This window comes from Microcaecilia unicolor, chromosome 13 (assembly GCF_901765095.1).
Source record: "Microcaecilia unicolor chromosome 13, aMicUni1.1, whole genome shotgun sequence".
NCBI classification, from domain to species: domain Eukaryota; kingdom Metazoa; phylum Chordata; class Amphibia; order Gymnophiona; family Siphonopidae; genus Microcaecilia; species Microcaecilia unicolor.
Window position 1 is genome coordinate 61,329,498 of NC_044043.1, and position 274,791 is coordinate 61,604,288.

General features: G+C 43.4%; 1 protein-coding gene across 1 annotated transcript; it reads left to right on the plus strand.

Moving 5' to 3' along the window:
* The first annotated feature begins 27,319 nt into the window (after positions 1 to 27,319).
* RTN4RL1 (reticulon 4 receptor like 1) lies at positions 27,320 to 176,920 on the plus strand. Its single transcript, XM_030186128.1, has 2 exons — positions 27,320 to 28,068; positions 173,673 to 176,920. Exons 1-2 carry the CDS (start codon positions 28,029 to 28,031, stop codon positions 175,040 to 175,042), a joined length of 1,410 nt encoding a protein of 469 aa, XP_030041988.1. The 5' UTR covers positions 27,320 to 28,028; the 3' UTR covers positions 175,043 to 176,920.
* The last annotated feature ends 97,871 nt before the right edge of the window (positions 176,921 to 274,791 follow it).

A 274,791-nucleotide genomic window follows, 5' to 3' on the forward strand; every position in this document is an offset into this window, starting at 1 on the left:
ATTGACTAGTAGGGCTTCTAGTGTTTCCCTAGCTCTTCCTTTCTTCATATGAGTCCTCTCCCAAGCTTGCATTGCCTGCTCCAGTGAGTTTAGTATGCCACTCAACATTTTTTTTTTAATGTAGGTGTGCTGTGGGTTTTGAAAGGTTGGGTAGCACTGATGTGAAGAATCTCCTGTCCTATCCTATTGGCTGTAGGATAGTTAGCAGTCTTTCTGGTTAATATTCAGCCCATAGCGGTCACTGGTTTTAAAGCTGCTGACATTTCTGAGCTGAATTAGACCTGGATATTCAATCCTGGGAGAGACATTATGTGGTTGCTGGCCAATATTCAATGCTGGTACCCGCATATCTAACTGGGCAAAAATAGAACTATTTTTTATGTGGACCTATATGTCCAGTTAGGTATGCAAGCACTGAAGTCCACATATCTTCTGCATCTGCCCTGACCTCCCGAGGAGGACCACCTCAGCACTAAGTAGACAGTGCTGCGGTGGTCAGAGAGGAAATTCGGAAGCACTGCCCAGTTAAGTGCTGCTGACTATCCCCTCCCGGCCCATTGATCAGGGTTCAAGTGAGCAGGAGTCTCTCCTGAACACATAAACCCCTTCGAATATCTACACTTTTCTGTTCACTATTTCCTTTCTGATAACCAATGAATGCAAAAATCTAAATTTCTGTCTAAATATACTACCCCCCAGACTCTATATAGTGTGACTTGAGTTGTGCATGCAATGCAGGTCGTATTCTGTATTGCATGTGCAACTTAATTATCTTAAACCAATCAGTGCCGATAATTGCCAATTATTGACACTAATTGACTTGAATTAGAATTTATGCACACAGCTTGCTAAGCGTATTCTATAAAGTGATGCGCGTAAACTGTAATGTGTGCTGCCAAAAAGAGGGCATGGACATGATCGTCAGCGTTTGTAAAAATTACACACACTGTTACAGAATACACCCGCTCATGCGCCTAATTTAGATGCCAGCATTTATACCAAGTTTTACTTCTCGTAAATCCCAGTGACGAGATTTAGTTGTGCAAAGGGGCCCTGCAATTCTATAAACCAAGTCTAACATTAGGTTTAGTTTATAGAATACACCTAGGCATATTGTTTTTTTGGCGCCATATATAGAACCAAGCCCTGTATTCTGATAGTTATTGTAATTACCTTTACCCCCACATTTCGGTGACTTTCTGATCTCCTTGCGAGCCTCCTATTTCCTTCTGTTTCACTCTCTCTATAACCCCTCCTCGGCCCTCGGGCCACTTTCATCTAAGTCTCATCCCTTGACCAACCCTAGCTCCTTTCCTGTAGTTCATTCTCTCTCTTGCCTCCAGTCTCTTTTGCTTACCCATTATCCAGCCTTCAATTTCCTCTTTCCCTCTCTCTGCAGTTTCCAGTTTATTTTAACTGCCTCTCTCACCCTCCTCAGCCTTCCAGATCCTTTGCACAGCTCTTGATGCCTCCTTCTCCTTCATCCTTTGCTATCCTTATGTTATATCCACAGCCCCATCTCGCACTCCTCACTTGTACCCTTCCAGACCATCCACATAACCCCACCTAATCTCTGAACCCCTTAGTTCCCCCATTCCTGTCCCTACTGTCCTATTTCATCTCTCAATATCCAAGTCCCTGTTTTTTCTACCATTCATATGTCCTATCCTAACTCTCAGTCCCTGATTTTCCACCAATCCCTGAACTGTATTCCCAAATACTCACCCAAATTCTGAATCCTTGCTCTCCTCCCAGTTTGTGAGTACTCAGTCTCCAGATTTGCCACTCGATCTCCATGTCCCAACACTCCCATATCCCTAAGTCCTTGTTCACCCAAGTGCTCAATGATTCTCTATGTCCCTGTTCTCATTAGCCCAGGTTCTTTAATACCCCTTCCTTGAGCGTCAAACCTATTCTGTCTTGTTTCTCATGCCTCCTAGGGCCTCTCTTCTTTCTACTTCCTTGGCCTGGCTCCAGTCTGGTGCTTCTAATACAATCCTCCTCTCACCAGAGCCTCTAGTCCAGGGGTCCTCAAATCCAGTCCTTGAGATCCACAGCCCAGCCTAGTTTTTAGGATTTGGTCCAGGGGTCCTCGAAATCCACAACCCAGCCTGATTTTTAGGATTTCCACAATGAATATGTATGAGATCTATTTGCTTTCACTGCTTCCATTGCATTCAGATAAATCTCATACATAATCATTGTGGAAATCCTGGATTGTGGACCTCGAGGACTGGATTTGAAGACCCCCTACTCTAGTCCCTTTCTCTCCTTTAGCTCCCAACTTGCCAGCAGGGTCCCTCTCTCTCTTCCTCACCACACTCCCCATCTGTGGCCCAGTTCCAGCCAGCAGCCTGACACTTCTAATTTGTTCCTCCGGCCAGCAGGGCTTCTCTCTCCTGCAGGGTTCACAGATCATTTATTTAAATCATGTGCTGCTTTCTATGTAAGGAGCCAACAACAGATTGTTTGAACTAAGTGGGAGATAAATGCCTTGGTGGCATAAACACTGGGTTAAAAGTGCCAGGCAGGCAATGTCATTCTCCTGCCGGCTGCTTCCAGTCCACAGAATTGGGAGGGAGGCGAAGGGCTTACGTAAGAATGGGACCAGCAGGGCTTGACCAGCACCGGGGGAGGGAGGAACAAGTCTTTTTGTTTGTTTAATATATAACTTGCTCAATTGTCCCCTTCTCTCTAAGGCAATACTTATAGTGCAAGATCTTGCTGCAAAGCATCCAGGAAGGCTACCTCATCGTGCTGTTTCTTGTGAATCAGATGTTCCTTCCACATTTGGCACATGTCGGTAAAATGCTGTTCAACATCTGGCACATGGATGCAGCATTACCCTCTTGCCCCTTATGCATGGTACATAACTCAGCTACATGTTCAGCCTGCTAATTCTCTTGAGCAGTCACTAAAGAGCACAGCAGTTCATGCCGTTGCTCTGGATGAGCCTGAAAACATGCATCATGTCTCCTTTTAGATGTAACAACTGCTGCTCATTCCTCTGCATAGCTGACTATCTGACAGGAAGTGATTCTCTATAAGACACTGCCTGTCCCTAGAATTGACTGTCTCACAAGAACCTCTCTAGGGCACTGCGCCTTTTCTAGGGTTCTAGGGACTGACCGTCACACCGGAACCTCTCTAGGATGCTACTTACCCATGTGTCAGGACAAGATCTTGATGAGGGCTTGAACAGGGTTCAGTCTGGGAGCTTAAAACGGGAGTCCTAATGTCTGGTGACCTAGAGCAAACTGATGTCGTAGAGGAGACTGTCAAATAGTCCCCAGTACTACAACCATAGGCAATAGGGATTGATGGTAGCTCAGTTAGAACATGTTGCTGAGGAGCAGGAAACTCTTTTCAACAACTCAAGGCTAACCAGTTTGCCTTCTATTGAGCCTCCTACATGTGGTGTCCCTTATACCAAGTTTCTGTGCCCCAAACTTAGGTGTACCCTACTTGCTGCCTCCAGTTCCAGGCCTGCAGTTCTGGAATACTTCCAGTTTCATGTTTGTGACCAGCTTGCTGCCTCAAATTACAGGCTTGCAGTTCAGGTGCACTTCGTCCCTACTTAAGGTTGCCAACTAGTCGATATTTGGCAGCCTGAAGAACAAAAAAACAGCCAATGCACGTGCAGGTTTTCCGTCCAAGCTCCTTGGGTCCAAAGCAGCAGCAAACAACAAATAGAAACCAGACACAGGGCCCCTCCAAAACAGGAAGTTACATTGGAGGGAGGCAGGACTAACAAAGCAGTGTCATGCAGAGGGCAAAGGTATGGCATATGGCTTCTGTTTGTTGTTGATGCTGTACCAGAGACCTTAGGAGGCATCAGGTGCTGGCAAGTGGGAGGGAGAAAGGGAGGAAATAAAGAGATAGATGGAATGATGCTGAGGGGTGGGGGGAGAGGGAGGGAGAGAGAGGGCAATGTTGGATAGTAATGGGGGAAAGAGACAGATTGGGGGGTGGGGAAATAGAAAGACTGCATGGTGGGAAAAGAGAGAAACATTGGGGTGATGCTGGATAGTTAGGGGAAGAGAGACAGTGGGATGATGCTGGATGGTATGAGGAGAAAGAGACAGTGAGGTGATGCTAGATGGTGATGGAGGAGAAAGACAGGTGATGCTGGATGGTTGAGGAGACCATGGAGATGCTGAACATGGCTGCAGAATAGGGAAAGGAGGGGATGTGGGACATGAAGGAAATATGCTGGATGCAGGAGGATAAGGAGACAGAGAGGAGATGCTGGACATGGGGAATAGAATAGAGAGACAGTGAAGGGATACTGGATAAAAGGAGAATAGGTACTAGTCTTCAAATACCATCTTTAGTGCCAACAACTCTTTATCATAGATGTAGTAGTTCTCTGGTGTTGGATTCCAGGAATAGAACCTTTATCTGGAACAGAATGGCTCTTTTAATCCATTTTGATGCATCTGCTTCTACCACAAATGTCGGCATTAGTACACGGCAGCCACTAGCGTGACTTAGTAAACAAGGGGGTTAGAAAATACCTTTTGTACCTTAATGTAACTCACCTTGAGCTACAACTGAAAAAGGCATAAGCTAAATCTAACATCCCTTCCCATTTTTCTTTGGCAAAAACATCAGGGCACCTGCTGGAGGGGTTGAAGTCTTGATGAACCCCTTCTTCATATTTTCTGGCAGATATTTATGTAGTGCCTTTAGTTCTAGTTCAAACAAAGAGTAAATTCTTCTGAACAGGACTCTACCCCTGGTTTCAAGTCTATTAATAATTGCAATCATTTTGTCAAATACTTCCAAAAGCTCCAAATATTTTTCAGTTAATTGTCCAATCTCCACATTGATGACCAGATAACATCCAATGCTTTATCAGGCTCACTGTCCTTTTTTCTAAATTGGGCAGATAATTCTATTGACAAAAGGTGGAATTGAAGGTTGTTTGGGACATCTTCTAACATGTGGACCTTGATGTTCCAACCATCGTAACCCTAAAATTTATGCAAGGTGTGCAGCATGGTTAAGATCAATGCATATTACTTCCTGGTGGTCATGAATGGTTGGTACTATGAATGCTTGATAAGGGGGAAGCATCAATAATCAATGAAGCTACTATATAGTAAATTTAAAACAAATTGAGAAAATATTTCTTCATTCAACATGTAATTTAACTCTGGAATTCATTGTCAGAGAATGTAGTTAAATCAGTTAGCTTAGCAGGGTTTTAAAAAGGTTTGGATAATTTCCAAAAAGAAAAGTCCATAAGCCATTATTAAGATGGACTTGGGAAAATCCACTGCTTATTTCTAGGATAAATGACATAACATCTGTTTTACTCTTTTGGGATCTTGCCAGGTGCTTGTGACCTGGATTGGCTACTGTTGGAAACAGGATGCTGGGCTTGATGGACCTTCAGTCTGTCCCAATATGGCAACACTTATATACTTATGTCTATGGCCATACCCATCCCCTTGTCTTGTACTGAAAATGTGTGTAATACATGACATCTTCCTATATTAATGTAAATTTTATAAGGAGACAGGAATGCGTTAGCCACAGAAGACTAACAGATGTGAGTTTTTCATGCCAATCAGTACAAAGGATAAACGTAATACTGAGGGCTTAATGATTCAATGCCAAACAGTTCACAAAATTGAACATTATAAGTCAAACGGTCCTCATAACATATTTCATATCTAAAACCACTGACAACAGTTAATGCTTACATCCATACATATTACATATTACAATGTATTACACACATTTTCATGTTTTTGCATCTTGATTGTATTTCTTATTATGATGTATACATATTTTTTAAAAATCTCATATGTTTTTCATGTGAGCTTGTTACTTCTTAATGGATGGTGTCATCCTTTTCGAATATGTATGAATGTGTGTCCTCTGATGGTGAGTTTGTTTTTTAATTTATAGTATGTTATGAGGATCTTTTGACTTAGAATTTAATCCTTTTTATCCTTATATGCACACACTTTAGTTCAGCTAAAAGGTTTTGTAGGAACACCTTTGTAACATGATGCTTATTTTGTCAATCGCAGTATATTTCAATATAGGTTGATATACCTCTGTAGATATGATTTATATTAGACGCTTTTTAAAATATATGTACTTTTATATTACTATGAGATTAGTATGATCCTGTTTATATTGTTTTATAAAACTGTGTATTATGAGTAGTGTATTTATTTGTTCTTTTCTTATTTTTCAGTGCTGATGTTTTATATACAATCCATATTTATGCGTTTTGTTGGCTTAACAAGGTATGTTTTTGTGCACATAGATATGTTTACTACTTTATTATTATTTATTTGTTTATATAGTTATCTTCTTTTCTTTTTATATGTTTTTATGTACTTTATAAAATGTTTTAAACAATTTTATTGTCATTTTATTGAGTATTACTTGTTTTTGTTCAAGAACCCCTGATGAAGGCTTGAGAGTCGAAATACGGACCTTATTGGGTTCATTGCATCCATACAATAAACTGCTGTTGATTATCTTGGAGCTTGTGGTTGGCTTCTTCCACCCTTGTGAACTATCTTTGATCGTCTGTGGAAGAATTGTTTCCTGGTTGGTTTGTTACTTTTCTCTCAGGACCAGGATTATCTTTCCTCTTCTTCTAGCTCTGTTCTGTCAGGTATCTCTCATTCTGTCAAAAAAGGTGGCCAAAGCCTCTTAAGTCCCTACAGGTCCATTTGAGCCAACTCATCCTTTGTATTCTTTTCAATCTAATGGAAGGTTGGAAAGAAATATAGATGGATTTTTGAGTCCTTATGTGCCTATCTATGTATGTCAATATGTCTGCCTGTTCATCTGCCTGGGAAAAAATATAGTTCTCCAAAAAGTCCCAGTGCATTTATATGGAAGAGGAATTGCAGCAGCTCTAGAATCTGTTGACAGTGACATCTGATGGCCAGATAAATGATCACACTTGGTTTATTTTTCCTTTTCAGCCCATGTAATGTTGTACAGAATTTATGCCTAGGGGCCCAAACTCTGACTCACACATATACACAAACTGATGCACACACACATAAACTTCCATCCACCTCCATCACAAAATTCTGCAGCATTTTCTACTGTTCATTGGCCCTGATGGAGATATATATAAAAAAATAAAAAATAAAAACCAACTATTGTATACTAAGAGACATGGCCTGATTCCTTGAAGAGATGAAGGCAGTTGTGAATAGATCTAACAATGGGGTGGCCCAGACCAGGGCATCCATTGAAAGTAGGTTGATAAGGAAGCCCAGCTGAGAGAGTCTGTGCTATAGAGATGTAAGTGGATGCACTCAAAGCCATAGTTTACACTAGTAGATGAAGCCAAAGAACTTCCTTCTTGCTCCTGCAAATGTTTCTGAAAGTGGCATTTAAGGCTCTGCAGGCATATGGTCAGACTTGGAAGGCCATTCAACTTGGTGGTTAAATCCCTGCAGGGAATCAACCTGTATTGGAGGCTGTGGAATTGGGCCTGCATTGTTTTGAATAGCATCTACTGAACCTTTCCATCCCAATCTAGCTTCTGATTCTGGGATGGTATCAGCTATCTGGGTATATCTAGTCACTGTTAAATGGTAACCAAAATGAAGGGATTGGAGAACTAAGACTGGTATGGTGTGGAGCCAGAACATAGGAACAGGACTGCAGATCCAGATATGGATCAAGAAGCAAGAAGAAGTACTTAAAAAAATAGGCATCAATCAAGAACAAAGGAATAAGACTGAAGAGCCAGAAATGAAGCAGGAAGAAGGCCGGACATGCAAAATTCTGGAGGATGTATCCCAGCAGTCTGTTTTACCAGCAAAGATGTGTCTCTGCTGCTTTCCTTAGCCACCAATCATGGCACAACCTGTACTGAATCAATGGAGCCTTCTGAGGTCATGTCTAACTCCCTGGAAACCAGAGGATAAATATCCCCTGCCATTTCCTTGGCTCCATATCTCCACCACAGCTTCCTGGTCTCTGCTTATTAGTGTTGCAGGTTCAAGTTCCATAAATCCTAACAGGTTGATTTTTAGAAAATTAATAATTAGGTTAAGGAAGCCTTACCAGAAGTAAGGTGTCATGAAACACCTAGCCACCTGCCTGGGATTACCCCATGGCCATGTAGAGGGTCTATTCCCAGCACAGCTCAGGTCCGTCTCCACCTGCCGCTTGTGCGCTACACTAGCACCCTCTTCCCACCGACTGGGTCCCACCCACCTCTGGGCGAGTCTCCCGCTTTCAAATTATCCCCAGTGATTTCTAGGTTACTGAAGCCACACTCCCAGTGGTCCCACAGTTCCCAGAATGCACTCACAGACCCAACACACAAACAACCAAGATTCTTTATCAGTCCAGACAAAGAGGCAATAAACTAAATTGTTTATTTTCTTAAAAACTGAACAGTGTAACATAAAAAGTGCAATCAGCAAATAATAACAGGTAACTGAAATATAGATCAATTATAACACTAATTAAACATTTGTTTATAAAAATTACCTGGGATGATCAGGACATATAGCTGCTCACAAGTTATCAAATATAACTGTTTACAGGGCCTAAGCAAAGAGATCTGTCTCTCTCTTCTTCCTGGCAGAGACTGGTGCAAAACCAATATTCTCTAAATGAAAATGAACTCCTGGGCCAATCAGAGACCAGAACAAGAACATTTCAAAAATATACTGCTTCTTGCTTCATGTTTGTGTGCTAAAACTAAAGAAAAGAGCATTCATTTCTCTGTAACAGCTTTTGAGCAAAGAAACACCATCTGCTGGTCAAATAGAAGAAATACATTTTACAGGCTTAAAACACACTTTCTTCACATAAGAGATCTAAGAAATACAAGGAAACTAATTGATTTACATAAATGTATGTTTTCAATTGCCAGCCAATTAACTTAAAATCATCTTCCTATAGATGTCCAGAAAAAGATGAATTTTAGTTAGTTCCATAAAAGGCTTAAAACATTATTGTTCAGATAGGTATCTGGGAGAGATTACGATGAAGGAAAACAGATATAAATCTAGAATTATTTGGCTATGTAATAAGGTTAACATTATGTTATTTTGTCTGTATTTTGTAACAACTTTTGGTATAGATTTGGATGGAGATAAGGGGTTTTAAGATTTACATATGTTTATTATTTTATGTTGTTATTTTTGTTTTCTGTGTATACATTGCTTCAATAATATGGGTATGTTATTTCTTTGTTACCTACCTAGACGTTTTTAGATGGGTGAGCTATAATATATGATGATGATGATGACAACAATTATTAACTATGGACAGCAATATAAAAAGAAATAAAATCTTTGTGTCACACATATTTGCAAGAAGCAGAGAATAAAGAGAGCACTATGGTTCGTTGATGAAGTAGGATAAAAAAAATCAGAACAAAAAGAATAGCATTCAAGAAATACAAACAGACACAGGAGGAGGCCATGCTGTACGCTCTGCACTGCTGCTTCTGTGAGTGCTGGCGTGGGAGCACCATATCATGTAGAATCAAATATCCACCGGGGCAATATTCAGCAAACAGCAATTAGTATTTTTTAAAATGCTGACTGCCAGATATTCAGTTTGGCGCACTGACCTGAGCTGATTACAAACTGGGCTACTACTTGTTTGCCGGTCAGCTGTGAGTCTCGAAACGATGCTTTGTGAATGGGTTCCAGTGCAGCTTGGTGCTGCTTGTGTATGTGTGTGGGCTTTCTTTCTGCCCTTGTGCCTTGTGAATGGGTTCCAGCGCAGCTTGGTGTGCTGCTTGTGTTTGTGTGTGTGGGCCTGCCTTCTGCCCTTGTGTTGTGTGACTAGACCCTGTGCAGCTTGGTGCTGCTTGTGTGTGTGGGTGTATGGGCCCTGAGCTCAGGTAGTGTGTTTAGGTGTGGGGCATAGTCCTGTCTGGCCTTGCCTTGTTTGTTGTGTGTCCGCTCCCTGTGTGTTTGGGGTTCACTCCTGCTTCAGCCCTTTGTCTGTGCGTACTGCTTCTCTTTCTCTGCTTGTTGCTTGGGTTCCATTTCAGCCTTGCGACCCCAGAGAGTGGGCTCTGATACGCACGGGTTCTAGTTCAGCCTTGCGGTCCATTTGAGTGTTTTCCCTCTTCCTTCTTTGCCTAGTATTTCTGGTCCTGGTCATGCAAGTTGGGCCTTGCTGACTTCCAGTTTCTATCTTTGCTAGCGTGGGTTCAGTATGACATAGGCCCTGGCCTATGCCCAGGAGCTCACTAACCAAACCATAACACTATTGTAACTTCTAAGTGTTTGTTGCTGTGGTTTTAAACAGATCTCTGCTGTGAGGGATTTGTTTTGATGGTTTTTACTAACATTGTCTTTTATTGACATTTTTAAAATATCATTCCAGAGTCAAGACCCCTAATGCACTGAAACACAGCCCGTGTCGGGTGTCTCTAATAAAGACTCTTGATTTGTCCCATGCTTGAAGGCCCTTGGTGTTGTTTTTGTTTCCTGCCAGACAGGGCTGCTGAGAGGGAGGGGATGGGGGGGGAGGGGGCAAGATTCCCCGGGCCTGGCGCCGGGGTCTGTGTCTCTCCTGCTATTGTGTGTTGGAACCCGGGTGATGATAACCTGGGTCCCAGCATACAGGAGCAGGAGAGTGACAGACTGAGGGAGAAGCAGATGTTGAAAGATAGGGGTGGGGGCGGCAGCTGCCTGAGTGGGGGGAGGGAAGAAGCAGCATGGCTACGGCTGCAGCGGTCCTGCCCCAGGCCCAGCTCTGTCTCTCAGCGGCCCTGCTGCCAGATTTTCAATGCCAGGCCTCATCTGGCTACTGGCACTGAAAATGCAGGTCTATGCAGGCCACTGGAAGTTATCTGGGCCCAGTCAATATTCAGTGCCAGGTCCAGATAACTGGGCATAGTTAGGACTGCATTATATACAGTCCTGGTTGTATGGTTATCTGGGCAGTAGAACTGAAAGTCAACAGTGTCCAGACAACTTCTGAGTCCACCCTGACTCTACCCCTGGCCTGTCCAGGCACAGACTTAATAGTGCCACAGTGGATAGAGATGATATTTAGCAGCACTATCCAGTTAAGTGCCACTGAATACCAATGCCTGTCCTGCCTGGTTAAATAGTGCTGAATATCGATCCCTCAATTTTTACCTGTATTGATTCGATTCCTCCCCTGATCTAACCATATTCTGCAACCACCTCTGCTTTAATCTGACTAAAAGTATATGCTTTAATCTGATATAAGGGGGCATAATTTGAAAATTGTCCTCAGAGGTTATTAGTCAATGGAGTCTACCCTGGACAGTGGAAAATGGCCATTGGGGTCAGGGGCAGACAGACAGAGATCTGGGCACTCATGCAAAAAGGGTCCTGGGCCCCTAACCATACATACATTATTGGTTATTACTGGTTAGTGGACTGTGGACCCCCCTACTGCTGTGGGCCCTCAAGCACTGCCCTCTTGATAGACTGATCAGGCTGCCCCTGAGTGGGATTCCACAAAGATCAGTGCTAGACCCAGGTTCCTTCAGTGTCTTCATAAGTGACACTGGGGGAGGGACAGAAAAGAAAGAATGCCAATTTGCAAATGATCTGAACATTTGCAGCACAGTAGACATATCAGAAGGGATAGGAATCATAAAAGATTACTTAAAATCTGAAAAATGATCAAAGGTATGGAAATTTTTTAAATAAAAAATGCAAAACCATGCACTTGGGATAGAGAAATCCAAAGACAAAATCCCTTTTCTTCTGTAAGAGCTAGAAGTTACCAAACAAAAAAACAGATCTGGGGGGGAGGGGGGAATCATCCCTAATGACTTCCAAGTAACCAGTTACTGTGACAAAGTATTAATGAAAGCCAATAATATATTTGGATGCATGCAAAGAGTATGTCCTATTACATTTGGGTATTGCAGGCCTGCTTGAAAGCAATTTCCAACCATACCTTATGTTTAAATCTTTTTATTAGCAGAAATATAACAACAATTAGTAAGGTATACAAATGCAATAATTCCTACCAGTAACTAAGATCACTAAATAGTTTTAATTTTTCTCCCCCTCCCCCTTCCTCCCCCCTGCTACCCAGCTTACATCCCTTGTCAATTCTATATTTGCCAAACATTATGGGTGATAACAAAACAAATATACTGCAGAGCAGATAGGGATGCAACTTCCTCATCATGAACACATTCTAGAAAAATTACTCTACTGAGATTAATCATCCCACCCTGCTACCCCTTTCCCTTCCCCTTCCTTCCCTCTTACTATCTTCCCTCACTCCCACCCCCTCCCTCCCTCCCTAGCTCGTAATGGCTGAGTGGTCAAGGCATCCTCCGCCATCGTTCCCTGCATTCCTGGGTGGGTCTCTGCCAGCCAGTTTTTGCAAAATTCTCCGTTTCGACATGGGATGAAGTGTATTCCACTGTCTCTCCCACACTTTCCTAAAAGCGGACGAGTCTTTCTTCCCTCCACTATAGGGAGTATATCCACATAATTCCAAGTGTAATAGCTCTGTCAGTTTCGACTTCCACAGCTCTTTTGTGGGTGCTTGCTCTTCCCTCCATTTGAGCAAAATTACTGTTTTCCCAATCGTAACTGCTTTTTGTAAAAATCCAACATATCCTGATGGTGTGGGCTTCTTTATTGTGAACACATCAAACAAAATCAACGGATTAACCACTACTTTTTGCTTCCACCAATGGCCGATTTCTGTCAGTAATTGTATCCAGAACTGTCTGATGGTCGGGCAGACCCAGAACATATGTCCCAGGGTTGCCATGCCTGTTCCACACTTAAGACAGTCTCCCGTTCCAAAGCCCGCTTTCCGCGCTCTTATCGGGGCTATATATGCTCGCGTGGCAAACTTATACTGCCATTCCCACTGTCTAATGAAGGGGATCCTGTGCAAGATAGATTGTAGAAAGTTCTGGAGCATCTCTGTTGTAAGTTCTGTCCCGAGCTCTCGCGTCCAGCTCTCCGTCATTGTATAATAATCAATGTCCTCCGTAGTATCCAAGAGGTGCCTATGGTGAAAACGGAGAGGCACTGTATTTTGTGATTGCAATGTGAGCGCAGTCGAAAGCGTGTCCTGTACATCCTCGCTTAAATTAAACGCTCCCAAAGAGTGTGCATAGTGTTTAACCTGAGCATATGCATAGAAGTCTGCAAATGGCAAATCAAACTCTCTCTGTATCTCCTCGAGTGACCTGAGTTGTCCCTCTTCATTCAACAGTTGATATAAATAACAGATGCCCTTCTTCTTCCAGATCGCAAATGTTTTCCCCATTGTCCCTGCTGGGAATTCAGGATTCAAAAACAGTGAGACGAAAGGGGTAGCTGCTGCCGAGAAGCCATGTCTGCGACACAACCATCTCCACATTGCCCTGGCCGAGCGTATGAACCAGTTCATGTTGGGTGGGTTCGCTGGTCTTTTCTTTGTGGTATGTAGCAGACAACTTAAATGCGTTCCAGGCGTGAGTGAGGCTTCCAACTGCGTGTTCGTAAATTGACTACTACCCGCCAGCCAATCTCTAACGTGCCTCGTGGTGCACGCAATGGTAAGGTATCGAATATTGAGCAGTCCCATGCCCCCATGTGTCTTGGGTTTATATAGTACTTCCAGAGGGAGTCTTGGGCGCCTATTATACCATAAAAATTTCCTCAGAATTACCTTTAACTCCCTTTCTTCTTGCCCTCGCAGGTGCAACGGCAGCATCTGAAACCTGTACAGCCATTTAGGGACAATTATCATATTGTAAAGGGCTATACGCCCTGACAGGGAAAGGGGGCAAGAACTCCATATACCCATCAGACGCCTAGCATCTGCTAACAGTGGCCGTACATTTTCTTTATATAACATGGACAAATTAACTGGTACTTCCACCCCCAAATATTTCAGCTTTCCTTCTGTCCATTTAAAGGGAAAGAGACCTTCCCATGTACGTCTAGTGGAATCTATTATTGGGAGTGCCAGAGACTTAGACATATTTAGATGAAAGCCCGAAAGGTCCCCATACTGCCCAATCTCTCTTAGCAAACATGCCACTGATCGCTGTGGGTCATCGACTAACAGCAGCAAATCATCCGCGTATGCTAATAATTTTATTTCTTCTCCCCCCGCCTGCATCCCTTTAATCTCCGGGACTCTCCTAATAATGCACAATAAAGTTTCTAATACTATCAAGAGCAGTAGGGGGGAAAGTGGACAGCCCTGTCTTGTTCCTATCATGATCTGGAACTCTGCGGTCCGAACCCCATTGATTACTAGTCTTGCCCTCGGGTTTGCGTATAGCGCCTGCACGACTTTCGCAGCCCATCCCCGCACTCCAATCCAATGTAAGGCCTCATACATGAAGTGCCACACCACCCTGTCAAAAGCGCGTTCTGCGTCTAGGCTAATAACAATGCCCTTAGGTGTCCTCTCAGGAGCCTCTATCATGGCTGCTATCAGTTTCCTCACATTAATCACAGAGTGCCTGCCTCGGACAAAGCCTACTTGCTCTCCTCCTATTATAGATGGTATCACTTGCGCTGACTGCACTGCCAGGACCCGCGACAAAATTTTTATGTCCACATTTATTAACGAAATTGGCCTATAGGCCGCTGGGTCTGTGGCATCTCTCCCTGGCTCCTTTATTAAACTAATCAGCGCTTCATTAGCATGTCTGGGGAACTTTCCCTCTGCAGTCACCTCTTCATAGGGGCTCATCAGTGGACCTATTACTTGAATTTTAAGCATCTTGTAGAATTCTCCGGAAAACCCATCCGGGCCCAGAGCCGAGTGCATCTTTAATGCTTTTATAGCCTTCATCACTTCCTTAGCGCTCAGAGGGGAGTCTAGAAAATCTGTCTGCTCCTGCTCTAACTGTGGGAGTCGTGCCCGGTGTAAATATGTTCTGATCTTATCGCGCATCTCCGACCCCCGGCTCTCCTCTGAATATAATCTTTCAAAATGCTGTTTAAATATATCTGCAATCTCCTCTGGCATAGAAGTGTATGCTCCAGTCGGGCTACGCAGCCTAGCAACAATAGACTGCTTACGGGTTCCTTTGATTAATCGTGCTAGCATACCACCCAGCCGGTCTCCATATCGACTAAGGTTATATTTACGAACTCTAAACATACTGCAGTCAGAGCCTCTAAATTGGCCTTAGTAGAGTTGTTCGCATATCTTCTCCTAGCCAATCTAGCCTGCCTTTCTAGCTCCACTATCTTCTGCGTTATCCTGCGATTCCTCCTGCTGACAAACGCAATCACCTCCCCTCGCATTACGGCTTTAGCCGTAGACCAATAGAGGCCAGGAGTCTCTACATGTTGTTCATTATGCTTCGCGAATTCCTCCCACTTTTGTATGAGGTAATCGGTGAATTCAGGTGAAGCATAAAGGTATGCCGGGAATCTCCACCCTCCCAGTGCGCGATAGTAGGGCTGGGCCTCCACGTCTACCCAGATCATGGCGTGGTCCGAGACCTCCTCCGGGCCTAACTCAGCCTCCACAATCCACGCAAACAGCTGCTGTGACACCAGAATGTAATCTAACCTGGACTGGGTTCCGTGCACCCTCGAGGTGTGCGTGAAGTCACGCTCTTCCTCATGTAACAATCTCCAAGGGTCCACCAATCCCAGTCCATCACAGAAGGCCTCCAGTATTCCAGCCCCGCAGGCCCTCCCCTCCCGTGAGCGCCCCGTTCTGTCCAACAAGGGATCTAGAACCTGATTCATATCCCCAGCCACTATTATGGGGTCCGTTCCATGTCTCTGGCACTGTGCAAAAAGATCCGCAAAAAATATTTTTCCACCAGTCTGGGGGGCATAAACTGTTACTACTAAGTAGCTTTTCCCCTGTAGATTTATCTGTACCCCCACATAATGACCCTCAGTGTCAGCAAACAATAGCTTAGCCTGTACTGCCGCATGTTTACTTATCAGGATCGCTACTCCTCCGCGCCGTCCCACCGCTGGTGAACAAAACACCTCACCTACCCAGTGTCTATGTAGTTTCTGGTGCTCCTCTAAGGAAAGTCTTGTCTCCTGTAGGCAGGCCACTCCCACCCCATGCCGCTTCAGGGCACCCAGGAGCTTAGCCCTCTTAACTGGGGAACTGACCCCGCCCACATTCCTCGATATCAGTCTTGTATTCCCCTTTGGTGAATTAGCCTGTATTCTCACACATAGTTAAGATGGTTAAGCTATCGATATATTCCTTTCCCAGGGGTCCCAGCCTCCCCCCAGGAATTTTGTGTTCTCGCGCATGACCCACCCTAAGAAACCTCCATGTTAATCTCTGCCGCTGCACCAGCTGTTCCCGCCGACTCTTCCAATCCCGTACACTCAACCACTCATCTTCGCCATTTTGTGTTCCTATCTGCCCTTTCCCCTCATATCCCTCCCTTCCCCCCCCCCGTCCCCATCTCCAATTCCCCATCTCCCCCCTGAAACCTATCCCTGTAACCCTGACCCATTAACGTAGATGGGCGTAAGGGGCTTCCCGCCTCCCCCTCCCCCCGCTCCCCTGAATGCTAACTTTCTCTTCTAATACTGGAAATTAGCATGTCCGTTCCTTATGATAAGCCTCTCCATGTGATAGCGACTGTACCTTCTGTTGAATGGCTCTTAGCAGCAAACAATCATCCTTTGTCTGGGGTCCGCACTGCAGCCTGCCCAGATTCCTCCAGGTCTTTGACAAACTTTTGTGCCTCCTGTATGTCATCAAATGCTCTCCACCTTCCCTCCTGCTTCACTTTCAAAGTTGCAGGGTAGAGCAGCATAAATGTTTCCTGTCGCTCGTGCAACTTCTGGCATAATGGCGTAAATCGGCGACGCTTTTCCTGTAGGGCCGCCGAGTAATCTTGGAATATGCGCACAGGATGTCCCTCATACCGCAACTCATTTCGCTTCTGTCGGAATCCGCGCAAAATCTCCTCTTTGTGCACATAATTGTGCACTTTGATTATTACTGTCCGCGGAGTCTGTCGTCCATCTTGTCGCCTGCCAATGCGGTGCGCTCTCTGAAGGCAAAGCTTTCCTGCGCTGTCAGACAGCGCAAACTCCTCTGATAGCCATGCTTCTAAAACCAATGAAAGCAATCTATCATTCACAGTTTCAGGCAGCCCTACTATCCGCAGGTTTCCCTGTCGCGACCTATTCTCGAGGTCATCTAGCTTCTCTTTCAAGGTTTCCACTGTGGCAGCCATGTTTTGGAGCTTGAGCGCCGTAGGCCCCGCTGAATCTTCTATTTCTGATACCCGGCGTTCCAATTCTCCTGTTCATTGCGTGGTATCAATTTGCTTCGCCTCCAGATTAGAGACCTGCGTGTATAGTTTCTCTAATTTTGAGTCTATTGCTGCACTTACTGCCTCGGTAATTTGTTGCAGTTGTTCCGCCGTGAAGGGCGCACTTCCGCTCGCCTGCTGCCCATTGTCGGCTCCGCTTGGCGCCTTCATTTTATCTTTGTCCTTTTTGGGTCCTCTACTCGCCATCGTACGTGCTGGCGAGTTCAGATATTTGTCCATAGAGACTTTCACTGCTATTACACAGCTTCTGAGGCTTCGCTTCGCTATATTTCCAGAGTTTTAATGCTTAGTAAGGAGCCAGGGCCTTGGAGGACGCGGGACCACGTCTTCCTCTCTTCAGAGCATCACGTGACCCCCCCCCTCCAACTATACCTTAATGGGTTACTTATACATATTCCCCCAGTAAGACACAGCCACGTACCAGTTAAACAGCATACCGACACCTAACTCTAATATTTAGCAGCAGATAACCAGTTATCCCTGCTGAATATTGCCAGTTATGCAGTGCCTAACCAGGTAAGTTTAGCGGTCAAATAGGACCACATAAATATTTGTCCTATCTTTAACCACTAAAAAGTTAACTAGTTAGCACTGAATATTGGCATAGCCAGTTAACGTTTTAGCGGTTAACCCCCCCCCCCCCCCCCCCCCCCCTGATATTCAATGCTGGTCACTGGAAACGGCTTGGCATTGAATATCCAGGTTTAACACCAGTGGCGGACAGCAAAACCGCTGCCCGCTGCTGGCAGTATATCAGGCCCATTACATCTATGAATTCCAGAAGGAAGTTGTCATTGGCACAATGCAGGTACTACGACAAGCAGTAGCAGTAAATTTGAGAGTCTGAGATCATACTGTACTCCACATATCTCTGCTTACTGGTGAGGTACATTACTGTCATGGTATGTGCAAAGTTAACTCAATACATCACCTGCTAACTATCATTAGATAACTTGAAACCATAACGCTCAGAAATAGCTATAAAAGTGGAAGGTAATGCCTCAGTGCTAAACTCCCCAAGCAGGACTAACGTCCAAACATAGGACCTAACCACCAAAACAAAAAAAGGAAGGGGAGATACGGTGTAAACATTCAAAGAATCTAATAAAATACCAGGAGGTAACATTTCCCATGGAACAGAAGCTCAGGGCCAACAGATTATAATATGAAGCTGGTTAGAGAGAGGCTGAATGAGAAAATACATTTCATTGAGAAGTCGCTGGACATCAGGAACAGACTTCTAGCACAGGTTACAGGAACCAGAACAATGGCTGGATTCAACCCTGCATGGGACAAAACATAAAGAGGACAAGTTTTCAAACAGTTTGCCTGCTTAACTTTGAGCATTAGGGGGTCAGATTAGACGAGGCAGTCAGTTATTAAACTGAGTGGGGCTGAGTGGCTAAATTTAGCTGCTTAGTTCTCAAAATATTTATATGGGTAGTAGCTAAGTGTGGTACAATAATGAATAAAGCATTTTACAGTAGCTGCTTTTGGCTCCTGCCCCTGTTCCCTCCCCCACAAGCCACCAGGGGTACCAGGGGGTCTTGAGGACTAGGGGGATGGATCTGTACTTTCAAGGGATCATGGGAGAATGTCGAGGGGAGGAGTTTGGAGGAGTGGGGTTTAAGTGCTTGCACTAGCCCCTTTAACAGTCTCTCAGGAGCATCAGGCCACATGTTAACAATCCAATGCTCCTGGAGTGGAAAGATTTAAGCTGGCATTATCTGTCCAAGAATAACACAGCTTGTGAGGTTAATTGCAAGCTGTGTTATTCAGTTTGCATAATAATGAGGTGCTCTGTATGCATTTACATGTGTTGCATCTCATAGTAACATCTACTATAATAAAACTCACCCTCAACGTTCTGAGGACACTGACGTCAGTGAAGCCAAGCCCTGACTTCCTTCAAAAAGGTTCGAAGGTTCGTGGTGGTGAAGCCACCAAAACCGCTCTGGGCCCCGCCCTCGAGGGCGGAGCAATGGCAGAACAACGAAAGGGTTGGCAGGGAGGGAGGCGGGGGTGGGTGGGAAATCGCTCCGGGCCCCGTCCTCACGTCAAACGTCATGACGTTGGGGGCGGAGCAATGGCAGAACAACGAAGGGGTTGGCCGGGGGGGGGGGGGTGGTGTTGGCGACGAAAACCTTGCTAGCGCCCGTTTCATTTGCTCTGAAACGGGCCTCTTTTACTAGTAGTAAATGATAGCAGATAAAGAAAGACCTGTATGGTCCATCTAGTCTGCCCAGTAAGGTGGCTGGAGTTGTAGCTTCTGCTTCATGCAGGTTACCGCCTCTATGTCCTTGTTTAGGACTGTACCTGCAGCTCCATGTAGGCTACACTCCTCTATGCCTTCTTTAAAGTGTGAGGGTCATTTAAGTTTGGCTTTGATTCCATCCTCTATGTTAAAAACAAAACAAAACATGTTTAAAAAAAATTGTCAGTTTTTGTCCCCACCAGCTGTACTAGGTATTCACCACCCTGTTCTTGAAAAGGTATTTCCTGACATTACTCCTATGTCTATCAACCTGCAACCTCAATTCATGTTCTCTGGTTCTACTGCTTCCCCCATTTCTGAAAAATATTTGTCTGTATATTAATACTTTTCAAGTATTTAAATGTCGGGTATCATATCTCCCCTGTCCCTCTTTTCCTCTAGCATATACACATTCAGGTCTTCAAGTCTCATACGTCTTTTAGCACAAACCCCTTACCATTTTTGTTACCTTTTTTTCTGAACAGCTTCAAGTCTTTTTATGTCCTTAGCAAGATATGGCTTCCATACCTGAACACAATACTCCAAGTGAGGTCTCACTAATGACTTGTACAGGAGCATTATCTCCTCCTCTCTTCTGCTGGTTAAGCTTCTCTCTACTGTATGCAGTCTAGTATCCTCTGGGCTTTGGTCAGCATCTTTTCACGTTGTTTTGGCACCTTGAGATTCTCAGACACTGTCACCCTAAAGTCCTTCTCCTGGTCCATGCATATGAGCCTCTCACCTCCTACTGCATACAGTTATACCCCAAGTACATCACACTGCACTTCTTCATGTTAAATTTTAACTGCCAAACATTCTAATTTTTGTAGATCACTTCTCAAGTTGTCCATTCCCTCTGGAGTGTTCACTCTGTTGTAAATCTTTGTGTCATCCACAAAAAGGCAAACCTTTCCTTTTAACCCTTTGGCAACGTCACTCACAAATATATTGAATAGAACTGGTGCCTGTACCAACCTCTGAGGCATTCCACTACTCACCTTTCTTTCCTCCAAGTGAATTCCATTTATTATCACTCTGTCATCTGTCAGTTTCTAATCCAGTTCACCACTTTGCATCCTAACTTCAACCCACTCAGTTTATTCATGAGCCACCTATGAGGAAGTGTATCAAAAACTTTGCTGAAATCCTACATCTACTGCATGTCCTTGATCCTGTTCTCTGGTCACCACCTCAAGCAAATCAATTGGATTCTTTGGCATGTTTTTCTTTGGTAAAACCATGTTGCCTCCAATCTTGTAACCCATTCACTAATCTTTCCTTCAGTAGCCCTCCATTACTTTTCCAACCACCAAGGTAAGGCTTACCAGTGAACAGTGTATGATGGGCATTAATGGGGGTGTGAGCCTTTTGCCTCTCACAGATGCTTAGCATAGCGGGTCGAGCTCTTGTAGGGCCTAGCTAGGCTTCTTGGCAGAGTTCAGGCAGACAGCAAGTGGACAGGGCAACCTGGCCTGCTTATGGGTCTGAAAGGGATTGTGAATATTGGCCTGCAATTGGCAGGCCATTGTTCAAACCTTGCAGGGTGCAAAAATCTCAAGCTGGGATTTATTTATTTTATTTGTTGCATTTGTATCCCACATTTTCCCACCCATTTGCAGGCTCAATGTGGCTTACATTGTTCCGCCATTGCAATCGCCATACCAGAATAGAAGATACAATTAGTAATTACATAAGAATATGGGTATAGGGTACTTAATTTTGTACCTCTGGGGGTCAGACGTCCTGAACCTTGGAGGTGGCTTTTTCACCCACCATTCCCTTTTGGTTATTTGTTAATTTGTCTTGTTCCTTGTTGGGAGTTTGTTGTAGTCATCCCGGCGAATAGGGGAGGGGCAAACCCAAGCTAATTGTTTATTTACATGCTGTTGTTTTTTTTTAGGGGGGGCTTTAATTTTCACCAGGTGGTGATCACTAAGCCCCACTCCAGTTGGCTGTGACCCGGACATTGGCATGGAGTGGAGGAGTGGCCTAGTGGTTAGGGTGGTGGACTTTGGTCCTGGGGAACTGAGTTCGATTCCCACGTCAGGCACAGGCAACTCCTTGTGACTCTGGGCAAGTCTCTTAACCCTCCATTGCCCCATGTAAGCCGCATTGAGCCTGCCATGAGTGGGAAAGCGCGGGGTACAAATGTAACAAAAGAAAATGCCAGCCATGCAAGGCCACAGCTGGCATGGCGGGGCTCCACAGGCCAACTTAAGGGTTATCCAGCTGGCTCTGGTAGATAATTTATATGGGTTGGAATTTAATATTGTTTATTTTTTTACAGTTCAGGTAATAATTGCGATGCTTTTATATTTTGCACAATAAATCAAGCAGCAGCCATGTTAATACCATTAACTGTCTCGTTTCCTTATTAATTAATTACAATTGTTATTTCCTAGAGTTAAAGTGTTGTTGATAGTAATATAACTGAGTAAGCATTTAATCAGCAAGTTTATTATCAGTGATGTCAAGCAAGATAGGGTATGTTTTCCTAATTTTATATGCTAAGGCATCTTGGTGGCAAGGTTGGTCTCACATCCCCTGTTGTTTCCCACTTCTTGTCTGTCACCATTTTAGCTAATTAACTCCTTTAAAATTGTCCCCTCTGACAGGCTACTTTTGGCCTTAACTTGGAAGGTACAGAAATGTAGCCTGTCAAAAAGGGGCAAGGCCAGAGACAATCCCCTGGAAAGATTATGATGTAGCTGGTTAGCATGGATTTTTAGTGCTTAATGGCTAAATTTGACCTCACAACTCCAGAACCTTGAATAGCTGCCCTAAATCAGACAAATGTTGTATGGCTAAATTTAGTTGCCTACAGTAGTCAGTTCAAAATCTAGCCAGTTGGATATCCAGCTAAAGACCCTTTCAGGCTTATTTTCGAAAGAGAAGGGCGCCCACCTTTCGACACAAATCGCAAGATGGGCATCCTTCTCACAGGGTCGCCCAAATCAGCATAATTGAAAGCCGATTTTGGGCATCCTCAACTGCTTTCTGTCGCGGGGATGACCAAAGTTCACGGGGGCATGTCGGAGGTGTAGCGAAGGCGGGACTGGGGCGTGCCTAACACATGGGCGTCCTCGACCGATAATGGAAAAAAGAATGGCGTCCCTGACAAACACTTGGATGACTTTACCTGGTCCTTTTTTTCTTATGACCAAGCCACAAAAATGTGCCCTAAATGACCAGATGACCACTGGAGGGAATCAGGGATGACCTCCCCTTACTCCCCCAGTGGTCACTAACCCCCTTCCACCCTCAAAATAATATTTTAAACATATTTTTTCCAGCCTCTATGCCAGCCTCAAATATCATACCCAGCTGCATGACAGCAGTATGTAGGTCCCTGGAGCAGTTTTAGTGGGTGCAGTGCACTTCAGGCAGGCCCATCCCCCCCCCCCCCCACCTGTTACATTTGTGGTAGTAAATGTGAGCCCTTCAAAACCTACCACAAACCCATTGTACCCACATGTAGGTGCCCCCCTTCACCCATAAGGGCTATGGTAGTGGTGTACAGTTGTGGGAAGTGGGGTTTGGGAGGGGCTCAGCACACAAGGTAAGGGCGCTATGCACCTGAGAGCAATTTATGAAGTCCACTGCAGTGCCCCCTAGGGTGCCCGGTTGGTGTCTTGGCATGTCAGGGGGACTAGTGCACTACGAATGCTGGCTCCTCCCACGACCAAAGGGCTTGGATTTGGTCATTTCTGAGATGGGCGTCCTCAGTTTCCATTATCGCCGAAAATCGGGGACGACCATCTCTAAGTATGACCATCTCTAAGGTCAACCTAAATTGCGTGATTTGGGCGTCCCCGACTGTATTATCGAAACAAAAGATAGACGCCCATCTTGTTTCGATAATATGGGTTTCCCCGCCCCTTCACCGGGACATCCTACGATGACATCCTCAGGAAAACTTGGGCGCCCCTTTTGATTATGCCCCTCTCTATCATCTTAACCTAAATTGCGTGATTTGGGCGTCCCCGACTGTATTATCGAAACAAAAGATAGACGCCCATCTTGTTTCGATAATATGGGTTTCCCCGCTCCTTCACCGGGACATCCTATGAGGACATCCTCAGGAAAAGTTGGGCGCTCCTTTTGATTATGCCCCTCTCTGTCATCTTAACCCTTCATCAAGGCCTATTTTAGGAGGACAGGCAGGATAATAGCTGGGGATCCTCTAGAATGATTATTTATATATTTGCAATACTTACAACTCACAAAACTAATCAAACCCATCCTAGGCGGTGGACAATCAATTATAATCTGGTAAAATGGATGAACACAACAGCTTCTTTCACTAAAACAACAACAAAAAAATCCTAACGAAAAGCTTCATTAAACAAAAAAAGGTGTTCAGCAGTTAGATTCAGTGCTCATTTCTTTTACCCTGAGTCCCAGCAGGTTTTCAGAAATTGACCCCCCTCCCCTGCTAAATTTAGCTGCTGAAAAAACAGGACCCTCCAGGGATCTGGTTAAGCTGGGAATGAAAGATAAGCACTTAGAGGTGCATTTCAGTGTTAAGAGGTTTAAACTAGGTGGTTTTATTGCTCTGAGTGTTCCGCAACAAACCCTAGTACCTGTTTTGTTTTTCAGATTAAATAAGAGACTTCAGTTTCTGGAGTTGTCAGTCTGCTTCTTTTATGGCAGCTCTAAATGCATGTTAGTGATTTTGCTGTGAATTGTCACTGTTCTTTTCTGTTTCCCACATAATGACATCGCCAATCTCGCTTCTAAGCCTGCTGCCTCCTACTCTACATTTTACATAACAATAATATTAATAAAAATAAAGTTTGCATTGAAGTCAAAAAAAGTCACCACCAGGAGCTTCCTGAGGACTTTAGGGACCAACCAAAGGAGACCCAGGAATCTGCCCAGACACGAGGACAGGGATTTATTTGTTTTTACCGTTGGGGGGGTCTTGCTTAAATTTGTCTGCTCAAGGCTTTAAACTCAGATTAACTAACAAAGACAAAGAAGAGGATTTTCCAGGGGGAGAGAAGGGAGGGGGAGGTTAGATGACCTCTAACTCCCAACATTCTGCAGATGTGCGCATACATGGGATCCCCCTACCTTACCCTTAGAGGGGAGGAGTAGCCTAGTGGTTAGTACAGTGGACTTGATCCTGGGCAACTGGGTTCAATTCCCACTGCAGTACCTTGTGACTCTGGGCAAGTCACTTAACCCTCCATTGCCCAAGGTACAAATAAGTACCTGTATATACTATGTAAACCGCTTTGAATGTAGTTGCGAAAAGGCGGTATATCAAGTCCCATTCCCTTTCCCTTTCCCTAGTTATATCACTATGCAGCTGCTGAAAAATGAGAGAAAAACCAAGATCTGTGAGAGGCACGCGAGTGTGGCCATAAATATGTGGCACCTGCCATAATACCCTGCCCTCCAACACCGGTAAAAAAGGAGCTGCACACTGAAGTCGTCACAGCAGATGTCACTGTGATGTGTCAGGATGAGATTGGCTGGCTGACTTTGGAGGGTGGAGCTTCCCCCTGTAGTGGGCTCCTGGTAAATTTAAATCACCTGTACACCCTGGGCACTTCCTTGAACTTCTTACCTGATCAGATACATTTTTTCGGATGTGGCATTGGACCTGCTGATCATCGACTCCCAATAAATCTCAAATGCACAGTGGGGCAGATATTCAGACCATGGGAGTTAGCTGGGCTACCTTCTGTGGTAGGCGCTGAACCCGGACATTCAATGCTGGGCCATTTCTGGTGATTGGAATTGAATATCCAGTTTATTTTTGGCTGCTTTCAACTTAACATAACATGGTAACATAGTAGATGACAGCAGAAAAAAGACCTGCACGGTCCATCTAGTCTGCCCAACAATTTAAACTCATATATGCTACTTTATGTGTATACCTGACCTTGATTTGTTTCTGCCATTTTCAGGGCACAGACCGTAGAAGTCTGCCCAGAACAAGGCCCACCCCCCAACTACCAGCCCCGCCTCCCCCCACCGGCTCTGCCACCCAATCTCGGCTAAGCTTCTGAGGATCCCTTCCTTCTGAACAGGATACCTTTATGTTTATCCCACACATGTTTGAATTCTGTTACCGTTTTCATCTCCACCACCTCCCGCGGGAGGGCATTCCAAGTATCCACCACTCTCTCCGTGAAAAAATACTTCCTGACATTTTTCTTGAGTCTGCCCCCCTTCAATCTCATGTCCTCTCGTTTTACCGCCTTCCCATCTCCGGAAAAGGTTCGTTTGCGGATTTATACCTTTCAAATATTTGAACGTCTGTATCATATCACCCCTGTTTCGCCTCTCCTCCAGGGTATACATGTTCAGGTGCGCAAGTCTCATCTCATACGTCTTGTAACGCAAATCCCATACCATTTTCGTAGCTTTTCTTTGCACCGCTTCAATTCTTTTTACATCCTTAGCAAGATACGGCCTCCAAAACTGAACACAATACTCCAGGTGTGGCCTCACCAACGACTTGTACAGGGGCATCAACACCTCTTGTCTTCTGCTGGTCACACCTCTCTAACAGGCCAAGTCAATATTCCGTGCAGGCTGGTCAAAGATAGGCCTACCAGACTTAGCCAGTAACGCACTACATATTAGTGGATAGCCAGCTATATCACGTGATATATGTTTACTGTGAATATTCAGCAGGAGATAACAGATTGCCAGTTAAATAGCACTTAATATTGGGCAGGCCACTCAGGTGGCTTGCTGCTGCTGTTGTTATTTTAAGGGGACCTGTTTTGTTTTGCTGCTGTTGTTAGTTTATATTAGGGGACTTTGCTGTCCCCGGTATGGCAGAGACACCAGAGCCCAGATAAGCATCCAGGCAACAGTGTATGTCTCACTGAAAGATAAGACACAGACTTACAATAGACAAGTGGTCTTGTTATACCCACCTAGCTAGAGCCCTGTGGGTGTGGGAGGGTGAAGGGCATTAAGCTGGAAAACTGGAGCAGTACCTGATCTAGCTGTTGAGGAGAGTGAAAGGGGCCAAGGTGTGCCAGAGCTTCCGCAGAACCTCCCTAGCTGGTGCAAGGCAGGGGAGTGGCTCCAGTTGGAATATTGGCTGAAAAGGCTCCAGTGCTTCCTTTTTTTTGTTGTTGTAATGTTTGCATTAATATTGTCGATAAAGATGTGGCCTAGTATCCCACAATTTTTACCTACAACCTTGTGTTTCTTGTGTCATTTGAGCAAAATGTTTGCCAACGTTTTATTCTGTCATGCAGCCTGCCGATGTTAAAAGAGAGGCAGGAGAGAATAGCACATCGTGTGTACCCCAAACCTTTACTCAAAGGGGCAGCAGATCTTCCATTTGTGTCACCTCCTCCCCACCCCAGCTCTCCCTATCCAAGGGGTGGGAGAGTTAGAGCGCCACTGTGCTGAAGCGCTGAGGCAGAGGAAAAAAAAAAAAAAGAAATTGAAACGGTGAAGAACACCAGGGAGACTTTATTGCCTTTTTTTCTCTCCATTTCCTTCGGTCTCTTCCCCCTCCCTTCCCTAGTTTGCTGTCACTGTGGAGTTAGGGAACCTACTTGCCTCAATGTGTGTGCTTGCTGGAGAAGTTAGCGGAAAGACCCGAGAAGGTGTCCGGAGTGTGGGGGAGCCCAGGGCAGAGAAGAAGGCAGAATTTGCCTGGCACAGGCTGTCGGGGGCATTGAAATAACTGGGTCAGTTCGTTGTCTTTTTCACACCGCTATTAGAAAGCTGCCAGAGATCCGCTTGACTGCGACTGGCACTAGCGAAAGCAGCAGTGAGAGAGAGAAGCACCTTAAGAGGCAGCAGCTGCGTTACATGCCAGAAGCCTGAGTACAGGTTGCGCTGGGAATAAGATGCGATGTCTGAACTCTGCAAGCAAAAAGCGCGTTCATAAATTTTAGATGGGAGGCGTTTTCTGAGCGAGAGCTGGTGTGGGCTCGAAATCGCTCAGCCCTGGCACTGCTCCTGGACAGCCAGAGAGAGGGGGCTCCATGCCTCTCCCCAGCCTTTATACTCAGAACCTGAGGGGGAGGGGAGGTGTGAGCTGTACTCAGCCAAAAAGGGGGGCGTCTTCCCCCCTCAAAATCCCAGGAGAAAGTGAGCCAGAGGCAGAGAGCGAGAGAGGGGAGCGAGGAGTGAAAGTACCATCGCCTCCCCGAGTGCTGCCGACCAGAAGCGGCAGAAAGCAGGGAGACTTCAGCCTTTTCTCCCTCCTCCTCCTCCTCCTCTTCCCTTCTTCTTCTTCTGGGGGGCAATGAATATTAATTATTTACACTAGGAAAGCCAGAGGCTTTTCTGGCTTCACTCGCATCGCATCAAGAGCCGGAGCCAGAGACACGGCTGCCCGGAGACTTGCGCACCTGTCCGGGCTCCCTATCCAGCCCTCTCTCCGAAGTCTTCGGCTTCTGGTCCATCCTCTCCCTCCCGTCACAGAAACCCGACCTCTGGGGACTGCTGCTACCTCTTCCTCGGATTAAGCCTGCCATCTGCTCCGGGGATTTGCTTTCTGCTCCAGCTCCTCTTTTGGAACTATTTCTCGGCATGGTTAGTGAAACCCCCCTGGCCGGGATGCTGTGGAAAGGTGAGTGCCGAATTTCTCAGGTTCGGTTCAATTGGTACTGGGGACTGATCCCGACCCAGAAAGCTAAAATGTGCCTTGACTTTGCATAGCTGCACTCTCTTTACCAGGAAAGATTGGTTCTGTTGGGTTTGCCCCCCCCCCCCCCCCAATTGCTGTCTTAGCTAGGCGTTCAGTAATTCCAGATCCCATTCCAGTTGTACTGGATCTCTGGATTGCTCATGGGCCGGGCTACTTCACCTTGATTTTTTTTTTTTGTTTTTGTTACTTGGAGTACTTTCCTTAAATCCCCAAATCGCTTGCTTTAGGATGTGGCCTTGGTCTTGGGGGCACTGGCTTGCATGTGTTGGTGATATTTGTAATTGTACAATAAAAGTTTTGCTGGTTTTAAATGTGCAACCCAAAACTTCAGCCTGACGAGCTTTTTTTAGAGGCAGATTTACTGCGATCCAGGCATTTCTTTCTCCATGATTATCCGAGGTTTGTTCTGCGCTGTTTTGACAGTCTGTGTGCTCCCGGCGCATCAACTTGACTCTCATTGCCGAGCCCGGGGATGGGAGAGAAGGGGGGTGGGGGTGGGGGGCGGTTCCCACTCACCCGAAGCATTGCCAGATGAAAAGACCCCAACATGAAACCCAGAAATAATTTCAGCCCGATAAAATATTAGTGGAAAGGCAATCAAAACAAGTTCTAAGGAAAGAGGACACGCCTGTGTGTTTAAGCTGTTGAGTTTTGATCGTTTCTTTATTAGTATTAAACAATGAAGTCAGTGAATTAGTATATTTAGTGTTCGTATTGGTTTGGGAACTCTCGCTGTCTCTCTCTCTCTTTCTGTATTATCATAATCTGTGTGACTAAAATCCTTTGGGACCCAAAGTATCATTAATATTGCATAGGCATAGATTTTTGGATTATAACACTTGCCAAGGTAGTTCATCTCGTCTTTGCAGGTTTGATACTTAATAACTTCATTGTTGTTAACCCTTAAAGTCGCAGCAGCAAATGCAGCTGGAAGTTAGGTTTTGACCGGGGATGGAGAATTTGGAAAGAAATCTTGTTTTGAGAAGAGCTGACCCCAGCTCTCTGAAGAAACTCATTATCCTTGTAGAGTAAGTCAAATAGAAGAAAACAGATGGTGATGTAATTCTCAGGGGAGAATGTAGTGTACAATTACTGCATGCATCACATCACCCCGTTATTAAAGGTGTTTGAGAAACACAGTTATTTTCTAAAGAAAGAACAACTTGAACTTTGCATGGGGGAACTCCAGAATTCTATGGCAGCGGAGAACCGAGGGGACGGGGGGGGGGGGGGGGGGCAGAAATCGAAACACGTCTCCGATCTCTTCCTATCAGCCCCGTTTTGACAACACTTAACTCTGTCTTGTCAGTTTCTCCGCGGAGCTGCGACTTTAGCGTTTTCAAACAATGGACTTAGAACTCACAACCAATATTTCAATGTCTGCTTTTAGTTTTCAGACACTGTCCTGGGAATTTATCAGTATTTCAAATCTTTTAATCACGGTGGTAATCAGGCTAGGTAATATTTTGCGGTATAAACTAGAATTAGCGACCAGCAAAAGTATAGGTTTTGAATTTTTGCTAAAATACTGGAAAAGGTTGTGTTATCTATTCAGTGTGGCAATCATAGGCACTGTTTATGGATGGATGTGTAATATGCATTATCAGCCAATAAAAAAGGTACAGAAATAAATCGAGAATACAATAGCATCTAAAGGCCACAAGACTCATCCTTCTCTGCCCATGTTCCTTCCTAGTGAACCGCCACTGACTTCAGTTGATCCCCAACTTTACCGGTATTCTTTGTGCTTCTTCCATTAGTCTTCCCCCCTACCCCCCACCTATACTGGGAGTCTCTTCTTCCGACATAAGAAGACGTTTGCTAATGCTCTTCCTGACTCTCACATCATGACCTATTTTTGTAGAGCTTCCTGGAGAAGCAAATGAGACCTTTCAGGTATTTGTATGCAGGCAAAAACCTCAGTGGTGCAAGCATAAGCATTCTGACATTTTAAGGCAATAATTGAAAGGAAAAGCTTAAGTCTGAACTCTTTCAGTGTGTCCCACTTTTACAGCCATATATGTTTCTGTGCATGCTTTCTGTCCCTGCGTGCATGCATGTATGTGTGTGTGCACTTATAGTGCTCTCTATCTCACCCTATCACTATATGTGGGTTTGCACCTGCATTGACTGGAATCTTCTTTATAGGATGGCTCTCTTTTCACCTGATCTGAGAGCAACAACTATTGGGACCAGGGCTAGAACATGAGAACTGTCAAACTTCATCAGACGAAAGGTCGCTGGTGGCAGAAAAAGACCAACTGGTCTGTCCAGTCTTCCCAGTTATTCCCGGCAGTCAAGGATTAGGAGTTAGTGAAATTGTTTACAGAAAATGCCTTCCATATAATGGAAATGATTGACTTTGTTCGTGGCACTGGCTTTGCAAGGAAAGGAGACCAGACAAGATGACGATAAATTCTGAGACAACATACCTTTCAGGCAAATAGGAAATTGTGAAATGTGGGCTGCAAGGCACCCCTTAAAGCTTGAGTTTAAAAGCAAAGCGGTGCAGGGAGTCCTCACTACACACCGCTCATGCACTGGGTTTATTGGTACCAGTTCTGTATTTCTTTACTGCACCTTGTGGTGTCCAGAAAAACATGGGTGGCACTTGAGCAGACTGAGGTAACTAAGAACTAAAAGGGGGATGTATGAACATTTCAGGATGCCTAGTTTTTAAATGCTTTCATACATAAATTTGAACATATTTATGGCAACATTCATTATGAGGCTCATTTTCAAAGCACTTAGCCTCCCAAAGTTCCATAGAAACCTATGGAACTTAGCCTCCCAAAGTGCTTTGAAAATATGCCTCCTCGTGTAACAAATACATCTTATGGAAGGAATTTTTATGTAAACGACTCTTGGTAAAAGGGCTTTTTGAAAATTGCCCACAGTGTGTATGGGTATATGTTTATCTGTTGTTTCACAACATGTGTATTTTTATCCATGGTTTTACAGAGGCATTCCCAGGGCATGGTTGGAAACGATACATATCATTTTGCATTTTCAAAACTATGTATGTTGTCTTGGCTAGAAAAAGTGCCCTTGGGAAGAGCAGGTGCAGATCTCTGCAGGTGCTTTCTGAATGGATAGTTTTCCAAGGGAAAACTTATTTATACGTTCCCTGTCAGAATTAGAGCAAAATCCACAGTAAAAGAATCCACAGACGTTCCATTTGCCTGCACGGTTAGAAAATTGCCCCACAAATCTTAGAAATGATATTTCCTATAGGAAATTAGGCAAGAAATAAAGTCAGCTGAAGACAACATTCACTAAACAATAGCAAGACAGCTTTAAAAATGTGCAGCCAGCCAATGGCAGAGTGAGCTTTAAAAATACTTGATGATCCTGTAATGTGCTCTGACCTCCATGAAATTTAAACTAAAAGGGATTCCCTTTGAGAAATAAAAAGAAAAGGAATTTTACATATTGGGGCATTGAGGGCTTATGAAATGTGCGAGCAAAGCTTTATTGTACACAAATTTAAATGAAATTAATTGAATGGTTCAAAAACTTTAAGGGGCCAGATAGACATGATGATATTGGCCTAGTGGTTAGGGTGGTGGCCTTTGGTCCTGGGGAACTGAGGAACTGAGTTTGATTCCCACTTCAGGCACAGGCAGCTCCTTGTGACTCTGGGCAAGCCACTTAACCTTCCATTGCCCCATGTAAGCCGCATTGAGCCTGCCATGAGTGGGAAAGCGCAGGGTACAAATGTAACAAAAATAAAATAGATACTATTGGAGATTCTACATGGAATGTTGCTATTCCACTAGCAACATTCCATGTAGAAGGCTGCGCAGGCTTCTGTTTCTGTGAGTCTGACGTCCTGCACGTATGAGCAGGACGTCAGACTCACAGAAGCAGAAGCCTGCGCGGCCACATTGGTGATCTGCAAGGGCTGACTCCTACATGGAATGTTGCTAGTGGAATAGCAACATTCCATGTAGAATCTCAAATAGTAGCAACAGTGGAGGAGTGGCCTAGTGGTTAGGGTGGTGGACTTTGGTCCTGGGGAACTGAGTTCGATTCCCACTTCAGGCACAGGCAGCTCCTTGTGACTCTGGGCAAGTCACTTAACCCTCCATTGCCCCATGTAAGCCGCATTGAGCCTGCCATGAGTGGGAAAGCGCAGGGTACAAATGTAACAAAAATAAATAAATATTATACGCCTAGTTTACTAGGCTGGGCTAGAGGTGGCTTAGTGTCAGGAATGTGTTCTGCCATGTGGAGGGTCCCTGGTTCAGCTCCAGGCTAGGGTCTTTTGCATCTCTGCTCAGCTGAGGCTGGGGATTCATAGCCCCAGGAGTGGAGGAGGGAGCTATGTCAGTGATAACTGGTAGCCAGATTTAGAGCCCTGTTGTTTAGCTTCTAGTCTCAGACTTGTTTCTGCATGACCGGACTAGGAACAGTGGGAGAGAGAATCTATTGACATGGGGGGCAAGGGGGAATCTTCATGGTGCTACAAATGAAGGCTTATGGTGCCAGATCCATGCACTGGTTTCAAATATACTGGGAAAAAAAAAGAGAAAGGAAGATGTAACAGCCAGGTCATGCAAAAAGGATTAGGGTGAATTGGGTGAACGTGATTGTGGGACACAGGAGACTGTAATAGTGGAAGGCAAGGTTTGTTGGCAGTGAGTGTAGGTCTCAGGTGACTGCAATAGTGGAAAGCACTGAATTTTGTGGCAGTGGCAGCAGCTGTGGGACCCAGGAGACTGTAAAGGCGGAAGGTGCTAAATTTTGTGGCAGTGGCTATGGGACCCAGGAGACTGTAGTAGTAGAAAGCATTGAATTTGTGGCAGTGAGTGTAGGTCTCAGGAGACCGTAGTAGTGGAAAACGTTGAATTTGGTGGCAGTGAGTGTAGGTCTCAGGAGACCGTAGTAGTGGAAAACGTTGAATTTGGTGGCAGTGAGTGTAGGTCTCAGGAGACCGTAGTAGTGGAAAGCGTTGAATTTGGTGGCAGTGAGTGTAGGTCTCAGGAGACCGTAGTAGTGGAAAGCGTTGAATTTGGTGGCAGTGAGTGTAGGTCTCAGGAGACCGTAGTAGTGGAAAGCGTTGAATTTGGTGGCAGTGAGTGTAGGTCTCAGGAGACTGTAGTAGTGGAAAGCGTTGAATTTGGTGGCAGTGAGTGTAGGTCTCAGGAGACTGTAGTAGTGCAAGGCATTGCGTTCAGTGGCAGTGAGTGTGAGATCCCACCCTTCCCCAAGTAGTTTTTACCTTGCACTCTCCATCTTTTGTGCTGTAGAGTGGGTAACTCAGGCCTCATCCTTCTTTCTTGCTGCAAACCCCTTTTTCTTCATGACTCAGAAAATTCACTGTTTTCAAGGCAAAGTGTTCCCAGCCTTTCTATCATTTGGGGCTGTAAATTCGCTTCCTTTCTTACCAGAAGCAGTGTTAGCATAAGCCTCATAGTTGGAGGATCCCTGCCCTGTAACATGAGCTGACAGCTTTGTGCTATGTCCAATGTGTTGCCATAAGAGATTTTCCCTTAGGAGAGAGCAGGTGAATTACACATATTGTTCACAAACCTTATTCTTCTGTGGGTCAGCTAAGGATATGTTAAGAAGATTCATGGGGTTAGCATTTTTAGTTCATTACAATTGCAATTCACTAAAGCAATTTTTTCTTGAATGAGTTCAAATCTGACCCAACAATCAAGCCTATTCCTGCTCTCTTTCAAGGATGGGAGGGGAATCAGTCTCTGTATCTTTTTAACTGTAACTGTGGACTTCCCTCCTTTGGAGATCAACCACATTAAGTCTCTCTTTGGAGACTTTGTCTTTTCTATCCCTTACACCCCCCCCCCTATCTTGATTCATCTCACTAGTGAAAGATAGTAAAAAAATTGCCTCCATTCCTCAAGGCCTTGAGGATCTCCATAAAGGCAAAGCTGCAGTCTTTGTGTCTGTTCACAGAGTGATGTGAAAGTCAGGAATTGTAAGGACATGTATCACTGCTCATTTCATCGGAGATTATCTGACTAGAAGTCCACTGTATATAATGGGTTTTCTGTAACATGGTGTAAACTCTAGGGGCCCTCTTTGCGCCCCAGGAATACCCTTCTGTAGGGCCAAAGGATCTGCTCTTCCACTATGTGTTGGGCCGCCTGCCTAAATCCTTTTGATATTCCATTCCAGTGATATGTCTCTTGTGTAGATACCAGAAGGCATAAGTCTAGGATACTGTCCATGACCATAGTCTTCTATCTATCAGGTTTTAAGTAGATCTTTGTCCATTTAAGTTCCCATATATGTATAGTATTAGAAATCTATGAAACTTAGGGTAAACAGTGTGTGTGAGTTGTATGTGGCTTAGTTTTAAGTTAGAATGACAGGTAAAGAATTATTGGAAATAAAGACAGAGATAAATTTCAGAAAGAAGACTTTAATCTTACCAAGTTGTTCAATTAAGTACAGACATCAAACAGACTCTGGTTTCAGTCGCACAGGGCCTTGCCGTCTGAGCAAGCGTTGGGGAGAACTCCGAAACTAAGCCATAATTTCCCTTCTTTTATACCCACAGCTCTCAATAGAAGTCAATTGTGAAGTACTTTTTTTTTCTGATATTTCTCAATTTCTGAGATCATACTTTCGTATCCGGCCACATGCGCATCTGTACCATCTGTCTTTCCGTTCTAGCTATTTCAAGAGATTGCCCCATATCCGTTAAAGTCAACATGTTTTTGGAACATTTAGTTTTTGTCGTTTACCAAAATATCTTTCTGTTAAGATACCAGTTTCACATCTTTCTTTAGTAATACCTTTCATAACATGTTATGATCTCAGTGCCATCTGATGGAAAATAAGTCCCACTTTAAAAACCTCATTTTATTCCTTTTTCCCATTTTTATTTCATTATAGGTGCTATATTCAATTAGAAAGTTGTACCTGGTTGTGTTAAGACCCATTGTTCAAACCTGCTTTTTGCAGGTTCTCAAATATGACATCATTGGCTTGTTATTTGGCCTAGTCAGTATTTTTCAGTTGCTTTTGCCTGTGTAGCTTAGCCCACCACTATTCCAGTGGTAAGTCTGAAGCCAGGCCACATATTAACAATGGTAACATATTGATTAGTAGGGAAAATAACAACTTGGTATGAGAAACTAATGGGTCTCATCTGCCAGGGCTTATGTTAAGTTTCTATCATTTGCATTTAAAAGAGCACATTTACCTGAAGAAGTCTGATACATTTCTTGTGCAGCTACTTCCATAGTCCAGGAACACGTCCTAGTACACTCTGCCTTAGTCATGCTCCAACCAGAAAAAGAAAAGTGAGAACATAGGTGGAGTTTACCTGCTTACCTTTTTTTTTGGGGGGGGGGGGGGAGAGGGGAGTCATAGAGTAAGAAAATCATGCTTATACTGAAGAAGTGGAACCAACTTAGCATTAGCACTCTCAACATTTGGGGGGAGGGAGGGGAGCACTGCCTGCAGTGGCGTAGCCACAGGTGGGCCGGAGTGGGCCAGGGCCCACCCACTTAGGGCTCAGGCCCACCCAACAGTAGTGTTAGCGGTAGCTGGTGGAGATCCCAAGCTCTGCCAGCTGAAGACTTTCCCCTGATTGTAACAAAATTCTACACAATAACGGCACTTGCGCATGCTCAGTTTTCAGTGCATGCCTGCTGCAGACTGCCAAGGTGGAAAGAAGCATTTTCCTGCCAGCGGACATATTTTTTGGTGGTGGTGGTGGTGGGGGGAGAACATTTGGTGCCCACCCACTTCTTACCTAGGCCCACTCAAAATCTGTTGTCTGGCTACGCCCCTGACTGCCTGTCTAATGCAAGTGAGAGTCAACAGAGCTGCAACTGAAGATGGTAAGAGGCAGGCCATGAGATCAGCACAGGCCTACACAATAGGGGGGGGGGGGGCAATGCTGAGAAGAATCAGGCAAGGAGGGGGAGGTAGGAGAAGCGGTAGGGAAGACACTAGGGCCAATAGGAAGCAAGGGTAGCGGCGCCATTTCAAATCGGTGCTATGGGCAAGCAGCAACCCTCCCATCCATCCCAACATACGCTTTATCGGGGATAGCAGAAAGCAATAGAGACCCAAGGAGCCAGTAAGGAAATGGGGGGGGGGGGGGGGGCATTCAATGCTAGTAACCTTTTTGGCAAGATGTCCTGTGCAGTGAGGGATGCACATGGAAAATAATGATGGTCCTGCCTGCTACACAGAGGCAGGGGATCCCAAATAGGGGAAGCAAATCACGGAACCCCTCCCACTTTAAAATGGTGGGAGTGGGCACAATTGCTATGGCGACCTGAGACAGAAAACAGCACAGGGTTAAGCCTCAGCTTGGACGGCAGGGGGCTCAGCCATAGTAATTAACAAAGGATATTGCAAGAGCTATGGAAGGTGCAAGAAGGTTGGTCCCCCAAAATATGAGCAAGCAAAGTGGCTCCTGGGTGCGCAGGTGACAAAGAGAGTATTGGACAACTTTAGGCTAGGATGTTATTGTATTAGTTCAAATTGTTAATGCTGACTTGTATTAGTTGAGGATGTTAATACTGCTGTAATGTTAATATGTTCCATGTTAGCAAGAAAGACTACTGTTATATTGCTACGGCCTTTTAATAAATTCCCACTTTCGGAAGAAAGAACAGTCTACAGTGCGGTTAATGAAAAGGAAGGAAGGTAGAACAACAGGATGGAGCAAGGGAGGTAGGTTAGGAAAGGGGGGAGGGGTGGAAAAACAAAAGGGAGGAAAGGGCTGCGGCTCCCCCTATTGAGAGGGAATGGAGCCAGCCAGGAACTTTCTTATTCTAGCACAGATGAAGTCCAACAAAATAATTTTATTGGAGACTGTGAAGACAGCATGAGAGGAGAAGGCATCCATGCTGATTTTCTGGGACACACTCAGGAAGGATGATAGGAAAGGTCCTTTGTTCCGTGTGTTAGAGAGGCAGCATAAACAGAATTTAAACCATCAACCTGTGGGCTAGTAAAACTCAACTACTGATGCAAGTTTTTTTTGTCTTGTTAAGCAAGGAGAATGAGCACCAGATCGGCTTTGTTAAGTGGCAGCCTCATTTATAATTTAAAATCTTGTAGCTGTCTTTCATTAGAATTTATCTGTACATCAACCACAAAATCAGTCAAAGACACTCATTTATAAGTTAATGCAAACCCTGAATTATTTAATAAGCAGCTAGATTAAGGCCTGCAATCCAGTACAAATCTTTTCATTCTCTAGCCAGATGACTCCTCCATGGCTTTTAAATGGCTTCTAGTCTGAAAAATGTGGAACCTGTAAGAGGGAGCAGGGGAAAACCAGGGACAGGGGGTTGGGGGTATATTTCATTGCTCCAACAGGGAATGTCACAAAGTGTCCTGATCCAGTTAAATAAAATCCAACAACAATATGTATCTAGAAAAGAATAACACGATTAAAAGGGTTGAAATTCAAGGAAAATGTAATTTTTTTTTTTTAATCCATAAATTATCCTTTGTCAACTATAGACAGTAAGTAGTTCAGGGAACCTGTGAGAGCCCCGGTACCACAAGCAGCAGCAGTGTAAACGCCCCCCCCCCTATTGTCTCCCTCTCTTTCACACACACATAAGCATAACCTCTCCCCCTCCCCTCCAAAAAGGCCTTAACCTCTCCTCCCTCCCCTCCAAAAAAGCCTTAAAGTTAGCAGGAGGAGGCAAAACACAAGGCTGTACTTACCTTTAACAGTGTTGTGACGTAGTCTTCCTTCATCTATGGTTTAAAAAATTAGCATATTGCTGCCCCAGGTAGTCAGAGGAGTTGCTTCAGCAGCACATTGCCGCCTGCTGTCCAGGGTCAAGGCCTGCAATGACAGCCACAAACTCATGCAGCTCTTTTTGGGCAGCAGGAGACAACATACTTAAATGCTTCTTTGAATGCCGGGGGGGGGGGGGGGGGGGGAGGGATTCAACTGAGTTTATTGAAGATAGATAGAGGTCGGAAGCCCCAATGCAACAGTAAAAAGTAAGTATCATGTTGCTATACATTTCCTCTGTCAGTGTGGGAGCCACAGTCTCCTTCTAAACTAGCTCCGCCTTTCCCCTCCCGGGCCGTCTGCTTGGATGGAATTTATACCACTATGGGAAGCCTGTGTCAAAGCTCAAAAAAAAGCACCTGTTTTATAACAGCAACCTAGGTGCCTTCATAAAACTACCGCTGGCAGTGAACAAGTTGTCATGCACATATTTACACCTGCTCCGAAATAGGTGCAAATGTGAGCGTGTTCTCTATGCAATAACGAGGGATACGAGACAACTCACCCAGAGGTGTAGCTAGGTGGGGTGCAAGGGGAGCAGTCGCTCCCCCAAACAGACTTTGAATGAAATGGCTTGCACTGGCATTTATTTTACAAAAGGTCTGCTCCCCTTGACATCAAAATCTGGCTACGCTTCTGAACTCACCCCTTCAGTCATCAGTCCCATAACATACTCAATAACACACACACACAAAAAGCAACAATTTAAATTACTTAAGGAAAAAGACACTCAGATAACTGAGTGGAATAAAAACAGGCAGCAGCTTTGTTTATTGGTGAAGATTAAGTAACCCAAGCAAACATGTAAACTTTATTTAAGGCAAAACCCATGGGGACTGCCCACCATTATCAGCAAGGAATTCATGTAAACAACCCAAGAAGGCATAAGTAAAGTGTGCCTTGCCATAACCAGCTAGAGCAAAGCCAAGCCTGGACCTCCAGGTCACAATTATGAGCCATGCCCGGCAGGACATGCAATGGGGAGAACAGGCACTGGGGATCACATGGGGGAGCTGGCACGGGTCTTTTTAGTTTTCTTTTTTGTCTGGCAAGGAGGAGCAATGATGGTAGCCAAAGCTGCATACGCTGTCTCTTTGGAGAGTTGGAAGGGGAGCTGCAGTAATTACCAGGTTGGGAGGAAAATAATCCATTACCCAGTTACAGGAGTCGTCTAAAGAGTCATCGGTGAGCAGAGACAGCTTCTGGGGGTCCCCACTCCACCTTCCACCATGGCAGAGAAACAGAACAAGATAGAAATGGTGAGCTGGCCGCCTCTGAGGAGCAGGAAGGAATCCTGCACCTCAAAGGCAATTGCCTCTTAAACCCTTGGCCCCACTTATACCAGCGGAAGGAAGGCTCCCATTGGAGGAATTCTTCCCACTATCGGGCAAAAGGCAGAGACATGGAAGAAAAAACTTCCCGAACTTGACCTACGCAAACTCCTTCCTCCCCCCCCCCCCCCATGAGCCTTGGTGAGCAAGACTCAACAGAGCTGCCACTATCACCAAGGCCCTACCTCCCCCCCCTTTAACATCGGGCTCCGTACAAACTGGTCACCCTTGGTATCATATTTACATATATATATTTTTTAAAGTGTGAATATTGCAATTCTGTCTCTGCTCTGCCCAAACTGTCCCTCCAGGAACACCTATGCACGGCATATGGTTATAGGCAGACATTCAGCTGTGCGATTTTATAAGAACTACTTTCTGTCTGTAAAACATGTTTCATAAATGGAATATGCTTTCTAAAATTACCCCTAAAGGACTAGATTCTATAAATGGTGCCTAAAAAATCAGCAATGAAAAAAATAATGCTTTGCACTATTCTATAAGCTGCACTTAAAGCATAAACCATGACTACATTAAGGTGTGACCATGTGCACCAATGAAAACCTGGTGTAAGTACTCATGCATAAATTAAGCGCGGATCCCCCTAATTCTATAACAACGCACATAAATTTTAGGAATGCCCCTGACCTGCCCATGCTCCTCCCTTGGCCACACCCCCTTTCAAATCCATGCTGTAGAATTTACGTGCACCTCTTTACAGAATACACCTAAAAATATGAGTGCGTAAATTTTATTTATTATCAGTGCTGATAATTGCTTGTTATTGCCCAATAATCGATGCTGACTGGCTCATTATTCAGTTAAGTTGTGTGCACAGATTGGATGCATGTCCAAATCTGCACGCGCAAGTCAAAGAGCCCTATATAGAATCCAGGGGAAAATGGGGAAATCCCTTAATGAGCTCTGCACAGCATATTCCAAAGCCCCAGGTGGCGTACTTTCTAGGGGATTATTAAAAAGCTTGGCTGCAGTTCATTCTCTCCACATTTTTAAAATTTGTGGAACATTCTGCTAATTTTGAATGTGAGGTAACTGTCTCACAGGAGCTCACCAGCAGTTGAACTCAGACAAATGATGGGAACTGAAGGACAAATGGTGTGATGCAGGCTGATGGGTGATTGAATATATGTGGATCAGATTAATAGGAGGAGTGGGAGAAAAAGGTAGAGACACACTTTCAGAAACCCCTGGGTTACAGAATGACACTGGGTTCTGTCTCTGTCCCAAACCCCATCCATGCAGGTTCTGTCTCCATCCCCATCCCATCCCCGCAGGCCCTGTCTCAGTCCCCGCAGGTTTGGTCTCCTTCCCGCCAACCCTGTCCTCATCTGCAGAAGTCTCGAACACTTATCATTTTATATGTAAATCTTTTTATTAAAGTATAAAAAGGAACAATATGCTATGCAACTGTTTATAAATCAGAAATAGAAAACAATAATAACAATGAGCAACTATAATAACCCCCCCCCTCCCACCCTCTACCCTTCCAACTCCAACAATAGATGACTTCTACTACCCCAAGGAATTCTAATCCACCCTGTTAAAATGTCCAGGGGTACAAAATAAAACCTGTTCTGTAGGCCCTAGCGGGGGAAAAAATATGCCCTATGAAGCACTGTTATGATTTTTTAATCTGTGGATGAATAAGTCAACAAAATCCCAGGATTCAGTCTAACTCTCTTGTCTTTCACAGTCCTTCCTGCAATAGAAGATGTCGTTTTAGAAGATGTGCTGGTAGCAGGAATGTACAGGACCCCTCCCCCATGCAAATTTTGCTGGTTGTGGCCAGCATGTTTGCCTGTTTCCCCCCCCCCCCCAAAAAAAAAAAAAACCCACAAAATATTATTTATTTATTTGTGACATTGTCTGCATCACTCAAATATAAACAACAGTTCAGTTCATTAACACGCTTCAAAGTAGAAAATGAGACGGGGGGACAAATTCCCCACAGGCTCTGTCCCCATCCCCACCCTGTCCCCGTGGGCTCTGTCCCCGTCCCCGTCCCATTCTCTATCCCTGGGTCATTGGTCAGTTTAAGCATGGATACATTCTGTGTGTTAACATGGAAGGTTAACAGCATTTGGGGATGAATCAATTGCTCGGCCTGAACTCTCAAAAACCTGTGTTTTCTTTGCTTTACTTATGAATGCTGTGACCTATTCAGATGTTAAGTGCTTTATGGTTGCAGCAGAGTCTAGATTAGTGTCCAAAGAATATACCTTGAACATATAAACTTCATCATGCCATTATCAAAGAGGCCTAGAGGACTGGAGATCCTTCTTGTACACAATATGTAAAAAGAAGATGATTTGAAAAGAGCTTTTTATTGTTGTGCTTAATTTGTGTCCTTTGAGAGCAGCCTATGTCTTATAATGAGATGTAGCAGAAGGAGCTGGGAACCTGGGAGTTCACTACCTCTCCTTCACACGAAAACAACAAAGGAAAAAAAAAAAAAACCAAAGCAGAAACGCCTTGCAATGCTATTAAAGAGCTCAGCACTTCCAAAGTTATCCTGTCTGGGCTTTCTGTGCCTTCCAGTTCTGAGAATTGCTGTCCACATGCAGGAGAAGCTTCTTCACTCATCCAAATATGTAACCCAGAAAAACTTCCAGCAGAAAATTATTTGTTGATTTCTGCAAATAAAAATAAATTGCATCCTGTAGAGATGCCAAGTTACCCAGTTCCAGGCTGGAGACTTCATGATCAGTTACATCCCAAAGCAGTATGGGATTTGTAGTTCCTGATCCTGCTCATGGAAAACAGTGCCACTAGTCACATAATGCATCAGGATGGAGTGGTCAGGAATCTAGGACTGTCCTAAAATGTCCAGTCTGGAACTGGGTAACTTGAGAGCTCTGCACCATGAGATGACCCAGTGAAGGAACCTGGGGTCAATAACATAGGCAGCCATGATACCCTGGTCAAACCCTTCAGTACCTCCATCATGCAACAACAAAATACACAACATGTTAGATTTTCATGATGGTAACAACTTAGCCGCAGCTTTATTGAATATGCATATGATTAACATCACAAATAAATATGCTAGCAACTCAATATACATAATCTAAAATACAACAAAAACACTGTAATGTCAGTTCATCACAAGTTCTGATCATCAGGGTACCTGAGCCAAACTTAGATGTTTTAAAGCAACCAACAGCAGCTTATCAAATCACCCTGAACAAGGCTATGCAGCACTCAGAGCACTGTCCACTGGATGCCCCATTGCTCAGCGAGGGGCCCAACTCAGGCACAGCTTTCCCCGCTGTGCCATACATCCAGTTTAGGAAAATCAGTGGTACTTCAGTGTTCCACGCTTGGGTACCCTCTCCAACCCCTCAGCTGTGATATTTGCATTTGAAAGAAAGTCAAGATTTTGGGGAGGGTTCTCTTGTACACCCACTGCCCCAGTGCTGCAATGGCATTTTCAGGGGCTTAAAATCTTTATTTATTTATTGCATTTGTATCCCACATTTTCCCACCTATTTGCAGGCTCAATGTGGCTTACAAAGTTTTGTTATGACATTGTCATTCCAAGGTATCAGATACAATTATGGCTTGGGTGTGGGCCATTCTGAGTGCATGGCACTATGCTACTGGTAGTTCCATGTGCCCTGGGTTCTTCACCTTGTTATTTTTCAGCTTAGGTCTTCTGCTCCCAGGGCTGGCCAGGGATGCTGTGAAGGCAACACTCTTAGTCCTCTGAAGGAAGAAATTCATAGCCATGTAATGGTGGCATCTAGCAGTTGAATATAGGATTTTAGAAGGATGTGTGGTCCCCAGCTCAGGACTGGTGCTGTCATGACAAGTAGACTAAAATAAACTGGTGGGTGTAAAAAGGGGGAGGGGGAATTCCCAGGTAAGTTATAAATGACAATTCCTAGAGTTGGATCCCAACTCTGGCTCTGATTGAAAGGAGTGTGAGAGAAACATTATCTGAAATATCAGGATACTATTATATTAAAAAAAAAAGTGATTCAGAGGCTCTGTTTATCATAGGGAAACTGAACGTATCCCCTGTACCCCTCTCTTACCATCAATCTATTCAGAATCTTTTCCATGACTTACCTTCTGCCAGGGATCATTCACAGAACCCCTTTTCTCAAGTCACTCCATTGGCTCCCTATCCATTTCCACATACAGTTCAAACATCTCTTGCTCACCCTCTAGTGCACTTCAGACTCTGATCCTTCCACATTGCGGAGCTGCACAACTAGAATAGACTTTCTGAGTCAGTACTCATTCTCCTTCTCTGGCCCTATTCAAATCCAGCCTAAATGTGAGGCAGCTTTTAAATCTTAACTTCTTATTTTCCTGTTTATACCCATGTTATTTTTAATCACTTCCCATAATAAATGAAACTCTCTAGTCTCTTACTTGAGCTGGATAATGCTGCTGAAAATCCCTGCAAACTACCGACAGTGCCAGGGTAGTCTGGGGGCAGAGTCTGAACGGAGCAGGAAGTTATCTAGATACTGGTGTAATTCAGCACCAGAGCTGACAAGTTATCCATTCTAGGAGGGGGACTTTTTGGCCAGTTCTGCCAACCACATCCTGGTGAATTACGGAACTTGCAGCCCTGATTTCAATGGATAGAATCATGGACTACAAATACTATACTTCTCTGGGATATAAGTTTAAAACCAGGACCGGCCAAAAAGTTTCCCACTTGGAATGAATAACTTGGCAGCTCTGTAGCACTGTAGCTATTTGGGCAACTTAGGACAGCTTGGATAGCTAGTCAAATACTGGCACTAAATATCGCAGGAAACCGGATAATGCTGGTGGCCACCTCTATACCCAGATACTCAGCACCAATCACTGTTTCCTCTAAGCTGAGCAGGAGTCCTCCACTGCATTGCTGTCAATGGGGGGGGGGGGGGGTTCAATATTGTATTTTCAGTTGCTAGGAGCAGGCAGGTTTCTTGAAGTGCTGCAGAACTTGCCTGCCCCTCACTATTGGACGTGTGATAGTGAAACAGCATCACCCACTGGCAGGACTGTAGGTGGCTGATTCCTGCTCAGCTTAGAAGTTCATAAACCTGGTCCTGGAGACCCCCAAGCCAGTCAGGTTTTCAGGATACCCCAATGAATATTCATGAGATAGACTGGCACATAGTGGAGGCAGGAGGAGTAGCCTAATGGTTAGTGCAGCAGGCCTTGAGCCTAGCAATCTGGATTCAGTTTCCACTGCAGCTCCTTGTGATGTTGGGCAAGTCACCTAAGCCTCCATTGCCCCAGGTTCTTAGATTGTGAGCCCTCTAGGAACAGAGAAAGTACCTGCATATAATGTGTACAGTGCTGCATTCATCTAGTAGCACTATAGAAATGATTACTATTATTAGTAGGAGAATATTCATTGTGGGTACCCTGAAAACCCAACTGGCTGGGGTGCCAGAGGGAACAGTGCCTCCAATATCTAGATATCAATTGGCACCTAATATTCAGGTTTATCTTTTAAATGCTGTGGCTGCCATGTTAAAAAGTCTGACCGCAAAGTTTAAATAGTGACTCAAATAATAATAGTAACAATAAGTAGTAGTAGTAGTAGTACAATGTGGGTTTTAGAATCACATAGTAATAATATATTATTAGCTTCATTACAATGTTCATGACCCCCAATCATCCCATTTCCAATATGCAAAGTAATTTTCCTAACATTACCAATTTCTTGAATAGGACAGATGGAAGGGAAGGGGATGGGCCCCCACAGATTTAGCCCTGGCCCCCTCTACTTTTGACCCCCCCCCCCTGCCGTCGACCCTCCCCCGCCACTTTCGATCCCCCCTCCCGCCGCCGCTGACCCTGCCCCACCGCCACCAGGTACCTTTGCTGGCCGGGGTCCCCAACCCCCGCCAGCCGAAGTCTTCTTCAGCGCCGGTCGGCTGTCGGGGGTTGGGGACCCCCGCCAGCAAAGGTACCTGACGGCAGCGGGGGGGGGGGGGTTGAAAGTGGCAGGGGGGGGTCAAAAGTGGCATGGGGGTCAGCGGCTGGGGGAGGTGGGCTAAACTGTGCCCCCCACCTCGGCTCTGGACCCCTCTCCTGCCAAGGTCTGGCTACACCCCTGACTGTGACTAGACTGCTCCTCAAGCACAGAGGGTATACACATACTCACACCAGAATGTCAGTTCAAGCCAAGAGTAAGAAGCTAAAAATATTGTGCCAACGTTTTAGTCACCATACTTCCTCATTTAAATGATGAGCTGTAAACAGGGTGCAATGGAAGTTTGTGAGTGAAATGTCATGACAGCAGTACAACTACATGTTGTAAAAATACTAACTTAGTGCTATGAGTAGTTCCTATATGTGAGCGTAGCTAAACAATGTCATAGCTTATGCTTTGTGTGTTAGAGTAGACCATGAATATGCATCAGATAGATTTACATGCAATGGAGACAGTGCATGCAAATTCCTCTCATGCATATTCATTGGGTATCCTGAAAACCTGACTGAGTAGGTGTGTGACGAGGACTGTGTTGAGAACCCCTGGAGTAGACTTAAAGTTGTGTGTATGAGTTTGTGAGCTATGACTGAATGTAAGTGAGAAAAAGAAAAGATGTGAACATAAGGCAAAAAAGATGTTATGAATGTTATCTAGGCAAATGCAGGTGTTAAGGTAGGCTATAGTTGTTTTTAAAAAGGTGAGCACCGTGATTTCTATAAGCAGAGGTAGCAGAACACCATTTTGATTGGGGATTTGGATTTTGCAACAGTAATAGTTGGTAGACCATTTTTCTGCACTCCTAAATAGTCTCTGTTCTACTATTGATCAAGGCGGTATCTCTGTCTTAGTCTCCCTGGATCTCACAACAGCTTTCAATACGGTTGACCTTTCTCTCCTCCTTTCTAGGCTCTCTAATATGGGAATAACAGGAACTGTTTTTCACTGGTTCTCCTCTTTTCTCTCTTCATGTAAATTCTCTGTTTCTTTTCAGGGTTCTACTTCTGAACAATTTCCTATCCTCTGTGGGATTCCCCAGGCCTTGGTATTGGCTAACCTGTTACTTAATTTATTTATCATTCCTTTAGCTACCCTAGTCCAGGATCTTGGCTTCCTGCTTTTTACTATGTGGATGACATCATGATTGTTTTCCTCACCAATTCTGTTTCTCCTGGCCTTGCCAAACTTAATCATGCATTATCTTTAATCTCCCAGTGGTTGGATGACAACCATCTTTTCTTGAATTGTTCTAAGACTCTCAACACCTGGGTTATGGGTGAAACCACCGCTCCCTCACTCGCTCCTCAGATCGATGGTCAACCCAATAGTTTAGTCTCTTCCCAAAAATACCTTGGAGTTATAGACCAAGAATTGTCTTTCAAGGAGCCATAGACCTGGAGTAAGTGGGAGTGGCTTAATGTAGGCACATTGATGCTAGTGTTCTATAATGGAATCTTGGCCCCAAGATGCTGTTATGGAATTAGTGATCAGCACACGTCATCAAGGCACATAAGTTGCGGTGCCAAGTTGTAGAACTGCCCCCTTTGTATCAGATCCTTATTTTTCCACAAAGGGAACAAATTTTAACAAGATAGTAACAATCATGCATATAGCACTTTTCAGCTTCCCAGTGACCTGGTTTTGATGAATTTCATTAAAATCCAGGATCATGGTTATTTCATATTTAATTTTAGAAGGCCTTTAACAATTTACATTTGATTTGTAGAATAAAACCCTTCTTGTCTCCAGATAAGTTTCAAGCAGTACTTCAGGCGCTTGTAATTGCAGAACTGGATTATTATAATTCTGTGGTTCTCAACACCCAGCCAGTCAGATTTTCAGGATATCCACAATGAATATGCATGAGTTAGATTAAATTCGGATATATCTTATGCATATTCATTGTGGATATCTTGTAACCCAGACTGCTTTTAACTCCTAAACCTAAACCTAACCCTTCAACTGTCCCCTATCCCTGATATGTCCTGTCTGTCCTAACCCTTATCCCTTACTTGTCCTGTCTGTCTGTCATAATTAGATTGTAAGCTCTATCGAGCAGGGACTGTCTCTCCATGTTCAAGTGTGAAGCTAAATCAGTGAGTGGCGGTAAGGTCTGAGGCCCAAAATTGACGCATGCCAATTTTCATTTTGCTGCATGTCCTTTTTCAACCTGCGCTGAAAAATGGACCTGCACACGTCCAATACATGTGCCTATTCCAGTTTAGGCCATTTTTCAGCGCACCTTTGTAAAAGGACCCCTCAGAGCTCCAGATTGGGGAAGGAGTTCAACTATTTCGGTCAAAAGCATTCTGTGGGCAAATGAAAGATAGATTGATAATCAGGTGACCAGGTATCTGTGGGTAGAATGTAGAGTATTAATAGAATATTCATGGTGGATTCTCCCATGGGTTCTGAACTACTTTGTTTAAGTGGCGATAAATATTTATTTTTTTTGCTAAATGTTTCCTGAATATTTGCTATTACAAAACTTATTTGGGTATTAATACACTACTCACCAGAAGTACCAGAGTTGGAGTGAGCCGAAGGGTTTTGAGTCCTCAATGTCATTGTAAGTGAAAGTTACAAAGACTAGGAAGGGATACAAGCAGAGGGTATAATATGAAGAGAATAACCTCCTGTAATGCAATGAACAGGATGTCAGAAGTGATGTATGTGATATGGAGGAAAGGGGAGATAGATACAGAGGGGTGTTATACAGACAGATATAACCTCTTATACCAATACCAATATAACATTTATAAACTGTTATAGCCACAATATGGGTTCAATGCAGTGTACAATACAAATTTATGACGTATCTCATGAATTTACGGCATTCATGAATACAATAAAAAAATAAAGAAAAAACCCGAAAATTGAACAAAAATGTGTAGTGGTAAAAGAAAAATGTGTTAAATGAAGACACAAATAAAAATGTTTTGAACTTTTTCCTAAATTTCCAATATTTCTGTTCAAGTCGTAATAAAGTAAGGAATGAATTCCAAAGGGTGACACAGATGAAAACATAGCCTTAGCCACACTGACATAACGCAAATTAGTACAAGAAGGTAGGCGAAAAATATGATTATCAAGCAGATGAGAAGAAAACCCAAACAAAGGAATAACACTGTGCAGCAGTAATGGGTGAGTCAAGGCAGGGGGAAAATATGGGCACAGGGTGCAGTGGAGGCAGACATAACCTTCTGTAACTCATTGAACAGAATATATGAGAGTGATGTGTATGGTCAGAGGAAGAGAGATATACACTGAGAGGATGTAATAAAAGGAATATAACCTTCTGTAACTCATTGAACAGAATATGTGAGAGTGATGTGTGTGGTCAGAGGAAGAGTGATATACACTGAAAGGAATATAACTTTATGTAACTTATTGCACAGAACGTACAGGAGTGATGTGTTATATAAGGGAAGGGAAGACTGATACAGAGATACAGTGAGTATGATATAGGCAGATCATATAGCATGTGCAGGATGATGTTTATGGTAGACAAGGAGTAGGGAGACACATATAGAGAGTGTGGTACAGGCAGATATAACCTCCTGTAATTCCTGTGCAGGATGTACAGAGGGTTTCATTGCACAGGATGTACAGGAGTGGTATCTCTGGTGGGGGACAGGAGTAGGCTAAAAGACATATAACTTTTTAAATTCACTGCAGGGTTGATATACTTCAGGAGGAGGGGAGGGAAGAGCAAAAATGGATAGATAATATGATAGATACATATTACCAGCTGTAACTGATAGCGCAGGATGTGCAGAAATAGTTGTGAGGGAGATGCACTGAGACAGGAGACAGAGGAATTATATATCCTGATGTTTTTCCTGTTTGAAAATGGCTGTGAGATGGACATTTGTTTTTGGATGTTATGAGCAGGACATCCCAATTCTGAGTTGAACGTTCTTTGAAAAATTCCCCTCTTTTTCTCACATTAAAAAAATTTTTTTTACTCCATCTAGATATGCCAGGAAATACCTGTGTATCTGCTGACACCCTTCTAGGTATTTTACAAAAAAAATCCATGTTCAGCAAAGCCTTTTGTAAAATACAGGGTGAACCAAGCACATCCCAATATAGACTTCTCAATTCCTCTCTCAATACCTTATCTAAAATGGGTCTTTATGCATGCTGTAGACCAGGTTAATAAGAAAAATTTATTTACATTATCTAATAGAACCAGAACTAAGGTATACACCATAGTAGCCAATTTAAAACAAATTTTAGAAAATATTTTTTTTTCAGTCAACATACAAATAAGTTGTGAACTTTATTGCCAGAGCAGTGATCAAGGCTAGTGATATAGCTGGATTAAAAAAAAAGTCTTTATAAGTTTTTGGAAGACAGGGCCATTATTAGCATAATATATTTGTGTGTCTCTATCTCTTACTTCTGGGAGTGACTAAATAGGAAACAGACATTTTTACTGGGATTTTGAAAGTACTTCCAAGGGATTCCGACTGCTTTCTGTTGGAGACAATATGCTGTGCTTGATGGACCACTGGCTTGGCTCAGCAAGACTCTTCTTATGTTCAATCTAGTCAACACACACAGACAAGACAAATACAAGGCTCTAAGAGTTATGGTGAGGTTCAGAAGATATACTGACTTGTTAAAACAAGGGTATGCTGAGGGAGGACCAGTTTGGGGGATTTAGAAGCAACTTCAAAAAGGAGATTCTTAGGCAGAGGGGATGGTACATGATTCTAAGCAGTGAGGAACCATATTAGCTGCAACAACATAGGCAGCAGAATGGGGTGGGCCATGATCCCACCAATATTTTGCCCATCACATCATCAGCCATCATCAGAAAGCTTGGAGGTGGGGCTGAAGAACAGTTTGTTTGCCCCTCCCCCAAACAAAGGAGTGTTCTGCTGTCCCTGGGCTGCAAGTTGAATGGAACTATGTGGAAGACTGGTGGTGTTATGCATGGAGTTCATATTTAATACATTTCCTTTGGTCATAAGTGATCACATGGCCATGTGTTTCCCTATTTCTTTCAAAGCTGCAGAATTAACAATCTCATACAGAATTTGTTAGACTGGTGGGAAATCTGTCAGTGCTGGGTGAATAGGGACAGGAGGTCTAAACATTTCCAGTCCTGTTCATGGTCACAAGGAGTTTCAGGCCACACTGCATACTGCAGTCACTGTCATCCATCAGCACCAAACTTCATTTTACCCTTGGGCAACATCCTGTTCACCTCATCCAGTGCTCTGTTTTGAGCTCCATCAATATCAGTGGCCATCAGATGGTATCATTTGTATGAATCATCATGTGGAACAAGTCAGAATGACCTATTCTTCACTTTTAACAATACAAGAAGGGGATTTAAATCTAGCAAACTTTTATTTCTAATTTTTTTTTTTAGGAATATTACTTTATAAGACATGAGGGCTCAATAGATTGGTGCGTCTCTGAGCTTACAAGAAGCCTCAAATCACAAGAAGTCATGGAGTGAAGAACACCTCACGGGGACATTATTTGTGTTTTTCATCTTCGAGCTTTCATTAGCGTCCTGCATAAGATCATTATGGGATTTTTTTTCACATTTTTATGACAATGAAAAAAAGTTAAAAGTATTATTGGACTGTGGTAATATCACAAGGTGCAAAGACCTGTGAGTGATGATGTTTTCTTGTGATTCAGAAGCTGGGAATTCTTGTAAGCTCAGAGATGCATAATAACATAGTAATATAGTAAATGGCGGCAGATAAAGACCAGCATGGTCCATCCAGTCTGCCCAACAAGATAAACTCATTACATACAAAGGCGGGGGAGCTGACTAGCGAGCAGCCGCATGTAACATGGCGGCTGCCACGCAGTAGCTCCCCGGCCCAGGCCATCCTACCGTTTCCGGCTTCCCCGCCAGAGAAGTGATGTCAGATGAGATCCCACCTGTGATTGGCGAGGAGGCCGGAAGGGGGCAGGGCCAACCCGACGGCAGCAAATTTCGAATAAAGAGCTGCTGAAGAGGCAAGGGAGCCTCTTTGGTGGTGGGGCGGCAGATTGCTTCCCCTCCCGCCCTCCCTTGGACCCCCTCAGAGGCTCCGTAGGTGCGGGATCTATCTTCTAGGTTTGAAAAAAGTTATATAAATTGTTAATCCTTTGCTGTTTTGTTTACGGATAAAGTAGGAATCAACCTGTTAGTCAAGCTTTTCCCGGCCAGTATACAGTTATGGTCAATGTCTAGGTAGTCCAAGTGTTATACTGAATTCTTAAATTGTATCATGTTATGAATAAGGATGGATAGGACTCCAACTGTTAGCTATTTGTTCTCGCCCTGTATAACACTTGGTCATATTGTTATGTAGAACCTTTATTTGCGGTCATTCCATATTTTCAGTGGAAACAACCCTTCAACTTTATCACAGCTGGCTGATGCATCCGAGCCTAGGGACTGTTGGAGGTGTTGGAGCAGCGGACAAAAGGAGTTTGCCGCTTGAGGCCAGGACAAGGCAGACTGATCGCCTAGCTGGTTCTAAACGGCAGGTGCAATGCTGGGCTGCGGTACCGTGTAAAACCAGAAAGACACGCGGCCACGCTGGAGGCGATAATATGGCTGGCTGCCGCATGGACCAGTGAGTCATGCTCCCTAGCTGGTGAGGCAGGGCGGGGAGAGGAAGTCTCTAATATGTTGGATTCAAGGCTCGGGTGCTTCCTACGGTTATGAAATGTGTTCAATAAAGCTGTGGCCATTTACTCCCAAAAAAATTTGCATTCTGTCCAGTCACTGTGTGCCTTATGTGTGAGGGTCGGGAGTGTGAATGTGTTTAGCCTGCCTATGTTAATGGTATGAAGTGATGCATCATATGTATACCTGATCTTGATTTATCCTTTCCTTTTTTATGGCATAGACTGTAGAAGTCTGCCCGGCACTGGCCTTGTTCTAAAATTTTTGAAGTTGTCGTCATAACCCCTGAAAAACTCCACTCCAGCCCATCCAAGTCTATCCAGCCTCGATCAGGGCACAGATCGCAGAAGTCTGCCCAGCACTGGCTTTCCTACCTAATCTCCCCTAAGCTTCTTTGGATCTGATCCTTCCAAACAGGATTCCTTTGTGTTTGTACCACGCATTTTTGAATTCTGTTAACAGTTTACATCTCTACCACCTCCCTTGAGAGGGTATTCCAGGTATCTACCACCCTCTCAGTGAAAAAATACTTCCTGATATTATTCCTGAGTCGGCCCTCTTAGATGCACTGATCTATTGAGCCCTCATGTTTTATAAAGTACTTCTTGTATTGTTAGATTGGGGTAGTTGTAGTTTTACGTTTCATAATTACCAATGTGTTTGCATTCATTATTCTCTGTTCTTCCATGGAAAAGACAACCCCCAATAAAGTTCTCTTGTTATATGTATAGCTTATAGTTTTCTGTGCAAATTTCCTTGTTATTCAGCTGCCATTGGCATTGATGTGCTTCACACTCTTTTTCCAAAAGTACCTACTGTACCCGATTGTAACTTTTGGGCTTGTAGGTTGTACATAAGAAATTAAATGCATAAATAAAAATAAAAATGGCACCTTGCACCCCACTATACCAAAGCCAATCTGTGCTATTAGTAGAAGCTCTCCTCTTTTGGGTGCATGCGGATATGAGAGCGACTGGGGTTGCGGCTAGGCTGTACAGAGAGAGGAGTGACCAGCAGAAGAAAGGAGGTTTTAATGCCCCTGTATAAGACGTTGGTGAGGCCCCACCTGGAGTATTGTGTTCAGTTTTGGAGGCCGTATCTTGCGAAGGATGTTAAAAAAATGGAAGCGGTGCAAAGAAAAGCTACGAGGATGGTATGGGATTTACGTTCCAAGACGTATGAAGAGAGGCTTGCTGACCTGAACATGTACACCCTGGAGGAAAGGAGGAACAGGGGTGATATGATACAGACGTTCAAATATTTGAAGGATATTAATCCGCAAACGAATCTTTTCCGGAGATGGGAAGGCGGTAGAACGAGAGGACATGAAATGAGATTGAATGGGGGCAGACTCAGGAAAGATATCAGGAAGTATTTTTTCACGGAGAGGGTGGTGGACGCTTGGAATGCCCTCTCGCGGGAGGTGGTGGAGATGAAAACGGTAACGGAGTTCAAACATGCGTGGGATATGCATAGAGGAATCCTGTGCAGAAGGAATGGATCCTCAGAAGCTTAGCTGAATTTGGGTGGCAGAGCAGTTGAGGGGAAGAGGGGGTGGTGGTTGGGAGGTGAGGATAGGGGAGGGCAGGCTTATACGGTCTGTACCAGAGCCGGTGATGGGAGGCGGGACTGGTGGTTGGGAGGCGGGAAATACTGCTGGGAAGACTTATATGGTCTGTGCCCTGAAAAGGACAGGTACAAATTCAAGGTAAGGTATACACATATGAGTTTGTCTTGGGCAGACTGGATGGACCATGCAGGTCTTTTTCTGCCGTCATCTACTATGTTACTATGGTGGATGTGCAAGCCTGTGCCACTGGTTTCTCTGACTTAGCAAGAAGCAGCGGGCTAGTACCTGACAGATACAGGGCTAGGGATCGTCAGCAGGCCGCCTACAAGTCACACACATGCTTAACTCTAGCAATGGAAGGAAAAAAATGAGAGGGAGGCAGCTATTTTTAGCCTGCTTCTGTCTGTACCTCTTTAACAGCAAAGCTTCTCTGAAAATAGAAACAGGAATACTGCATGGCTCTCTGCATTTTTTATTCCGCAGGGAAGAAGGAAGGAGAATGTGTGTCTAAGGACCTGGCTTACTAAGCTTTTCCCCACAGGCACAGATTGAGAGAAAAGCTTCAGTGAATCAGGCCCTAGGAGTCTGAAGGGACCAAACACGTTCAGCTATATTCCAGGTAAACAAAGCTGTGCCAGAGCTTTCTTGACGATTCTCAGGAGGGCTGCAAAGCCGAGCTGTTGGTTGGTCTCTCTGTTATTTCTACCAAAGGAAAAGGGGTAAAGAGACAAAGCCCTTCTCCAAAATGTACCTCTTTATTGGAACTAAAACAACTAGTCACTTGCTGTGGGTTAGAGGACAGAAAGCAAGGAGAAGGAATGAGGGAGAGAGGTGGGGGAGAGTTAGTACTCATGAGAGAGGGAATGAAAGCTAAGAACAGAGCCAGCTTAACCATTAGACAGACTAGGCATTTGTTTAGGGTGGCAGTTTCGGAGGGGGTGGGGCCGTGGGGGGGAGTTGGGTGAAGGAGAGAAGGAAGAGAAGAGAAGCTCTAGTCAAGGCAGAAGAATAGGTCCCGAGAGCCATAGAAATTCAAAGAAAAATCAGTGAATAGGGAGGGTGAGCAATTGTCAAATACCTCATTTACCCCGATAAATGATGTTTGGAAATGGGTGTCATGATGAATGATGTCCAGTTATGTATTTTTTACAGGATTGTTCTAGGAAGGGTGGAGTGATCAAGATTGTTGATGCTAGTGATCAAAATCTCACCATAGGGGGAGGTCCTTGGGCTCTGAAAATAAATTCAGGGAAGGCACAAAGTTGAAGGTTTGCTTAGGGCATCTACTACCCTTCGGTGAGTTACAAAGGGAGGAGGAAAAAGTGGAGGGGAGGGAGAATGCAGGAGTGAGAGAATTAAAATATCTTAAGGACTAGTTTCTCAAATATAAGCCTGAACTCTGATTAACAATGTGTTTCAACAGGTCAATACCAAAACACGAACAGGTTTACATAATGTATTTTGCAATAGCAACAGATGAAAGCTAGTCCTCCTATATAATAATTCTCACCTCCAATGTTCTATGTGTCTGGCTGCCTGTGTCCGTGGCTTTCTTCAGAGCTGGTCTGCTAGGCTCCGAAGCCCAGCCTGACGTCACACGCAGCACTGACCAACCGCACGACAGTAGTACGAGGCCCCGCCCCTGCTGCCCTCACCGCCACACCCCTCCCCTAAGGTCACCGCCGCCGCCGTTCACCCCTCCACCCCCCAGGTCACCATCGCTTTCCCATCCACCCCCCTCCTAAAGTTGCCGCAGCCACTGCTCCCCCCTCCACCCCCCCTGAGGTCACCTCTCTCCCCTGCCTCCCTCCAGCCACCCAGGTTATCCAGCAAATCCTTCGGGGCAGGCAGGAAAGATCCCCAGTCTTGCCTGCCCGCTGCCAGCGCTGACCTTCCCCCGCTGCCAGATCGCTCTTCAAAATGGCCGCCGAGACTTCATCAGAAGTCTCGCGAGGCCACCGCTGGAAGTCTCGGCAGCCATTTTAAAGAGCGATCCGGCAACGGGGGAGGGTCAGCGCTGGCAGCGGGCAGGCAAGGCTGGGGATCTTTCCTGCCTGCCCTGAAGCATTCACTGAACAAACTGGGTGGCTGGAGGGGGGCAGGGGAGAGAGGAGAGTCGCTGGACATAGGTGGCTGGAGGGGGGCAGGGGAGAGAGGAGAGTCACTGGACATGGGTGGCTGGAGGGGGGCAGGGGAGAGGAGGGTCGCTGGACATGGGTGGCTGGAGGGGGGTCGCTGGACATGGGTGGCTGGAGGGGGGGCAGGGGAGAGAGGAGGGTGGCTGGAGGGGGGCAGGGCAGAGAGGAGGATCGCTGGACATGGGTGGCTGGAGGGGGGCAGGGGAGAGAGGAGAGTCACTGGACATGGGTGGCTGGAGGGGGGCAGGGGAGAGAGGATGGTCATGGGTTGCTGCTCACAGAGAGTCTGTGTATTGCACACATACTCTCTCACACTCTCTGTCTCACACACTGTCACACACACTGTATCTGTGTGAAACACACTTTCTCTCTCTCACACTCACTGTCTCAGATACGCAGTCGCACACACTCTCATTATCACACACACACTCTCTCACAGACACACTCGCAACCAGTCTCACTCTCTTTCTATCACACACACACACTCGCACATTCACTCGCTCTCTCTCACATAGTCACTCTCACACACACTCTCTCAAACATACACACTCCGAGGAAAACCTTGCTAGCGCCCGTTTCATTTGTGTCAGAAACGGGCCTTTTTTTTACTAATAATATATAATTTTCTGGAAATAACATTATTCAGCCCTCCTTACATTTGCCATCAACTGTTCCTTAAATTTCAGCAGTGCTTTGCATGAAAATACTTTGCCACAACTTTCATACAAATACAAGTCCCTTCCCCAGAGAGTTTGCAATCTGAGCGCCTTATTTACTCACGGGTTTTATTTCAATTGGTGTCTATGGGAAACATACTTAGTACACAGCCCTTAAGTGAGTACCTGAGGCCATGAGAGAGAAAGTGACTAGCCCAAGATCACAAGGAGTGTCAGGAGAAGTAGGAAGACTGGAAGTCTGATTACCAGCCCATTACTGAAAACCAGCAGCCATTGCCTCTCTCTTTAAGGAAGCTATTTTTCCTGACAGCCTCTTTGGTCTATAGCTGTTTGTTGTACATGCAGTGTTCACAGAACCTGCTGACAGTTTGACTAAGTTCCCCTTAATCTAGCACCATCTGCTTCAAGCCAGAGGTAGAAAGACGATCTACTGGGGTGGTGCTGGGGTGATCTTCAGGGACAGAGGAAAGGATAAAGGAAGGGAGTGGAGAGATAGTAGAGAAAGGAAGAGGAAGAGAGAAGAAAGAGACAGATAGTGGGATAAAAAAAAGGAAGAGAGAGAGAGAGAGAGAGAGTGGGGGGGGGGGGGGGGGGGAGAGGGGGATGGAGACAGGAGATGGCAAAGAGAGAAGCTTCAGACAGAGATGTGCATGAGAAGCTCCAGGAGCCTCTCGTTAAATTTTATGAAAACAGTGCCTCGCTGAGTTGAGCAGAGCTGGCGAGTGCCCTTTAATAAGAAATTGGTAGCACATCATTGGACAAGGACCCCGCAAGCATGCACTAGGAACGGTAGAAAGATTTTAATTTGGTTTCAGTGAGTCATCCCCTATTTTTATGTTAACAAAAAAATGCACCATAGGTGCTAATAAAGCAGTGCATGCACACATCGCATTGTCCCTAATGAAGCAATACACAAACACACACACATCGCAGTGTAAATGCAGGCTGCACTGTCGCACGCTGGGCTAACAAGCAGTGTATGCAAAGACACTCGAAATAACCCAGTTTTGTCACCCTGGAACTTTACTCCATGGAGAGGAATACTTGCAACGGTCTGCCAGGGTAGATGAAGAGAAACAGATATGTGCATTAGAACAGTTAGATGTCACATGTTCATATAGAACATACATGCACAGTGAAGGATAAAGGCTTTACAAACACATTTGCAGCCATCTAGAAATTTCCTGCAGGCTGTTTGCATTGGTTTGTAGACATTGCCATCCCTCCCCTTTAGCTTTTTAAAATTCCCCATACAGGAATATTCCTTCCTCAGATTACCAACCAATATGTAAACTCCCCGTGCCTTCTCTTAAATGAATAGTATAACAAGGAACAGAAAACAAAAGGTAAATATTTCATATAATTGATATCTTTGAGAAATAAGTGCAGAGCCATAGGTTCTAGGTACAGGGTCTCCAGAGTGTAAGTGCAGAGCTGGTATCACAGTGCCACAGGTTCTAGGTACAGAGTATAACTAAAGAACAGACACAGTTTTTAGGTATGGGTCAAGTCAAAACCCTGTTCCACATTTTGAGTAGGAAGCTAGTTTCAACTTTTGGGCTTTCTTTTGTCCAGGGCAAGAGTGAGATCACTGTTTTAATGACAGGATGGAGGGATCAGTGGATAGAATTGTCTTTTCTGCACTCTACTTGAGTACCTTTCCGATGATATGGAGGGTGGGTCAAAAGTGTCTGCACAAAAGATCTGCAGAGTAGCACACTGACCTTTAATCTGATCTACCACCTCCTTGAACTTATTTCTGAAGAGATTATCTCCCTTGCAGAGCATGTTTGTGAGCTTTTCCTACATATCATACCTAAGGTCTGAAGCCTACAGCCATGGCAATCCACGGGCACTGTGAGGGAGTCTCTAGGACGCTGCACCTCTTCCTTGATATCACTCCCTCACAGTGTCTGAGCCACCTTAAAACTTACAGTCCCACCCAGGGGGGAAGTGACACGGAGGGGTGGAGTCAGAAGGACATGGTCCAGGAAGTATAAAAGCTAAGGCCATAACTAGGTTAAGGTGGCCCAGAGGGAAGGAGTGATGCCTCATGGCATGTGCTTCCACCACTTATATGTGAACTGCAACTGCTACAGTCAGGTAGGTCAAGCTCTACTTGGAACCTTGCAGATTTTGTAGTTTGACCTGAGTAATTGCTAGAGACTTCCTTGGTAACTTTGAGGAACCAGGCCAGGGACAAGTAAAGTGTGCTGTTGTACTGAAAGGCAATAAGGTACACAGTGGCCTTGCAGGAACAGGCCACATGAGGACATTGTTACATTTATGGAGTGCGGACTACTTTTATGTTGCCTTTTTCCTCCTACATGTGAGTAAAACGGGACCTCTGACATAACAGCTTTAATAAATGTTCTTTTCCTTTAATTGCAACTGCTGTGTGGCTTTGTCTTACCTGGACTCCAGGCCCGTCCTCATTCACGTTACCACAGGCACCAATTCAAATGGCAGAAGTTCTCAGTGCTATCTCAAAAATGTTGAAGGTTGACTGAATCAAGTTTTTCCGCATTCATTTCCTTTGTCCACTAGTAAGTTAAAATGGTCACATTTCTCTTGAAAAAGAAACTCTGACAGACCTCTACCTTGTCCAGAATGTTTTGCATATTGACCCAGAAAAGCTGGTAAGAAACTGTATAGAAGGCGAGCACAGTGTTCTTAAAAACATTTCTCTCAAGGACATCCAGAGTATGGGCATCACTCTCAGGGGGTACTAAGAAGTTGGTTCTCATCCATTCAGCTTTCTTGAGAGCGAATTTAACTGCCAATGATATGTGGTAACTGCTGTTTCTTTTGGAAGCCTTCCAAACTCTATGCATAAAGAGAGAAAGGGGTCTCTCACATTCTCATCAACATAACCATACATATATTGTGAATGGCACTGTCATACCTTCCATGGGCGTGAAGGGTCAAGAAATTGGAGTATGCCCTACACTTCTGCCTGGGGTTCATACTTCTTCTCTAACTTAAATTGAATGGTCTCAGCTATTTCCCTAACAAAATCAGTGAAGGAGAGGTCTTCTGGTGGATACCTTCTTCCTTCTTGTGGAGGGGAGAGCTTCAAGGAGATACCGATAGACTCCTACTGATCAGAGACATCTTTTGATCTATGGGCATAATCTTGACTGCTCAGACTTTGTATCAATATCAAAACATGTTCTGTAGGAGAGGTCTGTATGTACATCTAGTAGCAGCCAAAGTCTCTGTGAGACCTCTTCTGTTCATGACTAGATTGTGATGCTTCCTATTTAAAAGCAAGGAAATGGTCATGAGACTGGCATCAATTGGACCTCTGTTCCTTGGCATCAATTCTATGCCTCTAGGCATGACGATGGATTTCAGGATTGATTGAACTTCCATCAGTATTGATGTCAATGCAGTTAATACCAATGCAATGAAACATTCCAGATGGCAGTTCACCATCTCTTGTTTCCTTTCTCCCAGTACTGATGCAATGGAATCCTTCATTTGTATCATATGAGACTTTGATGATGGTTGGTCCTAATGACCTGTACTGATGTGGAGGATCAATATCTCCTTAATGCAGGCACTTTTTACCTACAGGCCATGTTTGCCTACTTTATGTATTTTATTAGTCAACTTCACATATTTATGCACCTGCTTGCATTGTTGCTTTAAATGACTTCTAGTATTCCTGTTAACCTTGGCCACTATCCTATTCAAACCCAGCATCTCTGGCATTTAAGACAGGTATGAAATTTTATATCTTGCATTACTCATCCTTCTTGTCCTTCTACATAAAGGCAAAGCCTGAGCATATAAAACTGGGTCTCATAAATGTAAGAGCATTGAACAACAAAACTAGTCTAATTGAGGAACACCTCCTTCAACATCAGTGTTCTATTTTGGCTATAAATGAATCTTGGTTGAAATCTGGTGAGGAATCCTACCTTGTTCAGTATCTCCCCCGCTTCTCTTTCTTGGCCTAATATTGTTTGGCCTAACAAGGGGGCAGTGTAGGCCTATTTTTTCATAGCTTGCTTCCACAACTGAATTTGTTTTCTGTGATGTGCTCTATCCAGAAGCACTTCTAGTAAGAGTGGATTATTAGACCCATTTATTTCTTCTTGTGGTTTATTGTCCTCCAACCATTCATCAGCAGATTAGGATCAGTTATTAGCCACTATCTTAGATCGCTCTTCTTGGTTCTCTCACCTCATTATTCTTGGAAATTTCAATATTCATTATGATTCACCTACTTCCTCATGAGAAAAGGATTTTATTTGCCTTATGACTTCTCAACATTTTATGCAATTGGTTCAGTTTCCTACTCATCAAGGTGGTCATGCAGTACGTTGATTTTCACTCTAGGTTTTCAGTTGGACCTCCTGTCTTCAATTATGGCAAACTCTTATTCTTGCACAGATCACTCTCTTCTCACATTTTCCCTTCATAGATTCTTTCCCCTTAAGGACACCAACAGGAATGGAAAGGGAAAGGGAAATGGGACTTGATATACCGCCTTTCTGTGGTATTTTGCAACTACATTCAAAGCGGTTTACACATATACAGGTACTTATTTTGTACCTGGGGCAATGGAGGGTTAAGTGACTTGCCCACAGTCACAAGGAGCTGCAGTGGGAATTGAACCCAGTTACCCAGGATCAAAGTCCGCTGCACTAACCACTAGGCTAGGATAGTTAAGGGCCCACTTTACAAAGCTACGGCAAAAGGGGGCTTGTGCTGGCATTGGCGCATGTTTTTGATGTGTGCCGAGGCCCCCTTTTGCCATAGCTGGTAAAAAGTAAGTCTTTTTTTTAAAGAAATGGCTATGCAGCAAATGAAGCACTTGCCGAGCGGCCAGTTTGGGGGGGAGCCCTTACTACCACCCATTGAGGTACCCGATTACCGCCAGATACACAACGGTGCTACAAAAATTAATATATTTTTGTAGCACCGGATATGATGGCACACTGAGGGTGGGAAGTACCACCGGGCTGCTGCAGTAGCCCAGCAGTACTTCCTTTTTAGCGAGCAGTAAGCCTGCGTTGGGCTTACTGCTGCTTTTAGATCCCTATATATGGGCATCTAGGCTTCTAAAGTAGCATATACCATGTAAAATGAGTTTATCCCGTTGGGCAGACTGGATGGACCGTTCAGGTCTTTATCTGCTGTCATTTACTATGTTATGTATGTATGTTACTTAACATTCTTTATTAAATTATTCTTTTCAGTCAACTTTGGAGGAAAACACAGTAGGTTGGCCTCCTTTGCTAGCAATGGGCTGTCATTTGAAATGAATATCATTCACTGATTCTATAAATTGTGCTGAAAATTTAGTGCCAATAAAATTTGGCACTCTGTGGGATGAGCACTATTTATAGAACAGAACTGAGTACTCAACTTTGGGTACAAGGACTCATGCCTGGTGAAAATCCTGGCATGCAAATTGGGTGCAGATCCCCACTGTTCTATAACACTGGGTGCCCCTGACATGCCCATGCCCCATCCATGGCCACATCGCCTTTTGAGTTGCATATGATCCAATTTAGGTGCCCATTGTTTCAGAGTAGCCAGATTGGTGTCCAAATCATAATTAGTGCCAATTAAGTGCTTGTTAGCTTTAATAATTAAATCATTTTGGGGCCCATTAACTAATTATTTTAGATGCTGATCTGGGATCTGCCCAATTTTGGGTGACCTATATTGAATCCAGGGAATAGTGTGCACTCTCTGTGCCCTAGCGCATGCTCTTTCCTGATAGAATGTGCACGTAAATGCATGCACAATGATTCACACATGTGCCTTTATCAGAACAGGATGGACACTGTGTGCAAATAGCGTGCACTCATTAAGGAGAGCATGTACTATGCACGCATAGTGCGGGCTCTTGATGATATTTGGTTCTACAAAAATACAAACAAACAAACAAACAAAATGAAAGCTTTCTGGGTGCCCTTCCCTAACCTTCATTTGAACAAGCATTGGACACTGTTGCTCCCATACAGTCTTGCCATCATTCTGCAAACCATTCCTATCCTTGGTTTCATTATGGATTTTGACTACTAAAAAGACAGGTTCGGATGGCAGAAAGGATTTGGCAGAAGTCCAAAACCCTTGATGCACTGTGTGCCTGCTGGGAAAGACAACATAGTTACTATGCTGCTCTTAAGAGGGCAAAAAAGGATTACCTTTCCAGATCAATTAAAACCTGCACTAATCCATCAAAACATATTTTCCATCTTGTTAATAAGTTGATTTCTCTAGTCTCTGTTTGTTCATTATCCTCTGATCCAGAGAGTCTTCCACAGTTTTTCATTGATAAGGTTAGTATTCACACATGAAGGGGCAGGTTTGGGTGTGCCTCTGGGGGGGGGGGGGAGATGTTTCTTTTCAGTATGTTCCTCTTCTATGATTACTGCTCCAGATTGCCCCTCTTCTGGATCCTTGTGATCAGCTTTCAACACCATTTCTCTTTTTCATCTATGTAGGTCATGGTGACCATGTCTGCCGCAACACCTTTATTTGATCCTATGTCATCTTATCTTGTAAAAAAACAAAATCCAGAATTGGGGCTTATTCATTCCATTTTGGATCTTACCAACTTCATTGATGGCTATTTCCTTATCTGTTGAAAAGATGCTGTGATACTTCCACTGTTACTAAAAAAAAAGTCCAATCTTGACATTCAAGTACCAGCCCTGATTCCTATATTTCGTTCATCTCAAAAATGATTGAGGAAGTTGTCCTGCTTCAGTTGCAGTCTTTGCTCCTTAAGACTAATGCTTTCATCTTTGTTAGTTTGGTCTCCAGTCTCATCATAGTACTGAAATTTGTCTGGCTTCTTTTGTCAGTGAAGTCAGACAGAAACCTCCTCATTCAGTAAATAGCACCCAAAGGTAGGCCTGCAATTGGGCACGCACTTATAGAATAGGGTCATTTACGCGTTTAAACTAAATGGTTAACTAGCACTTAATTGGTGATAACTAACAATAATTGGCCTTAAGTGCTAATAAGTATTACACCCCTATTCTACAAACAATACGCATAATTTGTGTTGTGCTCAACTCCAAAGGGGGTGTGGTCAAAGGAGGGGTGTGGGCTTGTCAGAGGTGTGCCAAGCATTTAGGTGCACTGTTATAGAATACTTGCATTTATGTGCCCACATGCTTGTACTTAGACTCAGATAAATTTGTTGTCATTATTTCCCTTGATCTGTCTGTGGCCTTTGATTTGGTTGATCATCAGTTGCTTTTGCTGAGATTGGGAATAGGAGGCACAGTTTACACTTGGTTCATCTCCTTTCTATGCAATAGAATTTTTCGAGTTTATGTTCACTCATGATCCCCCCCCCCTTTAGTGGAAGGTTGTCACTAGTGTTCTCCAGGGATCCATTCTGGCACCTGTGCTGTTCTATTTATTTTTAAGTCCACCGTTCACTCTCATTCAATCTCTGAGGGCTTATCCTTTTTTCTTTTACCAATGATATACATTAGTTTATCCCAATGCTATTATCTTCAACCATTAAATTATTATCATTCACATATTGCCATCTGACTCTGCAATCACAGCTCTTAGCTCAATCCAAAAAAAAGGTGAGGCTATATGGATTTCTGGTTGCTCATTTACTTCAACAAATACACCTGAAATAGATAGTCAAGTCTTGACTCTCAGTTCATAGTTCATAGTTCACAGTTCATATTTGTTTAATATACCTCAAATAAAAGATTTATCTAAGTGATTTACAAGCATTTGTAAATTAAACTAGAAAAGGGGGAGGGAGAGCCACAAAAGGAATTCTGAGGATATAAGGGGGAAAAATATCAACTGGAGAATTACTACTATTAATTCACAGGTAGGATACACAAGGTGGGGAAGGGTAGTGAAAAGGAAGACAGGACAGTAAAAGGAAAGCCATTGCTAATGGAGAAGAAACTGACAATAAGGGCCTAAATATTGTTGAGGCTCCAGTGGGAGTGCTTTGGAGAAAAAAAAATGGGTTTTAATTTGGGCCTTAAACCTGAGAGATGAGAGCTCACTTCACAGATACAAGAGATAGCATTCCAGAGAGTAGGAGTGAGAACTCTCAAGCCTTCCCTTCAGATTTTGGGAGGGTTTTTTTTAATTCTATACTGACTTTTGATTTGCAAATTTCAGCCATTGTTAAATTTTACTTCCATGTGTTACATCAGATTAGGTCTGTTAGACCTCTGCTGGATAGAGATAGTTTAATTCATGCTTTCACCTTCTGGATACCTTAATTCAAGCTTTGGTGACTAGTTGGTTAGACTATTCTAATATTCTTTACAATTAACATAGTAACATAGTAACATAGTAGATGACGGCAGAAAAAGACCTGCATGGTCCATCCAGTCTGCCCAACGAAAAACCTATAAGTGTATACCTTACCTTGAATTTGTACCTGTCCTTTTCAGGGCACAGACCATATAAGTCTGCCCAGCAGTATTTCCCTCCTCCCAACCACCAGTCCCGCCTCCCATCACCGGCTCTGGTACAGACCGTATAAGTCTGCCCTCCCCTATCCTCGCCTCCCAACCACCACCCCCTCTTCCCCCCAACTGCTCCGCCACCCAATTTCAGCTAAGCTTCTGAGGATCCATTCCTTCTGCACAGGTAGGATATGACAGTCATCCCTTAGACCAGTGCTTTTGAACCCAGTCCTTCAGACACACTCAACCAATCAGGTTTTCAGGCTATTCACAATGAATATGCATGAAATAAAATTTGCTTGCACTGCCTCCTTGGTATGCAAATCATCTCATGCATATACACTGTATATATCCTAAAAACCTGATTGGTTGGGTATGCCTCAAGGACTGGGTTGAGAAGCACTCTCTTAGATGACCACAATTCATTTGAAATACATCCATAAGTCATCTTTATAGCCTCAAACTATCGGATCATGTCTCTCCCTATCTTAAGGAATCTCATTAGCTACCTGTGGCCTACAGGGTTAAACTGAAATTACTTGCTCTCAAGGCCTTAAAAACTGGCCAGCCTCTAACACTTCTCAATATACTCATTCTCCAGAAGTCTTCTCATCTATTGCATTCACAAAATAATCGACTGTTATTCATAACACCTCCAGCAAGAGCTTGTCATGACATAACCCGGAAGTCTGCTTTGTATATCTTAGCTCCACTCCTGTTGAATTCTATGTCGAAGTATTTATTAATGAAGGATTCAATCACTAGGGTTAAAGCTGGACTTGAAGCCTAATATTTTGAGCGGGTATTTGGAGATGTGTGGCCTCCTTGGGTTAAGTTGGGTGGACTCTAATGAGGTTCTCAGGTCTTCTCTTACCTCTGCTTCTTTTCTGCTCTTTGTTTTTCTAAGTGCTGTTTTGTTTTAAATTGTAAACTGCTCTGATGTTTTTATGAAGGGCAGTATAGAAAGTTTTTATATAAACACAGTTGCAAATTGTCAAAGGGAAACTGGCAAAGACTTGGAGAGAGTACAGCCACTGGTAATATTTCACAAATTCCCTGTGGATGTCTTCAGGGAGACCAACTATTCCCTCTGCCATGAGTATCCTTTTTTTTTTTTTTTTTTTAAATAAAGAGGGCACATTTTAAAGCCATTTCTGCAGTTAAAAACAGGCTTATTCTTTAAGCAGGTAAAATTATGGTGTTTGCTCCACAGTGCAGAAGTGTTTCCAAGGATGGATTAGGTTGGAGAAAGCAGCACGTAGTTTTGGATTTTCAAAACTTTGTATATTTTTTGGCAAGAGCACCCACAGAAAGACTGCATTCAGATCTCTGTGGGTATTTTTGTAGGGGAGATAATTAAAGCAAACTTACCTGTACATTCTTGCCTTGGTTATTGGTGGAGTTTGAACCAATACAGACAGTCTGATTATCGGCCCCACAATGATTTTTGTTTGTTTTTGTTTCTGTAATTGGTGCATTAACAGTCCATCAAATGCATTTCTCTTTTTGTAATAACTTCTTCTTGTGTTTTCTGCTGCAAATTCTGATACTATTCAGCACTCCCCTAAATATTATTAATACTCTGGATGCACTTTGTAGTTAGTAGCTTTAGGCTTGTGTTCTAGGACAGCCACTGTGCTAATGCTCCTTTGGGTAGGTTGAACAGCAGTGGCTTTTCTACTAGAAGTTGCATTTAAATTGTGATACACCGAGGCTGCTTTTCTGTTCCTCATCCATGGGAAAAGGTCTTGATGAATCTGGCCTGAATTGTTCAAGCTAGCACATGTAGAGGCCTTTTTACTAAGCTAAGCGTGCCCTAAGGCGGGACTTTCCCACATTTTAAAGCCCGTTTCTAGTTCTGCTGTTTAATAAGCATGTGTTAAATTTCTGGCTGTGGGCTAATGTTCGCATTAACGCATGGCCATTAAACAAAATTAACGTGGGAGCACTTACCAACTCCTATTTAGGAGACATTAAGGTAGGTTTACCATATGGCTCCAGAAAAAGAAGGACAGATTGAGCCAATCTGAATTTTACTCCCATTGCTTTCAATGGAAGCGAAACCCATACTGGATCAATGTATCCTCCTTTTTCTGGAGCCATATGGTAACCCTACATTAAGGACTCTCGCATTACATCCATGTTAACCAGTTAGCATGCAGTAATGTCAGTACGCTAGCTGGTTAATGCTTCTACACCCACTCTCTGCCCTTGATACACCCCTTCCCCCCCCCCAAAATGTAAGAAAAAAATACCCTGTGGTTAGTACGCGAAAATTGGCAAAACGAATGCAGAACACTTTAGCAAGTCCTGCTTTAAGTGAGCATTAGTGCTTAATGCGGCTTAGTAAAAGGGTCCTTTATTTCAGTGAACTAATGGAAAATGAAGATTCTTTTATTGTAATTATGGCCAATTTCCTCTCGCTCCTTTGGGATTCAGTCTTTGTCAGAACCGGGTGTGGGATCTGGTACCATGAATTTTCACTTGCAACTGCACAGGCTTTTCCTCCTATTTTTATAACCTTTCCTAGTCCAACTAATGAATGATGGTCTTTGCCCAGGAGCCAAGACTACAGCTCTCTCTAGAAACTGGTATGCATCCATCCTAATTCAAAACAGTAGGTGTCAAGCTGCACTATAGATTCCCTATGCTACCTTGACAACATCCCCTTCTGGACCACTCAGGTAGCAAAGGCTGGGTCTCAGATTCAAATTCAGGTCTTTTATGCAGTCTAGAATTAACATCTAAAAAGGAAAAGTATAAACATATAGCAGATACAGCTGTGTTCTGTCCTTATTTGTGGCACAGCCCATAGGTTCCTTCACATGTGACTGAGTAGTTCCTCAGTACAGAATAAGCAGCTGCTTGGCTCAGAGGGTAACAGTCTGGAGTCTTTTGCAATGGACTCAATTAGATCCCGTTTTCTGATTTTTCAGCAGCTCAGGCTCGACCTCCTAGTTATACTGATTTTATTTCAGACTCTGAGGCTGCTCTCCTATGTATGTACTTTTATAACCCTGTGCAAGGTCCACACAGCCTGTCACAGTCATCAGGGAATCTCTTTCTCTCTTTGCTGAGACCCATAGGAATGTCTCTCATAGTGGTCTTCCCTGCTTTCCATAATATAATACTCCAGATAATAGGTTGGGGTGAGCTGAATACTAAGAGATGGCATGAAAGACATGCACCTTTCTGTGTATATGGCAAACTGTTCTGGGGTGTTTGTTTCCAATGCAGGTGTAATCTATATTTTACAGTGGTAATATACATATATCTTGGCACTTTTACTCACTGGCATTTACACCCATAAACCTCAAGTAATTTGTCATTTCAAGACCTGGGTTGAAGAACTAGATTTATTCAACTAGACCAGCAAATACATCTCCCCAGGGACAAAGCTTGATTTGCTGATGAAGGCTGCTTTCTCCCCAGCTATTACACATACATGTATTGTATACAAAGTTTGCTTCTAAATTAAATGAGACTGCAGGCATCTTTAAATTGACCTGATTGTTTGCTACCTCCCAGAACCTGATACGTGGCAGCTCACTTGACCCTTATTAATCCACAGGATTTGGCATGATCTTTTGCAGGAAAAGTTGAGAACATTGTGAATTTGCTTAAATATTCATTAGATTTTTGTTGGGCAAGTGATAGTTCAAGAATTGATGCCTGTATAGGACTCATTCTGTTGGTTGTATTGTTAGAACATTGAACAGTCCTTCTTGTGCTCTTGATCCTTGCTCTGTTGGGACTGTAAAGGCTAACACTGACTTTCTTATTCAGATGTTAACTAGTATTGTCAAGTCTTCTGTTTGCCAGAGCTCTCTTCCATTAGAGTTTTTTATTTACCAGACCTGTAGACTGCCTTTTCGATTAAGCTGAAAAGCAATTTACGAGATTCAAACAGTCAATATATAAAAATAACACAATTAAAGAAAACACAGGATAGATCAGTATTAAAGAAAACTTCTTTGGATGAGGATGACATAAATAACTACCATCCCAATTCCAGTTTGCCTTTTCTGGCAAAACGTATTAAGCAATTGGTATTAATATGATTAAACAACTTTATTGATATGTATAATATTCTGGATGATGGACAGTATGAATTAGAGCTGTATCAAATAGCATATTTTACTATTTGGCCAAATACAAATAATGAAAAACATCATTCGGCTGAATATGAATACCGAATACGAATAATAAGCATTAAGCGTTAACATAACAAATAATAAATGAAACAATGTGAAATCGGAGATCAAGTGTATGTTTCAATAGGATTTAAACTATAATCATGTATATAAAAACATCAGTGCCTATGACTTGTTTCTTGATTTTTTAAAAAGTCATCGTGAACAGTGTTTTTGCAGAATTTTGATCTCTGAAAGCAACACCTAAACAAATAAATGAAATATCCATGTAAAAGTAAATGTAAATCGGATTTAGGAAGCTATTGAAAGTTTGGCAAGTTTCTTAAAACCCCCCAAAACTAAACGTTCCAAATTCTTATGGGTCAAACAAGTTCCTCTTTTAGAGAAAAGCGGTCCCAGCATTATTAAAGAGCTTTTCACTCAGTACACCGGTTGGAGGAATGGCCAAAAAGGCTTTAGCACACGTTCTCAAGTTTGGGTAAGTGTGTTCATGTTGTTTCCACCACAGAAATAGATCATCAGTTCTTGGTAAGCAGGGTTCCGCAAGGAATTTGTTGATTTCAGTTTCAATCTCTGAAGTGGTTGAACTTGTGCCATCACTGCTCACTTGAGAATTAGAGGCGTTCCATGCAGCCCAGAAGTCAAACTCACTAGAAGAATGTTTTTTTTCTTTGCTGGGAGGTTCAACAAATTTAACTTCAGTCAAATCCTGGTTGTCTTGCTTATCTCAAAAAATAGTACTGAATTCCCATCTGTAACATAAATGTAATACACAGTGCTGACCAATACTTTTCCATACATTTTTGAAGACTTCTCACTATATATATGTATATGTATAGGGATGTGCTCATATGCTTCCAAAGGACAGTCACAGACTCACTGGTCTTCAAAGTTGTCCAGGCATATAATCATAGCACGACTCTACTTTTTTGAAAAAATGCCACCAAGTGCCACAAGTAACATATTTGTACGCTCAATGCTGTAAAGCTTTTACTTAGCTTAAAGGACAAAAATGACTCCTGATATAGTACATGTTTCGCCGGAGCTGTTTCAAGACACCTATTGACTGGTCTTTATATCTGTAAGTAGAAAGCGTCCCTGGAAATCAAAAAGTATCTTCAAACTTACAATACTAATAAAAAAAAAACACAAACCTTAGTACCTTCTTAAACTAACCTAATTATAAAGCTAGAAAGGCAAAAGGGAATGCACATGTCCTGCTTATCTGACACATGTGGTGATTTGGTAAAACGTTCAGCAACACGTTCATGAACAGACGAGAAAAATTTCCATTTTGCCTCCATTTGTTTTAGGTCATTATTATTATTTATTGCATTTGTATCCCACATTTTCCCACCTTTTTTCAGGCTCAGTGTGGCTTACAATACATCATAAATGGTGAAGATATAATAGAAAGATAGACATTTAGTTTACAGAAGAATCATGGTAACATGATAATGGTATAACAGGATAGTAACAAGCAGATATTATAAGGCAGTTCTGAATATCTGTGAAGGAGTAGTGTATGTTTACATTTGTTGATCTTTGTGGTATGCTTTTTTAAAGAGATGGGTCTTCAGTAGTTTTCGGAAGTTGGTTAGTTCGTAAATCGTTTTTAGGTTGCGCGGTAGTGCGTTCCATAGCTGTGCACTCAAGTAGTTAAGTAGCAACAATAAGAACGTCATCTTCAAAAAGACAAGAAAAGCAATCATTCACAGATTTTACTGTATCTGACAGCAATTTCTTTATTCCATCATCAGACACGTTTTTCAGGTATAGGAGCAAAGACCTTACAGCAGGCAAAACTACAGAAAGTGTAGATGACGGCTTGCTTATTTCACAAGTTAGTTCGAACAGCTTCAACAGAGCTATCACACTGCTCATCAGCGACCACTACTGCACATTTAGTCCCTTAACATCATCATCTTCAGAAGTGAAAAGTAGTACAGCCCTTTTTTGTTCAAGTAAAAATTGCAACATATAAAATGTTGAGTTCTAACTAGTCAGCACATCAGCTAGCAGCTGATGCTGAGGTAAACCCAATTCAAGCTGAATGGTATGTAGATGAGATGTAGTGGTATATGTAAACTGTAAATGTAAATCTGTCAGAGTTGGTGTTAGACATGGCTGAGGTCCAGGGCAGAAGTTTGGGAGGGGACCCTAAAGCCCACTACCAGGCAGACTTCGGGCCCTCTCTTGCGAGGGAGCCAAGGGCAATTGCCCTAGTTGCACTCCCTAACCCATCCTTGACATCTGCTATGTTTATATCTTGCACAGTATAAGGGGAAATGCATCTCTTTCTATATCTCTGGTCTTGTACTTCATGCAAGGTCTGGCTTCTTGAGGTGTCAGTTTACTTTCTGTCTACACATTTCTATTTCTTGTTTGAGGTCACTTATTCTGTATTTGGTGTCTGTGTTCCGTGTGGGTGACTGAGGTATTCTGTTAGCATGAACCTTCTATGTAGCAATCTGTAGTAATTTGGCTGTTCAGTTTTCCTAATAGATGTATTGATGTTCTAGGGGCCATTGTAATATTTAGTTCATAGGTAAGGTCCTTATATTGGAAGTTAGTGCTGGCATGGTAGATTTACTCCAGGTCCTAAATGACATTTTTGTAGAGTTTTGCATTATGCCTGATACTGAGAGGATTTATGCTACTATTACTGAGGTTACTCTAGAATCAAAATTGTTTTTTGTATGGTGGGTTCTGTGGGAAATGTTGTAATTCTGCTCTTCGCCCACTGCTGGAGGAGGGCTAGGAGAGGTAGTGGTGGTGAGGGGTGGGGTGGGGTGGGGTGGGGTGGGGTTCTGCGGATGCAGAATTTGTTTGACTTTAATACTATATGGAGGAAGCCTATGTGTGTTGTGGAGCTCAACGGGGACTAAAGAGTGCAACCTCTTATACTTCCCCCTCCCATGGCTTGAGTTGGGCCTGGAAATCAAGACCAGGTTTTCCACAAGGCAGTACACAGCATTACCACTGAGTCTTTGGGTCAGCCTAGAGAGTAAAAGCCATGCCTGGGAATTAAACTTCTTACATTAGTGTACAGCATTTCTACTGATCTGTCCCCCAAGATTTTAAGCATTCTTTATAGTATTGTGTTTGTCCATTTTCATTCATATCAATTTGCAATTGCGCATTCTCTATAACTTATATGCATAACTTTCCCATCAGTGGAAAATTACATATTCAACTTTAAAAAAAATCATGGACAGAAATCAGCAGACTCTCAGCAAACACCTCTCATTGTAACAGCGATGCTACCTGCCCTGCTAAAGTGGTTTCTGGGGACTACAATTTTAGCCACCTAGAGATTGCAGTTCCCAATGTGATGGCAATTGCTAATTAAACAGAGGTGTTGGCTACTGGGTTGTAAGATGGACTACATTTACATGTACCATTATAGTTGTATGGTTGTTGCATTCATTTCTCTTCCAAAGTTACAAGTTTGGGGGTATAATTGGTCTGTAGTGATTCTCTGGAATCTCAAATACTGGTTGTGCTGGAAGGGACCTATATGTAATTAAGGCTGAATAGTCAACTAAAGCCTTTTTTTAATTCATCAGCTTTACATAGTGATCCAAGCATTGGTGATTTTAACACTCTATTTTGGTGCTCCATGGAAGTATATGATGAAACTACAAGTATTTCAGAATATCAGAGCAGTATCTCTCCACACTCGTCCTTCCCTACACCCCTTCCCGTGCACTCCGCTCCATGGATAAATCCTTCTTATCGGTTCCCTTCTCCACCACTGCCAACTCTAGACTTCGCGCCTTCTGTCTCGCTGCACCCTACGCCTGGAATAAACTTCCTGAGCCCCTACTTCTTGCCCCATCCTCGGCCACCTTTAAATCTAGACTGAAAGCCCACCTCTTTAACATTGCTTTTGACTCGTAACCACTTGTAACCACTCGCCTCCACCTACCCTCCTCTCCTCCTTCCTGTACACATTAATTGATTTGATTTGCTTACTTTATTTCTTGTCTATTAGATTGTAAGCTCTTTGAGCAGGGACTGTCTTTCTTCTATGTTTGTGCAGCGCTGCGTACACTTTGTAGCGCTATAGAAATGCTAAATAGTAGTAGTAATCTAATTACTGAAGCTCACATATGACTAGCATTTGTCCTCTGTTTCATGATTGGTTACCAGTGTGAGAGAGAACACAATTTAAGTTATTGATGTGGCATTCCAAGTGTTAGACCGGCTTATTTGGCTAATCTGTCGACTTGGTACATTTCTGAGATGCAATACTTAGAGGTACCAGACTATGAAGAAGCACAACTGGTCTGATAAAGAGCACATGTATTTTGGGTAATGGCCCCTAAATTATGGAATACTCTGCCCTTTGTGGTGCTTATGTTGTTGGTTGAATTTGAGGACGTCTTTTCTGGTTGCTCCATGGCTTTGTATTTCTTCTTGCCCCCCCCCCCCCCCCCCCTCTTAGGTTTTAGTATGTTTTTATGCTGCTTTATTTAATGCATTTTGTTTGTGTAATTGTATGGCTGTGAGCCACTACAATTGTTCTTTGATAAAAGAAATGTATTAATAGAAATAAAATACTACTGCTCTGCTCCTGTACCAGCTCTCTACCCCTGACATCTCCTGGGAATGGACAAGATTATCTCAGAAAAAATGGGTTCACAAAGGTATATGATTTGGAAGCTGTATTAGTTTTCTACACATATGTCTGCACTGACTCCGACCCCCCCCCCCCCCCCCCCCCGCCTGCCCAACCCAGTACTATTCCTGTGCTCCAGGGCAGAAGCCCATTTTACGGCAGGAGATTCAAGCCCTTCTCCTAGCTAACATGACAGAAAAGTTCCTCATGTCTGAGATCAGCCAAGGGTTTAACTCACAGTACTTCCTCATTCACATGAAAAGAGGAGTTCTTCAAGTAATCCTTGATCTCAGGAACTTCACTAAGTTTGTCAGGAAAGAGAATTCAAAATGACCTGCATGGGCACTATCTCACTTCTCCTTCAGGACAATGATTGGCTTGCTGCCCTAGACCTCAAAAATGCATACATCCATATTCTGATTCATCCATCTAACTGCAAATTCCCTTGCTTCTTTATTCTTGCAAAACATTATCAGTACAAGGTCTTTACTATCTGGTCTCTCCACCTGTCCAAGGGTATTTACAAAATGTGTCATTGTCACAACAACACATCTTCTAAAACAAGGCATTTGTTGTGTTTTCCCTTTTCTTGATGATTGGCTCATTACTGGCAGTACCCTACAAGAGACAGTACAATCACTGCAGATCTCTACTGCAGTGCTTGGGGGTTCTTTAATCTCCCCAAGTCCACTCTAACTCTGACTCAGATGATAGGATTCATTGAAGCACAGATAGTCATTTCAGCATTCAGAGCCTTCTTTCTCCTTCATTAGGTAGACACTATATCTGTATTGTTTTGATGGTTTCCACAGCCCATACCATGTTACACCTACTCAGTCACATGATGGTGACAGCCCACATCAACCCTTTTTCCAAACTCTACATATACATTCTTCAATGGCAACTGATGTTTGTTTATAATTATTGTGTTCTTGATATAGCATCTTTCAAAAAAGCCAATCTAAGAAAGGAAGAGATAGAAGGGAACTACAGTCCATGACAGGAAAAGAAGGGCAGTGAGGAACAGAAGGAGTGAGGTTAGACAGAGTGAGGAACACAAAAATTAGAACGTCCATCAGCTGCACCTCCTACCACTCCAACTGGTCACCATAGACCAAACGGAAGAGGTGGGCTTTAAGAGCAGCATTAAACCTTGTGTAAGATTGCTCAGAATGAAGAGCAAAGGGAAGGGAATCCAGAGGGCAGGAACGATGAGTGGTCTTCAAACATGAGCATTGGACCGCAGTGAAACCAATTTGCTCAGATACTTTCATTAAAAATCTCTATCAACCCCACTATCTGGCAAGCTCTAATCTGATGGTTATATCTACCTGAACTTACAGGGGCAAATTCTTCCACTAGCCCTCTTTTTCAGTTTACCCTTATCACAGACACTTCCAGTACCAGCTCATCTACCGCACCTTCATAACCCTTTGGTGGGTCCTAAGCAAACAAGTGCATTGGATCCCCATTATACAATAAATACATTTTAAAACTCCCACAAATGGGGTCCCATATTGTTCTAACTGCAAAGGAACACTGGCAGAAAAGGAAGCAGAAGGTAAGAACAGCTGCTCACTAACTCTTCTTGCCAACTGGAAGGCAATACACAGTGAGTGGGGAGAAGATACTGACCTCTGCAGGCAGCAGTGACCCCAGTTATTTCCCTCTATCCTCCACTCTATTTTATGCCAGCAGGTGACTTTCCAGGGCAAAACTTTGCCTTGGGAACCATTGAATTACACATCTGAGAGGGCCCCTCCTAAACATTTGGGCCTTTGGCAGGTGCCTAGTTTGACTGTGCCTTACTCTTGCCTTAATTCCTTTCAATAAAGTTTGTGTAATTGAAAAGTCCTATCCTTTACTCTTCTTAATAGATTCACAATCTGTTATCTTTACCTATCAATAACCATTCATTAATGCCATTGCCAGTTGTCTTCTGGACTTCAAAATCCTTTGGTGGATTTTCTTGTCCTTTCATCTTTTTCAAACCTCTGTTGCTTTAGTTTGTCTTCAAAGTCAATATTCAGAGTGAGTCATAGCATAGTGTTTTGCTCTCCCCATCTCACTAAGCCTGAAGATAAGAGATAGGCTGATAGGATTCAAAGGAAGAAGGCAGGAAGCTCAGAAAGGAGAAGGAGAAGAGGTTCTGGGGGCACTGCACAAGGCAAGACCATATTATCTGTGCCCTGCATGCTGCTCGTTGATTCCCACACTCCAGAGCTCATGTTATAGCTAGGAAGGAAAGGCATACATGACTACACATGTTCTCCGAAAGGAGCTCCTGCACATATAAAAGCCTTTAGCGGTGTTTCTTCATACTACAAGTTCTGAGAGTGGAATCCAGTTGCAGGCTTGGACCTGAGTATCAGGCAGTGGTGACTTTTCCATAATGCATCTGATCAGGTGTGATGGCACCCCAGTTGGGAAATGCTGCCCAATGGTCATGCTCTCATCTTCTAAAGCTTACCTCCTGATTGCCTGCGTTTTCTTTCTTTCCTTCCCTCTGGAGTAGTAGTTCTTAGCCAGGATATCCTCAAGAGATGGGAAGTGTGTCACAAAAATTTTGGTGTAGACAACAAGCCTGTGTTTGTCAGGTTCTTGAAAACCCTATATCTGATCCCTATAATCCCCAATAATAACTGCTGCCTCCAGCCTCAACTGAACGTGTTGCATGTCTGTTGTTTGCTGTATAGATTCTGAGTAGCATATTTGCAGGTTTTTGTGTTGCTTCATAGTATCTGGAAGTGGAGAGATTTTGTGTTGCTGTTATTGAGGTGACAGTAGAATTTAAATATATTTTCGTTTTGTTGTATGACAAATGAAAAATCTGGGACTCAGGTTTTTGTTATGGGGTGAGCAAATTCATACTAAACTTATAATTAGACAATGAAATATGTAGGCGTGCTTTGTTCAGCTGTGAATTTTAGTGTTCAGCGCAGGGGCGTAGCCAGACTTCGGCAGGAGGGGGGTCCAGAGCCCGAGGTGAGGGGGCACATTTTAGCCCCCCCCCAGCGCCGCCGCCCCCCCACCGCCATTGCCGACGCCACCGCCAGCACCACCAACAACAACTTTGACTCCCCCCCCCTTGCTGAACACCCTCTCAACCCCACCTGCCATCGCCTACCTTTGCTAGCGGGGGACCCCAACCCCCGCCAGCCAAGGTCCTCTTCTTCCTTCATTTTGTTTCTGAGTCTGACGTCCTGCACGTACAACGTGCATGACGTCAGACTCACAGAAACAGAACGAAGCCTTGCGCTCTTCAGGGCTTTGTTCTGTTTCTGTGAGTCTGACGTCCTGCACGTTGTAAGTGCAGGACGTCAGACTCAGAAACAAAATGAAGGAAGAAGACTTTGGCTGGCGGAGGTTGGGGTCTCTCACCAGCAAAGGTAGCAGACGGCGGGTTGACAGTGGGTTAGCGGCGGGAGGGGGGGGTTGAGAGGGTCGTCAGCAGGGGGGTCCAGGGCCAAATCTATGGGGGCCCAGGCCCCCATGGCCCCATAGTAGCTACACCCCTGGTTCAGCATGTCACATACAAAAACATTGTCTGTTAGGTGTGTCACAACAGAAGAAAGGTTGAGAACCACTGCTCTGAAGGAATAGATGCTTCTGCCCTGATTGGCAAGCTCCCTCTCATGAACTCAAGAGAGTATTGAAACCTTGTCTTTTCCATTTTTCTGTCCTTTTCGGTGCATCACACCCTTCTCTTGTTTTATTTTCCCAAACTGTTGATCTTGTGCGGCAGCCTGTAAGCTGTTTGATAAAAGTGTTTATCTTGGTGACAGAAAGGTAAGGCATATCGACTCTTCATGCTGCCTTGTAAATATACATTCGGTAGAACTCTTCCCCGTGTACCTTGCTGAGATTTAACCCTACAGTAACTTTCAGCACCTGTGCTCTTCCAGTACCAGCAGGGGTTCATCAGCTTGATGCGGTGAAGATGGTTATTAAATTACCAAGTCTGATGTCCTGGTTTGCACTGCAAGAGACATCACTGAGGGCTCTTATATGTGCAGGAGTGCCTTTTGGAGATCATGTGCAGTCATGCATGCCTTTCCTTTCTAGCCACAGCATGAGCCCTAGAGTGTGGGAATGAATGGGCATCATGCAGGGAATATACATAGGTAGATGCACCTAGTGTTGACTAAAGGAGAATGAGCTGATTTCAAGTAAATCCCAGTGCACAGGGTCAAAAATGGATTATTTTGCTGCTACATTTGTTGTTTAGAAAACTGAACAAATAATGTGAATGGGCTCAAATAATATATTCCAAATATAGTAACATAGTAACATAGTAGATGACGGCAGAAAAAGACCTGCACGGTCCATCTAGTCTGCCCACGATAAACTCATATGTGTATACCTTACCTTGATTTGTACCTGTCTTTTTCAGGGCACAGACCGTATAAGTCTGTCCAGCAGTATTTCCCGCCTCCCAACCACCAGTCCCGCCTCCCATCACCGGCTCCGGCACAGACCCCGTATAAGTCTGCCCTCCCCCATCCTAGCCTCTCAACCACCAACCCCTCTTTCCCCCGCCATCCAATTTCAGCTAAGCTTCCATATGCAAAAGGCCATGCTCATCTATGGTCTTCATTAATGAGCTCAGTGTTGTTCCCATCCTCAAAGGATTTTATTCACCCCAAAAGACGTTTATTCACATAGGCACAAAAATATAGTGGGCCCGTGATGCCCTCTTTCCATTCAATGATCATGGGGGTGCAGGTAAATGCGGGCGCTAGTCCGGTGCTGGTGGCCTCTAGTGCTTACATTTACCTTTGATCATCAGGCTAACGGTGCATAAGTGCTGGATATGCCCCTGACCTGCTTCTCCCTCTCCCATGTTCGCATTCCCCTTGCTGTTAAGTGCTATAAAGTTTCTGCGGTGAGTTTTTAAATAGCGCCTAACTGTAATTCGCCTGACTGCAAATTAGTGACAATTAGCACCAATTAACTCCCATTATTGGTGATTATTGGTTAGTGCCAATTAGCAGCTAATTTGCAAATTACTGACATGCCTAATCGGCACTATCCCATACCCTGTGTGCAAGATTATAAAATGAGGGCGTAAATATGCAAATATCCACACCTACCTTAGCTGAGATCATATTTAACCATCTCTCTGACCTCATGTGCAATTTTCTTTAAATTAGACACCTTAATTTCTAACTCCTCTTACTCTCTTACCTATCTACGTGCTCCTTCTTTGCTTATACCCTACACTGTCAATTAAATTGTTCTATAACCTATTGTGTTGACATTGTAAGTAGTGTACTATGCCATAGTTTGTATTGTTATTTGAATATTTTTACTGCTGTAACTGTCTAATGCTCATGTTTGAGTTATTTATTTATTTTTATTTATTTATTTGTACCCCATATTTTCCCACCTATTTGCAGGCTCAATGTGGCTTACAGAGTACCGTGAGGCGTTAGTCGTCTTCAATGAAAAACAGATACAAAGTGATGTTACTATCAAAGAGGTTCATGTGTTACAGATACGATAGGAGAATCGTAGAGAAGAAGAGTTATATAGTGTTCGTTACGGGCTTTGGTTTCGTTGTGTTGCTGGATTCAGGCATTTAATTTGGGTCAGTAGGGTATGCCTTTTGGAACAAGATGGCCTTCAGTGATTTCCGGAAGCTAAGGTGGTCATGGATTGTTTTTACAGCTTTATTCTTACTGTGCACCGCTTTGCGTGAATTCCTTCAAAAAAGGTGGTAAATAAATCCTAAGAAATAAATAAATAAGTTATAAGGTGGTATAACTTTAATCAGAATAGAAATCCATTTACGGTTATACAGGAATTTCTAGTGGCAGCACTTACACATCGTTGAAAGTGTTCATAACTTTAAATTAATTTCTTATCTGTTTAAAGTTATACCATGGCCCCACTGCTGAAATCTGATCTGTTTTGGGTCCTGTTTTACTATCTTGCAGTAGGGAATTGCCCAAATTAACATTTACATTAACTGGTGGGGGAGGGGGTTTATTCCCAGCAGTTTCTTATTCAGTAAACAGAAAGTGTACACAGTTTTAAGCACTTTGACTTCATTGTCCAGATAACATGATGCTGTTAGTTACACCTGCTGAGATAGCGTTAACAGTACCAAGCTATTTGCCTCATGAACACCTAAGGCACAGTAACTACCTCCACACTAACTGTAAGGCAGGATCCCTGCCCATAACAGTGGAGGAGTAGCCTAGTGGTTAGTGCCGTGGACTTTGATCCTGGGGAACTGAGTTCAATTCCCACTGTGACTCTGGGCAAATCACTTAACCCTCCATTGCCCCGGTACAAAATAAGTACCTGAATATATGTAAACCGCTTTGAATGTAGTTGCAAAAAACCTCAGAAAGGTGGTATATCAAGTCCCATTTCCCTTCCCCTTCCCTTTCATGTTAGGCAGTTAACATGGACATTAGTGTGTGCTGAGGCCCTGCATTAACTGTTAACATGTGCAAACTCCTGGTTCTTTGTCATGGTGGGTGGCAGGGTGTTAACCTCCTATACTGGACAGATTGATTCTCAGCCACAGTCACAGAGCTAAGAAGCAACCGTCCCCAGCTCATGGCTCAAATCGCAGATTTAATTCTTAGCCTAAAAGGGAACTTTAAAACAATACAGGAACATAAGACCTTTGAAGTCAGAATGATTAAATATTTTGACACCCACCAGACAGGACTTAACAAAGATCTGGGTTTTCTAGCCCATTATAAACCATAGAATTGTACTGCTCTGACACCCTCCTGTCTCCATGCATATCTCCCTGTCTCTCACCTACCCACCCCCATCCTGTTAGACTGTCACTGAAATGCTTTGATGTTCCACTTATATATACTGTCATCTACCAACATTTGCTTATTTCCGATCTGAGGAAGGGCAACCTTTGAAAGCTAATCAAGAAAGTTATGTCCAATAAAAAAGGTTTCATCTTATTTTCTTTTCCATGTTTTATTTCTATTGATTACCTTTAAAAGTGGACTAACAAGGCTACCACACCTCTCTACTCATTCTTAGCCTGTACACTTGTCTTTAAATTGTACACCTGTCTTTTAGATTGTAAGCTCCTTGAGCAGGGACTGTCCTTCCATGTTTAAATTGTACAGCGCTGCGTAACCCTAGTAGCACTTTAGAAATGTCAATTAGTAGTAGTAGTTAGCCAGAAAGAAGCCAGGAACCCTCTGGCTATATATGTGCTTCATCCCACAGAAAACAGCCTTCTTGTCCACAGCAGCTCAATGTCAAGCCCTGAAGATTTCTGGCTACAGGGAAACAAGTGAACTGCTCCGATGAGTTGTAACTTTCAGCAGCGTTATGCAAATAAGGATTTAAATATTCGCTCTGTTCCTGGTCTGCATTGCCCTAGATATTTAAAGTGCTGAAGACATACAATTTCAGAAGCTCTCACTGCATGCAAACAGCATGTGGGTCTCAGTTAGAGGCAGAGAGGGAAAGAAATAGTAAAGCAAGGGAGTGAGGTGATAGAAGAAGGAAACTAGGAAAAATACAGCTGCAGAGGATGGGAAATCTCCTTTAGTGGGAGGGGTTTTTATTTTGCTGAGTTCAGGGTTCCTCTCCTATAAACTGAAATGCTTTGTGACCTACAAATAACAAAGACCCTGCTACAACTCCTTCTACTCTGCATTTCATCTGTTTCTAGACTCTTAAGGACCCAAAGGAACTGAGCAAGAATAGAAAGTACAAATCTAAGGACACACAGCCAGAGCATCTGGTTGTGTAAGCTCTCGGTTATGGAATTCATTGCCATTACAGGTACAAAGTAAAGAAGTTTATTTAAAATTTAGAAAAATGAAAGCACAGGCCTTTAAGCTGTTTGGGAGACTAGAAGATGATACATTATCTGGTGTGCTAGGGGAGACAGAAGGGAGTTAGGGGTGGAAGATTCAGGCATTCATATGAAATAATGATTAATGTTCCCAGGTTCTATTCATAGTTTTGTTTCTTTACATTTTACTTTTCAGATGGATGAAAGTTGTCGTTCAGAGTAATACTGATTGTCTTGCCAAGTTTGTTGGTAGGATTGAATGTTATTTACATTTTTCCTATTTCTGTTTTTATGGATGATATTGAAGCATAGAACATAGAAAATGATGGCGGATACAGACCAATATGGCCTATCCAGTCTGCCCATCCATGCCATCCACTGTCCCTTTGACTCTGTTAGAGATCCTATGTACTTATCCCAGGCTTCCTTGAATTCAGATACAGTCTTCATCTCCACCACCTCCACCAGGGGGCTATTCCAGACATTTGCCACCTTTTCTGTGAAGAAGTATTTCCTTAGGTTACTCTGTCTCTACAGTCTGACACCACGGACCCTGAGACAGGGATCGAAACTTGGGCCTGAAGTCGGGCCGTGGGAGATGTTAGTTCGCGACTGAAAACTTTCTTTGAGATAAGTGCATATTCTTTGAACCGCTTAGTAATATTACACGGTTATTGTGAGCACAGAAGCCTTTTTGGAAGCGCAAAAGCTCTACTTATTAGGAGGTTTTTTGCCCGTGATGATTCAGTGGATCTCCCTTATGTTGATAAATTCAACGATGGAGTTCTTTCTATTTGAGGCTTTTTCCTCCATTATATAAAAAGAGTATTTTTGTCACAATCATATTATTGTGGATATCATTATTGTTGGATATTTTTCTATTGATATCCCTAAGAGCTTGGGTTGTTTATTTTGCACCCAAATACTGACATGTAAATGCTGACTTATGCTGGTATTCTGTATCAGAATCTGGGTGCCTAGATGCCATCATAGAATTCTTGCTTAGTGCCCAGCATTTTGGCACCTAACCTTTGGCACACTGTGTAGAATTACCCCCTTACTATATCTTTATGTAATATAGAGGGGCATAATCGAACGGCGCCGGCGAAATAGATTGCCGGCGATCTATTTTGGAAGCGCCGCAAACAGCTGGCCGGAACCGTATTATCGAAAAAGATGGCCGGCCATCTTTTCTTTCGATAATACAGTTTGGACCGGCCAAATGCCAGAGTTCGCCGGGTTTGAGATGGCCGCTTTTGTTTTTCAGGGATAATTTATTGGAAACTAAAAGCGGCCATCTCAACCCCAGCTAAATCCAAGGTATTTGGTCATGGGAGGAGCCAGCATTTTTAGTGCACCGGTCCCCCTGACATGCCAGGACACCAACCGGGCACCCTAGGAGGCACTTCTAAAAATTAAAAAAATATATACAAATAGCTCCCAGGTGTATAGCTCCCTTACCTTGGGTGCTGAGCCCCCCAAATCCCCCCAAAACCCACTCCCCACAACTCTATACCATTACCATAGCCCTTATGGGTGAAGGGGGTACCTACATGTGGGTAGAGTGGGTTTGGGGGGGGGGGTTGGAGGGCTCAACACTTACCACCACAAGTGTAACAGGTAGGGGGGGTGAGCCTGGGTCCGCCTGCCTGAAGTCCACTGCAACCAACAAAAACTGTTCCAGGGACCTGCATACTGCTGTCAGGGAGCTGGGTATCACATTTGAGGCTGGCATACAGGCTGGCAAAAAAGGCTTTTTTTTTTAATTTTTTTATTGTGGGAGGGGGTTGGTGACCACTGGGGGTGTACGGGGAGGTCATCCCCCATTCCCTCCGGTGGTCATCTGGTGAGTTGGGGCAGCTTTTTGAGGCTTGGTCGTAAAAATAAAAGGACCAAGTAAAACCGGCGAAATACTCTTTAACGCCGCTTTTGTTTTTTCCATTATGTGCTGAAGCCAGCCATCTGTTAGTCATGCCCATGCCCGCCCATGTCCCGCCTTTGCTACGCCGCCGACACGCCCCCTTGAATTTTCACCGACTCGGCGATGGGAAAGCAGTGATGGTGTCAAAAAAGGGGGGTTTGATTATACCGATTTGGCCGCTTTTGAGAGATCGCTGGCCATCTCCCGATTTGTGTCGGAAGATCGCCGGCGATCCCTTTCGAAAATAAGCCTGATAGTAACATAGAAGATGATGGCAGATAAAGACCTGTACGGTCCATCCAGTCTGCCCAACAAGATAAACTATGATGTGATATTACATATGTATACTTGATCTTGATTTGTCCTTGCCATTTTCAGGGCACTATAGAAGTCTGCCTGGCATTGGCCTTGTTCTCCAACTTCTGAAGTTGTTATCATAGCCTCACTCCAGCCCATCCAAATCTGTCTAGCCACAATCAGGGCACAGACCATAGAAATCTGCCCAGTACTTGCCTTGTTGTCCAGTTTCTGAAGTTGTCATTGAAGCCCCACTCCAGCCCATCCAAATCTGTCCTGCCATGATCGGGCACAGACCGTAGATGTCTGCACAACACTGGTCTTGTCCTTCAGCTACTGAAGCTGAATCTGTTCAGCCACAATCGGAGCACAGACTGTAGAAGTCTGCCTGGCATTGGCTTTGCTTCTCAATTACTGGTGTTGCCGTCTAATTACTGCTAAGCTTATTTTGTTCCATGCCTTCTATACAGAATTCATTTGTGTTTATCCAACACTTTTTTTGAATTCCCTTACCGTTTTCATTTCCAGTACCTTTCGCGAAAAGGCATTCCAGGTATCCATATACTCCTTATGTGTCAATATCCATATAAGTCTGACTGTGAATATATGAGCCTAACTTTATTGGGGTAAGGTATCCATAATAAAGTTAAGCCTACTATTTCTGCCATCTGACTGGTGCAGATAAGTTGTATTGATACAGGCTGAACATAGTCACTATTTCCCAGATTCTATAAAGGTCACCCAAATTTGGTGATCTGTGTGCAAAATAATTACTTAACAAGCTCCAGTGATTTGATTATTGGAATGCACTTAATTATGTTTTGCACATGGATTTGGCTGTATGCTACTACTTCTAGTACTGCTACTACTACTACTACTAATCACTTCTATAGTGCTACTAGATGTACGCAGTGCTATACACATTATATGCAGGTACTTTCTCTGCTCATAGAGGGCTCACAATCTAAGTTTTTGTACCTGGGGTAATGGAAGGTTAAGTGACTTGCCCAAGGTCACAAGGAACTTGCAGTGGGAATTGAACCCAGGTTGCCACAAACAAACCCTAATGCACTAACCTATACCGGAATGCATGCAAGCCAAAAGGGGTGTGGTCATGAGAGGGGCGTTCACAACGTTTAGGCACAGTGTTGCAGAATATCAGGGATTCACATCCATCTTGAGTGCCAGGATTTGCACCAGGTTTCAGCAGGTGTAAATCCTTGCATCCCAACGTGGGTGCAGGAATCCACGCTATAGAGAGGGCTCATCCTAGATTACCCTTTTACAGAATGGCACTGAGCGTGGATTTCTCCCAGCACCGAATTTTCGGCACCATTTATAGAATCTGGCCCTATCTGTATTTCTTTTGGCCTCACCTCTCAGCACTCCTCTAATCCTGGGTTGCAACCTTCTAGGACTGCAGTTGGACACCGCTGATCTAGACAGTGCTGAGGTGATCTAGCACTATCTGGTTCGTGCCGCCGAATATCCCTCTCGCTGGCACTTATCCAGTTTTCAGCGCCTGCTAACCAGTTAAGTGCTGCTCAATATTAGCCCCAGATTGTTTATTTGACAAGGAATAGAGAACAAAACTGAGAGTATCTAATCCCACCCCACTTTATTCGTATATCTTTTGGCCATGTAGAGCTAGATTTTGTGTGTGGTGCCTAGAGAATCGGCACAGAAGAAAAACGCTATTCTATAAACAGTTCTTAAAGTTAGCCGCAGATTATAGAACAGCACTTGCGCCCGGGAATCAAGCCTAACTTTAGGTGCGGCCATTTGCACCGACTGAAACTGGTGCAAGTCCTCGCACCTAAATTAGGGGTGGATCCCCCTTATTCTATAATTACGCATGTAAATTCAAGGAATGCTCCTGATGCACCCATGGCCCTCCCATTTCTTCACACCCTTCTTGGACTCGCATGTAAAATTTAGGTGCAGATCCAGCACTAAATTTACACACCAATAATATTTTGTTAACAAGCTAATTATCGGCACTAATTAGCTCATTCAATTAAATTGCGCATGCAAATTGGGCGCAAGCCCAAATTTGTGCACAAAAGTTTTAGCGCTTTGTATAGAATTCAGGGATAGTGACTGCTTATATGGCTAAAACTTTACACTCAGAAGACTGGAAAATTTAAATAAAAACATTTATGCAGCCAGTACTCAATACTGGCATCCTATGCTATCCGCATAAATACTTTATATAAACAACCTGATTGTTTTTTTATTATGTTTGTCACTCACCACGAGCTTTATTACATTCAGCAAGAAATAAATGTAAATAAATAAATAAAATACATGCATATTGTGTTAAATTATTAATCAGTTAATCGTCTTTACAGTAAAGAAGGAAGCTATTAAAACACCCAATACCCCACCATAATTGTATCACTTTAGGGTACAAGGAAAAATAGACAAGGAGCAGAAAAGCAGAGAAGAAAAAGCAGACAACACTGGAAGAAAAGGCCAGGAAAAATGAGAGACATGGGGAGAAAAAGGAGACGAGAGGTGAGAGTGAAGAAGAGAAAAGGGAGAGGGAGAAGGGTGAATGGAGAAATGAGAGACAAGGATGGTAGGGAGAGAAGAGAGAAATGGAATGAAAACGAGAGATTAAGATACAAGGAAGAAGTGATTGCTAATGTGGAAAGGGAGTGCAGCTGAGCAGACTGGTTTTCCAAAGAGACTCTTTCTTCCTCTTCCTCACAGCGCAGGGCTGTTTGGAAACATAATTGCTCATTTGTATGGACTCCCCTTTTTCCGCTCTCTCCAGTCTGTGAGGTGGGCTTTGAAGGCTGCAGTCTCTCTGGGATATTTTTTTTCTCTTTTCCCCATACCTTCAGACAGAGCAGCATGAAAGAGCACATTAGAAATGAGCTCTGAATTGAATAAAGATGCACATGGAAGGAATTGCTGAGATTCTCCATTGCCTCTTTTATTCTTGCAATTCTTCTGCCTTAATCTTTTATGTGGGCTGATTTCCCTCTTCCTCCTCCATCAGGTTTCTACTCATTAATCCAGTACAGCAAATGTTCTCTGCTTGTCTAATTTGGGATATCACCTCAGGGTATCTTCTCTGCTGCCATCTGCTAAGAATATCAACCCCAGACTGAGGTGACCGGTTATCCTCAAATCATTATAAAAAACATGACAGTCTAAAATTCTCAGTTCCTTCTCCAAAGATTTCAGGTTGAAAACTTAAATGCGCACAACTCTTGTAGTCAAAATATGGAAGCAGTGATCATGGATTTTCAGAATGCATTTGATAGATTCCTCAGAAAACTAAGAAGTCACGGGATAGGAGGCAAATGGCCTGTTGTGGACTGGAAACGGGCTAAAAAAACAGGAAACAGACAATAGGACTAAATAATTTTCCAAATCAAAAAAGGTCAATAATGGAATGTCCCGAGGGACCCTCCTACAGCCTGTGTTGCTTGAAAAGGAGCAACAAATGAGGTGATCAAATCTGCAGGTGACGTGAACTTATTCAAAGTAATTAAAATAGTAGAAGATTATGAGACCAGGAGACTGGGCAGCTAAACGGCAGAGGAAATTTAGGGGTCCTTTTACTAAGCGCTGGTAAGCACTAACGCATGCTTCCCCTTTGCCAGAATGCACTACCGCAGGGCACGCTCAGGCATCCTACTGTAGTTCAGGCATCTGCGCATGCTTCCCCGGAGCTTTGTATTTTTTAGGGCTGGGGGTGTGTTTGGGGGCAGAGAGTAGGTGTGCCCAGCGCTAATCAGGGCAGCTACATTGCCGCATGCCAACCAATTAGCACATGGTAAGCGCATGAGCCCTTTCCACCTACTAAATAAGTGTTGGTAAGGGCTAAAGGTGGCTTCAGCATGCGGGAAAACCTATTCGCTAGTCAAAGTGCAGGTCACCTTTTAGCGCAGCTTAGTAAAAGGACTCCTTAATGTGGTCAAGTGCAAAGTGATGCGCAAAGTGAAACATAATCCTAACTATGGATACAAAATGGTGGGTGCCAGGTTAGGAGTCACCACTTAAGAAAAAGATCTTGAAGTGACTGTGTTGAAATTTTGAGCCCAGTGTGCTGCAGCTGTGGCAAGAAAACCCCCCCCAGAGGGGGTGATACTTAACTGCGGTGGTCAGAAGTTAAGCAAAACACCGGCCACTGGCTAAAATGAAACCAGATATGAAGTGCCGGTACCTGGATACCAGCCAGTGCTGAATATTCGGTTTCTGCACCAACCAGAAGTGCTATCCAATTAATAGCAATATTCCGACCGCTACCCAGATAAAATTAAGACAGCCTTTCTCCTGCTCTAACTTGATAGCCACTGAATCCGTCTAAGCTCCATCCATGAACCGCCCCAGCACAGTCTAGACCAGTGTTCCCGAGCCAGTCCTGGAGTACCCCCTTGCCACCCAGATTTTCAGGATATCCACAGCGAACATGCTTGAAGAGATTTGTAAATCAATTTCATGCATATTCACTGCGGATATCCTTAAAACCTGACTGGCAAAGGGGTACTCCAGGACCGACTTGAGAAACACTGGTCTAGACCAGGGGTATCCAACCTCGGCCCTTGCCCAGTCGGGTTTTCAGAATTTCCTCAATTACTATGCATGAGATTTATTTGCATACAATGTAGGCAGTACATGCAGATAGATCTCATGCATATTCATTGGGGAAATCCTGACATCCCGACTGGGTTGCAGCCTTCTAGGACTGCAGCTGGACATCCCTGATCTAGACAGTGCTGAGGTGATCAGAGGACATATTAAGCAGCGCTATTTGGTCTCTGCCGCCGAATATCCCCCTTGTTGGCACTTATCCAGTTATCAGCGCCTGCTAACCAGATCAATGCTGTTCAATATTAGCCCCAGATTGTTAGGGGTTATTTGACAAGGAATAGAGAACAAAACTGAGAACATCGTTATGCCCCGGTGTGACTGCAACTGGATTGTGTGCAGTTCTGGTCATCCCATCTCAGAAAAAAAAAAAAGGATATAACAGAACAAAAGGTAACAAAGATAATAAAGGGGATGAAACACCTCTGTTATTAGGGCTTTTCAGCTGGGAGCCTGAGAGATAATATGAGTGGGATGAAAGTGTTCAATAGGGAACAGCTGTTTAATCTTTCAAACAACACTAAAACAAGAGAAACTAACAACCAACAGACTGAAAACAAATTGCAGCATCTCCCCCCCCCCTCCCCTCAGTGCGCAATTAAACAGTGGAATCTGTTGCTGTAGGACGTGATCAAGATAACTAACATATCAGGGTTCAAAAGAGGTTTAGCAAGTTCCTAGAGCAAAAGTCCATTACAAAATTATTAACCGGGTAAATGTCCCTGACAGAATGGACAGGACTCTGCAGCCTCAACATGGGTAGGAATCACCCAGTGGCGTTCCTAGGGGGGCGGACACCCGGGGCGGCGCCCTGCCCCCCGGGTGCAGCGCCCCCCCCCGATGTAGCGCGGACCCCCCCCCCCCGATGAAAGACACCCCCCCCCGCAAAAGAGCCCCCCCAGGTGCAGCGCCCCCCCTGATGAAAGACACCCCCCCGCAAAAGAGCCCCCACGGGTGCATGCTGCTGGGGGAGGGGGGGGGGGTGCCGCAGCGCTCGCCTGCTGCAAGTTTACTAACTTTGCTTGTTCGCTGCAGCTCCCTCTGCCCCGGAACAGGAAGTAACCTGTTCCGGGGCAGAGGGAGCTACAGCGAATGAGAGAAGTTAGCGAACTCTCGCAGCAGGCGTGCGCCGCGGCACCCCCCAGCGGCATGCACCCGGGGCAGACCGCCCCCACCACCCCCCCCCCCCCTTGGTACACCACTGGAATCACCTAATGCTTAAAGCAGTGGACTGAGAACCAGGGAAGCTTGGTTTGAATCCCACTGTGTCTCCTTGTGATGATGGGTAAGTCATTTAACCCTCTCGATTCCCTCAACTACAACCTTGATTGTAAGCTCTAGAACAGTGATTCTCAACCCAGTCCTCAAGAAACACCTAGCCAGTCAGGTTTCTAGGATATCCACAATAAATATGCATGAGATAGATTTGCATATACTGCCTCTTTAGTATGTAAATCTATCTTATGCATATTCATGATAGTAACATAGTAGATGACGGCAGAAAAAGACCTGCATGGTCCATCCAGTCCGCCCAACAAGATAAACTCATATGTGCTACTTTATGTGTATACCTGACTTTGATTTGTATCTGCCATTTTCAGGGCACAGACCGTAGAAGTCTGCCCAGCACTAGCCCCGCCTCCCACCACCGGCTCTGCCACCCAATCTCCGCTAAGCTTCTGAGGATCCATTCCTTCTGAACAGGATTCCTTTATGTCCTGAAACCCCAACACTGGCTGGGTGTGCCCCAAGGACTGGTTTGGGAAGCACTACTCTAGACAAGAACATACCTACTGTACATGAGTCTAACTCAGCTTGAGCTGCAACTGGAAAAAGAAAAAGGTGTGAGCTAAATGGAAATTCCTAGGGCCTCGATGATCAGAAGCAAATGCGGGTGTTAGAGGCCCTCAGCACCATTCTAGCACCTGCATTTACTAGTGTCGAATGCTCAGAGGGCTCCAGCATGGGAAACAAGGACTGTGACACAAGTTAGCGCAAGTGGCATGCAAATGACATTAAAATTAGGCCATTCTCGATGCACCACGATGCTCGGAGAAGAGCACCCTGAACAAGGGAGCTCTTACTGCCGGGAACCTTACGCCACCTCAGAGCCGGCGTTAGGTAAGCAGCCTGGCAGTTTTGCATATTTATATCACAGACAAGAAAAATCCAATAATAACAACGCTTCAGAGGCTTCCTAGTGGGAAAAGTTGCATTTTACAAGATAGCAGAAAAAAAAAGGAGAGGGAATGAAATCACCTGATTTCTGCACTGTTGCTGTCTTTCCTTCTGTCCACTGAGAAGCATCATAAGTGAAGGCAAGGCAAGGAGGTTTCCTTGAGGCCAGGGGTGAACTTTTCGTTCCCCCCTTTGCTGCTGCTGCCTTCTTTCGCATCGGGTCTGCGTGCTTGTGCCTCGTCCCCCATGCAGGGTTCCGTCTTTTGCGCATGTGCTGGGCATGTACCTCTCTCCTTACTTCCCAATGCTCAGCGCTAACAGCACACATAAAATTTGCATGCCATTAGCGCTGAGCATTGGGCAGTTCTATTGCCGCACTGTTTTTGTACAGCACCAGAGTTTTGAGCATCTGTGCCTGAAAATGCAATGATGTATGCACTAAAAAGAGCCTCTCAGGCCCAGATGCATTAAAGTCGTCGGTAATTCCCGTTCCCTACCGATTCCATAGCGAATCGGTAGGGAACGAGAATTCACTAAGGAAAGGGAATGCAAATGAGCTACTCGTTGTAGCTCCGTTGCATTCACCATTACCTCGGTAACCAGTAGGAGAATCGGGACGTCCCATTCGGTTATGCTCCTCTTCCAGGTCTCTTCAGCCAATCAAGCGCGTCTAGCTTGCTGGTGTCAGCTAAACACACTCTGATTGGCTGAAGAGACCTGGAAGAGGAGCATAATGGAAAGGGACGTCCCGAACTCCGGACCGACTCGCACGTCCCCGATTCCCTTCTCCTCGCACAGCTACAGAAGGTGAGCAGCGCCGGGGAGACAAAACTAAAAAAAAAAAAAAAAACACAGCAAAAAGACAAATAAAAGACGTCCCTCACAAGTGCAGGCAGAGTACGTCCATAAAGGACGCCCCTCACGTGTACTCGCTGCTTTTTTTTTCTTTTTTACCTTTTTTTGGGGCCCTTTTCCTTTCCGATTCCCACACAGGAGCCCTAAAGAGAGGTGCAGACCTCCCGTTAGGGTTCCCACTGTAAGGGAATCTGAAAAACGGTAGTGTATCTCATTATAATAGCCTTTGGATAATTTGCATTCCGTTTTCGTTGCCTGCAACCGTGACAGGGAAAATGCCCTTAGTGCATGCCCCCGGTAAATTACTTGCGTTTTAAACTGGCTGGAACCAGTTTAAAACGCAAGTTGTGGGTTCGTTAGGTTTAGTGCATCTGGCCCTCAGTACATCAAAGAGCAGTTGTCGCTGTTAGATCTTGAAGCCACCTATATCCTGAAGTCCATAGGCTACGCCTGCTCCATTTTCTTGTACACTATCTTCAGTCTGCCAGAGCTATTTGCAATTTATTTATTTTATTTAAAATATGTATAGCCCGCACGTCCATCATTCTAGGTGGGTAACAATAAAACACACAGACAAGACTAGACAATGATATTCAAACATTTTCATAATATATAGCCATATACTCCAACCATATCATCTTAAATTCATTCTGCAAGCAAGTACTTAGTCATCTAATTAATTCTTACCATTCAAAATCAATATATAGATGGTTAATTGACTATCTGTCTACCATCAAAAAGCTTCAGAAAATAGAAAAGTCTTCAAAAACTTCCAGAACTGGAGCGAATTCACCGTACATCATAGCTCCTGTGGAACAGAATTCCACGAACTTGCACCTTCAACATAAAATACACTCTGGACCCTGGTGGGGCAAAAGGAGCCGGGGGTTCTTCCTGCTCCCTGAAGAAACAAAACAACAGAGATCAGAGGGGCTGGAAGGGATCAGGAGAGAGCCTAGATTTCTTTCTTTGTGTGTGGCAGTGGTGGTATAAGGAAAGGAAATAATTTTTACATTTTTCTTTCATTTTCCCTTTTCATTTCAAATGAATGGACATGCCTGCTCCCAGCAGGAGGTGCTGTGGGGGATGTTACAAAGTGCTGGTTGTGGGGTCATTGTTAGCTCCTATAACCCCAGCATCTCCCAGCAGAATATAGTGTGAGTGCAGTGAGGAATAGCACAGGACTACCGGCTGTGTGCATATGTATGGGCAGCTGACAATTCCTGCAGTCTCAGTATTTCTCAGCAGGAGCCACTATAGCCAATGGTACAGGACTCTTAGATTTTGCAGTCCCAGCCTTTCTCAGTAGGAGGTGCTGCAGGGAGCACAGAAGGTGGGAATTCACAGCTCTCCCCAGTAAGAGATGCTTTAGTGAATAGTGCAGGAGAAATGGCTGGCAGGGTATTAATGTCTGATGCTACAAAATGTTTCCAATTTTGATAGCAGCATGTCATACTGATGTCATTGTTATTATTAGATCCTGACAGCTCTCTGTGGGCAGCTCTAAGCATGGAGTGCATTTATCTGATTAGCAGATAACATCGCAGGGCTGCTGATTCTATTAGGATTGATTGTCTGTGAGAAAAGCATTAGCTAACCCCAAGGTCAGCTGTGCAGCAAGCAACAAGGGCTAGTGTTCTGCTATGGCAGGAAGAAGAAAGGAACATGTGGGTTTTGGAGTGCTTAGGATCCCTTGACTTGCATATCTAAGAACAATTTCTTTTTATACAGCAGCCTAATTTAACCCAGCCATAAAATTCTAAAGTGATGTGTAAAACTGCAGGACAAAATTACAGAACTTCTGAGCACACATTTCTATTCTTCCTTCCACCTGCCAACCAATGCCAGACATTCAAAATGCTGCAGTTTTTCAGTGTATTATGGCCAGAAAGACATTATCTGTAGAATTATGAAGATCTGCCTAGTTCTTATTTCTTCAGTTTATACACCACCTTTCTACTAATGCAACCAAGGTGCTGCACAGCACAAAATTAACATTGTTTTATTGCTAACTGCTATGATTTTCTTTTAGATTTGCAGTCAATCAAGTCCTAGATTAAAATAAAATAAAACAAAGCAATATATACAATATTAAAAAAGCAAAATAAAATAAAATTAACAGTCAACGTGACAAAACAATATTGCACTCTAAAAGTTAAAAACAATAATGAAAGCTAAAATACTGCTAGTAGTAAGACCAATAAACTCATCATAAAACCGCTGAGTAGATTAAAACCCAAAGGCACATTTAAAAGACAAACAATTCTTGCATAAAGATTGGAATGTTAGATAGATTGTTTCTAAGTGAGCTTCCCTTGGAAAAAAACATTTCATAACAGGAGATTGTACAATTCACTGTCTTGTGTCTAGTTCTTACTACACAGAAATCCTTCAACAAAGGAACTAAAATAGGCACTATTGGCAAACGTTAAGTGCGGGTAGGTATAAGAAACACAAGCTTTTAAACAAGGAGGTCTAAGTCCATATAAGGTTCTGAAGGTCAACATATGAAACTTAAGCTTTATGGGCTGATATTCAAAGCCATTTAACCGGCCAGAAACAGCTGGTTTAATCACCTGTTTGGGATTAATCACTAATTTTCAGCGCCGCTTAACTGGTTAGTGTCACTGAAAATATGATCCGAAAACCGGCTGTATGAGGGGGGTTCCAGGGGCAGAGTTAGCACCTGGCCAGGTTAACTGCCTAAATAGGATGGTGTAAAATTCAGTCCTACCTTTATGCGGTAACCCATAGCCAGTTGAGTGCTGAATATTGCACTTAACCAGCTATGTATTAGCTGGTCCCCAAAACCCACAAATTCAGTGCCGGTGCCGGACATACCCCAGCATTGAATTTCTGGGTTTAAATGCTGGCAGCAGTCAGCAAAACGATGACTGCCGCCAGCTGAATATTGGGTCGTATGTAAAATTTTCAGGGCTGGTGCTATGGTCTCTGGTGCCCCCTGCAGTCTATCAGTTGGCTCCCCCCCCCCCCCCCCCCCAGTCCAGCATCTCCTTTCTCTCTTCTCCCTCCCAGCACCATTTTTCAGCCCAGTACCTTAAAATGTGGAGGAGTGGCCTAGTGGTTAGAGCTTATTATGTTGCTGCATTTGTATCCCACATTTTCCCACCTATTTGCAGGCTCAATGTGGCTTACATTATGTCGCAATGGCATCATCATTAACAAAGTAAGTGGTTCAGCATACTGTTACAATTAATGTTCAAGAATATTAGGTAAATATGCTAGAAAAAATGATTATACATAACGTGTAAGTAGGAACAGGTTAAGGTACAGATTAGGAATCAAATCATTAAGAAGGATAATTTTTGTAAGTCTCTTTGAACAGGTGCGTCTTCAGTAACTTCCGGAAGGTTGTCAAGTCATGCGTAGTTTTTATAGTATTCGGTAGTTAGAGGTGGCTGGTTCAAATCCCACTGCTGCTCCTTGTGATCTTGGGCAAGTCACTTAATCTTCTATTGCCTCAGGTACAAACTTAGATTGTGAGCCCTCCTGGGACAGAGAAATATCCAGAGTACTTGAATGTAACTCACCTTGAGCTACTACTGAAAAATAGTAAAGGCTATATTTTGTGCTCCTTTTTCTACGCTGTTCTATACAATACAGTAATACATGGCCAAAGTTCAGTGAGAATATTCTGTTTACTGATGGGTTCATCTTAACTGTTCTTGTAATCTGCCTTGGGAAGTCTGGTGTTATAAAGATTGGAAATAAAATTAAACTCTCCTTTCAGTTGTGGCATAAGGGAATCACATCTTCACCTGATCTCTTTTGTACAAATGGATTATTCTGTTTTGAGCATGTTTCAGGGACAAGTGGTTTTCATAAGTCAACATAATAAAAATAAATATTTTCTTTCATGCAGATCTCTCATTTGTTTTAACATAACTAAATGGGCTATAAGCCCCTAATGCTGTCCATTAGTTTTCTTATATTTTGTCCCTGTGATGACTTACACTGTGCCAAAACCTGCCCTCTCCCCCACCGCCGCAATAATGCTGCCATCCCCCTCCTGCATACTACACTCCTACCACTGCCCGTCCTGGTGGTGTAGTGGCCTCTGTGGCTGCAGGGGCAGGAAAGAATCCCACTCTTTCTTGCCTGCTGCCACTACTCCATCTCTGGCACTCTCCGCTTTGCTCTTCTGTGCTGCGGGCGGCGCCACCATGTTTTCTCAAAATGGCTACCTTGGCAGCTATTTTTAAAATACGGTGGGGCTGTGCATGGCACAGAAGAGCAAAGCAGAGACAGAGTAGTGGCAGAGGGCAGGAAAGAGTGGGATTCTTTCCTGCTTCCATAGCCACGGAGGCCACCACACCACCAGGGCGGCCTTCAAGGACCAGGGTAGGTCTTGGGAGGGCTGTAGTGTGCAGCGGCTGTGGCCAGTGGAGCATAGCGTACGGATAAGCATGGCAGTTTCTGGTGCCCCTCGAATGTTGGTGCCCCCCTGCCATGCATACCCTACTTACTGCATTCCACCAGCCCTAATTTGACTGGTACTAATGCAAACTACAAAGTATTGGAGTGACTTTGTCCATAAAACATCTCCTGCCTTGCTGCTACTCAGTAGCATTGTAACACAGGGGAAGACCCATTAACAATGTGTTACTATAATCCTCTGGAGACACAGCCAAAGCATGGTTTAAGATTCCTAAAAACTGACATAAGGTTGCCATTGGCTAATCCAGGGATCTTCACTATTTTTCTAGTGGTGGTCATGCTGGCCAAAAAACCTCAGTGTGAGAACCAAGATCATTGCTTGGCAAAGCAGACAGTGGTCCTCCTCCACTGACCTTCTGTCCTGAGGGATTCCCCCTCTGATACAGTAGGTCTGGGTGCTCAAGTGCATTCATCGTGTGTAGCATTGAGTTTAAGATTTATGTTGGTCTTTAAGGCGCTGAACGATGATGCTCCCCTGGCTTTGGCTCAGGGTTTGCAGGTGTATTGTCCTGGGCGCACGTTTGAGATCTCAGGGTCAGGGACTGTTAGTTGTCCCTTCAATTCATCAGGTTCGACTTGAGGAAATTTGCTCTCGTGTATTCTTTATTGTGGAGCCTAGTTTTTGGAATACTCTTCCCCTTGCATTGTGCCAAGCCCCATCGTTATCTTTGTATAAAAAGACTTTTTTGTTTTGTAAAGTTTTTTCTTGAAGAATTTGGAGTTTGCTTGGGATATCAGTTGGGGGATGGGGATGTGTTGTGTTGTTTGTGATAATGATTTTATGTATGTTTTATTGTACTCCACCCAGGTGTCTGGATGGGCAGATTATACATTTGTTTAAATAAATACATAAATAAATACATTTGTGTAACTTAAATAAAGTCTGCCCCCTACATATTCTCTATCCCTGTTCCCCAGCGTCATTCACCAGCACACTCTCCTCCAACTCTACCCCAGCTAATCTCAATCTCCATCCCCATCCAGTCCCCACCAGTCAGCCTTCACGATCCTGTTTCCACTTCCAGCCCCTTCAAGCTAGCTCTCCCCCCAGTTAAGAACTGCTGCACGACTCATTTTCCACCAGAGTCACTATGCTCACATTAGCCCTCTCCTCAAGTCACTTCACTGGCTCCCTATCTGTTTCCGCATTCAATTCAAACTTCTCTTACTGACCTATAAGTGCATTCACTCTACCGCTCCCCAGTACCTCTCCACTCTTATCTTTCCCTACGCCCCCCCTCGGGTACTCTGTTCTGTGGATAAATCTCTCTTGTCTATCCCCTTCTCCTCTACTGCTAATTCCAGAATCTGTTCCTTTTATCTCGCTGTACCTCATGTCTGGAATAGACTTCCCGGGCCAGTATGTCTAGCCCCATCTTTGGCCGTTTTCAAATCCAGGCTAAAAGCCCACCTCTTTAATGCTGCTTTTGACTCCTAACCACTACTCACTTGCCCTGTACCCTTTTATCCCCACCTCTTTAATTCCCTTACCTCTTAGTTGTTCTGTCTGTTTGTCTGTCCTATTTAGATTGTGAGCTCTTTGAGCAGGGACTATCTTTTCATGTATGGTGTACAGTGCTGAGTATGCCTTGTATGTAGCGCTATAGAAGTGATAAATAGTAGTAGTAAGAATTGATCTACTAGGTCAGGCCGAAAGTCCATCTAGCCCAGTAACCTGCTTTCAACAGTGGCCAATCCAGGTCACAAGTACCTGGCATAGAGTAGCAAGGTTCCATGCCACTGACCCCAGGGATAAGCAATGGCTTTGTCTGTATTTATCTTAATAGCATTTTATAGATTTTTCCATGATGAGCGCAGAGTCATACATGACGGGTTTTAATGTGAGTACCCAACCATGAGTGTTGGCTAAATAACCATCTCTGAACTGGACTGTCTGCCTCTCTTTTCTGTGAGCTTAGCTTGTTCTCCCCTAGCCAGATCACTATGGCTTATAAACATTTATTTATAGAATTAATAGAATCAATACAGTCTGAACCTAATGGGCAGAACAGCTGGATGTTACGGTAATAAAATTAAATTGTATTTACTTACATCCACACCCAATGGCTCTAAATAAATATTGAACAGATTTCAGGATAATATTTACTTTACTTCTTCTATTCTGCATCTACCCATAGAGTTCAGGGAGGATGACAACAAGAAGCAAAGCAGACAGACCCTGTGAGTTAACGACCATTCGGTTAGTTCATCTATATATATAAAACTCACCCTCAACGTTCTATTGTCTGCTGACATCACTGAAGCCAGTTCGTATGTTCGAAGCTCTGAAGCCATGAAAATCACAGTCTGTGGGCCCCGCCCTCGCATCAAACGTTATGACGTTGAGGGCGGAGCAGATTCTCACCTCCAACGATCTACTCAGGCCACAAACTCCGGATTTCCACACTGTAGCTCTGCTCCTCACTCGCGTCAAAACGCGATGACATCGAGGCCGGGGCTTGAAAACCCCCACCCACGCAGAGCTACAACAGAAACAGCAGCGCTGCACGCCACGAACCAGGTAAAACCGCGACGAGCCATGCAGCCATGAAACCCTTGCTAGCGCCCGTTTCATTGCGCTCAGAAACGGGCCTTTGTTTACTAGTGTTAATATAAAGAAAGTTAACACATATAGGGCTCCTTTTTCTAAGTTGCAGTAAAAGGGGGCCTTCGCCACGCCCTGAGGCCCTCTTTTACCGCAGCAGGTAAAAGGCTGTCTTTTTTTTGCTGGAAAAGAAATGGCTGTGCGGTAAGTGAACCACTTGCCGTGTGGCCATTTCAGGGAGACGACGACACAAACTTGCAGTCACCCACTGAGGTGGCAGTAAGGGCTCCCGCGCTAACCCAGCTTTAACCGGGCAGCGATTACCGCCGGGTAAGCAGCGGCAGTACAAAAATAGAAATATTTTTGTAGCGCTGAAAATGGTGCATGCTGGGGATGGGGAATGCCCGGTGGTAGTTCTGTATTGGCACGCGGCAAACCTGCTGCCACACACCAACCCTTTAGTAAAAGGGCCCCATAGATCCCTGACTGCCCCTCACCCCAAGATCTGCCAGCAGAATAAACTAGCCCATAGTGTGGAAAGCAGAAGACTGAATCAACTAGATTAAGAAAGAGCTTTTCTCCTTATTAAAATGGCAATGGATTTCATTGCTACAGTGGTGGAAATAAGTATTTGATCCCTTGCTGATTTTGTAAGTTTGCCCACTGACAAAGACATGAGCAGCCCATAATTGAAGGGTAGGTTATTGGTAACAGTGAGAGATAGCACATCACAAATTAAATCCGGAAAATCACATTGTGGAAAGTATATGAATTTATTTGCATTCTGCAGAGGGAAATAAGTATTTAATCCCTCTGGCAAACAAGACCTAATACTTGGTGGCAAAACCCTTGTTGGCAAGCACAGCGGTCAGACGTCTTCTGTAGTTGATGATGAGGTTTGCACACATGTCAGGAGGAATTTTGGTCCACTCCTCTTTGCAGATCATCTCTAAATCATTAAGAGTTCTGGGCTGTCGCTTGGCAACTCGCAGCTTCAGCTCCCTCCATAAGTTTTCAATGGGATTAAGGTCTGGTGACTGGCTAGGCCACTCCATGACCCTAATGTGCTTCTTCCTGAGCCACTCCTTTGTTGCCTTGGCTGTATGTTTTGGGTCATTGTCGTGCTGGAAGACCCAGCCACGACCCATTTTTAAGGCCCTAGCGGAGGGAAGGAGGTTGTCACTCAGAATTGTACGGTACATGGCCCCATCCATTCTCCCATTGATGCGGTGAAGTAGTCCTGTGCCCTTAGCAGAGAAACACCCCCAAAACATAACATTTCCACCTCCATGCTTGACAGTGGGGACAGTGTTCTTTGGGTCATAGGCAGCATTTCTCTTCCTCCAAACACGGCGAGTTGAGTTCATGCCAAAGAGCTCAATTTTTGTCTCATCTGACCACAGCACCTTCTCCCAATCACTCTCGGCATCATCCAGGTGTTCACTGGCAAACTTCAGACGGGCCGTCACATGTGCCTTCCGGAGCAGGGGGACCTTGCGGGCACTGCAGGATTGCAATCCGTTATGTCGTAATGTGTTACCAATGGTTTTCGTGGTGACAGTGGTCCCAGCTGCCTTGAGATCATTGACAAGTTCCCCCCTTGTAGTTGTAGGCTGATTTCTAACCTTCCTCATGATCAAGGATACCCCACGAGGTGAGATTTTGCGTGGAGCCCCAGATCTTTGTCGATTGACAGTCATTTTGTACTTCTTCCATTTTCTTACTATGGCACCAACAGTTGTCTCCTTCTCGCCCAGCGTCTTACTGATGGCTTTGTAGCCCATTCCAGCCTTGTGCAGGTGTATGATCTTGTCCCTGACATCCTTAGACAGCTCCTTGCTCTTGGCCATTTTGTAGAGGTTAGAGTCTGACTGATTCATTGAGTCTGTGGACAGGTGTCTTTCATACAGGTGACCATTGCCGACAGCTGTCTGTCATGCAGGTAACGAGTTGATTTGGAGCATCTACCTGGTCTGTAGGGGCCAGATCTCTTACTGTTTGGTGGGGGATCAAATACTTATTTCCCTCTGCAGAATGCAAATAAATTCATATACTTTCCACAATGTGATTTTCCGGATTTAATTTGTGATGTGCTATCTCTCACTGTTACCAATAACCTACCCTTCAATTATGGGCTGCTCATGTCTTTGTCAGTGGGCAAACTTACAAAATCAGCAAGGGATCAAATACTTATTTCCACCACTGTAACAGACAGGCATGTGAAGGAGTATAATATTAAGAGATACAGATGCTGTATGGAAGGAGTTAAGCGTACAGTATTAATATGTGATATATGTAGTACGTGCTGTACTATTTGTGTTCATATATATACACTAGGTACTACTTGTTATATACGATTTTATGTCTGTTGATGGTGTAAGCTGCCTAGAAGATTGCTGATGGAGCGGAATATAAGTTTTAAAATAAATAAATACATAATTGCACAGGTTTGGTATTGCATCCAGGCCAAAATCCAGATTTGAAAGGATCTAAATAGTTTACTGTCTGCAAAAGCTCCTGTAAATTATTGAAAACCAGCTTGCTTGTTTGTTCAAGCAATGGTAGCTCAGAGACCAGCCTATAGTTCTCTAAATTATTGGGGTCTAATGATGATTTTTCCACAGGTGTCCAACCTCAGACCTCACCAGGTTGAGTTTTCAGAATTTCCAAAATGAATATTCATGAGATCTATTTGCATACAATGGAGACAGTACATGCAAATAGATCTCATGCATATTTATTGGGGAAATCCTGAAAACCTGACTGGACTGCGGCCCTCGAGGACTGAGGTTGGACACCCTTGATATAAACAAACAATATTCCCAATCAGAGGGCCAGGAAGGAATATTCAGCAGCACCTAACCAGGTAGAGCCACTGAATATCCACTCTGACTGTCAGAGCACTGTCCAGATAGTGCTGGGAACAGAGCTGGGAGATATACAAACTCCTGCCATATTCAGTGCCAGGATCCTCATACAAGACTGGTAAGAGACAGAGCCAGGCCTGGAGCAGGGCCACCACCGCCTCCTCCTCCTGCCCCTTACCTTCCTGCATCTTCTCTTCTCCTTCCTCAGTCTGCCAGTCTTGCTGCTTCTGTGTGCCTGGGTCCTGACACACAGGAACAGGAGAGAGACAGGCCCCACTGGGAGGCCAAGCCCAGGAAATCCTGTCCCCCCTTTCTTGGCAGACCTACCCTCATACCACACTGAACAAACAGGATGGCACATAAAGCAGTCCTATCTGTACCCAGTTAGGTATGATTGTACTGGTTCTAGATATCAGCCAGCACCCATGTAACTTCTGTGTCTGCCGAGGACCTGAAATTGAATGCTGATGCCTAGACATGGTCCTGCATTGAATATCCAGGTCTAATTCAGTGGAGAAGTAGCCTAGTGGTTAGTGCAGTAGACTTTGAGCCTGGGGAACTGAGTTCAATTCCCACTGCAGCTCCTTGTGACTCTGGGCAAGTCACTTAACTCTCCATTGCCCCTGGTACAAAATAAGTACTTGAATATATGTAAACTGCTTTGAATGTAGTTGCAAAAGCCTCAGAAAGGCGGTATATCAAGTCCCATTTCCCTTTCCCTCATGGCTGTCTGAGGCTTTAAAACCACTGACCACCATGGACTGAATATTGCCTGGCTAATAATTGAGTGAAATCACAGCAATAACATTAAATAATTCAAAACTGTCTTCAGAATCCTAGCCACCTAACTGTAGAAATGTGTCCCAATTTCTTTACCTCTAATTCTTTAGCATGGAATGGAGGGGTGGCCTAATGGTTAGAACAGTGGCCTAGGAACTAGAAGGACCCAAGATGAAATCCCACATTGGCTCCTTGTGGCCTTGGGTAAGTCACTTAACCCTCCATGCCTTGGGGGAAGGCAAAAGCAAACCACTCTTGTATCAAACTAAGAAAACCACAGGGGGTTGCCAGGAGTCAAATCTGACTTGAGAGCACATCTGGATCTGGAATTGTTTAGCACATTACTTTGTCCCATAACCCCAACAACCCCTGAAAAAAAGGAGAATGACTGACTAGCTTCCAGGTTCTTATTGCATAACTTTGATCATTTCAAAACTCTTTTCCTCAATCAACATTTATATTTTTTTCATCTGCACTTTAAATCATACCCTGTATTCTTCATCCCTAGGTATCAGGCCTGGTTGGGTCTTCCATGAAATGCTATTCTAACCAGCCCATTCTTAACTGTGTCTTCTACTTCTAATAATCTTAGTTCCTGTGTTCAGATTGGCCCAGCAGGGCCCAGCCCAGGGGTGGCTCGGGTATTTTTGCAAAGAAACAACATAAGAGAAGTCTCCACAAAGGGCACCAACAGCAGAAGGACAGTGGCAACCATCAAATGAAGAGGTGAAGTGGCCACAAAGTCCAATTCAATATCATCACCATTTATTGAAATAAAATCACACTGACCCAAAACGGCCATGTTTTAGCATATGTTGCCTATGTCAGGGGTCTGTGGCTGTAAAACATGTGTACATATGTCAATATAAAGTCACTATCAGTTTAAAACTTTTGGCGTCTAAACAAAGCGTACTGTTATTGCTACCGCAAGTGACAGCGTTTAATTCTACATACCCCTGATGATATTGAATTGGATTTTGTGGTCATTTGGCCATTTCATTTGATGGCCGCTGTTGACCTTCTGCTCGGGTATTTTTGCTCAACCTTAGAACTTGTTCCTCCTTGGTTCATTGCCCCTGTCTTGTCCAGCTGTCTTGTTCTAGGCGCCCAGTTCCTATGTTTTTGCTTCTTCATGTCTCAGGATTCCATTACCTTGTCCTGCTCTTTGAATCTTGTTTGCCCGTTTGTGTTGGACGTACATTTTGGAGGTATACCAGCTCATTTTCGAAAGTGATCTCCGGCCATCTTCTTACACAAATCAGTGTCCTATAGGACGGCCCGCCCTCCCAGCCTGCACGTTTGTCCAGAAATCCGGACAAATGGGCAGATTGCTAGCTTCCCCTCCCCTTACTTACTAGTGCCCTGGTGGTCTAGTGACCTCTTCCGCCTTCAGGGCAGGAAAGAGCCCCCTCTTTCCTGCCCGGAGCGCTGCCCTGCATGCATCCTTCCTGTTGCTGATCCTCGGTGACGATTCAAAATGGCCACTGAGAGTTAAAGTGACCTCGCAAGACTTCAACTCTCGGCGGACATTTTGAATCGGCGCCAAGGATCAGCAACAGGAAGGATGCATGCAGGGCAGTGCTCCGGGCAGGAAAGAGGGGGCTCTTTCCTGTCCCAAAGAGGTCACTAGACCACCAGGGCAGTAGTAAGGTAAGGGGAGGGGGAGCGATGGGGTATGTGACAGGGGGAGGGGAAAATGTGACAGGGGGCCGAGGGAGGGTGTGAGGGGGTGGAGCGAGGGTGTGAAAGGGGGTGCGTGGGGTGTGAAAGGGGGCGGGGCGGGTGTGTGGTGGGGGCAGGGCATGTGTCCTCCGTTTTGGGGGACAAAACATGGTAACCCTAGGTATGTGCCCACTTGTGTTAGGGACCCAGAGAAGTTCAGTTATACTTGGGTTCAGGCAAAGTTTGTTGTCTTTAGCCCATTCTTGAATTGATGTTAGACAGGTAGTCAGTTTATTCAAGGCTGTGGGTAAGTCAGGTTCAGGGGGTATGAGTAGCTGCACATTATCCACATAGATGTAGAACTGAGAACTTTTTTTCAGCACCATTTATAGAATCCCTCCTTTCTGGATTTGGAGCACTCAACCCCCTCATGGAAAGTAGACAGCTGTGGTAAGTGTGGCATTTGCTGCCCAGCCACCCCCCAGAGAAAATGACAGAGGATGAACTAACTTGCCCAAGATCTCAAGGAGCATCAGTGGAAAGTGGGATTTGAATTGTTGTTTCCCTGGCTCTCAGCCCACTGCCGTAACCATGCAGCTACTTCTGAATTCTGAGTGGAGTGGACTGGGGGCAAGAATGTATGTGGGAGGGCAAAGGCAAGAGAGGAAAGGGATGGGGGCAAGAGTAGATCAAGTGTGGGGATAAAAGTGTCTGCTGTGTGTAAGTGAGTGGATTGAAAGAGCTGTGGAAAGTAATTGGGGGTGGAGATGTGGGGAAGGCGAGCGTAAAGGGAATTCAAAAAGACGTGGAGTGTGGATGAGAGAAGAGATCAGTGTCTGGAGGAGAAGGAGGAGAATGAGTAGATTGTCCGCCCTCTCCAGATCCTGCATGCCTCTCTCTGATCTTGGATACAATTATTCCCCCTCCCCTTTTACTACTACTACTACTACTACTACTACTATTTAACATTTCTAAAGCGCTACTAGGGTTACGCAGCGCTGTACAATTTAACATAGAGGGACAGTCCCTGCTCAAAAAGCTTACAATCTAAAAGACAAGTGAACAGTCAGTCCAATAGGGGTAGTCAAATTGGGGCAGTCTGGATTTCCTGAACGGTAAGAGTTAGGTGCCGAATGCAGCATTGAAGAGGTGGGCTTTAAGCAAAGACTTGAAGATGGGCAGGGAGGGGGCTTGGCGTAAGGGCTCAGGAAGGTTGTTCCAAGCATAGGGTGAGGCGAGGCAGAATGAGCGGAGCCTGGTTGGCGGTGGTGGAGAAGGGTACTGAGAGGAGGGATTTGTCCTGTGAATGGAGGTTACGGGCGGGAACATAAGGGGAGATGAGGGTAGAGAGGTAGTGAGGGGCAGCAAACTGAGTGCATTTGTAGGTAAGAAGGAGAAGCTTAAACTGAATGCGGTATCTGATTGGAAGCCAGTGAAGTGACCTGAGGAGAGGGGTGATATGAGTATATCGGTTCTGGCGGAATATAAGACGTGCAGCAGAGTTCTGAACAGATTGAAGGGGGGATAGATGGCTAAGTGGGAGGCCGGTGAGGAGTAAGTTGCAGTAGTCCAGGCGAGAGGTAATGAGAGCGTGGACTAGAGTTCGGGTGGTGTGTTCAGAGAGCTCTCTCCTTTCTCTGCTCCCGGACTCTCCCTATCTTCCCTTCCTTCTCCTCCCCCCATCCCTCTTGTCTGGGTTCCTTCTCTGAGAATCCTCCATTTCTCATCATTCCCCACATCCCTTCTCCTTCCCCTGTTCTCTATCCCTCCTTCTCCTTTTTCACTCCTGATCACACAGATCCCTTTCCCCCTAAAAAAGGACCACATAAATCAAATGAGCACAAAGCAAATGCCAGAAAATTACTTTAAAAAAACATAAGAACATAACGTAAGAACATAAGCGTTGCCATACTGGGACAGACCGAAGGTCCATCAAGGCCATAATGACATGCAAGGAGATGGCAAACTATTATGTGCAAGCATGAAAAGGCAAAGCACATTATTAGGATACTTCCATTAAGAGTAACTAGTGCTTGGCTCTCTGTGATTGAGGGTTCTTGACCCTGAAATTACTGTTCCACCCTCAGACTGTGTGTAATTAAGGATTGATCTCCCTAATATAGCTGTCCTCTCTAATACAGCTGTCCTACCCTCAGACTGTGAGTGACTAAGGATTCATCTCCCTTATAAAGGTGTCCCAGCCCCAGACTGTGTGTAACTGAGGATGCATCTCCCTGACACCTTTTTCTAAAAATTGAATTTCTTATATACCGTCTGCAAGCCTGAAAGCCATCGAAGTGGTGTCTATTCAGGTAGAGAAGGCATTTTTCTGTCCAAAAAGAGTTCATGATCTGAATTTTGTACCTGAGGTAATGGAGGGTTTAGTGACTTGCCCAGGATCATAAGGAACTACAGTATGATTTGAGCTGGTCTCTACTGGTTCTTAGTCTATCCCGCCTTCAGATTGTGTGACTCTAAACTACAGATATGCTATTGTGAGCAAGGAAAGTGTGGCTGACAAATCCAATCATGCACACTAACATAAACAATGTATCAATTGATATTAATAATGTATCTGCTTGTCAATGGTTAAACAGGAAGTCAGGTCACACGTCTCCATTCACATAATGACAGCTGATTTCTAACATCAAACCAGGGGAGTAGCCAGACCTTGGCTGGAGGGGGGTCCAGAGCCCGAGGTGGGGGGGGCACAGTTTAGGCCGCCTCCCCCAGCCGCCGACCTCCCCGCCACTTTCGACCCCCCGCCACTTTTGACCCCCCCCTGCCACCACTGACCCCCCTGCCACTTTCAACCCCCCCTCCTGCACCGCCAGGTACCTTTGCTGGTGGGGTCCTCAACCCCCACCAGCTGACCGGCGCTGAAAAAGACTTCGGTTGGTGGGGGTTGGGGACCCTGGCCAGCAAAGGTACCTGGCGACGGTGGGGCAGGGGTAGGGTCAGCAGCGGCGGGGGGTTGAAAGTAGAGGGGGCCAGGGCTAAATCTGTGTGGGCCCATGCCCCCGTGGCCCCACCTAGCTACGCCCCTGCATCAAACCATCATGTCTTTTGACTCTTTCAAATAGTTATAGACATTTAAAATGCTCCTTTGTGTCACCCTTCCTGAAATGACTTTGCGTCATGCCAGACAGCTCAAGTGTTGCCTTTCTCTGCCTCAATCAGACAGCAGTATTTCTGACCTCCCTGGCACACTGCATCCCAAGACTGCCACTTTCCTCCAGCTAGCGCTCAGGCCTCAGGAATGGGACCCACAGGAGATACCATATAGCGTCTTCCTGCCAACCTCCATAAGTACATGTCTCCGTTTGAAGATGTGAGTTTAAAGAAATGAAAGGGTGTTCATGGAAAGTTGATGTGTGTATGCTTCCAACAGAAGTACAATAAAATGGACTGATGTACCATGTGCTCGGTTTGTTCATTGATAATTAATTTCTTTCTTCTGTAGATCAAGGTTCGAAAAGTCAGAACACTTCTTAGTGCAGGGCAATGCTCGGATCAGCCATTTTACTTGCAGATTACTGGGCATGATTCCATTAGGATGACAGGGTGGCCCAGTGGCTGTGTAACTATCTGGCCAGTGCTTTAGGAATGGGAGTCAGTGGTCTCTCATCAATAGCTGGTGAATACAGTTGTTTCTGTTTCATTGCTGCAAGTGTGTACATGTGTGTTAGTGATGGCAAGTGTGGAATCTGAACGCACCAGTGGGTGCTATGACAGCACAAGTCCTGTGGGTCCTTGCTTAGTGCCAGAGCAGTCAACTGTATCATATGATCAGCGAATCGCTGTGCTATTCCCATGTGCTCTAGCTGCATGTAGAGGTAATTTAAAGAAGAATCATGACACTTCAAATCCAGGATCTTCCTCCTCTCAATGGAGAGGTTATCTTTTAGGTCCTAGTCTTAATTTGATTGATGTGTGGTGGGTGCAGCATCCAGGGGAACGAGCATATACACACATTTCTTGTGCCCATCATACAGAGAGTAGATTAGTTGCTTTTAACAGAATGTGGTTTCAGGAAACCACAGAAGCTGTAATGTGAGGTGAAATAATTTCATATGTGAAGTTTCGCTATAAATGTATGAACCGACGTATCCTGGTTTTTAACTAAGCTTCAGCAGACTCAAAGGGCCCTAGTCCGGGAATTAACTAGAGAAAACTAGGAGCAATATTTTATGCTCCAACAAACTTTAAATGAACTGATTCATCAGGGCACGATGAATACACTTATGTATGGTTGCCACCATTTTTTCAAATTTGGTAATAAAGTGGGATAGTGTCTGGCACAACTCTTAGGTTCCTTTGATGGCTCTTGATTGTTCCTAAATTACATGATGCTCGAAGAGCAAAGGTGACAAACAATAGAGAAATCAACCAATATGTTCATAATTATTATAAGACTCTGTATATGACATCACTGCCTGAACAGGTTGATTTTAATATCTTTTTTGCTGATCTACCTTTGCCTACTCTTATGGATCAAGATTTAGATTTGTTAAACTCTCCTTTAGATCCTGGTGAACTTCAGCTTGTGATGAAAACTATGGCTAATAATAAATCTCCAAGCCTGGATGGACTTCCCTTAGAATTTTGTAAAATCTTGGGCTACAGGGTGGTGCCTACTTTACTGGCGGTCTATGAGGAGGCATATAACACACACGTTTCCTCCATAGTAGCATAGTAGATGATGGCAGATAAAGACCTATATGTCCATCTAGTCTGCCCGAGTAGATAAACTCATTACTTAAAGATATGAGGTGATATATAACATATGTATACCTGATCTTGATTTGTTCATGCTATTTTTAGGGCATAGACTGTAGAGGGCTGCCCGGCACTGTCCTTGTTCTAAAACTTCTGAAGATGTCATCGAAGCCCTTGAAAAACTGCAATCCAGCCCATCCATATCTGTGCAGGCCATGATTAGGGCACAAACCGTAGAAGTCCGCCTAACACTGGCTTTGCTTCCCAATCACCAGTGTTGCCACCTAGTTTCCACTAAGTTTCTTTGGATCGATTCCTTCTAAATGGGATTCCTGTGTGTTTATCCCACGCATTTTTGAATTCTGTTATGGTTTTCATCTCCACCACTTGCCATGGGAGAGCGTTCCAAGTATCTACCACACTCTTGGTGAAAAAATACTTCCTGACATTATTCCTGAGTCAACCCCCCTTCAACCTCAATTCATTTTCTCTAGTTCTACCACCTTCCCGTTTCTGAAAGAGGATTGTTTGTGGATTAATACCTTTCAAATATTTGAACATCTGTATCATATCACCCTTGGTTTTCCTTTCCTCCAGGGTATACATGTTCAGGTCATCAAGTCTCTCCTCTTATGTCTTGCTACACAAACCGCATACCATTTTTGTTGCTTTTCTTTGAACCGCTTTCAGCCTTTTTACATCTTTAGCAAGATATGGCCTCCAAAACTGAACACAATACTCCAAGTGAGGCCTCACCAATGACTTGTACAAGGGCATCAACAGGATACTGGGCTAGATGGATCATTGGTGTGACCCATTATGGCTACTCTTATGTTCCTTTCTACTGCTGGTTATACCCCTCTCTATGCAGCCTAGCAGCCTTCTGGCCACAGCCACCGCCTTGTCGCACTATTTTGCCACCTTGAGATCCTCAGGCACCATCACCCCAAAGTCCCTTTCCTGAGCCGAGCATACCAATCTCTCCCCTCCTCTCTGGTACATCACTTTTGGATTTTTGCACCCCAAGTGCAACACTGCACTTCTTAGCATTACATTTGAACTGCCAGACCCTTGACCATTCTTCCAATGTTTGGAGATCCCATCTCATGGTTTCTACACCCTTCAGGGATCCACTCTATTGGCTATCTTTGTGTCATCAGCAAAAAGGCAAACTTTTCCTTCTAACTCACCAGCAATGTCTTTCACAAATATATTAAACAGAATCGGCCCCAGCACCGACACCTGAGGCACCCCACTGCTCACTTTCCTTTCTTCTGAGTGGATTCCATTTACCACCACCCTCTTTCTCCTGTCAGTCAACCAGTTTCCAATCCACTTCACCATTTTGGGTCCTACGTTCTGCCCTCTCAGCTTATTCATGAGTCTTCTGTGAGGGACTGTATCAAAGGCTTTGCTGAAATCCAAGTAGATTACATCTAGTGCATGTCCTTTATCCAGTTCTTTGGTCATCCAGTCAAAGAAGTCAATCAGATTCATTTGGCAGGATTTTTCTTTGGTAAAGCCATGTTGCCTTGGATCCTGCAATCCATTGGCTTCTAGAAAGTTAACTATCCTTTCCTTCAACAGCGACTCCATTATTTTTCCTATCACTGACATGAGACTTACCAGCCTGTAGTTTCCCACTTGTTTGAGATTGGTGACCATTCCAATACTGGATCACGATATACAACTGACCAGTTCCTATAGACCTAGTTCACTACTTAATGTTGACATGAAACATTTTGCAAAAATATTGGTGAATAGGTATTGTCCCTCAATGGGTAGGAACCCATCAGGTTGGCTTTATTAAAGGCTGAAATGTGATAGCTTTTTGATAGATGGAGGCCTTTTGCCACTTTCTCTTTGGGGTAGGGTGCAGTTGATAAAAACAATTGTCTTGCCTAAATGACTCTACCTTTTCCAGCATCTGCTGCTCATCTTAAAACCAGCTGATCTCCAAAAATGGAATTGAATGCATTGGGGATTTTTATGGATAAATAAAAAACCTAGGATGGATCTTCGCCAGTTTCAGGTCCTGAAGGGAGAGGAGGTTTTGTGGCCTTACAGACCTGCAGGCCTACTCTTTCCAATCCATTATGTCCAGGATTGGATCTTTGGTACTTCTGAATTTTGTGAGGAGCCCTGGAATGTGCCCTCGGAGGAGACTTAGCTCTCTCTTATCTTATACATGCTAAGGCACAGCTTTTACTCCAGGCTGTGAAACAGAATGTTCGTGTTAAACACATATGATAGGCTTGGAGTTTTCTCCCCCCAAAATATGGCTTGCTTCCACATTGTTCCAGATATCTACCAATAGTAGGAAATACTGGTTTTGCACCAGGTTTATCCAATTCCTGATATAAACATTGGGGATGAAGAGGTTTGATTATGTTGCCTCATCTTGTGGAGGAGGATGAAGCAACTCTTTTACCTTATAAGACAATTCACAACCTTTATAGATTACAGAGTAATGATTGGTTTCCATATCGCCAGTTCCGCCATTATGCATACTCCTTAACTTCCAAGTATGGACCTACCATTGAAGAATCTACTTTTGATGAGAACTGGCTCCTTCCAGCAGCTCAGAAGGGCTTGATTGGCAGATATTATCAGAGCATTAAGAAAACTATAGGAATGTCCCCATTTCAACATGTAGTGGAGAAACGGGTTCAGGATTGTGGTGTTTATATTGCTGAGGACCTTCAAAATTGCTTATGGGCTGGTCCTATTTTAGCTGAGAGTGTCCAACTTCATGAACTCCATTATAAGTTTCTATTACAAATGTATATACATCCTTCCAGAGCTAAAAAAAAAAAAATATGGGGTACCTCACTGATGGATCTTGTCTTGAATATAAGGCACCGGAGGGCACCTTGGAAACATTGTATTTGGGACTGTCCAATGATACAAGACATTTGGGAAACTATATGGTCACATTTAAGCTATATGTATGGCTGAGCCTTTACAGTTAAGCCTTGATGAAGTTTATTGGATATAACAGATGATATTGTTGAGGGCGTTCGTGTGTCCTCCTTATTTCTCCATATAGCCACCCTAATAGCTAAGCGTTGTATTTTGTTGCATTGGATAAAGGGCTCTTCCACAACTCTATGGCAGTGGTGTATCCAAATGCATGAACTATTGCACATGGAGAGGCTCTCTGTGGATATGGCAAGATTATATTCCAAGAAACGTTTTTTTGAAGCTCTGGGCTGCATATATGAATACCTTGTTGATGCAGGTGTGCTCTTCAATATTAAATGAACTGTAGATATGAATACTTCTAATTCTTTTGAAATTTGAGACCGGATCTTCAAGGGCTTCTGAAAAGGAGTGTTTCTATTTTGATTGGGGATTGTGTGGTTTGGGAAAGTATTCATTGTTAAAAAAAAGTTAAGTCAGTTGCAGTTACTGTTTGATATATGCTATATATTTCTGCACTGATTGATTTGCTGGATATCTGTGTATCTGACTTAATAAAGATAATTTTCTATATCTCCTATATATACTTCTCCCGCTAGGAGTGGAGGAGTGGCCTAATGGTTAGTGCATCAGGCTTTGATCCCAGCATCCTGGCTTCACTTCCCATTGCAGCTCCTTTCCTTGTGACCCTGGGCAAGCTATTTAACCTCCATTGCCTCTGGTACAAAAAACAAGTTTTAGAGCCCGATAGGGACGAGAAAGTACCTAATTATAAAGCACAATTGACCTCTGTCATGAGCTTGATGGTTAAGTGGATTATAAATGCCTATTGCCTAATCAGTCCTGCTGTTTATAGAAAACACCTCATAAAGGTAAATACCCCTTCTCCCCCAAATTCATGGTCAGTGATCAACAGAGAAATGAAACATAACACAGCACCATGTGGAAAGCGTTATGGTTCTTCTTTATTTTTATATAGGCATTTTTCAAAAATGGGGGCAGTAAATGGTCGCATGGTAAAATCAAAAGTAGCAGGTGGCTATTTACTGCCTGAGCCCTTACCACTACCCGTTGACCTAGTGGTAAGGGCTCACGTGCTACTTGCGTGGTAATCAGGCAGCACACGCCAGTATGGCCATGCTGCTAATTACCGCTGGGAACAACCCCTGCAGTAGAAAATAGAAAATTATTTTCTACCACAGGAAACAGCATGCACCAATTTTGGAATTACCACAGGGTGCCAATGCTACCCCACTTGTAGTGCCAATTTGGCGCATTCCACCTGCATGTTAGCCTACCGCTGCTTAGTAAAAGGGTCCCTTAACTTGTTAACTGCCATATTCAGCATTTAATTAGGCAAAGGCTGTGTTTTATGTGGTCCTATTTGTCCTGTTAACTTATGCAGTTAGTTCTGAATATCAGCATTTAACTGCACCGCGTAAATAAATATTGACTCTGCCCCGGACCACCCACAAAATCGCCAGCTTCAAGTTTCACAGTTAGTGCTGATATCCAGCAGCGCTATTCTGTTAAATGCTACTGAATATCAGCAGATAGTAAGTGATTTAACCAGGCGGGAGCGTCTCCCACCTGGTTAAATCACTTTGAATATCAACCTCAGAGTGTTCAGCAGGAAAGACTCTAAAGAGGTCCACAGTTGCTACATAAGCCCTATCCTGATGAGACTTGACTTTGGAGGTGAGAGGAGTAGGTAGGGTTTCTAATGTTTCAATAATACACTCAAGTATGTATAGAAGTAGCAAAGCAGTTTATTAGAGTTCTGTTTTTAACTGGACTGAATATGGTGAAAGGTTGTCAGTTGTCTGAACGATTCAGTTCTTTTAAACTAGGAGGAAACAGCCTGTTTACAGACCAGAGAATGGAGGGCTTTCTCATAAGGATTTGAATGGAGCTTCAGGCAGAAGGCAGGAAGCACTATTTGTTCATGAAATGAAAGGATATCGCCAATTTTGGGAAGAACTTCAGATGTGTCCAATGGAAGTTCAAGCACCAGCTCTTAACAGAAGAAATGTCTGCGCTGGTATGTCATTGCGCAAATAATGCACAGAGCCCGGGTAAGCTGATTGCTCAGCAGGACTCATATCCACAGGACTATGCAACTCTGAGCTAGGAAAGCACAGAATGGACTGAGAACCTCCAAGGAAACAGAGGAAGAAGGAGAGAAGTCCAGAAAACGATCCCTTGCCTCTGGATCTCTTAGGCCTCTGTGCAGGTGGGAGGTATTTGCCTGAACAGGTGTTCGGAGCCAAAAAAGAGATGGAGACGATCCCCACAGTAGACAGAATGTCTAGAAGGTGGTTCTGATGACAATGAAGATGTTCTATTCTGATATTTCTTCAAGCTAGGACTTGACCATGCTAAACATTTTTGAGGTCATGACTGGTCTTCCTACAGCCCCCCAAAAATCTGGTTTAGGTCTTCAGGATGGAAAGCTCCCCAGCAGAGCAGGCACAGACGTGAAGACAATAGTCTGACAATGAAAAACATAGGCAGGAAGAAAAATAGCATAAAATGCACCTGCCTTTGGGATATACTGTATGCAAACCTTCTCTGTTTTTCAAAGCAGGTGATTCACAATGAAATTGGTGCTTTTAATGCAGCTGCTTTTATTTACAAAGTTCATCCCACTTCTTCCAAATGGCAGCACACATGCATACCAGCAGGATTCACAGAAGGGTCTTTCTCCCATCCAATCACAAGGATTCTGGCAGCCAATTTCAGGGTTAATACTGCTGCCCTTCCTCTCTCCATCCCCAATGGTTTGCTCATATCCCCTGTCTTCCACAAGAGGTTCCTTACTCATCCTTGCCAAGTATCCCTTTCCCCTCTCCGGGCATCTACAGGACTCTGACTCTCTTCTACTCACAGACTCTTGACACCTTTTGCCCGTTCTTGATCTTCGTTATTTAAGAAACATTAAAAAATGAAGGCAGATAAAGACCATATGGCCTGTCCATTCAAACCATTATGTCTCTTACTATCCCTTAGAGATCCTATTTTTATTTATTTATTTTATTTATTTATTGCATTTGTATCCCACATTTTCCCACCTTTTTGCGGGTTCAGTGTGGCTTACAATATGAGTTGAATGTTGGAAATACAATTTATTATAGATAGTTAGGGATTATATTATGCAGGGTTAAGCGAAACAATTGAGGTGTCGTTAAGGGATGTGATAATGGAACATAGGCATTGCAACTTTGGAAGTTGTATTTATTTATTTATTTATTTATTTGGAACTATGTATTTATTGCATACTTTCTTGAATTCAGATACAGTCTTCTTCTCCACCACCTCCACCGGGAGTTTGTTCCACACATCCACCACCCCTTCCATAAAGTAGTATTTCCTCAGGTTACTCTTGAGTCTGTCCCTTTTCTCCTTCATCCTATGCCTACTTTTTCCAGAGCTTCCTTTCAGTTGAAAGAGATTCACTTCCTGTGCATTTTTGCTACAGAGAAATTTAAATGTCTCTACAAGATGAAAGCACAGAGGGTCTCAAGAACTTGTGTGAAAAACTGCTACTGTGTTGAGCATGCTCCCACTGAAAGGAGTGTTAGTATTTTTAGACAGTCTCTGTTTTCAGAACTGTTGGTTTCAGTGGTAGACAGACACTCCTGGGCTCACCAGAGCTTGGTGAGTATCATTGTTTTGCATTTGGTGGGACAACCATACCTGACACAGGCTTTCTGCCGAAACATATCCCATTTTGGGTCTGTGAATAAAGATTGTTCTTTACACTAGTTCTTGAAACTCTCTGTGCTTTTGTCTTGTTTTGCCGTTTGCTGCACCACTGATCCACTCTCTTCTGGTTGGATTTAAATGTCTATCATATTTCACCTCTGCCGCCCTCTGAATGTCATACTCCTCCTCTACTTGGAAACTGGCAGCCCTGCCAGGGAGGCAGGTGATTATTTCTGGCCCTTTCCATGCCCATTCATCTTCTCTGCACACTGCAGGCTTCCTCCAGACCTCTCTGCCTCCTCTCTGAGAAGAAAGATCTGGATCTTTCCCATTGATTGCCCTGTTACAACCTGGACCCCCACAGGGGACCTCTCTACAGGAGTGTCCCTATGGCACACCATAACAGTGTTAGATTTAGTTTTTTATGTGTTTTTTTGTTGTTGTTGCACAATACAAGATATTGCATCTGAAATTAAAGTGCAGAAGGTGTGTATCCGTGAGAGAAGTTGTTCAAGAGTAAACAGAAGAGACAGTTTACTTGATTAAGGTTAATACAGATGATATTTACAGTGAACAGCAGATATTGGGGTGCCTGCCAAGCCTATTTGGAAAGCTGTGTACTGTAAGCCCCTACAGGAAAAGCAACACTTGGCATGGGAAGAGGTAGTCAGAGAACTGTTTTGGATGTCCACGTGAGAAGTGAAATAGCAGGGATTATTCTGAGAAGGTTTTCTGTTTCTCCCATGAGAGGAAACAAAATTGTCAAAATCACTCCCACTGACTACAATGCATATTCCAGTATTCCAGCTTGAAGCAGGGCTCTGGGAGGTAACAAAACACAGATAAATATCTGCTTTTATGACAATTGCTAGTTGAGAAATTCTGCATGTCACTACATTTCACCATATAGCAGCGGTTCCTAAACTATGCACCACGGCACCCCCAGGGCACTGCAGCGAACTTGCAGGGGTACCACACGGCATATTTTGCGCACCACCCTCCCGCTGCCACCCAAGCTGCTGCTTCTCTAGGTGGGTCTTTTACAAAGGCGCACTAGCATTTTTAGTGCACACTGATTAGTGCGTGCTAAAAGCTAGAGACGCCCATAGGAATATATGGGCATCTCTAGCATTTAGCGCATGCATATTTAACGCATGAGCTAAAAATGCTAGCGCACCTTTGTAAAAAGGGCCTTAAATGAGTAGACGTAGAGGCAAACAAGCTTGACTGTGGTGTTCCTCTTAAAAGTGTCCCCCTAACCTTAATAGGGAACTAACCTTCTTGTTCCAGGTTGCAGGGTGGTTTGTTATGCTGTGGCTCCAGCGCTCAGTAGCAAACTGCAGTGCGCTATTTAGGAGCCAATGTGCTAGATTGCTACTGAAAGCTAAAGCCACACCATAACAAACCACCCTGTAACCCAGAACAAGAAGGTTAGTTCTCTATTAAAGTGCGTTGGGGGGGGGGGCATTTTAAAGCTTGCTTTGTCGCTGCTAATGGTCTAGAAAAGCAGCAGTACCAGAGGTGTGTGTAGGGGGGTAGGGTAATATAGGAGGCAGATGCTGGATTGTGGGGGTAATGGGGGCTTAGGCTGGATGGAAGATGGGAGAGAAAGAGGGCAGAAGCTGGGTGGAAGGGGGAGAAGGGACAGAAGCTGGTTGGAAGGGGGCGAGAAGGTGGGCAGAAGCTGGTTAGAAGGGGGAAAAAATGTGGGGTAGAAGCTGGCTGGAAGGGGGAGAGAGGTGAGCAGAAGCTGGATGGAAGGGGTAGAGAAGGACAGAAGGTGATGTAGGAGGGAACCTGGAACTAAGGAAGAAATCCCCATAGCTCCACCAGTTTTTCCTCTTATTTCAAGGCAGAAAAAGAAAGGGAGAAATTCAATGTAATGAAGGACTTTCCCAGTAGAGGACACTAGGATGCATTTAAGCTAAGGGAGGATGTAGATTACTGGAGGAGGAGGGGAGCTATAGAGAGGACCAGCTGGGGCTCGTTCAAAAGGGAGAGGTTCACAAGGGAGGAGCTAGATGGTATAAAATCTCCCAGTGAGTTAGACTTAGAGGATCCCATGGAGGTGGAGGAGTATCCCTGAACGGAGGAAACCAGAACTTATGATGAAGAGGTATCAATCCCTAGAGATCCCGGGGAAGAGATGGAGGTAGCAGACAACAGTGTCTCTAAACAAGAAGCAAATGATTAATCTATGAAGAAATAGGATACCTTTCTTTTTCCTTTCTTATGTGAAGTCCTGAAGGAAAAGTCCATTGATCAATATTAAATTTGGGGTTTTTGCCAGGTTCTTGGGGCCTGGATTGGCCACTGTCGGAGACGGAGTGCTGGGCTTGATGGGCCTTTGGTCTTTTCCCAGCGTGGCGGTGCTTATGTACTTATGTCCCTGTTACAGGCAGAAGTGGGATGGGTCACATTGCAGTCTAAGCCTTCCGCAGGGTGGGAAAAGGGTTGGGTCTGCCAGCCATTGAGCCCTAGGCTTGCTGAGAAAGAGGGCTCAACTCTAAAAAGGGGAGGGAAGGCATTTTGTTAAGTGTTTTGGTTCTCTGAAATGCCTGATTCTGTTGAAGAGAAAGATAAACCATAAGAAGAGTTTTCTTTGATGAACTGCTGAAGGACATGCTAATACTGCTTGGAATCAGCTATCATAAATTGGGACTGAACCAGGTGGGGAAGGATGAGGAAGGGTTAGAAGTCATTGATTCATTTGGAACTAATTTGCATACAGCTTTACTTTCCTCTACCATGATCGTTGAGATGGTTGTTCTTCCTTCTCCTAGAATAAAAAGGAAAGAAACAATTAACAAGGTAACAGTCCTTTTTATCCCTGTTGAGAAAAGGAGTTCAAAGGATTGACATGAGATAAGCTCACCCTAAGGAGAAAGGGGACTGCTAAACTAGACTGTGTGAACAAAGAGAAATGTTTTTAAGTGGCGGACAAGCTCCCTATTCACTTTTTTTTTTTTATTATAAATAAAAGAAGGCAGTTCTAATTTCCTAGTGTGCTACTGTAGAAGTTTTGTAGTATGTTGTGCTGGTAAATGTGGGTACTAGACTGGCACTAATGGCCTTTAGCACCTCCATTTACTTTTGAGTTTGTGGGCCTAAGAGCCAGCCCAGCAGGGATATGGGTGTGGCAGCGGTAGAGAGGAGAGTGATTGAGGAAAGCATGTGGAATATGCTTCAAAGAATTATTTCCATCTTCCCCATGTGTGCCTGTGTGTGTGTGTTTCTGTTTTGTTTGTATGTATGCATCGGTGACTCTGTGTGTGTGTGTGTCTGTATCTTTGTTTTGTTTGTATGTGTGTGTATCTGTCTTGCTTTCTATCCAGCTTATAATTGAAAAAGAAAAACGCCTATATTGCGACCCAAATCGGGAGATAGACGTTTATCTCACAAAAATGAATAAAGCGGTATAATCGAAAGCCGAATTTGGACGTTTTCAACTGCACTCCATCGCGGATGCAGACAAAGTTGATGGGGGTGTGTCGAAGGCGTGGTGAAGGCGGAACTGGGGCGTGGTTATCAGGCGATCAGAGATGGGCGCCTTTCACCGATAATGGAAGAAAAATATGCGTTTTAGCGAGAATTTAGGGCACTTTTCCTGGACCCTGTTTTTCCACGAATAGGGCCCCAAAAAGTGCCCTAAATGACCAGATGACCACTGGAGGGAATCGGGGATGACCTCCCCTGACTCCCCCAGTGGTCACAAACCCCCTCCCACCACAAAATATGCCGTTTCACAACTTTTTATTTTCATCCTCAAATGTCATACTCACCTCCCTGGCAGCAGTATGCAGGTCACTGGAGCAGTTATTAGGGGGTGCAGTGGACTTCAGGCAGGTGGACCCAGGCCCATCCCCCCCCACCTATTACACTTGTGCTGGTAAATGGGAGCCCTCCAAACCGCCCCCCAAACCCACTGTACCCACATGTAGGTGCCCCCCTTCACCCCTTAGGGCTATAGTAATGGTGTAAACTTGTGGGCGGTGGGTTTTGAGGGGGATTTGGGGGGCTCAACACCCAAGGGAAGGGTGCTATGCACCTGGGAGCTCTTTTACCTTTTTTTTTGTTTTTGTAAAAGTGCCCCCTAGGGTGCCCGGTTGGTGTCCTGGCATGTGAGGGGGACCAGTGCACTACGACTCCTGGCCCCTCCCACGAACAAATGCCTTGGATTTATTCGTTTTTGAGCTGGGCGCTTTCATTTTCCATTATCACTGAAAAACAAAAACGCCCAGCTCACAAATTGTCGAATAAAACATGGACGTCTATTTTTTTCGAAAATACGGTTCGGTCCGCCCCTTCACGGACCCGTTCTCGGAGATAAACGCCCATGGAGATAGACGTTTCTTTTCAATTATGCCCCTCCACGTGTCTTTGATCGGACAGGGGTGAAGTGGGGAGAGGCAGTTTGGAAGCAGCAATTTTCTAACTGCTATGTTCAATATATCAGCGGTTCTATGCTGCAGTTTCTGGTTCTGCCTTTCACACTATAGAAGTGCACTGGGGTATTTTTTGGGAAGGTGGGGCTATTTCTCTAGAACCCCTGGTCTGATGCGGCCCATTTTCAATCTTGATGAATCATTTCTTCCCCCTTTTTTATACTCTAAATCATTTCTCCCCCTTTTTTATACTCTAAATCAAATTTGGTCCTGGTCTGTTACATTTTGGAAAATTATTTTGCCCCTGGAAAGGGGAAGAAACAATCATTTTTGACCCCTTATGTATAATTTCTTTCCCATACCCACTAGGTTGGAAAGAATAAAAGTAATTTAGGGTCCCTTTTTACTAAACCAAGCTAGCAATTCCCGGTACAGCAATGCCACGCACGAATCACTAGTGCAGTTTGGTAAAAGAGGCCCTTAAGCAAAAACTTAAGAAGAGTCCTGTACAACCTTTAATTGGGTCTTCAAGCTCACACTTTGAAGCACAATTCCCAGGCACTTTTTGCATAAATCAGTTTGCATGGATACATTTTTTTTTGTAACTTTTTTTATTGTGTTTCTGAATGATGATAATAATAATAGGATTTTTTATATATATACCATTAATACCAAAGTTCTAAGTGGTTCATATTACAAAGCACTGCAATCTTAAAAGAACACAATAAAATCCACTTAAAAGTTACATATCAGAAAAGTCTAAAGTTCACAAATATATATATGAAATAGCCAGGTTTTAGCAACTTTCAGAATTTTATGTAGTTCTGCTCAGATCTAATTTCCAAGGGTAAAGAATTCCATAATTTTGGAATTTCAATTCAGCCTTAGAGAGGATATAGGAGGAAGACACAAGTGTGAGGGCCTGGGCACCTGTGGCTTTTTCTGAGTTGCCAGATCCGATGGGGGTTGGGAGAGAGGTGAATAAGCAATTTTTGGGTGGGAGGTCTCAGGAAGGAGGGCAGCATCAGGATAAGCTTGCTTACCTTTAAAACCTCTTGAATGTCAAGATTTCTTTTTTGGGTTGGAGAACAGCGGCTTTCCCTCCTGCCTGCCCATCATTCGGTGCAGGCAAATGGGTGGGAAGGGGTCATCCCTTTGGCAGTCTCTGGAATAGGACGCAGGTTGTCACAGTTGGCAGACACCTGAGCTATTTTGGTTGTGGGGAGGAGGGGGAGGTTAATTTGAGAACCCTAATTTTCACACAGCAGTGAAAATGAAGGCACAATTGTGGGTCCTCCAACCCAGTTATTTAGCATGGCGGTCCATGCCAGCTCCCTAAGCCCTAGCTGTCCATGGCAGAGCACAGGAAGAGTAGCATTCAATGTCTAACCGGCTACTTAGCTGTCATGACAGGTAGCCATTATGAGCATGGATTGTGATTGTTGCAGTACACAATTTTCCTACTTCCGCTAGGGTGTATTTATATAATTTTCCAAAAGCTGTTTGGTTATTTTTACAATAAACAAAGCTGCATCCCAGTTATTTTCTATATACGATTGTTCATTGTCTTTACTATGGTTGTACAATTGATATTCCTGTAAATGGGGACTGAGGCTGCATGGTGGGAATGGGACTGTCAGTTAGATCAAGCATATTGATATAAAGAGAACTGCTGGCCTAATTTTCTGCAAAGAAATTAAATATCCGCAATGATATTTGCAAGGATGCATGGTATGACCATGTGATTTGATCAATTACACACTCCTGTATTATTTAATATGTATCAGTGCTGATGAAGAAATAATCAATTCTGGAAAGCATTGGGGAGTAGCATGTATAATCCTACTATCTATGAAGGAACATTGATCAATAACTTCCATCAGACCCCTCCCCCCTCTATTTCATCATCACCCTCCTCCTCCATCAACTTATCCAGCTCTACATCCATTAACATGTTAAAATCACAACTATAATTAATGAGATCCCCATCTATCCACATCTTCAAGACTTACTGAGTGAGTTGCCCTTTCTTTGGGACGTATAAATTGACCGGGCACCATGACACATTGTACATTTGGACCTCCAATGCTAATGCCCTCTCCTCTTTGTCCCTCCAGGAATGTCACACACGAATGGGTGCAGGCTATAACTGACATTTTCCAATTGATTGCCATACTTCTCCCAACACAACCAGCTCTGATCTTACTTCCCTTCCCTAGTCCCAAGTGAGCCTCCTGCAAAAGAAATATGTCCGAACTAAGCCTCCCCAGTTCTATTACAATCTTCTTTATTTTCCAATTAGTCTGCATCCCCTGCACATTATAAATCATGGTCTTGATCCTGGAATTATTCACCATCTCCTTTCTTGTTCAAAAATCTACCTTGCCCAAACATATACATACATATGATTGCCCCCCTCAACCCCACCAGATATAGAAAGATTTGTGTACCAGCCTTCTCCACTCCTTCTCAGGAGTCTGCATCACTTCCTCCACCACACCTCAGATTCACTATCGGTGAAAATCCATTCTGCTGTCGGGATCCAACCAGCTACGGCCAGCCTCTGAGAATATTTTCTTATCCAGGGTCTGCTTCATCATCGACCTTCCAACAAAGGGATCAAACTAATTTTGCCAACTGAACTCGGGTTTCCCACCTGTAAATGTCTTTCTCTGAATGACTCTGATGCCACCTATTCTCTCCAGGGTGATCAGTCAGCATGTTCCCTGTCATTGGTAGCAGATGTGTTAATGATCAAATCTGTTACTGCTCTCGCCTCAGTTGCAGTTTTTTGTACAGCCTTTTTGCCTGCTGCCTTGGCCTCTCCTTTCCTGGAGAGGGGGGCCATCTGGGAAGTGGAGTCTGAGAAACTTGTCCCCTGTTTGACAGTAAAGAGGACAGTCTCCCCCTTCCATATCAAAAGAGCATTGTCATTGGAATGCTCCCTAGGGATGGAGTAGTGAAAAAAGTCTAACATAGTAACAAAATACTTATCTGTCTGTACTATGGAGGGTTTTAAATGAAGGTCCCACACACAGATCTTTTGCTACATTTTTTTTTGCTATAATATATAAACGCTGTCTAAAAACCATATACAGGTATGAAATTAAAGATTTGGAGGTTTTTATGACTTGTTTGGACCAGTGATGACAAGTGGGTCCGGGTTGAGTCCATTCTCCCTCTATTTTTTTTTTTATTTCCCAATTAAATTTTCAATGCTTATTCACGTAATGCTGTTTGAATGGCATGAAATGTGCGTTTCCTCATTCCAGACTCAATGAAATGGTTTTTGTCTGGTATACTTCTTCTTCTTCTTCTTCTTCTTTTTTTTTTTTTAGATGTTTTTCATGTCTTACTATTGATTTTGGCATTAGTGGATTTTTTTTTTGGACTATGGTTGAAGTGCATCCATCGTTTCTCTGTTTTGATTGACTATTGTCAAGGCTTCAACCCTGACTACTTATCTATTCACTCACTTATTACTCATCCATAGGGCTAACTCTGTGGGTGCCAGTGGATGCCGCCCACTCTGAACATTGGACAAGCCCATTCACTGTGTTTAGGCAGAGTAATTTGTGTTTGGCCCCCCTCCCACAATCATTTGAAATGTTGGCACCCATGCATTCACCTTTCTTTAAACAACCCTCTAAAGCAGGGGTGGGCAACCTTGGTCCTCCATTGTATGCAAATAGATCTCATGCATATTCATTGGGGAAATCCTGGAAACCCAACTGGGTTATGGCCCTTGAAGTCCGAGGTTGCCAACCCTTGCTCTAAAGCAGGGGTTCTCAACCCAGTACTTGGGACACACCTAGCCATCAGGTTTTCAGGACACCCATAATGAATATGCATGAGATAGAATTGCATACAACAGAGGTAGTGCATGCATATTCATTGTGGATATTCTGAAAAACAGACTGGCTAGGTGAGTCCATAGGACTGAGCTGAGAACCCCTGCTCTAAAGTGATCATGCCTCTTACATTCACTCACGTCATGTTTGGATCTCAACAGGTTCTGAATTCTGGATGCCAAATGTTAAGCTGTTTCCTTAAGATATTTAAATATCAGTAGAGGAATAAGGTCTGCAAGGAGGCAAGATTATTTTTTAAGTTGCTGTAACTGCTCAGAACCTTCAAAATTGCACAATAAATTAGTCGGTAGACATTTACCCCAGGATCCTATATATTGCGCCAAAATCCAAGCATATTCTATAACGTGTGTAACTTAATTGGCTTAACAAGCTAATCAGCATTGCAGCACTTAACAAGCAATAATGAGCACTAATTGGCAATAATTAGAATTTACATGCACAACTTGCTAAGTGTATTCTGTAACACAAAGTGTCTAAATTCTAACGCATGCAGCCAAAAAGGGGCATGGTTATGGGCAGGGTAATGGGCATTTCATGGGTGTTCCAAAATTTATGTACATTGTTATAGAATATGATCCTCTTCACCCTAAATGTACGTGCCAGCATTTACGCCAAATGAAAAGTGACCTAAATGTATGCAACCAAATTTGGTGGTGTGGCAAAGCGCTCAGCATGTTCTGTATACTGCATGGAAATGTAAGGCAATTCTATAAAATGAAGGCATACTTTAGAAAATATGGTGGGCCATATTTTTTTACCACGTGGATTTTTCAGACTCCATATATAGAATCTGGCCCTTAAGGGGGAACCGTAGAAAGGATGCTAAACAGTGGTGTTCCTAGGTTGGCTGCCACCCAGGGCGGATCGCCGCTGCGCACCCCGGGTGCAGCGGCATCCGTCCCCCCCAGGGTGCAGCACGACCCCCCCCCCCCCGGTGCATCAACCCCCCCCCCCCCCCGGTGCAATGACACACCCCCCCCCCCCCCCCCGGGTGCATTCTTGGCTGCTGGAGAGTGCAGAGAGCAGCCATGCGCCTGTCGGCTCCGCTGGCTCCGTGCTCCCCTTTTCCGGGGCAGAGGGAGCAGGGAACCAGCGGAGCTGACAGGCGGGCGGCTGCTCTCTGCACCCCTCCAGCAGTGTGCACCTGGGGCGGACCGCCCCCGCCACCCCGCCCTTGCTACACCACTGATGCTAAAGAATGGGCATCAGAAAAAAAACAATGCTAAGCACGATTCCATAAAGGGTGCATGCCATTTATAGAATCACATTTAGCACAGATTTCCGCACCTAACGTTTGCACCACACTTTTGCCTGCTGAAACCCGGTGTGAATGCTGACGCATGCACAAATTTTAATAGCTGTCAATTAATGGCAATAATTGATTGTTAGCACCCAGTTATTGACGTTAATTGGCTCCTTACCTGACTAATTTACGAGTGTATCTTGGGAGTGCACCCAAATTGTGGCACAGTAATCTAGGCGCCGTATATAGAACCTGGGGGTTAGCACCTTTTTTGCGGGAAGCTTAAATCTGGTGCCATTATCTTCTTCTTCCCATGGTCCTTTAGGCACCTCCCAGTCCGCAATCTAGTATTCAACTTGCTTCTATCTCTCGTACCTTCAGCTTATCTCTCTATCCTGACTGGAGGACCTACAACCTATCTCCACTTCTTTTACTAAATATAAATCCCTCCTTAAAAAACTCTTTTTTCAGGCTCGCTGTTGAGTCTTCCACTTCAGCCACTAGTTGAGACCAGATCAGCCTGTTTATTGATGCGATTGTTGCAACATTTTATGTATTCCTGTGTTTAAAATGTTTTTGTTTCTTAGTATGATTGTGTTCTTTCCTATCTTATTTTCATGTATTAATTTATGCTATTTTAACCGCTTTGATCTGTGAACCAGAAATGGTGGTATGTCAAGCTTTCAAATATACATAAATATCAGCATAAACCATCCCCGCTGCCAGTTAGTTCTCAGGTTGTTTGGTAACACTATTGCTATCTTGAGTGACCCATACCTTGCATCTTTTTTCCCTTTTACACAAACCTGTTCTTAAAGCAGCAATACCTCACACAAAGATCATCATAAAATATGTTAAAATAGCTTCCTTCTCCCTCAGCCATTTTCTTTAGTTTTCTTTCTCACTGTTTCTTGGCCTGACCATTCCTTGTGGGATCTGGAACTGCTCAGCACTGTATATGTGCCATAACCTCAGAGCTGGCATCATAGAAATATCTCCATGCCATAATACAAAGAAGAGGTACAGATATAACCTTTCTAACCAAGCCAGTGGTGCCCAATACAATGAGAACATTTTCTGTATCTTTCTGACACATTTTCTTGGTCTCTACTACTACTACTACTATTTAGCATTTCTATAGCACTACAAGGCGTACGCAGCGCTGCACAAACATAGAAGAAAGACAGTCCCTGCTCAAAGAGCTTACAATCTAATAGACAAAAAATAAATAAAGTAAGCAAATCAAATCAATTAATGTGAACGGGAAGGAAGAGAGGAGGGTAGGTGGAGGCGAGTGGTTACAAGTGGTTACGAGTCAAAAGCAATGTTAAAGAGGTGGGCTTTCGGTCTAGATTTAAAGGTGGCCAAGGATGGGGCAAGACGTAGGGGCTCAGGAAGTTTATTCCAGGCGTAGGGTGCAGCGAGACAGAAAGCGCAAAGTCTGGAGTTGGCAGTAGTGGAGAAGGGAACAGATAAGAAGGATTTATCCATGGAGCGGAGTGCACGAGAAGGGGTGTAGGGAAGGACGAGTGTGGAGAGATACTGGGGAGCAGTAGAGTGAGTACATTTATAGGTTAGTAGAAGAAGTTTGAACAGGATGCGAAAACGGATAGGGAGCCAGTGAAGGGTCTTGAGGAGAGGGGTAGTATGAGTAAAGCGACCCTGGCGGAAGATGAGACGGGCAGCAGAGTTTTGAACTGACTGGAGAGGGGAGAGGTGACTAAGTGGGAGGCTAGCAAGAAGCAGATTGCAGTAGTCTAAACGAGAGGTGACAAGGGTGTGGATGAGGGTTTTGGTAGAGTGCTCGGAAAGAAAGGGGCGGATTTTACGGATGTTGTAAAGAAAGAAACGACAGGTCTTGGCAATCTGCTGGATATGAGCAGAGAAGGAGAGAGAAGAGTCAAAGATGACCCCAAGGTTTCGAGCTGAGGAGACAGGGAGAATGAGAGAGCCATCAACAGAAATAGAAAACGGGGGGAGCGGGGAGGTGGGTTTGGGGGGCAAAATGAGAAGCTCGGTTTTGGTCATATTTAATTTCAGGTGGCGTTGAGACATCCAGACAGCAATGTCAGACAAGCATGCTGAAACTTTGGTTTGGATGCAAGGTGAGATATCAGGGGTAGAAAGGTAGATTTGGGAGTCATCAGCATAGAGATGGTAGGAAAAGCCATGGGATGAGATTAATGAACCAAGGGAAGAAGTGTAGATAGAAAAGAGGAGGGGACCAAGAACAGAACCCTGAGGTACGCCAACAGGCAGAGGGATAGAAGTAGAAGAGGATCCACCAGAGTGAACACTAAAGGTGCGGAGGGAGAGGTAGGAAGAGAACCAGGAAAGGACAGAGCCCTGGAATCCAAGTGAGGACAGGGTATCGAGAAGTATGCTGTGATCGACAGTGTCAAAAGCAGCGGAAAGATCAAGAAGAATGAGGATGGAATATTGACCTCTGGATTTAGCCAGTAATAGGTCATTGGAGACTTTAGTAAGCGCAGTTTCGGTTGAGTGGAGAGGGCGAAAACCAGATTGTAGTGGGTCAAGAATAGCATGTGAGGAGAGAAAATCAAGGCAGCGGCGGTGAACAGCACGCTCAAGCAATTTGGAGAGAAAAGGAAGGAGGGAGATGGGTCGGTAATTAGAGGGACAAGTAGGGTCGAGTGAAGGCTTCTTAAGGAGAGGTGTAACCACAGCATGTTTAAAGGCAGCAGGGACAGTCACAGTGGAAAGTGAGAGGTTGAGAATGTGACTGCATTTGTTGGTATTTGAGGATCCTCCCTTTCTCCACACATATAGTCGCTGTTACAAACATTCCTATCAGCAACATTGTTTTTGTGCCTTTCCACTTTATCACAATGTCCGTCTTTCTTGCACTGAGCATTTTATCAGTAGGAATGGGAATGTCCCCAGTGATCACAACTTCTTCATTCTCCATAGTTCTAATCTCAATGATTTTCTCACATAAAGATGTTGCTATTTACAAAGTTTCCGGTAGGTAAGACCTGTTCCCTTACTTTGTCTTCCTGTGCATACCCTGCTGACCTCAAGAAGGCGTACCCAGGAACGTGGCATGTGACTGTTTCCAGTTCAGTGCAATGGAATTTACATTGGTCTGTTGTATTGCTTTTTTAAATGCTAGCTATCAGGGCTGATCTCAGAAGGGCACTGGTGGCCAATATTAAAACAGATCTTCAGATTATTTGAAAAAAATAGTTTTCTCCTAATTCTGAGAATGAGCATTATTTAACCTGAAGAGCACTATGCCTCATTCACATTTGACAAAAATTAAACAAGCATGGGTATCTCTCATTTCAATTAAATTAGGGCCCAATATTCAAAGGATTTAAGCTCCTAACTTTGGGGGTCTTTTTTTTTACTAAGGTGCGCTAGCGTTTTTAGTTCACACTAAAACTCAGCTGGCGCTAAACACTGAAACGCCAGTGGGTGACTCAGCGTTTAGTGCCAGCTGGTTTTTAGCATGAGCTAAAAACGCTAGCGCACCTTAATAAAAGACACAATTTGAGAGTTATGTACCTAAACTGATTTCTTTGAAAAATTACTAGGGCTGAGTCCCCTAAATTTATATTCAAACTTTTATTAAACTCCTAAATGTAAGAACATAAAACGTGGGTGGTAACAGGGATGAATTTAAAGCAGCAAAAGAAATGTAGGAGTTTAGTACTGATTTTCAGCACTAGACTCATAAATCTAGGAAAATGAATGACAGCTCTAAAGGATTAAGCATAACTGAAGCTCATAGATTAAGATGAATTTTCAGCTGAAAACTTAGAGGCGCATTTTCAATATGATGTCTAAATCCAAATTGAGACTTTTGCCAAAAAAGCAACATCTAGCACACAGCCGTAAATGAACCAGATAAACGTCTACATTTTTGGTTTGATGATGGCCTTCAGCTATATGTTTTCATGCTCAACACATTCATCTTTAAGTACCATTTTCAGAAAAAAAAAGTCCCAGGAAAAAATGTAGAAAAACAAGCCATTCCTAGTGAACTGTCCACACAGACATCCCAGCAGTGCAGAGGGTCGGCCTAGTGGTCAGTGCAGTGGAGTTCACATAAAAGGACCTAGGTACAAATCCCATCTAAACCCCTTCATATTGCATGGTGACTCCTCCAGGAACAGAGGAAGCCTACTGTACCTAAAGGTCCACCACTGCAACAGCCATCAGGCCAGTGGCATAGCCATGGGAGGGGGGCCCTGGGGGCCTGGGCCTCCCAATTTGGGCTCAGGTCTCCTCCACAACCCAAAGTATCTGTTGAATGGCTGGCAGGGGTGCCCAATCATTGCCAGCCGATGAGATCCGCTGCCTAGAATTGCCCCGGTGCTGCCTCAGCAGCAAAGAAGTAGGCAGCCCCCTTCCCAGCCGCCGACACCGGTACTCCTCACACTTGTTCAGTTCTTTCATGAAATGGGTAAGCATGAAGAGTGCCGGTGTCGACGGCAGGAAAGGAGATACCAATTTCTTCACTGCTGAAGGCAGTACTGGTGCAATTCTGGGCAGCGGATCTCATCGGAGACACTGAAGCATATTCAGGAATGTATGAGTATAATAAGAGAATTGGATTTCAGTTCACCGACTCAAAATTAATAAGGAGAAAGCAAACGTTTTGTGGCTTGGAACTAATAATGATCTGAGATATATAATATCTTCTCATTGGACCCACATTCTTGGGTGTGTTCAGTTTTGGAGGCCGCATCTTGCTAAAAGATGTAAAAAGACTGGAAGCAGTGCAAAGAAAAGCTACAAAAATGGTATGGGATTTGCGTTGCAAACTGTACGAGGAGAAACTTGCTGACCTGAACATGTATACCTTGGAGGAAAGGAGAAACAGGGGTGACATGATACAGACGTTCAAATATTTGAAAGGTATTAATCTGCAAATGAACCTTTTCCGGAGACGGGAAGGTGGTAGAACTACAGGACATGAATTGAGGTTGAAGGGGCAGACTCAGGACTGTCAGGAAGTATTTTTTCACAGAGAGGATGGTGGATATGTGCAACGCCCTCCCGCGGGAGGTGGTGGAGATGAAAACGGTAATGGAATTCAAACATGCTGTTTAGAAGGACTAGTTCCATGGAATCTTAGCGGAGATTGGGTGGCGATGCCGGTAGTTGTGAAACAAAACGGGAGCTGGGCAGACTTCTACAGTCTTTGTCCTGATCATGACTGAATAGATAGGGATGGGCTGGAGTGTAAATTTTAAGGGGCTTCGATGTTAGCTTCAGAACTTAGTACAAGAACAGTACTGGGCAGACTTCTACGGTCTGTGCCCTGAGAAAGGCAAGGACAAATCAAACTCGGGTATACATATAAAGTATCACATACCATGCAAAATGAGTTTATCTTGTTGGGCAGACTGGATGGACCGTACAGGTCTTTATCTGTCGTCATTTACTATGTTACATTCAAGATTTTAGGGGTTGAACTGGATAACTTTCTTACGGTGCAGCTTCTGGTAAATATTATGGTGAAGTCTGCTAATTATATTCTTAGGAAGTTAAGATCCATAAAAAAAGTATTTTACTGTAGATTCATTCAGGATACTTGTTCAGCCGTGTTTGTTGCCTCGATTTGACTATTGCAACCTTGCTTTTATAGGTTGCACTAAGACCTTGTTAAATTGATTGCAAAGTGCTCAAAACGTTGCAGTCAGGCTGATCTATGGTCTAACCAGATTTGATTCAGTTCAAAGTTATTATTCTAGGTTGCATTGGTTGCCGATTAGGGCATGGATTGATTTTAAATTGTGTGTTATGGCTTTTAAGATCTTGACTGGAGAAGCTCCTGCTTATATGATGCATTTGTTGATGTTACTCCGTAGTACCACTTTGAGATAAAATACTAGGGACCAACTACTATTGTGTTTTCCAGAAACAACGAAATTGACGTTGAGCAAACGTCACTCTGCATCTTTACAATATCAAATGGTATCAATATGGAATGGGTTACCTTTATCACTTAGGGCTAGCAGTCATTACCTTAGTTTTTAAAAGCATTCTTTTTTGATAAATGCAGTCTTTTGAATTTATCTTAACAACTTGAAGCCTATTCTGAGAACATTAGAATTCATGGTTTTGTTATGTTTTTTTAAATGTAATTCCTGAACGCTATGGTTTGGTTTCGTTTTTGTAATTCGCTCTGAAATTTGCAGGTTGTAGCGGAATATAAAAGCTGATATAACATAACATAGCACTGGGGGAATTCTGGGCAGCGGTTCTCCACAGTTGGTGGCGATTGGTCATCCCTGCCAGCAAAGTTAACATTATTAATGCAGTGTGGGGGGCAGGGAGTAGAGATAAAATGCATCCCCCCCCCCCCCCCCCCGTCCATCTCTGGGCATCTCCAAAAATTGAATCCTGGCTACATCCCTGTCTACGGCTTGCAGGTCACTTATATATTTAGGTACAAGAGGTATTTGTATGTTCCAGGAGGGTTCACATATTTGAACTGAAATGAAAGAGTTAAAGTGAGAATTGAATCTAGGTCCTGTTCACTGTCCACTGCACTGACCATTAGACTACTCCATCAACTTGCTTGCTGTCTTCTTAGGAATGGCCATAATATCTGGAGCTGCCATAGATCCTGGTGTCTGTCAGTGGGTGACAGGGGGTCAGTGACCACTGGGGAATTAAGGAGGGTCATGTCTTCATCCCTTTAGTGGCCACCCGGTCAGTTAGGACACCTTTTTCAGAATTTGTTTCTATCTAGACCTGTTTTAATCACAACTTACTTCTTTTATGCCCTGGACCTCTTTTTCTGTTCCATTATCACAGAAAAACATCCAGATTTAAAGCCCACCCAAGTCCCTCCCAAAACATGCCTCCAACACGCCCCCTTGCAACTTAGATGAACCGTGGAGTAAAACATCCCAATTCTGAGTTTCAAAAATCACACGACATTTTGGTAGACCTAATTGCATTAGAGCATAAAGCTTTAGGAGCCACAGACAATGTGTGTCCGTTTTCAGTCAGCGTTTGTGTGGCTTTGGCACTCCTGACATCTCCTAGCCTCATGCCTTTCACTTTTCAAGAGCAGAAGCCGCCTGCATGTTCAGCTCATATTCCCCCTTGGCCTTGTTTTCGATACAGAAGTGAATCAGTGTTAATTTGTTTTTGAAGATTGCACATCCGTCAGCACGTGAACAACAATTCGCCTTCCCTTGTACGTAGCAAGGCAGCGTGAAGCCAAATAATGGAAAATAAACAGAAGATGCAGCGCCTGCAGATCTTCTGTAAGTGGAGTGGATTGCAAGACCTAGTGGTGTTAAACATGTGAAATTTTTAGAAGTGTGTGTCACATGGCCTAGAAATATATGCTGTAGTACATTTCCTCTTACCATTCTTTTCCACTTAAAAATCACAAGCTGCTTTTAAACAACATCTTGTTAGTGCTCTCCCGTATAAGTACCGTACGAGCAGCGTCAGCCCAGATGCCAACAGCATGAGCTTTTTCTGAGCAGTGCTTCATGAAATGTCTCCAAGTGAGTTTGTTTTGCGCATTCCATGACAGGAATGAATCTCTCTCCTGTGCCAGGGCAGCGCATGTGTTAACACTTGCATTATGCCAAACAGAGCTGCCTTCTGGAGTTCATAAGGTGTAAAATATACAGACAACATATCGAGAATTTTTTTTTTTTTAATCACACCAATGGTGCCCAATACAATGTGGAACATTTTCTGGAGCGGAGGATTAGCCTAATTAGTGCAGTAGTAGGTTAAGATCCTGAGGAACTGGGTTTGATTACTACTGCAGCCCCTTATGATCAAAGCAGGAAAAAAAAAAGCACACAAGTGCCTTCAAGACAGGGACGAGTAATTTATTCATGTTTTGGTGACAGTCCGCCTGCATCGGGAGTCAATAGAATGTCCAGAACACTATTTGAATATTGTGGACAGGTCTTTAAAAAGCAAAACCGAAGAGAAACTCCCCAGATAAGTAGCTGCTCAAATGCGAGCAGGTGAATAACTTCAATTAAGTCAAAAGCTAAGTGTTTACTTTTTTCTTTTGTTTGCCATGATTTTGGGTGGATCCTTTAAAATTAAACATTCCTTGGAGTTTTAACAAAATTTTGTATGAAAGGGGTTTTTTTATGCCGATGAAGAGAATTTGACCCAGTTTAAGTCCTTTTTACCCTGTTAATGCTTGTTGGGTGGAGGCATGGGTGCTGAGGCTTTTCCCACTTTTTGTACTCCATAGAAATATAGTATTTTAATAGTACTTTGCATATTGTAAGAGAGAGGTTCTTATTTTTGGCAATAGATGCTTAACTTACATGGGGCATAATCGAAAGGGGCATCCAAGTTTTCCTGAGGATGTCTTCGCAGGACGTCCCGACGAATGGGCGGGGAAACCCGTATTATCGAAGCAAGATGGGCGTCCATCTTTTGTTTCGATAATACGGTTGGGGATGCCCAAATCATGAAATTTTAGGTCATCCTTAGAGATGGTCGTCCCCGATTTTCGTCAATAATGGAAACTGAGGACACCCATCTCAGAAACAACCAAGTCCAAGCCCTTTGGTCATGGGAGGAGCCAGCATTCATAGTGCACTGGTCCCCCTGACATGCCAGGACACCAACCGGGCACCCTAGGGGGCACTGCAGTGGACTTCATAAATTGCTCCCAAGTGCATAGCTCCCTTACCTTGTGTGCTGAGCCCCCACCCCCCCCCAAAAAAAAAAAACCCACTACCCACAACTGTACACTACTACTATACCCTTATGAGTGGGTTTGTGGTGGGTTTTGAAGGGTCACATTTACCACCACAAGTGTAACAGGTAGGGGGGATGGGCCTGGGTCTGCCTGCCTGAAGTGCACTGCACCCACTAAAACTGCTCCAGGGACCTGCATACTGCTGTCATGGAGCTGGGTATGATATTTGAGGCTGGCATAGAGGCTGGAAAAAATATTTTAAAACATTTTTTTGAGGGTGGGAGGGGGTTAGTGACCACTGGGGGAGTAAGGGAAGATCATCCCCGATTCCCTCGGCTGGTCATTTAGGGCACATTTTTGTGGCTTGGTCGTAAGAAAAAAAGGACCAGGTAGAGTCATCCAAGTGTTCGTCAGGGACGCCCTTCTTTTTTCCATTATAGGTCGAGGACACCCATGTGTTAGGCACACCCCAGTCCCGCCTTCGCTACACTTCCGACACGCCCCCGTGAATTTTGGTCATCCCCACGACGGAAAGCAGTTGAGGACGCCCAAAATCGGCTTTCGACTATGCCGATTTGGGCGACCCTGTGAGAAGGACGCCGATTTGTGTCGAAAGATGGGCGCCCTTCTCTTTTGAAAATAAGCCTGATAGTGTGTATTTGTAAGCGGGCAGAGCATGGGCAGGGCAAGTCTTACGCACATAACTTACAGAATACTGAAAATGACGCACATATCATTTACATGAGCTCTGTGGCTGGTGTAAATGCTCAAACCTAACATTTAGGCACATAAATGCCCAGTTATGCTAGTATTCTATAAAGGAATATAAACGCCTATCAGTCGCACTCTGGGCACCTAATTGTAGGCACTGTGTTGTAGAATTGCTCTGTAAATGGATTAGGCCAGTGGTGTGCTGGTACATTTTTACCATTGGGCTCTCTCTCTGGGTGTAGCCAGTCCTTCCATTTGCGGGAGGTCCAGAGGTGGATGGGGGCAACACATTCCTCTCTCTCCCTCACTCCCATGTGGATCATGCGGTAGGCCTAATTTGGCTGGCAGGGATGCCGAGCCCCACCAGCTAAATAAATGATCTGCCGCTTGTCCCCACTGCCAGAACGTTTTGCACATGCTCAAAGCTGTACAAGATGTCCTGGCATGCTGCTCAAAGCCGGAAATAAGCAGCGGAGAGCAGCAGCAGCCTATTTATTTGACTGGCAGGGCTCAGCATCCCTGCCAGCAAAGTAAAAGGGAGGGGGCCTGAGCCCAAATTTTGGGAGCCGGTTGTTAAAGTAGCCATAACCCAAAATTCTTAAAAACTTAACAAACGGCTCTTGTGAGCTGGTGCGAGCCAGCTCCAGCACACTACTGGATTAGGACCCTACATATCTTTGAACTAAGCTGGAGGTTTCTGTTCCTACTTAAAGCCTGTGTTTACATGGCAGAGGTTATCTTGGGGAGGGAACTAGAGGGAAGGCTTTCTCCGTGGCTTCCCCAAATAACTGAAACCTATGGCTGGATGAGATAAAGTTTTTGTAAGGATGATCTATAATGTAGGGGTTTGGTTAAGACTTGGCTGTTTCAACAGGCTTACTGTATACTTTACAAACTGATATGGGTTAAGAAAGTTGGCTGATTCGGCACATCCTGCTTGATTTGCCAGGGGCTAAGAAGGTTGACTTGATTGGTTTATCTTGATTTTTTTGTTGTTTTATATTATGTAAGAATGGATTCAGGATGGATAGTTAAGGACATTGTTATCAATGTGGGCTACCCTTAAGGAGTATCGTTTTACCACTAACTCATGTTATGTTATTTTAGCACTGGTCCCGTTTTATGCAATGAGACATATTATAGTTACTAATAATTGAAGTTAACAGTAAAATAATATCTTAACAGCAACTAATATTGATAACTTCCCCCTTTAAAGGAAAACTAATGGGCATAGTTATCAATGTGGGCTACCACTAAGATGAGTTGATGGTTAAATAACACATCTTAACAGTAGCCAATGTTGATAACTATACTCCTTAGTTTTCATTTTATTGTATGGGATTTTTAATGTACTAGTATTTGAAGGTATAGACAAGATGTTATGTTGGAGCAGATTTTTGTGGATTTTGCCCATTGCCTCAAGTTTCTTGTATGGGAGGTGATACATAATGATAATCTTTCACTATTTCTACAAGACCCATATCACTTTCAGCTCTTGAAATGTATGATCTCAGCATACACTGGTTCTTATAAATTACCTGGTAGGCATGGAGGAGATTCCTTATTCTTATTTTATTTTTCAAGATATTATGAGGCCAGTCTATGATTCAGGAACTGTATAACAGCAGGGGATTGTAAACTGATTGATAGCTTGTATCTTATTCTGTGCTGCTCAAGCACTTTTCACTATCAGTTTCAATCTTCTTTTGTATTCTTTGTCTATCTTTTCTCTCAGCAACTTTTGCTGGATTGTTGGACCTTCTGCTTCTAGATGTTTATACATATATATATATATATATATATATATATAATATGTCTTCCTGCTCAGGCTCTTAAGTCTTCTATCAGAAAGATATTTTAAGGGTAATTCTGTAAGGTAGTGCATACTTTAGGCAGTAAAGTACATGCGCATATTTGTGTGGACCATACGTTGTTCTAGGAATGGCAATCACAGGAGCTATACAACTTCAAATCATTCATAAATAGTACATGTAATACTAATAACAAATACACGGTGCATTTAACAGAATACAAAACAAGGAGGATAAATTGTCCTTCATAATTCAAATGGGAGTATAGTAATATAGTAAATGATGGCAGATAAAGACCAGAACAGTCCATCCAGTCTGCCCAACAGTCACACTCATTATCAAGTCATGATTAAACCAGCAATGAATGTGATATAAATACTTCATCATTGTCTCTCTTTGACATTTCTGGGACATAGACCATTGACCTTGTCCTTGCCATTGAAGCCCACTCCAGCCTATCCAAATCTGTCTTGTCAATTGCCAAAAGTCTGCCTGGCACTGTCCTCATGTTCCAAATTACTGGAGTTTGCCGAAGCCCTATCTGGCCCATCCTAAACCAGATTGCCATATATGGGACCCAGACGAACAAACCTGCCCAGCACCAGCCTTATTTCTTCACAGCCAGAGTTACCATCTAAAGCGCCACTCGACATGTAAACATACATGTAACCATTTAAGTCTTGGGGTTTTTATACCATTCATTTTCTAATTAGAGATCCTCTGTGTTCATCCCACGCCTTCTTGATTCCATCATAGTTTTTTTCTGTACCACCTCCCTCGGGAGGGCATTCCGGGCATACACCCACCCATTCCATGAAAAAGAATTCCTGACATTACTCCTAATCTATAGTTTGAATATCAATCAACCCAGGATTTATTCTGTACATTTCAAGGTAGTTTATTATCTAAGAATGTGAGGTGCTATTAAATGCTTTCTTATGCTCAATCCATCCTATAATGAGGTTTTGATTTTTCTTACAGCTAGTCAGGATAGCTCTAATCAGCATCAACTGGTCTTTGGTTCCATATACTCTTCTTTTATTGCTCATTGGTTCTATTGCTTTGATATTTTTAAAATCCATGTGATCGTACATTCTATTTGCATCTATTTTAGTGAACAGATAAATAATAGGTAGGCAAATTATAGACTTTTTAAGGATATTAACTAGATCTTCTTTTAGAAAGAAAAGTAGTTTTCCTGTTATTAGCTATTGTGGTTTGGCTATCGTAACAGTTGTTTTTTTGAAGTCTGCTAGACCCTTGTGGAGAGAAGCTATTATGTGTTAGCCAACTTAGGCAATATAGAGGAAAAAATAAAATCACTCTGCCCAATATTAAGCTGCTAAAATATAAGTCTCTTTGAACATTGGGACGAGTGATTTTATGTATTCCTCTTATCTTTTTTCCAAGAAGGAGTTATATTTAAGTTATGTTTATTAAAATGCTTGATTATCTGCTATTACTACGCACAGGCCATAGCAGCTTACAATAAAATTATAAAGTTTATAAAGAAAGGAATGCCAAATAAAATACAAAAAAGGAACAGACCAATCATACCAAAGGATACACCATGACCAAATACCAATCATAACAAGATGCACATAAGTCTGCAAACCATACACCACACCCAGACTGTTGGAACTATGCAGGCTGAACAAAACTTAGGAACATTTTGCAGATGTGCCAAATGCTAGCTCAAAAAAGTGAGCTTTCAAAAAGGGTCTTAAATTTAGGAAAGGACAATTTGGACCCCAGGTACCTTTCTCTTTTCTTCTGATCTTTGTGTCGTTTGCTTAGAATTTGTTAAGAATGATTTTGCTGCATTTTATATTGTATTCAATTTATTTTCATGCTATCAATGTTCTCTTTATGCAGGTTATGGTCTTGTTAGTCTTATACATCATGCTTTTTGCTTTAGGTATCAAGTTCAGCTGAGGTTGAGCTCCAGCATATACATATGTCTTGGCCTAGGCTAGGAGTTCAATCACCAACTCCTCCACCTCCTTGTTTCTCTTGTACCTTCACTCTTCACACGTCTTCCTGGTTTGTCTCGCCCTCCTGCCTCTGTTACACCCTTTTCTTCACTGGTCTCTCACCTGCTGCCCTCTCTAATTGTTCTGTTTTTGACACTATTCTTCTACTGCTTTTTTCCATATTTCTTCTTTTATTTGTTTCAGGCTTTCTTCTGGTTCCTATTTCCAGACCTCTTTTCCTCTTTCTGCATCAGCCTTTCTTTTGGCACTCCTGTCAGTGTCAGTCAAGAATCTATAGAAATGGAGGACATGTTGGAAATATTGTATCTCAGAAAAATTAGGTTTTTCTTTTGCTCCTTAAAAATGCATATACTATAAATACAAAGTGCCCTGGGATTCTCCTTCCCTCCTACTGGATGCCCTCCACAGTACCAGCATCACTCCACTTACATGTCATTAATTTCACATATTAAATGTAACTCCTAGCAGTGGCACCATGGGCGAAGCACCCCCCCCCCCCCCCCCCCCAGGCACAACACCCCGCCTCCTCCAAGCAAACTGTCGGCTTTGCCAGTCCCCTGCCCAGAACAGGAAGTTGATGTCAGAAGGGGCAGGGGACCGGCAGAGCCAACAACTACACACACCTGCTCGGTGCACCCCTTTGCTACCTGCACCTGGGGCGGACCCTTGGTATGCTAGAGGCTCCTGGCAAAATGAGCCATATAAAAGTAATAGAGCTGCTAAAATGAGAGTTAAAATATTGAGGGCGGTGGCCTGCATTTTGAAAATGCTGACTGCCGCCACTGAAATTATGTCTGGGAATTTAATGCTGGGCCATGTCTGGGCTCCAGCATTAAATATCTGAGTATGTGCGGATGGATGGCACTTAAATATGTAAGTGCCCATATTTGGCCCTTAAGGGCTAGGTTCTATATACCACACCTAAAATAATCGGCAGCAAAAAAAAAATACACCTATGGGTATTCTATAAAGTACGCCTAAATTTAGGCATTCTTTACAGAATAAGCCTAAATTTTCTGAGTAGTTTATAGAATATGCCAAGTGCCCGTCTGAATGACTAAATTTAGTTGTGGGCAATTACACCAAGTAAAACTTGGGGCAATGCCAATGCCTAAATTAGGCTTGGACCAGGTGTATTCTATAACAACATGCATAGATTTTAGAAATGCCCACAACCTGCCCATTCCACACCCATGGCCATGCCCCCTTTCAACTATTCAACTTAGAATTTACGTGTATCACGTTATAAAATGTGCTTAGACAGTTGTGCATGTAAATTCTAATTAATAGCCAATTAGTGTCAATAATTGCTTCATAATTGGCAATTTTCAGCGCTGATTGACTTGCTAAAGTGTACCCAAATCCAGACGCACAACTTTAGTCATGCTATATAGAATCTGGGAGGTACTTGAATAAGTTAAAACCAGGCAAAACCTGCTATTTATGTGGTCCTATTTGTCCACCCTCCTAGCGCTTGATCTTCACAATGAAACTCAACCAAAAAATGGCTACCTTACAGAAACCTGGGTTCAGTTGTTAAGCCTGGCTTCTGTTCCCCATAGCAAATGAGGTTGAGGATGCTGGAAGGAAAACCTGGTATCACTCAACAAGTCAAATTCAAGGTGTATGTGGACCAGGTTCCCAAGTGAACAATATTTTTTAATAAAATAGTTGAGAGTGAAGGCTAGTAGTGCTAGACTTACTGTAGTAGAGACTGGTTTCAACTGTGCTAGAAACTGAAAGGAGAAAAAGGAAGCTGCCAGACCTAAAAATAAAAGAAAACTAGGCCTTTCCTCTTATTGCAACAAAGTGATGATCAGGTTTTGCAAGAAGGTTTATTTTAGCACAAAAAAACGTGTTTAAACCAGTGCAGATCAGCCACAAGGTTTATCTTCTGCCTTTCAGGTCATAATTGTTATTAAATCACAGCTTTGCCTAACCCAATTAATGCAAAACCAAAATGATGTGCTCTGATTTTTCCAGTCTCTCAACAGTCAAGAAGGATGGAGGTGATTAGGTTGGGATTCAAAGCAGCTGTCACCATCAGACTGCATAATCCCAAACAGCTGGGATTTGTCAGTTACTTATGATACCATTTCCAGAAAATGATAAAGGCACAACAAAGACGGAGATGAGGGAAGGTTAGAGATCACTGGCAGCTGCTGCCTTACTAACATTTCACCATACTCAGCAAGAAGCCCTTTCATATGTTTATTCTGCTCGGCCACTGGAGGGCGCCAAGGCTCTCTTACTATTGGTACCAAAAAGCATTTGCCTTGTCATTATTTGATGTAAGTTACAGAAAGAATATAAATGAAAAATACTTGGATAAAATCATAACATTTTGTGAAGATAATATTTACTTTGGGTCTGTCTGTGACTTTGGTTGAATAAATAAGTATGAATGAAACAAGCCAGCTCCTGTAGCTCAGGCTGGAGTGCGGTGCCCTTCGGGGTAGCAGATTCATTCATCTCTCATCTTGTAGGGCCTTGGCCACAGAGAATTAGGACAGATGCTGACACCACCGAAGTGACCCCTGCCAGACAAAGGATGATGCAAAGGGAAGTCGTAAGCCCTCAGGGATGCCAAGGGTGCTGATGTAACCCAGGAATACTACCTAGCATGAGGATATAGAAAAAAGGAAAGAAGAATGGAGTCAGTATTCTGTCTGCAGTGGCCAGCATATTTTTAAACCATCTCTCTAACCTCATGTCCAACTTTCTTTAAATTAGTCACCTTATTTTCTAGCTCCTCTTATTTTCTTACATCTTACACTCTTACCTATCTATATGCTCCTTCTTTGCTTATACCCTAAGCTGTCTATTAAAATGTTCTATTACCTACTAAAAGTCCATTTAACATTAAGCGTATTTTTTTGGCACCAATCTTTAAGGTGCCATATATAGAATCTAGCTCATTACCTCTCCCTGTACACTGTGAAGAAGCTTGCTCAATATTGTGGGTGCTCAACATCCACTGGTACCCACAGAGCTGGCTCCTATGAACCCCAATATTTTTACATACAGTAGGTCTTGGATTAGCACTGTTATTCTTTAAAACATTTTCAGGAACCAATCCCAACTAAAGTGAAGCAATACCAACGAAGTAGTAAGGAATTCATTTGACTCTCAGACCAGGAATCTGTTCAGGTCTCTCAGGTCTAATACCGGCCTCAACTCTCCTGACTTGTTTGGAAGTAAGGAATATTTGAAGTGCGAAGCTCATGTTTATTTCTGTTTCCCTGGAGCTGCTTCACTGCTTTCTCTTAAAGGAAGATTCCCACTCCTCCTCCTCCTTCGGGTGACCCTCTTGGGAGGGATCTGACTGATTTGAGTGAGGCAATTCAAAGGTAGCCAACATCCCTTTCTCACTGTTTTCATACTCTGTTGTCCACTGATTGTAAGGGAGGGGTACCTGGCCTGTAGGGGATGCAGAGCTATGTGCAGAGACTCATGGGGCCTCATTTTCATAAATCAGTAGGGTCTGGAAAATTGGAGCAGAAAAAGTGGGTCCATGTGCTAAAAATACAATTGCTTGGTGGTAGGGCTTGTAAGGACTCATGGAAAAAATGAAACATCGTCTCCTACTGAAATGGAAGAAAGAATGAAAGGTGTGATTGTGTGCTGGTGAGCTTCAAAAACCTGGCATAGGCTCTGGCTATTCCCTTGTTTGCACTTTGGCCTCCCTCCTGTCCCTTTCCCAAGGTCTTGGAGGCTGCCGCTGCTGTTGAGGTTGCCTTTGCTGTTTGGTATGAGTGGTACTTTTTCCTTTGATAGAAGAACTAGCAGGTACTTGCAAAGAACTGCCCTGATCACAGCATTTGCCCTACCCCCCCCCCCCCCCCCCCACCCAACCCATCATGATCCAGGCACCCCTCATGCCAGAGATGCCAAATTGGGCCATTTCAAAGAGTGAATTTATTGACCCAAAGAGTGAGACTGAAAGCCACAAGTGAAATGCTTCAGACTGTGTGCCTGCCTGGCGCATAAATTTTGAAACATTATATGCTGTATTGCTTGCAAATAAGAGAAAGCAACACAAAATGATATTTCTCTTTCTTTGGTACCTCTGAATGGGTACAGAGTGGGGACAGTATAAGAATCTGCCCTGATTGCTCAGAGAGTTACTCATGAAAATTGTTTTCCATTGAGTAAGAGCAGGGCTTTTTTTGAGAGGGTACCTGGGGGTACTGAAGTACCGGCACCTTTTCCACTGTCTGCTAAAATTGACCCATGGACCCCAAGTTTTAATGAAAGAGCTCAGGCTCTACACACCAATTCTGCCTTGTCATAGATTCTGTGACTGGTTGCAGGGAGCCTGGCTATTGTGGGATGGGTCCCTCAGTGATCACCCCACCCCTGAAGGGTGGTCTAGCATTTGAGTACCGGCACCTTTTTTGGTAGTAAAAATGCACTGAATAAGAGTATGTGTACAGGTTTCACAGCACAGGTCTTGTAGGTGCAGGGAAAAGGAAAGGGGCAGGGAAGGGGGTGGGCAAATTATGCAGGAAGGGTTGTCCAATTCTTTATACAATTAGTTAATTGGCTCTGAAACTCTAATGAGTGAGAGAAGGGTCTCAAAGAGTGTAAAAGTGAGAGAGCCTTCAAATGAGTGTGACACATTTCTGATGAGTGAGAATCGGCATTTCTGTCATCCTTTCCCTTCCATCTAAAGGCATGCTCTCTCTCCTTCTCTTTCACTCCCTTACCCACTCTGTCTCAATTTCTGTCTCTCCCTTCCGGTTCTGTCTCCCCACCCCCCCCCCCCCACAAGGCACACACTCTCTTTCTTTTCTCTTTTTCTGTCCTCTGAAAACATTCTCTCTCACCCCTTTTCCCCTTCACTTACTCCAGAGCACCTCTCTATCGAATTCTCCCTTCCCTTCACTTCCACCCTAACAAGACATTCTCTTTCCATTGCTTCCTTCCTTCAGGGCACACCCTCTCTTTTCCTGTTCCCTCCTCTGAAAGTTTTCTCTGTCTCTCTCTATTCATTCCTCCACACAAGATACTCCCTCTCTTTGCTCCATGCTCTCCCCCTCCCAGCAAACTTCTCTCTCTCTCACACTTTTCCCTCCCCCCCCCTTACACTGCGTCACACCTATCCAGCGCTTCGGTTCCTCTTGCACTGCAGCTCTGTAAATGCATCTCCACCTGCTACCTTGGCCACGTGACTGTACCTTGCTGGGCACATCACACATGCGCTCTCTATTTGCAAGGGACAGACAGATGCCATTTTCAGTCCCTTCCCTCCACCCCAACACATTGAGTAACTTAAGCCCAGTGGTCAGCATATATTTTTGAATGCGTATAATTCAGCACAGTTAAATGGATAGTCTGCCGCACTGAATATATATTGTTGCCACTGACTGTCAGGTCACTTATCCACAGAATGGCAATATTTAGTCCCTATAGAGATACTGTAGCCTATGCAGTAATTCAGGCCTGTTGAACAGGATGTTCATATAGCAGCTGATTACATCACTATATGGATTCCTAATGCAACCCCAGTCCTTTACAGATCATGGCAAAGTGGTCAGAGAATATTCAACCCACCCCCCTACTATGCATATACAGGTTGAATATCTACAGACAGTGGATGTTATCCAACAGGACCACCAGTATCCATCGAAAGTCTTTTGAAAAGTGACACAACTATACAGATTGTTTTCTATAGAGAACAATTTCCTTCCTTGAAGAGATGGATTGTTTTGCTGTAGCTAAAGACAGAGTCTGGAGAGTGAAGCAGTGGTCCTTTATCAGATCGATCATTTCCTTAACTTTGTTTTTGGACAGGTTCTTTCTAGTGGTTGGAAACACTGGCTAACCTGTCAGTGCATAGTCATGTCAATCTTCTGGCCCATTTCACTACAAAGGAAGGTCTTGCTGAGGTGCTGAAAGCATTCATATATGTTCACTGATAAGATGAGTCTCACATTCCTCTGTGTCAGTGAGTACTAGATATTTGTCACCTCAGGAAGGGACTCTGAGAAGCTTCAGGTTTTACAGACACAAGTGCATACATTGTAACATGTAACGCTAATGCACTGCTATTCTTGCTTTCAGCATGGTACTTTGTAAAATCTTTATTCTAATAAGGTCTAAGGTTTTGGAATCTTTCCCAGGCCGGATGTTTTAGTGATCTTGGAACGCTTTGCTACTACCACTGAGTGATGTGGTAGCTGGATTGCATCAAAACTTGGACCAATCTGGACTCTATATTTGAGGTCCAAATTCCTTACCACTGATGAACAGGAGATGGAATTTTGCCACATTATCAATTAGAGTCTTTGAGAAGCCTGTGTACCGGTGCCGCCATGGCCTCTTCTGGTGCATCAATAAATTTCACACAGGTTGGATACATCTGCCCTTGGCTGTTCTTATTATGGAGAGGAATACTACAGCTGCCATTTTCTGTATGTCTTTTGGGTAGGTCACATCTTCCTGAGGGTGATGTATTTCTAGGTAGAGAAGTTACACAGTCAGAAGACAGACTGGCTGAATCCGATCTTTCTTGACCATTCAAGTGATTCATCCAGAACTGGTCAGAACACTGTGGGCCACAGATAGGAGATGGTTCTTGACCTTGCCAGAGAACAGACCTGGGACGAATTGAAGTCATTGAGACTGCCTAGCTCTCAATATGTATACTTTGGAGAAAGGCAGGAGTGGAGAGATATGATAGAGACATTTAAATACCTCCATGATATAAATCCACCAGAGGCGAGTCTCCATCAATTGAAAGGAAACTCTGGAATGAGGGCCATAGGATGAAAGTGAAAGGGGAGGAGTAGTACTGGAGGAGTAACTTGAGGAAATTCTTTCTTCATAGAAAGGGTGGTGAATTTGTGGAACGGCCTTGCAGTGGAGATTGTGGAGATGAAAACCATATCTGAATTCAAGATAGGATAGGGGAGTATCTGCACTTCTGCTAGGATTTCTAGACCACTGGATAGTAGAGACCGTAGTTCCTGTGCCCTATATTTTTAGCTGACGTTGAAAAGCTAACAACTGTTTCTGCATTGAAAAATTTGGCAAATCAAAATCTCCAACCCAACCTGGTTTGTGCTTTATTCAGAATTTCTAACGCTTGAGAAAATCAAAGCAATTACAGTTAAGAGTCTAGGATAATTCTTTCTCAGAACAGTTCCGCTTGCAGTACAGCATGCATGCTCCATTTCAAAGGGTTGCTTAAATTGGAGGTCTCTAGCACTTTATGGAGGAAATCCTTGATAAACGTGATGGGTTTCACTCACTCCACAACTTTGGGCAGCCCTAGAAAATGGATGTAATTCATCTGACTGCCACTCTTAACATCCTCAAGTGCAGCTTTGAGCTTCATAATTTCTTGCAGTCATCCTTGTACATCTCATCTTCTATATTTCCAATACTCATCTTAAGATGGGATGCTTACTCTTTGAATGTATTAGGCAGCTAGCATCGCCATCTTTGCCTTAAGTTTCCTTTGTCGTCCCCCAGATTGAGGTTTGCTCTAAGAATATCACCAGGAAGTCCGGATGGCACCACTAGGGTCAGTGGATCTTGCTTTGGCCTCAATCTTCCAGCGCTGCTGCCAAAGGCTTGTTTTGATTTACTGGATTTATTCACCAATATGAGAAGATATGATATCACCAAGACAAGAAAAAGGGCACTTCACTATGAGAGGGGCCAATACAGAAAGCCTAGCTGTGTGGTTACCATGAAGTGTGCATGAACCGTTAATATCTAATCATGCGAGGATTGAGTGCAGGTGTTAACTTGTGCAGAAGACATGGCTAAACACTGCATTAACACGTATGGGAATGAGGCCATACACTATTCCAGGCAATGCAGAGAAGAAAACAGTGGTTTTTGCTGCGTGGGACAACACAAGAAATTTTTTCACCAGGTCCAGGCCAGCGGAGAGGGTTAGTGGAGAAGCTTTAATGCCAGGTTTGTCATCTTCTGCAACCAGAAGTGCACGCAAATTTAAAGACTGACAGGAGGTAACATAGCTTGTGTGAACTTTGAAACAAAATGTGTCAGTACACATTGGTGCCTGTTCTTTGGTCATAACACCTCACAAAAATGTAATGTGTAAGAAATTTTTGCAAGGCGCTGATGTGTGCTGACACTTTGTTCTTGTTCCGACATTCACAAAGAAGCCGTGCTTACTGCAAAACTTTTGTGCGCATGCGACTAGCAGGCTGCCCCCGATTTGCACGCAAGTTCTACGTTGTAACCAGGTCACCCTTCCAGGTGAGAGCCGGGGTCGACCCTGCTTAGCTTGGCTAGCTTTTCCCAGATACGAGCTGCAACCACCCGCCTGCGGCACTGCTTGTCCTAGTTTAACTGCTGCCCAGCTGACCTGCGCCCAGGATCAGCTCACGACTGGGACACACAAAACACCAGCAGTCTTATAGTTCTTGAAACCACAGGTCTTTATTCTCTCAGCATCTTTTAATACAGCTTAATCTTCAGCAGTTTCTTCATCAAGAATGCAAGAGTCAGTTCAGTTTTTCCACCATTCAGCTTATTAACACAGTCCAAATCTTAACTCAGAATATCACACCCAGCAAACCTTTGTCTTGCTCCCAATTGTAGCCTCCCCTCATCAGCACTATCTTCTACCCTTAGATAGTTTATGGGTTAGTTTCTTCCACCAGTGGCTTCCCCACTGGATTATTTTATCCTCTCCAAGGTATGCACAGCTGGGGCCACACTCCCGCCACCAGAGCCTTTACCTTTCCTGTGAAGTTTGAGCAAGCCCTCCACCTCCATGCACTCCTCTCTACCTTCTCCTTCTACCTCCTCTTTATTCCACTCCATCTCCTCCTCCTCAGCTCCACCAGCTGTTCCCCATCTCCAGGAGCAGACCTCATCTTCAATCAGTCACTCCACCCGCCCCCTCCTGGGAGGTTCAGCTGACCCTGCACTGGCTTCTGGAGTGTAGTTTTTCTCCTGCATTACAGCTTTCCCTGGCAAGTTTTTGATCCTAGATGGCGCCCTGTTCTCCTAGCTGGGCGAATGAACGGGGATGATGCCGGCTGAAAGCCCCACTAGCCCCTTTCCCATCGCACCAGCCCTCCAGAGTGCTCACAACGTGCATAAGTTTGCTGCGTGCCACGATATTATGCTCATGGCAGAAGTACATATTCAAGTGTGGCTCTATCAGTGCTTTTTCCATTTGCCTCAGAGAGAGAGAGAAAGATGTATTTTACCCAAGAAGGACAGCTCAGGTCCTAGGCAACCATCTTGGTGGAAGCAGCCCCACTCTTCCCCAGGAGAAGCGTTTTTTTTTATTGCTGTGCCATTTGTTGCTCTGTGTTTGAAGGCTGGAAGAAATCAACAGCTGTAGAGATAATCAATGGGTGCCAGGGATAGTATATGAAAGCAAGCAAGATGGGGATTTGTGTTCAGACTTGAAAATAGAAGGAACTGGTTAGAGCATCTGTGGTCACCACAGAGGCTCTGTGGAATGATATCACTATCACCAAGTTGAAACAATCTTTGATAGTTAAAAGTGATAAACTGAAGATACTCAGGTTGCCTTGTCTCCAGGTAACATACAGGAAACTACAATAGAGAGGCATGGATCAAGATTGGACCAGTTAGAGCAAAAAGTGACTCCTAACATGTAGACCAATGATCAGAAGCAAATGCAAGTGCTAGAGGCTATTAACGCCATAATAGCACTGCGTTTGCCACCGCCCCATGATCAGAGCCCCCGAGCGCGTGAAACAATGCGCTCGTGGAGTCTGACCGCAACTAGCATGCAAATGCATGCTAAGCAGGGCTCTTACTGCAAGTAGCATGCAAATGCATGCTAAACATATTCCTCCCCAGTGATCTGTGGGCAGCATGCCAAACATTGGCGCGCTCTACATGGCAAAACCTATGCCAGCTCAGAGCTGGTGTTAGGGTTTGCAGACCAATGGGGAGGAATGGTGAGCTCTGTCCAGCATGTAATTGCATGCTAGCAGGCCCTCCATTCCCCCCAATATAACCCCACTGCAGGAGCAGGAACCCTGACCCCTGCCACCCCAAGTTGGCAACATTGGGGCTGGAGGTCCGGTGTCTCCAGCTCCCCTAACCCCCCTTGCATCCCCCCAAAAAGCCCTGGTAGCCCAGTAGGCTGCAAATCAAGCCCCCCCCAACCTGGTGGTCTAGCAGCCCTCCTCCCCGCCCCCCATACTTTTCTTAGAGGAAGGAGGTAGTACACTCCCTCCTCTTCCAGCGCTGCCTTGAAAATGGGGGTGACCAGCTCTGCCCAGTGCATCATGGGATATGCTGGGAGGGGCTTCACATATTGGCAGCAGGATGCCATCACCCACTTGAGTGGCTGATTCATCCTGCTTGTTGACAGATAAATGTAATGACATATGAGGTTAAAATGGTTTTTTTTTTCACAATCACTCTGGAAAGAGAGTGAGTGATCACATGCCACCATAAGCTCCATTGCCTTCTGGCAGCAAAATAATATTGTTAGCCAGATTGAACCTGATCTATTGGTATAATATGAGATATAAATGAAATAAATAAATAAATAAATGTTGACTCCAACACCTTTCAAATGATTTAAACTGCATAATTCACTAAATGTTGGCTTGTCATTTATCATGTAGCATTTTAATCATCTGATTGGCATGCACTATATATTATAATCATAGGACTGTGTTTTTAGACATTTGTTTTTAAAACTAATCAAGTCAAAATCAAAATAACGGCTAGTTGAAAACTGCCACCTTCTCGGCAGTTAAAATTATACACCGATGGTTCTTTGAGTTAGTGTGCTCGCCAAGCCCTGTTCTCTTGCAGTATTTGCATTGTTCTTTTCCACCCCTCCCCATAAATTGCAGTCCTAGGTATCTGCCTGGTCTGCCTAATGGTTACACCGACTCCGGATGTGAAAGAAAATGAGACAAGAGTGTAGTGCTGCTAGTGCTCCATCTAACAAAAAAGTCTTCTTTGTGTAACGCTCGAGTCACTATTGCTGGATGCGGAAGGCTGCAGGCACTGGCCCTTCTTCATAAAATAGGTATCCCCTTGAGGTGCCTCAGCTTGCCGGCTGCTGCCATTTGTGCTCTCAGATCATTTATGGGTCACCTGCTCCATTGCTAGTTGGGGCTGGCATTAAGTGTAGCACTGAAGGAGTATTAATAAAGCACTGCCTATAAAAAGTCATTTCTCATTAATAATGCATTAGGAAGTCGCTCTCATTATAGTCTGAAGCCCGACACACTGAAAACTAACAAGTAATGGTGAGCATTAATAACAATCTTATGCTAACAATAGTAATAAACCCGGACATATCTAACGATAACTAATTATTTTAAGCATTCACTAACTAAAGTCTAATTAATGCTCAATTAGGGTGGAACTCTGCTGGAAATGCATGTGACAAAGGCCTTCATCTCTTGAGCCAGTGAAATGGCTACTCTAGGATTAGTGTAATGAAGCTGGCAAAGAGTAGGGCGGTTCTCACCTGCTCATAATTCCAATTTGCTTCTAATCTTTAATGACAATGTGCAGAACTGCTCATATGTACCCAAATTTGTGCCATTTTTCATGCCTCAGAGGATAATTTTCAAAGCTATTTACATGGTAAATCGTCAAGCTGAAAATAGTCTTCCTTCAATATAATGAAAAGGATGCACTGCGAAAAGTCTGTTTTACACAGTAGGGCCTGTAGAGGCAGATGCACACAATTTAATATTTAGGGTATAAATAGATGAAAAGTTAAATAATTTTGGTAGGCATAATGTGGTACCCTTGGTGGAACTCACAGAATCTGATTGGAAAAATGGGAATCTTAGGGCCTGCCCAACTATATATTTACAATTAATACCACAATAGTCCAGGATACAAGATCAGAGGTCAGTATTTTTTATATTAGAGTCATGTTAAATAATTTAACTGCTACAAATTTTGCTGAGCATATAACACTGAAATGTCTACGACTGAAAAAGCTTAAAAATTGTCTTTAGTAACTAGCTGATGCCGGCTATAGCAAATTCTACTAGACATTATGAAAGAGGTTGCAACGTGGTATGTACAAACAGATCAAAAAGGAAAATGGACCCCAAGAATGAGAAAGTCTGCAACTGGCACATGCTCAGGGGACCAACAGAAGCTGACGGTTGCATTCCTTAACCATCCTGGCAATTGCAAAGTTTTCATTTCTTTATTATATAGCCTGAGGATATAAATTGCATTCTTTTTTCTTGGGGCATCTACCTGGCTACTATTTTGAGAGACATGAACCTTGCTTCCTCCCCACTCCCCCACCCCCTCCCCCATGAAGGGGCCCTCCCTTTTGGGTGCTAGGCATCCACTTGTGAGAGTATATTCTTTTGGTTAGTTCCTACTTTATGGAATAAGATCCCAGGACTAAGACAGGCTGAGGGAAACTTGAAAAGATTTAGGGGCCCTTTTACCAAACAGCGGTTAAAGGTGGCCCATGGTGGTGTCGGCTTGTGGGATTGCCGTGCACCGAGGCCATCTTTTACCACCACTGGTAAAAAGGCCTTTTTTTTTTTAAAGGGCCCATACATGGCCATGCAGTAATTTAAAATTGTCACAAGGTAATTTACTACTGGAGCCCTTATCACCTCTTATTAGGAGGCAGCGAAGGATCTGGCAGTAACTGAACCACCAGGCACAACCCCCCCACCCCTGGTATTTCTAGCACTGGAAATGGCACACTGGAAAACTGGAACTACCGTCTAGTGGCGTAGCTAAGTTGGGCCACGGAGGCCTGGGCCCCCGTAGATTTGGCCCTGGACCCCCCTGCCAACAACCCTCTCGACCCCCCCCCCCTCCCGACGACAACCCTCTCGACTCCCCTCCCGCTGCCAACCCTCCCCCGTCGCCATGGGATACCTTTGCTGGCGGGGGACCCCAATCCCCGCCAGCCGAGGTCTTCTTCCTGTGAAGGCTTCGTTCTGTTTCTGATGTCCCAAGGCTTTGTTCTGTTTCTGTGAGTCTGTCGTCCTGCACGTGAAACAGAACGAAGCCTTCGCGGGAAGAAGAGGACCTCAGCTAGCGGGGATTGGGGTCCCCCGCCAGCAAAGGTAGCCCACGGTGATGGCGGCAGCGGGGGAGGGTTGGCAGTAGGAGGGGGGTCGATAGGGTCGTTGGCAGGGGTCGTCAAAGTTGGTGGTGGCGGCGGCGGCGAGGGGAGGGGTGGGTCGGCAATGGCGGGGGGGTGTCAGCGGCGCCGGGGGGGAGCTAAAATGTGCCCCCTCACCTCAGGCTCTGGACCCCCTCCCCCCCCGCCGGTCTGGCTATACCCCTGCTACTGCCAGGCTCGAAGTCTGGCAGTAAGGCCATTTGCCATGCACCAAGCCGCAGGAAGTCAAACCACCCTTTAGTAAAAGGGCCCCTTAAATCTATATTAAATATTCATTTCTTTATCCAGGCCTTTGGTGATCAAGCTGATGGGGAGGGAAGGATTCATTAGGCATATAAGCAGGATGTTTTAAGGTACTTTGTTTTATTTTATCTTGGTATGTTTGTATTATGCCTCTCTTATCTTTTAATGGCGTTCCTTTCTTTTATCATCCCAGAGTACTGATAGAATTGAAAATGAACTTGCAGAACTATTGTTAGTAATATGTAATTTATCTTTAAAATCATGCATGGTACCGGAAAATTGGAGGGTGGCCAATGTAACGTCAATTTTTAACAAGTGTTCCGGAGGGTGATCCAGAAAGTATAGACCGGTGAGTCTGACGTCTGTGCTGGGTAAAATGTAGAGACTATTATAAAGAACATAATTATAGAGCATACACATAAGCCTGGATTATGAGACAAAGCCAACATGGATTTAGTGAAGGGAATCTCTGCCTCACCAATCTATTACATTTCTTTGAAGGGGTGAACAAACATGTGGATAGAGTGAGCCAGTGAATAATGTGTGACTGGAATTTTTCAAAAGGCCATTTGATAGTATACACCCACAGAAGGTGATCTCTCCACAGGAGAACAAAGACAAATGAACAAACAGTGGATCCAATAAAAGTCCTCTCACAATGAGTGTCTTCCTGAACTAAGTCTTTATTCAAATCTGTCGGATCGTTTTTGCAGAGTTGAATAAAGACTTGTTCAGGAAGACATCATTGTGAGAGGACTTATTGGGATCCACTGTTTGTTCATTTGATAGTATACCCCATGAAGACTTCTGAGGAAACTAGAGAGTCATAGGATAGGAGCTAATGTCCTATTGTGGATTAAAAACTGGTTAAAAGATCAAAACAGAGATTAGGGTTAAATGGTCAGTATTCTTAATGGGGAAGGGTAGACAGTGGGGTTCCCCAGGGGTCTGTGCTGGGACCGCTGCTTTTTAACATATTTATAAATGAGCTAGAGATGGGAATAACTAGTGAGGTGATTACATTTGCTGATGACACAAAGTTATTCAAAGTTGTTAAATCGCAAGAGGATAGTGAAAATTTGCAAGAGGAACTTATGAGACTGAAGAACCCAAATGGAAGATGACATTTAATGTGAGCAAGTGCAAAGTGATGCATGTGGGAAAGAGGAATTCAAACTATAACTACATGATGCATTAAGGGGAAATGGGACTTGATATACCACCTTTCTGAGGTTTTTGCAACTACAATCAAAGCGGTTTACATATATTCAGGTACTTATTTTGTACCAGGGGCAATGGAGGGTTGTGACTTGTCCAGAGTCACAAGGAGCTGCAGTGGGAATCAAACTCAGTTCTCCAGGATCAAGTCCACTGCACTAACCACTAGGCTACTCCTCCGCTCACAGTCACTGCCCAAGAAAAGGTTCTAGGTGTCATGTTGATACTTTGAAACCCTCTGCTCAGTGTACAGCACTGCGTACGTCTAGTAGCGCTATAGAATGATAAGTAGTAGGTAGTGTGCAGCAGCAGCTAAGAAAACAAATAGAATGTTAGGTATCATTAGGAAAGGAATGTAAAGCAGGAATGAGAACGTTATAACATCTTTGTATTGCTTCATGGTATGACCACACCTTTAATACTATGTGCAATTCTGGTCACCACATCTCAAAAAAGATATATTTGGAATTAGATAAGGTCACAGAGAAGATTAGAGAAGGACAACAAAAATGATAAAGGGGATGGGGACAACTTCCCTATGAGTAAAGGCTAAAGCGACTAGGGCTCTTCAGCTTGGAGAAGAGAAGGCCAAGGTAAGATTTAACAGAGATCTATAAAATGAATGGAATGGAATGGGTGGACGTGAATCGGAGACAATATTTCTTCACTCAACGTGTAAACCTGGATTTCATTGCCAGAGAATGTGGTAAAATCAGTTATCTTAGCAGGGTTTAAAAAAGTTTTAGGATAACTTCCTAAAAGAAAAAGTCCATAAGCCCATTATTAAGATGGAACTTGGGTGAAAATGCACTGCTTATTTCTAGGATAATAAGCAGCCATAAAATCTATTTACTGTTTTGAGATCTTGCCAGGTACTTGTACCCTGGATTGGCAACTGTTGGAAACACAATACTGGGCTTGATAGACCTTCGATCTGTCCAAGTATGGCGCACTTATGTTCATATATTCTTATTGGTTTTATTAATTGCTGTAAACCACCTTGATCTGGTAAAGCCCAGGCAGTATATCAAATTTTAATAAACAATACACTCTCAGGTAGTGGTTGCAGGGCGAAATAAGTCTACATTGGAATAATAGGTGACCTCTTCTACGACAGATTACAAGATCTGCCTATATCTCCAGAGCCATGAAGGTTACTTCCCCCATGAAGCTACTGATTATAATTTGGACAAAAACACAGGAGGAGGGGGGCATAGTAAATTAAGCTTACAGACTTCGTCAGTTAAAACAAATAGCTCCAAGATCTATTATTTTTAGAAAAATCTCTGTCAGGAAAAAGGGAATTCACATCCCTTTAGCAACTGCATAATGAAAATTCATTGAAGATATCTAAGCAATTACAGGAAGAATTTGATATGCCAAACATATACATTTCAGATATTTACAGCTAAGCAATGCATTGGATACTGTGTTGAGCTTATAAGTCCAAATTTACTATGATCCCTTTATATTTTTCTGAAAGATGGAGGTAAGAACTGGGTTTAAGATAGAAATGGGATTGGAGAGGGAATATACATTTCCTGGAGTTGCTAAGAGGAGGTTTTTGGTGGCCTCTATATGATAATTTTCATCAGTAGGAAAGATCCAGGAACACAGTAAGTGAGCAGGTTCCCCCCCAGCATGTTACCCGGGTCTGGAGAAGAATGAGGGGAGGGGTCCTTCTTCCACCTATAGCAGCTGCCTTTCCTAATAGGTTGAGCCCTTTAATGTAGGCAGCTGCCCAGCTGCCCAAAACCCAGAGCACAGGGTGGGGTACTAGGGAAGCCCAGGCCAGAAACAAAAACACAAGTACATAGGACCTCAGCACTGAATTGCTGTAAGGCTGGAACTTGGCAGGGACTAGGCACAAGTTCAAGAAAGCTTCTTCAGAAAAGAATGAAGAATTCTGAGAGGGAGCCAAAGCACTAGCTGACACTGGAAATATGCAAACCAGCTTCTGCAAGGAAACAAAACAGAAATTTGAGTTTATACAGGGGTCAGAGAGGAACAAGATGGCCTCTGGCAGGAAACAACAGCCAAGGGGTGAACAGACAGAATCTGCCTGCCTGGTCAGGCATCATCTGACACCAGTGGTCGGAGGTTAGAAGTTCATCCCAGCAAACCTCCCAGGAGTTGAGCCCCCTGTAAACTAGCAGCTGAATCCAATGATCTAAGCTTGTCTCCAATTATACATGTTGTAGATCACCATAACAGTACACATTATAACATAATATGTTACTTACAATGCAAGAGCAAGATGAAAAATGGTGGGGCAAAAAAAAAAAAAGCAAATGAAAACATCCAAATTAAATGTAAAAACAGACTTTAATGTTCAATTCATCAACCAATATCATGGCATAGCTGAAGAGATTTGACATGGGCCATGTTTCAGCGAACAACAATGCCTGCGTCAGGAGTCACAAATTCTGTGGATAAAATAAATAACAGCATACTTAAAAATAGGTATATAAATAACTTTGTGAAAAAACAATATATAGATATATAAAAATGAGCACATGTAAAAGTTCATATAAAACATAAGAAATAATAAACCTAGAAAGAATTACATTAGTAAACAGTTAAATACGTATGAATAGATGCATATAAAACAATGAATCTTGAAGAGAAGTGATCACACTCGAATTTCAATCCTAAGGAATGAAATTTATATTTAAAAAAAAAAACATTTAAGCTCTAACATGATATAGTTTTAAAACCACTGTTTTGAACTAAATATGGTCTTCTCAGGAGAATCATTAATTGCTTAGACTTTAAAAAGTAGTAAATATTGCAATGTAATTATAATGATGACTATGGGGCTCCATTTTCAAAGCACTTAGACTTAAAAAGTTCCATTTTCGAAAGAGAGAAAACATACCAAAAAGTGTCATAAAGCAGCACTTTGGACAAATGTCTTCTCAAAATGTCCTAATCGGTATTTTGAAACCTATTTTGCAGATGTTATCTATGCAATGCATCGCGTAGTGCATCCAATCACAGGGGGCATATTGGGACGTTTCAGGGGTGGGGCTTAGGGTGTTCCTAACATTTGGTGTGTTGTATAGCCATAATTGAACCAAAAAAAAAAAAACATCTGGGATAAAACTTAAACTTTTGACCCAGACCTGTTTTTAGAATGAATAAGGCACCAAAATGTGCTTTAAATGATGAGACTTGCTCACCCAGTGGTCAATTGATCCCCCTCCCACCCCAAAAAGATATGAATAAAAATAGTACTTACCAGCCTTTATGACAGCGTCAGATGTTATAGCAAGTTCTATTAGATCAGTAAGTAGGTCCCGGGAGTAGTAGTAGGTTGGTGCAGTGTACTGTAGAGAAGGGGGACCGACTCATATCTCACTCTACAATGTCACATTTGTGGTGGAAACTGTGAGCCCTCACAACACCTACTGTACCCACACATAGGTGACCCCTTTACCCATAAGGGCTATTTAGTGGTGTATAGTTGGAGGTGGTGGGTTTTTGGGGTGGGTTTTGGAGGGCTCAGCAGAAAAGATAAGGGAGCAATAGTGATATGTGTACCTGGGAGCTTTTATATGATGTCCACAGCAATGCCCCATTGGTTTCCTGGGATGTCTATGTAGCCAGTCTAGTAAGAATGCTGGCTCCTCCTATAGCCCAATGGCTTTGATTTTGTGCATTTTGCACTTGACTTTTTTTTTTTTTTCAAAAATGAACTGAAAGATAAACGCACAGAGCACAAAACCATCTAGCATGTGACCACGTGTGCAGTTCTGGTCACCACATCTCAAAAAAGATATAGTGGAATTAGAAAAGGTACAGAGAAGGGTGATGAAAATGTAAAGGGGGATGGATATGACTTCCCTATGAGGCAAGCTGAAAACGGCTTGGGCTCTTCAGCTTGGAGAAATGACGGCTGAGGAGGGAGATATGACAGAGGTATATAAAATACTGAGTGGAGTGGAACGGTAGACGTGAATCGCTTGTTTACTCTTTCCAAAAAATACTAGGACTAGGGGGCATGCAATGAAGCTACAAAGTAGTAAATTTAAAACAAAACGAACAGACATATTTTTTCACTCAACGTGTAATTAAACTCTGGAATTCGTTGCCAGAGAATGTGGTAAAGCTGTTAGCTTAGTGGAGTTTAAAAAGTCCATAAGCCATTATAAAAATGGACTTGGGAAAACCCACTGCTTATTTCTGGGATACAATTTCAAAAAAACAATCTAGTAGAGGAAAGGTTACAATTTCAGTTATATGTGCCAGAGTATTTCTGGGATAGCAGCATAAAAATGTATGTACTGTTTGGGATCTTGTCAGGTACTTGGTGACCTGGATTGCCCACTGTTGAAAAAGGATACGGGCTTGATGGCCCTTTGGCCTGTCCCAGTATGGCAAACACTTATGTACTTATGAAAACTATATATTAAGTTCTAGTGTGGTTGTGGCAACATTACTGGCATGCTACCTATTAACACGAGTAGCACAGGATCCCTTACTGCTACTTAAATAGGTGGTGGCAAGGGCTCCCTGGGGTAAAAAAGGCCACGCAATAATGGGGGAAATCGCACGTGGCTATTTTTTTTAAAAAACAACCTGAACACAGTCATTTTCAGCCACACTAGAAGTGGCTGGAGCGGTGTGGCAAAACCCCATATGCTAATTGAAACACTGGCCACTTTCTAGTGCAGCTTAGTAAAAGGACCCCCTAAGTGCTTAGAAAATACATCTCCATATATCCCACACAAAAAAACAGAAAAACCAAAGGCGAGGCTAAGGCCACATACCTAAAATCCTGTCACACGAGAATGAATTGTTAAAGGCAGTCAAGTCAGACTACTGCGCACTAAAAACAGGAATATTGTACTGTATGAAAGACATAGCTGAGGACTGATTATGGCAGAAAACTGCTGTTCATAAAGGACATCGAAGAACATATAATTTACTGGTTACGCAAATGAAAAAAACAAATGTATATTATATAAAGAAATTGTGCGAAAAAAAAAAACACGAAAGGGAAAAAGGGCATCAGGAAAACTATCTGAAAATTGCTGGGTTGAATGAAATGCTATAACTTGAATAGTGAAACAATGTGGAAAAACTGATGCATATTAAGAGATATATAATTCTACTAGATCATAAAAAACTAAGGTGAAAATGTTTATCACAAACTGTGCAAAAATATGTTCAATTCTGCTGATGGAAACAAGCAGCATTTAAAAGCACATCGTACTCCCAATTTTGAACTATGTTTTAAAAATCCTGAGAAATACTCCAATGTACTGACTAGGGTCAAGCTGAGGTAAAAGGAGCCCTACGCCAATGGCGAGGGACGTTTTTGCCATGCACCGAGGCCCTTTATACCACAGTGAGTAAAAAGGCTGAAAAAAGAAATGGCCAAATGGCCACACTTACCATGTGGCAATGCGGGGGGGGGGGGGGGCACTTACCGCCACCCATTGAGGTGGCAGTAAGCACCCCCTTGCTAACCCAGTGGTAACCGGACAGTGCCAGTAACTGCTGTAATAGGGACCCATTTTCCGTAGCACCAGAAATGGTGCATGCTCCTGGGGTTGGAACTACCGTCGGTGCCAGCACTGGGTTGGCGATCACTCTGGATTGGCATGCAGTAAGCCCGCAGTGGGCTTACTGCCGCTTTGTAAAAGGGCCCCTGAGAGGACAATGCACAAAAGGGGAAGTCCACCATTCCTTTGATGTTTAAACACCACATGAATAATTTGATTACAGTACCACGTTAAATGTAAACATTGCTTACTAATCTGGAAGAAAAAGTAAAAACACAGCATCATTACCAGGCTCTCTCTTAAGAAATCTACTATAATAAAACTCACCCTCAACATTCTGAAGACAACGTTCTGAAGTCACTCAGTCACTCCCTGAAGGGTTCGTCAGTTCATGGTGGTGAAGCCACAACAATGACCATGTCTCTCTGCCCCGCCCTCGCATGACGGACCAATCAGAATAAAACATCCTCAACGTTCTGAAACACAAAGAACTATCACAAAACCGTTCCAGGGCAACGCTAGGCGACGTAAGACGACCTATCAGAGGAAACTATGTGGCAATAAGGGAGGAAGCATTCACCAGCAGAACGGCTCATTATCTGTGCAGCACGGAAGCACAGAACCACCGCTGGAACGAGAGAAGAATATTCCTGCTGTGGGTATGTGCAAAAATAGACCGGGGGGGGGGGGGGGGGGAAATTTTTAAATGCCTAATGCCGGTAATGAAGAGTGCCGGAGGGCCTATAGCACAGACTATTTTTGGGTTCGCTTGACGTGGAGTCGGTGGAGCCGGAGAACAGCGTGCCCTCAACATCTGGGACGTGGGCGAACAGGAGAAGCTGCGGCCCAGCTGGAAGGATTACCCGCAACCCAGCCAGCAGCAAACAGCGACCAAGGAAGGGGGAGGAGTAAGGAAACACGCGAAGCATGTTTCCCTACTCCTTCCCTGCCTAGGAATCGCTGAAGACTGGCTGCCAAACTAACGAAACAACCGCACACCGACGCACCACCTCCATCATTCGAAAGGCATCCACTCTTTCTTCAACAGAAATGCAAACTAATAATACAAAACAACAAGAATACCCGGTTTCTCACGCGGCTGCAGGTAACTCCCCACCCCCTTCCTCTTCCCCTTTTGCTGAAGCGGCCAAGGACGTGCCCAACCATCCCCAGCCTCAGGCAAGCCGTCTCCCACTTCGGGGATTCGCCGAGCTCCCGGAAAAAGACGGCGCTGCTTCCCGCAGCGCATAAATGTTCCAGCAATCCCCTGCAGCCGGCCTGAATTGGACCGAACATACCGGATCACCCCCCGATGGCCCGAGACCGTGCTCCTCTCCCTTCCGCTAACTTAAAACAACCATCCCCGTCCTCAGGCCAGCCATCTCCCACCTCCAGAATGCCCAGAACCCCAGCCCAATGGAAAAAGACGGCGCTGCTTCCCACAGCATATTTCTCTTCCAGCGTTCCCCTACAGCAGCCCAAACAGTGCCAAAATATGTCCTGAGTTCCCACTGGTCGAAAAGGTTTCAATAACAAGCAATTCACTGTGCGTTTTCTGCAAGCAGTCAATTCGACACACAGAACACAATGCTAGAATGGAAAAATGAACTCCAAAGTGGTTCAACTACTAATTTCAAAACAGTGCACAATAAAAATATATTAAAAATGAACTCAAAGTGGATAAGCTTATAAGACCGCAAATTTAAAGGAACCATGCACAGTGAAAATATCAAAAACAATCAGTCCAAGCATAATTTGGTGTTCACCCGTAAAGTGAAAATCAACATAAAATTGATAAAGGCAGCCCAGTGCTACAATATCTGTGTCAAAACTGATTTGCTTACTTTATTTATTTTTTGTCTATTAGATTGTAAGCTCTTTGAGCAGGGACTGTCTTTCTTCTATGTTTGTGCAGCGCTGCGTATGCCTTGTAGCGCTATAGAAATGCTAAATAGTAGTAGTAGTAAGTGTGGGGAAGGACATAAAAAAAGTGAAATTAAATTACAAAACAAGAAACTGATGAAGCTGTGTCAAATGGAGTGTGTTGTGATAAAATAAAACAGAAAAATGAATTCAGTAAAATATAAAAGTGCTCATGTGTGATGTTAGGGTAAGATCACAAATTCAATTAAAGCAACTTATAAAACATGATAAGTGAACTGGCCAACTTTCATCCATGTGGGGGATAGAGAAAACCAAAATGGAGGGGAGGAAAAGGGAAAGAAAGGAGTGTGTACCTGGCGGTAATTGGGTAGTGCCACGTGCTGCCCCAGTTAGCAGTGGGTTAGCATAGGAGCCCTTAGCACCACCTCAGTGGGTGCACGGCATTTCCTGATGAAAAGAAAGACCTACCCTTTTACCTGCTGCAGTAACAGGGTGCTTCGGCGCGCATCAAAAGCATAGCCCCCTTTTGCCACAGCTTGGTAAAAGGGGCCTGAAAGGTCTTTTTCATCCAATGTTGTACCAAAGGTGCACTGGTAAATTGTCTATTAATGCAACTTTTATGTTCAATAATCTAAGTTTTAACCATGTGTTTTCTTTTGCCTATATATAGCAGATTGCAGGGACAAAGAACCACATAGATAACCTGTGAGGTATTACAGTCAGAGGAATGACAAAGCTTTAAGACTCTTTTGGTTTGTGGATCTTTAAAGACAGCATCAAAGAGTTTTGACACACAGTGGCACAGAACGGGATCAATAATCCTCTGAATCTCTGCTAGGGCCCATATCAGCCCTCTTCTGAAGTCTCTTCACTGGCTCCCTGTCCGTTTCCGTATACAGTTCAAGCTCCTCTTATTAACCTATAAGTGCATTCACTCTGCTGCCCCTCACTACCTCTCCACCCTCATCTCTCCCTACATTCCCTCCCAGGATCTCCGTTCACTAGGCAAATCTCTCCTAATTGTACCCTTCTCCTCCATCGTCAACTCCAGGCTCCGTTTCTTTTATCTTGCCGCACCTTATGCCTGGAATAGAATCCCTGAGCCATTACGTCAAGCTCCATCCCTGGCCACCTTCAAATCTGGGCTAAAGTCCTACCTGTTTGATGCTGCTTTTAATTCCTATTTTGTCACCTGCTCGTAACCTTCACCTTGTCTTCCTCTCTTCAGTTGTCCCTTTCCCCCTTATGCCCTATCTGTCTGTCCTACCTTATCCCTTATTTGTCCTGTCTGTCTGTCTGATTCAGATTGTAAGCTCTTTTGAGCAGGGACTGTCTTTCTTCATGTTAAACTTGTGAAGCGCTGCATATGACTGGTAGTGCTATACAAATGATTTATAGTAGTAGTAGTAGGACTGAGGAGACTAATTTCTCTTTTAAATTCTTACTTCTGGAATATGCTGTCATTGGTCTTTTATGTCTAAAACAATTGTGGATCTCTAAAATATGCCAATGCCTCATAATACTTTTTCAGATTTCTTGCACCAAATATGAATATCTGAGAGTGCAAACAATGTCTTTTGCTTCTTTCAGCTAACAAAACCTCACGATTCATTGCTCTAGCTTTAAAGACACTTTCTTGTATGCATTTTGTGGGATAGCCTCTGTTCTCCAACCTTTTTGACATTACAGATGCCTTCCTCTCAAAAGCATCAAAATCAGAACATAAACGTTTAAGCCTCAAAAATTGAAAATAAGGTAAGTTTTGCTTGAGACATAATGTAAATATTTATTTTTATCCATTACTTTTTTATACACAAGCCATATTCAGTTTTCTTAATTAAAATGTCCAAAAAGTGTATTTCATTAAAATCTTAATGTATTTTAAACTTCAAATTCACATCTCTAGTATTTAACCATTGAAACAAATGAGTTACTCTATTGACATCACCTCTCCATAAGATAAAATATCATCAATATATCTTCTGTAAAATCTAATCTCTTCTTTGAAAGGACATTCTTTCAAAAAAAAAAAAGCTCTTTGAAGTTTGTCACATACAGATTTGTAATATCGGGTGCTATGGGTGCACCCACTGCTGTGCCTTTTATCTGTTGAAAGAACGTTCTCCGAAAACAAAAATAATTCTTAGTTAGAGCAATGGTGGCCAATACTAAGATGAAGTGATTGGGAACTCTATGGTGGGATTCCCACTGTCTTAATGTTTTCTCTGTAATAGGTAAGGCCTCTCTACATGTGTATGTTGGTAAAAAGCGACTCTATATCTAAGGTGACAAGATAAATATTAGATAAGTCACCATCAAATGACTGTAAGAGGTTCAACATATGTGTTGAATCTCTTACCTATGAAGCGATCTTAGGGACAAAAGGTCTGAGAAAAAAATTGACAAAAGAAGACAATTGTTCTAGCACTGACCCATTAGCTGAAATAATCGGTCTTCCAGGTGGGTTGGTTACTGATTTGTGAATCTTTGGTAATACATAAATAGTGGGAATTACCAGATGTTCAGTGATTAGATATGACTTCTCTTTTGGTATAACATACCCTGCCATAGAGGCAAAGATGACATTATCTAATTTCTCTTTTCAATTCTTCTGTAGGGTCTTTCTCTAAAATTACGTGATATTGATTGTCAAAAATCTGTCTTTCTATTTCTTTGACATACATAGACCTATCCATAACCACAAAACCTCTGCCTTTGTCTGCTAGTTTAATTATCTCGTGATTTTGAGATGTTGTTGATGGCTAATTTTTCTTCTTTCTTAAGATTGAAATAAATCTTTGTTTTAATCATTTCCAATCTCTTAGTGTCTTGAAGAATACACTGATTGAAAGGAAAGATTAGAGGGTCCATTGGGCCTGGGGGGAGGGGGGGGGGACATTTAGAGTCTCTTTTGACAACTGATTGATCTAAGGGCTATTTTTGTCCTGGAAAAAATGGGTAATCAGCAATTTCCTGATGAATCAAATATATCAATTCTTGTTTAGAAGCGATCATATCTATCTGTAGGAACATAAGATAAACCTTTTTTTTAAACTTGTAATTCTTTTTCAGATAGCTCGTACCCTAACAAATTGAATACAGGAATGTCTACTTCCATGCATTCCTGAGATAATACCCTCTGCCCCGACCTTTGCCTCTCATGAGATGACCCTCTCTTTGATTGTAAGAGCTTGTGCTGTACAGCCACTTCCTTGGTTCGTCCCACTCTCATATCTTGTCTAAAATACTTTTGAGGGATCAGGAATGGGAGAAGGTCTGGGACTGCTAATGGTGAAGCAAATAAGTCCTCTGAATTACTACGGATTCTTTCTTCCTCTTTTTTTCTGTACCCTATCTCTAGGCTGATTGCCTTTGGTAACCCTAAGGTAGATGGTCTTTTCATGGTGCTGGAGAGGTGCTATTTTGTCCTCTTTGCAAAATTTATCTTAAACAGCTTGTTGTATTAATTTGTTTCACTTTTGAACATTTATATATTTTAATTTACTTCGTCCCTTCTAAATTTTGTCCCTCTTAATTTTCCTAATGTCATTCCTAAAATCATCCGTATAATTATTCAGCTATTGAAATATGTTAGCAAAATCACTATCACATTCCTTGAGTACATTAAGTTTCTCATCCAATTCTACCTTTAGTGTATCACACTTGTTTTTTGAAGTCTCTGCTATCAGGATCATCAGGTCCAAAGAACATTTATTAAGAATGGAACGCCACTGATCTAAAAACTCTTTTTTTATATAAAACATCTTGGGTTCTTTGTAATTCTTAAGCCTCTTGGGATCATTTTTGCTTGGCAGTAGACTATCATGGTCATATAGGACTAGATTCTATATATCGCGCTGAGCTTCCACACAGAAATCAAAGCATATCTATAAAGTTATGCTTTAATTTAGGCATACTTTATAGAATACGCTGAGCGTGGTCCACATGACTAAGGGGGTCTTTTTACTAAAGATTAGCTCAAGTTATCTGCAGCAGAGCCCATTTTATTCCTATGGGCCCTGCTGCAGATAACGCGAGGTTAATCTTTAGTAAAAGACCCCCTAAATTTAGTCCCAGTCAATTACGCCAACTAAACCTGGTATAAATTCCAACACCTAAATTAGGTGTGGAGCGGGTGCATTCTATAACAACGTGCAGATTTAGAAACGCCCCACAACCACCCATCTATGCCATAACCATGCCAATTTTACACACACCATATTACAGAAACACTTAGCAAATAGTGCATGTAAATTCTAATTAATGGCAATTAGTTCCGATAATTGCTTGTTAGCATCCAATTATCAGCACTGATTAGCTTGTTAACTAATTTAAGTTATGTGCATTGTTATGGAATATGATTCGATTTTCTGTGTGGAAACCTCGGCGTGATATATAGAATCCCGGGGATAATGCAGTTCATTGCATGCAATATTCTTTTTAAGAGAAATCACTTCCAGCCATTTCTCTGTTGAGGTCTCTTGTGGCGATTCTTCCTCCTCAGAAATGTAGGATTTTGTAAGAGTCTCTGAAACTGATCCTACAATGCCAATATAGTGCACATTTAAATACCTTACTAGATGGCCAAGGGGACCAGCTGAAGTGGAACCCACAGACGCATCAGAGTAACAGGAGTTTAAATAGATGATAAGGGTAACTAATTTGAGGAAAAATTGCTAGAGATGGGCAGCCCAAAAATGTGATATCAGTGTTATGCTTATTAATCGCTATATCCCCTGATTAAGGGTTCATTGTAATTTACAATAAAAATGTATCAATAAACAAAATACAGATACAATTTCATAAAAAATAATACACTTGCTAAAAGATAAGTTTTACATTTTTCCTAAAACTTAATAATTCAATTCTAATCTGACATCAATTGGAAGAGAATTCCATAAGGGTACAAATACAACTCAAAAATAGTATTAAAATATTTGAGAAAAATGAATCTTACAGAAGTACACAGGACAAGAAGTAACAGCTTGATCAATCTTGAAGAAGAGTCAATTAGAGATGTAGAGATGAATTAATCAGAAAATAAGGTGCCCAGGCCATGAATTACTTGATATAAAATACAAATGTTCATTTTGTTTAGTTTCCTATGTTTTGCAGAAGTGTTCATTTTGTTTTGGTTTTGGTTAGTCTTATTTTCTTTTTGGGGAGCAAGGTCGTTAAGAAATACCCAGTGACCCTGAATGTAACTCACCTTGAGCTACTACTGAAAATGTGTGAGCAAAATCCAAAGAAAGAAGCATGCGCCCTCTTCGAAATAGTAATCCTAATAGTAATCGAAATAGTGCGCATTATTGCAATAGGAAATGATTCGGGAGGGACAGGCTACCCTGGCTATAGAAGAGCGGCTAAGGGGAGACATGATAGAGTATATAAAATAATGAGTGGAGTGGAACAGGTGGATGTGAAGCGTCTGTTCACGCTTTCCAAAAATACTAGGACTAGGGGGCGTTGCGATTGAACCTACAGTGTAGTAATTTAAAACAAATTGGAGAAAATCTTTCTTCACCCAATGCATAATTATACTCTGGAATTCGTTGCCAGAGACGTGGTGAAGGCAGTTAGCTTAGCAGAGTTTAAAAAGGGGTTAGACGGTTTCCTAAAGGACAAGTCCATAAACTGCTACTAAATGGACTTGGGAAAAAATCCACAATTCCAGGAATAACCATCTATAGAATTGTTGTACGTTGGGAAGCTCGCCAGGTGCCCTTGGCATGGATTGGCCGCTGTCGTGGATAGGATGCTTGGGCTCGATGGACTCTTGGTCTTTTCCCAGTGTGGCATGTACTTATGACACTGGAATTTATATTTGGGTCCAGGTCATGACGACTAAACTGAGGGGCTATTGGCAAATTATTCCATGCTCTCCACTGCATTAATTAACTCAGGCAAAAAGAGTAGGGGGGTGGACCATGGTTTGCAAACAGAAAGAGAAGATGCATTATTAGTGTTGCACTCCTCTCTGATGGACTTTATAATGACAATGAAAGTAATACTGTTTTTAACTACTGCATTTGCTGAGGATTAAAGAGTTTTTGAATTGACACTTACTAATAATGCCTCTTCCCCTTTCTGGAAATTGTGGTTGATCCCTACATTTTATGCCTGTTTTGCTTGTCTTCCCTATGGTGACCATGGTTGCCAGATGGGCAGTTTTTCTCGCCCAATTGGGCGGTTTTCCGCGACCCACTGCGGGAAATTTCTGACCGCTGCGGTTGCGGTTTTTGGGCTATTTTTTTTTTGATGGGCGTTTTTTTCCTCCGTCGGTTGCGGTTTTCGGGGGGCGTAGTTAGTGACGTCGGAGGTGTAGTTAGTGACATCGGGGGCGGGGCTGGTGACGGGGGCGGGGCTGGTGACAGCAGGGGTGGAGCTGATGATGCCAGGGCAGGTTGATGACGGCGGGGGTGGAGCTGATGACGGCGGGGGGCGGGGGTCAATGACGGCGGGGGCGGGGTTGATGACGGCAGGGGCAGGGATGGAACTTTTTGGGCGGGTTTGGGGACTGGGTAATCGGCAACACTGATGGTGACTCATCTCCTTTTGCTTGTGTTTGATTAATTAACTCAGTCCAGGTCAGAACTGGAGGTTCAAAGCTTACTTAAAAATAGTCTCTAAGTAAAAGGGACAAAATCACAACAACTTGAAAATAACAGAAGGCACTCACAATCCCTTAAATCTCCCAGGAATCTCCAGATCCCAAGGATTCACCTTTCACTCTTTTCTCTACTACACCTGCAGAACTGGATTGAACTAGGACGTCATTACAGATGCAGTCTCTGTAGCTGGTTGGCCCTCCTTGTTCAGATCCAAAGGCTATATCCTCTTTCTTTTCCAGGAACAGATCTCTCTGGTGCTCATTTGTTCTCTGAAACTGCCTAACTCTATCTCTTCTCCTGATGTTTTTAGCCAGAGCGTAATTTCAGGGAAGTGCAGAAGCCTAGACACCCCCTCACTTCTCACTACTCTGTCTTCTGATGCAAAGGCTTGATCCCCTTACATTTTTAGTACGAAGGCTGGGGAATCAAATACCAAGGCATAGAATCAAATGGGCTGGGGTTTATACCAATCCCAGTTTCCCTCCAAAAGGAGTCTTTATCCTTCATTACTTCGCTGGTCTGGAGAGCCTTCCCATTGTTCTGGAATTGCAAGGGTGTTCACAAGTCAAAATACAGGACCCTACTAGACCACTAGAGGTCTCTGCCATCCACCTAAGACCAAACCTTAAAGGTTTCTACATCTGCAAATGCAAACTTTTTTTTTGTTTTAGTTGTTTTTGGTTTATTTCTTTGTTTCGTACATTTTGATGTCTATGTAAAGTTTAATGAAGAAGTTTTTATAGAAATGTGTGTTGTGTTCCATGATGTTCCATGATGCACTGCCAAGATTGTGTTTAGATAAAGGGAGGAAAATAGCAGACCAGATGTTCAAAAGGACTTATCCATATAGCAGCTGACTCTACAGGTAAGCGCACTGTCTGAATTTTCAGCAGCACTGAATAAATAATGCCACTGAAAATTCTTGCAGGCTTTACTGGCACCACAATATTTATGTTTGTTTATTCCACACTTAATACACTGCCTTTCTGTAATACAGTCAAACGGTTTACATATATTATTTTTGCAGGTACTTTTCTGACTCAACTAGGCTCACAATCTAAGGTTATTTGTACCTGTGGCAAATGGAGGGTTAAGTGACTTGCCCAGGGTCAGAATGAGCTGCAGTGCGATTTGAACCCAGTTCCCCAGGACCTCAACCCACTGCGCTAACCATACCGAAATTGGGCAATTCCATAAACTGGGCAGCCACCTTTACATATATCTCCAAATATCTGCTTAGTTTACATATGGGCCCTTTTACTAAACCTGCAGTAGGCCTAATGCGGGCCTACTGTGCGGCAAAGGACACTACTACAGGATGCGCTGAGGCGTTGCAAGGGGGTGTATATATGAACGGAGCTAGTAGTGGGATATAGGTAGGGTTCCCCATTACTTCCCAAGTTAATAGTTAAGCTCTGTAGTTGGCCTTTATTTAAATTGTCAGCCACAGTACTTACATATTTTACATTCTCTTTATCAAGAAAATGATACCATACATACAGTTAAACAGCATCATAATAAACATTGTCATAACTCCCCCCTTCACCGTAGACTGCCCCAGGACAACAGATAATTTTATATATCTTATATACACAGTTCTGCATTGACTACACTTGGATTCTTATGACCCAAGACAAACAATGCTAATACTAATCCCTTAAAACTTCCCCCCTCCATAATGAAACACCGCTCCTACCCTTACCCTGCCCATCTCCAAATACCACTGGAAAGAACTAAGGGTCACTGGATAGATCAATCTATCCACTAGGTTCTCCCCTCCCCAATCTATTAAGTACGGAACCACACCCTGGGGGCAAGTGACTCCTATATCATTTTTAAAAAATGTTCTGCCCTTTAAGAATGTGTTTCACACCATTTAGTTCCAATAACCATTAATGCATAACATTTTTATTTTTCCAATATCAAAAGGATGGAGGTTCATCCTTTAGCCAATGATTAAAAAACGTTTCTTCCCTACTATGGCAGCTTTACATAAAAAAAGTTTTACAGCTCTGTCCCTGGACCCCAAAAGCATCTGTTATATTTAACAGGAATCCTAATGGTGTACTAATATTGTTTGACCCAATAATTGCTTGAGATATCTAATAACTTCTCCCCAATGATCTTCAATTTTACTACACCACTAAAAGACGTGGACAAAAGTATTGTCTGCGACCTGGCACTTGAGCAGACTGAGGTAATCACACTCCCGTCTATGGGCTCTCTCTGGGAAAAGTATGTTCTGTGAAGTATCTGAATTGACAGCACCAGGTACTAATTTTGGTATCTCAGTAATTAGAGTTTTACATAAGCGGATGAAGCTGAAATCCAGATCTTTACCCCATCTCTTCAGGAGTAATTTATAGTGTCTAGCTAGGAATATATTATATAGAGTCTTATGAAGTCTTGTTATTGATGTGTTCCCTAAGGCTTCCAAAAAGGCTCACACTTTGGGCCCTTTTTACAAACATAGTAACACAGTAGATGGCGCAGATAAAGACCAGTAAGGTCCATCCAGTCTGCCCAATAAGAAACTCATTACATATGGTATGAAGTGATACATCATATATATACCTGGATCTTGATTTATCCTTGCCTTTTTAGGAATAAATCAAGATTGGGTATACATATGATGTATCACTTCATGAGATTAAGTGGCGGTAAGCCCAATGCAGGCTTAATGCACACTAAACTGAATGACCGCTGGGGCAACGTGGCTGCCGGCGGTAGTTCTAGGTTGAGCAGGCACCAATTTCAGCCTAGCATGGTAGTTTTACATATGGGAATCACTTAGCGCTGCCCGGTTATTGCTGGGTTACCGTGGGAGCCCTTACGCCACCTCAATGAGTGGCGGTAAGTGTTCCCTGCCACATGGCCATGCGGTAAGAGTTATCTACTGCATGGCCATTTGGGGGGAGATTTTTACCCACTGCGGTAAAAAGGGCCCTGGCATGTGGGAAAAACGGCCCCCGCCACTACAACAGGGCCTTCTTTCTTGTAGCTTAGTTTCAAAATCAATATGCATTGTTATAAAATATGGACCAGTGCGTGTAAATCTATGCGCAGATTTACACCAGCTTTTTGTTGGCATAAATGGATGCCCGTAGATTCATCACATTAACTACACCTAAGTGTATTGTAAATACTATGCATAGATTTACACACGGTATTTAGAATACGCTTAGGCATAATTGCTTAGCGCATGTTAATTTTAGGCACCATATATAGAATTGAGCCCTATATGTAGGTACTATGTCCCTAGAAGGCTCACAATCTAAGTTTTTGTACCTTGGTGCAAATCCTGATACCTAAATTAAGCATGGACCGGGTGTATTCTATAACAACGCGCAGAGATTTGAGAAATGCCCATTCCATGCCCCCTTTTCAACTATGCAACTTAGAATTTACATGCATCACGTTGCAGAATTTGCTTAGATAGTTCTGCATGCAAATTCTAATTAATGCCAATTAGTGTCAATAATTGTTCAGTGGCATTATCAGCACTGATTGGCTTGTTAACTAAGTTGTGCGCACAAATCCAGAATATGACCAGATTTTGCTCACACAACATAAGTCGTGCTATATGGAATCTGGGGCTAGTGCATGAAAAATAGGCTACCGCAAATGCATTAAAGCATTTTGCAGTACTTTGCATGTTACAACATGCTAACTCACATGTTAGCTATTTTAAAAAAATATTTGGGAGGGGGTGTATCATGGGTGAAGAATGAACACAGAACTGTTAACCAGCTAGCACTTTCGCATTAGTGCATGCTAAATGGCTAATGCTGGGTTTTAACATGGGAGCCCTTAGCACCTCCTAAATGGGAAGAGGTCAATGCACACTAATGTGAATATTAGCAAATGACCTGAATTTTCTTAAATGGTGCTGTGTTGAATTTGGACTTAGCATATGGGAAAGTCATGTATAAAAAACACTAAGCCCAAAATCTAACACCCTTAGTAAAAGGGCCCCTTAATGGTGATAGCTCTGTTTAACGTGATTTGGATTAGAGTATTTTGTATATTATGTGTTATGTTAATTTGAGTACTATTAAATGTAATGTTTTTCTGGCTTGTAAACCATCTAGAGGTCATGGTCATGATGGTATATAAAACTTGTATTATGATTATTATTATTATTATTATTATTATTAATAAGGTAAGTGTAACACATGCATGTGTCTACACACAACTTAGGAATTCTTTCATAAAATTAGGGACCCTTCTACTAAGCCCAACACACACCAATTTGGAACTACTGTCCACCTATCGTGTGGCCTGGGCGGTAATTTAATTTTGTACGTGCATCAGGGGCGTAGCCAGACTTTGACGGGAGGGGGGTCCAGAGCCTGAGGTGAGGGGGCACATTTTAGCCCCCCCACCTGGTGCTGCCGACCCCTCCCGCCATTACTGACCCACCACCGCGACCCCCCCGCCATTGCCGACCCCCCCCCCACCGCCAACTTTGATGACCCCTGCTGATGACCCTCTCAACCCTCCCCTCCCGCCACCAACCCTTCCCTGCCGTCACCTACCTTTGCTGGCGGGGGACCCCAATCCCCGCCAGCCGAGGTCCTCTTCCTGCGAAGGATTTGTTCTGTTTCTGATGTCCTGCATGTTGTACGTGCAGGACGTCAGACTCACAGAAACAGAATGAAGCCTGGCTGATCTGCAAGGCTTCATTCTGTTTCTGTGAGTCTGACGTCCTGCACGTCAGAAACAGAAAGAAGCCTTCGCGGGAAGAAGAGGACCTCCTCGGCTGGCGGGGATTGGGGTCCCCTGCCAGCAAAGGTAGCCCATGGCGATGGCGGGGGAGGGTTGGCGGCAGGAGGGGGGGTCGAGAGGGTCGTCTGCAGGGGGGTCCAGGGCCAAATCTATGGGGGCCCAGGCCCCCCTGGCCCCAAGTAGCTACGCCACTGACATGTGTCCAGTAGGTGTGCCGGAAATTGTACACATGCTGTCAATTACTGCCTGGTTAATGTGTGAGACCTTACCGCTAAGTCAACGGGTGGCGGTAAGATCTCAGGCCCAAAATGGACGCGTGCCAATTTTCATTTTGCCACCCGTCCTTTTTTGGCCAAACAAAAGGCCTTTTTTGCAGGCGCACTGAAAAATGAACCTGCGCGCATCCAATACATGCATCTACACCAGCGCAGGCCACTTTTCAGTGCACCTTAGTAAAAGGACCTCTTAGTATCTTATACAGCAAGTCATGCAAGGTTTTGATGAATCTCTTTTTGAGTGCATAAGTAATGGATTGACTGAAAGCAAGGTAAGAAGTGTCCACAATAGGCACTTCATTTGGGTTTATCCACTGAATACAGGTGGTAGTTACAGGGCTGAATCAGTTATCACAGGGTGAGAACAGACAGGGCAGGGCTCCACTGTACAGATGTGCCAGACCCTGCTGCTGGGAACAATTGAAGGGATAGTAGAATTCCACACTGCTGCTGAATGAAGGGCAGAGCGGTGGAAACACTTGAAAATAAAGTGCTCTATCATTACTAATTCATTTGGCTTTTGTTTCCATCAGCATGAGCTCATTCAGTATTAGCAGATGTAATCCGATTAATATAGCGAAGAAATGTAAATTAGAAAAGAGGTTATACCCCTCTTCTTATTTCAGAACTCTACTTGCCAGAGCCTCTCCTCTTAGAACAAAAAGCAGCTTAAACATGTGAAGCCTAAATAGACGCAGTGTGTTTTTTCTAGCAAAAAAAGGTGTCTGTACTCAAATGCCAGGCCATCTTTCAGGGGTGGGGTGATCACAGAGGGACCAGCTCTACAATAGCCAGCTCCCTGCAACCAATCACAGAATCTATGAAAAGGCAGAATTGGTGTTCACTATGGATCAATTTTAGAAGGCAATGGAAAAGGTGCCTGTACACAGAACCCCTGAATACCCCCTGGAAAAAAAGCCCTGAATAGGTGCAATGTTGTTTTTCTAAATTGATGGTAGATCATTCACAGGGAGGCACTTGCAGTAGAGGGACTGCTGTGCTATACCTGTTAATTTAATCCTCCTTTGTTTTTAACAGATCAAGGATCAGATTTAAGTTTTGGGCAAAAGTAGTACAGAGTCTGCCTGTCAGCATGCCATCTGTGAGTGTACAATAAACTTGTTCATTGACCAACCACCTGTCAGCATGCCATCTGTGAGTGTACAATAAACTTGTTCATCAACCAACCGCCTGTCAGCATGCCACCCATCAGTCATTCATTGGCATGCTACTCATCTGCATGCTGTCAACTGCTTGTCAATGTGCCACCTGTCCATCAGTGTAAAGCAGCATGATGTCAGCACATCACCCATCTATTGGTATGCTGTTTATTAGCGTGAGTTCCAAAGACAACAAAGGTGGTCCAGGAAAGGAGGACTGAAGAAGGACCTGACTTGGCCAAGTTTTGGTGATAGCCTTCATCAGAGGTAATCAGATTCTTCAATAGAAAATGGTCATCGGATTCTTCAATATAAAATAAAATGGACACAAGATTGGACACTATCTTCTTTCAACACAGTGATGCTCCTTCATAAAGCCGTAGCTTCTTGAGGCTGTTATTTCAATATAGAAGGTGCGTTGTTGAACTGACAGGAAATTGTGTCCAATCTTGTGTCCATTTTATGTTGAAGAATCTGATAACCTCGGATGAAGGTTATCGTCGAAACTTGGTTGTTCCTCTTTTCCTGGACCACTGTTGCTGTCTTTCAGGCTCTTACTGTTTCTGCAGAGGCTCTTCACCTGTCTTTTTGATCTATCTATTAGCATGCCACCCATCAATCTGTGCCAACATGAATTCCCCCATCCGTCAGTGTACCCATGAGCTTGGTGTACTACTGGTTAATGTGACTCCCCAGTTTTGAAATAATTGCATTTTTTACACAAGGATTTGATTTCTTGCAACTTCTGGAAGGGAAAATTGTACTGAAAAAGCATGCAAACAAAACAGCATCTTTCAAGTAAACGTCTCCCAGGGTTTCTACTTTGTCTTTCCTACAAATATATTTCCATCCAGAAGATGAAGGAAATTACATCTTTGACTAAAAATGAACTATTTCAAAATTGAACAAAAAACAGCTTCCACGTGTTTTCCACTTTCATTTTCTCCCCTCACTGGTCTCTGTTGTTATAATCCCTCAGGGACTACCCTCATTGGCCTAACAGATGGGGGAAGGACCTCTTCTGAGGCAACCTTCATCTCTGCTCACTAGCCTGCTAGTGCCATCACAACAGTGTTCTCCTCCTTACCTCACCTTCCACCTCCACTGTAAGCCCAGATCCTAATAACCCAGATGGGTGGGAGGTTTGAATCCAGATCTCTTGTACCACAGGGTTCATCTGACTTGCAGATTTTTGTACTTTTTTGTCATACTTTTGTCTGATCACTACATCAGGTTCTCAATGTGTACAGTTGTGCACTGTTGCCAGGAAAGCTCACAATTCTTCCTGTGCTTGTGCACAGAGGTTTGAGTGCCTTACCTAGTGTCCTTTGTTCCTACAGAAGTGACAACACATGATACCTACCTGATTGTAACTCACTTTGAGCTACAAATGAAAAGGCCTGAGCTAAATCCAAGTAAATAAATAACCTCTAGGTTTCTATTCTATAGTGATATTGAAATGTTTTATGACAGGACCTTAATGTTTCTCTCTCTCTCTCTCTTTGTTCAAACAGGGGGTCATGTGAAGCTGCTCCTGGTGCTGCTTGGACTTGAGGCTCACTTAACAATATCTTGTCCTGTGAACTGTGTGTGCTACCCTTCCCCAATGACAGTCAGCTGCCAGGCTCATAATTTTGCTGCCATTCCTGAGGGCATTCCAGAGAACAGTGAGAGGATTTTTCTCCAAAATAATCAGATCACAATGCTTCTGCGAGGTCACTTTGCTCCCTCATTGGTCACTTTGTGGATCTACTCCAATAACATCACCTTCATTGATCCAGCCACATTTGAAGGGTTTGAACTTCTAGAGGAGCTAGATTTGGGGGATAACCGCTACCTAAGAGCTTTGGCTGCAGAGACCTTTCAAGGCTTGTCTAGACTCCATGCTTTGCATCTGCACAAATGTGGGCTCAGTTCCTTACCTACTGGGATATTCAGTGGCCTTCATAATTTACAATATCTTTATCTGCAAGACAACCATATAGAGTTTCTCCAGGATGACATCTTTGTTGATTTAGTCAATCTCAGTCACCTATTTCTCCATGGGAATAAACTATGGAGCCTACATCAAAACACATTCAGAGGACTAATCAACCTGGACAGATTATTGATTCACCAAAACCAGCTCCAGTGGGTTCACAGACGGGCCTTCCATGACCTCAAAAGGCTGACCACCCTCTATCTTTTCAACAACAGCCTCTCAGAACTTCATGGAGAATGCCTAGCTCACCTTTCAGCGCTGAGTTTTCTCAGACTCAATGGGAACCCTTGGGAATGTGACTGCAAAGCCAGATCTCTCTGGGATTGGCTACGAAGGTTTCGTGGCTCTAGCTCCAACGTCATCTGTGAATCACCTGATGGAATGCAGGGTAAGAACCTGAAAGACCTAAAAGCAGAGGATTTCAGGGACTGCTCAGGTTCTGAATCCCTCCATCAGATAAAAACACATACTTTCAGCACAGCAGACAGGATGGCCCACAAAGATCACCACTCACACCATTCCTCAAAGGAGAAGGGGAAGGGGAAAGATTTGGACCATGTTTTACCCAACATTGAGCCAGCAGCTCCCCCAGCCTCCCGCCCAGGCTACAGGAAGCCTGGGAAAAATTGCACCAGTCACAAAAGTCGTAACAATATCTCCAAACCCGCATCCTTGGGGCCTAGAAAGAGCATGCATGACCTACCTGATTATGTGCCCGATTATAAGCACAAACTGAGCTTTGACATGATACCCACCGTTAATCCAAAGCGGAAGGCTAAATGCACTCGCAGGACACCCATAGGATCCCCCAGTGGAGTCCAGCAGGCAGCCGGCAACGGCAGCTCAAGTCTAAAGACATCTTTGTTAGCATTTCTTCTGGTGTTAGCAGCCATCATACGCTGAGCCTGGCTGTTAAAGGACTACTCTGTACTGCCATCACTTTACAAAGGACCCACCATTTCTGTTCTTCTTCTTTTGTTGTAAATGGAGAATTTGACATAGATCGAAAGGAAAGAAAGTGGTTATAAGCTTTTGATGGTCTCCATACACAGATTGATGGATTATAGATTCCAACCATACAGCAAAGCAGATAGCGGGAGGGCATTAAAAAGCATAATCACATGCCTTTTACAAACAGCCCCTATTAAGCGTCTAATCTAAGCCAACATTTTTTTTACATTAAGAAAGGTAACAGTCACATGAGCTGATAGTATAATATAAATAACTGAGTACTGTGGGAAACACAGTTGTATTGAGAGTGGTTTGAGAGACCCTGCAATTAATGAGGGGAGCACAGGTGTTAAAAACAAAACTATACCTATACCACCACCACCAACAGCCAACATAATCACCAAGTAAGCCTACATCTTTTCTCTGAAAAACTATACACGTATAAGAGAGAATGCAGAAAGCATTGCGTTGGTTATTCCATCTCTCCTGACCAAAGCTGGACAGAAGACAATCGCAAATTCCTGAATAACTCAGGCATATCTACATATATATATATATATATCTAAATACATATATGTATAAAATATACATATATAGCAGGGCTTGACTGCAGGACTAGAAGTAGCCAACTACCAAAGGAAAGGCTAACATAGGTGAAACATCACTGAGGAAAGAAGGTTTCTACAGATGGTGCATTTGTTTTGTAACTTGTCTTCACTTCTTTCCGTTAACAGTGGCACAAGGTCCCTTCACTTTACCCCGATTATCAAAGTGTATGTCTTAAAATGTTTTAAATAACACAAAACCTATATCTCCAGAAGTTATGGATTGTACTACTGAATTGAGAGCATATGAGCGCGATATGATTTTTGTCTAGAAAACAGTGGTAGCAGTGCCTATAAAGCTGGATACCGCTGCGTGATAAACGCGGGCCACTAGGCAGGACGAATGAGCCTTCCAACAACACAAGGTCACAATTCACGCCAGTGACAGCTGGCCATAAGACTGCAGGACCCAAGGGAAACGCTAAGCCAGCCCTGGGTTTGCTGTCATTGCCTACAGGAATTTGTAGCTCCAGTTTAATAAGAATTAGCAATGGGTGAAACAGGACTGGCTCAGCTTCTCTCTACAGACAAGGGAACCCTATCTCTAAGTGATCATACAGAAGTAGAAGGTGGGGGACAAGATCATTAGAAACATCAGACCTATCAGAGTTCATGTCAAAGTACCCTTCTAGTGTGCACAGCCTTTGAGACAATGGAGGGACGTGCTATCAGAAGAGCCCTGGCACTTTTGTCTAATTGGAGAGCAAATCCGCTCCCAACAGTGATGGTTTTAGTGTGACAACAACCTTAGAGCAGGTCTAAGATTTTCACTATCCTGATGTGGTCTGGGGCGGCCTATGGGCTCCTGCCCACTAGAGATATCCCTGACACCAGAAGCCTGAACTATATTTTTATGCTCATAGTCAGCTCAACAGCCACAAATTTAACTGAAGTAGTGTGGAGGATGCACAGACAGAATATTCAGTACATAATATCCAGTGGAATAGCTAAACTGGTTAGAGGATTTATTTTGATAATTAAGAAAGAATTTTGGAAGGTGTCATAGCAGGGGGCTATAAATGCTTTCCTCGCATACAGGCAGTAAAAATGACTCCAGAGACTTTACAGATGGAGCCTGAGGCTCACGTTTGATTCTCAAGGACTCAAGAGAGACTAGATGGCAGTGTTATTCAGAGAGAAGGGAGACAGATTTGTTTTGCACACACAATAAATGTTAATTCCTTTTCAGGGAAAGCAAATGTGAATGGATGAGGAAAACCCACTGAATTAAAAAAAAAAATAAAAATAATCTTGCTTAAACAAAACTTGATTTTTATTTCCTGCTAAAGGGCTCGTTGGGTTTTTGGGTGGTTGGAGAGGTCATGAGAGAGAAAACTTGAAATACTAGCATGGGAGAATAACCCTATAAACTCTCCCTTTTCCTTTGTATATTGGGATCATTGTTACCTTATTTCTCTGCACCTTGTTCCACACTGTAGCAGAGATTGCCAGGTACCTGTAAGGGATTTGCCAGGTGCATGACACCCGGATTGGCCACTGTTGTAATAAAGGGGAGTGGGGACAACAAATCGCTAGAAAATAGTACTGAAATCTGGAGTGTCCCCTGGTAGTGTAAATAGACCAAAAGCTGCCTGAACAGACTATTTCTCAGAAGGAAAAACGGCCTCAAAGAGCTCACTGATGTGGTGTATCTACAGAGCTGAATCGGATCACACAGATCCTCTGTTCATCGTCGGCACGTGAAAACAACCTTCATAGATGGAGTGTAAACCACAGAAAAAATGCGGCTAAGCATACGTTAATTGTGCAACATTGAATAAACTCCTAGAATTAGCTGAGCTATATACTTCAGGCTAAGGGGTTGGTAGAATGTGCTTAAGTACAAAAACGGCCCTTATCTTAGATAGTGCCACCAGGCTTGTCCTGTGCCTGTGTCTGCTGAACGAGTCCGTGTGCAACAACCGCACTGTCTGCGGCAGCGACAGTTTAAATCATCTCACCCCAAGCCCAAGCTTTTGGTCTGTTTACACTATTGGAGACAAGACACTGGGTTTGATAGGCTGTGCTCTAACTCAACGTGGCTTTCCTTATGTTTGTATGTTCTTAGTAGTGCAACAGGAAAATCCAATAAAGGACTAGAGTCAGTAAATGGAACCCAAATTTGGGCACTGAAAAGAATGAGCGCTAAGCACTATTCCATAAAGGCTGCTCCAAGTTGAGTGTCATTTATAGAATAGCAATTAGCATCGGAAGCCATGGCCAATTTTGGGCACAAAGATTTATACCAACTGAACCCGGTATAAATCCTCACGCCTAAATTAAGAGCAGATCTCCCATAGTCTACAATACTGTGAGCATCTTTAGTGAACGTCCCTGACACACCTATGCCCTCCGATGGCCACGCCCCCTTTTCACTTGCACGCTACAAAATTTACACACACATCTTTATGGAATAGCACCTAGGAAGATGTGCGTGTAAATTGTGAATTAAATTGTGTGCGCAAATTGGGTATGCATCCAAATTTGTAGATGCAATTTTGAGCACCATTATAGAATTTGTGAGAATGTGTCTCAACCCCACAGAGAGTTGCTGCAAATATTCCATAATGTGCATGAAATCAGAGACTGTATCTGCTGAAGGGACTTAAGTGCAAACGAGTTTGAGGCTCCCCTTCAGAACGGAGCAGGGTAAATCCCTGGGGCTGAAAATTGCCCTTCCTTCCCTCTGGCAGCTAAATCTAGCCTTCAAGATTCACAAGATAGCTGGAGTTAGCTCTGGGGAGGGAAGAACAGGAATTCTTAGAGGTAGATTGCAAAGGGTGGTGTATCAAATATAATAAACATACAGTTCAATGATATTGTGGTACCTGCAGAATCTGACCTGGTAATTTACCGCTGGAAACTAGTTGAGCTTTCATGTAACTGTGGATCTTCCACCTCTTCCAAAGTGCTGGAAATTGCCTTTCATTTAACGTTTCTGAAAAACACAAGAGGGGTCATTTCTGAAGTCACTCAACTCCAGTGTAGCCCTATTCCTTTAACACTGCCTGGCATAAAACACTGCTTTCCACCTTGCAAATAGTGCAATCCAACTTCTGCCCCTGAATGATGCACTGTTATCCCAAAAACAGAACAGCTGACCTCCCCACTTCCTGAGCAGTTCAATGGGTCGCTTTATTGGGTCTTTGCAGTATATTCACTGAGAGAAGGTAAAAGGTGTCTGTCCCTCAAGAGTGACCAGTATTGCCATTACTAGAGCAGCAAGATGTTTGAAATTGTCAATGCTTCACAAAATTCTACATATTCAACGACTTTTAAAGATAAACTCCTATTCAGTTCATCGAAATTTAGTTTCTTTGTCAGAGAAAGAAGTTATATCTTGGAGTTAATATGTTTTGATAGAGCAGGCTGTTGGGTCTGTGTTCTCTTGTAATACTGAATGAAAGATTAAAAGGGCCAGAAAGCCTCCAAGACACCACTGAGGGGTCAATATTCAAAGTGATTTAAATGGCCAGGAGAGGCTCCTGGCGCTTAACTAGAAAATACCTGCATATAATATGTAAATAGCTTTGATTGTACCACAGAAAAGTGGTATATCAAGAATCTAATAATCTAATCTAATTTATTTTAATAAATCGCTCGTGCTTCAGTGGCACCCAGCCAGTTAATGCCGCTGAATATCAGCACTGACCATTAAATTGAAGCCACCTATTCTGAGATTGGTCCAGGGATGGAGTCGGCACATGCAGTTAACCAGAACACGCTGCCTGTCTTGTTTGTAGAGTTCCTTATTATACCAAGGCAACTCCTCTCCTGGCTAAATTACATTGGCTTCCAATAAATTCTCAGATTACCTTTAAACTTTGTGTACTTGTTTATCAAATTCTGTATGGTTCATTACCTTGCTACATGCAAAACCTGATAGAATTGTTTTTACGAAATGCTTTTCCTACATCTACGGACTATCTCATCCTTCATTACCCAAGTTGTAAGAAGCTTCATTATAAATCTATTCATAATGCAGGCTTTACCTATCAAAATAAGCTGTTGAAAGTATTTTTATTTATGTTTGTTAAGAATTTTGATATACCTCTGCTTCTAAAAAAAAATCAAAGCAGTTTACAATGGAAAATCAAACGTTATAAAAATTAAAAAGGAACTCCATAAATCATAGGACAGAACATTCACACAAGATCATGCATACATAAAACTAAAATAAACTCAGCTTAGAGAACAGGCCACCACTATCCTATAGGGGTAAAACCAAAAGCAAAGGAGAAAAATGAGACTTAAATGAAATCTTGAAATGAGAAAAAGATAGCTCAGAGAGGAGAGTTGGAAGAAGCTCATTCCACAGTTTAGGTGCTAAAAAGAAACATGCTGCTGAGTGACGGGTTCATTTGTAATGAGCCAATTTTGGGGAAGGTAGGACCAAGCGATTAGAATCTAGGGACTGAAGAACCCGAGAAGGAGTGAAGGGGATAACAAGAGAAGAAAGGTAAGCTGGAGAACCACAGTGTAAGTGTTTCATTAGTTAAGCAAAGAATTGTGAACCAGGAACAATATTTAATCGGCAACCAGTGAAGTCAAGGCAAAAGGGGTGTATCGGAGTCAAACCTGCGCACCTTGCAAAGAAAACGGGCTGCAGCATTTTGCAAGATTTGAAGGCAATGAACTTGGTAATTAGCAATCCCAGAATAGACAACATTAGCATAATGTAAAACAGACATGACAAATGCATGTAGCAGAATGTGACGGTCTGAGAACTCAAGAAATTTAGAAATAGAATGCAGAAGTCTGAGAGTGAAAAAAACCACGTTGTAGACCAGACGAAACCTTACTTTCACTAGTAATTGTTAGCCCTCGGGCTTGCTTGAAACCCTGCTCTTGTTATTCAATAGTAGTGAAGTTTGAGTAGTGTATTATTACTACGTATGCTATTATTAATTGTATAGTACTTTTTGCAAATGTTTATTGTTAGCCACATTGAACCCGAACTTGTTTGGGATAATGTGGGATATAAATGTCATAAATAAATAAACTGCCTAAGTTAAGCGGCCAAATTGGATTGTATAAAGCACAGTGCTATCTTTATGCAGTGCTGCACAGGCAGTTAAGGGCTGAATATCTCACTTAACCGCATAAAAGATAGCCGGCCGCATATTCAATGCTGGCGCCTGGACATTAATCGGCATTGAATATGTGAAAATAACGCTGCCACCGGCTAAAAACCACTCACCGCCACTGAATATAAGTACATAAGTATTGCCATACTGGGACAGACCAAAGGTCCATCAAGCCCAGCATGCTGTTTCCAACAGGGGCCAATCCAGGCCACAAGTACCTGGCGAGATCCCAAAACAGTACAATACATTTTATGCTGCTTATCCTAGACATAAGCAGTGGATTTTCCCCCAAGTCCATTTTAATAATGGCTTATGGACTTTTCTCTTTAGGAAGCTATCCAAACCTTTTTTAAACCCTGCTAAGCTAACTGTTTTTACTACATTTTCTGGCAACGAATTCCAGAGTTTAATTACATGTTGAGTAAAGAAATACTTTCTCCGATTCAGTTTACTACTTTATAGCTTCATTGCGTGCCCTCTAGTCCTAGTGTTTTTGGAAAGAGTAACAATTGATTCACGTCTACCCTTTCCACTCCACTCATTATTTTATATCTACCCCTGAATGTTTTTATCTTAACAAACCTATGGTAGTCCAGGTGATGTACATTTACATATCAAACCACTTCTATCCCAAAATAAAGCAGACTTTGAACATAGAAGAAAATCCAGTTCTTTTTATGTGAAACAGATTAATTCTCAGACATTGATACATTTAAACATGAAATAATGCTCTTGATGGTCCTAGGCAGCCTATTCTTAAACATATGGAATTCTGTCCAGTGCTTGTAACAGTGAAAAAATTAGCCTTAAAGCTGCCGTCTTATAAATGACTGTCTTCTATACTACAAAGCGAGAGTGTCTTCCAGACGCATTCTGTTCCAACAGGCGTCATGCCTTGCCTGATAAATTAGGGATATTTTTAGTTATCATTGCCTCTCTCTACACAGTGAAGAAGAACAAAAGGGAACATTGTGGTGCATTACATGACTTGTCAATCAGGACTTCTGATCCAACAGCAGGGCAGTTGATGGTGCTAGCTGTGCACTGCCACGTGGGCGAACTGGGTTCACTTCACAAGCCCAGTTTCTAGGGTCACCAACTGGCCAGTAGCTTTAATTAAGAGAATCTGGTGGCAAATAGGACCTTTAAACAAGCTATATATTGAGAGAATTTTTTGTGTTTATATATTGAGATACTCTCTTGTCCTTTTTGTCAATTAAGCAAGCTAGGCAGGCCATTGGCCCTAACTTTCTTCGCATTTTCTCAAATGAGAGGAATTCCATCCCCTTTATCATTTTGGACGCTCTTCTTTGAACCTTTTCTAATTCTGCTATATCTTTTTTGAGATACGGCGACCAGAACTGAATGCAATACTCAGGGTAAGGTTGTACCATGGAGAGATACAGAGACATCATAGTATTCTCTGTCTTATTTACAATCCCTTTCCTAATGATTCCTAGCATACTCTTTGCTTTTTTGGCCCCCACCACAGACCGGGCAGAAGATTTAAGCGTACTGTCTACAATGACACCTAGATCTTTTTCTTGGGTGCTGACCTCCAAGGTGGACCCTAGCATCAGGTAACCATGATTCAGATTATTCTTCCCAATGTGCATCACATTACATTTGTCCACATTAAATTTCATCTGCTATTTGGCTGCCCAGTCTTACAATTTCCTAAGGTCTTCCTGCAATTTTTCACAGTATGCATGTGTTTTAACACCCTTGAATAGTTTTTTGTCATCTGCAAATGTAATCACCTAAGTCGTACCGATTTTGAGGTCATTTATAAGTATGTTATAGCACCGGTCCCAGTACATATCCCTGCGGCACTCCACTATTCACCCTCTTCCATTGAGAGAAATGGCCATTTAACCCTGTCCTCTGTTTTCTGTCCAGTAACCAATTCCTAATCCACAACAGAACATTGCCTTCTATCCCACGACTCTAATTTTCTCAGAAGTTTCTCATGAGGAACTTTGTCAAAAGATTTCTGAAAAACTAGATACGCTACATGAACCAACTCACTTTTATCCACATGTTTATTCATGTCTTCAAAGAATGGTCCAAATCCTGGACCATTTTTCAAGCTTCGCTAGGTCCTTCCTCATGTTATCCACACCCTCAGGGGTGTCTTCCAGACTACACAGGGGACCTTAACAGCTGGACATTGAGACAACAGCCACATGAGTATTGACAGCTGTTTGGATTACTACACAACTGTGTTTAGACATGGTAAGGGATTTGGGATTTAGCTCATACCTTTTTCAGTTGTATCTCAAGGCAAGTTACAGTCAAGTCCAATAGGCAGTTCTTTATCCCCAGAGGGTTTACAATCTAAGAGGGCATTTCTATAACTTAGTGCCACCAGTTAGGCATGCCAATGCCATGCACTGAGCACTAATTCCATAATGGCATCTATGTGCAAAGATGCCATCATAGATAATTACTGTAAGCCCAAATTGGTGCATCTAAATTTAGGTAAGACCATTTACACCAAGTCAATGGCAGACATCAATGGACGTGCCTAACTGTGCCACACAACGCAAGTAACTTATAAGTTACACATGTAAGATGAAGATACGCCCATGCCCCTCCCATGCTCCATCCCCTTGCAAGTTATGTGCTAAGGCACTTACACATTCCATTATAGAGCAGTATATTACAGAGTGCATTTAGGTTCATAAGCGCTGATTTTCTTGGCACTTATGCAAGCAAGGTGTGCATAACAGCAAGCACCCAGTTATAGAATTGTCCTTCATGTTTGTACCTGAGGCAGAGGAGGGATAATTGACATGCCCAAGATCACAAGGAGCAGCAATCGCATTTGAACACTGGCTTCCTTAGGACTCAGCCTGAAGCTCTAACCAGTAGGCTACTCCTCCATACTGTCTATGGCCCAGAATTTGCAGGTATCAGTACACATGTCCTTTACCTATGGATTCCTCATTATACCTATAGATCAGGAGTTCTCAGTCCAGTCCTTGGGACACATCTAACCAGTCAGGATTTCAAGATATCCACAATGAATGCATGAGATAGATTTGCATGCCCTACCTCCATTGTATGCAAATCTATCTCATGCATATTCATTGTGGGTATCCTGAACACCTGACTGGCTAGGTGTGTTCTGAGGACTGGGTTAAGAACCTCTGCTATAGGTCAGCTATTCTTCACGCATGGGTCTGCTATTACATCTATAGCAAGGGTTCTCAACCCAGTCCTCAAGACACACCTAGCCAGTCAGATTTTCAGGATAACCACAATGAATATGCATGAGATAGATTTGCACACAATGGAGGCGCTACATGCAAATTTTATCTCATGTATATTCATTGTGGATATTCTGAAAACCTGACTGGCTGGGTATGTCCCAAGGACTGGGTTGAGAACCCTTGCTAAAAGGAAAGAACTTGTCCTTCACCTGTGGCTCTTCCATAACCTTGATAATTAACTAGAGGTTTTTCCTTTTGTTGATGTCAGTAGAATTCTTCATGGAATAACATCCTTATTGCTGTTTCCATCTGGTGTTTTATACTGATTCTTTTTCAGTAATAGAAGAAGGCACCCAGATAAAGGTGAGATAGTGCCTTGTTAGCTGTGAACTGCAAACTGTTACTCTGCAGGGAGCCTTGTTATGCGCTGCAGAAGGTGTTCTGGGAAATCAATCCCCATGTTGAGCCACCCAGAACCCAAGCTAACAACAAGTACAGCTCTCAGCCGATCAACTGTTAAATTAACTGCATTAATGTCTGTTAGATGCCAAGCATCTCCAGAGTGAAGGCATGTGAAATGAATGAATATTTTAAATTGCTTTTCAATACTTCCCTTTATGTTGTGCAAGCTATAAAATAATTTTGAAGCAGAGGAGAGGCATCTGAATACTGTAGCACATGATTTGTTGCTCTCTGTCATCATTCAGAACGCTCATACTGCCCAGCTCTTATATTCACTGCTTTTTACTGTCTGACTTTTCACTGGGGATGAAAGAGAACATAAGAACATAAGCATTGCCATACTGGGACAGATCGATGGTCCATCAAGCCCAGTATCCTCTTTTCAATAGTGACCAATCCAGGTCTCAAGTACCTGGCAAGATCTCAGAACAGTAAAACAGAATTGAAGCTGCTTATCCTAGAAATAAGCAGTGGAGTTTCCCAAGTCCATCTTAATAACGGCTATTGGACTTTTCTTTTAGGAAATTACCCAACCCTTTTTATACCCTCCTAAGCTAACAAATTCCAGAGTTTAATTACATGATGAGTGAAGAAATATTTTCTCTGGTTTGTTTTAAATTTACTACTTCATTGTGTGCCCCCTAGTCCTAGTAATTTTGGAAAGAGTAAACAAATGATTTACCTCTACCCATTCCACTCCTCTCAGTATTTTTATAGACCTCTATCATATCTCCCCTCAACTGACTTTTCTCCAAGATGAAGAGCCCTAGCTGCTTTAGCCTTTGAGGTGCAGTTGCACCATGGAGCGATACAAAGGCATTATAACATTCTCATTTTTGTTTTCCATTCCTTTCTTAATAATTCCTAATATTCTATTTGCTTTCCTAGCCGCCACTGTACACTTAGCAGAGGCTTTCAATGTATCATCAACGATGACACCTAGATCTTTTTCCTGGGCAGTGACTTCTAATGCAGAACCTTGTATCACGTAACTATGGTTTGGGTTCCTCTTTCCCACATGCATCACTTTGCACTTGCTCACATTAAATGCCATCTGCCATTTGGATGCCCAGTCTCTCAGACTTGTAAGATCCTCTTGCAATTTTTCACAATCCTGTTGCAATTTAACAACTTTGAATAACTTTGTGTCAGTAGCAAATTTATTACCTCACTAGTTATTCCCATCTCTAGATCATTTATAAATATGTTAAAAAGCAGCAGTCCCAGCACAGACCCCTGGGGAATCCCACTATCTACCCTTCTCCATTGAGAATATTGACCATTTAACCCTACTCTCTGTTTTCTATCTTTTAACCAGGTCTTAATCCACAGCAGGACATTACCTTCTATCCCATGAATTCTTAATTTCTTCAGGAGTCTTTCATGAGGTGCTTTGTCAAATGCCTTTTGAAAATCCAGATACACAATATCGACCAGCTCACCTTTATCCACATGCATATGTTTAGCTATTTAAGGTTTCTCCAGAGCATTATCTCATGCAGTGGCGTTCCTAGGGGGGCTGACATCCGGGGCGGATCGGCAATGCGCCCCGCCCCCCGGGTGCAGCGCCCCCTGGAACAGCACGAAGCCCCCCCCCCCCGGCGAAAGAACCCCCAATCCCCCGGCGAAAAAACCCCCCCAGGTGCACGCCGCTGGGGGGGGGGGTGCCACGCGCCTGCCGGCTCTTCGTTTTCATGTTCCCTCTGCCCCGGAACAGGAAGTAACCTGTTCCGGGGCAAAGGGAGCATGAAAACAAAGAGCCGACAGGCGTGCGGCACCCCCCCCAGCGGTGTGCACCTGGGGCGGACCGCCCCCCCCCCCCCCCCCCCCCCCCCTTGGTACGCCACTGATCTCATGTGAACATAGGATTTCACACAGTAACATAGCAGTTTCAGCCAGAATGGGTAGGAGGATATTAGATGACCAAGGCCCTTGGTCTTCACTTCCAGTCCTCAAGGGCTGCAGGAGAGAGATTTGCATGCCTATTACCTCCTTTGTATGCAAATCTTTCATGCATATTCAATAGGGATATAATGAAATTCTGACCTGTTGGTGGCCCTCAAGGCCTGGAAATGAAGACCAAGGCCCTAAGTGAACTTTTAGCCTTCCCCTATCCCATCCCAATTATCTTTCATTTCCCTGGGTGGGGCTTGTACTGAGCAAGCTCCGTCACTCAGAATGAGCATTTTCTAAATCATAAGCTTATTGCTAAAATGTTCCTGGTTTCATTACATGTTTATTCTCTTGTCCCCCTGGAGCTGTCCACTTGAGCAGGTCTCAATTTTCTGCAAAGACCAGAATTTCAGTCAGTCCTTTATTGAAAACCATGCTTCTTCATTTGCCTTGGTTCTTTTTCTTGTCTAGCACTGATGAATATTTTAAAGATACAGCGTTCAAGACAGGTGGGATAAGGGATAGTAGAAAGCAGCAGTTCTCATCAATTGACAGTTTGAGGCCCCTTTGTGGATATTGCTCAGACCCACAGAGTTCCAAAGACCTTAGTGTATATGGAGGGGCATAATCGAACGCAAACGCCCATTTCCATGGGCGTCTATCTCCGAGGACGGGTACGTGAAGGGGCGGGACAGACCGTATTTTTGAAAAAAATGGGCGTCCATCTTTTTTTTCGATAATACAGTTTGTGCCGGGCAAATGCATCGGATTTGGGCGGATTTGAGCTGGGCGTTATCGTTTTTCAGCGATAATGGAAACCTAAGGCGCCCAGCTCAAAAACTAAAAAATCCAAGGCATTTGGTCATGGGAGGGGCCAGGATTTGTAGTGGTGTACAGTTGTAGGCAGTGGGTTTTGGGGGGCTTAGTAGACAAGATAAGGGAGCAATGGTGAGATGTATACCTGGAGAATGTTTTTGAATTCCACTGCAGTGCCCCCTAGGGTGCCCCATTTAACTCCTGAGATGTCTGGGAGACCAGTCTCCTAAAAATGCTGGCCCCCCTCCTACATCCTAATGGCTTGGTTTTCTACGTTTTTCACTTGGACTTTTTTTTTTTTTTTTTTAATGGACCAAAACACAAAATGTCCAAAGCACAAAAGCTTGTTTTTCTTAAATGAACGTCTTTCCTATTCAGATTTTGGATGTTTTTTGCAAAATGTCTGAAGTCGGACTTACTAAAGATATATACACAGGGAGACTGGTTCCACTTCTTCTTCACTATACTTATAAGTACAGAACACAGTTGTCAAAAAGTAAGTCAGAGTTTATCTGATTAAAGGAGGAAATCGCCTCAAGAATAAGCCCCTCCCACAAATACAACATGGGGTAAAGGCTACAACTTCATCATCATGGGCGTTTCTATAAACCTCCTCTTTTTTTCTTTTAACGTTTTTCTCTGAAAGTTATTTTTCTAAATGCTCAATAAAAAAGCCGCTCTGCCGAATGTACTATATAAAACTTTTTAACTTAACTTCGGCTGACTGCAGGCTTTCTCCTCCCAGACCGTGGTTTAACTGTGGTCGGACTTAGACATCATATCGAAAATGCCCCTCTATGTATCCTTTTCCAGCTCTCATAGACCCCCCACAATCAGCCTGCACTCTTTCTTTAACAAAAGTGTCCCATTCCAAATACAAACCCCCTCCCCCTTCCCATACCTCAGCCTAAATAGCTGTGAAACAACCCTTGCTCCTCCAAGTACTGTAAAATCATGGGAAGAGTAAGCTGGACTGCTCAGCAGATACAACTCCAAGAACAGACATGAAGGAAATCATCAACACACTGACTGGCAGGTATATCTGCAAATGTAAAAGCATAAAAAGGTTCACCAACACTGCACAGCGGGTACATCCCCAAAAATAAAGGCAGGACAAAAGTCACCTGTACTGCATGGCAGGTACATCTCCAAAAACAAAAGCATAGGCAGATTGGAAAGCTTCTTACACTGTGTGGCAGCAAAAACACTGCAATCATGTTACATTGACTGGATAACTCTGTAGTCCTATGTTACTTACTATGTTATTTTCAGGTTGAAAAAGTTCAAAATGAAACCCCAGGTACTCTTTTTCCCTTCCTAGAGGGAGGCTGCTAAGTTTTGCCATTTCACATGGGGTCTGACAAAATACAAGAACTGAATGGGGTTTGACTCCTCTTCAAGTGTGTGACCTCTTCAATACATGAACTATGATTCACCTGCCGTTAGCTTCTCAACACTAATAGTAACTCCAGTCCAGAGAAGATTGCCCTGTCACCTCCCTTAGTATCCACCTAAAGTCTTGTCACCTCACTTAGCCTCCACCCTAAGCCATGGATTTCCAACTCTGTTTTCTTCTAACACTTCTCCACCTGTGCCTTTGTTGGTAGATGTGTTGGCAATGTATTTGGAGCATTCCTTCATTTCCATGTTATTGGTTAACTAAGGTGTCAACTGCTGGTTTCATAGCACATACCTCTCATCATACCAACTTTTCCTTTTACCCAAATTTGAGGTGGCTTTCAGATCTGCAATGCGCTTGCAATCTCCCGTTTAGCAGCCCTCACTTGTCTTTGTCAACTTCTTATCATGTCCCCTCTTCCCTACGTATCTAAGAGTAATTTTTCCCTATGTATCTAAGAGTAATTTTTAAATAATTCTTATCATATAGATTTTATGCTTAATGTACTCTCGGCTCCCTCGTGTGTTTCTCCTCTTACCCTACTACACTTTCAATTAATATGAAAACTGTTTAGATAATGTAATTTATAGATGGTATAATAAACTTAATGTCACCAACACATCTTCCACCAATGAACAACCTCTTTCTGTAATAAACCCCTTCTTGACACACACACTCCAATAACAGGCTTTTAGGCCTGTTGGACCAATTCGGACTGTGTGGGAAGGTTCACCAATAATTCCGCAGCTTCCTAAAACCTAGATTGTATCAGGTGAAGTTGTCAGGTTCTCTCTCACCATCCTGGTCTCCTAACTGCAGGGTGCCACAGGACTCACTGCTATCTCCAATCCTGTTCAATGTTATAATGGCTCCATTAGGTGAAAGACTAGCGGCAGCAGGATTCTGCACTTTCATTTATACGGACAATGTCACAATCTTTCAAGACTGGTCTTCCAGAAATTGTCCCTGATTAGGCTTGGTCTTCATTTGTTGGAATCCTGGGCTTCTGAATTTAAATTTAAGTTAAATAGAGATCAGACTAAATTTCTTGTAGTAAACAACCCCTTTGACCGTACCGTATATAATAATTTTACCACTGAAAACGCGTCCTAACCCTAGACACTACACTTAGAATACTGGCAGGCTTATTTTCGAAAGAGAAGGGCGCCCATCTTTCGACACAAATCGGAAGATGGGCGTTCTTCTCCCAGGGTCACCCAAATCGGCATAATCGAAAGCTGATTTTGGGCGTCCTCAACTGCTTTCTGTCGCGGGGATGACCAAAGTTCCCAGGGGCATGTCGGAAACATAGCAAAGGTGGGACTGGGGAGTGCTTAACACATGGGTGTCCTCGGCCGATAATGGAAAAAAGAAGGGCGTCCCTGATGAGCACTTGGCCGACTTTACCTGGTCCATTTTTTCTTGCGACCAAGCCTCAAAAAGGTGCCTCAACTGACCAGATGACCACTGGAGGGAATCAAGGATGACCTCCCCTTACTCCCCCAGTGGTCACTAACCCCCTCCCACCCTAAAAAAAACTTTAAAAATATTTTTTTGCCAGCCTCTATGCCAGCCTCAAATGTCATACCCAGCTCCCTGACAGCAGTATGCAGGTCCCTGGAGCAGTTTTAGTGGGTGCAGTGCACTTCAGGCAGGCGGACCCAGGCCCACCCCCCCCCCTACCTGTTACACTTGTGGTGTTGTGAGCCCTTCAAAACCCACCAAAAACCCACTGTACCCACATGTAGGTGCCCCCCTTCACCCCTTAGGGCTATGGTAGTGTTGTATAGCTGTGGAGAGTGGGTTTTGGGGGGCTCAGCACCCAAGGTAAGGGAGCTATGCACCTGGGAGCAATTTGTGAAGTCCACTGCAGTGCCCCCTAGGGTGCCCGGTTGGTGTCCTGGCATGTGAGGGGGACCAGTATACTACAAATGCTGGCTCCTCCCACAACCAAATGGCTTGCATTTGGTCATTTCTGAGATGGCCGTCCTCGGTTTCCATTATCGCCGAAAAACTGGGGACGACCATCTCTAAGGACAACCATCTCTAAGGTCGACCTAAATGTTGAGATTTGGGCGTCCCCGACCATATTATCGAAACAAAAGATGACCACCCATCTTGTTTCGATAATACGGGTTTCCCCACCCCTTCGCGAGGACATCCTCAGGAAAACTAGGGCGCCCCGTTCGATTATGCCCCTCTGGGTGTATTAATTGACAGTCACCTTACGTTCGAGCCTCAGATTTCCTCAGTAGTGAAAAAAAACCTTCAGGTCTCTTTGGAAGCTGAGAAGAATCAGATCATATTTCTCACCTGACATCTTTAGACTGCTAGTTCAGTCCTTAGTTTTAACTCAGTTCAATTACTGCAATTCCATCTATGCTGGATGTAAAGAGAATGTCCTAAAAAGATTACAAATGGCCCAAAATACTGCAGCTAGGCTTGTCCTCAAGGTATCACATTTTGATAGACCCACTCCATTATTATCCAAGCTGCACTGGCTGCCCATTAAAGCCAGGATTATTTTTAAATTATGTGTTTTTGTCTTTCAGATATTATATGGCATGACAGCGGATTACATGCAGCCCTTAATAACTATTCCCCTATGCAATATAACCTCTGGTTCTAGGGACTACCTTAGATTTCATCTTCCAGATTGCAAGAGAGTGTGCGATAAGTTGGTTCATTCCACAGACTTTAGATACCAAGGTGCTAAGTGGTGGAACTCACTGCCAATGACAATCAAGAGTCAGCTTGATTACTTGGTATTTCACAAAAGACAGAAAACATTCCTCTTTGTAGGATTTCTACCCGTTGATGGAGTGTGTTCGATTGTAACTGGTCATCAACTGTTTATTATTTAGTTCTTATTTGTGCTACTCTGCTCTTACTTGATATTTTGTTTATGGCTTTGTAAACCTTGCCTGTTGTTTTATTTATTGTAAGCCACATTGAACTCAAGTACGTTTCGGATAATGTGGGGTATAAATGTCAAAATAAATAAATACATTTCAAAAGTGCAATCTCATCCAGTGCATTGGTCAAAGAAGTGTAGTGTTCCAAAGATTAATCACTTCATTAATACCCTTTTCTTCATATCCAGTTAATTTGGAGCTAACAACAGATCTTAATATAGTCAGCTCAAATGACCCACACCTCTCAAAGGTTTCTACAGATGTTACATTCAAAGCCTTCTACTAATTTTCATAGTAAAGCTAATAAGATCATACTCTGACCATGGAACTTGCACAAAATCATTTACTAAAATAATACAATCAACTAAATTCTTATCTACAAAAACCAAATCTAAAATATGCCCTCATTGATGAGTTGCCTGATGAACCATTTGCTGCCATCCTAAAATCTTAAATAAATCTTAAAAATCACCAACCTTTCTATCTGTATCAACCTCATAAAATCACCCAAAATCACAGTATTTGAAGTATTTAAATTCAAATCACTCACTAACTTAAATAAGGGTGAGAAATCATAACTCAAAACCCTTGGGGCACAATAACACAATAAAATAGTTAATGAGGGAGCAGATAAAAGTAATAAATCTATCCCTGAAAGGGATGCTACATCCTTCTTTACCATATTAAAACTATCCCTTTAGACTTCTGGTGGAGCAATGAGCTTGAGCGGACACTGTTAAGCGCTGCTCTTCTCCTCCCTTCGTAAAGCCTGCTTATATCTCTGCAATCCTAGTGTCTAAGGCCAGTAAAGGACTAGTAATCTTCCTCTTACCTCTCTGGTAGATACTTACCCATTTCTCTGCTGGGATGGCTGCAAAAACCCGGAAGAAAGATCGATTACAGGGTTGACCCTCCAAAGCCAAGATGGCAACAAGGCTTGATTCACCCAGTCCCTCTGTGAGTTCCGAGTGGACCTCGGAGATCATCTCTGCGGTGAAAGCAGCTGACCGATCATGGACTGACACACTCTCACCCGACAATACTTCTCGACTGCTTAAAAACTATGCCAAATCGCAATGCAAATTAGATACCTGCCCTAGCAATCTTATAAGATCTGCCCCTCAACAATTCAAAACTGACCTCACGAGACACCTGAATTACATGCTTCAAAAGGGTCTCTTCCCAAAAGATAAAGGAAATATCCTACTTACTCCTCTACCAAAAGACGCAAAGAAATCTGCAAGCGACCTAACCAACTATCGCCCAGTAGCATCGATCCCGCTGACAACCAAACTCATGGAAGGCGCAGTGACGAAACAACTCACTAACTACCTAAACACTCTATTCTGCATGAATCTCAATCAGGATTCAGATCGAATTACAACACCGAAACTGTATTGGTAACTTTAATGAATAAATTTAAACAAACAATTACAATTGGCAACAACATACTTCTTTTGCAATTTGATATGTCTAGCGCCTTCGACATGGTCAACCATGGAATACTTCTACACATTCTGGAATACTTTGGGATAGGAGGAAATGTTCTTAACTGGTTTAGAGATCTGACAATGAGATCTTACCAAGTAACAACCAAAGCGACGACATCAGCCCCATGGACACCCGAATGTGGAGTCCCCCAAGGATTCCCCCTCTCACCAACGCTCTTTAACCTAATGATGATACCTCTAGCCAAGCTACTAGACAATCAAAACCTCAATCCATATATATATGCAGATAATTTCACGATCTACATCCCGTTTAAACACGATCTAAAGAAAATTACCAACGAGATCAACCAAAGCTTCCAAATCATGCACTCCTGGGTGGATGCATTTCAACTAAAGCTCAACGCAGAAAAAACACAATGCCTTATACTTACATCACAATATAATACAAATAACTTCCCCACCATATCTACCCCAAACTTTTCCCTCCCCGTCTCTAACACTCCAAAAATTCTTGGAATTATCATAGATCGACATCTCACACTTGAAAGCCACGTGAAGAATACAACTAAGAAAATGTTCCACTCCATGTGGAAACTCAAAAGAGTAAAACCTTTCTTCCCAAGGGCCATTTTCCGAAATCTGGTACAATCGATGGTACTAAGTCACCTGGACTACTGCAATGCACTTTACACTGGATGTAAAGAACAGATTATCAGGAAACTTCAAACCGCCCAAAACACCGCAGCCAGACTCATATTTGGAAAAACAAAATATGAAAGTGCAAAACCCCCATTTTGAAACGCCGAGAGCCGGACTCGCACAGGATGCAGCAGGGCAGCTAACAGCAGCGCTATGGCCAGGAAAGAGGGGGCTCTTTCTTTCCTGCCCCGAGCGAACAGGTACCTCTACACCACCAGGGATACTAGCGTAAGGGGAGGGGAAGGGAGTCCCGTGCCTGCTAGGGCCCGTTTCATCACAGGCAGAAACGGGCCTTTTTTACTAGTAGTATATACTTAGTTGATATCTCAGCACTTAAAACTACGCGCATCCGTTTACACCAATGAAAATGTAGTGTAAATCCCGGTGCGTATGCACTGGGCTATATTCTATAACTACACATGTAAATTTTTGCATGTGCGTGTTAGAAGTTCAGCACACTTTGTTACAGAATATGCTTGGCGAGTTGTGCATGTAAATTCTAAATCAGTGCCAATTATGCTCATTATTGCTTGTGAAGTGCTGTTATCAGCGCTCATTAGCTTGTTAAGTTACGCGCATTGTTCTAGAATCCACTTGTATTTCGGTGCAGATCTGTAGGCGCGCTATATAGAATCTGGGGGTATGTTGGATGCAGCCTCAATAAATGAGGATGCAGTGGACTTATTAAAGGAAACCTTAACTCTTTCCCACACAAGAAAGACCAGCTTGTCCTTTTATTTATTTATTTATTTATTGCATTTGTATCCCACATTTTCCCACCGTACGGCAGGTTCACTGTGGCTTATATATTGCTAAAAAGGTGGTTACAAAATTTAGATTTGTAGAAGTCTAGTACATAATACAGAAGTACAAACGCTTAGGTTGATATATTAGCATATTGTGAGAGAGGTTAATATTATTGTTTTCCATTTCTGAACTTTTCATGATGTATGGTGGTGTGGGATTAGGCAGATCCAGGGGGGAAGATTTCTTGGAAAGATGTGTTTTCAGTTTTTTTTCTGAATTGTAGGTAGTTTTCTGTGAGTTTCAGGTCTTTGGGTAGTGAGTTCCAAAGTTGTGTGCCTATAAAGGAGAGGCTGGTGGCATGTGAAGATTTGTATTTTATACCTTTGCAATTGGGGTAGTGAAGGGTTAGGTAAGTTCTTGCTGTTCTCGTCACGTTTCTTTCTTTCTTTTTTTTTTTAATAAGTTTTTATTACAATCAAGTTGAAAACTTGTATAGAAAAGTAAAGTTAATGGCGTAACCAAAAGATAAGAAAACAAAGAGGATAGAAACTAAGAAATTCTTTCCGCCATATTACTCAAGTCCACTAATATAAGATTCAAGATGTTACATAATGGAAATATACTTTTACTTACAAATTTTAAAAGGATTTGATTTACATGCATTCCCTTATGGTTCTTAATTTTACTTATCAAGAGAAACGATATTAAACCTTCACAATATTCTTAGATGTTAAAAAAGCAGTTAATTGGGTAGGTTCAAAGAAGACATGTTTGATCGACTGATATTTAACAACACACTTACATGGAAATCTTCAGAATAAAGTAGCCCCTAATTGAAGGACCCCTGGTTTCATAAGAACAAATTGTTATCGTCTCCTTTGAGTCTCTTTGGAAACGTCTGGAAATATTTGTATTCTCTGTCCCAAAAATATTTTTCCTTTATTTTTAAAGAATAATGTCATTAACCGGTTTTTATCTGGCGCTACAGCTACAGTGGCAATCAGTGAAAACGATATTACCAGATCATTATCCGACGATTCTAATAAAGCTGAAACATTCAGTTCTTGATTGTCCTGGTTTTCCTGCAATCTTGTAGGCAAATAATAAATCTGAGAAAACGACAGAATGACCACTTCAGCCACTCCAAGTATTTCTTTCAAATATTTCTTTAACATATCTCTCGGAGTAATAGTCAGTTGTTTTGGAAAGTTTAAGAAAAGGAGATTATTACTCCTTATTGAATTTTCAAGAAATTCCATTTTCCTCCTTTGAGATAGTAAATCTTTAATCATATTTTCTTGATAAGATTGTTATTTTTGAACCTCTTGAACATAATCTTTATTTTGTTGCTCTAAAGTCTCTACTTTAAGTTCAATCGCTTTTGTTTTCTGCTCTAAGCCAGTTAATTCTTGTGTTAATTTTTTTATTTGGGGACAGATTGCTTTCCCTAAATCCACTATGAGAGTCCATAAACTGTCCAGGGTAACTTCTTTAGGTTTATCAATTGTAATAGGAAATTGTGTAGTTATTACCACTGTCTCTCCATCTGGTATTATCTGCTCCAAATTCCCAGCTTCATTCTCCCTCGATTCCTCAGAAATTGCCGAAGGCTCCATCTGGGCTCTTTGTTCTCCAACTGCCCGAACCAATTCGGTTGTTTGTAACACCTCCGTCTTTCTTCACCTGAACCAAACATGGGAAATGGAATCTTAGATGCCAACAGTGGAGTACTACTACTCGAGGATTGTGGGGGAGGAACTCTTGCATCGGGGCTGAGCAAATGCTCTAATCCTGGGGACGCTCCGGGGTCTCCATCCACTCCGAGGCAAACCAATGGAATGCTCTCTGATGGCGTCAGAACTGGTGCTTTCTGAAGGTATGCCTGAATTCCTGCCGATGTAGGAGTATGCCGCTGAGGAGCAGTGGAGGCTGAACGGCCCCTTCTCTTCGGCATCTCGAAAAGAAGAAAATCAGAGAGCTAACAGGTAAGTCATGCTTCTGCAGTGGCCATCTTGAATCAAGCTTCAGTCGTCACGTTTCTTAATGGTAGATCGATAAGTTCCGTCATGTAATCTGGTGCGAGTATGTAGATGATTCTGTGGACTATTGTGCATATTTTGAATGTTATGCGAGTATTAATAGGACGCCAATGTAAGCTTCTTAGGAGGGGTTTCCCGTTTTCGAAGTGTGTTTTTCCGAAGATGAGTCTGGCATCTGTGTTTTGTGCTGTCTGTAGTTTTCTTATGATTTGATCTTTGCAGCCTACTATTGCCTACATGGGTTAGCACCATGGTTTGGATCATGTTGCTGAATGAATCCCTGGGAAAGTAAGGTTTTATACGTTTGAGCTTCCACATAATGTGGAAAATTTTCTTGGTCATATTCTTAGCTTGGCTTTCTAGCATTAGGTTGCGGTCAATTGTTATGCCAAAGATTTTCAAGTGGTCTGAGATTGGGAGGGATGAACCCTGTGCGTTAATTGCTGAGGGGGGAACATTATTGTATTGGGACGAGAGAATGAGACATTGGGTTTTATCTCTATTGAGTTTTAACTTGAATGCCGATGCCCAGGATTCCATGATGGTCATGCTGTTTATTATTTCCTTGGTGATTTCTGTGGGGTTCTGTTTGAAGGGAATATAGATGGTGATGTCATCTGCGTAGAGAAATGGATTAAGGTCTTGTTTGGATAGAGATTAGCCAGTGGGTGTCATCATCTTGGTGATCTAGGTGAGAGCGGTGATCCTTGTGGTACTCCACATTCTGCTTTCCAAGGTGGAGAAATATCTGAGTTTGATTTGACTTGGTATGTTCTAGATGTCAGAAATCCCTTGATCCAGGAGAGGACTTTTCCTTTTACCAAATCAGTTTGAGGAGCTTAACTCCCAAATGGGACTATGAGCAGCTAGCCTTGGTGTGGAATATAGAGCTCTTGCCTGATGAGTGGGTTACGAGAGATGGCTTGCGCTTGTTGATGAAAACTCTTAAAAAGCTCACCAGATAGGTGAGGCTGCAGGAGCAGCAGTACAAATTTCTTATGAGATTTTACATTTCTCTACATCGCGCCTATTTGGCCAAAATAGCAGATTCAGCTACCTGCCCAAAATGTGGGAATTCACCTGCATCGTTGGTGCATATGTTTTGGACTTTTGGGCGAGTTTGCTCCTTTTGGGAGAGTATCTTGAACTACTTTTGTCTAATTATAGATAAACGAATACCCTTGACAGTGGACATTTTACTATTTTCTAACTTTGTTTCCTTGGGACTGCGTAAGGGGTCAAATTTATTGTTACATAAGGCCTTCTTCTTGGCCCGAATATATATTTTGCTGCACTGGTGCCAACGGGAGGTACCATCATTGATGTTTTGGAAAAATGAACTCTTCTATCTACTGAAAATGGAGCGCTTAGCTGCCAAGCTAAGCTCATCTAGGGCATGGCAACATTTTCAGCAGCTGTGGGCATTGTTTTGGGACACATCACCACATTGTGCCTGCAGTTTATTATTGAATTTGCAAACTAGAGCATATCATTATTAGGGGGGGTGAAGGATACTGGGAGTGTGTGTTTTCACTGTCTTAGGGTTTGGGTCACTGTGAAGGCGGGGCGGGGCGCAACAAGAAATAGACCTAAGTCACCATACCACCCATACCCCATTCTTTTTTTATTTTTATTTTTTTTTATTTTATTCATATTTATAATATCTCACAAAACAATGTGAATAAGCAATCGGCATAGATTTTACAGAAAAATACTATACTTTAAGGATAAGAAAAACTTTTACGGCCTTTTCAACCACTAATAAAGAAAACAATTCCAAGATTCAAGAATCAAATAATAAAATAGAAATATACAGCATACATTAGCTTCCTCTGTTTTCAAACCCCAGCCTACAATTTAGGGAAGAGGCACAACATTCACATCCACCCTCGCATCGAGAAATTCTTTAAGCTGTTTTGGTTCCATAAACTGAAATTGTTTACCCTCAAGCATTACATTACAAATACAAGGAAAACGCAACACAAAGTTTGCCCCCAATACCACAACTCTGGATCGTAGTTCTAAAAAAGCCCTAGGACGCATCTGTGTAGGCTTTGAGAGGTCAGGAAAAATTCGGACTTTTGAGCCAAAAAACAGTCTTTCTAAGTGTCTTAGGGAAAGTCTTAATACAGCATTCCGATCTGGCTTGAGCACAAAAGTGACCAGCATAGTTGACCTCTGAGTAATGATTTCCAATGAACTTCCCAGGAAAGAAGTAAGATTCATTCCCTCTCCCATCACAAGGGAATTCTTCTCCGTCTCCTTAAAATTCCAGATATAATAAGCTCGTGTGATGGGAGGTAATGTATCCTTATCCATTCCTAGTATTTCAATCATATATCTCTTAACCATTTCTAATGGAGAAATTAATGGTGATTTGGGGAAATTAAGAAACCTAAGGTTAAGCCTTCTAACCTGGTTCTCCAGGTACTCTAAACGTTTATGCAGGAAATTATTGTCCTTAACCAAAGCAGTTTCCAAAGTCCCCATTTCATGAATCCTAGTATCCACATTTTGCATTTTTAAGGATTGCTGTGCAGTCACTTGCGCTTGAATCAGAGCAGCCTCAGAAAGAGTCTTAATATCAGAAGTATTTTCTTTCAAAGTGTTTTGCATAGTGGATTGAATGTTGTAAATCATATCCCACAGTGACTCAAGCGTCACTATAGCAGGTCTAACCACGCCAGTTACAGGTAAGGAAGAGTGAGGTTGAATCTCATTGCAAGCAAGTTTAGAAACAATATCTTGCGGTAATACCTTCAATGCTAGTTGAATTTGTTGTTCTCGACCCTGAGACCCACTCTCCGCCGTTGCAGTCCTCCCCTCAAACAGGTCTGGTCTCACCCCTTCGGTATCCGTCTCTGTTCGGGCTGCCTCAAGCAATTCACTTCCTGGCTGCGGTGGTGCTATGCGTTCCATGGGGCTCAGGGAAGCCCCGTTACCGCTCTCTATCGACGTCAATGCGTCGACAGTGGCAGATGGGGTCGATGTACCCAGAGGACCTGGCTGCTGTTTGGAAAATTGCAAGGTCATTTGCCTCAATGATGAAACGGCTTCGGGAGCTGAGGGGTAGTCCTTAACCTTTCCCCTCCGCTTCCCCATTAGCAACGACGAAGCGAAGGCACCGAAAAAGGTAAAAGACTAGAGCAACTTTCAGGAGCAAACTCAGGAGCGTCTGTTCAGAGCGTCATCTTGGAATCCGAAAAAACTCTGCAATCATCTACCCCATTCTAACTGGAATAGAAAACATAGCCATAAACAAGCTGAGATGGACTAATCAAATCTGCAAAAATTCAAAGACCTAAGGATCTCCCAAAGTCAACACAAAGTCCAAGGAGCTCCTTTGTCACGCTCCTTCATCAGTACGACAGAGTCAGCATGTGGTGCCTTCGGTGCAGACTGATGATGTCATGGAATGCGGAGCAAAGAGCTGTTTCTGAAGCAAATTCAGGAATTAAACTTGACTAAAGAAGAGTCACAAATAGCCCAGCACAGTACTTCTCCTCTCTTTCCATTGGAGTGAGGAAGAGACAGATCGTCACTCGATGGTGTGGGGTAAGTGTAGGCAGACAAGCACACTGGGGAATAAAGAGATAAAGGTGCACAATAATAGTGCAAGATAGACATCAAAATGGAGTATAAAGTGATGATCTTGGGCAGTCCATTGTCTCAGGTACAAGCTTAGATTGTGAGCCCTCCAGGGACAGGGAAATAACCAGTGTACCTGATGGTAACTCACCTTGAGCTACTACCGAAAAAAAAGGGTGTGAGCAAAATCCAAATCCAAATAAAGATGGGAGAGTTTCAGAGCAACATAAGTATCACACTGGAGCATAAAGTGATAAAGGTACACACATACCAATGCAATATAAACATCACACAAGCATGAAGTGATAAAGATGCAAGCATCTTGGTGCAACATAGATATCACACTAGGGCATAAAGTGATAACGGTGCAAGCATACAAGTGGAACATAAACATCACAGGGATAAAGGTGCAAGCATACCATTGTAACATAAACATCACAATGGAGCATAATGGGTGAAAAAGAGCAAATATACCAATGCAACATAGACATCACACTGGGGCATCAAGTGATAAAGATGCAAGCATACAAGTGGAACATAAACATCACAGTGAAGCATAAGTGATTAAGGTGAGAGCAAAGGAGCTGAGTTTTCAAAATGATTGGGGTGCTAAATCCAATGGATATTACTCCTCCCCATACAGAGCCAAAGACTTTGCTCAATATTGGGAGTGCTCAAGCACCTACACAGCTGGCATATATGAGCTGAGGGAAGTGAACTTTATTCATGCAAAATTATAATAAGCTGCTTTCAAACTATACTGACAACCACTAACTATTTGCTACCATAAAATATTTTTGGGCCTGTCACAAAAGACCTCTAAAAATTGGTGGGTAGAAAAAAACACAACAGGCCTTCAAGAGTGGGTTGGCATCCAAACTTTACTTTACTTTGCTTTACTTTGACATTTATACCCACATATACCTCTCAAGGTCAATGTGTCTTAGAAAGTAGTCAAAAGAAAATAGTTAAGAATACACAATACAAAGAATAAAACCCCAAAACAACAAATACAAAAATCATTCACATTCAGTTAAAAACTTCTTGAATAAAAAAGATTTCAACACTTTTCGAAAAGACAAAACATTCTTTGGAGACCTAATTTCCCGAGGAGCTTTAATAAGGGACCCAACTGAGGCTGTGTTTCAGCAGAACACCTGCATCAGGGGTCGTCAGTATCAGCAATGTGGTCTGAATTGTATCCTCTGTTATTTCAGAATCAGCGAACAATGCCAACACATATAAAGGCGAATGCAACATCTCCAATGTTGCTCAAATAAGGCAAGAAAACACTGCCGGTTCTCCAGAGCATCCGGTAAGTTTCCTCTCTGTCAAGGCATACAAAAAGATTAATTATGCATAGGAAAAAATTTGATTAGCCAACACAGTCCAACTATTTTCCACATGCATATTCTATGTGGGAGTTCAGTGCAAGGTGGAGATTTAATTTGAGCAAGGCTTCACTGCATCCAGTGTATTCCAAGTGTTGTGCAGCTGATCTTTGTGTTATGCACTGAATCCTGATTGCTAACCTGAAAGTAAATCTTTTTTTTTTTTACCTACCTTTTGTTGTCTGGGTGAGGTTTTTTTTTTTTTCTTAATCAGATTGGTTGTAGTCTTACATTCATCTCAAATTCATCTCTCTCACTCTCCTCTCAGCATTTACCTCTTCTCCATTCCCACTGATCACTCACAGATTCACAACTGTGGGCTGAGGATGATTCTGCTTCAGCCCTCTCTTTCCTGCTGTCCTTGCTGGGAGCAGACAGTTCTTGGAGGAATAGGGGAAGAGGGGTGCCTCCAGAGTCTCCCCCTCCTTGCACCATACCCAACTGCTGCATTTGGCCTCTAGCACAAAAGAAGGGGCAGGACCAGTAACAGCAGGGGCCCTTTGCTCTCTGAAGTGTCTACTGCAGTTATACACCTCCATTTCAATTCCTGAATTACAGGAAGGGAGGAGTGAATTAGTGATAAAGTGACACTCCCCCTCTCTTCCTGATCTGTGCCCTATATGCAGCCTGAGAGGGGAGGATCTGCTGCAGGAAACAGAAAGCTGTTGTATGGTTGCATAGCAAGGTGCAAGGGGATTTGATAACAGGACATGGCATGCGCCTATCTGGCCCATTATGTGGGCTGAAGCCAGTAGATGAAGCTTGTCACCCTATTGGGTGTACCAAGATGGCAGCAGCTGCATTGGAGAGAATTAAAACCTCCTTGGTCTCCTGTTACCAAACCTCCTTGGTGCACGCCACGGCTCAATAGTGTTTAGGAAAGAGCCTTATGGTCCCATGCCTGTGGTGGGGAGGGGATATCTATCACATCTGGCTATTGTCATCAAGACACTCCAATGACTTTCACAAGGCACTCTAGCTGAGAAACAGTGCTTTATACTTCTATAGGGAAATGGTGTGGATGTGGGGAGAACTTGCTTTGAATCTTGTGCCTATGGTAGCCTGTGAGTAGTATCAGCAATGTGAGTAGAGGGGGCAATTTTACAGAAGCTTTTCTGCATGTGCAAGTGTGTTACAGGTGTAAATGGGATTTTATAAAACAGAGATAAAGATTTGGTCTCGTTTTTTAAATTTAGAGATGAATTATTACTAAATGCTAAATTAAGGATTTTTCCAGATGTGGGAAGAGAGACTCAAAAGAGGAGGAATTTTGTTTACTTTGTCCTGGAGTGACCTAATTGGGCACTCTGTTTTTTTTTAATTCATGTATAAAAGTTTAGGTCTGACCCCAGTAAATTTTTGATTCTTCTTTACCGTATTCACTACTATCTATCCTCTGTCTTTATTCCAGGCTTTCTTTAATTCTGTTCCTCAACTGGGAGAGGAGATAGTACCATGCATCCATTACCCTCTCTGTAAAAAAGTATTTCTTAATAGAGATCCTGAATCTACCCTCTTTTGCACTTCATATCATGACCTTGTAGTTTTTATTATTATTATTTGGAAAAACAACATTTTAATATGCATTTTAAATATCATAGTTTAGCAATATCAAACCAGGGCCTGGATGTTACAAACTCTCCATCTTTTTTTAATTAATTAATTAATGTATTTATTTATTTTTACAGTCAACCCTTTGCAATATTGGAGAGGGTGTAGGCAGGAAGGTAGTTGGTTTCTATCATTTTTGGTGGGAATGCCCAGAAGGTCAACAATTGTAGAAGGAGGTGGATGATAGGGATTTTATTTTCTAAGTTGTGTAGGGGACTTCTCAAATAATGAAGCTGAGTTAATAAAGGTCTATGGCCAAAATGGACTCCAGTTCTCTCCAAACTTCTCTCACCATGCACTCAGACTAATAACAGTTCCCTAACAGCAAGCTTGCAATTAAATTATTAAATAGTAAGTAGACCACAGTAGATTCAATAGCCAAAAAGTAACTGGGAGTCTGTTTTTGACTATAATAAAACTCCCATTTACTTGGCTCTCCACTAATGTACAATTAAATACAAATGTAGACATAAAAAAACAATGAGGCAAATAGTCCATAAAAATAAAGTGTAGTGGTTTCAAAAAGACTCAAAATGTCTCACTGGATTGGTAACTCTTAGTCTCCTTTGAACAATCCTTACTCTCCTGTAGGGTGCTTTTCTCTATCTTGATATTAGTCAGTGTCCGTCTCCTTTCCCAGAGCCCAATACTCAAAATTCCAGTGCTGTATGGAACAGCGTTGAAAAAAATCTTCCAAATACTCAACGCTAGTTGTATGCAAATCATCTATGTGCTTTTAGCATTGAGCACTAGGAAGTTAAGGGGAAGTTTGTGCCTTACTGTGCAGTAAGCAAAGCTCTTGTGCTCATGTCCAGATAAATTGTGAGGCAGGGAGTGCATGGCCAGGGGGAAGAGGCACCAGTGCGGATGTAGACCACTAGCTGTGGTCTAGTGGTCTACAAGACGATGAACTCTCACTGGTCGCAGCTTTGACCCCAAACCCATGATCTTTCCACCCCTCCCATGCCTCAATTTCTGACACACTGCTGAATTTTTTGCCAGTTTTCAAACCCGGATGCACAGTTTATCCTGACCCCACTTGTGATCGGTCCAGTAAGGGCGGGGGAGGGAGAAGAGAAATAACTCCAAGTTGTCCTAGTTTTTGACCTAGATGAAGAACTTGACTTAAAAAACTAAAGCTCTGTAGGCATTTAAAAAAAGATACCAGATACCCTGAGCCACGGTTGGCCCTCCCCAGGCCTACCTTAACACACCCTGGTGGTCTAGTGGCCTCTTTGGGGGCAGGAAGGTGCCCTACTCTTTCCTGCCTACTGCCACTGCTTTTGCTGGTACTTTCGCTTCATCAAAATGGCCCCGAGACTTCAAGCAGCAATCTCAAGAGGTTGCCACAGGAAGTCTTGGTGGCCATTTTGAAGAGGCCAGAGCAGCAGCAGTGGGCAGGAAAGAGTGGAGTACTTTCCTGCTCCAAGAGGTACTCCCCAAATGCATCTCTGCAGCTCCTTCTGCAGTGGATCGGTAAGTGGGTGAGTGCGGGATTTGGGGGGACTGGAAAAAGATGGATGGAGTGTGGGGGGCTGGAAAAAGTGAATGGTATCTGTGTACAGGGAGGGGGGCTGTAAGGTGGATGAAGTGTGGGTGCAAGGAGGGAGCTGAGAGCAAAGTTGAATGGCTGTGGGTGCAAAAATATTGTTTAAATCATGACAGAGGAATTTGCAGAATTTCACATTTTTTTGCACATAATTTTGAATTCTGGTAGCAGTAAAGTCCTCGATCGGTATGGAAAAGCAGAGAGGAGGAGAAAGAGGATGAGCCACTCTTGCCCCATAGAGATTCCTTTCTGCAGCCTGGCTGGATCCACCCTGACCTCTGTGAATAGAGAGGGAAGAGCTTCCCACCATATCAGGTGTATAGGCTCAGCCTCTTACTCCTGTCTTCTAGGGGTACCTTGGTGCATATGTAGCACCGTGATGGTTGTGCTAGCATGACCTTGGTGCATTGGCATAGCAATCTGACCTCCTTCCACTTGCATCTAGTCCATCTCACTCAGTGTGCTGTGCTTTTATGTGGGCTCTATGGACACCTTACACCGCTATACATTCAAAAAATACTCCACTGTAATAACATCATTTTAAAGCATGGGAGGAAATAGCCTCAGAAAAGACCAGGTAGCTTCAACAAAACGTTTTTGCTCCCTTTTCAATCACCCATGTTTTAAAATGATATTATTACAGTGGAGTATTTTTTTGACTGTCCAGATGTCTATACCACTTTCCTCAATAGTGTGTCTCAGCCTAGTCACTGTGCAGTGCTTACATTAGGCAGAGGGTGCTGTGATGTGACATGATCATGCCCTAGATGGAAAGTGTGCTGTGCAGTCCTGTTCACATTTGTTTTCCCTGTGAGCATATGTGCTCCCCCTTCACCTCCCCTCCCTTTCATTTTGAGGGTTGTGACAGTGCCTCAGTCCCCCCCCCCCCCCCCCCCACCATAGACAGGTTTTTACAGCTCATTGAATGTTTCCCTGCAACAGGGGCGTAGCCAGATGGCTAATTTTGGGTGGGCCTGAGCCCAAGGTGGGTGGGCATAGAATTTGCCCGGCCCCGGCCCCCCCCCTCCGGTTTGCTCTTGCTCCTTTCTCCACCCTTCCCTGCCCACAAACCCCAAATATTAAATACTTGAGCTGGCAGGGATCCCCAAACCCTGCCAGCTGAAGATTTCCTTCTCCTTGAGCAGCCAGCACACTTCCAGACGGCAGCCAGCAGCACTTGCCTCACACTGATGCTGCTGTCCAGGCTGTGCATGCTCAGTGCTTTTGCATATGTGAAAACTGTGCATGTGCAGAAGGGCCGGTCTCAGCGCCAGCTCAATGCAAGTGCTGCTGGCTGCCATTTGAAAGAGCACTGGCTGCCCAAGGAGGGAAATTTTTCAGCTGGCAAGATTTGAGGATCCACACCAGCCACAGCAAGAGTGTCACAATTTTGAGTGGGCCTGAGTCCAAAGTGGGCCACCTGTGGCTATGCCATTGCCCTTCCCCCCCCCCACCCTTTCTCACCTTCCTCTGTCACTCCTGTGCTGTGCTTCATATAATTTCTTGGTCTGGAGGAATGTGTGCCAGCTAATCCCCACTCTCCCCCTTTGTTTAGCGCTACAAGTCAGTGTGTTACATGTATGCAGTGACTGCATTTGAGGAATTGTGTTTGGGCAGTTGAGGTGGGATGTGCCCTTGTGAGTGCTGTTGAGTCATGTGTGCCTTGCCCACATGTGACCTCCTCTCTCTATCCCTTTCCCAGCCCTAATCCAATCTCGCTGTGAATACAGTAAGTGCTGATGATATGGCTCTGGCCCATCTGCTAATCAAACCCATGTGTGCCAACGTTCTACATGACTTCAGATTCAGGCACATCTGTTCCCCTTAGGTATCCTATCCCATTTTTTTTTACAGGACATGCCAGGCGCCAGTGAGGGTGATCTGGGCCTCCACATTGCTGCGCTGCTGCCCCCCCTCCCACACTACTGCAGCTACTGCCCCCCTCCCACACAGCACAGTTCCCTGAATCTCAGTGGGTCCTTCCCAGTTCTAATTTGAAGGGCCCTAGCTTCTTCAGGGGCAGAAAAGAACACCACTCTTTCCTGCCCATTACTGCTATTATGCTAGGCGCCGCAGTGTTTTCAAAATGGCGGCCGAGACTTCTCTCGGTAGTCTCATGGGTCTTGACAGTCTCGTAAGACTGCCGCAGGGAGTCTCAGCAGCCATTTTGAAAACATGGTGGAGGCAGGCAGAATAGTGGCAGCGGGCAGGAAAGAGCGTTGTTCTCTCCTGCCCCCTCCCCCTAAGAGGCCACTAGACCACCAAGACCCTGGACTGGGGGGGTTGTAGTGTGTGTGGCAGAGCCTCTGGGTCCTTGGGCACTGCCTGGTTGCCCGAACGGTCAGTCCACCCCTGGTGCATGCACCTATTCTGTAAAGGGCTTGCCTGCATATTCACACTTTGTTGAATACAGGGATGCTTTTGGATGCTAAGCACCCCGTACAGACTTACCCTTCATGAACCTTGATTCACAACTACCTGGGGGATTTTTAGAGTAGCTCTTGCAGAAACAGGCCCAGGGCTACTGCAACAAGTCTTCAGTCAGGTGTTGACCTTCGCACCCACCTTGTGGACTCTGACTTACTTACTCAGAACAGTTCCAGCTGTGTCAGGGCTCTGCACTGCTCCTCCTCCTCTTTCAGGATAGCGCAGTGTGCAAGATCAGCGTCAGGATGTGCTGTCCCTATACCATTCTCAAAGGCCCCGAAGCAGAAAGGCTCATGCTTCTACCGTGGCTTGCAAATTTTATGTGTGACAAACATGTGCCAAATGTTGGGGGAGTATGCGGGACACATGCACACAAGGTTTTGCGGTAAGCGTGGCTTCTTGTGCGCATGTCCAAACCAAAACTGAAAATGTGGCGCTTGTTCTTCTGAACCTAAATATGAGCCTTGCACAAACTGTGTGACCTTGAAATTTTTGAAAGGCTCATATTTAGGTGCAGAAGAACAGGCGCCGATGTGTTCTTTCATTTTCAGTTTTGTTCAGACAGTCGCACGTTTGTTACTTTCCATCTGCCTTTAAAACTTGCACAGGCTTCCTTCTGCTTGCCTAACAAGTCAAAACCAGCACATAAATGTGAAAGATTGACAAGAAATCCTCTGCTACCCTGGATCATCACAGACAAATGATCATGTGCACCCATCAAAAATGGTCTCCATACTTTCTGCATTGCACAAAATATATAAGTACATAAGTACATAAGTAGTGCCATACTGGGAAAGACCAAAGGTCCATCTAGCCCAGCATCCTGTCACCGACAGTGGCCAATCCAGGTCAAGGGCACCTGGCACGCTCCCCAAACGTAAAAACATTCCAGACAAGTTATACCTAAAAATGCGGAATTTTTCCAAGTCCATTTAATAGCGGTCTATGGACTTGTCCTTTAGGAATCTATCTAACCCCTTTTTAAACTCCGTCAAGCTAACCGCCCGTACCACGTTCTCCGGCAATGAATTCCAGAGTCTAATTACACGTTGGGTGAAGAAAAATTTTCTCCGATTCGTTTTAAATTTACCACACTGTAGCTTCAACTCATGCCCTCTAGTCCTAGTATTTTTGGATAGCGTGAACAGTCGCTTCACATCCACCCGATCCATTCCACTCATTATTTTATACACTTCTATCATATCTCCCCTCAGCCGTCTCTTCTCCAAGCTGAAAAGCCCTAGCCTTCTCAGCCTCTCTTCATAGGAAAGTCGTCCCATCCCCACTATCATTTTCGTCGCCCTTCGCTGTACCTTTTCCAATTCTACTATATCTTTTTTGAGATACGGAGACCAGTACTGAACACAATACTCCAGGTGCGGTCGCACCATGGAGCGATACAACGGCATTATAACATCCGCACACCTGGACTCCATACCCTTCCTAATAACACCCAACATTCTATTCGCTTTCCTAGCCGCAGCAGCACACTGAGCAGAAGGTTTCAGCGTATCATCGACGACGACACCCAGATCCCTTTCTTGATCCGTAACTCCTAACGCGGAACCTTGCAAGACGTAGCTATAATTCGGGTTCCTCTTACCCACATGCATCACTTTGCACTTGTCAACATTGAACTTCATCTGCCACTTGCACGCCCATTCTCCCAGTCTCGCAAGGTCCTCCTGTAATCGTTCACATTCCTCCTGCGACTTGACGACCCTGAATAATTTTGTGTCATCGGCGAATTTAATTACCTCACTAGTTATTCCCATCTCTAGGTCATTTATAAATACATTAAAAAGCAACGGACCCAGCACAGACCCCTGCGGGACCCCACTAACTACCCTCCTCCACTGAGAATACTGGCCACGCAATCCTACTCTCTGCTCATTAGCATATATTTTAATACAACCTGCACTGTGTGCTAACACCAGCACACAATTCCGTGGTGCATCACTCGGTACAAACAACCCGCATTCAACCTGTGAGAAACGCACGGCTAAGCCCACAGCTGCTTTCTGCTTTGGCCCCAAAGTGCCTTAATGAGAAGGAGGAAGAGCAGTGGGGAGCCAGGACGTAGGCTACCATTGTCCCACCCAGCCTATTCTGTTCTCACTTCAGCTGCCAACTATGCTGCTCCACCCAGCTGACTGCTTACTCTTTTGCTGCCCCCCAAATTCTGGCTAGGCTCAGAGTTAGGAAGGCATAGGGTTACCATATGGCTCCAGAAAAGAGAGGACAGATTGAGCCAGTCTGGGTTTTACGTCCATTGCTTTCAATGGAAGCAAAACCCGGATTAGATCAATGTGTCCTCCTTTTCCTGGAGCCATATGGTAACCCTGGAGGCACAACCATGACAATTGCCCTGGGCCCCCATGCCACATTGGTACTCCAACCTTCCCCATACTGGAAGAGGATACAGCCTGCCAAATGGGTTTTGGTGCTGTCTCTCAAATTTCTGGCCTGGGCCCCTGCATCTCTAACACAAGCCCTGGTTCTGATGTCCTAGTCCTCAGCCAGGAGCTACAAACTGTAGCTCCCCATGGAACCTGGCTAACTTGAACCCCAAGTCTGGCCACTAGATGTCACCGTTGAATGAAGGTGAAGAGACCTATCTTTCCCTCTCCCCCCAAGACTGTCAACACACAAGCACTCTTGAAATCCCCAAACATTGTATTGCCCTTTATCTAGTACTACTAATATTACTACCATGAACAAATGATCATTACTTGCTCAGCTTATTGCCCAAGGGCAGGGACATTTGGCTTGGATTTTACAGTTATGTAGTATTTCTTGGTTATGAAATTATGGTAGAGCAGAAGTGGTGAGTTTGAGTGCTGTCTCCCTATATCTTTCTCTTTCTCATGAAGTGTCAGGACTGCTGAGTATTTTCCAACAAAAGCCCATCTTCTGACACAGACAGGTACACATTTTCAGTGCTTTATTCCTTCTTCTGCATATTTATTTTCCCCCTGTTTCTATTTTTCATATCATGCAAATAAATTAAAAGTCATCACAACATTCATTTTATGTCAGGGGGTATAAATATCACCTCTTCAGAATAAAGTCCTTCCAGTTCCATCATTTTACTTGCAAATTTAATACAAAGTGAAAAAGAGCCAGAGGCAGCAGAGAAGCTGGCATCTGCTGAGCAAGGGACCCTAAACCACAGCAGAATGGGAGGGGTCCCTTCTTTCCCCCCAAAAAAGCAGAGTATTAATGTTTAAATTATACTGTAAAGGAAAAGGTTTGTGTTGCTGAAGCAGAGGAGAGAATGAAGCCTCTTCCAGGAGAGACTCCGTCAGAATTTCTTAGCTGGTAAAATCCATGTCATATTTGAGCTAGAATCCTTTTCAGGAAAAAAAAATGCCTTTGTCTTCAAATGTCCTGTTGCACTTATTTCTTGAGTATCTTCATATTAGCCTTATTTGTGCCTGAGATTTTTTTTTTTCCCATGTGTGAGATTCTCAGGTCATCTGTCTCTGAAATTGCAGAAAGCTTCATTACAATTGAGGAAATGCATTGAGTGCTCTTCTTTTGAAGAACATTCTTGAAATTTCTGTGCTTAGGATCTAGATGCCCTGAGGTTGAAATTTGAAAGGTTTGTCTGGTTAACTCTGATAGGTAACTGGACAAAGCTTCATGGTTAAAATAATGTCCTTTCCCTGCTGACTGGCTGAATTTGTGTGGGTAAGGTTGTAGTGTGCATAAAATGTACCCAACTAACAGTGGGGGACCTTCTCAGGGCATGGCTTAACTTTGGCAGGTCAGCGTTCATATTCTGCAGCAGCCAGCCAAAGTTAGCCAAGAGGGAATGAATAGTCAGCCAGCGTGGGAAAGAGGCTTGCAAGCTACTTCCAGCAGCAGGCTGACCTAACTCCAGATATTCATTGCTGTGGCATGTGCGGCTCCTGGAACTGAATATCCTGGTATGTCCACTGCCCCAGAAGCTTATCAAGCACCAGCCAAGATTCAGACCAATGCCCAGTTAACCCGTGGGCCGATGCTCAGAACCAAACATGGACGCTAGAGGCAATTAGCGCTGAACTAGTGCCCGCATTAGTGAGCGCAGAATGCTCAGAGGCTCTAGCAAGGGAGACAACAAGGGGGCCAAAGATTAGTGGAAATAGTATGCTAATGTAGTCAAATGGATGTTATTGAGGTTATTTCCTATTCCAATGCTCACAGGCCAATATTCAGAGCAAGGCTTTGTTAACCTAGTACATAAAGTCAGGATAGCCTTTTTCTGTCCTAACTATGCATTTACTTAGCCAGTTAGCAGACTGGATATTGCTGATAACCAGCTAAGTTGCTCCTCCATCCTGGCCTGCCCCAACCTAGCCAATTAGGGGATGGCCAGTTAGCAGTGATATTCAGCAGTATTATTTGGTTGTCACTGATGGCTTGCTCAGTAGGGTTTAACCAGGCAGGGAGCCTCTCCTGCCCTGTTAAACCCTTTCGAATATCAACCACACCCGGTCCCCACCCCAGCTAATTCTAGTTGGAGAAACAGCAGGCCTGAAATTAAACTTTATCTAGGCAAATATGGGCTGAATATCCAGATAAAACTTCCCAGATAACTACCACACTTAGCAACTTTTTGGAGATGGACCTCACATTCTTTTGTTTTTTTCACAGCAAGAAGTCTGTGTTCCCAAGTGTATATTCAGGTTAAGGAAGCAGAGAAGACCTGAAGTCTGTTTGTTCATATGTACAATTATAAAATAAGTTGCTTAATAAAAATTTTTTAAAACGGAAGCAATAATGTTGGGGAAAAAAGGGCAGCATTAAAGAGAAAACAGACAATTGCAGAGAAGTATGACACATAAAACTAAAATATAAAGAACAGAAGGTGATCCATTTTTATTAGACTACATAGTTCGAGTAGCTGTCAGAGCTCCTTAAAACCTCCTTTCTCAAGTAAGGACAGAAAAGGCTGGACACTGGACGCATGATGGCCCTACACCTGCACTTCTCTGTCACGGATACAATAGGCATTATATCTATGTAAATGAAAGTGGCTTCTAAGAACAGATGAATTGTGAACTATAATAAAAAGTAAAACCTGCACCCCAAAACTCAGCCCAACAGAATGCAGTATAACCCCACTTTCTAGTCACTATATTGTATATATCCCAAACTCACAGCCTGCCAATCACTACACCCCCCCCCCAAAAAAAAAGGGCAATCTGCAAGATCCAATGTGATAAAAGCAAAGAAGCAGATCTGAAGAAAATCATATATTTAAAAGGATTTTACTCCCTACAATAGATGAAAGAATCAGATCTTTTTCTTTGCTTCAATCACTACACCCTACAGACACACAGCCTGCCAGTCACTACACCCTAAGTTTCCAGGTTTTATTATTATTAGTATTTGCTAGCCCGTCCTATGGAGGCCTTCTGGGTGGATTACAATCTAATACAGAAAAGAAGAAGATAGTAAATTGGGTAGGGTAGGGTTCTGCGAACTCAGTCTAGCCCTGAACTTAATGCTTGGGAATGGACAGTATTAATGAAAAGCATCAACAAATAGATATGTTTTAAGTTCAGCCTTAAATTTTCATAGAGAGGACTGTAGTCTAAGTGAACTTGGAAGGGCATCCTGGGGAACTGGGTTGATTCCCTCTTGCAGCTTCTTGTGAATCTTGGCAAGTCACTTAACCCTCCATTTCCCTAGGTACAAATAAGTACCTGTAAATACTATGTAAATCACTTTGAATGTAGTTGCAAAAAAAAAAAAAAAAGACACAGAAAGGCTGTATATCAAGTCCTGTTCTCATTCAATAGCCAGGGTCCTTGCACGAAACGATAGAGTGTCTAGTATGCTATGTTCATGGATTAGTATACAATAACTGGGGACCCTACAGAATCCAGGCACACAGCCTGCCATTCACTACACAGTACAGAACCCAGACACACAACATGCCAGTCACTACACCCTACAGAACTCAAAAATTGTCATAACTGCTGATAGAGCAACTGCAGTTATCACCACTTCAAGAGGAGGTGCTAAGTGCTGCTGACACCCCCGATGTGAACCCCAACACTCCTAGAACCCCTTCCCTTGAACCCAAGTCCCACTCATATGTGTCAAAGGAAACTCTCCACCTGACCCCCTACTACCAGCCCTGGGACTTACCCAGAAGTAATCGATGGTGGGCTGGGAAAGGAGAGGTCCCCCTCTGCTCCCACCCTCTCTGCCTTCTGGGATCAATATGTCCACCATGACCCCTAGCGGTAGTTTTATGGTACTAACACCAGAGGCAGCCCCTTCTTACCTCTCTACCCTCATCTCCCCTTACGTTCCTACCCGTAACCTCCGCTCTCAAGACAAATCCCTCCTTTCAGTACCCTTCTCCACCACCACCAACTCCAGGCTCTGCCCTTTCTGCCTCGCCTCACCCCATGCTTGGAATAAATTCCCTGACCCCATACGCCAGGCCCCCTCCCTGCCCATCTTCAAATCCTTGCTCAAAGCCCACCTCTTCAATGTCGCCTTCAGCACCTAACCACTATACCTCTATTCAAGAAATCTAGACTGCCCTAACTTGACATTTCGTCCTATAGATTGTAAGCTTTGTTGAGCAGGGACTCTCCTTTTTGTTAAACTGTACAGCGCTGCGTAACCCTAGTAGCACTCTAGAAATGTTAAGTAGTAGTAGTAGGCATCCTTCCATATAAAGAAATTGTTTCCTTATGTTAAAAGATACCCTGTAGCTGTAGTACCTGTAGACTACCAGCGTACTACACCATCAGCGATCACCTCAGGATAAGTCCCAGGAGTGGGGGCAAGGTTTCCTTTGACACATGTGGATAGGGCTTGGGTTTGAGAACAGAGTTTGCCCACATAATGAAATCCCCTGTGTGCCTTCATACAAGTGGCTTAGAATAGGTACCTTCTTGGCCTCCTGACCAGGGCAAGATTAACCTTTAAGTGAGCCCTAGGCAAACAAGTACATTGGGGCTCCATCATAATATAAATAGATTATAAAACTTCTGCAAACAGGATTCCCTGTGGTTCTGATAGCAGATGAAAAAACCAACAGAAGAGGAAGCAGCAGGTAAAAAGGGCTGCTCACTAACTCTTCTTGCTGAAAGAAGGATACTGCATAGGGGATGGGAAAAAGAAACAGACTTCTGTGGGCAGCTGTAGCTCTGATCTTCCCCCCCCCCCCCCTTTCTCCTCAACCCCTCCAACACACACTTCTTTCTTCCAGGAACTAGCTTACCATTAAAAATAAAAACTGCTTTGGAACCCACTGAAGCAGCACATCTCAGAGGGCCTCTTCTAAACATTTGAGCCCTAGGCATGTGCCTAGTTTGCCTATGCCTTACTCCTGCCCTGCTACTGGCCTAGGTGACCTGTTGTAAAATTACCTTCATTATATATGTGTTTGTGTATATAATCTATGAATACACTCGCCCTCACACTTATTTATTTATTAAACAAAAGGACCCTTTTACTAAGCTGTGTTTAACCACTAGCTGTTCGTGTAGACACCAGCCAGCATGATACAAAACACGCACTAACTGCTTTGCACAGATAGGGGTGGATTGTGGGTGTGCTATATGTGGGAATAGGGCATGGCTGGCTGTGCCTTGCACTAGTTATCAAGACTGCCAATAGTACATCTGCACATAACACCATTTGAAGAGGTGGCATTATGTGCAGTTTGGTAACATGGCCACGTCCCGGAGAATGATAACTCCCAAAACACCCCCTCCTCTGATCATCCCCCTACCCAGATCAAGGAGATCTCAACCCAGGCAAGCCGCTCCTCTGATCACAACCCCCCCCCCCCCAGATGATTCCCCCTCATCCAATACTCCCTGATCCACAAACCTCCTAACACGTGGCTCCTTCTTGCCAAGCTCCTCCTCTGTAAGAAAGCTCCATCCCTTATAGGCAACAACCCCCTATAGGAACAAATGTGCATTCCCAACCCCTCCAACTACCTCCAGTCACTTACCCACACATTCCATGGTAGTCTAGTGTTCAGGGCAGGAGCAGTTCCCCACCATTCCTGTCCTGGGCAAGTCCCAGGTTCAAAATGGCTGATCTGATCCTTAACAGTATCCTTGTGGTACTACCGCTAGAGGTCAATCTGCGTGTGAGGTCAGTTGGTGGAGGGGCTTGGTAATGGGTGTGTTTTGCCTTGGGGGTGTGCAGGTTGATGGGCTGGAATCACTGGGTGTGGTAGGATCTTGGGTGGGGGCAATCACCTGATCAGAGGGGTACCTGATTGGGGTGAGGGGTGATCAGGTTAGTGTGATAGGGGAGATATGCTGTTCAGGAGAGAGGTTGGGGATTTTCTTTTGGTCTGGCACCGCATTACGTTCATTAGCAGGGACTGTTTGTGTGCCTGTCCTGCAGTAGGTGAAGTTCAGATGCTGGGCATGCCTCCTGCATTTAGTGCAAAGTCTATACACTTACTGCACTGTAACTTGGCAGCTACTTTAGTAAAAGGACCTCAAAGTTTCATTTCCTCATTTCATACTACAATTTTATTTGATATATTGCCTATAAAAGTATAAGTGGTTTACAATAATCAATTATTGTAAAGCATATGAGGACAATATAATATTGTAAAGCATATGAGGACAATATAATAGGACACCTAATTTAGAAAATAAAAATATATTATAAGGTCATGTTAAAATTACTCTATGACACATAAAGAAGGGAGGGAGTGAACAGAAACAAGATATCTATAGTTGCAATGTTGCCAGCTCGGGAGATTACAAAGCAGCGTCATGCAATAAATCGATTCAGCAAGGGGTAGCGGGAAATGCTTTTGAAAAAAAAGGTCTTTAAAAGTGTCTTAAACTTTTTAAATAAAGACATCTAATTATGCATTTTTATCAGCTAATTCTGAGAGGGATGTGGTTGGTGTCACCACGTTTCTTGTATTTAATTTTCAGAATCTTGGTTGGGGATGGTACAGAGAACTGAAAGCTAAAGGAGAGGAGGGCAAGGCTGAAGGTTTGCCCCAGGGCACCTATCACACCCTGCAGCAACCCTGCCAGTATACACAACCTATAAAGTAAATGATTGCAGAAGAATACATTGGCACTTCCTTTCTGCCCAGTTAAGATTTCTCTACTTTGGGACTAGCATACAAATTCTCACATTCAGACCAACCCCAGCTTCCCAACTCATTTCTTGTACCAGAATGTTCAACCCTTTTCCTAACACTTGACCTCTAAATCATTCCTAAGCATGCCCAGAATCTGACAGTTAAAGCAATGGCTTCCATGTCCTCCACTACTAGGTCATCCCAGGCCCTATAACTTTGTCTATGATTCTTACAAAACTATTAGATTACCAAGTTCTCTAATAATTCCAGTAATATATAGAAATAGAACAAAACATTACAAGAAAATAAGATGATACCTTTTTTATTGTACTAAATACATTTTTTGATTAACTTTTGAAGGTAACTCTTTGGATACCTTTGAAAGTTAATCAAAAATGTATTAAGTTAGTCCAATGAATAAAGGTATCATCTTGTTTTCTTTTCTATGTTTATGTTTTGTTTTATTTCTATTTATTACCTTTAAAATGGACTAACACAGCTCCCACACCATTTTCCTCTAATAATTCACAAAGCTACCAAAATTAGCAAAGCCATTGTCCAAAATATCCAGTCTCCCATGCTTGCTGAAGTTTATGTTTTAGCTATGGTCACTTCATGTAGGTTACCCAATTCCTTCTTGGAAATCCAATGCAACCATAACACTATTCTTAGAGTCATAACTGCCACTCACCACAGATTACCCTAAGGTTTTCATGGAAGCTCGATGCAGTCTTACCACTGCTATTGGTTTATAACCTGACTAGGTAGCTTAACTCTGCCGGTTACTGCACCCTACAGGCACCAAACACATAGGAGTTCATTTTGGAAGGATTTGGCAGCATTTACACATGTAGAAATGTAGGGGTCCTTTATGCTTAAACCCCACTCAACAGCCATTACTAGGCTTGGACACCATGAACTCATGGGCAAATGCATTCCAATTAAAACTCAATTCAGAAAAAACACACTCCCTCATCCTCTCATCCCAATATAATACGAACATACCTACAAACCTAGTCACCCCAGACCACACCCTCCCTATTTCAGATAGTCTGAAAATCCTCTGTGTCATAATCAACCAGAACCTTACACTCGAGAACCAAGTTAACTCCATAATCAAGAAAATGCAAATGCGTGAAGCCATTCTTCCCGAGGGCAACATTCCATAACCTAATAAAATCAATGGTACTAAGCCATGCAGACTACTGCAATGGAATTTATGCGGGATGCAAAGAGCAACTCATAAAGAAAGTACAGACCGCTCAAAACACAGCAGCCAGGCTTATATTTGGAAAATCGCAATTCGAAAGTGCCAAACCCCTCCGAGAAAAACTGCACCAGCTTTCAAAATCTGCACCCTGGTCCACAAAATTATCTATGGCGAAGCCCCTGGATATATGACCGACCTTATAGACCTGCCAACCAGAAACACAATCGGACCATCACGAACATACTTAAATCTTCACTACCCAAACTGCAAAGGACTCAAGTACAAATCAATTTACGGAAGCAGCTTCTCCTATATAAGCACACAACTATGGAATGCACTACCAAAAGCCATAAAAACAACCTACAACCACCTTAGCTTCCGGAAATCACTAAAGACCATCCTGTTCGAAAAGGCATACCCTACTGACCCAACTTAACTGCCTGAACCCAGCAACACAACGAAACCAAAGCCCGTAACGAACACTGTATAACTCTTCTTCTCTACGATTCTCCTAATGTGTCTGTAACACATGAACCTCTTTGATAATAATATCACTTTGTATTTGTTTCATCATTGAAGGCGACTAACGCGTCACGGTACTATGTAAGCCACATTGAGCCTGCAAATAGGTGGGAAAATGTGGGGTACAAATATAACAAATAAATAAATAAATATTCCGTAGCAACTTAACTGCATCGTGCCATTGGATATCCCCTCTGCATGCTGCGGCACTATGTGTTCAGTGCTGGGACAGTACCTGGGTGGTGTCGGGGAGAAGCCATCAGTTATGCAGGCACTGGCTATATTCAGTGGCAATACCCACATAGTCAACGGCAAATAGAACTTTTGCATGAGTATTTTTGTAAAATGGCTACAGGAGCATCTCAAGTGATAAGCACGCCCTATGATAGCTCTCAAGTGCTCCCGTCACACTCCCTCCCCACCCACTTCCATGACCTCACAAAGGAAGCCAGTGGACAGGGTTCAAGTTTGATTCCCCAGCTTCCCTTATGCCCTGTGTGGCTACAGCCCTGAGTGGCTCTTTGCACTGCACATGCCACCAAATACACATGTAGTCCTGTGCATCTCTATACAGGACTGGAGGGGTAACCTAGTGGTTACTGCAGTGGAATGACAACCTATAGAACTGGGTTCAATTCCCACATCAGCTCCCTTTTGACCATGGGCAAGTCACCTCCACTGCCCCATATACAAAAACTTAGATTGTAATTGTGAGCCTACTAGAAAGTACCTGCATGTAATATATGTAAGCCATTTTGGTTGTACCCACAGAAAGGCAGTATATGAAATCCACAACCTGCTACATGGCTTACAAAAGGCTCTTTGTTCAGTGAACCTTTTGCAAAACACCCAGAAAATGTTAAACATCACAAGCTGAATGTCGCTTTTCTGGCTTAGAGATTCAACAAAGCGGGGCTTCTCATCTGCTAAATGCTGCACTCAACAAACAGATCTCAGATACTTGCCCTGCCTATCATTGTACAGTATACACCCTGCCACTTACTGCACCTGGCAGATGGATGCCAAGCCTAGGAATAGCAGTCCCTCATGTATATCCCACAAGTCACTGCACCCTAGAAAACAGATTTCAGATATACATCATGGTAATCACTGCACTTCACAGATGGCTCCCAAAAGCATAGCCTCCACACTCTGTGGACAGACATGAAACAAACTTAGACAAACATGAAAAATAAAATATGCACTTAATCTCTCCCTCTCTAATTTGGTTCTATCTCTACCTACAAGAGTGACCATATATTCCAGATCCCTTGTGTTCTCACTGCAGCAGGTCCTTCTAAAGTTATGACTAAATAAATAAACAGTCCTACAGCATATATAAAGAGATGTTTTGTTCCCCACTCGTAGCACATGATGGTATTAATCTTAAATTTCTTTTTAATCATAGCAGGAGTTCTAATTAGTGCGCTGGGTAATCTTTCATGTAGAACTGGAATTGCATGGTGCTAGTCAGCAAAAGAAATATACGGCATGAGCCCAACACAAGAGAAAGGGAGGGGGAGAATGAAGGAAGAGAAAAAGGGCGAGAGAAAGATAGAGAGGGAAGAAAAAAACAGCAGAAAAGGAGACACGAGAGGTAGGGATAGTGCACAGGCAAAACATTTTTGGTTCATTTTCAATTCGTTTTGACTTTTGTCACCAATTCTCAGCTGTTTTTTTTTTTAAAGGCTCCTTTGACATTCTTTGTAATAACTTTTTTTGTACACACATTAAAATCTTTTAACATGCGCATATTGATGGTATGCGTTCATTTCTAGCTTCATGTGTGTACAATTGATTTGGAATGCACTACAATTGTTACAGTTCCCCCAATGAATGGAATGTGTTCTAAGGAATGCACGTTCCTTGGTGAGAGGGTGAAAGGACAGAGAGAAGAGTCAAATGCAAGAAAAAAAAAACAGTTGCAAGGAAATAATAAACGAACGCAAGCTAGAGAATGGAAAAAAGAAGAAGACGGAGAACCTGAAAGAGAGAGATGGATAATGGAAAGATAACAAGCTAAGGAGAGAAAGCAGATTCAAGAGCTCAGTCACAGGCATCCGGAGACACCAGGACGGTGTAAATACATCCAGGACATTATGTTTTGACAATTTTAAAAGTCCATGCATATTTAAATTCTAGTCTATGCAGAAAATAGGAAGAGACACTGGACAAGGAATAGGAGGGAGAGGGAGGGAGAGAGAGAGAGAGAGAGAGAGAGAGAGGCAAGACAATTACTGAAGGTGGAGTGAGAAAACAGGAGAAACAGAAAGAAAATGGGCAGAAAAATAGCAAGAAAGCCAGGAAAGGAGACAAAGGAGAAAGGAAGAAAGATGGTGGGAGGATAGCGAAGGAGATTGATGGAAAAGCAGAGAGAGCGAAAAAAAAAAAGGAGGGACAGGCATGGGAGGAGGATGAGAACAAATCATGATCGCCACCAGCTATGAAACTGAGGAACAAAGCATGTTTTGTGTATATACTTTTATTTCTAGGTCGTATATGCGGCATGTGCTGCAGACAGAAGTGCTCAGAATCACACACCTGTCTTTGATGTGCAGGGAAGCTGACTGCAGTGCTGGAAGAAAGAACTGTAACCAATGACCTACTTTAGAAAAAAAAAACACACATTTTTGGGGGAGGGAGAGGAGGGGAATTGCTGATGCGCATGCAGAATCCAGCAGAGACAGTATGTGTTGTTATGGAGTCAGGTTAACTGCAATATTACTATCCACCTACCCATTACTGTAGCAGAGGATCTGCAGCAAAACCCCAAAGGTCAAAGTAAACACTTATGGAACCATTTTCACATTCTTTTGCTTCTCATCAGAGTGGGAAGGTGTAGCATGTGTGTGTGAGGTTTCAGGAAAGATCCTAAGGCATGACAGCTCATTAGGTTTCATGTCCACATGCTAGAAAATCACTCAGAAGATCAACAGTGAGAGGACTCCAAGGTCCCTTCAGTAAGAGTATGGACATACCTTGCAGCACACAGATTTCTGGGTGTTTTAGGGAGACCCTTTGTAATTCCAGCTCACTTAACAGCAGCAATTTATCAGAAGAAGCTGCAAAAGATAAACTGAGGGGGTTATTTCATGAGATAAAAGTGCCACTAAGGAGTTGCCACGGGTGTATGACGGTTCCTGTATGTCATCTTCCGTTCGAATCATTTAGTTTGTGCTGTTTTTAACCTTATGCTTCAGAAGATACGCAGTCTCATTTTCCTGTACATTCATGTTTACTGGTATGCACATTCATAGGCATTGGCAATAAGGACTATTGAGTAGCCCCTGACGCAGCCATGCTGGGCGAAACACGGCCTGTGTCGGGCTTCTTTTTTGAACAAAGGTTATTTACTCAATAAAGTCTATTTTTATCTCCTACTGATCTGCTTCGTTGTTTTCCATCTGCGCAAATAGGAATACTTTGGAACAGAAGACATTACCGTATGATGTCATGAGGTCGATGCAGTTATTTACTCACTGGGATTTATTAACTGCCTTTATGAAAAGATTCGTCCAAGGTGGTGGACATAAAACTTACAATTTTAACAGTATAACAATAGTAAAATAACCAGATATAAGCACAAATGCAATCAGGGGCCCTTTTACTAAGCTGCATAAGCGTCTACGTATGACCAATGTGCAGCAATTCCAGTTACCGCCTGGCCCCTGCAGTAATTTCATTTTTTATGCGCACCCACTACGTACACTGAAAAATATTTTTATTTTCTGGCATGCAGGCAGTAATCGGGTGGTAATCGGTATTTTACGTGCATAAACCATTACTGCCCGGTTACTGTGTGAGTCCTTACCGGTAGGTCAATGGCTGGTGATAAGGTCTCAGATCCAAAATGGACGTGTGGCAATTTTCATTTTGACGCACGTCCATTTTCGGCAAAAATTTTAAAAAGGCATTTTTTACAGGTGCGCTGAAAAATGATTCTGCGCAAGCCCAAAAAACACACATCTACACTACCACAGCGCCTTAGTAAAAGGGCCCCTCGATGAGATAAGCTTGAAGATAGGCAAATGAATCCTAATAATCGGAATAACGTGATACAATGTTTAAAATGTATGCATTAAAACAGCACAATAGAACAATCAACCAACAGAAATATGATAAATGTCAGCAGAAAATGAATGATACATCCTGACAATACAAAGAAAACCCCTTAATAGGCAATGTATTAGAACAATCATATAGCATAGATATGATAAACCAGGGCAACCCAGTTCTGGTCCTTGAGGTCCACAGGTATTAGGCCAGGTTTTCAGGATATCCACAATGAATACGCATGAGAGAAGTTTGCATGCACTGCCTCCTTGGTATGCAAATCTCCCTCATGCATATTCATTGTGGATATCCTGAAAACCTGGCCTGCATTAGCGCCTAACACAGTTTAGTAAAAGGAACCCTTAATCACCTCATTCATCAAGCCAGATTATTTATAAATTTGTTAAACAGAACAGATCCAAGCACATGTCCTTAGGCACTCAGTTACTGACCATTTTCCATTTGGAAAGATGACCATTTAGACTGGCTGCTTCTTGTTTTTATCCAGTTTCTAATCCACAACATCTACCCTGTCCCACCAGCGATTTGGTCTCTCCCTCTCTTGCCTGCATGCCATATGGTCTCTCAAACATCTCTCCTCCCCCCCCCCCCCCCCCCCGCATACCTTTTAAGTAGAAGATTTTCAACTAATACACACTGCTCAAGTTGACCTCACAGCCTTCCCTTTGATGCAACTTCCTGTTTCTGCATAGGTGGGAACATATCAGAGGGAAGACTGAAGGACCGGTGCGACAGCATGTATCAGTCGCTGCTCGCTACTTACAAGGTATGCAGGAGGGACAGCTGTTGGGAATTTTTGGCTGGTAGGGCTTGGGGATCCCTGCCAGCCACTTCATAGGTGTGCTGCTATTGGGTGGGCCTGAGCCCAAAGTGGGCGGGCCTGGGCCCGGGCTACGCCACTGAGTCCTGGTGATTTGTTTCTCTTTAGTTTGTCAATTTGCTTGATTGCATTTTCTAGATTTACAATGATTTGCTTTAGTTGCTCTAAATCATTGTTAAAGAGGGCTTCTAGTACGGGCATGACTATAAATTTGCTCCTCAATGAAGATGGAAGCAAAGAATTAATTTAGGGGCTCTTTTACTAAGGCGCGCCGAAAAATGGCCTGCGCTGGTGTAGGCACGTGTATTGGATGCGTGCGGGTCCATTTTTCAGCGTGCCTGCAAAAAAGGCCTTTTTTTGCCGAAAATGTATGTGCGGCAAAATAAAAATCAGCGCGCATCCATTTTGGGCCTGAGGCTTTACCACCACCCATTGACTTAGCAGTAAGGTCTCATGGGTTAACCAGGTGGTAATCATCAGCACACGTACACTGCCAATTGCCTTCCGGTTAGCACCACACAATAGAAAATAGAAATTATTTTCTGCCGTATGTTTTGGATACGCGTCAAAATTAGAATTACTGCCCGGGGCACGCGGTAGCCAGGCAGTAGTTCTGACACATGTTGTACACATGTAAGCACCTACACAGCAGTGAAAGGGCCCCTTAGTGGTTCTTTCACTAAGCCATAGCAAGCACTAGTGCTTGCTTACCACAGCTTAAAATGCTTTACTGCAGGATGCGCTCAGGTGTCCTGCAGTAAGTTCCAAATCTGCACATTCTAATCAGGGGCACTAATAAACTTTTTAAATTTTGGGGTTGGAGAAGGCATGTCAGGGGGGTGTATAGTGGGCATTCCTGCGCTAATCAGTGCTACGTGTTAACTAATTAGTGCAGGATTACCATGTTAGCCCTTACTGTCTATGAAACAGATGTCAGTAAGCGCTCCCACAGTCAATTTTATTTATGGCAGCACGCTCATGGCAACAATAATGGCAACTCAAAAATTTTGCAACCTATCCAGAACATCGTTCTGTTGTACAGCTAAAATCTAATCAGTCAATTGTTATTAAACCAGTTGACAAGGGAGGCTTCATTGTGGTGATGGATAGGGGTGCGTATATTCATGAAGTGAAATGACAACTATCAGATAGTAATTTTTATCAACCTCTAGATCAAGTCAATACTTTGATCGCCCAGGGGCCCTTTTACTAAGCCGTGTAAGCGTCTACGCGTACCCAATGCACGCCAAAATGGAGTTACCGCACAGCTACCATGTGGCCCTTGCAATAATTTCATTTTTGATGCACATCTGCTACGCGCACCTGAAAAATATTTTTTATTTTCTGTCGCGTATCAGCTACGTGTGCCAAGTGGCATTTGGCCGCGTAGGTCATTACCGCCTGGTTATCGCGTGAGACTTTACCACTAGGTCAATGGCTGGTGGTAAGGTCTGAGACCCAAAATGGACGTGCCTACACTACTGCAAGCCATTTTTCAGCACACCTTAGTAAATGGCACTCCTTCCCAAGAACTCTGTTCACTAGGCAAATCTCTCCTAATTGCACCCTTCTCCTCCATCGTTAACTCCAGACTCCGTTCCTTTTATCTCGCCGCACCTTATGCCTGGAATAGACTTCCTGAGCCATTACGTCAAGCTCCATCCCTGGCCACCTTCAAATCCAGGCTAAAGGCCTACCTGTTTGATTCTGCTTTTAATTCCTAACTTGTCACTTGCTCGTAACCTTATCTTGTCTTCCTCTCTTCAATAGTCCCTTTTCCCTATGTGTCCTGTCTGTCCTACCCTTATCCCTTATTTGTCCTGTCTGTCTGTCCTGATTGTAAGCTCTTTTGAGCAGGGACTGTCTTTTCTTCATGTTCAATTGTGAAGCGCTGCGTACGACTAGTAGCGCTATAGAAATGATTTGTAGTAGTAGTAGTTTCTGTTCCAGTTATGACTGTTTTATTCATCTTAAAATATGTAAGGATTTATGTCATCCACTGGGATACCCATTTATTTCTTCAAAGGGCTCCTCACTGGAACCTCTTTCTATAGATGTGGATACTTTTTTAAAGACCGTTGGTCCCTTTATTGCTCTCTTACGTTAGAGATTCAACAGACATCATGCTTAAATTAGGAACTTTTGTGTTCCTGGAAGAGCCAGTATTATTGGTAATGGCCGATATTGAGCCCTTTTACCCTAATATTCCACAGATTGCTGCTCTTCAAGTTGTCAAAGAGTATTTGGATCAATGTATAGGGGCAGTGCATCTTCAGTTAGTCTTAACCAAAAACAACTGGTAGACAGATGCCAGAGGGTGGTGGTTAATGGAATTCACTCAGAGGAAGGAATGGTGAGTAGTTGAATGCCTCAAGGATCAGTGATGGGGCCAATTCTGTTCAATATAGTTTAGCTGAATGAAAATTTGTAAGTTATCTTATCTGTGGTATATTATTGTTTTTTGAAGATTTTTTTTTAATTTCAATGTTATGGATTAATGGAATTTGTCTTTTAGATATTATGGCCATTCTTTCCTAAGCATTACTAACCTCAAAGCAGGCATCTATTGCCAAAACACCATTTTCTTTGTATGGCCAGAAATTTTGAACTTGTTCATTTTGGTGTATGCTGCGCACGCATAGAGCCTACTGTGACTTAGTAAAGGTGCCCCTTTAGACCCAAGCACTTTCAGTAGCTAAGTGGCTGGTATAAATACTCTCGCCTAACTATAGGCAGTTAGTTATGTAACTGCAAGTATTGTATAAGATGTATGCATAAGTGCCAGCCATGCCCTCAACTCAACCATATGCCTCCCTTGCATTTGCATGCTATGTAAATTGTATGCACATGTTGAAAAATACCAACTAAGGGCAGTTACGGACGTAAGCGTGAACACTTTAGCGCTCAATAGCACCAATTAACATCTCATTCTTCAATTAAGTTACATGCATAACTGACCTTATTCTATAACTTGGACTCACAACTTTGCACGTTAAGCATCAAGTTGGAAGCTCAAGTTTATAGAATTAAGGGGTAAGGGGGGGTCTTTTACAAAATGACTAAAATGGAAGTACCACCGGGCTACCACAGCAGCCCAGCAGTAGTTCCCACCCCCAGTGCATGCCATTTCCAGCGCTATAAAACTTTTTTATTTCTGTAGCGCTGGTGTGTACCCGGTGGTAATCTGGCAGTGCCACGCACTGACAGTTACCTCCGGTTTAAAGTGGGAGCCCTTACTGCCACCTCAATGGGTGGCGGTAAGTGCTCCCCCCTGAAATGGGTGCACAGCAAGCGCTTCACTTACGGCATGGCCATTTCTTTTAAAAAGAAAGGCCTGCAGTAAAAGGAGGCCTCGGCGAACGTGAAAAACATGTGCCGATGCCAGTGCAGGCTCCCTTTTGCCACATCTTCATAAAAGGACCCATTAGCGCGCAATTGAAAGGGGATAAACATGTAGAGCATGGGTGGGCAACACACACAACTGATAGAATACTATCTGTTGTATGCGTTGCATGGTGCACTTAGGTGCCAACCAGTAGCAGAGCTAGGAGGTGCCATGGGGGCCTGGGCTCCCCCCAAATTTGCTCTGGGCCCCTGGTCGGCTGCCAGGGGTCCCCAACCCCCACCAGCTGAAGCCTTCATCCAGCGCTAGTCTGCAGCGGCGCCACCGCATTGCCTTCCCTGCTCTCTCTTCCCCTCACATCGGGCACACTCCTTTTAGTGAAATTGAGCATGCTCAGTTTCACTAAAAGGAGCATGCCGGTGGGGGGGGGGGGGGGGGAGTGACATAATAGTAAGAGTTTTTGAGAAGTAAGGTTTTGAAAGCGAAAGTTTGTATAGCTGCATTACTTGTAAAAAGGTATGTCCTGTACTGTCACCAATAAATGTGATATGTAACAAGGGTGGGAACAAAGGAAATAAGGGATGGGGGAAGGGGTTAAGGGATAGGGGAGAAAAATGTTAAGAAAGTTGGATAATTGTTCAGTAAAGAGTTGGATGTATACAGCATGACTTGTTTAAGTGAAAGTACTGATATGGTGTACCATGTTGAAATAATAATAAAAACCGTTTAAACATAAAAGGATCATGCCGGATGTGAGGGGAAGAGAGAGCAGGGCAGGCAATGCGGTGGCGCCAGAGACCAGCGCTGGATGAAGTTTTAAACTGGTGGTGGTTGAGGACCCCCGCCAGCCAAGGTATTTGCAGCAGTGGTGGGCGGCGAGGTGGTGGAGGGAGGCGGCAGAGGGGGCAGCGAGACGGTGAGGCGGCAGGGGGGTGGCGGTGGGGCAGCAACCAAAAGGTGTCCCCCACCTTGGGCTCTAGCCCCCTCCCAGCTTGAGGTCTGGTTACGACCCTGGCGCCAACTTACACCAGTCTTCGACTTGTCATAAGTGGTTGCGCCTACTCTTTGGCACTCCAATGCAGCTTTGCATAAGAATCCTATAACAGCTTAGATGCGCCTAAGTGCCGCTATTGAATTGGCATTAAGCTCACTGTGTTTTCGTGCCTACATCTTGGCACCACGTTATCGAATTGCCCCCTATATCTACATCTTCATTTAGCCACATACATTCAAATTCTCCAGTCTTATTTTTTTAATGCTTCTAGCATTTGCATACAGATTATGTAGAATATGTTTCTTGTTAATATTCACAGCTTTTGTTACAGTTGATTAGGGTAATTTGGAATAATTTATCTCTGTCTGTTGTTTATTTAAGTGCACCTGGGATATAGCACATTTTATCACAACTTAATAATAGGTGTTAATATTTCCAATAACCTTAGTACTTTCAGATCAAAAGCATAGATCGTATGTAAATGATCCGGTATTTATGTTTTTATTTCTTTACTTGATATTAATGTTTGGTCATGTATTTGTTATTTTAACAGTGTATGTCATTACCCCTGAGGCAGCCATTTTGGTAAAACATGACCATTCTGGGTCTCTTATTATTTAATTATTTTTATTATTATTTTGGTACTTTTAATTAAAGTGTTTATATTGCTTGGTCTGCTGTCTGCTGTCTTGCTGCCCAGTATTCACAGAACAGCATGCGCCCTGAGATAATACACAGACAGAAGGATAGTAGCAAGGTCACATAGAAAGATACAGTGGGGATAGAGAACTCCAAAATTGTAACATAAAAATATCTCCCAAGTGCTTTCATACTGTAAGTGCTGCCAAACTCTGCTACAAATATGCATGGGAGAATGTTTTTTTTTATTATAGTAATAAGATCAACATACAGAAGGAAGTGAAATTTCTTATATATTAGAAGACAGAAATATTTAACAAGCCTTATTAACAGGCCTTCTACTAAGCTACCAGGACACAGACTTCTTCATTTTCCTGTCAACAAATCCATCCCCTCCAAGTTATGCAAATCTCTCTTCTACCCTCTACTATAGAATATACTGTGTCTCACCTATCCACTACTCAGCCAAACAATCCTCCCCCCACCCAATTATCAGACCACACAGTTCTCTTCTCACCCTATCAAGCCACATAATTATCTGCTTATCATGCTGAACAATCTACCCCCCTTCAATTACTGAGCATAGCACCAGGATGTACAATCCCCCAACCCCCACTTCAGATACCAGTCTATACAATCCTCTCCCCCATCAGTTATCAGGCCATAGCACCAGGTAGCTCAGTTCTCGCCACCCTCACTCCCACTCCAGCTACCAGGCTGTACAGTCCTCTCCCCTCCAAATTACCAGGCCATAGCACCAGGCTGCACAATTCTCACCCCCCCCCCCCCCACATCACAGCTACCAGGATGTACAGTCCTCTCCCCTCCCCCATTACTGGGCCATAGCACCAGGCTATAGAATTAACCCCTATCCCCACTCTTGCTACCAGGATGCACAATCTAGAGAGTTGCATGAGGATAGAAATTCCACTCTTTCTCGCCCATCCTCAATGGCTGCCGACGAGACAGAACGAGTCTTTCGGTAGGAAGCAGGCGGTGCACGGGTTTCCCACCCCACCATCCCCATGCATGTTTCTCAAGATGGGCAGGGGGGCCACTAGGATATTTTACTGTTATGTTGTGATAACCACAGCGGGGTGGAATTGTTAATCTGTTATGTCATAGCACTAGGGTACGGATTGTTAGCAAGTTTTACCATGTTAAGTTTGGGTATCCATTGTTAATTTGATTTGCCACTTCTATGCATCAATACTCATCAATACGCTTTACGGCAACTGTATGGTGGAAGGGTTGCGGGAGGTCCAACGGGGAGGCTGTAGGGTATTGTCATTTTGTCTCCCACTATGACTGTTCTGACCAATTCTTGTATGCTGTCACAGCAGCGGAGGCACCCGAGCCAGGGAACTCTGCGATGTGTCAGAACAACAGGCAGAAGGAAGATTGGCGCTTCTGGCAAGGGACTGGGGCACTCACTGCTAGCAGACTAATCACCTCACTGATTTGCATGGCAGGTGGAACACTGGTCTGGAGTGCAGTTCCAAATCCGACGGACGCTCGGCCACGCTGGGGGCGGAGTCATGGCTGGCTGCAGCGTGGGATGGCGGTGCAGGCTCTCTAGCTGGAAAACATGGCGGAGGGCTGGAGCATCTGCAACGTCAGACCCAAGGCTCGGGTGCTTCCTAGGGGTTGTTGTTTAATGTGTTTTACAATAAAGCTGTGGCCATTTATTCCCAAAAGAAAAACCTGTCTCATGCATGGTCTGTGGGTGCTTCGGGATAAAGATGACGGAGGGGGGCAAGAGTGTGTGCAGCCTGCCCATGTTACTTGTTTGCAGCCCTCTGTTTCCTCCCAACCTCCTGTAGTTTTTTGAATGGTATTCACTATTCAACCAGTGAGTGTTCCAAGCCTCATTCTGGCATTCCAACTGCCTCTCTCCGTACATTCCAAGCCTCATTCTGGTGCTCCAATTGCCTCTCTCAGGGCTTCTTTTACAAAGCTGCACTAGTGATTCCCACACAGCAAATGAGAGGAAGCCCACTATGGGCTTCCTCTCATTTGCCGTACTGAGAATCAGCAGCATGGCTTTGTAAAAGAGGCCCTCAGTGTATTCCAAGCTGCATTCTGTAGTCACCAGAAATTTTGACTACACTCCCATGTAAATCCCACAGCAATTTCTTCTATCCTGGTGGAAATCCTGTAGTAACTTCTTCCATCCCTATGGAAATCCCATGGCAACTTCTTCTATACATGTTCCTGCATTCCCCATTCCTGTGCAGTTTTCTAGAACAATCCTCTCCTCCTCCCTCCTCTCAATTACCGGGCCATAGCACCAGGCTGTATAATTTACCCCTACCTCAGCTACCAGGATGTACAATCCTTTCCCTTTCCCCAATTACCGGGCCATAGCACCAGGCTGCAGAATTCCCTCCCCCCCCCCCCCCCCACCAGGTACTAAGCTGTACAATCCTCTCTCCCCCTTCCCCCATTACCAGGCTAAAGCACCAGGCTTTAAATTCACCCCCAGCCCTGTTACCATGTTGTGCAATCCACGGTTGTTATTTAATTTTCTTTTTCTTTTTCACTGTCCTGAGCTATTATTCTGTAACTTCAGTAGGAGCTGTTTTCTCGGTTATGTGGGGTCCCAAGAGATTCCAAGTTCTCGATGCCATGAAATTAACTAAATAAATTTCTGGTGCTGTAAAGCCTTCCCCCTCCCCACCCAATAGCTATTTACATTTCTATTTCTCCCACCATGGCTGAGCAGTTCTAACCTTCACCCATATGAAGAGTCAAGTAAATGTCTTTCCACCCCAGCCCTTCCTCATCCTGTGCTAACCTAGCTGATTTTTCAGGAAGAACCATTATTCTGCAAGCGAAAACACTCTGACATGAACCAATTACTTTGCACAAGATGGTCACTTGGTCATAGCGACATCATGGTCTGTTCTCTTTCCTTCTTTGCTGTGATGAAACTTAGGTTCTTTGGAGCAGGAGGAAATGTGTCTATACTTACAGCTTCATTTCCACCCTTCTTACTGTTTTTGTGCTCAGACCCCAGGGTCCCATCCACATACTATGTTTTCCATCCACATTCAATCAAACAGATTCTAAAGATAACACCATTTCATTTCCCTGCTCAGATGCTCATTCCTACTAAAAATCTAAACCATGGAAAGGTAACAAATGTAATCAATTTCCATGGTGCAGATTCTGCAGATACAGTCTACACCTGCGTAAGAATGAGGCTAGTGAGAGAGACAGGGGAGGCAAACTGGAATGGATCATTTCGAGCTTCATTTCTGCATCAGACTTGATCATAAACTACTAATCCCATGAAATATGTATTTTGCTCCTCTTGCCCCAACAAAACCTGTTGATGTAACAGTTAAATAGCAACAACTATGGCCATACAAATATCTGTGGGTTTGTAATTGCTGTACAACATTTTGAGCTGCTCCATGGAGAGCGGAGGTGGTATATAAATTAACAAAAGAAAAGAATTATGGTACAGCATAACTAAAAGAGAGGAGACAGCATTATTCTCCCATAATTTGCAATCTACCACAAACCCGAGTTTTATCCATGAATATATGTCTGAGAATCTGGCAGACCATGCAGAAAGGTGAAAGAGAATGCCTCATCTTTCACAGGGTCAGGCTAGGATTTGGTTATCTGTCAGCACCGGATCAAAGCTGCCCCTGTGGAATAAACTGGGACTTGGAGATGAAAGACTTTCTTTTAAGATACAAGGTCTGCCAGGATTTAAAGAAAATAAAGGAGGTTACTACATTAATCCTCCTGTTGTGAGGATTTGTGAAAAGATATTTTTATGACATGGGAATGATTTGTGCATTTACCCACCCAGCATTCTGTTCTGCTCGGTGCAAATTATTATTATTTTTTTTGTTGTTGTTTAGGGTTTGGTTTTTTTTAGATTCTCATGTCAAAGACAACAAGAGAACAGACTAAAATCAGCATCAATTGCAAGATGGACAGAGACTGCAGTTAGAAAAGACATGAAGGAGACATGAAGGAGACCCGACAAAGACTGAGAAAAGAAAGATTAAAAGAAAACATTACATCTAGTGTAATATGGTTCAGAAGTGCAATATCACGTCAATAAATCAAAAAATCTAATACATTCATTGGTAGAATTGTTAGGTCATTTCTTTCCTAGTTAAACCATTCGTTTCAGTATTTTCTACTGCGGGATTCAGTGCTTGCCAAAGTCAGAATTACCACCTGGCTCACAGCTTAGTAAAAGGGCCCCTTACTGTGTGTTTTCTTTTCAAAAATCATCCACTAGTATAAAAGATCTATGGACTTTGCACCTGCAGGTGAAATTTGAATGGCAATAATATACAAAGATCAGAAAACCCAATCCATATGCATATTTTTCTCCATAACCTCACATGCTAAAAACCTCTGCACTGTTGAAGACTTGGTGCACTTTAGCCAGGCGGAGGAGGGAAATTTGCCCTCAAAGGTTGGTGGTACATTCTGCTGGCAACCACACCTTTCTTTGCAAGTGCCAGGAGCCCTCAGTGAAGTCTCTGGAGCCCTTCAAAGTTGCCCCATTTCTTGGCACTAAGGATCTAAAAAGAAATTTTCTTACATTAAATGAACTCAATTAATCAGGATTAAAGTTTTTATCAAAATGCAGCCCTTGGTCATGGAGTAAGACCTGTGCCAGCCCTGTATCATGTGGTCCTTATCTGCCAACAGCTTCTTACATTCCTTTCATTTGATTAGTTTTCTGGACAATGACCACTAAGTTCACCACAGGTGCTTAAAATGACAGTGTGCCTCACTTACGCAGCTATTAAACATTTAGGGGACAAATGATAAATGTGGGTTACCGCTAAGATGGGTTATTTTACTGTTAACTCCAGTGATTAGTATCTAGGCCTCATTGCATTGCTAAAATAGCACAATTTAGACATCACCCATTTTTATGTACAACTACCAAGATTTCACTAGTCAGACACATTTCTTTAATCTTGAGCCTCAGCAAATTGGTGTAAAACATATAACTTCAACTAGGAATGCATATTGATTCCAGTAATAATAAAATGGTTTGCACTGTCCAGTTATACAAACTGTCTGAACAACTTGCTGACTAATCAGAGTTCCTTCTCCCAGATCTGAATTATACATTAGTACCAGGGGTTCACCGCACAGGAATGCATCCTTAACACTGGAACATCCTATTACCACTGTCAGTGGAGATGTTTGTACTACAAATGATAAATTTGTAGAACATAAATGAAGCCTTGAGTATTTTTAAAAATTTAATAATGTATTACCAAAATGAATGTGCTTTCAGTAATGTGATTGCAAATACATAATTGTGTTCTGGCATTTTCATTGAGAAAACTGATCAGGTTCAGAGTAAGAAATCTTTAACTTCAAATAAAAGCACTTGAGAACACCTTAAAGCCGTAGAACAAAAATCCTGCCAGCTGGCATCTCTCACAGAAAAGAGAGCCTCCCAGTCAGCATACCTCACAAAACAAAAAAACCTGTCTACGTGCTCCCAGAGCAGAGAACCTGCCAGTCAGTATACCTCACAAGTGCATAAGTACATAAGTATTGCCATGCTGGGAAAGACCAAAGGTCCATCAAGCCCAGCATCCTGTTTCCAACAATGGCCAATCCAGGTTACAAATACCTGGCAAGATCCCAAAAAAGTACAAAACATTTTATACTGCTTATCCCAGAAATAGTGCATTTTCCCCGCCCATTTAATAATGGTCTATGGACTTTTCCTTTAGGAAGCCGGCCAAACCTTTTTTAAACTCCGCTAAGCTAACCACCTTTACCACATTCTGTGGCAACGAATTCCAGAGTTTAATTACACATTGAGTGAAGAAACATTTTCTCTGATTCGTTTTGAATGTAGCCTCATCGCATGTCCCCTAGGCCTAGTATTTTTGTAAAGCATAAACAGACGCTTCACATCTACCCGTTCAACTCCACTAAAGTCAGTCAGTATCCTCACAGAGCAGAGAGCCTGCCAGTCAGTATAATGAACAAGAGTTGTTTCCCCTCATTTTGTACTAGCCTTCCCATAACTTTCCTATTTACTATACCCTGTAACTGCTCCTCCCTCCTTGCTCACCTCATGTAACTGACATTTTGTTTACTTTGCGGTAAAAAGGACCCTGGCACCTAGGAAAAACGGCCCCCGCTGCTACCGCAGGGCCCTTTTCCCCACAGCTTAGTAAAAGGACCCCTTTATGCTGTAACCCATAGCTGGATAAGTGCTGAATATTGGACTTAACTGGCTATGCGTTAGCCAGCTCTGTAAAACCGGAAATTCAATGCCGAAGCCCAGGGCCCAGCAGTGAATGTCTGGGAATAGCACCGGCAGCGGTCAGCAGAATGCTGAGCACCGATGGCTAAATATCAACCCCTTAGATTTTATTTTATTGGCAATATATCGAAATAAACTGAACTTGAACCTGCTCCCAGAGTGTTGGAATAGTGCATCTTTTGTCTGAGGAGTCCACTTCCTGCAGCTGTTGGAAGAGAAAAAACACTTCTCGTAAAAGATCATGTAAAAAAAAAAAAAATCTGATGCAAAAAGCCCAGTGAAACAGTTGCCTAATTCTTAAATGTAGAATTTGATGGCTAAAATCACAATTTTGTCTGTGAATATTTTCCCTCCTTGAAACTGTAGAAGTTAAATCTTTGGGCAAATGATGCACCATTTCAAAAGCTGTGCACATTGACAGGTTTCTATTACCATTTCTGACCTACTTTTGCCTGAAACTTAATTCTGGCCCATGAATTATTAACTGAATATAATATTCAAATGGAACTGCTGCTTTCTGATTGGCTACAGCAGCAAGCATTAACAAACAGAAAATGTCTTACTGCAGCCCAACAGAATCTCAAACGCAACTTGTCCTTTTTTTTGCAGCATTTCAAGTCCCAAAACATTAAAAGGTTTCTAATGGCTTTAAACTTAAAAGATATTCAAAAGCTCTTTGAACTCTGCTATACTTCAAAAACACACACCAGGAAAAGCTAAACTACAACCCTTTCTTCTGAGCCTTTACACCAGGGACTTAAATATCTGGGCAGAGGTCTGAGCAGAACTGTTCCTAGTTCTGCAGACACATAATAGCACTATAAAAATGATACTTACCAGTAACAACTTGGCATGGACCAGGTTGCACTGCGGTACAGCATTTCCAACGTCATTTGTGACGTTGGAGTCTTTATTTTAGGAACCCTATAAATATCAGAATTTACACATATATACTGAATATTGAAAACCCAATTTAGAAAGTCAGGATTTACACATGTAAATCTGCAGCATGTGCATATGAAATGGGGGGTGTGGTTTGGAGGCAATCAAAAAATACACATGTATTCCCCATTTCAAAAGTACGCCTACGATCGCTGTGACCAACATCAGGATGTACAGCTGCTTCTGGGCACATGGAATGACTATGTCATAACAAACTCTGTAAGCCACATTGAGCCTGCAAATAGGTGGGAAAATGTGGGATACAAATGCAATAAATAAGTAAATAAATAAATAAATATAGGTTTTGTAACTGTGCTCATTATGGACGGCAGTCTATAGGAGGGATTGGGGAGGCCACCCGCTTAATCCTCCAGTGTCTAACCCCCCCCCCCCCCCCCAATTGATAGTGCCAAATTCTGGGCCAAATTCTGAAGTGGTGCCTAAAAACATCAGTGCTGAAAATTTAACGTGCTTAGTGTGATTCTAAAAGGGGTATGCGTCCCTTACAGAATTGCGCTTAGCGCATAACTGTGTCTAACCGTAGGCATCTAGTTGTAGGCGTCTACAGTTAGGTGCGATTCTATTGTACATGCATAAAATTTTAGGAACACCCCCTAGCAATGCCCCCAAATAGTTGCACAAGTTAGGATTTAGGCGCAGGTCATTCTAGAATGTGACAAGCACATAAATCCTAATTAGGGCCAATTAGTGCTGATAATTGTTTGTTATCACTAATTATCAGTGCTGACTGGTTCATCATTCAATTAAGTTACAAGCATTAAATTGGGTACGCATGCAATTTAACGCACGTAACTCTAAGCATCATATATAGAATTTGGGCATCTGTGCATAATTGGAGGCATTTTGACATGTAGGTTTACAAAATTTTATTTTTTTTTAGTTACATTTGTACCCCGTGCTTTCCCACTCATGGCAGGCTCAATGCGGCTTACATGGGGCAATGGAGGGTTAAGTGACTTGCGCAGAGTCACAAGGAGCTGCCTGTGGTGGGAATGGAACTCAGTTCCTCAGGACCAAAGTCCACCACCCTAACCACTAGGCCACACCTCTAAGTGTCAGCACATACACGTCTAGGTTCTGACATACCAACTTATTCATGTAAATGCCAACATTTAGCTATGTATGTTGCCTAGTTGCTTCTTTTGATGTTATAAATGTTGACTACTGTAAAATGGTTGCTCCCATCACTTGTACACAAAACAAACACGTGCATAAGTACATAACTAATGCCATACTGGGAAAAGACCAAAGGTCCATCAAGCACAGCATCCTGTCCCCCGACAGCGGCCAATCCAGGTCAAGGGCACCTGGCAAGCTACCCAAACGTACAAACATTTTATACATGTTATTACCAAAATTGTGGATTTTTCCCAAGTCCATTTAGTTGCGGTCTACGGATTTGTCCTTCAGGAAACTGTCCAACTCCTTTTTAAACTCTGCCAAGCTAACCGCCTTCACTACGTTCTCCGGCAACGAATTCCAGAGTTTAATTATGCGTTGGGTGAAGAAAAATTTTCTCCTATTTGTTTTAAATTTACTACACTGTAGTTTCATCGCATGCCCCCTAGTCCTAGTATTTTTGGAAAGCGTGAACAGACGCTTCACATCCACCTGTTCCACTCTACTCATTATTTTATATACATTTATATGCATTTCAGCATGTATTTTAGAAAAGGCTTCTGGAGATTTCGGGCATTTGCCACATGTATCATCATCTCAAAGATTAATTTCCTTCCCTCTGCATCTACTTATGTAAGCCTTGTGGATGAGTTTATAAGGTATCTTGTGCACTAAGCTGTGCCACATCGCTTTTGTAATTCTGAAAACTCTTGTAGATTGTTCAGGCCAACCAATATTATTGTGTTTCTTATTTTCTCTTTTCTGGAAGATGTGTTGTAATTCTTTCTGTTCACTAGTTTAAAAAGAAACTATGTGCACTATTACAGAATGCATCTGATCTGTGTCTAACTTAGACAAAGGTATTTAGGCCTGGTTTTAGGTGGCCGAAATGGGTGCACCTAAGTTTTAGGCGAAAGAACGGAACTTGAGCATAATCTATAAACTACATCTAATTTTAGGCATAGTTTATAGAATCACGCTAACTGCATGGTTTTACAGCACCGATTTTTAAGACACCATACATAGAATTTCCCCCATAGCACACAAGTAAATATGGGTGCCTAGATTACAGACTTGCTTTTAAAGGATGTACTGCTGTGAGGTCCTGACCCAGCTGTTTTATGCCTGCCAAAATACTATACAATACAATACCAATAAAATTTATATTCCACTGTCTACCCACAAAGAGTCAATGTGGATTACAATGTAAGTAAAAACTAGTCCATCGCTAGGAAAAGTACAATGATCACACAAATATATTATTAACCCAAACTATACCGTATCAGTAATTTAGTCAAAAGACTAGATCAAATATGTAGAAAACAAATGAATTTTCAACAATTTACGAAATCTAGAATAAGAACACAACACTCTTAACTCAAAGGAAGAGAATTCCAGAATTGTATACAAAACTGGAGCTATGATAAGATTTCTATCTCATGTTTTTCACAGACGGAAATTGCAGTAAACAACTTTTGAACATTAACCTCTGTCTGTTCTATTCTTATTTTATTATCACTTTATTTGTAATGTTTTGCTTTACTTTAGCACTTATGTTGGCTGGTAAATATTGTGTAATTTTTGGTAAATCTTATTGTACACCGCATTGAGCCCATTTGGGGGTGTGGTTTATAAGCATTGTATTGATATTGGCTGATTCTCTTCCTAGAAGGACATGATGTTCTGTATCCTTGGCCTTGTCTGGGGAGAGCATCAGACTCATAAAGGTCCCTCCTTCTTTTCAAGTCCACTCCTAGCCACTTACCCTCTTCCATACTCTAGACTCTTCTTTCCACTCACCAACCAGAAACACACAATGGGATCATTGAAACCCAAATCTACAATGACGATAAATGCTAAGACTAATAGCTTTTAATTCTCACACTGATTTTGACCCAACAAGAAATATGAAGAGAAATGAGAAAACACAGCAGTCAACAATCACAATCTCTCTTCCTAACAGTTGCCAAATTCTCTGTTGCAGTGGCGTAGCCAAGGGTGATCCAGTTTGGGTTCAGGCCCACCTAGTAGCAGAACACCTATGATGTGGCTGGCAGAGATTCCCAAGCCCCACCAGCTGAAAACTCCCAACAACTTTCCCTCCTGCATACCTTGAAAAAATAACGAGCAGTGACTGATACATACTACTTGCACCGGCCCCATAGCCTTCCCTCTGACATATTCCTACCTATGCAGAAACAGGAAGTTGCATCAGTGGGAATGCTGTGGGGCCAACATGAGCAGTGTGTATTAGTTGCTGCTTGCTGCTGGTGAAAATCTGCTATTTAAAAGGTATGCAGGAAAGGGGGGATGTTTGAGAGACCATATGGCATGCAGGTGAGAGAAGGAGAGACCAGATCACCTGTGGGATGGGGCGGGGTTCTTCTGCCCACACAACGGGCCCAGGCCCACCCAAAATTGGGTGTCTGGCTATGCCCCTGCTCTGTTGCCTCTACAGCTGCCAGCCTTCTCATGGCACTTGTGTTTAGATGTTTCTGGGGATCTGATTAATGAGGATATTTTTGGCAGCATCCATGCTCTGGAAAGGATGTGCTATTTATTACCCTTTCATAGCACATATGCAATAAATAATTGGGTCACACAATCACTGACCCCCCCCCCCCCCCAACACATTCTCTAATCACCCTCCCCTGGCACAGTCTCTGATCCCTTCCACCCCAGTGCAAACATGGACCTCCTTTCCCCCAATTAGAACAGGGACTATGGTAGAACCAGGAGGGCCTGTTCTAATGGGGGGGGTCCTCCCTTGTGTTTGGGGGGATCAGTTATTGTGTCAGAGAGGGTAGGGGGGACATGCAGATATCTTTTGGAAGTCCTGGCTGAATATTGACCGGGACCTGCATAAAGCCTAGCAGCCTGCATGATTCCAGTCATGCAGGCTAGATACTGGGGCCTAATTTATCCAGTTCAAAGTGTAAATAACAACTTGGAAAGTCAACTGAGTTTAAGCAATTTTATATCAAAGAAAAAGCAGTGGGACATAGACGGCCCAGAGGCTTGGAAGGTCCATGAGTCTATCAGTGAAATGATAGCCATTGATGCTCAGCCTTTCTTCATTACTGAGATGTTGGCTTTAAAAAGCCTCAAAACACCTTACTGTGGAATTAAACATATATCCCTGGATTCTATATAGTGCACCTAGAGATCTGTACCAAAATTGGCATGAATTCTACAATGCATGTAAATTATTTGGCTTAACAAGTTAGAGGTTTGATAACAGCTCTTAACAAGCAATAATGAGTACTAATTGGCACTGATTAGAATTTATGCATGCAGCTCGCTAAGCGTATTCTGTAATGAAGTGTGCCGGACTTCTAATGTGCACAGGCAAAAAGAGGCGTGGTTATAGGCAGGGAAACGGGCATTTCATGGGCATTCCAACATTTACGTGTAGTCATAGAATATGGCCCAGCGCACCTAAATCTACTTGCTGGAATTTGCACCACATTTTCATTGGTGTAAATGGATGCACATAGTTTTAGGCATTGAGATATCAACTAAGCATATTCTAGGCACCAATTATAGAATACGCTTAGTCGGCACTGATTTCAGCGCCAATTTTTTAAGCACCTGTAGCAAATCAAGGGTTCGGATATTGCTTTAAAGATTGTTTATTCACACATCAATAGGCACACACATATTACATAACACTCTTATGCAGTATACATACATCACCACAGGATTGTAGCCTTCATCTGAGCCGTAACAGCAATCGGGGAAGCACCGATGACCGCCCAGAGATTCTGCGGGACAATGCCACACTGGATAGAGGCGTCCCTCAAACCAGGTACAGAGCTTCTGTTTTAGCCAGAGCTTTCCCCTCTTTTTATAACAGCTCACAAACAAGTGTGCCTAGAACAGAACAATGAGTGGCCAATCTGCATTCCTCTCTCCTAGGCACCCTCTGATGAAAACACCAGCCTTTGGACTTGTTTCTCAGCACAGTCCTGTAGTGAGTTACCCACCGCAACGGAGCGTTGTGGTAGCAACCTGTCAAACAAATATTCTGGTAGCAACAGGTCAAAACAAACATTCTGCATGTCAGAAAACAAAATATTCTGGGTCAGCATAAGTATCGTATCATAAGTATTATACTCCAACACAGCACCATATATTGAATCTTCTCCATAGTGCTAAACACCTCTTTTTCATAATGAAGGAAAAGACCTAAAAAAAAAAATCAGATGTGGTACTTGTCAGAACTTCATTGATATGTGGTGACCACAGGATAATCGGTCATCATTGGTCAAAATCCTCCAGTTTTTCATTTCACATATTCATTTATCTGCTTTGTAATTCTTTTTAAATCATTTTCATCAATGTCCATAGAGATGTTATATAAAGCAGGAGCATCTCTAAGTAACCAGAAGCACACTTATCTCAATAATCCCGACAGGGTCCCGTTTCACCTGTGGCTTTTTCATGGGATAAACAACTCACCCTCATATGTATGCTCAGCTGATCAGATGCCCTTTGCATGGATCAGTGCTACGCTCACAATCAGATGTATAATGCGCTCCATTTCATTACTTCTTTATTTGCAGTATTTGTATCCCCCATTTTCCCACACACTAGCAGGCTCAATGTGGCTTACAAGACACCGTATTGGGTCGATGTTGAACAAATACAATCAGAAATAGGGTAAGGGAAGGTAGAGGTAGATGGGAACAATAAATGACAAAGGAAATAAGAAATAACATTGTCTTTTAAAACAGTGCAGGGTTGAGGCAGCTAGGCAGATTCAGAAGGGTATTGCCAAACACATCCAGGAACGGGAGTATTGCTTGTCTCGTTTTATCTGTTGGACTAGCCAAGGTGACGTCTAGTTTTACACCAGCCGGTAACCCTGCCCCTGATGCAACTGGTATTTCTGGCAAAACATGACCATGTCGGGCACAAAATGTTGAACTCCTGGGAGCGTCTAATTTATAAATAAAAGGTCTGCCTCTTGGTTTTATCTTCCATGTTGGATTTGGCAGACTGCCTGCCTTGTTGCTTTTTGATTTACGAGATAATGGAGCTAAGATTTTATAAAGGTTTGAGTGATGCAGAGGTATGTGGCATTAGCTGTTTTGCTCACACACTCCAATTATACACTCATGACTCTTAATTCTCTCAAGCTTCCATAACAACATTGATTAACATATCAACAACATTTCTTTGACATTTTAAAAAGCATTCATGCAATGCCACATCTTGTCTACATGCTAGGTCTGCCTCAGCATCAACTACTGGCCGTTGTTGAGACTAAATGGAACTCAACTCAACATATTACATGTTGGAACCCTTTTTAGTTTAAAAGAAGGCTATACTGCTTTACATTCTGAAGTGGATGATGTTAAGAGACTAACCAGCTTATTTTCGAAAGAGATCGCCGGCCATCTTCCGACACAAATCGGGAGATGGCCAGCAATCTCCTGAATCTGGCCAAATCGGTATACTCAAAAGCCAATTTTGGCTGGCTTCAACTGCGCTCCGTTGCGGGCCGGCGAAAGTTCAAGGGGGCATGTCGGCACGGTAGCGAAGGCAGGACGGGGGGCGGGATAGGGGGCGTGCGTTGAGATGGCTGGCTTCGCCCGATAATCGAAAAAAGAAAGCCGGCCTTGACGAGAATTTGGTCCACTTTATTTGGTAAGGGAGCTATGAACCTGGGAGCTATTTTTTTTTTTTTTTTTTACTTTTTAGAAGTGCCCCTTAGGGTGCCCTGTTGGTGTCCTGGCATGTGAGGGGGACTAGTGCACTACAAATCCTGGCCCCTCCCATGACCAAATGCCTTGGATTTGGCCAGATTTGAGATCGCCGGCTTCGATTTCCATTATGGGCAAAAACCGATGCTGGCCATCTCAAACGTGGCCATCTCTGACATTTGGGCGGCCCTAACCGTATTATAAAAAAAAAAGATGGCTGACCATCTTTTTCAAAAATGCAGTTGGCTCCGCCCCTTCGCGGCGCCATCCTCAGAGATGGCCGGCGCCGTTCAATTATGCCCCTCCACAGGGCATTGGTTTCAATGTGGGCTACTGTTAAAATGCACTGTTTTACCACTAACCCATGCTATTTTAGCACAGGTTTCATTTTATGTAATGAGATCTAGTAATTAACAGATGTTAACGGTAGCCTGCATTGATAAATTCTCCCCTAAATGTTCAGCAATGGACCTTGATGAACAATCTGATTTCTCTGTTACAGCCTTTTGATCAGTTAACATGTGAAATAAGTAATTCCTCTTCAACTCTTTCTACTGTTTAGCCTGCAGTGAAGACTTTCCTTCTCTGCCTCAATAACATGTCTAATGATGAAATAAAGAAAGCACTCAGAGACAATAAAACCTGTTACAGAATTTCACATCTGTTCGAAGATGCATTTTTTGCCACATGCATCTGACCCAAGGTTTAAATTACAAGGGATAACAAATGAGTAAAAACAGACTGAGGCAAAAATGAAATTCTTCTCAACTGCACATGAACTTTTTGAATAATCACATTATTCATTCCAATCTTCAGATAATCTGGAATTAACTGAAACTTTAGATGAAACCACAGAACCAGAAGCGGAGCCAGTATGACGGCACGGGGGGAGCGAGAGCAGACTTCCGCCGACACTGGCACCCCCCTGGCTACGCCATTGCACAGAACCTTCCAAAAAGAAAGCACATAAAAAAGTTTTTTTTTAATCCATTTGATTTTGGGGCCGCAAAAATCCTCAAGTGTGCTGTAAAGGAAAAATTTCCACAACTTCAGACCTGGAAACTGAAATTAACAAATTTCATACAGAGCTATGTTTACAAGAAATGAGGACCCAGTTCTATGGTGAAAACTGAATCAACAAACCTTTTCAAACATGACCATATGCGCTAAAGCCTTTTTGGCCATTCCTACCACCATGGTGCTACATGAAAGACAAATCAGTATAGTTGGAGCCACTTTTTCTGAAAGGAGAACTTGCTTTTCCCATAAAAACACAGAACGTTAGGTGTTTCTGAACTCAAACTTGGCAAACTTTCAATAGGTCTCCTAAGAACAATTCTTCTAAACTATAAGGTGGAAGTAAAAAATAGTAGCGGAGTTATTAAAAAATAAAAGAATGGGTAGCAAAACACTCCTTAAGCATGTAAGTAACAATAACGACCATTTCTAATATTCAAAAGGGTTTAACCAGGCAGGAGAGGTTCCTTCCCTGCTAAACCTCATTGAGCAGGCCATCCACCAATATTCAGTGGCATTATTGGATTAGTACCAGGGTGGGCCGGGATCTAGAGATGGGAATAGCTAGTGAAGTAATTAAATTTGCTGATGACACAAAGTTATTCAAAGTTGTTAAATCACAAGAGGATTATGAAAAATTGGAAGAGGACCTTACAAGACTAGGAGATGGGGCATCCAAAAGGTAGATGACATTTACCCGGGATTCTATATATCGTGCCAAGATTTCCTTGTGGAAATCGAAGCATATTCCATAACAATGTGCGTAAGCTAATTGGTTAACAAGCTAATCAGCGTTGATAATTGGATGTTAACCACCAATTATCAGCACTAATTGGCATTAATTAGAATTTAGGCACAGAACTATCTAAGTATTTTCTGTAATGTGGTGCACATAAATTCTAATTCGTGTTGTTGAAAAGTGAACATGGAGTGGGTGAATCATGGGTGTTTCTAAAATCTATTTGCATTGTTATAGAATACACCCGGTCTGTGCATAATTTAGGCAATCAGGATTTACACCAAGTTTTACTTGACGTAACTGCTTGTGCCTCAATGAAGTTACACAGAACAGCACTCAGTGTATTCTATATACCGCACAGAAATTTAGGCTTATTCTATAAAGTATACCTAAATTAAGGCATATGTTATAGAATACGCTTAGGCGAATTTCATTTCGGCACCGATTTTTTAGGAGTGATATATAGAATCTAGCCCTTAATGTGAGCAAGTGCAAAGTGATGCATGTGGGAAAGAGAAATCCAAACAAAGCTACGTGTTGCAAGGTTACACATTAGGAATCACCATCCAGGAAAAAAGGATCTAGGTGTCATCGTTGATGATATGTTGAAACCCTCTGCTCAATGCGCAGCGGCAGCTAAGAAAGCAAACAGAATGTTAGGAATTATTAGGAAAGGAATGGAAAACAAAATGAGAATGCTATAATGCCTTTGTATCGCTCCATGGTGCGACCACACCTCAAGTATTGTGTGGAATATAGATCACTGCATCTCAAAAACGATAGCAGAATTAGAAAAGATATAGAGAATGGCGACGAAAATGATAAAGGGGATGGCAAAGGCTAAAGCGGCTAGGGCTCTTCAGTTTGAAGAAGAGACAGCTGAGGGGAGATATGATAGAGGTTTATTAAATACTGAGTGGAGTGGAACAGGTGGATGTGAATTGCTTGTTTACTTTTTTCAAAAATACTAAGACTACGGGGCAGGCAATGAAGCTAGTAAGTGGTAAATTTAAAACAAACCAGAGAAAATATTTCTTCACTCAACATGTAATTAAATTCTGGAATTTGTTGCCAGGGAATGTGGTAAAAACAGTTTGCTTAGCAGAGTTTAAAAAAGGAACCGATAATTTTCTAAAAGAAAAGTCCATAAGCCATTATTGAGATGGACTTGGGGAAAATCCACTGCTTATTTCTAGGAAAAGCAGCATAAAACCTGTTTTATTCTTTTGGTATCTTGCCAGGTACTTGTGACCTGGATTGGCCACTGTGGATACTGGGCTTGATGGATCTTCGGTCTGTCCCAGTATGGCAACGTTTATGCTCTTATGTTCTAAGTATATTTTGATTTCATTGCAAACCACCTAGGTAATCATATAACAAATACAACTGAAATTTCAAATTTGAACTTGAAGTAATATCTGCTTTTTTCTAGAAGCTAGAGGGCCCTTTTACCAAGCTGCGATAAGCACTAACACATGCTTCCTGAGGGTTATAAAAACACTACTGTGGGCATACTCAGGCATCCCGTGGTATATAAGAACATAAGAATAGCCATACTAGGTCAGACCAATGGTCCATCTAGCCCAGTATCCTCCTTCCAGCAGTGGCCAATCCAGGTGACAAGTACCAGGCAGAAACCCAAATAGTAGCAACATTCTGGAACCTCGAAGAGTAACAAGAATCTGGAATCATAACGAATAGCAAGATGCCATTAGAATCTCAAATAGTAGCAACATTCCATGCTACCAATCCCAGGGCAAGCAGTGGTTTCCCTATGTATGTTTCAATAGCAGATTATGGACTTTTCCTCCGGGAACTTCTCCAAATCTTTTTTAAACCCATCTTCAAGTCTTTGCTTAAAGCCCACCTCTTCAATGCTGCGTTCGGCACCTAACTCTTACCGTTCAGTAAATCCAGACTGCCCCAATTTGACGGCCCCTTTCGGACTGACTGTTCACTTGTCTTTTAGATTGTAAGCTCATTGAGCAGGGACTGTCCCTCTATGTTAAATTGTACAGTGCTGCGTAACCCTAGTAGCGCTTTAGAAATGTTAAGTAGTAGTAGTAGTAGTTTTTTAAACCAAGATACGCTAAATGCTGTTACCAAAACCTCCGGCAATGAGTTCCAGAGCGTTGAGTGAAAAAATAATTTCTCCTATTTGCTTTAAAGGTTTTGGCATCTGCACATGCTTCCCACATGCTAAAAGACACTTTTTATTTTTTTAGTGCTGTAGGCATGTTCTGCTACATTGTTGCTCACCAACCAATTAGGGCATGATTAGAAAATAGGTGTCGGTAAGTGCTCCCGTGCTGATGGGGAGATTAGCGTGTGGCCTTTAATTGAGGAAATGGGAAATGTAGCCATTTTCCAGGTGTGCTGAAAGTGACCTCATTGCCTGGGAAAGCCCCTCACTAGACTAGGCCGCCCCGCCCCCCCCCCCCCCCCCCCCCCGTCGCTCCCTCTGCCGCTGCAGTCCGCGGTCTCACCTGCCTGCCTCCACAGCTCCGGGCCCCCTTCATTCAAAGCAGCAGTCGCAGATCGCGTCTCTTCTGCCCTTCCCTCGCAGAAACCGGAAGTTACATCAGATGAGGGAGGGACACAGGGAGGGAAGGCCAGAAGAGAGACGATCTGTGACTGCCGCTTTGAATGAAGGGGGCCAGAAGCCGTGGAGGCCGGCAGGTGAGACCAGGGACTGCAGCGCCGGCGGCCTGACCCCGGCACCGGGCCCCCGTTGGAGGCCCGGGCCCAGGGAATTTTGCCCCCCCTGCCCCCTCCTCTCAGCGGCCCTGCTTACTAGTGACAGCACTGGCCATTTTTTAGCACAGTTTAGTAAAAGGTCCCTAGATTTGACATGTTCTAATTGTTTTGTGTTCATCTAAAATGCTCGATAGTAAACAAAATGTCATTTTTAAAGGTTTCTAACATCAGTATTACAAATCTGTGTGCTTTCGGAGTTTTGCCCAGACTGATATGTTACAGAAACCCTAGATTGTGAAAATGCACAAGCCTGCCCGAGGTAGAGGCATGCTAATGGCAGAAATCCTTTGGCCTTTCTTAGCTTCAGGCCCTTATCTCGTCCTCTGAGAAAATGACTGCCATGGAATGTCAGTCCTTATTGCTCAAATAATGAACATAAAACAGATTTGGTTTAAATGTTGTGTTATTTAAATAGTACTCTAGCATTAAAATCCCTCATTACTGTACAGGTAGAGTTTGAAGAAGCGCAGTTAATGAGGCGCTATGAAAGCCGGGTCACAAACATCCAACCTTTCAGTAGCAGCCGTCAGCATCAGCGTTTCATGTCTGCTTTATTACAGTTTTTGACAATAACCTTCATTTTGATGGCATTCAATACTAAGGATTTCCACTTGGAAAGACTTTGAGAGGGTTTGATTGGTTTTCTGGGTCCAGCAATTTCCTCCTGCTCCTTTGAGCTTCCAGTTTAATCTACTTGGCTTCACTGGCAGTTCCTGGGGGGGGGGGGGGAGGAAGGGAGGGGAGGGCCTCCCATATTTTTAACCCCTTCTCCCCTTCCATCTAATCCCAGTGACATTACTCGGCTGCAGTGGCTTTCCCCAGAACACAGCGCAGCTGCCCCAAATACAATCAGTGTTGTGTGATAGAAGGGACGTATCTCCCCCAGAAGAAAGGAGGGGGGAATGGTATACTGTCTCCAGGCTGGCTTGCATTTCATTAGTTTGAACACTGCACAGGAAAATGAGAAGACTGTAGCCACCAGAACCACTTTCCACGCTCACAACACTTCACAATTACCTCCCCTGCATGGCTGTGTGCACTCGAATTCAGGGGCACTTTTCTCCGACAGCCATACAGCCCTCTTCACAACACATTTCCAGTCTCCATAATCTAGGGTTACCATATGGCTCCAGAAAAAGGAGGACAGATTGAGCCAGCCGGGTTTTACTTCCGTTGCTTGAAAGCAATGGAAGTAAAACCCGGCTGGCTCAATCCGTCCTCCTTTTTCTGGAGCCATATGGTAACCCTACCATAATCACACACATCTTCCTCCTCCCTAAAAGAGCTGACTGACAGGCCGATGTAAATAAGTGCAGGAGAGGTAATGCAGAGCTTAGCGTGGGTTCTGCACACAATTTCCTGCACTATTCTGACCACCCTTTGCAGAAAAGAGTTTGAGGGTCAATTCTATAATCTGGTACCTTAAGGGAAAGGGAAATGGGACTCGATATACCGCCTTTCTGAGGTTTTTGCAACTACGTTCAAAGCGGTTTACATATATTAAGGGGTGTGCTTAGTGCCAATTCTGTAACGGTGTTGAGGCACACCTAATCTGTTTCAGAATACAAGTGCAAACCCCCTAATTCTATAAGTCGCCAAAAATTGTGCAAGCAAATTTGGGTGTGTGTTTAATTGGCGCACACAATTTAATTGAATTACAAGCTAATTAGTGCCAATAATTGGCAAACAATTATTGGCACTAATTAGATTTGATTAGAACTTACGTGTGTAAATTTAGGTGCTGAATTGCGCCTATATTGTATGTGCGAGTAGAAAAAAGGGAGTGGAAATGGGAGGGTCATGGGCAGAACGAGGTGTTCCTTGCATGTATGCTCATTGTTATAGAATATGGGGGTTATGCACCCAATTTAGGTGCGTATATTTGCATCACATTTCAGTTGGTGCAAATGGCTGCGCCTAAAGTTAGGTGCAATCTCCAGGCATAAGCACTATTCTATAAACCGCACCTAACTTTAAGCATGGCATATAGAATAATGCTCTTTTCAGCACCATACTGTATCTAGAATGGCTTTGGGTACACCGAAAAGTATGTGTAACTACTTATGTCAGGTCAATGGCTGCTATAAGCTGCCATGTCTAAGTGCACCCTGCAATGCGTACAATGCACGTATATGGTAAGTTGCGCATCATTTGGTTACACATGCATGACCTGCCCATGTTCCTCCCACAGGTATGGCCCTCTTTCATTTATATACTCTGCAAATTGCACACCAGTTTTATAGAATAGTGCCATGCATGCATATATGCACCAATTAATGGCACCAATCCAGCATATCACTACCATTATTCTATAAACCTTGGCACACAACTGGCACCTAACTTTAGGTGCACCTTACAGAATTGCCTTTTTAGATGCTCACATTCAGCAGATTGCCAAAACCTGTCGTTTCTTTCTCTACAACATTAGCAAAATCCATCCCTTCATCTCTGAGCACTCCACCAGAACCCTTATCTACACTCTTATCACCTCTCGTCTTGATTATTGTAACCTACTTTTCGCCGGCCTCCCTCTTAGCCATCTCTCTCCTCTTCAATCAATCCAAAACTCTGCTGTGTGACTCATCTTCCGCCAAAGTCGCTATGCCCACATTAGCCCTCTCCTTAAGTCACTTCGCTGGCTCCCTATCCGTTTCCGTATTTAATTCAAACTTCTCCTATTGACCTATAAGTGCATTCACTCTGCCGCTCCCCAGTACCTCTCCACTCTTGTCTCTCCCTATGTCCCCCCTCGAGTACTTCATTCTGTAGATAAATCTCTCTTATCTGTCCCTTTCTCCTCTACTGCTAATTCAAGACTCCGTTCCTTTTATCTCACTGCACCTCATGCCTGGAATTGACTTCCCGAACCTGTACGTCTAGCCCCATCTTTAGCCATTTTCAAGTCCAAACTCAAAACCCACTTCTTTACCACTGCATTTGACTCCTAACTCACTTACCCTGTCCTTTATCCTCACCTCTTCATTCCCTTACCCTTAATTGTTCTGTCTGTTTACCTGTCATCTAGATTGTAAGCTCTTTGAGCAGGGACTGTCTTTTGTGTATGGTGTACAGCGCTGCGTATGCCTTGTAGCGCTATAGAAATGATAAGTAGTAGTAGTAATATTCAGCGGGTGGTTGTCAGCATTTTTAGACTGCCGCTGGCAGTCTCTTCAGATATTCAATGCCAGCCCACGTCCAGGCACTGGCATTAAATAACTGGTTATACATAGCCAGATAACACTTCTCTGGTTAAGTATGATACTCAGAACTTAACTGGACAAGTTAAACTAGATAAAGATAAGACTGTGTTTTATGTGGTCCTATTTATCCGGTTAAATGCTGAGTATTGGCACTTATCTGAACTAGTGCTGAATCCACCACTGGACCACCCACAAAATACCTGGTTTCAGCTTAGGTGCTAGCTGGGTATATTCAGCAGCACTATCCGGTTAAATGCCATTGAATGTACCCGGTTAAGCCCAGAGAAGTTTCTGCCCAAATAGGATGCTAGGAGTAATTAGGAAAGGGATGGTAAATAAGACCGAGAATACTATAATGCCTCTGTATCGCTCCATGGTGCAACCTCAACTTTAGTACTGCATTCAATTCTGGTCACCATATCTCAAAAAAGATATAGTGGAATTAGAAAATGTTCAAAGAAGAGCGACCAAAATGATAGAGGGGGTGGAACTGCTCCCGTATGAGGAAAGGCTAAAGAGGTTATGGCTCTTCAGCTTGGAAAAGAGGCAGCTGAGGTGGGGGGGATATGATTGAGATCTACAGAATCCTGAGTGGTGTAGAATTGATTTTTCACTCTTTCAAAAAGTACAAAGACCAGGGGACACTCAACGAAATTACATGGAAATACTTTAAAACAAATAGGTGGAAATATTGTTTCACTCATGAATAGTTAAGCTCTAGAACTTGTTGCTGAAGGATGTGGTAACGGTGATTAATGTACCTAAGTTTTAAAAAGGTTTGGACAAGTTCCTGGAGGAAAAGTCCTTAGTCTGCTATTGAGATAGACATGGGAGAAGGCACTGCTTGCCCTGGGATTGGTAGCATTGAATATTGCTACTATTTGGGTTTCTGCCAGGTATTTGTGACCTGGATTGGCCACTGCTGGAAGAAGGATACTGGGCTACATGGACCTTTGGTCTGACCCAGTATGGCTATTCTTATGTTCTTAAATGGCCAGAACCCTCTGCTGGCCATTTAAATCGCTTTGAGTATTGACCCCCTCAAGTGCATAAGAAAACTATGCACACAGACTCTCACATGCATCAGCACACCACATATTTCGATCAGAAAGTAATGGAGGTATTAGCTATTAAATCCAGATGCTAAGAAGTGCACAGAGACCTGAAAGCCAAGTGGTCTGAGGAGAAATAAAAAGTTCACTTGTCCTTCTGCAGCTAGCTTTAGTGAGGATTTTTCTTCTCTTCTGGGTAAGCCTGATGGACCTCTTGCTTTGTTGAAGCAATGAAAACAAAACAAAAAAACACAGCAGCAGGGAGATGAGGAGCTGAAGTGATCGCATTGCCAAATGCAAGGTTAAGGGGGAGATGTGGTGGCTGTGAAATGAAGGGTAAAGCACTGGACTGCAGAAATTTGAATGATACAATACAGATATTTATGGGCAGAGTAGCATTCCACACACACGCATGCACCTATGCGCATGCAACTCGTTGCCAAAAAACATTTGATGCACAAAATATTGATCCTGGTGCAAACACACCTGTGTGCACACACTTCTATAGGGACTGGTGTGCCTTTCTGTGCCTGCAAACATTTTTGCATGCAAATTATTTGCATATGATTAGGTTACAGCAATGGCACAAAAGTGATTTTTTTTTCACATGCATTAGGAAACTGTGTTTTGGGCATACGACTAATGCATGGCTTATTACATCAGTCTCTGAGAAAGCGAGCTTTAAGGCCAGTCTGCTGAGAACCCTCTGTTAATGCCGGGCTGTAGCTTAGAACCAAACAAAAAAGTGTCCTGTAGCAAAGAAATTTGAGAATGATTTATTTTTAGTTATTAATTTATTTAAACATTTTATAGTACGCACTGTCCTTTGTTGTAGACAGGTAACAATAAAAACATTGATAATAACAGCATAAAGCATACAATTAAAAATAAGAACAAATTCAAAGCCAAAACCAAATCCCGATAGACAAGTATTAACGAGTACCTGAGTGGTGAATAACATAACAAACAGACTAATTACAAGGCCTTATTAAATAAAAGAGCTTTAAGATGTTTCTGACATGAAGAGTGTTGTTCATTTTATGCAGTTCAGAAGGGAAGTGTATTCCACAAAATCAGAGCTGCTTCTAACAGTTAAGCTGACAACAGCTTTCAAGTAGAAATGTATTACACAGTTGATACTCCAGTGCTTGGCGCTTGCTGGAAATGGAGTGTTTTACTGCCTTTGGTCAAACATGATTTGCATTCTTTCAATCTGATATGGTCAGGTGGGTGGGTGGGTGGGGCCTTCCTCTGGCAATTTTGCACCATAAAAATTATAATCCACCTCTTTGTCGCCTCTGTCTTTCCAACCTCTTTTTTGCTGTTCAGCACTTGTACCTCTCTCTATTCTTTCTTCCCCCTTACAGCTCAGTGTCTATTTCTCTCTTCTCCACCCCCACCCCCCACAGTTCCTCAAACCTCCCTTTGTAGTTCTTGGCTCCTTCTGTCAAGAGCAGATATGGTCATAGTCATGATATCAAGCATCTTTCCTGAGCATGGAGCATCCTCTCAAGGGTTTCATGCAGTCGCCTGACCTCCCCTCAGTGTTGATAACTCACTGCTTTAGCAGCTAAAGAGCAGTAGTCACCACCCAAACCTTCTGGGTCTAGAAAGAAAAGCTGTCATTTTTGAGCATCAGCAGGGAATGCAGTAACTACCTTTGAGGCTAGCATGAGCAGCTAGCTGCCAGTAAGGGCGATGACCTCAAAATTAAGAGCACCTCCTGTCCGCCACCTTCATCTCCCAGGGACAAAACACAAAAGCCTTATGTGGAGAGGTGAAGAGGGAGAGGGAAACCAAATGAGGGGAACAGGGCCAGCATCTCAGCTGCTGTTGCCTCTGGTAATGGTGGTGATTTGTCCTGAGACCTGGTTCCTGCCCCTCTGGTAATAGTGGTTGTGGGACTGTGCCCTGCAGTATAATTACAGCTGCCTCTGGTCATGGTGGTGATTCTTTTTCCTGAGACCTCGCTCCTACTTCCTCTGGTCATGGTGGTGATGGGCCTTCACCCTAAAGCCTAGCTGCTGGTGCCTCCAAAAGTATGGTTATGGGGGAAGTATTTGGCCTCTACCTGAATGAGGTAGAGGAGGGGCCTGATGGATACCTGGAAAAAGATAAAGAGGAGGGGTTTCATATAAAAGATAAATGGTTAGATGGTGAGTTATTTGGGCAAAGAGTAGGTAGCAAGAGAAAGATTGCGTTCATGTATTATAACATGGGAATCCAAGACTGAAGGCTACCCCTGCAATGTGGGTGAGGCTGGGCAATATGAAGGGCACAATTTAGAAAACTGGCTGCAAATTCTAATGGAAATGAGAACCATGAGAACTATGAGGTCTTTGAGCAAGGTGAACTTTCAGGAGTGGCATATATGTGTTAAATGCCATCGCCCCTGGAAAGAAGGAAGAGTGAATGTGGAATCAATAGCCTTGATGTTGGGCAAGCCTAACATGAAATTCTTGCTGTGTAACCTCTGTGTCCTGGTACTGTGCATTTGAGATGAGTTTGACTGCTAGATTCTATCTTATCGGTACATTGCTCACAGATGCTCTAGTACTTTCAGAAATTGCGATATTTACAAATTACAGGGACTCCTAAAGCAGGCCTCTGTGGCCGAAACACGATTCGTATCAAGACCAGTATTTTTTGTGAAATAAACTTCTGATGTGAACTCTCTGAGTCCGTTAGATGTTTTGTCATCATCTTCTTTGTTTCCTTCATTGTGCTTGCTTGCCTGACTTTACCTGTGCAGAGCTTCCTTGCTCTTCTGTGCTTGTCATTTGCTTCCTTCACTCCAGGACCCCCCACTGCTCCCAAGGGTCCCAGCGGGGATGCTGGTAACCATTGACCTCTTGTACCTCCTAACAACTTCTTTTATCAAACCCAAACTCTACCCCTGATGTCACTCTCCACAGGGGAACCACTTTCTTTCTGCAACTTATTCTAATACACCTCCCTTGGGCTAGGCTTCCTCCCACCCAGGGACAAGCCAACTTTCCAACGCTCTGGAAAATTCTGTCAACTCTAGTAATACCCATTCCATGGGGTATTACAATAATAAACTATGATTCACTGTATCAAAGGCAGCTGAAATATTCAGAGTCCCCATCAAATAATCTGTGCCACAATCAAAGCCACAGCAAATACAATCCAAAATGGAAATTAAGAAAGTTTCATTATTTGTGTTTGTATTGAAATCCAAACTGATATTGATCTAAAAAAAACACATGAACTCAAATATAATCTTGTAATTGCTCAAGTAAAAATTTCTCCAGAATCTTTGCCAAGAAAGACATAGAAGAAATAGGTCTATATTCAACCCCCTCCCCCCACCTACATCAGCTCCCTTTCAGCCAGCGCCCACCCACTTGCATCATAAGAACATAAGAGCTGCCATACTGGGACAAACCAAAGGTCCATCAAGTCCAGTATCCTGTTTCGAACAGTGGCCAATCCAGGTCACAAGTACCTGGCAAGATCCCAGAACAGTAAAACAGATTTTGTGCTACTTATCCTAGAAATAAGCAGTGCATTTTCCCAAGTCCAGTTTCTATTTATTTATGCTTGCATTTATTTCCCGCTTTAACCCAAAGTGGGTAACAATAAAACATACATAATATCAAGAAAAACAGAAATTACATTACCATGAATCCAGCCACAATTCATACAGGAACTCAAGACACAAACAAATAAATAGCTCAATCCACAGTCATTTCAATACATTTCATTCTTCTAAAAAGGCCTTTACAAAACAATGAGTTTAATTACACTTTGAGTGAAGAAAATTTTTTTCCAGATTGTTTTAAACGATCTTCTTAGTAGTTTCATTGCGTGCCCCCTAGTCCTAATAATTTTGGAAAGAGTAAACAAGCAGTTTACCTCTATCCGTCCACTCCACTCAGTATTTTAGAAACCACTATCATATCTCTCCTCAGCCATCTCTTCTCCAAGCTGAAAAGCCCTAGCTGCTTTAACGTTTCCTCATAGAGAAGTCATTCCATCTCCTTTATCATTTTTGTTGCCCTTCTCTGTACCTTTTCTAATTCCACTATATCTATTTTGAGATGCAGTGACCAGAATTGAACACTGCTTTCAAGGTATAGTCACACCACAGAGCATCACTAGTTATTCCCATCTCTAGCTCATTTATAAATATGTTAAAAAGCAGCGGTCCCAGCACAGACCTCTGGAGAACCCCATTATCTACTCTTGTCCATTGAGAATACTGACCATGTAATCCTACTCTCTGTTTTCTATCTTTTAACCAGTTTTTAATCCACAATAGGACTTTATATCCTATATCATTACTTTCTAATTTCTTCAGGAGTCTTTCATGAGGTACTTTGTCAAAAGCCTTTTGAAAATCCAGACATACAATATTGACCGGCTCACCTTTATCCACATGTATATTCACCCTTTCAAAGAAATATAGTAGATTGGTGTGGCAAGATTTCCCTTCACTAAATCCATGTTGGCTTTGTCTCATTAATTCATGATTATGTATATGGTCTGTAATTTTGTTCTCTTTAATAGTCTCTACTATTTTGCCCAGCACTGATGTCAGGCTCACCAGTCTATAATTTCCCGGATCACCTCTGGAACCCTTTTTAAAAAATTGGTGTTACATTGGCCACTTTCCATATTAGTAAATTACATATTACTAACAATAGCTCTGCAAGTTCATTTTTCAATTCTATGAGTACTCTGGGGTCTATACCATTCGGTCCAGGCGACTTGCTACTCTTCAGTTTGTCAAATTGTTCTATTACATCTTCCAGGCTTACAGAGATTTGCTTCAGTTTCTCTGACTCATGAGCATTGAATACCATTTCTAGCACTGGTATATACTCTCCCACATCTTCCTTGGTGAAAACCAAAGCAAAGAATTAATGTAATCTCACCACTATGGCCTTGTCTTGCCTGAGTGCCCCTTTTCCCCCTCAGTCATCTAGCAGTCCAACTGGGTTTTTTTTTTACCAGCTTCTTGCTTATAATACACCTAAGAAGGTGTACTACGTGTTTTTGCCTCCAATGTAATCTTCTTTTCAAAGTCTCTCTTTGACTTCCTTATCAGCGCTTTGCATTTGACTTGCCATTCCTTATGTTCTTTCCTATTATTTTCAGTCAGATCCTTCTTCCATTTTCTGAAGGATTTTCTTTTAGCTCTAATAACTTCCTTCACCTCATTTTTAGCCATGCCAGCTGTTTGGCCTTCCAGCTAGTACCTCCTCCCACCTGCATCAGCCCCTTTCCAGCCAGTGCCCCTCCCTGACCTGTATCAGCACCCTTCCAGCTAGTGTCTCCTACCTGCATCAGCCCCTTTCCAGTCAGTGCCCCTCCCACACCTGCATCAGCACCCTTTCCAGTGCCCCCCCCCCACACACACCTGCATCAGCTCCCTTCTAGCCAGCTTTCTCCCTTCCCACCTGCCAGCCTGTTCACATCAGCCCCTTTCCAGCTTGCTTGTGTTTAAACCTATAATTGTGCCAACAACAGCACAGGGAAGAAAGCACATCAGCAAGAGCAGAGCAGCATGGTCTAGGGTGAGCTGGTGAGGCAGGATTTTGATGCCTTGAGCCTGTATCTCACCTGGCTCATGCCTTATGCCAGCCCTGAGGAAATGGTATTGGTTATTTTTTTTTCAGAGGAGACTGTCATAGTCCTTTGTTGCTGGTAGAGCTTGTTATGGCTATTGAGGACTTGGTCCCTGGTCAAGCTGGAATATGACTCAAAGGCAGTGGAATGCCGTGGGCCACTGGGGCCATGGCCCGACCAATATTTTGCCCAACACAGAACCAGTAACTAGAGAGGTTGGTTTGTTTGGCCCCTCTAAGGTGTTCTACTTCCCCTGATAGGACTAGGGCCTGTTTCCTTGTAGCAGATAAACATAAACACACATTATTGCAGAGAGGTAACTTATGAACCCTCTTGAAAATAAAACCAGAACAATAATTGACCTGATAAGAAAAAAACAACTGAATATAAACTCAGAACTAGATATTTAAAATGAGACACTAATTAATAATTAGTTGTGATTCAATGACGTTTAATGTGAGCAAGTGCAAAGTGATGCATGTGGGAAAGAGGAACCTGAATTATAGCTATGTCATGCAAGGTTCCACGTTAGGAGTCACGGACCAAGAAAGGGATCTAGGTGTCGTCGTTGATGATACGTTGAAACCTTCTGCTCAGTGTGCTGCTGTGGCTAAGAAAGCAAATAGAATGTTAGGTATTATTAGGAAAGGAATGGAAAACAAAAATGAGGATGTTATAATGCCTTTGTATCGCTCCATGGTGCGACCGCACCTCGAATATTGTGTTCAATTCTGGTCGCCGCATCTCAAAAAAGATATAGTGGAATTAAAAAAGGTGCAGAGAAAGGCGACAAAAATGATAAAGGGAATGGGACAAGGAAAGGCTAAAGCGGCTAGGGCTCTTCAGCTTGGAGAAAAGGCAGCTGAGGGGAGATATGATAGAGGTCTATAAAATAATGAGTGGAGTTGAACAGGTAGATGTGAAGCGTCTGTTCACGCTTTCCAAAAATACTAGGACTAGGGGGCATGCAATGAAGCTACAATGTAGTAAATTTAAAATGAATCAGAGAAACGTTTTCTTCACTCAACGTGTAATTAAACTCAGTAATTTGTTGTCAGAGAATGTGGTAAAGGCGGTTAGCTTAGCGGAGTTGAAAAAAGGTTTGGATGACTTCCTAAAGGAAAAGTCCATAGACCATTATTAAATGGACTAGGGGAAAATCCACTATTTCTGGGATAAGCAGTATAAAATGTTTTGCACATTTTTGGGATCTTGCCAGGTATTTGTGACCTGGATTGGCCACTGTTGGAAACAGGATGCTGAGCTCGATGGAACTTTGGTCTTTCCCAGTATGGCAATACTTATGCACTTATGTACTTATAATTGAAGCTAACTCTGCCCTCCTGAGACAGCGCACTGTGCTAAGTAAAAATAAAAGAATAGCTCATTGGAAGAATGGTGTTGAAGATAAATATTCCAGGAAGCGCATGAGAAAATGACTGATCTATAAGGCCAGACTTTGAAGATGGAGTTTTGAAAGCAGACAAATATTATTGAACTGCTAATAATAAAGCTGATGTCTCTCTGAAAAGAAAATTCCTCTGGTTCCCCAGAAAGATAAATGGTTGAACAATGACATTTCGATGCACAATAAACAGTGTCTGGAGAACTGAGACTCCACTGCTGGCGACTTTCTCAGTTTAAGCTACTAAGGATTCCATAATGAAATTAGTTAAGATGGGGCATTTGATGAGCTACAGGGAAAATAAAGACAGATTTTCCAGATCAGCTTCATGCTACTCACAGCTAAGTGCAGAAAGTTTGCATTTTTGAGGGAAGAAGGCTTTAAGTGGTTTGAAGCTGAAGTGACAAGTTTATATTCTGCAAACATGAGAACGATGATTGAATCAGTTAAATATTCATTAATTATAGGGCCTCTGTTTTTAGGTTTTGGCAATAAACACAAGGTCAGCTTTCAGGGGGTCAATAGACCTCATAATTTTAAAAGGATAAAGTAGCCTTTTTGAGTTATGTGGATTTTCAGTAAACCAAACATTTAAGAGGCCCTTTTACCAAATGATGGTAAAAAGTGGCCTGTGGTGGCATTGGTGCGTGGGATTGCCGTGCGCTGAGGCCACCTGTTTCCATCGCTAGTAAAAAGGCCTTTTTTTAAAAGGCCAGTAAATGGTCATGTGGTAATTTAAAAATTGCTGTATGGCCATTTACTGCCGGAGCCCTGCCTGGAAATTTTAAACACCTAAAAATATGTATGATGATGTAAAAGCTTTTGGACAGGGGTCATGATATGATGATTAAAGACTGGGACACAGACATTCTTTGTATCTAAGGCAGGACGTCAGACTCACAGAAACAGAAGCCTGCGCGGCCGCATTGGTGATCTGCAAGGGCAGGCTTCTACATGGAATGTTGCTAGTGGAGGAGTAGCCTAGTGGTTAGTGCAGTGGACTTTGATCCTGGGGAACTGAGTTTGATTCCCACTGCAGCTCCTTGTGACCTGGGCAAGTCACTTAACCCTCCATTGCCCCTGGTACAAAATAAGTACCTGAATATATGTAAACCGCTTTGAATGTAGTTGCAAAAACCTCAGAAAGGCGGTATATCAAGTCCTAATTCCCTTCCCCCTTCTCTTCCTACATAATCCAGAGGGGTCCTCTAAAATATTACAGCATAGGGGCCACAATTCCCTGGATTCTATATAGCGTACCTAGAGATCTGTGCTGAAATCGGAACAGGTTCTATAACAATGCTCATAACTTGACAAGCTAATGAGCACTGACAACAGCACTTAAGCAATAATGAGTACTAATTGGCACTGGTTAGAATTTAAGCACATAGTAACAATGTGCGCCAAACTTCTAACAAGCACAGACAAAAAGGGGCGTGGTTATAGGCGGGGAAATGGGCATTTCATGGGCGTTCCAAAATTTACATGTCTAGTTATAGAATATGGCTCATTGCGCCTAAATCTACATGCTGGGATTTATGCCACATTTTCATTGGTGTAAATAGATGTGTGTAGATTTAGGTGCTGCAATATTAACTAAGCATATTCTATAATCGGCATCTAAATCTAGGCACCGATTATAGAATACGCTTAGTCTCAGTGCTAATGTTTTTAGGCACCATATGTAGAATCTCCCCCAATATGTGTAAACTCTGCCCTGTATTTATTAAATACCGCTTTTGCAGATTTCTACAGCAAAACTGCATGATTATGCACTTTCCATTCCATGTATTTGTATCATGCTCCAACAGCTTGTCATTTCCCACATCAAATGCAAGAAAACCTGACAAAACGTGCAAAGCAAATGAACCACACACTGCCCTCTTCATAACAGAAGCCCATGCGTTAGCACAGCCATAGACACAAACCCAAGTTCATAGAAATTGCATTGAATCATCACCGCTAAGCATCTGAAGACTCCTCAAGCTTTTAAAAATCAGTTCTCTTTCTATCTTCACCCTCAGAGGTGTTCACCTTCACCCTGTTGCTGATTTTTGTGTCATTTACAAAAAAAAAAAGAGTGACTTTTCCCTCTAGCCGTCTGCTATATCGCTCACAGAGATATTGAACACAACCGACCCCAAGACCGATGCCTGAGGCACTCCACTGATCAACTGTCTCTCCGCAGACAGAAGTCCATTTAGCAGCACCCTCTGTCTTCGATCATTCTAATCCAGTCCCCTCTTTCAACCCTACCCACAGCTCAGTTTATTAATGAGCCTGTGATGCAGGACAGTATCAGAAGCTTTGATGAAATCCAAGATAACCACATCCAGCGCATACCCTTGATCTAATTCTCTAGACATCAAATTGCAGAACATAATCAGGTTCGTTTGATGTGATCTGCTTTTGGGAAAGCCATGCTAGCTCGGATCCTAATAGCCACCTAGTTTACAGTGCAGCCTCCATCAGTTTTCCCACCACTGAGATAAGGTTTTCAACCTCCCTATGTTATCACTCTCATAAAGTGGGACCATAGGACCGCAGAAGAGCTGATATGGTCCTGAAAGTATAACAAAAATAAGAATATAACCAAAGGTAATAAACTCACACAAACACAATCAATGTGAAGTTTAGTATAACAACAGGTGGGAAAATGTTGTCTAAGCATTAAAACCCTTCTATGTGTTATATAAGAAATAAATAATAAACTCATGAAGGGAGCATCAGAGAAATTGGTCTTGAAATCAAGAGCCTGGGTCATAGGACTATACAAGAAAACAACCCCTATTACAGCCATTCCTAACCCAGTCCTCAGGGCACACCTAGTCCTATCGGGTTTTCAGGCTAGCCACAATGACTATGCATGAGATAGATTTGCATGTACTGCCTCAAGAGCATGCAAATCTAATTCATGAATATTCATTGTGGATTGTCTGAAAACCTGGTGGGACTAGGTGCACCTCGAGGACTGGATTGGGAATAGTGCCCTATTGTGTACAGATCTCTAACTGGTAGTGTCAATCACTTGCCACAGACATATAGTAAGTCCCCCAGTGACAGTGCTTCTAGGAAAGAGTTAATATCCTTAATTCACTTCATGAAAACTCCTTAATGCACTCACAGGACTGTCACATAACATGGTCCAAAAATAGCAAGCCACTTATCTGCCATAGTGCTGTGTCCCAGATGGATCAGATGGAATTCGTTAGACACTGGAGTCTGGGCAGGACTCAGGGCCGCCGAGAGACTGGGCCTGGCCCCCCCCCCCACTGCCCCCCCAGGTTGCCGCCGCCCCCCTCCGTCCACCACCGGGCCAGGCCCCCTGCATTGAAATCACAGCGCCTCTCACCTCCGTGTGAAAGCACTGCAGGCAGCAGGGCAGCAGATCGCCTCCCTTCAGCCCTCCTTCCCTCCTTGTGTCCCGCCCTCGTGGAAATTACGTCAGACGAGGGCGGGACACAGGGAGGGAAGGAGGCCCGAAGAGAGGCTGCCTGTAGCGCTTCACATGGAGGTGAGAGGCGCTGTGATTTGAATGCAGGGGGCCCAGCCAGGTGGCAGACGGTCGACGACGGAGGGCGGGTGGGACTGCGGCGCCGGGCCCGCCTTGGAGGCCCGGGCCCAGGGAATTTTGTCCCCCCTGCCCCCCCTCTCAGCGGCTATGGCAGGACTCACACTTATGTGCATAAGTTATGGAATGCTGTAAGTTAGGTGCACATAAGTTAGGGGTGGAGGAGTAGAAAAGAGGTTAGAGCACCAGCCTTGATTCCCAGAGGTGCCCAATTCAAATCCCACTGCTGCTCCTTGTGATCTAGGGCAAGTCACTTAACCCTCCATTGCCTCAGGTACAAACTTAGATTGTGAGCCCTCCTGGGACAAAGAAATACCCAGAGTACCTGAATGTAACTCACCTTGAGCTACTACTGAAAAAGGTGTGAGCAAAAAATAAATAAATAAATACATGGAATGTTGCTACTATTGAAGATTCTACATGGAATGTTGTTACTATCTGAGATTCTGTTGCTACTATTGGAGATTCTGGAATGCTGCTACTATTTGAGATTCTACATGGAATGTTAATGTTGCTATTCCACTAGCAACATTCCATGTAGAAGCCTGCTCTTGCAGCCGCGCAGGCTTCTGTTTCTGTGAGTCTGACATCCTGCACATACATGCAGGACGTCAGACTCACAGAAACAGAAGCCTGCGCGGCTGCAAGGGCAGGCTTCTACATGGAATGTTGCTATTGGAGGAGTCACGTAGTGGTTAGTGCAGTGGACTCTGATTCTGGGGAACTGGGTTCAGTTCCCACTGCTGCTCCTTGTGATCTTGGGCAAGTCACTTAACCCTCCATTGCCTCAGGTACAAACTTCGATTGTGAGCCCTCCTGGGACAGAGAAATACCCAGTGTTCCTGAATGTAACTTACCTTGAGCTACTACTGAAAATGGTGTGAGCAAAAATCTAAATAAATAAATAAATCTCTCCGGCATTTAGGGGCACATACTTACACCAGCTCTATGGCTTTCATAAGAGCTCATGCAAGTCATGCCTAAACATATATGTGCATATATACTCAGTTACAGTAGCATCCTATAAAGGAAAGAAGTGCTGAATGTAGACATAGAGGGGCATAATGGAACAGAAACGCCTATCTCCATGGGCGTTTATCTCCGAGAACGGGTCCGTGAAGGGGCGGGGCGGATCGTATTTTTTAAAAGAAAAAGACGCCCATGTTTTATTCGTCAAGGTGTGAGCTGGGCGATTTTGCTTTTCAGCGATAATGGAAAATGAAATCGCCCAGCTCAAAAACGAATAAATCCAAGGCATTTGTTCGTGGGAGGGGCCAGGATTCATAGTGCACTGGTCCCCCTCACATGGCAGGACACCAACCGGGCACTCTAGGGGGCACTTTTACAAAACCCAAATAAAAGGTAAAAGAGCTCCCAGGTGCATAGCACCCTTCCCTTGGGTGTTGAGCCCCCCAAATCCCCCTCAAAACCCACTGCCCACAAGTCTACATCATTACTATAGCCCTAAGAGGTGAAGGGGGGCACCTACATGTGGGTACAGTGGGTTTGGGGGGGTTGGACGACTAATAGCATTAAGCAGCACAATTGTAACAGGTAGGGGGGGGATGGGCCTGGGTCCACCTGCCTGACGTCCCCTGCACCCCCTAACAACTGCTCCAGGGACCTGCATACTGCTGCTTGGGAGGAGGGTATGACATTTGAGGGTGAAAGTAAAAAGTTGTGAAACATCATTTGTTGTGGTGGGAGGGGGTTAGTGACCACTGGGGGAGTCAGGGGAGGTCATCCCCGACTCCCTCTGGGGGTCATCTGGTAATTTAGGGCACTTTTGGGGGCCTTATTCGTAAAAAAACAGGGTCCAGGAAAAGTGTCCTAAATTCTAGCTCAAAACTGTTCCATTATCGGCGAAGGGCGCCCATCTCTGTTCGCCCGATAACCACGCCCCAGTTCCGCCTTCGACACGCCTTCGACACGCCCCCGTCCACTTTGTCCGCATCCGCGACGGAGTGCAGTTGAAAGCGACCCAAATTCGGCTTTTGATTATACCGCGTTATTCGGTTTTGTGAGATAAACGCCCATCTCCCGATTTAGGTCGGAACTTGGGCGTTATTCTCGTTCGATTATAAGCTGGACTCTGAATTAGCCCTGTGTGCATACTTCATACACTACGTATGTATGCACATCAGATAACCAGGAAAACTCTGGGCATCCTCAGGAGCAGAGTAAGTGTGTGCATGTAGTTTAGATAAGTTACTTTTCAAAAGGAAAGTATGCACATACTTTTTCCATAAACAAACTGGTGCATACCTGCCTGTTATACAATGAATCTCCCTGTGTGATAGTCTACATGTGTTGATCCAGTGAGACCTTGTTCAAGATCATATCTGCTGTGATGCTGGCACAGCACTTTCTTGTCCCCTGCACCACTACTAGAAGGCACTGGAAAGGGCTGGGCATCAGCCCATTTAATCTCCCTGCACTCTAACCTACTATGGGGTCGATATTCAACCGGTGGCATTCAGCATTTTGCCGGCTGCCCACCGGCGTTATTTCTGGATCTTCAATGCACGGCTATGTCCAGGATTTGGCACTGAAGATCCAGTTTTGCAGCGCTGGCTATCACATAGCCAGCTAAGTCCAAAATTCAGCACTTAACCAGCTATGAGTTAGCACGTAAAGATAGGACTGACTTTTATGCTGTCCTATTTATGCAGTTAATCTGGTCAGTTAAGAGGTCTTTTTACTAAGCTGCGGTTAAAATGTGGCCTGTGGTAGTGTGGACCCCTGTTTGTGGTGCGCACTGGGACATTTTTCACAGTGGCTGGAAAAAAAAGCTTTTTTAAATGGGAGCCCAGCGGCGTAGCAAGGGCGGGGCGGTGGGGGCGGTCCGCCCCGGGTGCACGTTGCTGGAAGGTGCAGAGAGCAGCCGTGCGCCTGTCGGCTCCACTGGTTCCCTGCTCCCTCTGCCAGGGAGCAGGGAGCCAGTGGAGCCGACAGGCGCACAGCTGCTCTCTGCACCCTCCAGCAGCCAAGAATGCACCGGGGGGGGGGGGCTTGATGCACCAGGGAGGAGGTGTCATTGCGCTGGGGGGGGCTTGATGCGCCAGGTAAGGGGGTGTCATTGCACCGGGGTAGGGGTGTTGTGCTGCACCCTGGGGGGTGGATGCCGCTGCATCGGGGGGGGGTGCGCAGCGGCGATCCGCCCTGGGTGGCAGCCGACCTAGGATCGCCACTGTGGGAGCCATAAATGGCTGGGCACTAAAATTAAAAGTAGTACAACGGCTCTTTACTGTCTGAGCCCTTACTGCCACCCTTGACCCAGGGGCAGACTGAGGGTGGTCTGGAACCTCCACCCAGCCACTGCCCCTGCCACCGCAGCCAACACCCCTGCTGCCCCGGTCCTACCTGAGGGGTTTTGTTGGTCTGGTGGCCTCTGCAGGGAGGGGGCATGTTCTTTCTTGCCTACTATGCTGCCGCTATTCCCCCACCTGCCGGCACCACCATGTATTCAAAATGGTGGCTAAGACTTTCCATGGTAGTCTCGCAGGTCTCAACAGTCTCGTGAGACTTCCGCAGGGAGTCTTGGCTACCATTTGTAAAATACGGTGGCGCCAGTTGGGGAGGAATAGTGGCAACTCAGCGGGCTAGGCAGGAAAGAACATATCGTCATCCCCCCCCCCCCCCCCCCCCCCCCACTGAGGCCACTAGATCACCAGCGGCACACCGGACTTCTAGGCATCCAGGTAGAGTCTCTGGGTCCCCTAGAATCTCTGGGCCCTTGGGCACTGCCCAGTTGCCCGAATGGTCAGTCTGCCCCTGCACTGACCTAGCGGTAAGGGCTCACATGCTGCACACGCATTACTGATGCAGAATGTGGCCGTACTGCCAATTACTACCAGGAACATCCATCACAGTCGAAAACAGCAAAATATTTTCTACCACAGGAAACAGCGCATGCAAACTTCAAAATTACTAGCAGGTGGGCACACTAACCGGGTGGTAGTGTCAATTTGGTGCATGCTACATGCGCAGTAACCCTTCCGCTGCTTTGCAAAAGGGCCTCTAAGTTCTGAATATCAGCACTTAACTGGCCAAAAGCCGACTCTGCCCCCAAAATCGCTTGTTTGCAGTTCAGCGCTAACTGGTTAAGTGCTGTTGAAAATTAGTGGTTGGCCCTGAACAGGCAATTTAACCAGGAGCTGTTTCTAGCCGGTTAAATCTCTTTGAATATCGACCCTTACGTAACCAGTTTGTTTTTAAAAAAATGAAAAAGACATCGCAAAGAAAAGGGGTGATTCCTGTTGCTATTTTCATTTGTTCTCATTGCCGATTGTCTTTTTTTACATTACATATTTGCCATTTTAAGCCAAGGCATCTTGCGTGATACACTTCACTGTTTTTAAGCATTACTGAAAAAGTCTCTCTGACGAGTGAACCTTGCCTGCAAAATTGCAGCTTTCTTCCATTTCGCTGCTAACAGTGGGAAACCCAGTCTGGTGAATTACAGTAATTCAAAGAGTGTAATCCAAGAGCAGTGAGGTCAGACCTGAATAAAAGAAACAACTGAACTGGCAACCAAGCACTACCATGTTCAAAGGATCCAAACAATATGAGAGCACCCGATGAACCCGTGTTCTGAAAAAAAAAAAAAACAACAATAGAATGTAAGCAGGTTCCAGCAGAGGCTACGCACAGGGCACAAAAGCAGAGAAAACGCAGAATGTGATGTCACAGTAAGAAATGGCTCATCTCAATGACTCCCAATAGTTCGCAAATATCCAGCTAGAAAGTACTTATATAAGTTATTCCCGAAAACACTGCTTTTTTTCAAAAAAACATTCAGATCACTTGTATCTCTTTAATTGACCTCAGTGATATTCGCTGCCAACAAACATTTGTTTTTTATGGTAACGTTATCAACATCCGAACATCTTCATAGGTCAGCTACCCTGACTTTACACAATCTCAAATTTATTTATTTATTTTTATGTTTAACTTATCTTTTTAAGATCATTTTTCTTCGGACCCAGGGGTTTAAAAATGTCCGACATATGTTTCGCCCGAGACCGAGCTGTCTCAAGGACAATCCCCCTGAGAACTTTTTAGCGCCAGCTCTGCTTAAAGTTCTATTAGCCAACGACTGTCACGTATGGGGAAATAGAGCCAATGCATGTTACAGCAGGTAACATAGTATATGACGGCAGATAAAGACCCGCATGGTCCATCTAGTCTGCCCAGTAAGATGGTCAGAGCCACACCTGCCACTCCATCACAAACAGGGCAGTCACACAATTATGGAAGAGTGGTTTTATAATTTTGGTTGCAGTACAGTCATGTTCATTGTCAATACTTGATTAAAGCACTAATCCAATAATGTTGCAATGTTTTACTCGCTATCAACCTCAAAGTGTCTCCCCTCCCCCTCTGAGATAAACTCATAGCATGTGATATGAATGTGACGCAAAAAACACTCCTTGTTCTTGATCTTCCCCTGCTATTCTCAACTCACAGACGGTAGAAGTCTGCTTGGCACTGATTCTACTTCTCAATCACTGGAGTTGCCATTAAAAGTCCACTCCAGCCCATCCAAATCTGTCTTCCCATAATCAGGAGTGGAGAAGACTAAAGAGTGCCTCACACCAAGGATGTTCAAAAGAACTTTATTTAAAGAAAGTCTTCAACACTTGACAAGGCTTGTGTTTTGGCCCAAACGGCCTACATCAGGAGTCTAAAAGTACTAATCCACAAATGACGAAATACCTCTGTCTCAATAGGTTTGTCCATTGATACTGGTATTTCATCACTTGTTTGGCTGAGCATTACTGCCAGTTTGAATAAGCTGGTCTTGCAGTCTGCATGAGAGAAATTTGCAGGCATATGGATTAATACTTTTAGACTCCTGATGCAGGCCGTTTGGGCCGAAACACATGCTGCGTTGAGTGTTGAAGATTTTCTTGAATAAAGTTCTTCTGAACATCCCTTGGTGTGAGGCACTCTTTGGTCTTCTCCACTGTTAAGTGTTGTGCGTGATGCATTCCATGGAGGATAATTCTTCTGTGTGCTGTTGGACTTTCCACAATCAGGACACAGACCATAAATGTTTGCCCTGTTTTACCATATTTGGGATACAGACCATAGAAATCCACCCAGTAAAGACCTTACTTCCCTACTACTGGAATTGCTGTCTAAGCATTGATAAGTTTTGCTATGATGCTATCCGATTTAAGGACCATTTCTGTTTATCCCATGCGCTTATGTCTGCACCACCTCTCCAGGGAGGACATTTTAGGCATCCACCACCCACTCTGTGAAAAGTACTTCCTGATGTTACTCCTAGGTTTCCCACCCTGTAATCCAGGGGCAGACTGAAAGTAGACTGGGCCCCCAGGCAATGAGGATCATTGGGCCCCCCCAGTCCTGCTTCCCCCCCCCCCCAGGTTCTGCTGCCCCCCTCCAGTCCTGCTGCTCCCCTCTCTCCCTGCCACTGACCTTTTCCTTTAGTCCTTCAGCTAAATCGGCTGTCTGCCGCTAACACTGGAAGTTCCCTCTGCTGTGGCCAGTGCTTGTGGAAGATGGAAGTGACATCAGAAGGGACGGGCAGTGGCAGAGGAAAGTTCCAGCATCAGCTGTACGATTCATCTGCCTGTGCCCCCGCCTGCAAAGGGGGGGGGATTTGGGGATGGGAGTATCCTGGTCCTGGTGGAGAGAGAAGGACATCACACATCGGGCACGTGGGAGGCAAGCACTGGGGACCCCACAGCCCTGGCCCTCAGGCACTACCCAGTTGCCCATATGGTCAGTCCAACCCTGCTATAATCTCAATTCATATCTTCTACCGCTACCCCACAGAGGTGTAACCAGCAGCCCATTCCTCTCTGCTCAGATTCAATGCAGCAATATTTAGGGTTTTTAAAATCTCTTTTGCAGGTCCTTCATTAATTTTTTCATTAGCTCTTGGGACTTGCAAAAGCTTAAGGGGGGAGTACTTAACGCCTCTACCACCTCACCCATTCACTGCCCATGACACATCACACTCTAAAGAAAAAAAAAATTTTTTAATAGTTAATGCGTACTTAGCACGGGCAAACAGACAAAATACCGTGAAACACTTTAACATGTTCTGTGGTAGCCTGATTTTCACAAGCAAAGTGTGCATTAGAGTTTAATGCCTTTTAGTAAAAGGACCCCTTAATTTATAAATATTTCTACTAAAACTTCCTGTCACATACATATACCACTCACCTGCATTCCTGTCCGAACATATCCACCACCAACTCACTCCCTCAGCCCTGCTACCATTCATAACCACCCCCCTCCACTTAATTGGTCCTCACTGCCAGCCATAACATCTCCATCCACTTGCTCTTTCAGGTCCCCCCTCCCAACCACTCACCCACGCCTATAGATTCTCAAACCAGACTCTCCATCAGCGAAACATGCTTTACGCAGACTTAGAGCATGAACGTTTTAACTTCTTTTTTTTTTAAAACAAGAGAAATGGTTTATAAATATATTTAAATAAAGAAATCAAAACAAGCTTGGAAAGATGGTCTCCCCAATTTGCTGCCTGATGAGGTCAGCCTCAACTGTTGCGTCTGTTCTTAATAACTTTTTATTTAAAGTTCTAGTTGTTATTATAGATAAGATCATAATAGCTTAAGCAAACAGCACTGGCTCCCAATCAAAGAACGTATCGCTTTCAAAATCTGCGCAATAGTTCACAAAATTATTTACGGAGAAGCTCCGGGATATATGACAGACCTCATTGACCTGCCAACTAGAAACACCACACAATCAGCATGTTCATACCTAAATCTCCATTATCCAAGCAGCAAAGGACTCAAATACAAATCAACTTACGCATCCAGCTTTTCCTATTTAAGCGCACAACTATGGACGGTCGACCACTTAAATTTCTGAAAGGTCCTAAAAACTAAAGGCATACCCCACCGACCCAACATAAATAACCTGGACACTTGCGACATAACAAAACCAAAGACCGTAATGGACATATCCTAACTCTTCATCTTTCTCTCTAAGTTCCCCCAATGTATTCAACATACTTGAACCTCTTTCTACCATAATATCACCTTGTATTTGTTCATACCGGAACTGCAAACGCTGTTACGGTACTATGTAAGCCACATTGAGCCTGCGGATAGGTGGGAAAATGTGGGATACAAATGTAACAAATAATAATAAAGAGGAATGGAACACACCAGATGGCTGAATGGCATGTGTAGTTCCAAAGATCAGGAATAGCAACCTAGTACAGGGATACATTACCTGGTAACCCAGAAACGGAAATAATTAAACTATCACCAGTAAGTTTGTTCTGTTTGTTTTTGTTTGGGGTTTTTTTTTAACAAGTATAGCTACAATAGGATAGAAATCTCCCACACATTATATGTTGTTTAGTCTACTGCTACCACACAGCTTCTCAGTGAGAATAATTTTCAATGCCATTTCTGCAGGTAAAACGGTGTCTTCCTCATAGAAATGGGCTTCTAGAAAATTGCTCACTGTATATGCTATTAACAGAGTGCATATCATGCCGTTTCTCCTACACTTTTATCCACTGTAGGGAGAGGTGTTCCTGCAGGAAGGATTGGGTGCGGGTGTGTAGTTACATGCATATTTTTGAATTTTCAAAAGTATCCATGTAATTTGTGGGTTATTTTTCTAGGATAATTTTCACGGCCCAGAATACAGCTGCCCGGCTCATCTATGGGAAATCCAGATTTGAAAGCTCGAGATCATTGCGTAAGCGGCTGCACTGGCTTCCTGTGAAGGACCGCATCGCGTTCAAGACCTGTGCATTGGTGCACAAAATTATCTATGGAGATGCTCCTTCCTATATGGTCCCTCTTGTTAACCTACCGCCCAGGAATTCCCAAAGATCAGCCCGCTCGTACCTCACCCTCCATTACCCTGCTTCTCGTGGTCTCAAATATAAGGCCATCTATGGCTCCTCTTTTCCTTATCTCAGCACTCAACTGTGGAACGGGCTGCCTCGGGAGATCAAAATCACTTCAGATCATCCGACCTTTAAGAAATGTCTCAAGACCTTCCTTTTTGGCAGAGCATTTACTACGAGTCCTGCAGGAGCTGCAGCCTTTTAGCCCATAGCTCACTTTGTGATACCCAATCACCCACTCTCTCTTCCATTCCCTCATCAGACTTCTCTTTCCCCCTCCTGTGACCCTGTCCACTGTACTTTGTGCTATTGTGTTATGGTTTGTTTATTAACTATTGTACGCCACATTGAGCCTGCCCATGGGCGGGAATATTGTGGGATATAAATGTTGTAAATAAAATAAAATAAAAAATAAAGTGAAAGTGCATGTGTACTTTTAATTTGAAAATACTACAAAGTCCATGGAGTGCAAAGTTTGCTGCCAGGGCCGGCTCAACCATCAGGCTAGACAAGGCAGTTGATTAGGGCAACAGTTTCTGAGAAGCTGCAAAGAGCAACAGCAGTCAAAGCATAACAATAGATTCTGACAGCCACACAAATTCAAAGAACTAACAGTACTATTCTATTCCTTGCAGGGGAGGGGAGTGAGCATGCACATACATACAAAGGTTACTATTTAAAAGTATGATATCTAATGCATTTTTACCGGATTGTTGTGGGAAGGAGAATCAGAAAACTTTTCAAAGTGGATCAATTCAGATTGTTGGTACAATCTTTACTACCCTCCAAATTAGATTATTGTAATCTGATTTTTCTGGGTGCCACGAAGCAAATAATTCAAAAACTGCAACCATTCAGAATACTGCAGTATCTTAAGTTACGTGGAGGCATATTTTCAAAGCACATAAACTTACAACGCTCCATAGGTTACTATCCAGCTTATTTTCGAAGGAGATTGCCGGCCATCTTCCGACACAAATCGGGAGATGGTCATCTCCTGAACCCGGCCAAACCGGTATAATCGAAAGCCGATTTTGGCCGGCTTCCACTGCATTCCGTCGCGGGGCCGGTGAAAGTTCAAGGGGGCGTTTCGGTAGGGTAGCGAAGGCGGGATGGGGACATGGTTTGAGATGGCCGGCTTTGCCCGATAATAGAAAAAAGAAAGCCGGCCTTGACAAGCATTTGGCCATCTTTACTTGGTCCCTTTTTTTTTCACGACCAAGCTTCAAAAAGGTGCCCCAACTGACCAAATGACCACCGGAGGGAATCGGGGATCACCTCCCCTGACTCCCCCAGTGATCACCAACCCCCTCCCACCCAAAAAAAAACAACTTTAAAAACTTTTTTTGCCAGCCTCAAATGTCATACTCAGGTCCATCGCAGCAGTATACAGGTCCCTGGAGCAGTTTTAGTGGGTGCAGTGGACTTCAGGCAGGCGGACCCAAGCCCATCCCCCCCACCTTACACTTGTGGTGGAAAATGGGAGTCCTTCAAACCCACCCGAAATCCACTATACTCACATGTAGGTGCCCCCCTTCACCCCTTAGGGCTATAGTAGTGGTGTATAGTTGTGGGGAGTGGGTTTTCGGGGGTTTTTGGGGAGCTCAGCACACAAGGTAGGGCAGCTATGCACCTGGGACCAATTTGCGAAGTCCACTGTAGTGCCCCCTAGGGTGCTCGGTTGGTGTCCTGGCTTGTGAGGGGGACCAGTGCACTACAAATGCTGGACCCTCCCACGACCAAGTGGCTTGGATTTGGCCGGGTCTGAGATGGCCGGCTTCGGTTTCCATTATGGGCGAAAACCGAAGCCGGCCATCTCAAACCTGGCCATCTCATCAGTTATGTCAAGATTTGGCCAGCCCCAACCGTATTATCGAAAAAAAAAAAGATGGCCGGCCATCTTTTTCGAAAATACGGTTGGCTCCGCCCATTTACGGAGCCGGCCCCGGAGATGGCCAGCGCCATTCAATTATGCCCCTCTATATAACTTTGGGGCCCTGTTTTACTAAGCTGCGCTGTAGGCATGCAAACATTTTAGTGAGCCCTAACAATTAGCGTATACTAATGATAAAGACACCCATTGTATTCCTATGGGTGTCTCTAGAGTTAATTTTTAGCACATGCTAAAAAGTTTGCACACCTACAGATCAGCTTAGTAAACAGGGCCCTAACTAAGTGCTTTGAAAATGAGCCCAGGCTACCAATAGAAACCAGAGTTCAATTCAAATTTTGTTGTATAATGTTTAAAATTTTGTCAGGGGATTGTCCTGAAAATTTACTCTCTCATTTTGAATTCATTCCATCTAACACGATTGGGAGAGTTTGTAATGTTTCTTATTTTACCTTTCCTTCTATTAAAGGTATAAAAAAATTTTAATTCATGATAAATTGCTTGCTGTACAAATAATGAAGATTTGGAAAGTGCTATCCTCCTGCAATTGTCTAATTACCTTTTGTTCAGAAAAACTTGAAAACATTGTTTTTTAAAAGGTTCTTGGATTCAATGTAATGAATATCTGATGTAATGTAAGTTTTATAGAGAGTATGCAGTGAATTTTATGGGGAATTTAATATCACGTATTGAATATTGTTATTTTATGTAAATTCCCAAGGGGTTGCCTTGGTTTTTTATTATTGTAAACCACTCAGAACCATTTGGAATAGAGCGGTATATAAGCTTAATATAATATCTTGAAATGACCACGATTGTTGAGTGTAATCATCAAAATCCTGGGGAGGCGGAGGGAGGAGGGAAACAGAAGAAGCTTGTAAGGCTGAAGATATGCCTAGGCTGATACACCCAGGCAGTCAGGTTTTTAGGCTACCCCCAATGAATATGCATGAGATAAATTTACATACAATGGAGGCAGTGCATGCAAATGTCTCTCATGCATATGCATTATGAACATTCTAAAAACATGACTGGCAGGGTATGTCCCAAGGATTGTTGTCACCAATGTACAATGTTTAATGTAACTTATGTTGCAATCATAAAGTAAGCACTGTCTACGTAATAGAAACTGAGTAAACAAGGCCCTTCCCAGTAGCCAAGCAAAACCAGTGCTGAGAATATATGAAATGACAACCAACGATGACAAAAATCTCCCTTCTTACACCCAACCAGATTTGCAAAAGAAGGGCACATGATTAGGGTTACCATATTTGGTCCCTCCAAAAAGAGGAAACATGTCCTGCCCCTGTCATATCGCCCCACCCCTTTCACCCCGCCCCATCACACCCCCCTAAGGGTGTCCTATCCTCCCCTCCCCTTACCTTACTCTACTGCCCAGGTGGTCTAGTGACTTCTTCAGGGCAGGAAAGAGCCCCCTCTTTCCTGCCCGGAGCACCTGCATTCTGTTCCCCTTGCAATGCTGACGGTCTCGGCGCTGATTCAAAATGGCACCGGGACATTTTGAATCGGCGCCATTTTGAATCGGCCATTTTGAATTGGCCATTTTGAATCATCATTTTGCATCGGTGCCAGGACCATCAGCATTGCAAGGGGAACAGAATGCAGGGCAGCGCTCCGGGCAGGAAAGAGGGGTCTCTTTCCTGTCCTGAAGAGGTCACTAGACCACCAGGGCAGTAGAGAAAGGTAAGGGGAGGGAACTAGGATAGGACACCATTAGGCCAGCCTGCCTGTTCGTCCAGAAATCCAGACAAATGGGCAGGCTGGGAAAACCTGCCCGGTTGCCCGGCCATGTCCTCAAAAAGAGGACATGTCCAGGTAAAACCGGACATATGGAGGGGCATTTTCGAAAGGGATGTCCAAGTTTTGATTTGGACATCCTCGCAAGACATCCCAATCCAGGGGCAGAGAAACCTGTATTTTCGAAACACGATGGACGTCCATCTTTCGTTTTGAAAATACCGTCAGGGACGTCCAAATCCTTAAATTTGGTCATCTCTAGATTTGGTCGTCCCTAGACATGGACATTTCTGATTTTCGGCGATAATCGACACCAAGGACATCCATTTCAGAAACAACCAAATGCAAGCCATTTGGTCATGGGAGGAGCCAGCATTTCTAGTGCACTGGTCCCCCTGACATGCCAGGACAACAACCGGGCACCCTAGGGGGCACTGCAATGCACATCATAAATTACTCCCAGGTACATAGCTCCCTTACCTTGTTTGCTAAGCCCCCCCAACCCCCCCCCCCCAAAACCCACTACCCCCAACTGTACACCACTACCATAGCCCTTAAAGGTGAAGGGGGCACCTAGATGTGGGTACAGTGGGTTTCTGGTGAGTTTTGGAGGGCTCGCTGTTTCCTCCACAAACATAACAAGTGGGGGGGGGGGGATGGGGCTGGGTCCGCCTGCCTGAAGGGCACTGCACTCACTAAAACTGCTCCAGGGATCTGCATATGACCTGAGTATGACATCTGAGGCTGGCACAAAATATTTTGAAAGATGTTTTTTTGAGGGTGAGAGGGGGTTAGTGACCACTGGGGAAGTAACGGGAGGTCATCCCTGATTCTCTCCGGTGGTCACCTGGTCAGTTTGGGCACTTTTTTGTGCCTTAGTCGTAAGAAAAACAGGTCCACATGAAAACGTCCAAGTGCTCGTCAGGGACGTCCTTCTTTTTTTCAATTATAGGTCAAGGACGTCCAAGTGTTAGGCACGCCCAAGTCCCGCCTTCGCTACGCCTCTGACATGCCCCGTGAACTTTGGCCATCCCTTCAACGGAGTGCAGTTGGAGACATCCAAAATCGGCTTTTGATTATACCAATTTGGACGACCCTGGGAGAAGGACGTCCATCTTCCGATTTGTGTCGAAAGATGGGCGTCCTTCTCTTTCAAACATTAGTCCCCTGGTAACCCTACACATGATGATCACTGC

What these genes read in the sequence shown, in the direction of transcription:
- RTN4RL1 (XM_030186128.1), top strand. Translation starts at nt 28,029, where the DNA reads ATGGTTAGTGAAACCCCCCTGGCCGGGATGCTGTGGAAAG. An exon ending in GGCCGGGATGCTGTGGAAAG is followed by an intron (nt 28,069 to 173,672) that starts GTGAGTGCCGAA and finishes TTGTTCAAACAG; the next exon opens with GGGGTCATGTGAAGCTGCTC.